At 45.7% G+C, this 243,793-nt stretch overlaps 3 protein-coding genes and 1 non-coding gene across 19 annotated transcripts; 3 read left to right on the top strand and 1 right to left on the bottom strand.

Moving 5' to 3' along the window:
* Nucleotides 1-257: 257 nt before the first annotated feature.
* On the top strand, nucleotides 258-42,533 carry SNRK (SNF related kinase). Of its 8 annotated transcripts, XM_036333148.1 has the most exons (9): nucleotides 258-386; nucleotides 3,461-3,510; nucleotides 6,029-6,067; nucleotides 14,419-14,480; nucleotides 16,017-16,711; nucleotides 31,604-31,745; nucleotides 33,532-33,744; nucleotides 35,762-35,896; nucleotides 38,719-42,533. In XM_036333148.1, the coding sequence occupies exons 5-9, from the start codon at nucleotides 16,123-16,125 to the stop codon at nucleotides 39,935-39,937; spliced, it is 2,298 nt and encodes a 765-aa protein (XP_036189041.1). In that variant the 5' UTR covers nucleotides 258-386; nucleotides 3,461-3,510; nucleotides 6,029-6,067; nucleotides 14,419-14,480; nucleotides 16,017-16,122; the 3' UTR covers nucleotides 39,938-42,533. The 8 variants fall into 8 exon arrangements, with proteins under 8 accessions (XP_036189041.1, XP_036189040.1, XP_036189044.1 ...); XM_036333147.1 differs by lacking the exon at nucleotides 6,029-6,067; XM_036333151.1 differs by lacking the exons at nucleotides 6,029-6,067; nucleotides 14,419-14,480.
* LOC118668720 lies at nucleotides 23,756-23,863 on the top strand. Its single transcript, XR_004971727.1, has one exon. It is a non-coding gene; the product is annotated as a U6 spliceosomal RNA (small nuclear RNA).
* Nucleotides 42,534-44,155: 1,622 nt separating the features above from the next.
* ANO10 (anoctamin 10) lies at nucleotides 44,156-153,662 on the bottom strand. 5 transcript variants are annotated; one of them, XM_036333140.1, is made up of 13 exons: nucleotides 153,515-153,662; nucleotides 130,772-130,924; nucleotides 129,691-129,888; nucleotides 129,215-129,349; nucleotides 120,631-120,750; nucleotides 115,665-116,234; nucleotides 113,463-113,518; nucleotides 110,823-110,897; nucleotides 108,622-108,804; nucleotides 105,382-105,573; nucleotides 104,258-104,386; nucleotides 73,914-74,030; nucleotides 44,156-44,751 (listed from the first exon to the last, which is right to left on the bottom strand). In XM_036333140.1, exons 2-13 carry the CDS (start codon nucleotides 130,908-130,910, stop codon nucleotides 44,683-44,685), a joined length of 1,983 nt encoding a protein of 660 aa, XP_036189033.1. In that variant the 5' UTR covers nucleotides 130,911-130,924; nucleotides 153,515-153,662; the 3' UTR covers nucleotides 44,156-44,682. The 5 variants fall into 5 exon arrangements, with proteins under 5 accessions (XP_036189033.1, XP_036189031.1, XP_036189029.1 ...); XM_036333138.1 differs by lacking the exon at nucleotides 153,515-153,662 and adding an exon at nucleotides 137,118-137,176; XM_036333136.1 differs by lacking the exon at nucleotides 153,515-153,662 and adding an exon at nucleotides 136,920-136,940.
* Nucleotides 153,663-158,775: 5,113 nt separating this feature from the next.
* ABHD5 (abhydrolase domain containing 5, lysophosphatidic acid acyltransferase) lies at nucleotides 158,776-186,934 on the top strand. Of its 5 annotated transcripts, none has more exons than XM_036333141.1 (8): nucleotides 158,776-158,921; nucleotides 170,347-170,432; nucleotides 173,485-173,857; nucleotides 180,152-180,306; nucleotides 181,306-181,417; nucleotides 184,138-184,324; nucleotides 184,740-184,777; nucleotides 185,519-186,934. In XM_036333141.1, exons 1-8 carry the CDS (start codon nucleotides 158,890-158,892, stop codon nucleotides 185,580-185,582), a joined length of 1,047 nt encoding a protein of 348 aa, XP_036189034.1. In that variant the 5' UTR covers nucleotides 158,776-158,889; the 3' UTR covers nucleotides 185,583-186,934. The 5 variants fall into 5 exon arrangements, with proteins under 5 accessions (XP_036189034.1, XP_036189038.1, XP_036189037.1 ...); XM_036333145.1 differs by having other exon boundaries at nucleotides 184,740-184,791; XM_036333143.1 differs by lacking the exon at nucleotides 158,776-158,921 and adding an exon at nucleotides 172,036-172,333 and having other exon boundaries at nucleotides 170,341-170,432.
* The last annotated feature ends 56,859 nt before the right edge of the window (nucleotides 186,935-243,793 follow it).

Here is a 243,793-nt window from a genome sequence, read left to right as displayed (position 1 = left end):
TTCTCGGCCATTATCCCGAGACCCTGGTGCTTCCTCCTTCGCCGTCCCCGATCCTCCGCGGGCTCCTCGCCGGCCTCCTCACCACCAGCCGCACCGCCAGCCGCACCCCCAGACTGACAGCGGCCGCGACGCTGCCAGGATGCCCTCCTGCCCCGAGCCCCAGGGCCCGCAGGTGCGCCCCGCCCCGCCCCTCCCGAGTCCCCGCCCCTGCGCTCCCGTCACAGTGACGCGGGGCCCGCGCAGGCGCAGCTCGGCCCCGCCCCTCCCCGCTGCCGGCCGCCCGCCTGCTCTGTATTATGATTAGCTCTGGGTGCGGGGAATCGGCGGCCGGGAGGGAGTCTTCGGAGCCGCGGCCGCTGCAGACGGACGCCCGCCTGCGGGCTGAGGTAGGGGGAGCGCAGATCGCGGCCGAGTGCGGCGGCCCTGGGCCGGGGTGCGGGGCGGGCCTCCGCCGCCTGCTCCCGCCGCCGTTGCGGGGCTGGCCGCCCGTGCAGGGGCGCCCGCCGCTGGCGGAAAGTAAGTTGCGCGCTCCGCGCTCCCCGCGCCGGCTGCAGCGCGGGCCCAGGCAGATGCGGGGCCCGGGCTGCGGCGGCCCCGACCCGGGGCGACGGCGACGCGGCCTGGCAGCGAGGCGGCGGCGGGGCCCTGGCGGGAGCCGTCACTGCGGCGACCGGCGGCGGGCGCCCGGAGGCCCTGCCCTTGCGGCCGCGGCGGGATTGCGGCACCTCGGGAGGCGCCCGCATCCCCTCCCCGCCCCGGAGCGGGCCGAGTGCGGCGCCCGCAGGGCCCCGCGCTGCAGCCGGGCTCCCCGCGCCCGGGTTTTCCCATGCAGGGTGTATCCTCCGAATGTGTTTTCCTTTTGCAAACGCATCTGGAAATGTGGCTGCAGCAAGGGGGTTCCTCGGTACAACCGCAGCCTTACAATAGAACGGGGATATTGTTGTCGGTGGAGAAAGGGCAGCGGGGTACGGAAGGAGGAGCGGTGCCGTTCCCGAGGGAGAGCTAGAATTTTTCACATTGGGAAACCTCCGTTCTTTTCCGTAGTCATCGCCTGTTGATTTCTTTCTGGACCATTTGACAGAAACCTACTGCCTTTTACTTGGACTTGGGATCCAGGAAAGTGACAGCTTTTTCTCCCCTGGGGGGGAGGGGGGTGTTTCTGAAGCTGTGCTAGTCCTGACAGTTGGACCAGATACAATCTAATAGCTTCCTAGGGGACTTGGTTTCAAGTCCAGTGTTTGGGGGACTTTACCAGTAGGGTTCTTAAATCTGTGGATGTCTGGATATGGGACCTGTCAAACTGTCAAGTCCCCCCTCCCCCCCTCCCCCCCATTTAATTGAGTGCATTCTCAGAGTCTTAAGAACCCATGTTAAAGCTGACTTAATGCCTTTCTCGTTTTATGGTGAAAGGTGAAGCATGGCTTGCAAGTGATGGCACCCCAAATGCTGGCCATCCTATTGGATTTCCACCAAATTCCAATCAAGCATCAGATTCCTCCGTTTGGGTTCATTATACAGAGTTGGGACACTATTCCCAAGTCAGTCTAATTTATCAGCATGTGTATCAGTGCACTTTAAAGGCAAGCCTGGGGTTGTCAAGGCTTATGTAACCACTCTGTTAATTTATAATCTTGTTACATTGCTTTCCAGATTTATAAAATCATTCCCTTCAGGAAATCTGTCTTCAACGTCTGCTTAAATATTTCTCTTGGAATTGGGTTCCTGAAGAGGAATGTACTGTACAACTGGTGTTTAAAGCATACTAATTAGACAAGTTCCTTTAAAAAAAAAAAAAGCATTGACTCTTTTATCCCACTGTTTAATTTCCCCTAGAAAAACAGACGACATTCCCATTTCACAGAACTAGGAATGAGAGAAGGTGCATGACATTCCCAAGGTCATGTGTGGAAGCGGTGTAGTAACTGAAAATCCAGTGCACGGGGTTAACTTTTCTTAATGCTCCATCTTCCAGGCTTTCCGGGCAGAAACTTGGAGTGCCACCTTTCCCTTTTGCAAACCTATAGTTGTTTCTTTTTTAAGTTTTATGCACACAAAAATTACTCCCACCCTATTAATTTTTTTTTTTTTACTGTTCTGAATACGATTTCTTGCAGTGAGATCCATTCATATATAACATATGAGGACTCAGAAGTTATACTGATTTTCATTTTTCCAGAACTGCAATATGGATGGGCCTTTTATGGTTCAAATATAATCCCATAATCCTAAAACGGAGGCTTTTAAATGTCCTTATTAAAATGGAAGGACGTTCACATTGTTACTCGGCGCAGGAAATACTATTTGTCTGAAGTTGACTGCGGGTGTTTCATACGAAAGTGAAACTGAATAGAAAATAGGTGTTTATTTCTGTCGATACCCAGCAGCCATGGGTCTACGCTTTGGTAGAAATAAGGCATGATTTCTTCGCTGTAGCAGCTTGTCTGAGCCTCGGAGCTCATTGCACTGCTTAGGAAGAAAAGGGTACAAGTGACCTTCCCACACGGTCAGAATTATAGGAATTAAAAACATAGGTAAGGAACTCCTAAAGACTTGATTTAACTGTACGCCAGCTCTGTTTGGCTTAACAACCGAAAGTCAGAGTTTTAGCCAACGTGCTTTTCTAGGGCAACTATTATTGAGAATTTAGGTACTTCCCAGCCTGCACATATGTGCAGGTCAAGTCTTAGAGCAATGTAGGTGGAAATGGTGACTGGATTCTAGCAGTTTTGAATGTAAACTTAGCCAATGATCATTTATTCATGGAGCCTTTGTGTGTGTCTATTTCTGGGGCACCGGGTTAGAGGGTAGCAATAGCTTACAGGCTGTCGGGGACACCAAGGTGAACAGTAGGGTCTGGTGAATGCCTGGGTGAGGCTTAGGCAAATCCCTCAGAAGCACAGAGATGGGGGACAAGGAATCTGACTTGGGGAGGCTTCACAGAGGGGGTGATGGCTGAAGTGCTCTTAGAGGACAGGTAGAGTTCTCAGGTGGAGAAAAGGGGAAAGGGCCCTCAGAGTTCAGGGAGGCTGAGAAGTCAAGGCCAAGTGGTAGAGGGAGGACTTGGATCCAAGTGGGTGAAAGGGAGTTGAGGTAGAAACAGTGCAGCTGTTCTCTTTTTTTAAGAATGTGAAAAGAAAGGGGGAGGAGTAGGGCAATAGCTTTGGGGATGGAGGGGGACTGCCCTGCTGTTTTGCTATAGTTTGGGAGGAGCTGTGTGAAATGCCTGGGACTCGGTGAACACCGAGTGAACGCTGGAGGTGTGCTGTGTGCACCAGTGACCTGAAGCCACATTATCCACCCTGTGGGCTCCCTCCTCATCAGTTTTCTGTACATGTGTTTGGGGTAGAGGCCTTCTATGCCATGGGAAACCATTTTCTGCTGGTGGTATGGGAGGAGTGCACCGAAAGAGGATGTCTGCCTTATTGTTCCTCAACATGTATTTCTCTGCTGTCACTTCCAGAGCCTCCTGAGATTCTGCTTTGGCACCTCCAGCATTTGGCCTCTGCTCAGGTAGGCTCTTCCACAAGTCAGGCCTCATTCCCTCTCCTTCCTGTGTCCTGGCCCCAGACTGCCGCTCTGAGGCTCCTCAGTAGCTATTTCAAAGTCAGAGGCCATTGTCTGCCCATGTGCTGTGATGGCTTAAGTTCCGGAGTGTCTCCAGCCTCAGGCAAGATTGGGTGTGTTTGTCTCTCTAAAGGCGGACTCCTACAGCCACCCCTTGGCCGGAAAGGTGATGCAGGTTATGAAATCCCTGCTCCAGAATGCAGGCTACAGGACGTGCGCTGGTCCAGGCCTAGCCTCAGTGCGCCTCCGTTCACAGCATTATCTTCCTCAAACCCAAAAGAGGGTCAGTTCCTTGAAGGCAGAGACCTTTGATTCCTACGTGCCCAGACCAGAGTCATGCCTTGGGCATAGCCAGTGTCCCCGGGAAGAATGCCCACGAAGAAGCTTGAAAAAAATCTAAACTTCTGTTTGTGGGTTTTTGTCAGCCTGGTAATAGAAACCATCCCGTTTTACTGCAGCTGGGTTGGATCTGAATTGTTTCACAGTCATAGAACTTGAGGTCTAGAAGCCCGTCTTCTACTCGGTACTAACATGTAGTAGACGCTCAGGAAATGGTATCTCCCTTCCCGTGTTCCCGGTCGAGTGAACGGTCCCCCTGCTACCACTCTCCACCCGACTCCTCCTCGATTCCCTCTGATCTGTCCCTGAGCGTTGAGTTCTTAGACTCTGCTTCCAAAATGTGTCTCCTCCGTCACCTCCTCCTCCTCGCTGCCCAGATGCTGGCAGCCCTCAGCGTTAAGTCTTCATTTACCTGGAGACATTTTCAGTGTCTCCTTCCCTGTCTCCCAGCTCTAGGCTGATCTCCACTTTGCTGCCAGAGTGGTTTGTTGAGCTGTCATCTCTGACTGCTGTGCCCAGCTCAGGACTCCTCTTTGGCTTCTCAGTGCCAGCTTTCATTTGTTCACTTCATAAAATGTGATCCGTGGATTTTGGGTCGATGATCTACTCAGCAGGCTCTGGGATACAGAACTGAATAAAACAGGCATGGTCCTTACCGGGACTGAGCCTACCATTTATTCTAGTGGGGAACACAGATTATTTATCGCATAATCACACAATTACATAACCACAGCTGTGATAAGGGCTGTGATGAAAAAGGACGTGGTGCTGCGAGAGCACCGGGGTGTGGGAGAGAGTGGTGGTCAGGAAGGTGACCTTTAAGCACAGGCAGAGCTAGCCAGCCCTGAGGAATATCAACTGACTTGCCAGGCCGGTGGGTATCTGCCCTGTGCCTCCCTGTCCGACCTCGTCTCCTGTGCCCTGCATGTGTGTTTGTCCCAGACACACCCAGCTCTCTCAGGTCTCTGCTGGAAGGCCTCTTTCCCACCAAAACCATGTTCAGCTCTTAGTTCAAACTCAGAAAAAGCAATTTCTCTGAGCTCCTTCCTGTGAACTCCAGATTGGAAACACCTTGGGACCCTCCTCGCTGTCCAGCAGAGGTGTGTGGGGGCAGTTGGTTGGGCCTGTTAAGAGTGAGGATACTGATATCAAAACAAGATGGGGAGCTGAGTGTGCAGCCCCTCCGTACTGGACCCTCCTGGGAGGAAGGCCGGTTCTGGAAAGGTGTGCAAAGATGTGTGATTTTGATCACACTCACACCTTGCTCATATGTATTATTGCACGTAGCTTTTAGTCACTGCCCAGAGTGGCCAGTATCTCTGTTTTATAAAGACACACCTGTTTGAGATGTTGGGTCATGTGTTGGGCTGCAGATCCTGTGGTATTGGTCCCACTGTGCTGTGATGTTGCCCCTTATATTTGCTGAATAAATGAATTTTGATCATTTTTAAAGTGTACCTTTATGGTGGATTTAAGAGAAAAGTTGACCATGTGGTATTTTGAAATGCTGAATCTTAGGTGCTGTCCCAGCTCCTCTCTGATGTCCCGCCCCCCTCTGTGTACACACACCTCTCAGGCCATCATATTGTCTTCATATTGCACAGCGAGGGGAACATGTTTGAATAATAGATCTAACTGAGCTTAATTAATATTCAGCCACGTTGGTCCTTCCATACTAGAGATTATATTTTACATAACGTAAGTTTTACTGTATAATTTATCTAGGTAAAGTTCATTTTATTTATTATTTTTTTCAATTACTGTGGACATACAATATTATATTAGTTTCAGCTCTACAACATAGTGATCAGACGTTATTACAAAGTGATCACCCCAGTAAGTCTGGTATCTACCCGACACCATACACAGTTATGACAATATCATTGGCTATATTCCCCGTGCTGGACTTCACATCCCTGTGAGGTAAAGTTCACTTTACAGTTAGAACAATGTATTAAATAATTTGTGGGCAAATTATGTAGCAGAGCGTAATGTTTTCGTGGCTCTCTTTTTGAAATAGTTTAAACATTGTGTAGCCGTTTTTATTCATTTGTTTTTTACTTGGACCAAAGCAGAGTGGTTGAACTTTAAAGTTTGACTTTCTGTTTTACCTCATTTTCTACAGGTCAGACAGTTCTCTCCTTATTGGCATAAAGCCTTATGAGTAAGTACGGCTGGAGAAGTGTGGAGTGAGAATATTCAGGCTGCTGTTTTAGGGCTTGATTTTATCCTTTGCCCTCCTATTTTGTGAGTATTTGCTAATCTTGCGAAGGAAAATCCTTTTTTAGAAACAAATGGAGGAAATGTAATTTGCAAAGTCCATTAAAGTGGCAGTTTTGGAAAGGATGAAGTTTTTAAGTAGAAAACAGAACCTCCCCAAGTTTCCCATTCATTTTGAGCAGGTGAGATTTCATGATCGTTGCCTAAATGGTGAACCATTAGGTATTTTTCAGGATCATCCTTCTTAGCCCTGATGAACTTACCTCCCTTGTACCTCAAGTCATAACCTCTCCCCAACTGGTGTCCTTTGCAGAGTTAGTGAGTGGTCTGCTATCCGCCTGTTTCCCCCACTTTTAGGAAAGGTGTCTATGACTTCCATGGGAGGGCAAGCTGTGGTCTGTGGGCTGCCCCTGTCCACGAGGTCCTGCCTTTTGTATCCTCTGCACTTCCTTTGACATAGCTCCCCGCGGCTAACTTGTATAAATATTTATTTATTTTTATACATAGATAACTTCTTTGTAAGAGTCTAAAGGACTGTGTTGTGTCCTACAGAATTAGGGCTCAAATATTTTTTTCTGATGAAAATAGACTCAGTGTACCTGTTGCTTCCTCAGCCTGCAGGAATTGCATACCTTATTCCTTCCTCGAGGGAAGCAAGCTATTTCATTGAATGTCTTGTTTATTAACATGACATAAATAGGGTTTAGACAATGTATTTTCAGGGAAATTGGTTTATCTCACAGATCTCAATGGAAAAGTAAATTGTGTACAGAAAGTAAAAAATTTAATAACCTCCACCTTTCCTAGGTTATAAAAGCAGTACACATTCACTGCCAAAAACTTAAAACGCATACTAGTAAAGAGAAAAAAATTATATAATCTTATCAATTTAGTAATTTGGTATTTTTAACATAAAAGCATGTACAAATTGTATGCTTTTTCAAAAAAATTGGGATCCGTTGCCATGAAATTTGGCATGTGAGTTTTTTTCCTTACTATTTTATTGTGAGGATTTCTCCACAAGATTAAATAGCCTCAAAAAAACGGCAGCATAGTGTTAATGTTAGGTGTACTGTAATTTGACATTTTCTTATTGTAGACCTTTAGGTTATTTGTGATTATTTTGTAAATATAACTGAACATTGTTGAATGTAAATATTTGTCCTTGTCTTCATTTCATTAAGACATAAATCTCAAAGTAAGATTTTAAAATTAAGTGTATGCATCATTTTAAGGTTCTCATACATGTATTGCCAAATTGCTTTTCAGAAAGGTAATTTGCAGTCCCACAGTGTGAGGGAGTCCCCAAAGGATTCTGTCTTTCAGTCAGTCAGTGAAATGTTCGGTGTTTATGGATTGGTTTATTTTTTTTCTGTTTCAACCATCTTTTTTGACCATATGTGTGTGTTTTTTTAAGATAGCTTATTGATTTTTAGAGATAGAGAAAGGGAAAGGGGGGGGGGGACATCAATGTGAGAATGCACCATCAATTGGCTGCTTCCTGTATGCCCCCTACTGGGGATAGAGCCCACAACCCAGGCATGTGCCCTTGACTGGGAATCAAACAGGCAACCTCTTTGTTCATGGGACAACTTCCAGCCAACTGAGCCACACCAGCCATGACTGACCATCTATAATAATAAAAGGGTAATATGCAAATCGACCAAACAGCAGAACGACAGTCCAGATGACCTTCTGACGACCTTCTGGATGAAGCCGGGTTGCGAGGGCCGAGCCCCTTGCACGAATTTTGTGCATCGGGCCTCTAGAATCTTAATAACCATCTTTGTCACAGTATCAGTGGGGTGGGGTTGGGGGGGTCTTGGATCGAGGGGAATGGGTAGGCAGTTAAAATGGGTTCTGACAGTGTTAATAAAAGCTTTGGAAGAGAGGTTTGATTAAGTTTTTAAAGTCTCCATAACTTCCAACCTATTTTCCTGGCAGAGAAGTAACTGTGGGTTGACTTTATTTATTTTGGAGTAATTTCTACACACCAGCTTTTGCTTAAGTCATTATTTATTATGTGAGCGCTTTCTACCTGGGCTGTCACCATAATTTTTAAAGTCTCACTTACCCTTTGGTGTAGACATAGTGACATGCTTAGCATTTTTCATCAATTAACGAGAGGCACTACCTTTTAGGAATTTGAACTTGTTACCTGTGCTACTGGCCCAGGTTTTATGGTGTGGTTGTTAATCCCTTTATCTCTACAAACACCCAGTACTACTCTCCATCAGTTAATAGATGTCTGGTTCCTGAATACATTGATTCCTTGACCTGAAGCTATCTTGGACTATAGCTTGTTTTACTTAGAGGAAACAAAGATGACTTAACTCAGTACTTCAAGGGATCGATCCACATTGGCAACCCCATCACTGACTTGCAGGACTGGGGGCAGGCTTTTCAGCCTGGCGTTCCTGGTCACCTCAGTGACCCCTGAGTCCATTAAAATTGACTACTTAGAAGAAAACTTTCAGAACATACCTTAGCAGGCAGTTACTTTCCATTGGGAAATACTTTCTTAGACATTTGGAGGTACTAGTTTTGCCTGGTAGGACATTTTTCATAGTAAATAATTGACTTTAACATTTAATTTGTAGTTCCCATCTTAATGCTATCCAGTGGCTGCAGACTGACACTATCTGATCACCATACAGTAATGATTGTCCAATCCAGTGGAAACCTCTGGATTCTTCCATAACCTTGGAGCTGCTGCTTCATCTTTGATTTCTAGCTTATACTGACAACTGCCAGGGGGAGGAGTGCTATTCCAGAAATGTGGGCTATTGTGTTTTTGGTTTAAAAAAAAAAACAAATATATATATATATTATTTTTTCACAGAGAGGAAGGGAGAGGGATAGAGAGTTAGAAACATCAGTGAAAGAGAAACATTGATCAGCTGCCTCCTGCACACCTCCTACTGGGGATGTGCCCGCAACCAAGGTACATGCCCTTGGCCGGAATCGAACCTGGGACCTTTCAGTCCGCAGGCCAACACTATCCACTGAGCAAAACCGGCTAGGGAATGTGGGCTCTTGTTTACTTGGGATGACGAGATCATCAGGGTTGTGTTTCTTTTGCTTGACCTGGAGGTTGTTGATGTTTCCTAGGATTTCGTCTTCTGTCTTCCTTTCGGCCTGTGCCATTTCTCTTCGAGCCATCTTTGAAAGTTCGGCGGCAAGGTCAGGGGGCTAATACTCACTGAGGGAATGCTAGTTCCTCCACTCAAGTTGGCTCTTCTATAAACATACAGTTTTGTCTGATATTTCCCCTGAGTAAGAATTACAGTTTTCAGTTTTTATATTTGAGGAAGATATCAGATAATTTCCATGTGTAAGAAGCTTAAGTCCAATTTTAGTGTGGCTTTTCAAAAACTCTTGTAGTTGTTTGTATTAGAGAGCACATTTTTTGTAGTTGTTAATCCTCAGTGGAGGATATTTTTTCATTGATGTTTAGAGAGAGTAGAAGGGAGGGTCAGAGACAGAGAAACATCGATGTGAGAGAGAGACATTGATTGGTTGCTTCCTGTATGCGCCCTGACCTGGGCTGGGTATCAAGCCTGCAACCAAGGTACATGCCCTTGACCAGAATCAAACTTGTGACCTTCAGTCTGCAGGCTCACACTCTAACCACTAAGCCAAATCGGCTAGGTTGAGGGCACATATTTTTTTTAAAAAGCATGTCATTTGTTTGGGAGGTTTTTGTACGTTTGAATATTGGCAGTCTGATTTTGTGGGGAAATTTATACTATCCCAAACAAAACAGAGAGAGGTTATAAAGTGGCCTAGTTTTTGCACATGGCCTTTTTGTTCAACTCCTCTCCTGTCTCGTGCCATGGCTTGGTTCCGAGTTACCCAGGCAGAGCCACCTCGGTTCACTGGGCCATTCTGCCCTCACCTCTCCCGGGGGAGGAGTGAGTAGCAGACATTGTTTGATATACAGACCACGCTGCAGTGGTGGTGATGTCAGTGACAAGCTGAAAGAGAATTTTGACAAGAATAACAGGGTGACTTCCAAAATGACAGGAGGTTTAACAGAGGCTGGTTCTACAACTGTTTTCAGCAGCTTGCAAAATGTGTATGGGGCCACCCACACTTCCTTCCTCTTCTCTAGCCACGCCCGCCCGCACACAGCTTGCTTCTCTCCTCGGTGGGCGAACATCAGCATATTCTTGCAACACACACTAGTACTTCCGCAGATACTGTGAACACTCTCGAGTAGTTGGCCTGTCTCATTTAGGTCCAGCCTGGTTTCATGCATGTGTGAGCATTTGCCAAATTAGAAGACGGCTTTAGAACAGCCCGACTTAGTGGTTTTCCTACTTTAAAAGATGCCATCTTAGCTATGTAGCATTATAAATATTGATTTAGAATAACTTGGTGCATGGGAAAATGTTCATCATATAGAAGGAAATCCAACTCTTTGTATATGGCATCTTAGTGTTGTAAAGAGGCATAGGTTTAAAGGATATGTACTCAAATCCAAAGGGAGGTCATTCTAAGTGAGGTTATGGGTGGAGTTTCTACCGCTATTGTGCTTTTCTGCATTTTCCAAATTGTCTAAAGTGAACTTGTATTATTTTGTGAGGAGAAATACTTAAAAATGGGTACAGCTCCCCCTCTGGGTCCCTGTGCTCACACTCGAGGGTATTCCATTTTATTTAAAAAACTAGAGGCCCGTTGCATGAAGATTCACGCAATAGGCCTTCCTTCCCCTGGCTGCCAGCACTGGGACCCAGGCCTTTGGTCCGGCCGCAGCAGCGAGGCTTGGCTTCTCCGCTCCGGCCGCAGCGAGGCTTGGCTTCTCAAGCAGAGAAGCCAAGCCTCTTCAGTCTTCAGTCGTCCTCAGTCTTCAGTAGTCTTCAGTCTTCATTCCATGCCTGCATATGCAAATTAAACGCCATCTTTGTTGGGTTAATTTGCATACTCATCCTGATTGGCTGGTGGACATAGTGGAGTGACACCAATTTGTATGTTTCTCTTTTATTAGTGTAGATTTTGTCTGAACGTATATTAGACATAGAAAATAATTTGGAAGTCTGTTTACCAAAACATTAACAGATTATATGCTGAGATATTTCTTCCATACATGAAACAAAATTACTAAAAGGAAAATGATAGGGCAGGAGAAAAAGCAGGAAACAGCTTATAAAGTTATGAACAGTATGGTCACACCTTTGTAAAACAAAAAAAGAAGTTGCATATGAATCTTTGCAGAAAGACCTCCAAGATATTAATAGTGCTGGTCTTCAGTGGTAGGACTGTGGGTACCTCTTTATTTCCTGATTTCTAGTCTATATTTTTTGAGACTTTTCTGTAAGAATGTTTTACTTTGATGGTAAAAAATGTAAAGAAATAGTCCTTTTTTGAAGGATAGATTTGATAGAAAGTCATCTTAGTATCAATTTAAAAGCAAGTACTTAGATTCTGTGTGATGTTTTATTGAAAAATCATCAGACTTTGATGCTTAACTAGAGACATTATTTCCCTTATCAATCTCACAGCACCCATTTTCAATTTCATACATGTTAGGAAAATGAACAGCAGGGTTTTTATGAAAGCCACAGAGATAATAGCTCAGTAAATTCATTCTCTTGAAGTAGAGGGGTGCGCCCGGCCAGCTCAGCCAAGGGTTCGGTGAGCCTGAAGGGGGGGCAGCGAAGGATGTAGAAAAGACAAACAAAGAGAATAAGCTGGGTTTAGTTGGATCTCCTGTGCCTGGCAAAGGCCACAGAGAAGACCCAGACAGCAAGCTGAGCCTTTATTTTATAGTCAGAGGTAAACAAGGTAGTGGTCGCCATAGTTACAGTGTTCTTGTGAGTTTCACTTGTTTTGGTAGCACTTGCTGCATCTCCCTCAGCCCATTAGCTACCCAGATAAGATCTAGGGAGGTCATAAGGTCAAGTCTAATTATTCCAAGAGGGCTGCCCTCTAAGCTGGGATGTCGGAAGCCGGTCCATCCTTGCTGCTTGACACAGTCGCTTCAGGGAAGAAACATCTGCACAGCATATGTTTCAAGGGACCTGGCGTATATGGCATACTGTTCTTGATATGTTTGCTCCCCTTCTTAGCGCTATGTGTTTTAACCAGGGTCACCTCTCTGAGAAAAGTTGTTTCCCCAGGTGGGAATTTTTCCCTGGAGTTAGGGATTAACAGGACTAAGGAAGGGAATAAATCAGTAAAACCCCTTAACTAAGTGCCAGGTGGGTAGTTAATCACGGTCACTACGAACAATCACGCTTAAGCTACATAATCTTTACTTAGGATAATCTCCTTCAGTTACTTCCTTGTAGTTTAACAGAACAGTAGAGTAGTGACCTTGGGATGGAGATAACAAACGCCCTAACCTTTAGAATAGAATGGATAGGATTAAAATCAAATGGTATAGATCAGGGGTGGGCAAACTTTTTGACTCGAGGGCCACAATGGGTTCTTAAACTGGACCGGAGGGCCGGAACAAAAGCATGGATGGAGTGTTTGTGTGAACTAATATAAATTCAAAGTAAACATCATCACATAAAAGGGTACGGTCAGTTTTATTCATTTCAAACGGGCTGGATCCGGCCCGCGGGCCGTAGTTTGCCCACGGCTGGTATAGATACAGATGTAACAGGAGAATAAAAACAGAACCTAGCTGGAGTACCTAGCTGGAGACCCTGACTAGAGAACCTGGCTAGGCTGCTGATCAGCTGAATGCTGTCTCCGTGTCATTTCTTCTTTGCCGACTCCGTCTACACCTTTGGGAACCCCTGGACCTGCTGGGGTTGGACCCCAACACTGGGACTTGTTTGTGGCTTTGCCAACAGGTCAGTCTGAGGCTTAACCCTATAGCCGCTCCCTACAGAGGGGAAGACTGAAAGAGTGTCTAATTGGGGGAGAGGGAATGAAATCATCAGAACAGCAGTGGTGGTGGAGGTAGCTAGTGCTTCATGCATGCTTGCTCTACGCTAGCCTTTATACTAAACACTTTCCCCACATTAATTCAGTTCATCCTCACCACAACCCATGAGGTCCTGTTTTCACACTGTAGTTTCTAATGAGGAAACTCATCACTCATAGAGATCAGGGTTTGCTGAGGTCCCGTGGCTAGTGATTGGTGAGCTGGGATTCCAGTCCAGCCGTTGGCCTTCAGAACCAGTGCCACCCACACTACCGTGCCATAGAGACTGTGGATGAAAGAGAGAAACAGGCACAGGTGATGGGAGAAGCTACTGTATCCCACTTGGAGCTGAAGGACCCGGTGCATCCCAGGGATCACCTGGCATTAGATGCAGGCCTGTGCCCTTGACTTTGCTGGCCCCGTTTTGTGCTATAGAACTGTCTCCTCTCTCCATGCCCTCATTCCCAGCAACACACTTGTTTTCACACCCACCTTTCCTTCTTCTTTCACCTTTCCTGCCTGCTTCCCCCCAAGCTCATGTGAGCTTGGATTCATGGTTATGGACACTCACCGTAGTGTATTGCATAAGTTGCCTTTGGCCTCGTATTATGACTGCCCAGGCCTCTCAGTTATTTGTGTGATATTTAGTGTCCTGGAAAGGCCTGTAAGGCTTCCTCTAGTCAGTCCCCTCGCTGTGCCATGGACGTCGATGTCAGTGAGCTGCTCACATTCTCTGTGTCCATAGTGATAGTTTCTTCTCTGCTATCAAGTAGAAAGCCTCTAGTGCAAAGGTGTTTGGTGTGTTCCCTGGTGGTGGCATTGCCATGGATTTCTGCTGGCCTGCTGGAGGACAGAGGGGGGGGGGGGGGTGGGGGGGAGGGCGGGGCGGGGGGGGGGGCGGGGAAGGTTGCCTCCTGAGCTACTGGAGTGTTTCCTGAGCCTGGAGCGGCTTCTGCAGGCAGGTTGGGCTTGGGAGCCAGGCTGAGTGGGTTGGAGCCCTGGACTGCTTGCTGCTTAGTGGGCACCTTGAGCCTCACTGTGCCTACCCTGCAGGCTCTTGGTGAGGAGTCCGTGACGTACGGATTTGGTGCCTGCGGTCAGGAGGCATTTAGAAAATGGCCAGTTTAGTGTTGTTCAGTATTATCATTTCTTCCTCCTTCCAGTAGAATCATTTCTCTGAGCTGTCTACCTGGAACGATCTCTAGGTATATGTTCACTGTGAGATTCCTGTCGACTACAAAGATTCCTGGAACCGGTTGCAGTTCACAGAGGGGAGAAAGATAATGGGGGACGGGTCACTAAAGACAAATATGCCATTTTATGTTTGGACCCAGCCGTAGGGTATATAATTTGACTTTACGCAAATTTAAAACAAATGGAACTAAACTAAAATATTTTTCTGTGTTTTCTTTTAGGAGAAAAAAGCAAGTAACAAAACACAGAAATAAGAAGGATTATTCAATATGCAGTTTGCAGGGTATGTCTCGGAGCCAGTACAAAGTCACCTTTGCTTTATGTAACCCACGTCTTCACAGTTGGCATTGGTGTTCACAGTGCGAGATCCTCAGAGATCAAAAAAGATTTAGTTGTTTCCTACACTAACTCACAATACACTTGATAGTGAGATTAGACAGTGGACTAATACTTTAAGAGATGCTCACTAACAAGGACATTTTTCCTCCCAACCTTCAGTGAATTATGATGTCCTGTTTTTAGGAATACAATTGTAGTTTTATAGACACTGAAAAGGGGGCATGTGTACAAAGGAAGTAAATTCTTTGATAGTGAGTGTGAGGAATCATTTCACTACAGGGTAGTCTTTCTTTACAAGAGATCCTATAAGATTCGTTCCCATGAACTTGCTAGTAGATTAAAAATTATTTCATAGTGCCCTTTTGCTGGCACAGTTCTGAGAAATGTCATAGAGTGTTAATTGTGATTACCTCTGGGTACCCCAGAAAAGACTTTTTTCCTTATCTCTCTATTTTACTACTTTTGTAATAAAAATTTTCAATTAATTAAATTAAAATTTAATTTAAACAGATTTACTTATAAAATGTGATTTATATAGCCACTTTCCAGGAAGCGCATCTAAACTAAAGTGATAGATGAAAAAAATATGTATTATATAACTTGGGGGCATCCTGAAGAAGTTTGTTTTGAAAACTGAAGTTGTATTTGCAATAGTCACATTGACTTGGGTAGAATTTTAAGAATAATTACAGCTCTTATAATTAATTGAAGTTAAAGATTTAAAGATACTTTTCTGTCCCCTGGAGTTAGCTTAGAGTTCTATTTTTGAAAATTAAATATGCTTAAACTTTTTTGGGGGGAACTACTGTCCAAATAAAGTAAGATCTTACCATTTAGATTTTCCTGTTAATCTTACTAAAATTATTAGCTCAGATACCAAAGATAACACACAGTATAGAAAAAATTTACTTCCCCCCAACACTTATACATACTACTGATTTCTTATTTAAACAGTCTTAGTAGGAACAATTAATAATTTAGTTTCTGAAATTAATTTGCAGAAACAGTGTAGCATAATGGTTCAGAGCACAGGTTTTAGTGTCAGACGCCTCACCTCTTGTGCCCGCTGGCCTATAGCTTAGGCCAAATTACTACTCTGTCCTCAAAACGGGGCCACGAGTCCTTATCTCTGAGAGCAATTGTAAGGATTAAATGAGGATGATGAAAAACATTTCGCATGTTTTGACTTATTTTGTTTATTTAAATATGTATAGAGAGAGGGGGGTAGTGATTCATATCACTTGCATTTGCATGGGAGATTTGACTTTATGCCTCCTATAGTTGACATTTTAACTCTTAAGATAGTGTCTTAAATGTAACATTGTTTAGAGTAGTCAAATGTTTATAAAGGGTGTGGGCTTTGAAATGAAAATTAAGTTTCCATTTACTTACTTCAGACTTCTCTTAAAAATTTTCTTTAATGAAATTATAAAAGGAAATGTTATAGAAACTTAATTTTGTTTCTTCTCTTATTTTGTAGATGCCCATGGCAACATTGAAAATGAATTCCTTATTTTCACCAGATATTCTTCTATGAGAAGACACGTTTCAAACAGTTTGAATAGTTTTTCTTCTGTTGGACCAGCATGGCAGGATTCAAGCGAGGATACGATGGGAAGATTGCTGGATTGTATGATCTGGATAAAACCTTGGGCCGAGGTCACTTTGCAGTGGTTAAGCTTGCCAGGCATGTCTTTACAGGTGAAAAGGTGGCAGTGAAAGTTATTGACAAGACAAAGTTGGACACACTAGCCACTGGTCACCTTTTCCAAGAAGTGAGGTGCATGAAACTGGTGCAGCATCCCAATATCGTGCGTCTCTATGAAGTGATTGACACCCAGACCAAACTGTACCTCATTCTGGAACTTGGGGATGGAGGAGATATGTTCGATTACATAATGAAACACGAGGAGGGACTTAATGAAGAGTTGGCCAAGAAGTACTTTGCTCAGATAGTTCATGCTATATCTTATTGCCATAAACTCCACGTGGTTCACAGGGACTTGAAACCTGAGAATGTGGTCTTCTTTGAAAAACAAGGTCTTGTGAAGCTGACAGACTTTGGTTTCAGCAACAAATTTCAGCCAGGAAAGAAGCTCACTACCAGCTGTGGGTCTCTCGCATATTCTGCGCCAGAAATTCTGCTTGGGGATGAGTATGATGCACCTGCAGTAGGTAGGTCACTGCCAATACCTGCTCACTTGAATTCTAGTGGCTAGAGTGCAGTGGGTCAGGTCAGTTGTTTTGTGTTTGTTTGTTGTTGTTTTTTAAATCTAAAAATAATTTCTAAGAGAATTTCTATTAAATGCATCTTTTTTTTTTTTAAATATATTTTATTGATTTTTTACAGAGAAGAAGGGAGAGAGATAGAGAGTTAGAAACATCGATGAGAGAGAAACATCGATCAGCTGCCTCCTGCACATCTCCCACTGGGGATGTGCCCGCAACCCAGGTACATGCCCCTGACCGGAATCAAACCTGGGACCCTTCAGTCCGCAGGCCGACGCTCTATCCACTGAGCCAAACCGGTTTCGGCCTATTAAATGCATCTTAATGAACAGATTGCGTTTTATGAATGCCATATAGCCCTAAAGTTGGCCATTAGTTTTCCTTTTAAGTGGCAAATGTTTATAAGGTATTTTTGTCAGAACAAAGGAAAATAAGTAAGTTATCATTTAAGGTAATCTCTTATCTGGTTATTACAATTTTTTTAAAGGTCTGGGTGCTTCTCCAATCTTCTTAGGTTCTTCTAGTCATTTCCTTTCTGGGAATCCCTTTAACAGTCACCGAGACCCTATTGTAAAGGTACTACGAATATTACAATGCAGTGCGAAGAATTTGGGCGTTGGAACCATTTATTAGTGTGACCCTGGACATTGTACTTGATCTCTTGGCTTCATTTCTTCATCTATAAAACAGAGATCAGCTACAGGCATTGTAGTATCATGTACAACAAGACACTGATTTTCAAGTTAGACTATGTGCTCTGGACAAGAAAGGGCTAAGGAATGGTTTCTGGAAGGCAAGTAGCCCACTGCAGATGTTCCTGAGGCGTGTAGGGGTTGTTTTTACTTCATTTTTAGTAATTATGGTCTTGGAATGAAAGTCGCTATGCTAGAAACAGACTGCACTTTTTCAGTGTCCACATGCATGCTAACAAATGGCAGTCTTAACACTGTAATTTTAAGAATGAAAGCAATTTTAAAATCAGGTGATTAGCCAAAAATGATCCTTATCTGCTGAGGTGAGAGCAGTTAGCCTTCACCATGTTCAAAGCAGGTACTTGTATTTGTTTTAGAGCTGCGGTTCTTCACTTTCTCTGGCTCAGTGATACCTTACGTTTTGGTGGACACATCTTAAAATTGCGTGCTGAAGCATCTTTAATTATTCCTTCTCTGGACCTAACTTACTATTCGTGAAGGACATCTCAGAATCCTGTGTGCATTTAAAAATGACTATCTGGTCCAACCGAAGAAGTAGAGTAGTAAGACGTAAGCTGAGGCATTCTGGACTATTGATTTCTAAGCAGCTTATGGTTTGTATAATAAGTGAGTTTTGGGAAACCTTGACATATTCAAGCCGAGAGTGGTGTTAGACTAGAAGCCACGTTTAATGCACTGAGGCAGTTATTCCTCACTCTGCTCTAGTCCTCGGATAAAATACCTCACACACCCACCCCTTAAGAGTCTTCTAGAGCAGCGGTCGACAACCAGCCGGTGGTCCATGAGGTCCGAAAGGTTGGCAACCGCTGTTCTAGAGGATCTAGAAAATGGGTGGCCCCAGACGACCTGATTGCAGCATTACATGTAGAATCTGTTCAGATATTTAAATGTTTTCCCTGAGAATTTTGTAAAGGATTACTCCTTCCCATACAGATAGAACAACCTGAGCCACGATACCTTTGGGATAGAACTTTGACGTAGGCCTGAAGGATTGGAAATTTCCTCTTTGGTTTATGTAAATCTGCTGAAATAACTGATGTCATGGATTGGTAACTCCTTGCTTCTATTTCAGATTTATTCCAGGAAAGCTGTGCATGCCCTTGCTTTCCCAGTGCTTCCCAAGCTGCACCAAGTCTGTGTGGAGTTTCATTTCCCACCTCAGTAGCCGCCCACTAGAGGCAGATGTCCTAGCAATGGCCCAGTGTTTCCTGACCTGGTTAAAGTTTATATTAGTTACTCTTCCACTGCTGCCCTGGACACATGGGCCTGATGGGTTCCGATTGGGAGACCTTAGGCGGTGGCACAGTTTCAGTTCCGAGCGTGAAGATTGGGATCATATGTTTTGAGGGAAGATTTGTGCCTCTCCTCCGCATAGGGAAGGAAGTTGGTCTGTTAAATTTAACATAGCCCCTTGTTTGTTTCATTTTAAAGTAAACGTAAAGCTTGCATTGTCCCTGCCCAGCGGAAGCTGCATGGCCACCTGGGTCCCGCACAGTCACACACGTGGCATTCAGTTGTCAAGAACTGGGAATGAAAGTCGCTATGCTAGCATCGGTTATGAAAAGCATGTCCATACAAATGTGCCACACACGCTCCAAACCCAGCCACCAAGTGCAGCGTCACTTACGCTGAAAGATGCCTTTTACAAAGTATAACATCGTCGTGAGTCATATAAAGCCACGAGCATAAACAAAAATCCTCTCCTAAGCTTTCTGAAGTTGCACATGCCTGTGAGAAGTGACATTCATTTCTGAAATCAGAGTTCATTGATCTGGCACGAACTCTCTGTAAATAAAAGCACTTTATTTATTCAGTGTTAGTTCTGCATTCACAATGTGCGGGCTTGTAATGTGAATGTTGTATGATTGTATTTGGGAAGCAGGTAGGCAAGCTTCTGTGCCCTGGGTTTTATAATTAAGCTGCTGTTGAATTTAGTGTGAGTAATAAAGATTCTTGAGTATGAAATGTTACGGGTGGAGTAATCTACAGGTACCATAAGGATGGTTATTTCAGGCTAACTCAGTCATTGATTCTTCAGTGATTGGCCTGGAAAAGGTGGTAGAAATGGTTTACGAGGTTTGTTTTTTGTTTTTTAAATATATTTTATTGATTTTTTACAGAGAGGAAGGGAGAGGGATAGAGAGTTAGAAACATCGATGAGAGAGAAACATCGATCAGCTGCCTCCTGCACAGCTCCCATTGGGGATGTGCCCGCAACCGAGGTACATGCCCTTGACCAGAATCGAACCTGGGACCTTTCAGTCTGCAGGCCAACGTTCTATCCACTGAGCCAAACCAGTCAGGGTGATTTATGAGTTTTGATGTTTTCCCTACTGCATGTTTAGTTCTGCTGCTTATTGCTCTCCCTGTTACAAGCCCAGGCCAAATGAAATAGAGGTGGATGCCCCTTTGAAAAGGATAATTTACTCCACTGTACTAGTGGTGTGGTAAGTTCTCAGCTCACCACCCATCGATTTCACTAGGGGAGATGAAAACAAAACACCCCGCCTTGCCTGGGCCCCACCCCTGAAGATTCTGATTCCGATCATCTGGTGTGGCCACACCCAGGGGCTTCCCTGGCTTCCAGCGTGCATCCAGCCTACCTACCGTTGACTTGAACCCTAGATTCCCGTAGTTTTAGTTACTAGTGGAAAAATAGTCCAATATTCTAATTCTACTGTTCTTTAAAGAATAAGTGTTAGGGACGGAAATTTAACATCTAGCTTCAAAAAGTGCACAAGCATGTGTAGTTGTTTTTCATGCCGAAAGAAAGCTGTGCTCATCAGTTCCTTTTCATCTGCCCTTTCATTCAGTCTGTTCACGTCACCCCTCTGTTCAGAACACTTTCAAGACCTCCCATTTCATTCGCAACCAAAACGAGAGGCGCCCCCCACCCCCACCCCCTGCTCGGTGCCCAGCATGGCCCTCAGAGTTGGCTTCCCGGCTCTTCCCTGACTAATCCCTCCCACTGTCTCCCAGCTGCCTGCTCAGCTCCAGCCACTCGGCCTCCTTGCTGTTAGCCACAATCCACACTCAAGCCTGCCTCAGGTCCCTCCACCTCCCCTCCCCTGGCCGAGGGCACTCTTGGCCCCCATACCACTTCCTGGCGGCCTCACCATCTGCTCTGTAGGTGGAGGGCCCCACCACTGCCTTTCTCCTGCCTCACCTGACTCATTCCTCTGGTCTTTTGCTTCCCCTGGTGAAATCGGGGTAACAGTAGTGCCCGTCTTAGGGTTGTTATGGGGTTAGATGAATGCTTAGTGCCTGTGAAGTACTAGCTAATGGCAGAGGCAAGCGCAGCCTCAGTGATCAGCGGTGCTGCTCAGCACCTCCCCTTGGAGGGATCGCAGAATGACACGTTTCCTTGGTCCTGTGGCTGCAGTCCCAGAGCCTGCAAGGATCGCGGCCTTCTTCCTTCCTTCCGAGGTGCTTTCTCCTCCTTGGGAATCTGTCCTCGGGAGAATTTCTGAAATGTTGGCTGCCGTGGGAAACTGGGAGGCAGGGCAGGCCCGAGACCTTTGCTCCTGTGTTTTTCTGCCCCACGGTTGTAGTTGTATTTAACTTTCCGAATGTCAGGTTGTTTATATTTAGGGAGTAGGTTAGCTTCTAACGTAGGCACTTTTCTGAGTGTGTGTTAAATGTTAGATAAAATAAAACAAAAGTCTTGGTATTTATTTGATAACTGATTAGTTTCTTGGAACTTCAGAAGAGCTTTTCAAATCGCCCAAATAGCCACTGTTTTAATACAGGAATCCACGTAGAAACTGAAGCCACATGCTTTCACCTCAGAATGTAGCACAGGAGAAGGAACCCTTAGCCAGGTGAAAACATCGAATCGGCTTGGGTATTTTTTAAAGTTTTTCTTTTTTGTTTCTGAGGGTGTGGGGGGTGGGGGAGTGCTGGGGTCCAACCCCAGCAGGTCCAGGGGTCCCCAAAGGTGTAGACGGAGTCGGTGAAGAAGGAATGACATGGAGACAGCGTTCAGTTGATCAGCAGCCTTGCCAGGATCTCTAGCCAGGATCTCCAGCGAAGTTCTGGTTAGGATCTCCAGCCAGGTTCTGTGTCCATGTTCTCTTGCTAGGTTCTCCAGGTTCTCCAGCCAGGTTCAGTCACCAGGTTCTAGTCAGGTTCTCTTGCCAATTTCTATAGTCAGGTTCAGTCCAGGATCTTTTGCCATGTTCTCTCGCTAGGTTCTGTCTCTAGGTTCTGTTGCCAGTTTCTGTCCAGGATCTTTTGCCATGTTCTCTCCAGCGAAGTTCTTCTGTCTCTAGGTTCTGTGTAGGTTCTGTCTTCTAAGTTCTGTCTTCTAAGTTCTGTGTCTTGCTGTCTTGTTACATCTGTATTTATACCAGTTGATTCAATCCTATCAATCTCTATTACAAAGGTTAGGGCGTTTCTTATCTCCATTCCAGGGGGTAAAGATTATGTAGCTTAAGCATGATTGTTCGTAGTTAAAGTGATTAATTACCCGCCTGGCACTTAGTTAAGAGGTTTTATTCCCTCCCTAACTTCAGGGGAAAATCCCTACCTGGGGAAACAACCTTTCTCAGAGACCTTGGTTAAAACACATAGTGCCGCCGAACCGGTTTGGCTCAGTGGATAGAGCGTCAGCCTGCGGACTCAAGGGTCCCAGGTTCGATTCCGGTCAAGGGCATGTACCTTGGTTGCAGGCACATCCCCAGTGGGGGGCGTGCAGGAGGCAGCTGATCAATGTTTCTCTCTCATCGATGTTTCTAACTCTCTATCCCTCTCCCTTCCTCTCTGTAAAAAATCAATAAAATATATTTAAAAAAAAAAAACACATAGTGCCAAGAAGGTGAGCAAACATATTAAGAACAGTATGCCATATATGCCAGGTCCCTTGAAACAGCAAGCATGGACCGGCTCCCGGCAGGGGAGAAGAAACATAAACCTGTTGAAGAAAGTCTAGTTTATAGAACGGAAAATCAGTAGTTAGAACAAACTTTAACGCAATACATTTGGAATCCTGTTAGACTACACATCGCACCCTAGCCGGTTTGGCTCAGTGGGTGGAGCGTTGGCCTGTGGACTGAAGGGTCGAGGGTTCGATTCCCATCATGTGCACAGACTTCGGTTGCAGGCTTGATCCCTGGTCCTGGTTGGGGATCGCGTGGGAGACAACCAGTTGATGTGTCTTTCCCACATTGATGATCTCTCTCTTCCCCTCCTCCCTCCCTCCCACTCTCTCTAAAAACCAATGGGAAAATATCCTTGGGTGAGGATTAACCACAACAGAAAGAATACACATCGCTGCGCAGACTCAACTCCAAGTGGCCAGGTGGAGTTACTGTCATGTTTTTAAAAATTGCTGCAGAACACGTGTGTGCTTACATGGGGGTCTGTGCTTCCTCACTCTGTGCTCGCTTCAGGAGCCCTGATGGGACCAGGTAGTGACCGTTCCTAGGGAAACCCTGTCTGCTCATGTCAGGAAGTGGCTTCTTGAGAAACAATAACATTATCATGAAGAGTCGCTTCTTGGGTTTAGTTCTTTCAAGGGCGGGGGCTCCTGTCAATCGGATCCTCACAGGTTAAGGATGACTTCGGTGGAGAAGGTGAGGTGGACGGCAGAAGTAGAACAGGTGCCACAGAGCTGAGCCCGCTCAGCAGCAGAGATGCACCAGTGCTCATTACAGCTGGGACTCCCAGGCGTGTCCGTCACTGTTTTTACTTCTCTGATTGCCACCGTTCTATGGAACCCATTTTCTATGTCACTCACTTTGTCTTACCTAATTTATCTTGATTTCTTAGCCTTATAGTGATGTGATGTACAGTCCAAAACAGTGCCGAATTTAATAGTTTACAGTTTTAATTTAAATTTAAGAGTGATTTAAACTTGGAGCCTCAGGAGGACATCAGGACGTATGGTGGTGTCTGCTAAGAAGGAAAACAAGAACGTGGAGCGAGACTCTATAGAAGCGCGGAACCCTGGTGCACGGGACGCCCCAGGCACAGGGTGGGCACACTGGTTGGATAAAAAGAATAGAGGGTTGCGGGTGGCTAAAAAAAGAGGGTGATGAAATGCAGAGGGCACAGGCCCCGATTGCCTCTTCCCTTTGGAATTGGATGGGGGGATGCCAAGTCTTGCACACTCCAGATGGCTCCCTGTCCCTCTTGCTCAATAGTAGGGTCCTTGAGAGGGAACTGTGTGTTTATATCTTATCTGTGCCCCGTCCTCATCACCTGGCAAACAGGACAAGCTCTCAGTGTTTGTGTAACTGAATCAATATTACAGGGATGAACTAAAGAAATGAAAATGGTGCTCGCTTCGGCAGCACATATGCTAAAAATTGGGACGATACAGAGAAGATTAGCATGGCCCCTGCACAAGGATATCACATAAATTGGTGAAGTGTTCCATATTTAGAAAACAAACCAACACAAAGAAGTGAAGATGTACGTCCTTCTAAACTTCTTTAGAGTCTAAGGATGGTCCCCTCCATGCTCCTCTTGGTCTCTGCTCACGTCCTAATGCCTTTCCTTGCCTTCTGTGTGTGCATTTAGGGAGTTCTAGACTCACTGAGTCTGACGAAAGCTGTGATTCCCTCTTTAGAGAGACTCAGGCGTGGTTTCACAGGTATGCTATGGACCACATGAAGCCCTTTCTCACCAGGTGGTTGTTTTTTTTCTTTAATATGTTTTTATTGATTTCAGAGATAGGGAGAGAGCTAGAAACATCAACAATCAGAGTAAACAATTGCCTGTCTCCTGCACGCCCCCTACTGGGGATCAAGCTTGCAACCCGGGCATGTGCCCTGACTGGGAATCGAACCGTGACCTCCTGGTTCATAGGTCGATGCTCAGCCCCTGAGCCACGCCGCTGGGCCTCACCAGGTGTTTTTAAAAGGCCAGATTTTGGAAGGTGCAACGTTGTCACTGCTTCACCCCAGTATTTAGAAATAGCTCGCGGGGTTGTTCTGGCTAGGTGGGAATTCCGAGACAGCCAGAGCGCCCAGACTGACTGTCTGGGAATGGACCCGAGTGGGTCCGGAGCTCTGGCTCAGTGTCCCCTTCCCGTCGAGAACCCTCAGGTTTGTGCTGAAGCGGGAACTAGAACTTGAGGGAGAAGGCCCGCGGCACTGGCTTTCCGAGATAAGACCCCTGCCTAGACACTGTGATGCTGATGCTCCCACGGAAAACTGAGCTGTGTCTGGGATTCTGTGGCTCCACCATCCCCCTTTTCCTTTCATCACATTTTATAAAACTATTCAGGGTTTCTTATGAAACATCAGTGAGTTTAATGTTTGAGTTTTTAAATCCTTGAAGGAAGTTATTTGTGCTAAAAATGACAAAAGAATTCCTGCTGTAGCCACTCATGCTGTGGAGAGAGTGGTCTGTGCATCCGTGCAGGGAGCCTTACGAGGCGGTGGCCCCAGAGCACAGGCTGCGCACACCATCTCGTGAGGAGAGCCGTGTCCGGGCCTTACTGCCTTTTATGTTCCTGTAAAGAGCTTTGTGCTTATTCAGTTAAAGTGTGTACACATCATAATATTCTCTCAAGCGCAGTCAATTTTTAAAATTTTTTACAAGTAGTAAATGAATGCTTTTATAAGATAATTCAAATAATACAGGGGTATTTTGAATGAAAAGTATAAACTCCTTTTTGCTTCTCCGGCCGTCTCCTGCACTGAGAGGTCACTGTTTTTATCAGTCCTCGCAGGCTGTGCAGCGATCCGTGTCCCACTGTTTGCCCAGACCCCCCTCTGACGTTACCAGAGGAGTGGTGGTGTGGCACTTTCCAGAGGAGAGAAGTAAGATGCATAAAAACCAGGCTGGGGATACATACCTAATGAAATGGCCCAAGTAGAATTCGAACCCACGTCTCTGCTGAAAGAAATCAGACCGCGATCTGTCTCAGCCTGGTTTATCTTTCCCTCTTCATCCATCAAGGTCACTTCCCAAGTGGGGCCAAGGTCAGAGCCATGAAGTTCCTTGTGAAAGAGCTGAGTGGCAGTTGTCTCTGCTTCTCTGGTTTGGGTTTGTGAACCTGTGCAGTCCCCCAGTGCGTGATTGATAACCTTTTGACTCCTTGAACTTTTTCCTGTTTTCTTTTACTTGTCAAACAAGTTTGCACAAGGCCTTGAACAGCTAAAACGAAATGCAGTGTCTTCACTGATCGCCCCCACCCCACGTGCACACACTCCACACTTATACTCTCCTTTCTCTCAGCTGCTATTTGAAGGACAGGAACCGTCCGCCTCCACTTCAGCCGCCTTTTGGGGGCTGTGCCCTATTGGGCAGGACTACCTCCTGCAGGGGACACACTGGGCATTTGAGGTGCTCTGAGTGATGGAGGGGAACAGAACACCTGTAACTACAGCTCCTGGTAGTGCTGCTGAGTCGCCAGGTGGCCCAGCTCGTCAGGTCACTCGGGGCCTCTGAGGGTTCTGAGCACAGGCCCTGGCGGGACCTCCCTGACGGGGAAGTCAGAGAACCCGCAGAATGAGAGTCCGGGATGTCTCCAGGAGTTTGATTGGGTGGAGTTGCACTGACCAGGCTAGAGCAACAGGAGACAAACAGGTTGGGTGAGATGATAAGCTAGTTTGGGCAGCATTGATGTTTGATGTGGGAAAGACATTTTTTGAAGTCAATATGGGACGATGGGACGCATCCTTATTTTTATTTTTTAAGGGAAGAAATAATCCCCTTGTTAAGTAATAAAACCTTGCTTCTCACTAGAATGTTGATAAAACCAGGAATAATGGAGGCATCCTAAAACATGGACTTTTCCAAATTCTTCGTTCCTCTTCTGCTTGTGTTCCTACTCTGTTCATTCAGATGATCTACTTTCAGAATGGTCTCTAGTCATGTCCCTTAGAACCAGCCACTGATCTTGTCCAGACAGGATGCTTAGGCACTAAAGCTCTAGGTGATGGTGAATGCAGATGAGTAGTTTTTATTGTGTAGTCAGGAATTCACATCAGCAGACCATAGGCCAGGGGTCCTCAAACTTTTTAAACAGGGGGCCAGTTCACTGTCCCTCAGACCGTTACAGGGCCGGACTATAGTTTAAAAAAAAACTGTGAACAAATTCCTATGCACACTGCACATATCTTATTTTGAAGTAAAAAAATCAAAACGGGAACAAATACAATATTTGTATTTGCATGTGGCCCGTGGGCTGTAGTTTGAGGACCCCTGCCATAGGCCTTAGGTTTGTGAATATTATTCCAGAACCGGGGTTCCTAGGTTTCATCCTCAAACGTCTGCAGCCGTCCTTGCTGTTCTAAGAAAGCATTGCCTTTTATGTTAGCGTCGGGTCATGTGTCCGTTGCTGGTGAGCACAGTTGGAACTGAGAAGTGGTTGCATAAATCCTGCCGGTTGTAAGTGGTGAAAGGTGCCGGTCCCTGCTTCCCTGTCGTGGTTTGAGAACATTCTATTCCCACTGCTTCTGCCATGACTCATGGCTACACTGATAAAAGAGACAGAAATAGAGGTTTCCACCTAGAACTTACTTCTGGCCTTCCGTTTTTATTACTCTCTAATCCCCATTTTTTATTTTTGCTGTCTAGAAAATTCACTTCAGAAATGATGTTTAGAAAATCTCCGTAGTCATGACATTCCCCCCCACCCAATCCCCCGTGGCAATTGCTTGTCCTCAAATTAATCATTAGCTTGTTCCTTTATTTTGTTTTCATTTTGATCTCCTCAGCCTGCTTGCAGCGAGCCCTGTGATAGAAACCCCACCTCTAACGCCAGAAACAGCAGAATTCAGGTGGCAACGGGACCTGCTGAGATTGGGCAGAGGCGACCTCCGTGCTCATGGTTGTGCTCTGAGTTCCAGCTTGAAAGCCAGTTGGGGGACCAGCAACTCCACCCTTTATACTAACACAGACTTTGCTATCTTGCACCCCTTTCTACAGTTCCATGAGTTGGAAGATGTTTTATTTTTGGAAGATTTAAAAAAAAACAAACACAACACCAAAGGGCCTGATCAGTGTGGCTTAGTGGTTGAGCGTCGACCTATGAACCAGGAGGTCACGGTTTGATTCCCTGTTGGGGCACATGACCAGGTTGCAGGCTCGATCCCCAGTGGGGAATGTGCAAGAGGCAGCCAATCAGTGATTCTCACCATTGATGTTTCTATCTCTCGCTCCCTCTCCCTTCCCCTCTGAAATTAAAAAAAAAAAAAAAATATATATATATATATATATATATATATATACACACACACACACACACACACACACACACACAAGGAACTGTATTTATTGATATTTTCTTTTTTCCATTTTTATTAACCAAGAGTCTATAGCTAGGTATGAAATCAAAACATGTGCTTCAAATAGTATCAACATAAAGTTTGATTTTTCAGGTGGTTGATTGGTGTTAGTTAACCTGTGCACCTTTACTCTGAGTAGAGAATTCTTTGAACGTTTTTAAAAATGAAAATAATGTGAAGTCCCTGTTCCATGCTTTCTCTCCCCTCCCCACCCCACCCCCCAATGACAGACTCTGTGGATCCCTGTGCTCCTAGGATCTCAGGCTGAGGCTATGATCTGTACCTTGGGAGTTTGTAGTTTCATTAGCAAACTTTTTTAAATGAAAAAAGATCATTTAAAATACCCACTAAAATGAATTTTTATTAAGAAAAGCACTGCCTCCCTCCCCGTTTGTGGGGGAGTGTGATAGAGAATCTGTCCCGATGCCCTTCTTGATGTCTGGTCCTGGGGACCCAAGCTCCTGGCCATCCCTTTTTTTTAACCTGTGTTCCTAGACCTCCCCTGTTCCTCTCGCCTATCTCCAGGAGTTTTTCTTCTCTCTGCTGGCTTTGTGCCTTCTTGAGCTTACCTGCTTTCTGTTCCTGTTCCCTACTGTCTGTTTCTCACAGTGAATTGGAGCCCTGCCAGGGGTAGGGTACCTCCATGTCCGCTGTGCTGGACCAGGGCCTGCCCCGTTCGAATGGGAGCGGGGCAGCAGCAACCCCCTCTGCCTCCGGGCCCTCCCTACCTCCTGTGCACTGGGCCCTGCCCTGAGGACTTCGCATGGAGTCCATTTCAGTCCTTTTCAGCCCCACAGCAGCTCTAAGAGGAAGTAGATCACTGTTACTGTTCCCATGTTAAAGACCGGGACCTGGTTAAAGTCATACCACTTTGCATTTGTTTAGTGACACTTTTTCCCGTACCTTTGGCCCTTAGGATGAAAAAATAAAATGATTCAAAGGCAAAACAGAGTACAAAGAGAAATAAAAAGCCTGGAGGATAAGTACATGGAATAAATGGCCCCTGAATACTCGTGTTGTCAGTGAGAGGGTCGTTTGCCTTCTTTTATTTTTTAAAAAATATTTTTTTATTGATTTCAGAGGCGAAGAGAGAGAGAGAGAGAGAGATCAGTGATGAGAGATCTCCTACTGGGGATCGGGCCCGAAACCCGGGCATGTGCCCTTGATCAGAATGGAACCCGGGACCCTTCAGGCCGCAGGCCGACGCTCTGTCCACTGAGCCAACCAGCTAGGGCTGGGCCGTTTGCCTTCCAAAACTGCCCTCTTGGTGACGCCGTGTTCCCCAGAGGCGCTGCCCCGGACCATGGGCTGCACTGTGCATGCACTGTATTCCTAAGTTTCCCAAACGTAAGCATTTCCATGTTCAGAAATTGTTTGGGCCCTCACTGGAGACAGTGTGTATATTTATGTTGGTTTTATTTTGTGACTCCTGGTCATGCGTCACTTCCTAATCAGCAGTGCTCGTTTGCTTGGGCAGATGGTCTTGAAGAGAACATTGCCAAACAATTGGACGTGCCTGTTGCTGCTGAGGTTAATATTTAGCAGAAAAGAAAGTTGTGTTTAACCAAATAAGGCTTTGGGCATCATTAGTCGATATTTGGTTTGAAAACATCGGTTTTGTGTCATTGCACTGTCAGATAGCATCTCCAGTTTAGCACAGAGACAAAGTAAAATCCAAACCACTTGATCCACAGTGAAAGTAGGAGGTGGTAGAAGAAACAATGAACCAAATTCATTTTATAGAAATTGTGTTTGTAGGATGTCTTTGGAATGATACGGATATATTGTAACTCAAATAGAATACATATTCACGGCTAGGTTTGGGTATAGTAGTAAGTAGCATTAGACATTATCAATATTAACAACAGAAGAAAATTTTTGTTTTAATCCTAATTTTTATGTTTATGCACATTTTTTTGTAAGCCATTTAAAAATCCTCCTTCTTTGGGGAAGAGATAGTCAAGTGTATATTATAAACAAAAACTTGCTGAAAAATCCCCCCATGCAATGAGCATTGGGGAAAAGGTGGGTTTAGGTGATAGTTGATATTTTATAAAATGAAAGGCATATGCATTAAAGGGACAATAATTGTAATTGCCTTACTCACAGTGGTGGCTTGAGAGTTGGGGCAAGGTGACCAAAAACAGCAGGTTCAATTCTACAAAGAAGGTTAAGTTAAACATCAACCTATATAAATTTCCATTAAAAATCTTCATAAGATACTAATGGGGTGATCAGTTCTTCTCACTGGATGGTTAAAGAGCAGGTGCCACTAGCCACATTACTCGGGATGTTTACTTTGAAGGGGGATGGCCCTCTGGAGTCCAAGGTTATAAAGAGCAGGTGCCACTAGCCACATTACTCGGGATGTTTACTTTGAAGGGGGATGGCCCTCTGGAGTCCAAGGTTAAGGTAAAGAAATGCGGGTTTAGTGAGTAGAATGGTTGCTGAGCCAGTGAACTGTCCTGGGGCAGGGGGACCCATAACTCATGGATCCAACAGGCAGTGCCAGGTGGGCCGCTCAGGGACACTGCAGAGCCACGGGTTTGGACTGAAAGATCCTTAGGTCCCTTTCATTCTCATTTGCATAAATGTTTTCATTTTCGTGGCGTTTTCTACCTACTTCGCCAATTTTCATTGGAGCATCCTTAGGAAAATTTAATGTACGTATTAAAAACCAGTGTGTGTGTGTGTGACTTTTGTGTTTGTGCCTTTATTACCCTCTTTGTTTAGTTTGGACCAAGGAAAATATATTTTATTAACAAGGTTTAATTCTCTTGGAAAATAACTTGGAACCTACATTATTTGGGGCATTTAAGCTGTAATGAGAGCAGTCGTGTGTTAACAGATGTGGTCACAAAGGCCCGGTGGCCTGCTCCTCCGTTCTCCTCCAAGCCTTTGTGGTCCGGAAAGCTTCTTGAATTTCTCTCTTATGTGAATGTTGATATAATCTGTCTATACATTAGTTTTTGGAATGAATTAATTTATATGATACCCTTCCTAAATGGATTTTTTTTTTTCATCTGAAGAAGACCTTTTTCCATCTGATTGACAGCTTTGTTTTTTATTTCATACAAGAAGGGATTATTTTTGATTATCAGCGTTAGTCTATTGCTAGAGTGAGAGGGCCCTCAGATGTGACTGTCCAGCCTTGCATCTGCAGGGTGCCACATGCAGATATTGGACAGGTGGTTGCCCAGCCTCTGTGGGAACATTTGCAGTGACAGGAAGCTGCTACGTTTCCCAGTGCTTTAACGGCTGTATTAAGTAGGTCCTTCCTGCCGTTTTTAAGCCAAAAAGTGTGCTTCTGGTGACTTATATACCTTTAGTCCTAGCTTCGTCCTCTCATTGACAGCCAGGAACATTTCTCTCCTCTCCAAGCTGTAATTTTCTCATCTATAAAATGATCATGAGTTGCAAGATCTGGTTATCTCACCAGGATCGAGGTGAAGAACAACTGAGATAATTGTGACCTTAGGCAAAATCCTGTTTGTGTCTCAGTATTACCCTCTGAGCTTTACCTCTGCTGTGTACTGTGATGGGGAAACAGCCGTGCCTGTCCACCAGTTGGTGGACCTTGATAGACACTTTCCAGTTGATGTTCTTGTCATTAACAAATGAATTAATTCATCTCTTCAGTCAACATTTATTGACCATTCACCGTGTGCCTGGCACTTGCTTGGGCCTTAAGTGAATTAAACAGTGAACAAAACAAATGCCATCTCTATCTTACTGGGGCTTAACCTTTCTTCCCTAGTCTTTATACTTTGAGATATAAGTGCTTTTGACTGTTCAAAATAAAATAATATTGTTAGTCTCCTTTAACGAAGTATCTTTAGTTTTCTGACTAGTACAATATTTAGCAGTATGTCTTTGATTCGTAGATATATGGAGTCTGGGAGTGATCCTTTTCATGTTGGTGTGCGGGCAGCCACCCTTTCAAGAGGCCAATGACAGTGAAACATTGACAATGATCATGGATTGTAAATACACGGTCCCATCCCATGTGTCTAAAGAGTGTAAAGAGTAAGTACAAAAAAGTGTGTGTTTATTTTATTTTTTTGAACTTAATATTTCTGCTCTTGATAAGTGTGTTTTGGGGAGTTAACCCCAGAATATGATTTGAAATTTAATATTAGATACAGAGTGTATTACTGTATTGCTTAAATATGCCAGTTTTCAAGAAGCTCATTACGTGCTGTTTCAGTCTCCAGGAGAGGGGGTTACTTTACTTGAAATGAGACATTCCCATGAGAATTACTCTTCTCTGTTTGCATCAGCAATGAGGACGACCACCTGGAATTATTTTAAGTTCCAGGGAAGAGTTAGGGCATTTCTGAAATAGACAATCAACACGCCATTTTAGGATTTACATAGTGTGTCTCATCATTTTATTCCCATCCCCCTCCCCCCAGTTAACTAAAGAGCTCTGTTTTGGTTCATGTGACTATGGGCAGCCAACCAAAAATACACTCAAGTTGATTGTTTTGGATTTAAAGTACCATACAGCACTCGGATATGTGTAGTAAGAAATATAGTGGAATAAAGGAACTGTTGGAAGTTCAGGATTTCATTGATGTTGTGGGTGATGCTTTGAAATGAGCTTGGCTGAGAGTATAGCTACCACTCAGAGGATTTTGCTATCGTAACATAGATTCAGCTGGTAACTATGTGTGTTGCCAGATGGGAAGTAGACTTCTGGGGGTTCTCTTTGTGATATAGAAATGTCTAATCACTATGCTGTACCCCTGAAACTAATGTCACTATGCTGTACCCCTGAAACTAATATTGAATGTCAACTATAACTCGGGGGGGGGGGGGCGGTGGAAATAGAAGGAAATCTGAGTTTGAAGAATCCTTCCTCCAGGCGGAGCCCCATCTTAGGCCATGTGGTGGATCATTAAGAACTTAGGTGTTCAAACTCTCTGGATTCAAATACTAACTTCTCACTTTACTAATGATGTGAGAATAATAGAACCCACCTTTTGGGTTATTGTGAAAATGAAATAAATTAATGTCTATAAAAGTTCTTGGCTCAGCCCTCAGCACATAGGAAGCACCTGATATGAATGTTGATGATGGCGATGTTTATGCCTTTACTATGATTCTTCTCTGCCCCAGGAAGCAGGATATATGTTGTGTGCATGTTAAATGTTTGTAATTCAAGAAGTATCTCCACAGCCTCTACTCAAAAACTTATTTTTATATTGAAATATGTTAACAAGAATGTTTAAAATGTGTCTGTAATAAAATGAACACCTCTGTACCTGTTATCCAGCTTAAGAAATGGAAAGGTTCTAATAACTTAGAAGCCTCTGTGTCTCCCTCCAAGAGGAATTATCTTTAATAATCATAGGACCACTCAGTTTTCTACTTTCTCCTGTGTCAGTTTTGCTAAGTTGTGTTTTTCAGGAAACTCATTCATTTTTTTTTTTAATGGAAAAGCAAGCAAGAATTTATTGACCATAGCAAAAATATTATGGGGCCCTTAGAGGTTAGGGAATACGAGCCTTGGGGGAAGGAGAGGGAGAAGGGAATGGCAAGGGCGTGCTCCCTGGAGGGATAGTGCCAGGAACTGGTTCATTTTATCTACATTTTCAGATTTGTTAGTCTCAAATATTCATAATATCCTCTGATTACATTTTTAAAGTCTATAGATTAGTGGGGGTGTTGCCCTTTTTCATTCTAATATTGCCACCTGTTGCCTTCTCTTATTTTTTGTCTTGTGCAATCTTGCCTGCGGTTTATTATCTTATTAGTCTTTTTCAAAGAACTACCTTTGTTTGAACAATGGACTTACTTCCCTTTCCAGCCTGATCACCCGGATGCTACAGAGAGATCCCAAGAGGAGGGCCTCTTTAGAAGAGATTGAAAACCATCCTTGGCTTCAGGGTGTGGACCCTTCGCCAGCCACCAAGTATAACATCCCCCTGGTGTCCTACAAGAACCTCTCGGAGGAGGAGCACAACAGCATCATTCAGCGCATGGTGCTCGGGGACATAGCGGATCGAGATGCCATTGTCGAGTATGTTACCACGCACCTGTAGGGGCCATGGGTTTGGATGCTTGGAACGGGCTCTCTCTGTATTGCCAGGGCCTGTGGCACTGTGTGATGGCTGGAGACCCAGCTGACAGGGTCATGCCATTTATCCCTGGAGTTCCCTGCCCTGGTCCTGGCTCTTAGGTTTTGTTGTATTTTGCTTATTTTTGTACTAGTGACCAAGGGGTGTCTCATTGAGCGCTGTGGCCTTTCTCCCTTCCTCCTGGGGTACAGCCTGCTTTGTGTCCCAGTATATGCCTTGCCCATAGCAGTATTCTCTTCATTCCCATGTCCCTCACTGGTTCCCACAGTGAGCAGGGAGAATGGGGCAGCATCTCAAGTCCCCTAAGTCAGGGGTTGGCATGTGGGGGGCCAGTCATGCATTTATGTAAGTAGAGTGTTAGTGAACCACGGCCGTGCCCATTCATTTATGTTTTGTCCACGGTGCATGTGCTACAGCAGCGTATCTGAGAGACTACATGACCCTCAACATCTGAAATACTTGCTCTCGGGTCCTGAAGAGCCCCTGCTGCCGCCACCTGGAACCCACAAGTTATTAACTAAGTCCTTGAACAGCACAGAGAGACTTCAGAACCTCAGGGGCTTAGAAATCACCTAACTTTTACAAATAACCTGAGCAGTTTAGAATCGAGGATAATATAAAGATGTGCTTTGCTTTAGCATTGGTTCATTTCTATAGGAGGTCCTAGCTTTAGAATATGAAACACTTCCACAAAGGAAAAGTCAAACGTTATTTAACCCATTGGAACAGCTGGTACAATGGAAAGAGCTGGCTTGCCAAGGACACACACTTTAGTAGTGCATAGAAAATGACTGTTCGTTTTTGAGTAGATAGAAGGCTGTTTTTATCTCCTGAATTGTCTTAATGTTCTTAGCTTAAATAAATAAATAGCTGCCGTGGTGTCACAGAGCTATTTAACTCACGTAAATTCAGTTACAAACCCAGAAGGAGCGCTCATCAAATGGTTCAGGAGGTTCCATGTGCCCGTCCACCAGTGAGCGTGCGCCGGAGGGAAGCGGGGATCTGGACGCCTGAGCCGCCCTTCCAGGCGGTCTCGGTCTTCCTGCGTCCACAGCGTGAGCAGCGTGAGCCCTCCTCTGTGGGTGACCCTGCATCAGCGACTCGAATGTGTTGGCTCTCGTGGGCTCTTACTTTGGAGTCTGTCCTCAGCCAGCCCGCCCGCCCCTGTTAAGCTGTGGCCCAGGTACACGTGGTGAAAAGTGATCCCCATGTTGCTTCTTTCCTAGTGTTCATTATGTATTTTCACTAACGACAGAAAGTTCCCAAAAAGCCTGGCTGCATAGTTCTGGGCCTGGTGGGCCCCTGTCACCTGCTCCTGCTGTTGCCTGGAAGGCCAGCTGCAGGGGAGCAGGCAGGGCCGCCTCGGAAGGCCAAACACCCCCAGCAGCTCCCAGCCCCGGTGGCTGCACTCGGTTCTCAGAGCATCAGTTTTGAAATGGATGAGTGAAATCATTGACAAAGAAGATGCTAATGACAGGCTCTCGGTTACATCAATGATAATGCATTAATATGTAAAATTCCAATAAATGCCAGGAGAGTGTAAGAGTAAAAACTGATTTTTGTGATTGGTAGTAGTGTTTCATACACATTCATAGAACCCACTTCACACTTCTGATGGCAGCAAGTAAGCCAGCGCAACGAAAACAAACACTTCGACAGAGTAAAGTTTGGATAATGTGTACATTCTTGAAGCCTCATTTCCTTTTATGCACCTAAACCTGACATCTAGCCCACATGCCATCAGCATTTTGGATTTTTCTTACTAACTGAATATTTTTATGCAGTTTTTTTAGAGTTTCAAAAGTAATCTAAATACTAGGTTTTTTTCTTATTTGTGATCTTTCTTAATTTTAAAGACTCTGAGCATTGGATCCATTTGCTTGGACTGCACTTTAAAAGCATCAGTTCTGCTTGTAAAAATCTGCTACTGAGGTCTCTGCACTCTCCCTGTTTCTCCAGAGCCCTGGAGACCAACAGGTACAACCACATCACGGCCACGTACTTCCTGCTCGCCGAACGGATCCTGCGGGAGAAGCAGGAGAAAGAAATCCAAACCAGGTCCGCCAGCCCCAGCAACATCAAGGCCCAGTTTAGGTGAGAAAAAATCTTCACTGATTTTAGTAAGTTAACGTTTTGAAATAGTGAACGTTGTTTGTTTGCTTGCTTAATGCTTCCTAACTCTGGGGCAAGATTGTGAACAGCAATGGGGGCTCTCCACACGAGTGGGGACTGGGACCCTGCGTCACCAAGGATGCCGTGGGCTCCTGGGCTCGGGGCTGGGGCTGCTGGCCTGGCCGGGAACAGGTTTGGAGACGGTCTCAAGCCAGCGTGTCTGTAGTTTATTTTCATTAAACTCTTCGAGGTCTGACATGTATTAATAAGTTCATTTCTTTATTCTTTTATTCCAGGAACAAGGCCAGTTTTCCCTCAGTTATTTGAAATAACTTTTAAAAATAACAGGGCATTTCTGGGCCGGGATGTTGTCTCAGGATTTCAGGGATTTGACAGTCAGATTAGCCAGTTGATTTATTGGCTGATGACCTGGGGAGGTCACTTAACCTATGACTCAGCTGCTGAGTCGGCCTGTGAAGGGGGAGGAAGCACACTGCCTGCCTCCTGGGGTGCGGTGAGGGCCAGATGAGTGAGGGCCTGTGGGGTACGTCCGGCCCGGCTCCCTGTTGCTGCCTCTGGTAGGACTATCACCACCCTGTCTCTCTTTTCCTCCCTCCTTCCTGAACTCTCCATCCTCCCCCCCAGTTTCCTGTTCTCCTGCCATGCTAGCTTTCCGCTTAAAACCAGAGCATAGGAAGGGTTACCTTTGACACCATCATTAGGAAATTTATTAGAATTCATATCCAGATAAAGTAATCCCTGGATCTGTAGTGATTCAAAAAACAAAGGACGCTCCCAATTCTGAATAATTCTCTACTCGTACACCCAACAATGAATGATTATATGTGTGTGAATATATACTTATTTAAAAAGAGGAGGAAAACCATTGGGGTTAAATTCCCTGCAGTCACTTGCCATGCTAGGTTGTTGCTTGGGCTGGAGTGACAGGAGAGAGAGAAGAAAGCAGTCCTGGTGGCCGAAGAAGAAAAGAGTGAGAAGTCTGAGCTGGAAGCTGAGTGTAGGAACTCCGCGTCCTGCACACATTCTTCTGTAATGGAAACTAGGCACGCTGTCAGGTGTCGGCCTGGAAGAGGCCTGGGCCAGGGAGCCAGGGGACTCGGGGCATGAGACAGAGCAGGAGAGTGACACGGAGAGGGTGGGCCAGCCTCGTCCTGCTGAGCCCTCTGGTGGGAAAGCACAGCCTCCGAGTAGCTGGGCCACCAAGTCGGGAGCCACCCAGTCCTTTTGGAGAAGGGATATTTGGATTCGAGCTGTTGTCTGTTCAGTGAGACAGAACAGAGCTCAATCTAAAAGTGATCAAACAGTAACTGAGTAAAATTGGTTTTACTTCTGGAAATGGCAAAGCCAATAGCAGCTATAAAGAAGTATCAGAGCCTCCCACAGTTTTCCTTTACCTCCTGGGGATTCTGGAGTGGAGACGCCCTGCAGGCCTGTCTTCCTCCTGTGTCTGCTTCCTTGCCTTCTCTTTACGTCACTGTGACTTCAATGTCCAAACCCTGGGCCTGACTTGGCTCTGTGGCTGAGGATGCCTTATGGTCAGCCTGACCACTACAGCTGTAGCCTTCACCCATCCTGTTTCCGGCGGTGGGGAGGGGAGGAGAGAAGAGCCTTTATCAGGCTGTGCCCCGCCCCATCCTTCTCGAATGGACTGGCTGCTGCTCTGGCGAGTCAGTACCCGCCATGGGCTCCCCCATGGTCGTGGGGTGATGTTCTGGTAGCTGCTCGGCCTGAAAGCACACTGTGTGCGGCTCTGCTCTGGGACCCCGAGGTTCGCCGGGAGTGGGCGCAGTGGTGTTGGTGGAGGACAGACGATTTTTCCAGAGACACTGCTTGACCTCAAACACATGGAACACTCAGCTTCCATAAACTACCACGCAGTGACGGTAGCAAATGGCCCTCCACCCTCGAGGGAACGTGATCGGCTCTGAGTTGGGGGCAGGGTGTCGGCTGTAAATGCCAGGAGTTTTACCAGCTATAGATTTAATTAGGTGTTATTTCTAGGATAACATAACTGGTGTGAAATGAAGATGCCGTCGTGTGGAAGTGGCTGTTGTAAACGTGTCTGGCATCTGCTGGTCCCTGGGCAGGGAGGACAGCTGAGAATTCCAAGATGTTTATTCAAAACAAGCCAGAGACCTCATTTTCCAAAGTCTTTCTCTTTAGCTACCAATCGGGTTCTCGTTGAGTGACCCCAGATGGGGGATAAAATCAGAGTTTACGTCATAGTGGACTTTGCTATCCAGTACTCTTCCTGATCATTGAAAATGCAAGTATTTCTATTTTGCTGGTTGCATTTTTTTAATTGGTGAGGAGATGATATATGCCAGCATTCACCAACTCTTCTCTCCAACATTCTCATGTTAAATCCATTCAGCTATTTCCATTTATTTTTGTAAATACCAGACTTTTACAAAAAGGAGGACTGGAAATTTCAGGTGAATCTTCTTAGCAACACACCATCACAGGCTGTGATCTCAGACCCAGAGGGACAGAGTATGTGGTGTTCAGATTCTGCTTTAGTGGTGACTCCCGTGTGCTTTTAAAAAATGCTTTTCTTGGGGCATACACTGTTGTAGAGGAGAGGCGCCCCTGGAAAGCCGGGGGGCTGGGACAACGTGCCCTTCAGGTGTCCTTTCTGACCGTCACGGGGTGGAATGAGCTTGCATGGCTGCCGTTTCTTTTCTTGTAAGTGTGCAGGTTTTGTCCCGGTAAGTTGTGTCTAATGTCCTTCAGCAGAGTCTGCATATGATGACATGGCGTGTCCTTTCCCATCTGTTCCGCAGGCAGTCGTGGCCCACCAAAATCGACGTGCCCCAGGACCTGGAGGACGACCTCACCGCCACTCCCCTGTCCCACGCGACCGTCCCTCCGGCTCCTGCGCGGGCTGCCGACAATGTCCTCAATGGCCACCGGAGCAAAGGCCTGTGTGACACGGCCAAGAAAGACGACCTCCCCGAGTTGGCTGGGCCGGCATTGTCCGCGGTGCCGCCGGCGAGCTTGAAGCCCGCGGCCAGTGGGCGGAAGTGTCTGTTCCGGGTGGAGGAAGACGAGGAGGAGGATGAGGAGGACAAGAAACCCATGTCCCTCTCCACGCAAGTGGTCCTGCGCCGGAAGCCCTCGGTGACCAACCGGCTGACCTCGAGGAAGAGCGCCCCGGTGCTGAACCAGATCTTCGAGGAGGGGGAGTCCGACGACGAGTTCGACATGGATGAGAACCTGCCTCCCAAGCTGAGCAGGTTAAAGATGAACATCGCCTCCCCGGGGACGGTGCACAAACGCTACCACCGGAGGAAAAGCCAGGGCCGCGGCTCCAGCTGCAGCAGCTCGGAGACCAGCGACGACGACTCGGAGAGCCGCCGGCGGCTCGATAAAGACAGCGGCTTCACCTACTCCTGGCACCGCCGGGACAGCAGCGAGGGGCCGCCGGGCAGCGAGGGCGACGGCGGGGGCCAGAGCAAGCCCAGCAACAGCAGCGGCGGGGCGGACAAGGCCAGCCCCAGCGAGAACAACGCGGGCGGGGGCAGCCCCTCGGGCGGCTCAGGGGGCACCCCAGGGGGCACCTCGGGCAGCACCCGCCGCTGCGCCGGCCCCGCCAACTCCACGCAGCTGGCCTCGCGCGGCGCCGGGGAGCTGGTGCAGAGCCTCAAACTCATGGGCCTCTGCCTGGGCTCGCAGCTCCGCGGGGGCACCAAGTACATTCTTGACCCGCAGCACGGCCTGTCCTTCTCCAGTGTCAAGGTGCAGGAGAAGTCCACGTGGAAGATGTGCATCAGCTCCGCGGGCAGCCTGGGCCAGGCCCCCGTGGTGGGCAGCCTCAAGTTCTTCTCCGACCACGTGGCGGACAGCACCACTGAGCTAGAACGGATACAGAGCAGGAACCTGAAAAACAACGTGCTCCAGCTACCTCTGTGCGAAAAGACCATCTCTGTGAACATCCAGCGGAACCCCAAGGAGGGGCTGCTGTGCGCCTCCAGCCAGGCCACCTGCTGCCACGTCATCTGACAGTGGCCGCCCGGCCACTCGCACGCTTCCTGCTCAGAGCAGTGAAGACCGGCTCCCTTCACTGTTTGCTCTCGGTTTTACCCTCTCCGCGGGCAGTTATTTATTACGCTTCCCTTCGTTCGCCTGGCGCTGTGACAATGCATGGTCCTTGTGCATGCTGCTGCTAGACACTGCTTTTCTGTTCCAGCCGAAAAGTCAATCTCGTGTGTCACTTTTACATTCAGAATTTTAGTGTGGATGATCAGGATTAAATTAAAATGTATATTTGGAACCTAATATAAATGGAGCACTTAGAAATGTGATGTTCCGCACTTAACCTAGACAGAGAAAACATGCTTGTATTTCCTTGTTGAAAATCTAAATTCCTGTCCTGACCTGTTACACGGAGACTCCGTGCTCTGGGGCACACTCTGGTGTCCGATACAGAACCAAAGCAATAACGGTGAGATGCCGACAGGCCTGGAGCCCGCGGACGTGCCCGCCAGCTTTCCGAGGCTGTGCGGGACAGAGTACAGCCAACGTCTGCACTAGAACCTTAAACCGAGATTTCAACATACCCACACCTGTTTGTCTTAAGCTGTAGTGTGAACAAAGTTTGGGCTCTTAAAAATTAACTGAAAAAGATTTTCTTGTTTTGTAATAGGTGAGATAAAGTACTTAGATTTATAAGGCAGCTTCCCCTGTTGTGGTAAATGACAAGCAGACAATCTTATTTTATAATGTGTGAACTGATGATGTCTTAACTCTACTTATAGGGTGTGTCTGTGTAACAGAACAAAATGACGCTCGTGTAAACTCCTTCCCGCAGGGCACAGCCCAGGGTTTCCTTCAGAACCATGTAGATAGAAGGAACTGCAGGGCTTAACGTGGAGGCAAAGTGCACTCAGAGGTGGGCAGAGTCAAAACCCGGTCATTGAAAAAAACATATATAAACACATATATGTATATACATGGATTGATTTTTACGAGTTTGGTAATTAGGTTGTCTCTTTTGTTACTTCCATTTTATATCCTTTAGCTCAATTAGCTATGACAATTGGCTAATCAAAAAATACACATAGAAGGGTAGAATCCACACAATCAACACATAGAAGGGTAGAATCCACACAATCAACAAACAAAACCTGCTTCAGTTTTGTTTTTTTGCTGGAAATATTTTTCACTTTGCCTTCCTGCCAAAACAATAATCAAGAACTCTTGCTTTAAACTATTCCTGTACAGAGACTCCTTTTGACCAGATAATCATCTTTCAAGACAAATTTTATCTGTAGGCACAGTGTATTGCACATTGCTGATTGCGGAAGGGGCCAGATGCTGTGCCCCGAGGGGTCTTAGATGCTTAGCCGCATTGGTGATAGGATGCGGCTGGGCCCGGGCCTTCCCACGCTCATCAGCCTCCAGTGAGGTGTCTGGTCCACACAGTGGCGGAGCCCCAGGGGACGGCATGCCATTGGGCAAGGCCTCCAAGTGTACACTGACCTTGCTACGTTAGTACCCATCTGTTTTACTCAGAGCTCTGAATTTTATTGTATACTTACTAGATTAAGTAAAGATGATACTTCAAATACTTTTACTTTCTAGACCTAGGCTAGATGTGTTTTAAGCTATAGCTCTATTTCAGTGTGATATTTATAATTGAAAGCTATGAGAATAGGTGTGTGGGTGAAGCCATAGAACACATTTGCTTGAAATTCTTGAGCAGGGATCTTATAAAGGGCCAGAAATAAGATGTGTGGTTCACATAGACAGTGAGCGTAACATCTGTATTAAACATAGGAGAGAAGTTTATAAAGGGCATTGGCAATAAACTCTTTGTTGCAGCTGTTTTCCAAGCAATGTAAATACTTTTTCCTGTGATTATGTATAGCCTTGGAATGGCACATTTGAACCCGTATGTGTTCGGTTTTTGTTGTGTTTTTTATATTCAGATGTATATATGGTGCTCACTCTAGGATCAGCAGTGTTGACCATTTATGCTGCATAGCTGTATTATAGCCTTATTAGTTGTGTGTGGTTGGTTGGCCCTCTGGGTAGACAGATGTTAGTCTGAGTGGTGTCTTACTCCTTTGTTCCTAAGTGAATGACTGTGCATGTGTTGTATGTCATAGTATGTTGTCCCATAAAAGAGAGGGAGCGAATAACCATTACATTAAGATAATATTGGACCAAACTACTTACTTGCTCTAAACAGTTTCCTGTACCCCTTAACTTGTCTTCAGAAGTTGCATAGAGTTACAGTAGTGTGTAAATTAAATATTGTGGACAATTAGTCTTGTATTTTTCTGTATGTGTGTGTATATATATACATATGTGTGTATATATATATATATATAAAATATGTACTTCTGACAATTCTATCTGTATTTAAAGATGTGACAATCTTGACACCGACTTTAAGAGTAGCCGTGAGACTGAATCAAATTAAAGGTATTTCTACCACGTAAGCGCTGATGTGTGTGAAGCGTATACAGAATGATCAACTGATTGGTCATTTGCGTCCACTGCGGGTTGATTTTCCTCGTCGTGTGAACATGGACAGGTCTGTGACAAGTGGGAGAAAACCCAAACAATAAAGTGGCATATTGGTGTTCAGCAATAGAACAGTGTTCCATTCCATTTCTTCTGTGTCCCGCCCCTCGAGGGGGTGGCATCTCGCTGTGGCAGGTGCTCAGGAGCGGGGGTGGGAGGAGCCAAGGCGCCCCTCACTGCTCCCGCCCCGTGGTCCTATTGACTGGACTGTGGAGACCTCCGGGACGATGCCGTCCCTCTCCACCCCCACCCTGGCCTCACGCTGGGAAAAAGGTGCTCCCTGCAGTTTGGCCATTGATGTGTGGCCTCGTGATCGACTACAAGATGTGGAGGAGGTTTGATGGCAGTTTCCCTTGAGCCTGTGGCACCCATGTCACCAACAAGGTCACAGAAATCACGGCCTCCCTCCCAGAGTGCTGTGAGCTTCCTCAGGGGAAGGGGATAAAGCTAAGTGTCAGGCCCCGCCCTACCCATTGCCGTCGCCGGTTACACCTGGGAGTGCTGGGGCCCAGGCAGGAGGGGCAGAGCTGGATGGGTCCAGGTCTGCTGACCCTGGAGGGGGGCAACCCCACCCCCAACCCCCAGTCTCCAATAGGCACAGGCCTGATTTTTAGAGAGAGTGGGAGGAAGGGCGACAGACAGAAACACCATGTGAATGGGCAGGAAGATCAGCCGATGGGATTCACATCTGGAACCCGCTGCCCCATACCCACTGTGCTCATGTGACTGGGGGAGACGGTGAGCTGGGTCTGAGGCGCCCAGGCTGGGATGCGAGGAAGCTCCTGGCTCAGGACCGTAGTGGCGGGAACCACGTGCTGGTTTAAATCACGATAATGTTCTAGAAAGCATTCCTTAAGCCTCAGCCAACCACTGACCGCGGACATGGGCCTTGATGCCTCCGACCAAGCAGAGGCAGACATGCTGGCAAGCGCAGCGGCCTGGCAGGACCAGCTGGGCAGCCAAGAGTGGCAGACGGGGGCTGGCTCCCAAAAACATGATGCTTGACGGGCTGATGCCACCCCCATCCTGATGTGGAGGGACTCGGGGGGCTGGCCCTGAGGGAGGGGACGGGTGAGCCCTCATTTCCCCCTGCTCATCCGCCTTCCCCAGTGGCCGAGGCACCTGCGTGGAAATGCCCATGGCCCAATGTCCCGGCTATGAGGGACATGCGCCCGGGGCGGGGAGGGGGGCGCGAGGGGGGGAGGTGGGTAAAGGGGGGGGCTGTTTCACAGGCAGAGCGTGCACAGCTGGCAGAGAAAGGAAGCCAGGCCCTCCCTTGCAGGTGGTCCTCGTGCCTGGACCACAGGCGGGGAGCAGCGGACTCCAGTCGCTGCCTTGTGTCTGGAGGGCCAGACCACGGTGACCCACACTGTGCCTGAGAGCGGTCCAGCCCCATGGCACAGCTGCGGGGGTGCAGCACCCCTGGGTAAGGCCCCTCCTCCGCAGGCGTCAGCCACACCAGGAGCCAGGTGTGGCGGCTGGCTCTCCGCCTGGTGCCCTGTGCATGGAAGCAGCCCCGCAGCCCTTGCCAGGCTCCGGGGGCAGCAGGGCCCCGAGAACCACCCGAGCTCTGGAAGTGGCACCAGGTGCCCAGCTCCACGCTCAGCTCCCCACTCAGGCTTCACCTTGACGAACCTGCCCCAAGCTCCTCCCAGAACCCCGGGGGCCATGCAGTCCACGCGTGGGAAGTAGGAGCCAGAGAGGTGCTTTTAATAGCTGATACTATTGCTTCTGCTGATCAAGTGTCTTAACATATTGCAAAATAGAACCAGGAAAGAGGTAGAGTTGTCGGGAATTGGAAACCCTGCCTCTTGTCCACCCCTCGCTCTGAACTGAGGCTGGGCAGAGCCCCCTTCAGCGTGGCTCGCACCCGGGCCGCCTCCCTGCCCCACGGATCCCTGGGCGGTGGGGGTGGGGGTGACCATCTCCGTGACGGGCACCATGGAGAGCTGGTGGTTGGTCCACACGAGAGGCTCAGGGCAGCGGGCGGAGTGCAGTGTGTGGAATGGAGTGTGGGGCTGGGGCAGAAACCTGAGGTGGGGGGGTGCGGGGGGGGGGTGGGGGGAGCTGCCAGGAGCTGGGTCCCAGCCGCCCTCTTCGCGGCCCTGAGCTGGGACATTGTGCTGGGAGGAGTGGGTGCTGCCACGGGAGCTGCTTCCTCTGGCCGAGCCTTGGATCTGGGTTTGGAGCCGCTCAGCCACTCGGGTGCCCCTCTGCTAGTTCAGGCCGCCTTCTTTCTCCTTCCCGCCTTCTTCCTTCAGGTTCTCGGCCACCAGCTTCATCTGCTGTTGAGAGAACACAGGGTGAGCCACGCTGGCCGGAGGGTGGCACCTCGGTGCTGGCAGGGCCCCCACCTTCTGCAGGAGGCCCTGGGCGGCGTGTTCCTCCGTGCGTCGAGGCACCCGAGACGCTGTGGCCCCCGAAGCGCCGAGGCCTCCTGGAAGTGCCTGGCCCGTTTCTGACCGGACGAGATGGCGCCCAGGCGGGCGGGTGGACACGGGGAGTCAGCCCGCGGGATTTTGAAGGTACTGAAAGGAGAAGCAGCCGGCCTGACCTGCTTCCGGGACCCGGGATCCGAGGAGGCAGTGCGGGGACCGAGCGCGGACAGGCCAAGTCCCCCCTCTGCCTCTTGAGCCGAGCGAACGCGGCCTTTGACCTCTGTGAGCGGGTGCCACGTCTGCCCTGGGGCAGAGTCTGCAGGTGGCTGTGGGGATTCCCGTACACAGGTCCCTGGTCCAGAGCAGATGGATTTGACCAGCCCTTCGTCCCTACAGCCACAGCGCCCAGCACCCCATCCAATGCCACGGGAACAACCCATGCAGTCCCCCCCAGGCCCAGCCAGGCTCAGAGGGAGGGGCCTGCACCCCGGGGTCGAGCTACCTGGGGAGGAAGTCCTGCGCTCCACCAGGGGCCCCGCAGGTCCCAGCCTCCTCTGTCCCAGGGGTGCTGCCAACAGGACTACCAACTACTCTGGGATTTGGCTTAAAACACGGGCAGAGATTTTTGATAACAACTGTTCATGGGAAAAGCAGAACTCGGAGACCAACTGCTGGTGCTCTGGGAACCCCGCTGCCCCTTTTGGAGCCCGTGTGCCACGTGGAGCTGGCCGTGGCACCCGCTCCCTCGCTCTCGGGGGAGGAAGCCCTTCCACAGACTGTGAACAAAGCCTCGGCCTCCTCTTCACCCCGGCCCCCCTCTCAGGAGGCCCCACTTCCCGGGCCAGCTCTGTCTCCACAGGGCGGTGCAGAGATGGGCTCCCGGAGGCTGACCCCCTCCATCAGGGTTGAGGGGACGGCCACATGGGAGCCGGGTCCAGTGGATGGCCTGTGCTGGGAAGGGGACCGGGCGGGGTCACGGGGACCAGTCTGCAGGTAGGGGGGCGTTTCCGCAGGCCGAGAGCAGAGGGTGGCATGAGAGCGACACTGTCCTCAGGACGTGCCTGCCCCCTCCCCAGGGACCGCAGCCGCACTGTGGACGCGGCTTCAGCCTGACAGGACGGTGCAGACCGTGGAAATGGCTCACAAGCCGGACGGAGAAACAGAGCTGCGTGCCCCATCTCCCAGGAGCGACGGCGCGTCTGCGCCTCCTGTCTGTCACTCACTCCCTGTCCGCACCCAGCCCATTCGGCCTGTCAATACTGAGGTGAGAGATCCCCAGAAAAGGAACATTCGGCCGATCTTCGAGACCTTAAAAAGTCATTTTTTTCATGAGAGAGAATATAAACCTATTTCCAGGTTTGACAGGTAACCATAAGACGTTGTTTAAATTGACTAAACTAGAACCATCGAAGACAACATTCCCTAGCTTGTCCCAGAATCTTCCAGCCGCCCTTCCCCAGCGTTCCACACGGGGAGGAAGATCAATATGGGTTGGATCACATGTGTTCCAATTTAAAGGCGCCTTGGAGGCTCTTTGTGAGGTGCAGCTGCTCCCTCCCTTCCCCCCCCCCCTTCGGGTGGCTGCGCTGGGAGCCCCTGGGCACCAGGCAGCACTCCCGGAGGGGCCTCGCCTCGCAGCTGCTGGGGGATGGGCCCGTTTGATGGGTTCTCTCCCCGGCACCACCGGCCCAAAGGGTCTTCAGGGGAACTTTGTGGAGTTGCCCCTTCTCTCAGACCCAAGGTTGGCTGGCAGGGGGCTGCCTAGGCCCGGAGGAGGCACTCAATCAACACCCTCTTCGCTGGGCTCCTCCTCACCTGCAGTGCCTGCCTGCGCAGGGCAGCTCCTAAGAGGACGGGCATGTCAGGAGCTCACAGGTCATCTACACTGAACTGCGCTGCTCTCAGCAAAGGCAGGACGCTGGCCGCAGCTCTCCCAGGCCTCAGGCCAGGTGCCAGGTGCCAGGCTCCGTCTGCACAGAGCACCTGCCTGCACTCCGGCCCCTCCTCCCGCCCTAGAGCAGGGCTGCTTGGAAGCCAACCAGTGATCAGTTGTGTGTTAGGCCAAAGCTCCCCAGCCCCTCTCTCCATGGCTGGGCCCCAAAGGGAATGTCGCCCGGGGGCCTTCGCCAGGCTGTGGGAGGGACTGGGGCTTGTACCGCTGCGTCTCTTTTAAAACAATTTTAATTCTTAAATTAAAACCTCCTTAAACATAAGCAGGATAACGGTGCTCACTTCTTTCCTACAAAAAGCATCAGATGGAGAATAAATCCTCCCCAACTCATGACTCATTAAACACTCATGTTCCAAATCACTCTTTAAACAGCACAGACTGATTTTTGCATCATTATTAGTAATGATTATAATAGGAACCTAGTCACTAAGTGTTGGCCAAAGCGCAGCTGAACCTGAGCGCATGCGTAACTATACACACCTGTTCCTGTGGAGGAGGAGGAGAGAGATGGTCTGAGACCTGGGATGCTTCCCCTGGCCTGGGCAGCCCTCCCCTCCCAGGCCTGAGGCAGACCCTCCCTGGCCGGACCACAGCCAGCACTGGAACCACCCATGCACAGCACTCAGGAGATCACGACCAATCGTTGACATCGTTACCCAATTTGAAATCTGTTAGCAACTACTCCGTTACCCCTCCCCCAGAGCAACAGCGACCTACAGAGGGTCTCCATCTGTGCCTTCCTCTCCCTGCTCACTGCGGGCCTCACTGCAGCTGGCTCTCTCTGTGGCTGGGGAGGAGCCTGGCTGTCCTGGGGCAGCAGCTCGAACAGGAACTGGCTTCTCTGGCCAGTTCAGTTTCAGCATCAATGCCTGGGGCCTCGGGCCTGCCCCACCCCTCCTGCTAGTCTCAGGTGCACAGGCCTGCCTGTGACAGTGACAGAGCGTGAATCCCCAGCCCCTACATCTCCAGCCCCCTCCACTGGGATTTAAGGGGGCTGGGGTGTGGCCTGGACACCAGCGTTTCTGCCAGCTCCTCCCGGCGACTCTATCCCGTAGGTGGATGAGCCCGGCCTGAAAGGTGGCCTCTTCTCCAGCTCTGCCCAGAGGAGGAGGCCGGGCAGATGGGAGCTGATGGGGGCCCCCCTCCCGCACGACCGTGCCCATGCACCGGACAGGCACGAGCAAGGCCTCCTGGCTGCGTCCCTGACCAGGCTCAGCATCGTGTCTGAGGTCATGCAGAAGAGTTGGGGCAGAATTAGGCGAGGGCCCGGCAGCGCAGGTGAAAAGAGGAAGTAAAGAACAGGCCCCCAGAAGTACCATGTTCTGACAAAGACCTTTTGTTGGTTAGATCTAGGGGCAGGTTTGCCTCAAACGGCAGTATTCTGACATATCCTAACAGAACGCTACAAACGCCAGCTCTGCCCGGGCTGGCGATGCCCGCGGAGCAGCAGTGGAGGGCAGGCGGGCAGAGCAGTCCCTCGGGCTGTCCTGGGAGGGACAGTCACCGCCTCTCCCGCTGCAGGGGTGGTCTGGTTCATTTTAATGTGTGACAAAATGTAAGGACTTGCTGACAACCAAACGTGCTGCTGCTCTGAAGCCCACCTCCCCACCCCTGCGTCCCCATCTCAGGGGCCACTCCCACCTGGCTACTCAGACCAATACCTCAGGTCACCGTGGGTGCTCTGTGCCCAGACTGCCCCTGGGTCCCGTGGACAACAGCTGCCAGGCACACCCCAGGCCCCCCCCCCCCCCCCCAGAGCTGTTGCCTCCGTTAACTGAACCGCCTCCCAGACTCCCCCACGCTTGTCCAACAGCAGCTTAAACCACGTGTTAATTCAGGCCCAGAGCGTGCCGCAGCACAGGCTTCCACAGGCTCTGGGCTGGAAGTTCCCTAATTTTCTCTGTAGTGGCGTCACCTGTCACCCCCTCTATTTTAATCCCTGCACGCCACCCATACTGTCTAGGATTTTTTGTTGTTAATCCTCACCTAAGGATATCCCGCCCTCCCCCCCCCTTTTTTTTTTAGAGAGAATGGAAGGGGAGAGAGAGAGAGAGAGAGAGAGAGAGAGAGAGAGAGAGATCGACTGATTGCCTCCCGCACATGCAGGGTACCAAGCCTGCCGCTGAGGTAAGTGCCCGTCAGTCCACGGGCCGCCGCTCTATCCACTGAGCTAAAGCAGCCAGGGCACTGTTTTACTTTTTCCTGCTTTAAATGCTCTGTCCCACCTAGTGTGACACCTCCCTCCGAGAGCAGGCGCCTAGGCAGCTCTGACAAGGGGGTGGGGTGGGGTGCCCTATAAATACTTGCGGAGGCGGGACCACCAAGCGTCGGGCCTATCGCAGCACCGGAGAGGTTATGGCTGGGCGGTGACCTGATCATGGTAGGATGGGCAGGTCCGGCTCCTTTCAGTGGGTAAGTAAGTGGGACACAGCCATGTTCTCCGAGTCCGTGTCGCTCTCTGGACCGCAGATTTGTCTGCCACACGTATGGGGTCATAGAGACGCCCGGAGCGTGCATTTTATGTCATTAGTTCCAGGGTTTCAGAGTTCCCGACAGTTACCTGCCCTGGCAACAACGCAGGCCTGGCCCCAGCCCCAAAGACTCACTCAGTGGGGCCTCAGGGCCTCAGGGGTGGCTCTGGCGAGGGTGAGGGTGCCTGCAGTTACAGCTGGAGGGAGGAGGAGAAAGGAGGAAACTCAGGGACCATCAGGAAGGTGGTCAAAGTATCAGCTCGGTCCCAGCTGGAAACGATGGCTCCCCCAAGAAGATCGAGACCCAGCTGCAAGACGGGGGCGGGCGGCTCGTGCAGCGGGTGCGATGCCCGTGCTCACGAGCCCAGCACCTGCACGAGGTCATGGCCTGCACCAACTGGCCCTGGGGAGGACAGCGTCAGCTCAGCTTCTAAGAAAACATTTCATGTCGACTTTTTAAGGAAGCGTTGGAGCCCTGCGTGCTCTGCATGTCTGGGTTTCAGAGCAAACTTTTCAAAAGCAGACGTGAACCTTCCCAGGTGCCTTTGGGAATGCAAACTGCTCTCTAAGGAGAGAGGGGCCCGTGGAAGCCCGAGGTTTGCTTTCCGACCACTTCTAGTGCCTCTGGGGCAGGGAGCCGGGGCGATTGATTGGCTACAGCGGCTGTTCAAGCTGAGCTGTTAATTATGACTACCTGCCAAAGCTACAGGCCACGAGGTTCCACGGGGGGCTGGACACGCTGAACCCCGAAGGCGAACGGAAAAAGACAACGCAAAGCTGACGAGAGAGGGAGCCGCCTCGCTGGGCCTGGGAAACGTGGCGAGGTGCCAACAGCCTCCACAAGAGCTGCTCCTCACCTGTCCTTTTAAACCCATCCGTGGGCGCTGGCATTTTCTCGAAGCCATGGCACCCTACATGCGGTCCTTTCCATCTACCCAAAATACATGTGAGATCACTAAGCAGCAGACGTGGCAGCCCTTCCCGGGCAGCCCCAGGTTTCAGCAGGGGAAGGACGCGGGCCATCGATGGTGCCCACAGGCTGTGAGACTCCGTAGGTGTGTCCAGAGCGCCAGCCCCGGGCTCCACACGGGTTCCTCTGTGCCCGCTTCGTGGGAATCTTGCTACGTTCCTCCCAGCTTGCCATGTCCTGCATTTCTAATTGTCCTCGTACATCACAACGTTTTCCTCCTGCTCTGTTGACGTAACTTTTAATGTCGATTATTCTCATTATCTTCCTGTTACTTACATTCACAGTGGCCAAAAGCTGGATCACATTACATGCCAGGCACTATTCTAAATGACACACACATCAGATCCTCTGCTCATATTCGTCCTGGGAGAGACGTGCCATTATCACTTTAAAGGCTAGAGATGTGAGGCACAGAGAGGCTGAGAACCTGCCCGAGGTCACACAGCTCACACAAGGTTTGAGTCCAGGCTGCCAGTCTCCAGCACCTGAGCGGCCAACCTCGCCTGAGGTGCATCCAGGTGCTGTTCTGGGTTTGTACTGTCATCACTGCACCCAGCTATCCCCGGGCCACCTGTGCTGCGAGACTCCAATTCACACTCAGCGGGGCCACACTGCCATCCTGTAAGGGTTTGCCGGGACTCTCTGGATTCTTGGTGAGGCTTCAATTTTTGTCTTGTCCCACCCAGCTCAGGTTTTTGTGTTTCTCCTATATCTCTAAGTCAAGCGAGTCTGGGGCTAGAACACACCACACTAACCCCTAACCTGACATGAAAGCACAAATTTCAGCAAGATTTTAAAACTCCAGAAAGTTTAGGAGTTAATTTTAGAAATCATTTTTGCCCTAGCTGGTTTGGCTCAGTGGATAGAGCATGGGCCTGCGGACTGAAAGATCCTGGGTTCGATTCCAGTCACGGGCACATGCCTGGGTTTCGGGTTCAATCCCCAGTAGGGGGCATACAGAAGGCAGCCAATCACTGATCCTCTCTCATCATTGACGTTTCTCTCTCCCTCTCCCTTCCTCTCAGAAATCAATAAAAATATACTTTTTTAAAAAAGAAATCATTTTCCCCCTTAAAAAAAGGCTTCTAAAGGGCACAAAAACAAGAAAATGTGGAAAATACAGTGGAAAGTTAGTTGGAAAAATCACAGATGGGAGAACTGCTGAAACCCGGAGAAGAGGTAGCGATGGGGGACTGGTGTGGGGACATCTCCAGCGAGAAAAACGTGAAGAGCAGGAACCCTGACCCTGACGACCGCGTGCAATGGACTAAACACGTAAAGGGGAGCAAATGCTAATATATTAACCAGGAACGAGAAACGTTCCAGAAGGATGTCTCCTTCATTAGACGTGAGAAAACTGGTAACAGATGTTACTTAACGCAGCTGAACTGAGTGGACGCATTTTGGAAGCACACAGGTGTGAATTCGGAGAACAGGAACGGTGGGCTCCGGGTGCCCGGGGACCCGAGGCCAGGCCTGGGAGAAAGGTGCTCGCACTCAGGGGCCCGGGTCCGTGTGGCCCCCACCGTGGAGGATCAGGTCAGAACGCAGACAGAGTCTGCAAAACGGAATTGCAATGGGAAAGAAAAAGAATCAGTGTCCCCAAGATCAAAAGCAAGCTATGACTAATTGCAAGGAAGTAAAATAATGTAAATACGGTGACAGACACTTTTGGTAGGGATATCAGCCATGCTCATCATGACCACATAACTAAGAGGGTGACAAAGGCCAGGGGGAGGAACACACAGAGGGGATGTCCCCCGAGGGCAGGACGAAAAGACTTACGAAGGTGACACCAATTCCGGGTGAGAAAAGGGGAAGCATTTCACATAAACATGCAAATAATCATGTGAAAATAGCACATGATCAGCTGGTCACAAATCGGAGAGAAAATGACCAGTTTCTTTCACTCTTCAAGGCGCCTCTCACTGGAGTGACCAGCTCTGCAGGGGAGGGGTCACCTCGCAGTGGATGCAGGAGAAACTCCTCTGTCCAGGCTCCCTAAGATGTGGTGCTGGGCTGTTTATCAGAAGAGAGGGAGGGGGGCAGTCTGATCGGTCACCACCAGCCCGTGAATGGACACATCCAGTGATGTTACCAGGACACTGACCCAGCCACCCAGATCACCCAGATGACCAGCCGCCTCTGGGCTGCAGGGGGCACCCCCTGGACAGGACTTTCTCAGCATCTCTCGCTCAGGAGTGGCCACTCTTGATCTGCATGTTGGCAAAGGCCCAGGAGGAAGGGTGTGCCGGGCCCTGAGGCCATCACGCCCTTCCTGTCTGAAAGCTCAGGAAGGGGAGGGGGCAGCACTCTGCTCTCACGGCCCATGGGCTGAGGTCAGGGCCAGCAGGGTCCCGTGGGAGATGAGCCCAGAAAGGGTGGTGACCAGCCAAGGCCGAGATGGCCATCTGGTCAGCCTTCATCTCTAATCTGCCTGTTTGGTGGCAGGCACCAGAGCTCCCTGAGTGAGCACAGCCTGCCCCCACAGGGGTCCCCTGAGTCCTGTGGTCCGCCAGAGCTGGGCTCGAAACCCCAAAGAGAGTTCACCCACACCCAGGGGACACGTCTGCCCCTTTTCCTTGCAATCCAAAACTGGATGTTAACTCTCCTCGGAGGAAAAGGGCACAGCCTCGCCCGGGAGGAAGACATGTCTCTCTTCAGCGCTCTATCCACTGAGCCAAACCAGTTAGGGCTAGATTTGGGTTCTTTAGGTGAGGACAGTATTATTAAATCCAGCTGTGTTATTTAAAAAATAGTGAATTCAGGAAGAGAATAGAAGCTAGGACTACAGTGCTGTCGTCCTAGCCACGTAACACATCGGCAGCGTGCGCCAAGCAGGAGGAGCCGACGGAATGCACTTGATAAGGCTCCGGACCTCACAGTGGAGAGGGAGCCTGCCCAGCGCCCTCCTCACTCCGGCTCCGCTGGTTCTAGTCCCTGCTCCCAAGTCTCTACACGTTGAGAGCAGCAAGGGCTTCCTCCTCTGCTCCCATCACACACTTTTCAGCACCTGGAAAGCTCTAGAAAGATGGTGCCTAGCCCCTGCGACCAGTGTTCTCTGCAGTGCAACCTGTGGGAAAGAGATGACAGTGGCCCTTTAGGGTAAGCTGTTGGCCAGCGCAGGCCCGCGGCGGCCGTGCGGTTTCCAACCCAAAGGCATGATTGCTGAGTGCCCGAACCCTACCTTCTTGCTTCACTACCAGAAACAGGAGCTGGACCTGGTCATCGGTGTTGAGTTAAACATGCCTTCAAATATTTAGTTCTTCCTCTACCGTGACTTCTGTTTTCTTGTGTGCAGCCAGGAGAACGGAGAGCAGGAGAGGCGAGCTGCGTGCTAACAGGTGAGAGCCATGAAATAGATGGGTGTTGCCTGCTGCCCTGAATGGCCTGCAAGCCGTTCTGTGATGAGGAGACAGAGCACGCTGTTTTAGGAGCACGTGGCCAGGGTTTGGTGACGTCATTCTGTGTCACCAAGCAAAGCCCGGAGTTGACGCAGTTAATTTAAGTGGCTCTGGACGGGGACGCAAACCAACATCTCCATGAGTTGTGTTGGCAAGTCCAACAAACAAGCTTGCACCAAGTAAACACTCGTGCAGTTGTGCCCGGATGGGGGTATGTGCCTACTGTGCCCTTGGAACCAAGCATTCCAGAGAATTCCCTGGCAAAGCCCGTGGAGAAACGCTCTTACTTATGTCGGCTTAGTTAACAGGGCACGGGAACCACTGGGGGGGAAGGTCCCATTCTTGTTTTCAGGAAGGAACTGGCATCAGCACAGACTTCCTCAGCGTGTTAGGGAAGCAGGTCACTCCCGCAGCCCAGGGTCCCGGCGGGAGGAGCGAGGCCGAGGCCGTCCACAGGCGGAAAACATACTGGACGGAAAGGGAGCCGAGCCAAGCGGCGAGTCAGAGCCGAGAGGCCGCCACACAGGCAGAGGACAGCCATTTCCAAGCAAAGCCCGCGTCGGGGGCAAATGCCACCACCAAGCACGACAGCAGGGAGAAGGGACCTCGGCCAATTCTCATTCCTGCCCTCCAGGGGTTGTTCTTCCCCTCAGGGAAGGAAGTCCCCACTGAGCCCGCCTGGGGCCTGGGTGATCGACAACTGGCCGACTATGCTGCCTGCTGTGCAGAGCTTGCAGCAGGCCCTGAGGGGTGCGGGAGACAAGGGCCTCTGGCCACCAGGCTGACACCCCTGGATGAGACCCTGAACTCACCTCTACTGACTCCCCTGTCTCAGGACCTGCGCAGGGAGCTCTGGGGAAATCCCAGCTTCTCCTGGGAGCCCCGCCCCAGACCTGCTCAAAGCCAATCTGCACTGAAAAGACCCAGGGACAGGCCACCTTGGAGGTGGAGACACCACTCGGTGTGCCCAGAAGCGGCTGGAGCCCTCACTTATCAATACGCTATACCAAGAGCAGCCATGAATATCCCCCACTCCTGCCAGGCACCAGCCGTCCTCAGAGCCCCTCGAAGTAGGGCTTGGGTCCAGCAGCCAGAGGCGCAGGGCTGAGGGGCTGGTAAGGGCTAGGCAGGAGCTCAGTGGGGAAAGAAGGCAGCAGTGAGTGATTCTACTTGGGACCAGGGGGCTGGGGGCCATTGGGCTGGGGTTAGGGAGCTGGGGGCCAGGGGGATGGGAGCCAGGGGGCTGGGGAGGGGAAAGGCTGAGGAAGGGGGGAAGCATTGACTGAAAGCCATCACCATCACCGAAAAGGGCTTTCTGAGCAGTGACAGTGTGACGCCAAAGAATGCAGGTGGCGGAAAAACCCAGGGAAAGGGATTGGGGTAGAGGTGGCCACGGCTGAGCCCCTGGAGGCCCAGGGTCGCGCCCCTATGTTCTGAACTGTGCTCCCTGCAGAGGCCTCTGGTTACATAAGCTTCTTGGCAGCCTCGCTTCCAGCTCGTCTGAACTTGCAGCCAAGGAGACAGACCTGCCTTTCTCACACGGACTTCATTTGGTCAGATTTCTTTTGCCTCTTCTTTTTTGTGATTGATTTTTAAAAACCAATGAAATGTGAAACCTTCAGTTTATTTTGATTCAATGTTAACTTCTCCCTTTTTACATTTTTTATTAAAAAATATATTTTTCATGTTTTTATAGATTTGAGAGAGAGAGGAAGGGAGAGGGGTACAGATAGAAACATGGTGGATGTGAGAGGCACATCCATCAGCTGCCTTCTGCACACCCCCTACTGGGGTCAAGCCCCAACCCAAGCATGTGCCCTGACCAGTTATCAAACCGTGACCTCCTGGGTCATAGGTTGATGCTCAACCACTGAGCCAAGCCTGCTGGGCTAACTTCTCCTTCTGACCTTCATCACTGAAGTCTTCATCCAGCGCAGTCCACCTCCTTTCCATCTTTTCTTTGCGTCTTCATGTCATGCCTCTCCCATTGGGGGTGCACTTTTCTGACCCTCGGAGCTCACTGCAAACACTAACCTATCAGAACAAGATGCATTCCCTTCTGTTGCCGCTCAGTGCCTTCCCACCACCCAGCTCAGTGCCTTCCTCTGCTTCCTCCTTCCTGGAGGGGTAGGACCCCCCTCCCCCGGTTCACTCGAGAAGTCACAAATGCCAGGTACTTTGTCAGGCCCCCCAATAGCTGGGCATGAGCTAATAACTAAATCCTGGCCAGTGGGGCTTGAGGGAAACCTGCTAGGGCTTTGGGCAAGGATTTTCTCCCTAATATAGAGACTTGTGACCACCGTGAAAAGCCAACATTCTGGAAATGCCTGGGTGGGGAACTAGAAAGGCCTACCCAGTCCCTTCATGATGTCACGGGCGGTTCCCCAAACCTGGGCAGGCCTGTTTAGGGACTGATTGTCACACTGCCCTTCAAGTCCACTTTAATAACTTTTCTTTATATGGGAGCAACCCAGAAATATCCCAGGCTCTGAAAGTTTCTGAATCTCGTCATTCTTAGGTTCTCCTGTAAGTGACTGGGCACCTTCTCAACTAAATGTGTCAGATCTGCTGTTTCCAGTGCTCGGTCTGAAGGTTCTGTCCAGGCCTGTGGTTTTCTCCCGTGAAGTATAACTTAAGGGTCTCTTGATCACTTCTGACAAGTTCGTTCTCCTCGTGTATCGTGGTACTTTGTACTGGTTGTTACACAACAACATCCGAAGCCTCCCTTGGACCCCACAGCGTGCTCCCTGACACTCCATGCAGCTACTGGCTCCCTTTCCTTTTGGTTATAGAGCCTCCACCCCCAACACAGACAACACCAGGTCTCCCTCCCGTGCTCTGACCTCAGCAGAGAAGCAACCTGAGTTCCCTCCTGTGAGCGGAGCCTCCGTGGCCGGCTCAGCCCTTGCTCCCTCCTCCCCTTCCAGCTCTCTCCCTCACCTGCCTTTTCCAGTGTGAGGCCATCTCCACCCCCACCAACCCCAAATTATTCTGTCCATACACAGGCCTGGGGACCGAGCTAGTTGAGCAAGAACACTCCGGGGGAGGCAAAGGTGTGGGCACTCACAGGGTTTTATAACTGTTGTTTCCATCACACTTCATTTTCCTGAGCCAGGGGAGGTTCAGGGGGATTGGGAGGGTTGGAAGTGTTGGCAGATTTGCTCTCACATCTTAGAAACAGGTGCCAAAGCGGCACCATCCTCCCTGCCTGGCGGCGAGGACGCCGTGGCCCCTGTGGGCAGGAGCAGGCTTCCTGTGACCTGGGAATGTTTCTGCTTGTCCAGCTCCCCCTGGCGAGTCCAGATTTACCCTCAACGGGAAGCCTTCTGGTCATACACACGGCACCAGTAGCTCCGAATTTTCTTTCTCCCTTGTGTCGCATTCTTCCCCTCTCGCCTCCTGACCGAGGCCTTCCCAGCACGTGTGTTCTCCTGGCTCCCTTCTTGGATTTTTTCCATCCTGCGCAGGAATGTTTAATCCCCTCCAAAACGTCAAGGCTGGGCCTTCCTGGCTAGCAAGAACACCAGCTAGAATTTATAGAAAACAACGACAAAACAAACACCCCTTGTGCTCGCGTGTGTTTTCACGTCTGATGGACTCGCTGCCCATGCTGGCGACACAAACCAGGAGGCGATGCCAGCGCACGGAACGATGCCGCCGGGGTGAGAGAAGGCGCCTGGGGCACTGGCCCTTCTCTCTCATTCTCGGTCTTGCCCCCCTTACAGGTGCAGCAACTGACTGCAGCTCGAGTTCTGTCAAACTTTTTCCTGTTCCCACTTTACAGAAATTTCTCCACCTTTTTTAAGTTAGCGGATGGTACACTTTCTTATTCTCCAACATTTTAAATGGATTTATGCTTTTCTTATATTTTCCATTGTTTAAAAATATGGGATTTGGAAGAGGCAGGAGTAAATGGAGTATGTGAGCTAGGAAGTCCTAGCCGATGTAATAAGTGTTAGGGATGTGTGGACTCGCGTTCCCACGGAGCCGTGCCCAGAGACAGCAGGCAGAACTGGACACATGGACACACCAGCTGGTGATGCTGCCCGAGGGAACGGGCTGGCTGGGGGCTGGGCAAGTCTGAGCCTCTGTGCTCTCTCCTGTCCTGTCTGTGAAACCTGATGTCTGTAGGAGACCAGCTCCAGCTCCAGGTTCTGTATAGGGAGCCAGCATGGCTGGGTGAGGAGCAGGGATGCTGTTACCTGCAAGGCAGGCCTGCAGATTTTGCAAAGAACTTTTCTTTCCCTTCATCATCTTTCAGGATGGTTTCCAGCCTGCCTCTGTCTGTTTTTTAGAACCGAAGTACATCCATATATATGTCAATGTCTAGTCCAGTACTTACAGTACGAGGTTTTTAAAAACAATATTGAGAGATTCTGTTTTGTCCTAAAAGCATCTACCATCTTGGTCCCGCACATTTTTATTCTATTTACTTATTTATTTATTTTTAGTTTCCATAGTATTTTCCCCCCAAGTAAATGCTGCAGCATTTACAGAGGAACTGCCAGGGCGAAATACCAGGAACCAGCAGTGGCAAACGCCCACTTCCCAGCATCTGTAGTCATTCATGGTCCAAAGGAGGACGGAGTTCCATTTCCAAAAACAAAGAAAAACTCTAAGATTTCAGGTTCCCGTCGAGGCTAAAGTCCTGCCATTAAATCACTCTGCATGAAGACACATTAAAGCTTTTGAAAGGAGGGAAAAGGCAAACACAAAAATACGGCGCAAATACAATTCACGACTCTCTTTTGTTAACGGGTTCTGCTTCTGCTCGACTCCTCGCTAATTCTGTCTGGCTGTTTACACACATTTTTAATTTGTTCAATCATTTCACAGACCAGCAGTTTCACGGTCCGATTTGTTTCAGGCAAAATGGACGGTTACAAAATATCCCAGACTGTTCTCAGGTTGGAAAAATGAGTGAACTGAACTTTCGATGATGCTACACGATGGCTCTTTTGTTCTAAGTACAGAACGGAGTCCTTCCCATGCATGGAAAAATGGTCAGGATTATGTAACAGATGTGATAAGTAAGGTGAGTACATCTCCCTCTGATTCTTAGCCTTCCCCTCACAGGCTCAGACGCGTCCAAGGGCCATCGTTGGCAGATGCAGGTTTGGGTGTGCTTACACTCCGCGAGTGCAGGGCTCGGGCACTGCTATGCCATCTTAATCTGCACAGTGGCTCTGAGAAAGTGGCACCCTAACCCCCGTTTTACTGAGGAGGAGGAGGGCTCTGAGAGGGAGGTCCCTGTGCCCATGGAAGCAGATGCACCAGCCGGTTTGGGGGCACCGTCTCGAACACCCCCTGCTGGCCTCGTTGATGGTGGTGAGATAACTGTCATTTCAAGTGGGAAGCCAATGCCCTCCCACAAACCATCACCAAGACTCAGCCGCCATCTCCTGAGGGCTTAGTTCTGCTCCAGGCAACTCCAAGGCAAACCGCCTCCTTCCACACCCACCCAGGATTCCACACGCCTCCCCTGTCCACCCCCAGGGGGTCTGCGGAGTGGTGCCGTCTGCTGTTGGCCAAGCTCTTCCTCCGCTCGCTGCCCACCCTGCACACTGGACCTTGCCAACAGTGAGTGCTCAGCGCAGGGGGGACCCTGAGCCATGGTTCTCAAAGTGTGCACAGAGGCACCCCGCAGCACTGCAGAGAAGTCGCGGGGGTCACAAGAGATTTTCAATGTTCCAGAGAAACACAGCACACTCAGCAGCTGTCAGATGTCAGGCAAGAGCCCGTGACAGTTAGCCTTCCTCCACACCTGTGCCTGACTCCTCCCTCTCCGTCAGTACCGAGGGAGAAGAGCCTCGACTGGTCCTGACCTGGGGAGAAGGAGGGCCACCTGGGCGCACGGGGCTGGGCTGGGCGCCACCGAGAGCTGCTTGAGCAGCAGGAGGGCGGGGCTGCTCCAGCTGTGGGGAGAGGGAGAAGCAGACGTGGCCATCACTGCACGGGGAGGGAGCGGGGTGGTTGGAGCTGCTGGACAGGGGTGCCCCGCGCCCTGAGATTGAAGGAGCATGTTCCTGTACTGCACACTCCTTTTCTGAACCCGAGGTGAACCCTCAGCGATGTTTTAGAGGAGCCGACTCCGTTCCATGTAGGACTTGCCAGCTCACCTATGAACGTAACTGCAGACCACCCTGTGCTGCACTCCAAACAACTGACTTATCACAGAACCTTTCAACTTAATCAACACTGACTGAAGGCCCCCAGCCCCCAAACGATCCCCGTGCCCTGGTACCCATGGCTCGGACAGTCCCTCTGCCTGAGCGAGAGTGGAAGCTGGGACTTGCTGCTCATCCACAGACTGTGGTCAAGTGATGGGATGTCACTCCCGTGCGGGTTACATTATATGACACAGGGCGAGGGATTCTGTTGTTGCTATATTTTCATCAGCTACTTTGCCAAAGGTGATTACTACTTCTTTGGGCCTGAGGGGAAGAACAATTTCCTTCTAATTTACTTCAAGTGGCACAGTAGTTACGGTGAAATAATTATGTTAATCATTCTTGAAAGTGTGCTGTGGAAAGGAGGGGAAAAGAAACCAGCACAGTGAAGTGGGGGCCCATCAGCGTGAAAGCAGGCCAAGCCCAGGCCGCCACTGCGACAAACACGAACCCCTTCCCCTCCCCGGTGCGGAAACGCAGCTCTCAGGGGAGCAGGAAGAATCCACCTGCCATGGCAACAGCTCAGGGCCACCTCCGCACCCCAACCCGGGCCTGCAGCCGGGCACAGGATGACGCAGAGCTGCTGCTCCTGGGAGCTGCATGGGCCGCATCCTGAGCAGGCTGCACGGTCCAGCCGAGTCCGGGCCTTTGCTCCCCAAAATACCCTGGAAACACCATGAGCACATAATGTGCAGATGTGTGCACACCCCAACTCATGTACACACCTGGGATGCTCAGTTAAACGGACCAGGACCGCATTTTCAGAGGCTGCCTCTGCAACGCTACGCTCTGAGCCCCGACTGAAAGCTTCGAGGCCAAACAGGAGCCGTCACCACCTGTCCATCCCTAATTTTCAACCACAGCCACACTGTTGTGCTGATAAGTTATTAGCACCGGGAGAACTGTCTCTAGCACACGTCCGACTGGCAGGAACACCAATTATCAGTGACAGGGAGGGGCTGACGTGACGGATCATGGGACAGCCAACTCCGGACGGCCCAGATCTGCAGAAGGCCCTCTAGAGACAGGGGTGCCAGAAGTCTCCCCCAAGGCAAACCACTTCCTTACACCCCTGGTTACCCACAGAGCTGGGTCGTTAGAAAGTTCAAATTAATTCACAACGCTACAGCAAAGAGATGATGTGACATGGACTTCCATTTACGACATCCCTCACTCCTGGCCACGGGAACACGCATTGTTGGGGGGGGGGTGCGAAGGGGGGGGGCAGCCAATCACGTGACTGCCCTGTGAGCCCCTCCGGGAGGAGCCAGAGGTCCGCCTACCCTGCAGGGTGCACCCAGTCTCCCTGAGAAGGGCTGCCCTGGAGAACCAGGCACCTGAGGGATCGCCTGGGCCGGGGCCTCAGTCCAGTGATGAGGACAAAGCAGAGGGTCTGAGACCTGCCTGAGCTGCCATGGCTGCTCTGAGCCAGAGTTCAGGCTGGAACTCGGGCTGTTGGTTAAGGGCCCTTGGGCAATCAGTGCTTTGATTCGCTATTACGCTTAAACATAGCGATGAGGAAAACTGGAGAGGGTAGATACAGTCTGACTACAATGTTAACTCCGAACTGACTACCCTAAGGATCAGAGGGAGGCACCACCATGGGCTGTATCTATGATACCACCTTTTTGTCCGGTGATTTTCCTGTGGGAGAGACTGGCCTCCGTTTTATTTACAACCCTTCAAAAGCAGGCGGTCCTGAGGCTGACAGCGGTCTTACAGCCCACGGAGCCACAGAGGCAGGTGGAGGGAGACTTCATCCCTTGCAAGCCCAGGAGGGGATGAGAGGGAGCGGCGCTCGGTTTTGAAAAGACACCCCATTTTTTCTTTGGCTCTTTGTTCTCTAATCGAATCCGTGGAAAGGAACCGAAGGGCCGCGCAGAGCAGGCTGGCGGAGCTCCCTCAGGCTCCCACTTGGGCCGCCTCCCTCCCTGGAGCAGTGCCATCGTCACGGCGCTCACAACAGTGGAAAATTTATACTCTGGCTGCAAACAAGCAGATGGTCTCAAGTCTAATGGAGGACCATTTAAAGACGCCTCAGTCTGTATTTTTAGGCTCAGACACAACTGCATTTTGGAGTTACTGTTTCTCAGAAAAATTCTTTTCAAGGGGATTAGCTATGTGCCAACCAGCCATTTCTTCCTGCCACTGTCATTGTGTTAAGATGTCATGAACTCACAAGAAATTAGGTTTTTTTCTCTCTGCAGGGAAACTGTTCGACCTGAGCATCCTGTGTCTGTCTGTAGAAAGAGAGAATATACGTATGCATTTTTAACTAATAAGCCCAACTAACAGGGGTGTCTGGACTGTCACAACGGACATCTGATGGCTTAACTCAGATTCCTAAAGCTATGGATGGAAACCAACCAGGTCCTACAACCAAACACAAATGAATTTCAGAGCCACTCCGCCTCCCATAGGATTCTAACCCTGACCACTTAACACTCTAACCAAGGGAATCTGGGGAGCCTGAGGGATGCTGGGTAACTCCGAGTTTGACAACAGTGGCCAACGTGGAAGCAGTTGGTTTTACGAGAACGTGGAAAGGAAGGCAGCTGGATACGGCCAAGACTCCTGGTGGTTTTCTGTCCCAGGCACGGCTCCCGGCAATGCCGAGAACAGCCACTGCGGCCAGCACTGGACCAGCTGCCGGGAACAGCGTCCCGCTGACTGTCCCAGCCCCACTGGAGAACGCACTCCAGCACTTCCGCGTCCACTGCTCATCTCTACAGCGAGCGCTGCCCAAGCCTTCTGGCCTCTCGTAGTTAGAGCATTATTCTTTTTATCAAATGAAGGAAACCATACAAACGGCAAACAATCGTCTTTATTCCCTGCCTTGTTGGAACAATGAAAATTATGTGCACTATGATCTCAAACTAAATCTTTGCTATGGCAGAACCATAAGAAAGCCTGTGCTTGGGATAAAACAATCCTGAGAGGATGCGGAGGCAGCTGCTGGTAGAGCGCTCAGATCTCAGCTTTCTGCTTCCTGTTCCTTTTCCCTCTCCTCTGCCGAAGTCCACAGAAGAAGACAGGTTTTCTCTCCCTAGAATGCATGTATGTTGGGTTCTGGTTCAATGTAGGGTGGGCTCCTTGCTTGCCACCTAGTGTGGCAACAGTTGCAAGTGAATTAGTGTGTGACCATCAGCGGAGGCAGACCCATCTCTTGAGACAAGAGATTTAAGCTGCCTGTAGGGCTGCATCCCTCGCAGCAGCACCTGAGTTACATCTAGTTTCACCTCCTGGCTGTTACCAGGAAGATGGCCGGCAGGTCTCCAGGCCCCTGCAGGGACCGGCCGGCCGTACTGGAAGGGCTTCTCCAAGCATGCTTGGCCAGAAAGGGCCACTGGCAGCTGGATGGGAGGGCTCTGAAGCCCCCAACAGCATGCCCTCACCCCCCCCCCCCCCCCGCCACCCCCTAGAGAGGGCAGCCTTGTGAGGGAAGTCATCTCAACACAGAGCGGCCCGAACAAGGGTGCTGGCCGAGGGCACTGACCGCCAGGCCTGCGGCCGTTCCAGGAAAGGGCTGGAGACCACGTGCTACAAAGACTGGAAGACAGATCCAGCAGAATTAAAAAATGAGATGCATGAGCATCTGCAAAGATAAACAGAGGGGAAAGCAAGATAATTTGCTTAAAGGAAATGAAGAAAGAAAAAGAGGATGCAAATGTAACACAGGCACAAAGAAGGGAGGGCAGTCAGATAACATCAAATTCAAAGAATAGCCACTCTGTGTGCTAACCTTTTCGTTTTTGAAAAACAGAAAAAAAGAAGAGGTGAAGGTGGGGAGTGGAGAGAGGAGGGACAAACGAAGGGAAAAGGGTGACTGCCATACACACAAAGCTTCTGCAGAATAGATGCTCAGTTCTACCATGTTGAACTCAGAGCATTAGTCTTTTTAAAAATATTTGTTTATTGATTTCAGAAAGGGAGAGGGAGAGAGACATAGAAACATCAATGATAAGAGAGAATAATTGATCGGCTGCCTCCTGCACACCCCACACTGGGGATTGAGCCTGCAACCTGGGCATGTGCCCTGACCAGCAATTGAACGGTGACCTCCTGGTTCATGGGTTGATGCTCAACCACTGAGCCACATTGGCCAGACACACAGCATTATTCTTATTAGAAAAAAGTCCTCTAATTAATTCAAATCCACTACTCAGTGAATCTGTCCCTGAAGGAGCAAAGACTTATCCTTTCAAGCATGAGCCCAAGGAGAACCATCCACAAGAGCCTCATTGTAGCTTCTGAAGGAAGGCTGCTCTTCATTTCCAGAAACTTATTTGAAATCCAGATTAGTTTTGGTTGATTAGCATTTCAAGGTGACTTGGTTTTGGTTAAAATACAGATGGACAGCAACTACTTTTAAGGACTCACAGGCCAGGAGGGATGTGAGAGTGCTCATTGCCAGAAAGCAGCAGGTCAAGTGTCAAAGCAGGCAGTTACTTCTCTTTTGCTAGATCTCTAAGGATAGAGCATGAAAACCAGCCACTTCCAAGGATGGAATATCATTTTATCTCCTATTGGTCAAGATGTTCTTTGTTGCACTCAACTGAGAATTCTGGTTTTTTATACCCATCTGCTCTTGTAGAAAATGGTGGGAAAGCTACTGACTCAGGGTGGCCAGCCAGGCCTGACTCCACTTGCTCACCCTGAGCGGTGTTCCTGTCACTGGGCCTACTTTACAGAGCAAGAAACTGAGGCCCAGAAGGGTTTGGTATCTTGCCCAGAGTTACTAAGTAAAGGTGAAGCTGGAATTCCTGACATATACCTGATTCCAAAAGCTATTCTCTTAACCCCCAAGGTTTGCAAACCCCCTTCCTGCTCTGGGCACATGACATATCCTCAGAGAACCAAAATGCTTCATCTCAGGCCAATGTTTTGGTACAGACTGTGAAGAAAAATGACAATTCCTTCGCGAGTTTCTCCCACTGTAATGGTTTAATCACACGACGTTTTCACAGAAATGATTTGTGCACAGCTATCCTGAGCAACATGTAAATAACCCAGATTGATGCGTTTGGAAATGGTTTTCTACAACATACATGAAAAATAAGTGAACCCATTAGTCCACAGAGTCAAAAAAGGCAATCTGGATTTGTTCTGTCTCCAATCAAAACAGTACCTAGCACATGTGCAAGGAGAGGGGGTGGAGCTGCGTCTCTCAGACATTTGGCAGATCATCTTCCCCAGGCCTGTGACTAAAACCAGACGTGCAAATTAAAAATACGCCCATCTTTTTTTTTTTCTCAAGACAACGCCAACAAAACAGCCTGCAGATCTGCCCACAAACACTGCTTGACGCTACTTGAACGGAGAAGCGAAGACAATCTGGAGATGCGTTTCTTTTCCAAATAACAAGTAAGGGATTTTTTCCAAATTGTTTGTTTTTTTTTTTTTAGGGGGTGGGGACCAAGAATTTAAAGTTAGAGTCCTGATAACATAGTTTCCTGGCAGATAGCAACCACCTTATAGACTTTAAATGGACAGCCACCAGGAAAAAATAAAAACTCAAAAATTCATGAGGGAAAAATTCGTTTCCTCCCAGCCACTTCAGGATAGAATGGGGCATGAAGCAGACTTTTGAAAGGAAAGAGAAGATGATGTGTTTTTTAACTGAATTTCGGGACCCAATGTCCTTACAGCAGGTCTGGGATTCTGCTCTTTGGCCCCCACCGCTTGCTTTCTTCACCTGGTCACATCACTTTATCCCACAGGCAAAAGGCATCAGCAAGGACATCACAGGAAGATGAGATGTCCAAATCCAAGACCTACTCATCTCATGGTTCTCCTGGGGAACTGCAGGTGCAGAATAATCCAGACCCGTTCTCTGAATCCAGCTCACCCACCCCGCCGGAGGCGAGTTCATGCAGTTGACACAAGGGGTCGCAAGACAAGTTGTTCAAATATCCACTTCAGGTGCCTAGCCATCAGCACACTAAGTGGTTCGTACTGTCCAAAAACCCTTTCAGGGTGATTCAATTTCAAAGGGATTTTAAAGAGAAGGTAACTCACTGTTTTAGAATCTACAGCAGTGATGGCGAACCTATGACACGCGTGTCACGAACTCATTTTTTGGTTGATTTTTCTTTGTTAAATGGCATTTAAATATATACAATAAATATCAAAAATATAAGTCTTTGGTTTACTATGGTTGCAAATATCAAAGAATTTCTATATGTGACACGGCACCAGAGTTAAGTTAGGGTTTTTCAAAATGCTGACACGCCGAGCTCAAAAGGTTCGCCATCACTGACCTACAGTGTGCCACTCCACAAGGAGGCAGGGACACCGGGGACATCTTTGCAGCAGGCAGCCACAGTGAAAGACCTTTTCCTCCATCTGTTAAGTCAGGGCTTGGCACAAGAAGTTTTTCAACTCTAACATTTGACAGATAATGCAGGGAATTTCTGATAATTTATATTTTTAGCTTTGATCATAGATTGTACTCAATTAATATTTGTTGCTGAATTTTAATACCTGTATTTTAATTTTGCCTTACATATGCATTCAGTATGATTCACTATCTGTGTTCTTAGAGCCATTATTAATGCAAAGTGATCATTTTCCTTTGATTAGGTAGTATTTAAAAAACTTCTCAAATCCAAACATTTCTTGTCTTCTGCATTCTAGTCTTATGAGACAGAGGCAAATCACTACATGTCCTGTTTTTAGGGCTTTACTTAAAAGTCTAAATTTCTTAGCCTATCGATCAGTATATTTTCATCCCAATCTCTTAGGTTTATATTCACTGCATGACATAATACTCAATCATGTCTGAGGTTCTGTAGCATTAGAAATCAATGGAAAATAATAATGTTTATTACATTAAATAAAAGATTTTCTGTTTTAGCAATATACTAGTAATTAAAAATAAAAGTTAAAAATAAAGCCTGTGGTTTCCTGACATGGTTCCTGAATCCCAAGTTAACACTCAGAAGATAATTTCAAAGTCAAAGGGCTAGAATTTAGTAATAGAAAAGGGCACAAAAGAATGAGGCTTTCACCTAGTAATGTTCACTTAATTACTGACTCATTCATTCAACAAATATAAATTCTGTGTCAAGAGTAAGCCTGTCCCTAGGAAGCTTCTAGTCTGGTAGTCACAGACAAATATCTTTGACCCTGATGAAATCAGCAATATAGTCTTAATATCCTAGAACAGCAGTTCTCAACCTGTGGGTCGCAGCCCTTTTGGGGGTCGAACGACCCTTTCACAGGTGTCGCCTAAGACCATCGGAAAACACATATATAATTACATATTGTTTTTGTGATTAATCACTATGCTTTAATTATGTTCAATTTGTAACAATGAAAATACATCCTGCATATCAGATATTTACATTACGATTCATAACAGTAACAAAATTACAGTTACGAAGTAGCAACGAAAATAATTTTATGGTTGGGGTCACCACAACATGAGCAACTGTATTAAAGGGTTGAGGCATTAGGAAGGTTGAGAACCACTGTCCTAGAACATCTGGTAAAAATAACAGGCATTTGCCTGGAAAAGGAAGACCTACTCTCACACCTGTTGCCCTCAGACAATGGAATTATTAATCTGGCACAGAATCTGAGATCTGGACTCTTAGAACTTTATTATTATTATTTTAAATATATATTTTATTTTATTTTTTTTACAGAGAGGAAGGGAGAGGGACAGAGAGTTAGAAACATCGATGAGAGAGAAACATCGATCAGCTGCCTCCTGCACACCCCCTACTGGGGATGTGTCCACAACCAAGGTGTGCCGTGCCAGCACAGCCAAGGGTGATCCTGAATGGGGGTGATGAAAGGATTAAGGAAAGACAGACAAGGAATGAAAGCTGGGTCTCGGTGGGATGCTGCTCCCTGATGAGGAGATGGTGTCAGCGCCCACAAGCTGTGTCTTTAATTTATAGCAGATGCTATGAGGCAAAGTAAGGGCGTGATCAAGACGTTTACAGCATTCTCAACCCTACTCAACTACATGCACCTGAACTCTATCACACAGGCACGTGGGGCCACGTTTTCGGACCACAGGTTCAAGCTTACAGCTATAGCTGTTGGCTGTATTTGTGCTGGGAAGGCTCTGCCCTCCAGCTGGGACTTGCACGTGGCCACGAGAGGACTGTGCCCTCTCATTAGTCCAAAGCTTGAACCTGTCCAAACACTGTAGCCACGCCCCATACCAAGGTGCATGCCCTTGACCGGAATCGAACCTGGGACCCTTCAGTCCGCAGGCTGATGCTCTATCCACTGAGCCAAACCGGTCAGGGCAGGACTCTTAGTACTTTTAACATCTTACCAGAATATATCTTTTCTTTTTCAAGCTCCAGTTTTAAGCATTCTGAAATCTCTAGGACTTATTCGAGTGAGTGTTTTCTTTACAGACACAGACACATTTCAATGACATCTGCGAACTGGCTGAAGCTCAGGTATCTCCTCTCCCGCACAGCCCGCCTGGGCCCGTCTGTGGGGAGTGGACCTGGGCCGCCAGCCCTCTGCCAACACCGCTCCTGGCCCACATTCATAGGAGACCGGGAAGACGCTAAATTTTATCCTGCTTCATGGCCCCTTCAGTACTTCTATAAGTAAAAACAAATCTGATTTGGCCGTGTTTCTTACATTGGGGAGAATGATTAAGATACACACAGTTTCCATTTTTCTTAGAGAACCAGGGGAATAAGATAAGTAGCGATTTATATAGAAATTCACTAGTGAAGAATTTCACAGAGGTGGAATTGTGACTCCTCATCTAATCTGGTCTTATGGTACCATTTTATCCCAGAATTCCTTCCTGGTTTACCCAGTGATGCAGGGCGCCCAAGTATGAGGTGGTCCTCCCCCACCATCACCATCACCATCACCATCACCATCACCATCCTCATCTCCTCTCCTGCCCCCCGCCACCCCCTGCTTCCCACTGCGTCCTAGTCACACTGTTTCCCTTCAGCCTTATCCACCTTAAATGTGGGCATCATTTTCCTTGGCTCATTCAGTGTTGGGGAAACGATGACACAGAAAGGTCAAGTCGCTCACCCTGAAGCTGCACAGGGTGGTGAGACAAACCACCTGACACAGGAAGAGGTGGCAGACCAGCTCAGAGGGCCACCTGACTCCCGAAACACCAAACTTGGTTTACCGTTCCCTCGAGGGCCTGGGAAACGGACCACCTCCTCCCCCAGGACTGAGGCTCCGCGCCGCCTGCCCCCGGGGTTCTCAGAAGCTGGTCTTTCCCTGGATGCAGTAGGTCATCCTAAGGACATGCTGACAGACCAACATGTGATACATGTTCAACCGTCAAATACTTCACACCCTCATTCTACGTGTGAAACTTTCAACTTTCCACTAAAAACGCTTATTTGTCTACATAACTCAGAGCACAAATGCAGGGAGAGAAAGGTTCAGAGGCTCTGGGAGCTGCTGGAGTTGGTTTACATACGCTGAACCTAGAGCACAAAAGCATTACCTCATGCAGGCTGGCCCGTGGCCTGCCCTGTCCAGGGTCCCACGTCTGACATGTGGTCACTGAGGCTATAATTAGCATGTGGTGTCCTCCGAAAGCCCTTATCTTGTTCTTTCTACTGATTTCCTAGGCTGTTATCCTCCTCAAAGGCTCCATTTGGACCCAGCTCTGCTTCTGTGGGTGTGGCTCCCTCCGGGAAGGCTGGCTGCCCAGAGGCCGGTTCTGTGGTGACTGAACCCAGGATGCTCCAGGCCATCCCATGCCCTGACTCCTTTCTATTTTTAATTGAATCTTAAAATTACTGAGCTTTAGATTCCACATATAAGGCCTGGGTGGGGAGGGAACCAGGTGGAGGGGGCAATGGAGGAAAAAAAGGGGGGATATTTGTAATCTCTCAACAATAAAGATTAAAAATTTTTTTTAAAAAATTACTGAGCAGCCCTAACCGGTTTGGCTCAGTGGATAGAGCGTCGGCCTGCGGACTGAAGGGTCCCAGGTTCGATTCCGGTCAAGGGCATGTACCTTGGTTGCGGGCACATCCCCAGTAGGGAGTGTGCAGGAGGCGGCTGATCGATGTTTCTCTCTCATCGATGTTTCTAACTCTCTATTCCTCTCCCTTCCTCTCTGTAAAAAATCAATAAAATACATTAAAAAAAATTACTGAGCATTGAATAAATCAATTTGAAAAGAAATAAAAGGGCATCCCCAGGATGCTATTTACTGTCTAGGATTCTTTGTAAAGGTCTCACCAGCTGAAACCCGATCACTTGAAAATGCCCTTTGCAAAGCAAACAGTTCTATTTCACCCAGTCTGCCTCCCGCCTTAAGTATACCTACTTTGCCTATACATTCAGAAATGCCGCGCTTTCCTATCTGAAAATGAAAGACAACTGCTTTCAGTACCTCTCCTCCTTCAGCCCTGCACTCACCACACCCCACCATCCCGAGCTGAGGAGTAACTGGGACCCACAGAGCGCTTCTACAGGGGGGCTCCCGTCCTGCCCTAGAACCACACGGGTGCTGGGTGTAGACAGGTAAGCCAGAGCCTTCCCACAGACCATGGAGTCCAGCCTTTAGTTAACAAAACAAAAACCAAGCTGCAAAGAGGCTCCCAGCCTGGTTCCCAGGGCTGAACTTGGCCCAGGACTCACTTGTTCTCGCACTCACCTGACCACGCCTGGGTCTATCTTTGCTGGGGGCTGGGGGCTGGGGGCTGGGGTCGGGACATGGAACAATGGGAAGAGTTTTATAAATGTAGGTGCCTGCCCGGCTCAGATCTAGGGAATCAGGAACTTCAGAGTGTGGGGCCTAGGCACACGTATTTTTCAAAAGTTCTACATTCAGGTTGCACAGCCCAATTTAAGAACTCTGATGACTTAAATTTCTCAATTGCATTTTGTCCATAAAATGGAAAGAGAGTTGAAAAGTAGCCATTCAAATATAAATTAAATACAGTATAATAACTAATCATACGTAATCATTTCTATTGACAAGCTTGCTGTCAATTTCTGGCCACTTACTAGAGAGTGTGGAGACAGGCCAGGCATTAATGAGACTTATTCTTAAGCATGCTTTCAACAACTCCGTTTTCGATCGGGGGCCCACCAACTGACCGGAAGACAGGGCGGACGCTCCCCCGGCCTCGGATACCTGGGGAAAGCCCGGTGGGTCGAAGCTCTGCCTGTTTACAAAGCAGTCTGCTAAATGTCAGATTAAAGAAAAATAAGAAAAATTCTATATCCTGGAAATGTCAATAGTTCAGCAAGTACACTGAAGCCACGCCAGTTAATCTGAGTTTCTGAAAAGCACAAAGCAGGTGACCTTCACACCTCGGACCGTCTGGCCTTTTGGGGACCTCTGGGCCGTGGCAAGATGATGACAGCAGCGTGAACGCGGGCCCCCGCGGCTGTGCGGAGCATGCACAGCGTGAACGCAGGCCAGCACGGAGAGAGGGGAGGGGGCAGCTGGGACAGATCTCAGCCCAGCTTCTACCCTGGACCTTGTCTTCTCAGGCTGTCACTTTAACAAGGAAGCAGTGGAGGGAGGACACCTCTCCCTGGTTTGCAGACAAGGTCCTGGAAACCCTGACTCCTGCCCACTTGACGGAGCGGAGACATGAGCTGCGCACGCTCTAATTTAAAGTCACCTCTCGTGCAAGGTGGGAACGTCTTGTCTGAAGGCGTTTGATAAATGCACCAAGTCAAAGCCTTTCACACAGCTCTGTCCCTCCAGGGCCCACACAGCAAAATCAGCACCAGAACCATGTGTTGTCAGAAGGTGATCTTAATCAGAGAATCACAGCTATGTCCATGGGAGAAAAAGGCCCAGAGAGACTTACAACCTTTTAGATATTTTTCTTCTTTCAAAATAATAGGAGATAGAATTTTGGTTAGATGAGTGTAAATACATTGTGCCTCTGAATTAGGGCTTTGCTGCATGGTCAGGCAGGGTGTGTCTGAAGAGGTGGGACTCTAGGAGCTGAGAGGACTAGAGAGATCATTTAGCCAGATTCTTAATAAACTCTAATATCCGTGAGTCCCCTGAGAGCAAACAAAACAGCTCTGTAGCAGGACTTTCAGGTAAATATAGTCAGTACCATGAGACATGTTATTAATTTCCAACATCAATAGAGACCCTCTGCTTTCAGACAAACACATGAGCACGTGAACTCCTGGTGAGAGGAGAGCTTTCCTAACACAGAGCCAGACTGGCCTTGACCTGGGCGAAGGTGTGTGTGTGCCGGCCGCAAGCTGCCTGCCCGTCTGTGACATCTCACTAGGAATGTAGTCAATGAACAATGACAATGCTTATAGTTTTAAATTGTTTTGCTTACGTACCCCCTAAATCTTTTGGATGCTACCTGCCTTCCCACACAATTTTAAGTTGACATCTAACATTTTCATCAATAATGAAATATTTGCAAAAATGTAACTTCTAGCATACTGCAAATAATGACACTTATAAATAAAATTGTAGATCACTCTATTAAAGATACCCAAGTCTAATAAGTACTGTACTAACGTGATATCCACCATCACACATTTAAAAATACACAAATGTTATTAATCAATAGTAAAAATTTTATGTCTTGCCTTTTTCCCTCTGAAGTCACATTCTTTCCACTTCTCCCAAAGAAATGTATCCTTCCAAAATATATTTGCTTGCTTGAAATTATAATATGCTCATAAATGAAAATGTCCTGTACCGTAAGTATTTAAAATTTTCTTCTGCACTGACTGGTCATTATAATTATACTGATGCATAAATGATTAAAATTATATAAATAATACATTTTAATAAACAATTATTGGACATATGTTTCTGGATGAAGTTTAAAAATGCATCTCGTAAGGAGATGATTCGGTTTGGTGGGCGGGAGGTTGGGGGGCTGCGCCACCTCGGTTTTGAAAGGCTCTCTGTCCTCTGGGAGATTCTCACCCTGGGGGCAAGGCACATGATAGGGTCAAGATGGTTCCTTCTGCGAAGTGGGCAGAAGACAACTGTGGAAGCAGAGATGGACGGACAGCGGGAGGAGCCAGGACTCCTGGGCATCCTGGGGCAATGCTGTCTCAGGAAGGAGGACGGCGTAAGCTGAGGGTCTGAGCATCGAGGCCCCTGCAGCTGTCTGTGCCCACAGGCTCCTCGCAAAGATGAAGGAGCGTCCCTGTGTGGCGGGGCGGCTCTGCCCACCCCTCCCGTCCATCTACTCCTCTGCCCCTCGCCCATGCGGTCTCAGCCTCGCCTTAAGTGAGAGCTGAACAAATGCTTTAAATTCTGATTGGGGCACCAGGTTAGCAGCCTGCGGGCCTGTCCTTGTCTCGGTCTCACTCACTCAGCCTTCCGGAGGTTTCCTAAGGAATTTACAAGCAAGTCCCACCTGCCTCCTGTGGCATCTTGGTTTCCCCACTTGATTCATGGCCTCAAGCTTTATGTCTAAAATACATATTATGGGAAAATAAATTTCACTCTAAAGATTTCATCTGATGTTTATTTTTTTCTTAAAAAAAAAAAACATATGCATGTTTGTAAAAAGAAGAAGGACAGAGGAGGAAGTATGTGAATGGGAGTGAGTCTGAAAATGGCATTAGGGGAGTGAAGGAATTATTCAAACCCTCACCATGAGGGAGAACTGGTAAGTTCCAGCATGATATATTCATTCTCTCTCTCTCTCTCTCTCTCTCTCTCTCATTTCTTTGGTCTCTAGTGGAATGTGGAAGTCATGGGAAGAGGTTTCTACTTTTTGACAGTTTTTGCTGTTTCTGCCCACACTTCCTTGTTCTCCCTCACTCCCCAAGATACTCAGGATTCTATTTACTCACTTCATCCTGCTTCATGTTCCCGTAGAAGCAGACTCAGAAACAAGCGCCCCAGGTGCTTCTGGGAAACCTCTGCTCTTTGTTGAATGCCAGCCCTATTCTTCATTTAACATTACTTATTTTTGTTTTGCTTAGTTTATTTCGTTCGTTAACCTGCTTGTGGCTCACGTTACCAGGAGGTGGGTTTTGCGATGCCCTCCTGAACGGGAGACTTCTGTGCTTATTAAACTGGTCAGGTCGAGGCCGGAGGACATGCTGAGAGCCAGCGCTCCGAACTGCGTCTCCTGGCCTTTGCCAGAGACACACGTTTATTTTCAGGACAGCTGCCCTTACCTGCTGCTTCAGTGCCTCCAAAGACTCAAATTCCAATCTGGCCAGTTTCAGCTGGATGTGCTGTGGTTTATCATGGATGGCAAAGGCAAGTATAAACTTCAAAGCCAGGAGAGCGTGCTGAAAACAAGAAAGAGTACACGTTGATGTGCCACAGTCGACCGCAGGGGCAAGGAAACAGATGAGGAGCTGAGCAGTCTGCAATCCTGCGCATTAATCTTGGGCCGTTTCTAATTACTGGCCTGCAATGCATCAAAGATCAACCAGGCCCCTGAGTTACAGTTAGTCCACCCACTGTGGCCCATTCCATCATCACCGACTGCTTTGCTCTGTTCTTTTAAAATCAGTTATTCCCTTACATGGATCCCATCGGCTGCCCTCACCGTTTTATAGGAAAAAACAAAGATTATTCTGGACAGTCTTCCACACCATGCTTTTCTCTCTCTGGGTCTTAATGGCCAATGCACCTCAGCATCCGACATTCGCATCACTTTGTTCTTTACCCAGCAACATCCTCCTTGTGCTGTGCCTCAGGCCGAGCGACATGACGTGCACGTGTCTGACACAGCAGGTGCCCCAAATCCTCTGCACCCTCCATAGAGCCTGTGTAGTTTCTTTCATGAAATAATAACCAATAAATATTGATGAAGTGCCTGATAGTGATGTACTACATTACACTGCTAGCTCCAAATACTGCCGGGCAGGTACACAGACATGCAGAGAGCGTCCTTTACACTGCGCAGAGCGTGTCCGGTATAACACGGGAACCTACAGCGTGGCTGTGTGACTTCCCTGCGACCTCAACATCGTAAAGAGGTTCTCTGTGACAACGATGGGAGGTTTATAACTCTGCCTCTCGCGCTCCGGGACAGAAATAAGCCACCAGGACTGTTTCCAATGGTAAGCCTGTTAGATGCACAACCTCAACTCCCAGATGGGTCTCCAATTCTAGCCTCATTTTGTGACCCAGGATCCACACCCACAGAAACCTGAACGATCAAGAAATAAAGTTGCCTCTTTGATGATAGCATGAGTCATTAAATATGAAAGGCTGTGAAATAATTTTAAAGGTAAGAAATAAAAGACATTCAGAAATATCAGTGAAGGAGATGAGACAGCCTCTAAGAAATGTTGCATTGAATTACTAACAACAACAACAAAGTGACAGCTGAAAAACGAAATGAATGTTTTACTGTCATATTTTCAAAAGGAGGATGAAGGATAAATAACATGTGGCTGTCTCCATTATTTCATTCCACTAGAATACTGGGATATCACTGCATTTAACCCCTGCAGTGGAGATAAACAAAAGACATCTTCCGTATTGTTGAGAAACTGCGTGTCCTAAGTTGTCAAAGCCCCATCATGACTCAGGCACTGGCCTCCTTCCTCTCTCCTAACAAATCTGACCCTGTTTTCTCTTCCTTGGACTGTCGGTGGGGATTAGTGAGAAGAAAGACCCGCTGTGGGCTTCCCTCGGCCGTAAGGTGCTTGTAACATGTGTCAGCTGGTCACAGTGGGTTTCTTTGGATGGTGGTGCTACGGGTGAGCTCTTTATCTTCAGCATGTAGTGGACACGTGTGGCTTTTCATGGGGAAAAACACGTTTGTGAAAAAGAACACAGGGAACCCCCACTTCACCAATGAGTGACACCAGCCCTGTCCGGCTCCTAACCCGCCCACCTGGTCACAACTGTCCCTGTGCCCAGTGCAGACCCAAACCAGACACCTGGGGACTCAGAGTCCGGCAATCATTTTTCATGCACTCATTCTGCAAATGCCTGGGGGGTGGGGGGGGTATACAGGGCACGTTGCTCAGATGTGGCCTTTGTCCACCACATCCTTACCTCCCAAATCTTCTGCCACCACGATGCCCTCCCCCGCGCCCTGACTCTGCTACACACCCAGAAATTCCACCAATTTTACAGGTTTGTTTGGTTTAAACACATCGTTTTTAAAAAAAGTGAGCACACCCCTGGGAGGACTGAGGAGCATCCCCGTTCACAGACACCTGTTCGTTAATGTATGAGCTGGTGCTAGAAAACTCTTTCTCTCTGCCCTGCCCCCACCCTGACAACCTCGGATGCTTGGGAATGAATGGGGTGGGGAGGACACCATTGCAGTTTGGGGTGAAAAGAGGCAGAAATGAGCCAACACTGTCTCCGTGGTCAGGAAAGGATAATTTAAGACACCCACCAAGTTTCAAAAGTTTAATTTTTAAAATCTTGTTTATATTTTCCATACAGCAAGTCTGTTTTAAGGCTAAAAAACTATGCTAACTGAAGTGAGAGAAAAATGATGAAAAGCATTTCAGCTTGTTTTCGTAAATAAAAGAAAACCTAAGATGAAATACGAATCTGCGCAGATTTGCAGAAAAACATACTCAAAATGAATAGTTGATGGGCTTTTCATAGTCTGTCTATGAAAAGAGAAGACAATTTCTGGGCCACGACTGTGATTCTTCACCAACAATCTTCTTTTAAAGTAAAACTCACATAATTATATCCTAAACAAAGTAAGGGAGAGAAAAAACATTTGCCGGGGGGAGGGGGGAGGATGGGCAGAATTTTATCTTTTTTTACTTTTTTGTTAATCCTCACCTGAGGATATTTTTCCACTGATTTTTAGAGAGAGTGGAAGGGAGTGGGAGAGACACACAGAGAGAGAAACATCGATATGAGAGAGACAAATCAATTGGTTGCCTCCCGCATGTGCCCCAACCAGGGCCAGGGATCGAGCCTGCAACTGAGGTACGTGTCCTTGACCTGTATCAAACCTGGGACCCTTCGGTTCTCAGGCCAACGCTCTATCCACTGAGCCAAACCGGCTAGGGCAAATGGGCAGAATTTAAAAACTAATACATACAAAGAGGTTGGCAGTCCAAACAATGTGCTTCAAGTAATGATTACAGGGTGCCTTCGTTAGGGGGGGAAAGAAGAGGAGATTAGCACTCAGCAGTGGAACCCTTCCAGCGCCAGCGGTAGGTCCCACCTACTCTGCCAGCAGCACGTACTGCACCTTCGGTCACTGCAGGGCGGTCAGCCCTCGGGAGCTTGTGCCAGGTGCACAGAGAGCAGGACCATTTTATTTTACAAAAACTAGAAAGCTCACGACGTGACCACAGTAGCAGCTGTGTTTATAGCAGTGTGTCCCCAACCCTCTCTTCTGAAATAGAAAATGCAAATTAGAGTTGAATTCTTGAAATTCTGGAAAGCTAATCTGATTTCTACAGTGGCACCTCTTTCCATTCAGAGCCAGCCACCACTGAATAAAAGAAATTCCATCCGAAAAACATCCTCTGATGATTACCAGACGAATTACACGCCAAATGCCCATCCATAAATGGTTAATGGCGTCAAGATTGAAAAAAATATGTGCAATTAGGCTCTCAAGGGGAAAAAAACCTCAGAAATTTTCATTTTAAGATGGTAGCATGCACAGCTACTTCTTCCACCTCCCCGGGTCCCCTGAAATGACAGAAGTATATGCTCTTAAAAAAAAAGAGAGAGAGAGAGAGACTGGAAAACAAGAGAATTTGCCACAACTTCTGATGGAACAGAAAGTACAGCTCATCTCCTGAGACAAAGGAAGGAACTCCCTAAGGAGCCTCAGAGAGGGGCCAATGTCATGTTCAACCCCACAAAGGAAAGTGGGCCAGGGAGTCCGCACCAAAGTGAGTGCATCAGAGGACTGTCTTCAGGAAAGCTGGGGCCACAGGGAGCCCCTTCTCATGGTGCCTTGTAAGACAAGTAACTGCAGGTTCTACCCTCGCTCACGCTAAAGCCAGGGGCGTGTCCCTTAAGGAAAGCAAGTGATCATTGGGGAGAGGGCCTGGTGTAGGGTTGAGGTCCCAAGAGAGAAGCTGAGCCCAAGGTCAGCACAGAGTGAACCCTAATGTAAACTGTGGCCTTAGTTACTAACAGATCAATATTGGTTTATTAACTATGACAAATGTACCATACTAATGAAAGACGTTAATAGTAGGGGAAACTGGGGGAACTGGGGGTATATGGTGACTCTGTACTTTCAATATAATTTTTCTGTAAAACGAAAAATGCTCTAAAGTATTAATTTAAAAATGTACATTGTACATCAAGATAACAAGGTCTGTAGCAGTACATATTTAAACAGACATATCCTGATTGCAAAATATTTTTTCAGGAAAGTATTTTTGGAAGGTGATATAATGACTTCCTCTCTTACATAACACGGCTGTGGTGGCCCAGAAAACACTCTCCCCCAGTTGGAAACCTATTTAAATAACATCAAACATTCAATCCCAGGTTTAACTCACAGTAAAGGTGCATCCAATTACAAAAGAAATACTAAGAAATTGAGTACAAATAAAACTCTTTTTTTAATTACTTACCATAAGATGTCTCATTTTGGGATACAAAGTCTCAAATTTTCAAAATTCTATGCATAGGAAACAGAATAGTCCTTAAAAGTCTACATTTTCTACTCTTGACCTGAAACCTCACTGTATCCCTCCACTGCAGACAGAGGATGGCTCTTAGGGTATACACCAGGGGTGTTAAAACTCTACCCTGTAACCAGTTGTACTAATAAAGTTTCTGTATTTGGTGCATTCCCATGGATACTCCCACATTTTCCCTAGGTATAAAAGTCTTTTTTAAATAAAGCTTTAAAGAACTACTGGGGGGAAAAAGATCCACTACTATTATCCTTCTGTTTACCTTATTAAGAAAGTAGCTGAGAACAACTGATGGTTATTTTTTTAAAATATATTTTTATTGATGAAGGGAGAGGGAGAGAGAGAAACATCAATGATGAGAGAGAAACATCAATGATGAGAGAGAAACATCAATGATGAGAGAGAAACATCAACGGTGAGAGAGAAACATCAACGGTGAGAGAGAAACATCAACGGTGAGAGAGAAACATCAATGATGAGAGAGAAACATCAACGATGAGAGAGAAACATCAATGATGAGAGAGAAACATCAATGGTGAGAGAGAATCATCAATCAGCCTCCAGTACGCCCCCTACAGGGGATTGAGCCTGCAACTGAGGCATGTGCTCTGACTGGGAATCAAACCATGACCTCCTGGTTCATAGATCGATGCTCCACCCCTGAGCCACGCCGGCGGAGCCCGATGGTTATTTTTTTAAGTGTCAAGTCAATACACGATCACATAAAAGCCACTTGTGAGTCAAATGGAACAATCACAGTGTAGATCCAAGGTTCAAATGCTCCCTGAGACCCTGGGCCACTGTCCTTGTGGTGAGCTCAGAATGGGAGGGAATGGCCTGATGGTAAATTGCTCCTCGTCTTAAATACCCTTACATCCCCCTTGCTGTCAGAGGGCTTGGCATGTGATCACGTGTAGTAGCACATGGGAAGGTGGGTGACATGTCTTCCTGTTTGGACCAAGTATAACCGTAACACAGAAGGTGCGAATTACTGGTTTTGAGCAGAAAAGGGAGAAGGATGACTGACACTGGGACGGAACCCTTTGACTCGGCAGGTGACAGCTAACCAGCCCAGCACGGGCACACATGGTGGGTGAGGGTGGGAAAGTCTTGAAGCGATTTCCCGGCCGCCAGTCCCCGGAGAAAGCAGTTCCTACTTTTTAAATTAACTCTTGGATACAGTGCTTACCGTGTGCCAGACCCTCCTCCACGTGCTTCCCGTATATGTACTCACTTACTGTTCACAGCAAGAAGCTACACTCCCACTTGGCAGGTGAGGAAACAGGTTCGGTGCCTGCCCCCCGGCGGCTCTATCTGCTCTGATGGCTTGTGCCTACGATAACGCAGGTGGCCTTCTAGGTGGAGAGGAGTTTTCAGGCACAAGTACGTAGTTAATTTCATAAATGCTTAACTTTCACCCCAGCGTAGTGTTCTCGCTTGATATGATTTTTTTTTCTCATTTTAAACAATATGGAATATTCACACCATGTGTAGGTTGTAGATAATTCAAAAGTAAACTGACCATGACCCAACATTTGGCAAAAGCTGGAGAAATCAAGTAGTTGAAAAAGTTTACTCGGTGATTAGACTTGCACATTCTATCCTTATTTTAAGGTTAAAGCCTCAGAAAGCAAAGCCAAGCCCCCGCAGAAGCGCCTCTACACGCTAGGGCCCTTTAGAAATGACACTGAACCATCTGAACGGCATATTCTGCACATTTCCGGAAACTGTTCTTGAGGAGACTGGTCGTTATGCAAACCAAGGTTCCCATTCAAGGAATTACATAATAAAGTCAACTCTGAGTTTAATTTAAAAAATGTGTTTCTGAAGAAGAATGTTTATGCTTTATTTTGTTTCATAACAAAAAGATGTATTACCTTTCCCCTTTCACTTCAGATGAAGGGAGAACGAAAGGCAAGACTGAAGGCTGAACGGTACTGAATTTCTCACCTTGTGCGGGTGGGTAAGAACATACTGTCCCTGCTGGTCCAGACAGGGTCTAAAGGTTTCTTAGCCTCATTTCTGTTCACAGTTTTACATTTGTAGTGACTTCCATCTTCAAGTAGGTGGAGGCAGAAACAAAACATAAACATTAGACTGCCGAAACCGGTTTGGCTCAGTGGATAGAACGTCGGCCTGCGGACTGAAAGGTCCCAGGTTCGATTCCGGTCAAGGGCATGTACCTGGGTTGCGGGCATATCCCCAGTAGGGAGTGTGCAGGAGGCAGCTGACCGATGTTTCTCTCTCATCGATGTTTCTAACTCTCTATCTCTCTCCCTTCCTCTCTGTAAAAAATCAATAAAATATATCTTTAAAAAAAAAAACAAACAAAAAAACAAACATTAGACTTGGATGTAACAATTCAGAATTTGGCCGATCTAAAATTAAACAATGTAGTAAAAATTACAACTGCACAGAACTCGGCGATAAAAACAGAACTGGACAAGTAACGACCCTCAGGGCAATGTGATTGGTACATCGCCCTGAAGAGAGCCTTAAAGAGAAGAGGAAGTTTTACAAAGCTGCAGGCATTTCTAAATAAGTATTAGGTAGACTGAGCAGGAGAAAAGTTAATTACCAAATGGTTAAAATCAAAATGTAGTACCGGGATGTGAGGCACTTCTGGAATAAACAGATGAGCTTATTTCTGCTCCCCTCTCCTCCCAAACCTCACTAAAATGAAAGCCCTCCGTGCCCGGACCCAGTGAACCCGACCTCGGACGGGCTCCTGTGGCCCCTCTCTCCTCACCAGCAGAGCCAGCCCCCACCCACCCTGCAAAGAAAATGCCATTACACTGAAAGGGGAATTCGGAGGAGACAGACAAGGCAAGGACCCAAAGAAAACTTGAGAGAAATGACAGTGCCTTCAGGAAGCAAAGCGCAGAAGACTATTTTTAAAGGGGGTGAGATCATTCGGAGGACAAAGAGCTCTTGGACACTAACCATATGACAACAGAAATAAATTCAACAGAAGAATTAGAAAATACAGTTTAGTCTCAAAACAGACTAAAACAATCAAAACAAAAAAGGAGACAGAAAATGGGGGGGGGCAATACACAACAAATGATAAATCCAGATAATGCAATGGAGGCCCAGGAATAGAGGAGATAAAAGATGGAGAAAGATACTTTTCAAAGAAATAATTCAAGAAATGCCACAGAACCGAAGAACAGGAGTTTGCATGTGTCAAGCTCAATTGATGGGAAAGAAAAAAGAAGCCCAACCACCGAGACATAGCACTAAGACATTTCAGAACAACGTGGGTAAACCTGAAAGCATCTAAGAGGCCAGCAGGTCGCGGGGGGAAGACAGGGTGAGCCCAGCGTCAGCTCCCACCATCACCGCAGGCAACAGCGCAGAGCCTTCCAAATCTGGAGGGAAGCTGGCCATGGGGAAGTTTTCAGACACACAGGATCCTAAAATTTCTCTGCCATGGACCAGCCAGCATGGAAGGGATTAGGAAAGGGTGTTGGAGCAAAGCGAAGTCCATTCTCAGGAAGTTAGAGTGAGGGGGAGAGTCTCACAGCATATTTAGAGAGGGAGCTGCCAAGATCGGGACCGGACACCATGATTCCCGGAGTAACCTCTCCCAGGAAGACAACAGAAGGGAACACAAATAAGTTACCTGATGTGTTTAAGGACACCGAGTTTAGGAAAGAATCCATCATAGGTACGTAGAAAACCAAGCAGATTAAATATAAGGCAATGATCAGCTCAACTATGTTTAAGGAAATATAATCAGGGCACACTATACGCTTACCTGAAAGTAACAGTTACGTAGTAATGTAATCATTCAATATTAATTTAGCCAAAAACTGCGATGTAAAGCTACATGGGGAGGATGGAGAAACAGAAGTTATGTGGCGAGTGTAAAGACATTCATATTATTTAGTAGGGGAGTCAGTAAAACTGAACATGTTTTTTAGAAATGTAGATGTAACTAGAAGGGCTAAACCACTGAATCACTGACACTAAGAAATGAGAAGAAAGCAGTGACCTGTAATGTTGTTATTACTGTGCTCTTAAAGAAATATTTGACCTTTCAGATTACAAATATGTATTACTTTCATAAACCTAAATGTGATTATCAAAGGAATCTCAATATGCTTGGTCAACCGTAAGCAGAGAATTTTGTAAAATCCAGTTTTTAAATTTGGCAAGGACTCGGACACATGTCATCTGTGCCTCTAGAGAACCATGGGCTCTCAGGGTTGGCAGCCCCTGAACGGTCATCTAGTCCATGCCACTGCTCCCCAGTGTGCAACCAGCTGCTTCATGGACCACTCTGCCCAGGAACAGCTCCCAGTACACTCAGGCCCTCATCTACAACGCAGGACGCCACACCAGATGGACGTGCTAACCCTCACCCGCCCCTGAGGCCTCTTTTCTGAGTTCCCATCGATCTCCAAAGGGGCTCTCAATGCTCCCCGGGCTGTGTGACCAAAGCAGAGACCAACAACAGCTCCCAAGTTCACAGCTCTCGGGTCCAGGAGCAGCCAGACCAGGACGAGCGCCCCCTGGGGACAGTTCCAATCCCTCCAAGGAAGAGTGGCCTGGTGACGCCTAGGCTGGGTGCCCACTGCTCATCATGGGGCGGGGGGGGGGGGGGGGGGGCGCACTTTCACCAGAAGCCACGGCTGTTTCCACCAGGAGCCACAGCTGCACCCACTGCCGTCAGGGACGGAGGCGAGTTTCCCGGAGAAATGAGTAATGGGCAGGCAATTCAATAAATAGGACATGGATGTTGAAGAAAGAGACTGCTATTGAATTTGTCTCTTCAGAGATTCAATTTTTGGTCATGTTTCAGAATTATTTAATTATATCTTCTCTCAGGAGCAAACGATTTTATGCTCTGAGCTTGCTGTGGTCTGGGCACTGCTGAGCGATCAGCACCCAATGGTCACACGGCAGAAATCCAACAAGGTCGTTCCTTCAAAAACACCTTCACCCTCTTCTATCTGTGTGTTCCTTTGTTGTGAAAAGAATGATCTCTTAAGTGACTCCATCCCAGTGAAAAAGATCTGCTTCCAGGCCCTGGGCCCTTTTCCCAATGAGTTTAGCGATCGGATATTTTTATAGCGTCGGGGATCTTGTGATATTTCCTTCAGATGCCCTGTTTCATTGCTCTCATTTGCATTGCAAAATGACATTGCATCCGAGGGGCCTCCCTTCTGCAGCGGGGTTCCCCGCAGTGTCGAGATTCCCACAGAGTCGTTCCTGCTGCTGCACCCTGGACAGCACTCAGCGCTCGCCCTGGCTCCTAACCATGAGACGAAGGAGTACGTCAGTCACTCAGCACCTCACACTGCTCAGATGATTCCTAAGCCAATATTATCCTTGATTGATTACGGAGGTGGAGGCTGTACTCTCCCGCAGTGGGCACGACCAGTCGACTAAGTATTTGGACTTCACATGTCCGCAGCTGATCGCACGGCGAGTAGGGGCCTGGTGTGAACTAAAGGAACTGATTATACACCTTTCACTGCAGACTCGAGGGGCGAAAGAGGACGCAGCAAGTTCTCACCATGTCACCGCGGAGCTCATACACCGTTTGCCAGGATGGACTCTTTACGAACATTCATTTCAGGTGCTTAGCACGTGCTGTGATTCAATTAGCCGGTGCTGTAAGTACACGCTGGAGAAAATATTTTGTGCTACAGGAGCATTTTGCTACAAAAAAGGGGGGGGGGGGGATCTCTATTTCCAGGTGATTAAATAAAGGACATGGGAAAAGTCTTTCTCTCTCTCTCTCTCTCTACGAGGACAAGGAAAAAAGCAAAGTGTAGTGATGCCCACAATATCAATGAGCTGGTGTTTTGTTCACTTAAGATTGCGAATGATCCCAGGAAGTTAAAATGTGCCCTGGCCGGCTCACTGGGGTACAGTGTAACATCTTTAAACCTGAGATGACTTAGCAAAATTTAAAACCTGTTCTAATTATCTCATGGTCATTACTTACTGATCCTGATAAAAAATAAAAAATAAAAGACTGTCTTATAATAAATCAACAGCTACCCAAATAAACATTTGCAAATACAAATCACCTTTCATTAAAGACATTTCCTATTATATGAATCATTTGATAAGAATAACCCTATAAAGTAACCTTTGTATCAACACAGTGCTTTAAGGATTTAGACGCTTTTGAGTACTATTTCTTCTGATCCTCGTAGCGGTTGTATTCGGCAGTTATCAACATGACTCATGGATGAGGAAAAACGGCTTGTAGCTCAGAGGTTTGCTTAATTAACGTCACCCAGCTTGCAGGGAGTTGGAGCTGGAGCCAGGCTTTTAACAACCAGCCTGTCCTCCTTTCCCTGCTAAATGTAGGTTCCTTCCCCTTCTCACGTCTCCAACTATGGATGCAGCAGCAAAAGCCTTGGACGCTATATGTACAGCACCCCCCTCATGGATCCTTCCTGTTGCAAAAGCTTTCAGCTTGTTACTAAAACTCTAAAACTTTTCATGTAAACACAAGCAAAAAAAAAAAAAGCAAAACAATAAAACAGCCCAAATCTTGGCAGTTTGAATGAGAGGGGAAAACAAGCATTTTAGAGGCCTCCCTTTAAAGTTTAAAGCAATAAGGTATTTTAAACTCACAATGATAAAGGTTAAAAGTTTGGTAGTAATCAAAACTCTTATTAACATTGGACAGCAGACATCATGAGAGAACAGATACTGTGTACTCAAACTGGTCTAGGCCATAGAAAAGAATGGAAAGCTACCCCAACTAATTCTAAGAAGCTAGAATATACTTAATACTGATTTTTTTTTTAAAAAAGACCAATTTCACTATAAATATAGATGCAAAAATTCTAAATACAGTACTGGCACATAGAACCCAGTAGTGAATTAACAGAATAATATTACATGACCAAGCATTGTTTATTTCACGAATGCAGGGATTGCCCACCATTAGGAAAGCTATCAACAGATTTATTACATTTATATTTTTTACAGTGAAAACATTAAAACAATATCAATAAAACATAGAGGCCAAAAAACATTTGGTAAAATTAAATGGTCATTCCTAATTAAAACAAGAAAACAAACAAACAACTCCCTAAAATAGAAGTAGAAAAAGATACTTAAATAAGATCAAGGCCATTTACTAGAATCTTACAACAAACAACTTAGGTAATGGTGAAATATTGAGGCCATTACCATTCAAGACGAACACAGGGATGTTTACTATTCAACATGACCCTAACTAATGCACTAAGAGAAGATATAAAACAAATGGTGTAAGTCCTGGCAGAGCAAACATCTGTATTTGCAGCAGCAAGTGAGAGCTTAGTAGTTGTTGGATATAAATACTTTTTAAAAGCTTTTCTTTATACTGGTAAGAAATGGAAATTGATTAGAAAAATACTATTCATAAGAGCAATACAATTTACCAAAGGAAAATAAGAAAGGTACAGAGCTTATATGATGAAAAACAAAATTTTACTGAAGAACATAGAATAAGGCACTGATAAATGGAGATCCTGAATGCAGTGTTTTTAGGCAAACTCATCACAAAGTATTAAATCTTCCCAAGATTCACATAGAAATTTAATTGTAATCAGAAACCAACGGATTTTGTTGAAATGAAACTAAGGAATTTTAAAGTTCATTTGGAAAAATAAATATATAAAAATTAATAACAAACCTGTAGGGGGGAAAGTAAGAGAAAAAATCAGGGAAAAAATACTAAAACTTACTATAATAACTACAATCAAAACAATATGAATTGGCTCAAAAAGAGACAAATAGGTCAGTGAAACAGAACAGATTCTCAAAACATATGTGATAGAGGTAGTATTTAGGTTACTAAAAAAGATGGTTTATTTAAAAATTAAATAAATATAAATGGCTATTCCTTTGGGATATACAAAGTTGGACTCCTACTTTAAAAACAAAAAATAGTTTCCAGATGAATTAAATATCTAAATATAAATAGGACACCAGACAAACACAACAAAATTCCTCCTGATGCTGTTTCCTGGTCACAGAAAACCCAGTCCCTGAAGAGGAGGGGCCTCTCTTTCAGGCTGTGCTCCCTCAGCAGGAAAGACCCACCTCTCTGGGCTCCCTGTGAAGTGGTCCCCACCTCCTCCCAGGTGCCCTCTGCTCTCCTGCAGACCCTTCAGATGCCCGTCGTTATTTATAGGGGAGAAGGCTGCTCCCTGCAGCAAGTTCATTGGCAGAACGGGAGAATTCACCCCAGATATAATATTTTCACATTGCTTCTTGTGATATATTCAAAGAAAGGGGGAAAACAATACAAATTAAGCTAACCTAAACATGAAATTAAAGAACCCAAAGTGAAAATAATGGTACAGATCTTAACGTTGATGCTTAATTTCTAATTTTGTTGCATAATCTCTGCACTTTTTATGTGGAATGACACATATCTTGTCCCTATCAGGATGAATTCTCAGCTGCGAATCAAGTCATTAACAATCTGGTAATTACTTGCAAAGGATTTAAGTAGCATGGAATTCTCCGCTTGTACAATTTTTAAATCAAGGAGCACCAAGTGCTCGCTCTGCATCATGAAGTGGCCTTGCAGCAGGGTGAGGCCCTGAGCAGGGACAGGCTGCGGGCTGGCTGAGGGCAGGGGAAGGGGCCACAGTGGGAGCGGTTCTTCCCTCCTGGGAAGCTATTGGGCATATCTACGTGTTCCTGCATCATCAAACAGTTCTGGACTCGAGGTTGTAGTCCTCGGGGTGGTTGAGTAAGTTCCCAGCCCTGAATGACTTCAGGTGGTGGTGCCTACTGAGGAAAAAGCTAAAATCACACCACAGATGTAATCACCCTTCTCCCCCAGCCTTCTAGAGCTGGAGAGGGGGCAGCTCAAGGGTTTGCCCTGTTTTTTCTCATAAGATGTCTTCATGTTCCTGACAATGGTGCTGGTAACTTCTAGTAAAAGTTAAAGCACAGCTAAAATCGGTATTTACCAAGGGAGGTCCTAAGCAATGCTAGGCCTTATGGGTAAAATAACTGGAACGCAGAAGACATAACCCTGTCACAAAGAGTTTACAATCTATTACAAGTGAGAATCCAGGCATGAAGCAAATACAAAACATCTCCATGGCAACGTATATTCAAGTGTGGTTCAAATTATCTACCTCCACACAAGGACCTTGATGATAAAGAAATGCGTTGACCAAGGAAGGCGTGGCAGAGGAAGTCGTTCTCCGATTGGGCCTCAAAGGAAGCCTCGGACTTCAGCAGGCAGACAGGAGCGCTAAACAGAGGAAGGGGCAGTCCCAAGCCATGGAAGCAAGAACCAGCAGAGATGCAAAAAGATTGTTGGAGAGGAAGACGATTCCTATCCTGCCATGAAAGACCGTTGCATTAATCACCTTCCAGTTTGCCCAGAGCCCAGCATAATGTCGACACAAGACTGATATTCTGCAGGATGGAACGCAATCTGCCCAGGGGGTGATGGGAGGAAGCGGGGGAGAGATGACCACGCGTGTTACAGGCAAGGGGAACAGGAGACCCAGAAACCCTGGAGAGATCCTAGCTCCAATGACTCATTCACATGGCCTCTGCGACACGGAGTGGGAGGCCACAGTGTAGACAGTGGTCTCCACCTGGTGGCCTCCCGCTGTCACCTTGAAAGCTAGCTGAAGGCGATGGTTACCATTACGCATGTGTACATCACTGTTTGGAGGTGCCCTCTTCTATGGCCAATAAAAGCAAGCTGTTAAACTTGATAGGATTCAGAAATCGGAACAATATGGGCTCCCTCTAGTGGTTTAAAACACCTCTCACCCTTAGATATTTAAAGGAAGTTTCTACTTTATTTTGGTCATTTCTTTTTAGTTTTTGTACCACCTAGTCCTTTTCCTCTTGGAAAAATACCAGTCTTATAAAGCGCTCACTACAGTGTTCATCCCAGTAGTGAGGAGAGGGGAACAGGCCCAGAGGCCCAAAGTCACAAAGCAACTTCATCTGCTTCCTTCCAAAACAATCAGAAGCTCAAGCAGCAAGAAGCGAAGAGAGAAGGGACAGATAGCGAAGCCACGTGATGCAGGGGGACTGGGATAGAGAATGGGATTCGGCAAAGGGAAGTGAGCTGTAACCACACATGAAAAAAAAATTAATGCTCTCAAAAGGCTCCAAAATCATCTTGGATGATCTTGGCATCCAGGAAGAAATTTTAAAAGGATTAGTTTCTAACAGGCTTTATGCCAATCCTGGCCCAAGTTTGTAGGATGTTGTGGCTGCTCGGCCAGCTAAGATCTGCTTGAATTTTTCAAGGCTGCCATGTAGAGAAAGGTTGCATCACTGCACAGCCATGCATCCTATTAAAAACCCCGCTCCAGTGAGGCAATAATTATGGCTGAGAGAGAAGGATTGTTACAGAGCAGCAAACCTGGCCGTGGCTGTTGCCGTCTGTGCTGAGGCTTGGGATCTTGTTATATAATGATGCACTAAAGTGCTGGCGATCTGCTGGTCCAAAAAAATCAATACCAACAAAAAGCCAAGTGCAAAGGATCCAAGAAAAAGCATGAAATACCTCCACTAAGAAATGTAAATAACAATTATGACAATTACAGCTGGGTAATGTAATTGGTACCTAATTAGAGCTGTGGCTGGGACGGAATATATTTTCTGCTATTGCTAAGCGAGGCGCTGCTTGTTTGTTTTTTTGAAAAACCAGATTGGTTCACCTCGTTTAGAGAAAAAAGTCCTTTTAGATAATTATTCTTGAATCAATTCTCAACAAACTACCAAACTGGTCCAAAGTCTCTTTCAAAGATGATGATAAAAATCATTCTGAATGAAGTTCTTCTGAACCCTCTCAGTGCCATGACAGTTTCTCTGCTTTGCTTTAGTAAAACTATTTAGTCTTATACTAAATAGCAACCATTTACAGCTGAAAACAAATATAGTCAAATGCAACGTGTCTGGTAAATACTATGCAATGGTGAACCTTGGATCCCTGGTCAGACTACAACACTCTCTCACAACACTTTTTCTATGGGAAAATCAGTTGCAGATTGAAGTTGCTTAAATTACCAGAGCACGTGTCCTGCTTAGCATGAGGATTGCCTACAAGCTGGTCCCTTGACGTTATTTCACTAGTGAGTCGACTGAGGAGTAAGTATGTCACGAGATGTCATCATCTCCAGGGGTTTACTCAGGTCCCCGCGAGACCCCAAATTACACCACATCAAAGCCTCAACTGGTTTTCTTCCTCGGGAATGAGGTGTCACACTTTCCTCATGTGCCCTTTACAGCAAGTCATCTCTCAGATCACAGAGCCAGCACTCTGTCGTTTTGTGCCAGATGTTCAAGAGAAGGAGGTGACATACACAAACGTTAGCCAGTGGGATTTGTTTCAATCTCCCTGACTCTGCAGTTTTCACACTTTTTATTTCTGCTTAACACAAGAGCACGGTCCCTCCGGCCAGCAGTTAGACCTTGTCCCCCACAGGGCCCGGAGATTAGGAGTCTGCGTAAGACGGGTGAAAGATACTTGCAGAACAAATCAATTTCATATTTCAATTTGTATCAGAGATAGATGTACCTTGTTTCTCAGAAGAGCTAAAAAAGTAAAGAATTTAAGATGTCAATAATTAAAGAAATCAAAGAAAAACATCTCCTGTATGAAATGGTCAGGGTAGCTTTATATATAGTTGCCCCTAAATCTGGAATGCGCCCAGATGCCCTTCAATGAGTAGGTGGTTAAAAACACCGTGGTGCACGCATACCATGGAGCAATGCCCGACAAGGAAAAGGAACAAGCTATCGACACACATATTAACTTGGAGGGATCTCCTGGCAACAGTGCTGAGTGAAAAAAGCTCATCTCAAAAGGGTATATACTGACCGACCGGGAAATGGAGAACAGGTCAGTGGTTGCCAGGGTAAGAGATGGAGAAGGAGGAGTGGAGGGGTGAGAGGTGGGTGTGGTTATGAAAGGATGAGAGGGAGCCTTGTGCTGTCGGACCTGTTCTGTATCTACCTGTGACGGTGAACATGCAAACTACACATGTGATAAAATGCGTAGAACTAAATCCACACAAACTGGGAAGATCTAAGCCAGATCGGCAGATTGTAGCGATGTCATCCTGATCTGCAACATGGCTCCAGAGTTCTAAAAAATGTTAGCCCTGGAAGAGACTGGGGGGAGGGTGCAGGGAACTCTGTGTATTACTTCTTACAAATGCATGTGAACCTGCAATTATCTTAATAACGATTTCAATGACAAAGAAATCATGAAGTCAATATCTTGCTGTTGTCTGATGGGCACCTTCTTCTGAGTCCCTGGGACCTAACTAAGTATGCCACTGTGTGCAAGGGAGCGAGCTTGTAGAGGTGGAAAATGTGATACCCCTGATGGTTAATTAAACCGACTAGCTTTACATAAAAACTCCCCAACTGTCCCACTAAGTCGGCCAGTGTTTACATTCTGCATGCTATGCTTATCTCCAGCTAGAATGGAAAGAAAGATTATCTTTTTTTTTTTTAATATATTTTATTGATTTTTTACAGAGAGGAAGGGAGAGAGATAGAGAGTTAGAAACATCAATGAGAGAGAAACATCGATCAGCTGCCTCCTGCACATCTCCTACTGGGGATGTGCCCACAACCCAGGTACATGCCCTTGACCGGAATCGAACCTGGGACCTTTCAGTCCGCAATCCGACGCTCTATCCACTGAGCCAAACCGGTTTCGGCAGATTATCTTTTTAAATAGTAGGACACAATCATATTTTGTTTCAGAATAAGCATACTGTCCTCAAGGTGACAAAAATTAACCACCTAATGCTATCCATCCCCCTTTGTGGTTTAATTAAAGTTGTTAATAAGCAAGAACAGTAGAGTCTAATTCATGTGACCCATTAGTAAATTTTTATAGGCAACATTCAAAATTTCATTATCACTTTAATGATTTCATTTTCAGACTATAGCTTTAAGTGAAACAGATATGATTGATGCAAAAAGAGCCAATGGCAATAAAATAATGGAATGTAACATGCACAAAATAAAAAATGGGCATTATTACATTTCCAACATAATTTATTTATGCATTATGGTTGTTTAGCTGTGTTACTGCTGCTCTACTAACATAAATTAGATTTTTTTTAAAAAAACACAAAATACAATCCATATATCAATTTATTTATTGACTTGACAGTATCTGCAAAATCTCAGAAAAATGTTTTAACAAGGTCCTAGCTCAGGCTGCCATCTCCAATTCTATTAGCCTGAGAGTGGAGCCTCCATAAGCTCTTCCATATTAAGTTAATGTCCATCTAACATCCAATCCCTACCTCGGCCTGAAAACAACCTTTTATCCAGTGACCTTACGCATCCTTCTTCACATGTCAATCATGACTGCGGACGCTCGGAGGCAGGCAGAGGACACTCGCTCGGTTTTGGCCTATGTCTGTTGGTGACATCACCCTTCATTTCCGGGCTGCCACCTTAGCACCGCACTCTTAGTTTTGGAATGTGCAGCCTGGACATACCCGAGCGGTCAGTGGTCCCTGTCTGCAGTGGGGCAAGAACGTGACCACGGGCTTCTCTGGAGGGGGACATTGCCCTCTTAACGCAGAAACCCCTCACAACCTGTGGGGCTCTTCCCTGGATCCTCAGGGCCCCAGGGCACACGACATGGGGTACACGGTACAGGGCTAAACTGTTGTAAGCCCAGTCTTGTCGGATAAACACAAGGGGTTGCGAGCTCTGACTGTGCCTTCCTTACAGGACGGCCCGGCTGTGAGCTGAGGGTGGAGTGGGACGCGGTCGGAGCTCCTGAATGAAGGACTCCTGCCCCCGTCCCACGACCTTGACCAGGACGAGCCGCCGGGCTGCAGCCCACGGTCTCCCACTTTGGTGGGTGGGTGATTCCATCAGATTCACACCTGCTTCCTGCATCAAGGCTGTCACCCCACTAACTGGCCAGGGTCTCCTGGGAAGGGGCCCACCCTCAGTATTTTCCTGCACTGACCTCGTCTCCAGGCAGGAAGCAGGGGTGCAATGGAAGATGGACATCTCAGGAGCCAGGCAGACACAAGAGAACCCCATATTGGCCCCTTTTCATTTAAGTAATACCCCTATAATGCTTAATATATACCAGGCACAAAGCACTTTAAAAACAACCATTTTCTCCCTCATAACAATGTTTCAAGGGTGGGTACTATTATCATTATTTTACAGATCGGAGATTTGTGCTAAGTCACACAGCGTGGCTGGACCACAATGCTAGCAGTGGAGGTGAGAGAAGCAGTCAGATTTTCATTCTTCTTACCCACTGAGCTTTATTAAAAACATGACATATTTACTTAGTAAAAATATCCTGATGGGCAACTTCCACCAGGATGGATTAACCCTCCCACCCAAAACAACATCCAAAATTTCACAAAACAACAGTTTCCAGGGCTCTGGGTGTCAGGGAGTGAAGGGCCAGGATACCCGAGCGACAGGAGTCAAGGGGGCAGGTCATCCCGCTCACTCCTGGAGGTGGTGTCTGGGCTGCGGGCTGGGCGAGGAGACTGGGCTGAGCCAAGTGACTACAGCGGCAGCGGGAACGTGGCACCACCTGTCTGCAGGTCAGAGAACCGAAGGAGGGAGCTGCACAGACAGATGCCTGGGGCATCTGCAGACGGTGCCCTCAGGTGCTGACCGCACACACACATGTGAGGTCCAGGGCAGCTACATGTGGATGGACTGCAGGGACCAGCACTTAGGGCGCATACAGGACTGAGAATGGTATATGTTCCCACCAGCCAGACTGGAAACCCTAACTCACAGGTACTCAGAGCAAGTCCTTAGAGGGTCTAGGCCAGTGATGGCGAACCTTTTGAGCTCGGCGTGGCAGCATTTTGAAAAACCCTAACTTAACTCTGGTGCCGTGTCACATACAGAAATTTTTTGATATTTGCAACCATAGTAAAACAAAGATACTTTTGATATTTATTTTATATATTTAAATGCCATTTAACAAAGAAAAATCAACCAAAAAAATGAGTTCGCATGTCACCTCTGACACGTGTGTCATAGGTTCGCCATCACTGGTCTAGACTCAACACTGGGAAATAATCAGGAAGGAGGAGAAAGACAGAAGCATATTATTGTTTAGTTCTTGCACTGTACATAAAGTGGTAAATGCCTCTTGAGGGTAGACTATGATAAAATAAAAATGTATTCTATAAACCTTAAAGTAACCAGTGAGATAACAAGATAAAGAGTTACAGCTAATAATTCTAACAAAGGAGAAAAAAATATGGAAACACACACACGCACCCAGACACGCACACAAGCCCTGATGAATTCAAAGGCAGAAAAGAGAACAAATAGCCAACGGGGCAAGTGGTGAATGCAGAGCAAGGTGGCAGAACGAAATCTAACCACATCAATAACCAGATTAAATATAAATGCTAGAACACCCCAGTTAAAACTCAGATATGATCCGACTGTATTTAAAAAGACATAATCGTAACACGACCTAGAAGAAACACACTTGACATATACAGACACACATAGATTAAAAGTAAAATGTTTTTGAAAAGGTTATACTAACAGAACCACGCTTTACAAATATGAGACTGGAGAGGAAGAGCCCGAGGCCCGAGAGCGATTAGATGCTCACGGAAACACCCCGCCCGACAAGGCGCGACCACAGCAGCCGGGTGCAGGGGCAGCAGCTTAGGAAGGAGTGGATGCGTGGAGGAGGCATCCAGAGGCAGGGTCAGCAGGTGGGAGACAAAAGAAATCTCCAAAGGAAAAGAGGGAAACCAAAAAGGTTCCACGGTTTCAAAATGAGTCACCTTGAAGCTAACCATCCTAATTGCGAAGCTATACACCACAGAGAAAGAAGGAAGCACAAGACTCGGTCCCAGGGAGGAGGCCGTCCTCCATTGAGAGGCTGAGAGGGTGATTCCCGAGGATGGCCTCGGGGAGACGTCCTCAGGCAGCGGGAGGCCCGAGCCAGCAGGCACAGGCACCCAGGCACCCGTCCGCAATTCACGAGCTGGCTGCACAGGCAGGAAGCTACGCTGCAAGAGCAGCCGCGACACTGCAGTGACATTAAGCTTAAAGCCAGGCCTCGGCGGGAATGAACTATCCAATACCTCTTCTCTGGTTTTTAATCGAATCTCTTCTACAGAGTCAACATTTCACACAAAACAATTTTATTGAACGTGAGGATACATCCATTTCATAAATATTTAAACTTTTTAACCTAATCCTAAGGTTTCCTGCTTCTATAGTAATATTTACTTGTGATTACATTAATGGGCTCCACTTATGTCAATGGCAGAGCTTCTCAAACTATCTGTGGTGAAGGACCAACCTGGTAAATTCCCAGTCCCTTATGGACCTACATGTGGCCCTACAGTGCTTGGACTGAACTGTGTCCCACCCAAATCCATATGTTGAAGCCCTCCCCCCCTCCCCCCATGGGACTCTGGAGATAGGGCTTACAAGGAGGACATTAGGGTTAAAAGAGGTCATAAAATGGGGCCCTGATAGAATAGAACTACTGTCTTCATAAGAAAAGACACCAAAGAGCTCTCTGTCTCTCTCTCTCTCTTTCTCTCTCTCTCTCTCTTTCTCCACATGCACACAAAGAAGAGGCCATATGAGCACACAGCAAGATGGTGGCCACCTGCAAGCAGAAGATGCCTCAAAATGAAATCTACCCTGCTGACACCTTAAGCTTGGACATCCAGCCTCCAGAACTGTCAGAAATAAACTTCTGTGGGTTAAGCCACCTAGTTGATGGTATTTTGTTATGCAGCCAGAGCAGACTAATACATACTGCATGTAACCACATGCAGCTCATCATGCAAAGTGAACACTAGTATAATTGGTCTAGACTTGTTCAACAAGATAAGCCCACTGATCGCATGCTTAAATGTCAAACTGTCTTAGAAGTTCCCAAATGCTTACCCTCCATTTCTGTGCTTATCTCACTGTAGACCTATAGCAAACACTCTGTGAACTAATAGCAGTCTACAGACCAAGTTTCAACCAGAATTGGTTTATAGTCTTTCTATGATTTAAAAGAGAAAAGCAATATTTAGCTAAAACTTAAAATAAGGGCATGAATTTTAAACACATTAGAAACCAGGTGTATGCTGTGGGGTAAGAGAAATTAGAGAGAAGTCCAGGATTCTATCCTATCATATATCATATCATATCATATCATATCATATCATATCATATCATATATATCATAAATCACATCATACCTAGGCAAGATCCCCCCAAGACATTGCAGAATGCATGTTCTTAAAAATGAACACCACTGTGCCTTGTTTATAATGCCCCTTGAATTCTGTTTCTCTTTAGAACTTCCATCAATCTCTGTAATCATATCCACAGAGCACATTACAATTAGATTACAAACTCAAAGACGGCGTATTACTTCTTCTTCAACTGGTGATATATACACTAAACTCACAAAACAGATGTCCTCAAGGGACTGACCCAGATGGATGAGCAAATTAACTCCTGTGATCCTGCCACTGAGGGAGGACCCAGTGCAGAGATGTCCAACTGTCCAGTGGCCATCATAGAGGGTCTTTGATGGATTCTAATCCATACATTTGGTCATCATTCTAAGCCACGATGGACCCACGTACATGTCTGATGAGACGGCTACTCTCAGCTCCATATGACCTTCCATGGCGGCCAGTCCAGGGTCCCAAAGAGTAGCAAGCCCCCAGCACATGTTTGCTAATGTCTAACTGGCCAAGCCTAGATAAAAGACTGGGGGAAATAGAGTTCACTTCCTGATTGGGGGGACAGGGGGTGGGACAAAGTCATAGTGCAAAGGGCTGGCTATAGAGAGAGGAAGAATTTGTGGCCATTTCTATAATCAGAAATGGAAAATTTGTATTACTGGCATAAATAGAAGGTAAATACTAAAAATGAATTGAAAACAGCTCCATCCTGAATATAAACTGATCTCTTTCGGAGGTGTGAGACTTGACTTTCCTAAATGTTCCAGGCCAAGAGACAGGGTTAGGTTAACCAATGTTAATACCTTCAAAGAATGCAGCCTAAGCTACTTTACAAAAACTGGATATCAACAGTCATATCTAAACAGATTATGTGCTAACCATCGATTTGGAGGGCACTGGGCCCAACAACACAAATACTTCGCACTTTTGACAAATGCAAAAGCTGAGCCCCTGATTCCACACTCCCCACAGACAGAAGCAGCTCATTTAGGTGGCACACCTGGGAGCAGTAATTCCTCAGTTAATCAAAAAAAGTTAGCTAAAATGAGGAATCATTGAAAAAGGCATATCTTTAACATTAATTTAGCAAACATTGAAAGTACATTTATTTGCAAGTCTTATAACATAAGGGCCATGGCCTCTCCTTTGAGCAAATCCAGTGACACTTTCTCACTGTCTTCGTTCATAAATAACACCCACAATTCAAGGCCAATGATTGCCAGGTTCGCTTTCTTTGAAAAAGAGTGAAAACAAAGACGCGTGTGAAGCCATGTGAAAACAGAATCTGGAAGCTGTCCATATTTTTATGATTTTTCCCTCATCTCTTATAATTTGCCTCATCTTTACCCACTCTGATAGTAATATGTCTTTATGGAGTCTTTCCAAAGGTTTTCACAGAAATGACGGCTCTTTCTGTTTTAGCACACACATTTCATCAGCTTTCATTCCATTTAATTAAATTATGCCAATTACAGTAACAAGAATGCCACACGTAAACAGATTTGGGACCAAAATGCCTTTTGGGGAGCACTTAACTTGGTGAGTGAACACAATCCCCGGGCCCCCACCGCTGGGTGGGCCGGGAGAGCCTAGGCCAGTCTGGACTCTGCCCGGGGAGGGTGGAGAGAGCTGGCCTTCGAGAGCCTTCCACTGCACGGCGGTTCACCTCTTGGAGGACCCAGTGGGTGAGCACTTCTAAAGCCAGGGCTCTATTTAGTAATGACCGTCTTTAATCATTCCCACACAATTAACACAACACAGAGCAGTGTTTCATTTGGATAAAACGCAAGAGGGGGACAGCCCAGAGAAAAACCAGAAAATTACCAAGATTATCACAGGAGTAGAGGAAACCAAAGAAGGAAGAAAAAAACCCAGTTCAGTAATTCTATTCAAAAGTGCCCCACTCTGTAAGTTAAACCCTTATTTGCCTTCCCAGGAACCCAGCACATGCTCCAACACCGGGAAGTGGTGCCCGATGAATACAGTTGGTAGTGACCAGATGAATGTATGTAAGTATAATTCAATTTAAAAACTTCCCAGGCAATTTAATCAGACCTTTCAATTAGGTAGAGACTTCTACAAGAGAGATGATTTTTTTCTGAAACAATAACAACAATGACTAACATACTGAACACTTAATCCTGCCAAGCAATGCAGTAAGCATACCACATGCATTCATTCACTTATCCCTGTGACCACTCTAGGTACTAAACTCATTTAAGGACACACGGCTTGACAAAGGTGGAGTTAGAATTTGAACCCAGAGCCCACATTCTCAACCACTGTATTATACTGCCTAATTCAGTTCACCAGTTCTTATAAATACTATAATTCCATGTTCTGCTTGAGAGTTTTGTTAGTTATATTTCCCAAGGGCACATCAAAGTCTTCAGTTATAAAGTTAAGTCAATTCTTAACCGCCACTAACTATATGTTCACTGAAAAACACCTATATGTGACTGACTCATTCATCCATTAATAAACGTTTAACAAACAATGGCTTAATCACCTGCAAAGGAAGTTAACGTAATTTAATGGAAATGTCTCAATTACTGAAGGTTACTGCATGCTGCCCTTACCCATGCGCTCAGGAAGCTGAGCCTGGTGGAAGGAACACACGTGGTCCTACAGCTTCAGTAAACGCTCGCAGCTACTTGTGGGAAGGGCTGTGGGATGTCGGAGGGGGGGTGGGGGGGGGAGTGGGGAATGGGCAGCAGGGAGAGAGGGTGGTATAGAGTTGATCTCCGACCGAGGCATTTTTTTCCTAAGTCATGGAGATTCCTCAGCGGACTGTAGCAGAGGAGAAACGGGACCAGCATTTTGTTTTGGAATGACCCCTCCAGCAGCAGAGAGCGTGGGGGCAGCGGAGAGAGCATGAAGACGGGAAGGCTAGTGGAGACCTGCTGTAAAAGTCTAGGTAAGAACCGTGGAATGTGCACTTGAACTGAGTAAACTATGTGGTATGTGAATAAACCTCAATAAAGCTATTTAAAAAGCTAAGTCCAGATGAGAAATGGTGAGCACTGAACTCAATCCATGCCAACAGGAACAGGGAAGAGAGAGGAAGGAGAGATCCAGAAGTCAGAATCAGCAGGACTGGATGAGTGAAGGAGAGGTGGGAGGGAGGGCTGGACTCAGCTGTAGAAACAAGATCACGAAGAGGAGAAAATGGAGTCATGACATGGGATGCAAACAAGATCACAGAGGAGGTGGTTAACATGTAAACAAGGAACCGTAACACAAACCAAACCAATTCAGTATTACGGAGAACCAAGCCCATGGAAATGAATCATCGAGCTGATGGAGGCACAGGAGCGCACTGCTAAAGGGCTAACTCACTAACAACCGTGGTCACCTGTTCACTTCCTCCTCCGTATCAGACCCGGTGCCCATCACTTACTAGTGTATGTACACTGCCAATATCTTCATTCTGCCTGCAGATTCTAATCCAGCTACCTCCTGACTCCGACACCCCAAGCTATTTCCATGCTATAATGCCTGCTTAACAAATAATGATGGCAATGATAACAAAGATAATAAAAGTTCATTCTGCCATTGCTGAGCCTGTTAGAACCGCAGCTCACATCCCTGTGCCTCGACCGAGTGCCCAGTTCTGTGTTCGGCATTTCACCAATATAATAGTGTCTATATCCTGCCTTGTAAGAGTGGTAGCAAGACCTGCAATTTATTACACATGTGCTCAATGCCAGACCCTTGTGATCAGGGTTATACATGTGCCATTTCTACTCCTCAGAGCATCCCTGCAGTGGAAGCTGCACTGGCCTCAATTCTGCAGTCAAGCAAATAGGCTTACAGGTCAAGGTAACTGGCCCAGGGCTGTGAGGCGCTAAGAGGCAGCACAGGGACAGAATCTCCACAGTTTGGACTATCCATGTGTAGATATAAACACAGGTGTAAATATAAATCAGTTGGGAGACAGAGAGAAAGAAAGAGTGCATATGTGGCAAAATGCTCAAAAAAGTTACTCCTAATGAAGGGTAGTAGGAATTATCTGTATTATGCTTGCATCTGTATTACACTTTTCTTGAAATCTGAAACTGTTTTTTAAAAATAGGAAAATAAACCCTATTTTTAGGGTGAGTCAAAGCATAAAAGAGCCCTGACCGGTTTGGCTCAGTGGATAGAGTGTCGGCCTGCGGACTGAAGGGTCCCGGGTTCGATTCCGGTCAAGGGCATGTACCTTGGTTGTGGGCACATCCCCAGTGGGAGGTGTGTAGGAGGCAGCTGATCGATGTTTCTCTCTCATCGATGTTTCCAACTCTCTATCCCTCTCTCTTCCTCTCTGTAAAAAGTCAATAAAATATATTTTTAAAAAAATAGGAAAATAAACCCTTTGAGTCAAGGCATAAAAGAGCAGAGAGCTCAGTCCACTCTCAGCAGACACCTTTAGTCACTACAAACAACTGAGAACCAACTCCGTTTCTAGGCAGCTCTAGAAAAAAAAATTACCTAACTAAAAAAAACCTGAAACTGCAATTAAGGATTGTTTTTAAAACTATCATTGAAACATGCATGGTGCAGACTGCCTTGCTGCTCACCAGGACCTAATGATTAGAAGTGCAGTGTAACTTCTGGGGTGAGTAGTTAATTCATTTGCATCTTAGAAAAGGAACAGCTCTTAGCAGGTGAACTGTTAGGCTTCAATATGTTTAACTGGAACATCTTGCCAACTTCAGAATTAAAAGAAAACCATGAATGCATTTAATACTAAAATAAAATATTAGCAAACATTTGATACTAACAAGATTGTAGGGTTTTTCTATTTTTTAGGAATTGGAGATCTGTGTAATTGCACTTAAAGGAGTGACCCTTTGCTTGAAATTACATCAAAGAAGTGAATTAAATTTGCCTCAAGAGTGAGAACGATGATGATTATTTAAAAGAAATTATTTGAATATTGATTTGCTCCTATGGGCTGGACTTTATGACATTGCCAGTATTTGACTATTTTTAATCTAGAAAACGGCATTTTCATGTGGTTCCAACATAGTGTTTTATATTGGTATGCTATTCTCTTAGTCAGTCTCTAGGTGGACATACATTAACACACAGAGATGTTATATGATAAAGTTGTACACCTGAAATGTATATGTTGTTAACCAATGTTATCCCAATAAATTTCAGTCATTTTTGAAGGCAACACTAGATGGCAGTAAATACACAAAAGTTGTAATATGACATTGAGTTACTAGTATACAGTAATGATGATTTTTGCCTTCTACTCAACTATATGCTGCATTAAATCAAGTTTTACCAAAAAAAACCTAACAAATAAAAATTAAAATTTTCTGGCTTCAGAAATGTGAACCAGAAAAACTACTGAACTGAGCAATCACCCACAATTTGAATATGAGAACACTAGCTCTCAGTCAACATCAACATCATAGTTATATTTTCTGTCCTCTTAGTTTAAAAATTTTGATAACATGAATTTATTTTAAATTTTATTTAATTTGGAGGAAAAATCTTTTAAAATAAAATATATTAAGTTACTTTTTACATCAAGATGTTAACAATTTATTTATTTATTTGTTTCTATTTATTTATGGCTTATTTATTATGGCTTTTTTGAATTAGTAAAATTTCTACTCTTTCAGGAGCCATGAATGAATATAGGAAAGTACAGCGTGCTATTTATTTAATACTAGAGGCCCAGTGCACACGAAATCGTGCGTGAGTAGCTCGCTTCCACTTGCCTCAGCTGGCTGCCCCGCCCATCACCACTAGTAGCTTGCTGCCCGGCCCTCCACTGCTCGTAGCTCTCCGCTGCTAGTAGCTCATGCCCCACCCCACCCGCTGCAAGAGCCACCGCTCCTTTGGTCGTGACGGCGTTCTTGCATGACAACCACAGGCCTTTTATGATACAGATGCTACTAGCAAAACATTTTTAACTCAATAAACTAACAATTTATCTAGAACACAGGAAAAAATAGGGAATAAAATATAATTTTAAGATTGTACTCCTCAATTTGAAGACACTGCAGATCAAAGAGAAAATCTTATAAACAGAAACATGTTAATTTGATCCACTGATGATTCCCATGACTTTTCTGTAACATACTAAATTAGAATTTCTGTATGATTTTACAAACATATAGTAATACACAACAAAACTTATATTTTCAAAGTTATTTGTAAACTTTCTACTTTTTAGATTCATTACAAGACCAGATGGCATTCGGCACAGGCCTCAGGATCACTAGAATAAAATTAGCTGACTTACTAATTTTTGGTTACTTCTAACACTTTCTCTGAGCTTGATTTTGTGCTGACACAGAAAATCCTCAATTTAGAAAACAAAGCGAGGGTTCTCTCAAATGTCAATAAAGTAAAAACAAATAAATCTTTAAATACATTAATGTGGTAGAAGGGGAGGACTTAGTTTAATACCAATCTGTGCCTATATAATTCAACTTTTGATCAATAGTTTTTCAAAAGTCAGAAAATACATAGCTATAGTTACTACAAACATACAACCAAACAGCCAAAACAATCTTGAAAAAGAATAACAAAGTTGGGGTCTTACACTTCATGATTTAAAAACGTACTACAAAGCTACGGCAATCAAAGCAGTGTAGTACTGGCAAAAAGATAAATATCACTTATCTTGTCAATGCGTATATACATTTAATATGTACAGTTTTATGTATGTCAATCATACCCCCAATAAATGCTTGAAAAGAAAATGCAGACATACAGACCAATAGAATAAAATAAAGAGCCCAGAAACAAACCCTCACATATATGGTTTTTTTTACTGGGGAAAGGACTGTCTTTTCAACAAATGATGCTGGAAAATTGGATAGCCACATGCAAAAGAATGATTTACCTTATATCATATATAAAAATTAACTCAAAATGAATCAAAGATCTAGACTTAAGACCTAAAACTATAAATCTAGAAGAACACATAGGACAAAATTTGCATGATGTTAAATTTGTCAATGATTTACTAGATATAACACTAAAAACAAAGACAAAAAAAGAGGAAAAAATAGAGAAGCTGGGCTTTTGTGCATCAAAGGATAGTATCAACAGAGTGAAAAGGCAACTTGCAGAATAGAAGCAAATATTGTGAATCATATATCTGATAAGGGGTTAATGTTTATAATATATAAAGAACTCTACAACGCAACAGCTAAAAAATAAACAACATAATTTAAAAATGGACAAAGGATTTGAATAGACATTTCTCCAAAGAAGATTTACAAATAAAAACATTTACAATCCATGCAAAGGGCTCAACAGGTATTTTCTTCTGTAAATGAACTGCTTGACATTCTCGTCAATCTCTTGTGAGTCTCATTAGTTTAAGCATAAGTCAGTCCCAAAAGTCTAGTTAGCTCTGGATGTACTACAGGCAAAGACAAATTCCTAGATCTGCAAAGTTAATGGCCATATTCTAAATCAAGAAGCTACATTATGAGCCTGGCCAGCTGGCCATCCCCTGGCTAAAGGCCCCCTCTGTTTTGATCTCTCACTTCCACACGTAATAAATCAACCTTGCAAATAACTCTCCAAAATCCTGTTCAACCCACAAGTCCAAAACAGACCTACTTTCATCTGCCAGAGCCATTCTCTTTCCCCTCCTACTCACTGCCATCTAAAATCATTCTCCAACAGGAATATTCCACATATAGCATCTATCACAAGCACAGATTCCGATCCAATATGCTAAAAGAGCAAAATAGAGCAAAGCAGACTGTATTTCTTCAGCCGCTACTGGAAATGCACAAATGTACATTTGAATGTACAAATGAATTCCAGGATTTCATTTTTTTCTGGTCAGCCCTAAGTCCTAAGACCTTAAGTATATGAATCACCCGCTTTATGTTCCTGCCACAGTTTGCTTTAACAAATTTTCACCCCTCTCCTATGTTTTAAATATCTAAAACTAAAAGGTCACAATATTCCTGACACCTAAAATCACTAGCAACAAAAAATTGCCTGCAAATTCTTGTGATTGCGAAGTGCTTGATTTTTAAGATGGTACAGCAATTCATAGTCAGAAGCATAATTAAATGGTTTCTAAGCAGTACAGAGACGGCCAGCTTGTGCTTTCTGTGTGAAACTAAGAGTCCTCCTACACAGGACAGCACGCTTTGGAGTTTTAGAATGTCTCACAATGGGCTCCATACCTGTTGGAAATGAGACTTAAACATGAATTTTTCTCAAAAAATATTTTCTTAGGATTTGTTTGAGAAAGTCCAAGTGACAAACCCCTAGATTAGACTAAAAAAACCCACATTAAACCTACAGAATTCTATCTATATAATAAAAGGGGAATATGCTAATTAACCAGAGGTCCTTCCGGAGAAAGCCGGGCCAGAAGCCCAGGTCCCAGGTGCCTGCCAGTGGCCAGAGGGAAGCCAGTGCCAGCAGCCGGGGGAAGGAAGGCCTACACTTGCACGAATTTTCGTGCATCGGGCCTCTAGTTTCAAACAAGATTTATCTACTCAGCTCTGACCAGGCTGGGAAAGTCACTTTCCTGTTTGCACCACGGTGACCGTTTTTCAGTCCCAGGTGATCACCAGGAATGCACAGCCTCAGATTCCTGTCTTCCCATTACCTGAATGGCTTTGTTTTCATACCACTAAATGCATGTTGCTAAATTGCCAGCCAGAGACATCACTGCTTTGGAATAGCAGAGGCATCTGATGTAGAAACTCTTGGAAAGAGAGTTAAAGTCTCACTTACCTCCACTGCTACTACAATCAAAACGAGGTCTGTTTTTGACTCCGGAAAGAGTGCATCCACTTGCGGCGACATTCCGATCAGAGCGCAGTTAGTGACCACGGATATGACACTCATTGTTTCAAAAGCCAACTGAAAGAAAAAAGAACGTGAAATTAAAACTGCTTTGTTTTTCTTGTCTTATTATGAGTTACCTAAACACTTTTTGATATTCCATTTTGATTTATCTGCGTTTTTTAATATATTTTTATATAGCTTTCTAGGGGTTGCTCTAAGTATATATTATAATTATATTTTATACACACATATATACATATATAGTTACATTGTATTTTATATGTGTATATACATTTTTTCCTTTTACTTGCGTTATTTATCAGCTCTAGTAAAATATAGAAATCTTACCTCCCTTTACCATTCCCTATTTATAATATAATTGCCTAAATATTTTCTCTACATATAGTATTTAGAATCATTAGATAGTTTTGTATTTTTTGTTTCAACTCTCAAACATAACTTTAAAGACTCAAGAAGAGAAGGAAAAGTAAAAGTATTTACTTGTATTTTTGTTTAGCGATTTTATTTCTTCCTAATGTCTCCAGATTCCTACTTTTATAATTCCCTTAGTTTTGAGAACTTTCAGTCATACTTTTAGGATAGGGCCCCTGACAATAAAAATCTCTTATTAGTTTGCCTTCATCTGAGAGTGTCTTGCTCTCTCCTGCGCTCCTAGAGAATATTTCCTGTGAATATAAGATTCTGTATCGGCAGTACTTTTCTTTACGCGTCTGAAAACTACTGTGCCTCTTCTGACACTGCAGTGGGGACGGCCTCGTTATGTGAGTGAAGGCCCAGCTGGCTGCTCTCCTAGAAAACTGTCCAAGTCTCACATCTGAAAGGAGTCATAAAGATTATACTTTACCTCCCTCACCCCTACCCCCAATTTTAAAAATAAGAAAAGTGAGGCCCAGAGGAAGTAAATGGCTATTGAAGTCACGCAGCTGTTTGGTGGCCGAGCAAGAACGAAATCCAGTTTTCCCAACCCTCTCCTTTGGGCTCATCGTTTTAAGTCACAATGCCTCATTCTGTTATTTCTTTTAAAGGAATATTTTTTCACAAATAATTACCTGCCATACACCAATACTGGCCGAAGGCTCGGCGAATGGACGTTTGAAGACTCTGCACATTTTTAAGGCGTCGGAATTAACTTCGGTGAAGTTATTTAACACAGCGAAGGCCGCAGCCAGCGGGTAAACACAGGAGAAAAGGCTCACGTAGCCAAACTGCAGCAACAGCTCCAGGTAGTCATCGAAGGTGCCCTGGAAATGTGCGCCACAAGGAGAAAACAGGCATTGTTTTGATATCGTCTAAAAAGAATAACTTACCAATGTCATCCCGCCAAATTTAACTTAAAAAAAGAAGAGCCCTGCCAGTTTGGGTCAGTGGATAGAGCATTGGCCTGCAGACTGAAGGGTCCCGGGTTCGATTCCGGTCAAGGGCATATGCCGGGTTGCGGGCTTGATACCCTGTAGGGGGCGTGCAGGAGGCAGCCGATCAATGATTCTCTCTCATTGTTGATGTTTCTATCTCTCTCTCCCTTTCCCTTCCTCTCTAAAATCAATAAAAATACATTTAAAAAAAGGATGGAATAAGGACCTCCAGAAGTTTGCCCCTCAAAAAAAAAGGGGGGGGCAAAATTTGTCAGAATGAACTTTTTCAGTACTGTGAAAATTAACCCACGGCTTGTAGTAACTCAGGCAGCACTTGGTAAAGAAAACCAACTCAATCTGTGCATTTAAATTCACTCCAGTTTCACCTCCTGCTCCCAGGTCCCAGGTCCACCGCAGCCTTAACAAGTAACAACAGGCACGCCCAGGCCCAGGGGGAGCAGAGGGGCTGGAGGTCTCAGAAAGCCTCGCTCCCAAAGAGAAGTCACTACCTGATGTGGACAGTGGTACCTGGGCTCTGCTCAGAAGGCTCATCGTTATTCAGCCCCGCTGAGTCCCTCCCAGTGCCAAGGGCTTCTCCCTTGGGGGGTGGCGGGCAAAGGGTCCTAATATCTGGTGGTGAAAGATGATTTGACTTTGGGTGGAGGGCACACAGTGAAATACATGGATCTTGTAACCTAGAAATCCACATCGTAAACCTATATGACCCTATTAACCAATGCCACTCCAATAAACTTAATTTAAAAAATAATAAAAATAAAAGATAATGGCTGCACTCCTTGTGAACTTAGTTAAAAAAAACCCCTAAGTTGTACATTTTAAAATAATGAATTTTGTGGCATAAGACATTTATCTCAATTTTATTAAAAGTAAAGGAAAACACAGCTGATCGTAACAAGGAAACTCCCCAGAGTCACCCTAACAAAAGAAGTATATAAATCAAAGAGGCCAAAGAAAGGAGTCTATAGCAGAAAGTAAGGAGACCATGGAAGCATGGAGAAATCCCTCTGAAACCATGTTTAAACACCTTTCCGATATGTTTTTAAAGGTTTAGTCCAAAGGAGGAGACGGGCAACAGGTGTTGTGTACCCTCGACAACTAGAGAGATACTAACAGTGCGGGGTGAGTCACTGAGGCCACACTCCAGACCTCCCCATGATCCCCCTATGCACATGCGATGACTACTTCAGTTTAAGAAAAATACTCATCACGATATTTTAAAGCAATATTAAGCATGGCTATTGCGAAATGAATCATTATTATTACTGCATCTCAGAGTCAGTCCTTCTCCAAGGCATGCATATTAGACTCGGGAGCTGAGAGCTTTAGTATAAATCAGATTCTACTTCCAGTCAGTTTCTTTTCATATTTTATATTTTGCTAAAGTAGAGAACTTCCTAACGTAACTACAGAGTACTGGCAATGGAGTGAGTCCTGCTCTCAGCTGCTCTGGCTGCTTGGATGAAGCATGGGCCCAGGGACTTCAAGTGAGTCTCTCTGGCAGGTTCCAAGGCTCGTCAAAGAGCAACACCGAGCACATGTGTGTTAGGAGCTGGCCGGTGGGTGCGCAGCTGGGGACTCCGTGGCGAGCAATTTCTAAACCGCTCTTTGGCTGCATTTGGCTCTAGAAAGCATTTCCTTACGTTGTGTTGCAGCATACAGATGTGGCTTTAAAATACGCCCAGTGATATAGCATTGATTTAATTCTCTGAAGAGTGAAGTAACCAAGAGTGGGGAAAGAGTAAAAATCTTAGCAATCAAGCTGGTTTTACCACAATTCGGTCTTAAGAAACCATCATAGCCTATGCTCAGCTTTCAAAATTGTGCTGTTTTGGCTCTGCAGAGATGTGCAGATAATGTCTCTCAGATGTGCTGCCGGGCAGCCCGGCAGTCATGTCAAGCTCTGCCTGACATTTTTAGCATACAACATGCAGAGAGCAGGGGGGAGGGGGGAAAGGGGGGAGGGAGGGAGGGAGAGAGAGAAAGAGAGCGAGAGAGAGAATAAATTCCTACTCCAGATGAACATACAAACTAAAATTCTTAAGCATATGAGAAAAAAAACTAAGTAAGAAAGTTAGTTCAATAATCAGGAGATGAATTCATTCTTGATGAAAAGCAAGACTATGGAAGTTTAATGACAATGGACCCTCACCAAAGGCTCTATCTCACTAAGAAGACTATACCATACCAAGAAGGTAGGTGCAGGATATAAGAAACAATGACCTAAAGCAAACGTGACCCCAACACCAGTCCCCACTACAGAAGCAGTGAATGTAGTCGGAGCTCAATAAAAGTTCATTAAACACATGGTTAGGTTTTATGATTCTCCAATGATCTCCTTATAGTTCCTAAAAAATTTCAGACTTCAGGAACTCTTTTATTTTTACAATAGCACTAAGTAACTTAAACTATAAATTAATCTTCAGATTGGCATTCATTTTTAATGATGGGCTTCAATCTTTTCTTTGGTTTTTAAAAAAAATTTTAAGTTTTTTTCAATTACAGTTTACATATTATTTGCATTAGTTTCTAGTGTGCAGCATAGTGGTCAGACAACCACATACTTTACAAAGTTCCCTCCGATATTTCCAGAACCCACGTTCAATCTTTTCTTTGTGTCTGAAGCGAGCCATGCTGCTGCCCCCATGGCCGTCTCACCCCCTCCCCTGCCCCCCCCCCCCCCCCCCCCCTCCGCCCCACCGGCTCTAGCTGCTGTTCCCACCACCTCGGCGGAGCACTCACAGGGTTCACCAAGCACAGCTCTGTGTTTTAGGCATAACTTCAGATTCAGGGCAGTAGCCCTTCGCTGGCTGGAGAGCACTGAGCTGAGACTGTGAGTGTTTACATGTGTGTAGGTACCTGGTACGTGACGGCTACGCACATTAAGTCAATGTTAAACTCAGCCAGGTTCAAGCTTACCAAATACGTCCCCATTTCTTTTTCCAGGATGACTTGTTCATATAACGTGGCATCGATGTCTGCCTTCAGAGCCTGCACCCTCTTCTTCACCTGCACGTGGTGCTTCCTTTGGAGCCAATAAGGCAGCAGAGACTCCACAACCTGGTTCAGGACCTGGGACATAATCAGGAGCGTGGCCAGGCTCTAAGGAGAAGCACATACACATTGGCCAGTGTAGCTTCATGAAACCACACCGTGTGTGCAATTATGCAAATAAAATGGCCATTTTCAACCAATAGTATACTATTGTTATAAAAGCTAGTATCAGAAAAGTTAGGTGTTGGAATGATGTTTCTAATTTGTGTTTATTTTTCCACAGGGAAGACTTAGATTAAAATACAAAAAGATTATAATACAAATATTATTTAAAAATCAATAAAGAAAAAAATAATATTATTATAATAAGAAATAAACCAGTTACGAATCAGTAGAACAAATTTCCTTAAAATTGTGGTGGTTTTTTGGTTTTTTTTGGGGGGGGGGGAGTTTGGTTATATCATCCTGGCTACAAAATATGAGTATCTAAATGATGTTGCCAATTTTGGAAAAATAATAGTTTGGCCACAACATTAAAAACATTATAAAACTAATACATTCCCCCACCCACTGTAAAAAACTTAGAAAATGAAAACTAAAAAGTCACCCATGATTCCACAATCAGGACAGAACCACTGCTAACATCTTGGATATTTCCAATCATATGTAGAAATTAAAGTAGCATGATCCACTACATATTATATGCAGCTTTGTATTGTTTCTTTCCTCTCGTTATATATTGTGAGCACTTTCCTGTGCCAATAAAAACTCTTTCTTTATTAGCCCAGGCACTGTTGTTGGATGCAGGGGTTAGTGCCAACCTGAACTATTACAAATGCTGCTCTTTGGATACCTACGTATAGGAATCTTCACCCCATCTCCGATTATTTATTAGGGATGAATTAAGGCTGCCGGAGTGGTTTCCAGAAGTGGTGTGTCAATTTCTACTTTCCCCAGACGGATATCAGTGTTTCCATCACACAACATCTTTGCTGATACTAGAATTCTATTTTTTCAAGAATCCTCTCCCATCCCTCTGTCCCCTGTTATGTGAAGGAGACTCTCTAAAGTGTAAGAAATGAGAAGTCACACCCCACTAACACTGTCGGTGGGACTGGGGAAGGTGTGTGCATCCAACTACGTCTTCAATTTTCAAAAATAATTTTTATTTATTTTTAAATATATATTTTTATTGATTTCAGAGAGAGGAAGGGAGGGAGAGATAGAAACATCAATGATGAGAGAGAATCATTGATCGGCTGCCTCCTGCATGCCTCCCCCCGTCACTCGGGATCAAGCCCGCAACCTAGGCATGTGCCCTTGACCGGAATCAAACCCAGGACCCGCCCCAGTCCGCAGGCTGACACTCTCTCCACTGAGCCAAACCAGCTAGGGCTCAAAAATAATTTTTAAAAAGTAGCAATATGTAGAGTGTAATTCTTAAGAGCACAACATTTAATTTACTTTTATGCAAGCTGTTAGGACCATAACTACAAAATACTAACTTTCTCTGCTATACAATTTTCTTTTAATCTCCTGAAAGATGATCCCACGCTCTCATATAAATACTAAGCAGCCTCGGCTCTGCGGCTGCTCACTAGCAAGCACAGGACATTCACACCAGGAGGGAGCAGCCCTCCCCGGCAGCTGCCTCAAGCAGAAAAGGTATTAAATATATGTCAGGCTTTCTTAACGCTTCCGAAAAGGATCTGCTGGTCTCTAAAGTACAACTTATAACTTAAAAATGAAATGTATCAGACCTATGTAAGGCTACACCAATCACCCCCACCCTGAGACACACACAAAAGTTAAAAAAATGTTTTGTTGTTAGAATTGTTCTTACAATTCTATACAAATACAAATATATAGGAACTGCATGTTTTATTTTACTGCCCTATATCATTAATTTTACAAGCTGGTTAGCTTCCATTCATTTCTTTTCAGTTGAGTACACTACACAGTGCTGATGGATTTTCTGTTTTTAATTAGAATTGGGCTTAGAAATAGACAGAATTGAAAAGGCTTTATTTGTGAAAATAGTAATGGGAAGCTGATTGCATTACCTGACTACAAGAAACCGCCTCTAAAGCCTGAGGAACGGATACCTTTCTGTTACTCACACTCACCTGACGTAAGAGCTTCATGTCCTTCAGGACGAAGGCGATGTAGAAGAGTGAGGCAAAGCAATTCAGAAAGTTGAACTGGCAAAAAAAATGGTAACAATATTTAGTGTTGCTTCATAGTACTTTACATTTACAACTGTAAGCACTGCATTTAAAAACGCAACAAGAGGCTTCCAGCCCTGTTCTCCCTCCTCCTCCTCAGTGGGCACATCTATAAACCCTGCACACGATGCAGGAGGCACCCCGAGGAGACTCAAGGCCATGAACCGGCTGGGGACCCAGGACTGGGTGAGTAACAGCACCAGGGCAGCTGACGCTCCTGTTTCTACCCTGTTCTTACAAGAGGGAGACCAAGGCTCACCATGCCCCACCTCCAACCTGGGAACCCAGGTGGCTCAGGTGGGTTCATTCCCCACTCACCCACTTAGAAGCTTGAAAATAGCCGATGAACCCAGAGGAACTGGTCGGGACCCCGCTCACAATGAGCTGCCAGGGGCCATCCTCTCCTCCCCTCCTTCCTGCAGGGCCCGCCATTGCCTTCCCCAAGGGGATTTGCCAGGATGGCCGGGCAGCACCAGCAAGAAGGACCCCCAACACCCACCACCACAAGTAGCCCAGCCTCGGAAGCCTCCTGTGCCCACGGACCTGAGACTCCTCACCGTCACCGGGCGACACCCAGGTAGATGAGTGGGGCCAGCAACAACCAGCCGAGTGTGGGAGGCATCTTTGTCTCCACAGGCCTGAGACGCCCTGCCCTGCTCAGACACAGTTCTGGGCTGGGGGTCCCACCATAACAAATGCCATTTCTTCAAGCAGTTCCCCTGCTCAAGAATCTGCAACCACACCCTGCACTGACGGGTTTCCTCTCTGCCTCCAGCCTCATGCTGGCTACTGCCCGCTTAGCAGCATCCCTCTCTGAGAGTACCACTGTGGGCACCTCATTAGTGAGCAAATAGGGAGTCACTGCAGAGAGTGAGCAGTAAGATCAATGCAGCCAGGAAGGGGTGGGGGCTAAGTCAGAGCAGAGGTGGAAAGCGAAAGCCTGGGAAAGTGGGAAATGCTCTCCCCGTAAGATTAAAAAGGAAGGGAGAGGCCTAGCGAACACAAGCAGAACCTAAAATGTGAGTCTTTCACAAGGCAGTCACCTGACAACGTTATCTGAAATGTCAGAGAACAATAAAGTCCCACAAATAACTGAATTCTTCAAGCCAAATGGAGCGTTTTACCTCTAAGGGCAAAGGCTCCATATTAAAATCAATTTGAATGATTTTTTTTAATGCATTACATGTTCCCCTGACTCTTACACAGAGAATAGAGAAGGTAACTTCCTTGCTGATTCAGCATCAATATTTTGAATATCAATTACTTCATGGGGCTAGGATGAGGCCTTCAGAGCCTTTTTGATATGCACAAATGTCCAAATTGCTAAACTGTTGAATTATTAGCACCTATTATGACAGGTTTTCTATTTCCAAGCCTGCTCTTGCCTCTATAAATTTACCTACTTCCAGAAACCTAAACATCTTCCCAATGGTAGTTTCTGCTCTTTTAAGGACTGAAAAACCAGATAAATAGGCTTCTCAAAATGATTTCTACAGCTAAACAAAGACTTTTTCTCAGTGGGGGCCTCGATCTCTCCCTCGTGGAGTCAAGTACATGAACTGTGCTAAATAGGTTACAGTTGCAAGTTCAGAGGACTCTGTGCACCTGTCTTGATTCTCAGTTATGGCACAGATGGCTGACACCGCCTCCTGGTAAGTGAGGGGCTTTCAAGCCGGCACATCTTTGTTATTTATAATGATGGTGGAAAGAGGCAGAATGTGTGAGCTTTTACACAACCTGCAAGCAAGTTACACAGTGCCTCTCTCCATCTCTCTCCTTCTGCCCGTCAGAACATGCTGGGAACCTCCTCAACTCTAAGCATTCTTCGCCAAAATTCATAAAAAAATAATTTAAGGTTCTATCACTAAATGAACTGTGTGTAACTGCAGGGATTGTTGAATAGTGAAGCATTCAAAGAAGTCACTGAAGAGAAGAGAAACAGAACTATAAAGTAAATAATTAGCTTTTTACATAAATAGAAATTAGCTATAAACAAATTTCTACATTTGAAGTCTTAAACCACATGCACATATATAAGACTACTAGCGGCATGATGCATGACATTTGTGCACTGGGGGGTGGTCCCTCAGCCCAGCCTGCTCCCTCTCACAGTCTGGGACCCCTTGGGGGATGTCCACCTGCTGGCTTAGGCCGGCTCCCCAGGAGGAGTCCTTAGCGCTGCTGCAGAGCCAGGAGAGGCTCCCACCACTGCCACTGTGCTCACCAGCCGTGAGTCCGGCTTCTGTCTGACCACCAGGGGGCAGCTCCTGCATTGAGCATCTGCCCCCTGGTGGTCAGTGTGCATCATAGCGACCAGTCATTCTGCCGTTTGGTCAATTTGCATATTAGGGTTTTATTCGATAGGATTGAACGTAGATATAAACACACCTATTAATCAATCCTTGTCTACTTGCTCAAAATACATTAACTATCTGATAGCTTGAAATTAGAAGCAAGTCTTCATATTTATATTCCTAAATATTAAATGGTATTCACTAATTTCATAATTAAAATGAATTTGTACATAAAAACTCTACTTACCACTAAAACTTTCAAAATTAGATGATTCTGGTAGGCAGACTCCAATCTGTGATTCTCTAAAACATCAAAAGGAGAGGTCATTTCTCTCAGATAAGATAGCAGCAGGGAGCACTGCAGTGAGGTGAGTGAGACTTGCACTGTGGGCAGGATGTCAACTACAGAACCTTAGTCAATAAATGCTCTAGGCCAGTGATGGCGAACCTTTTGAGCTCAACATGTCAGCATTTTGAAAAACCCTAACTTAACTCTGGTGCCGTGTCACATATAGAAATTTTTTGATATTTGCAACCATAGTAAAACAAAGATTTATATTTTTGATATTTATTGTATATATTTAAATGCCATTTAACAAAGAAAAATCAACCAAAAAAATGAGTTCGCGTGTCACCTCTGACATAGGTGTCATAGGTTCATGTGTCATAGGTTCGCCATCACTGCGCTAGGCTGTCAATCATGCCTACTGCTCACCACCAGGAGCATCCGACAAGGAAGAAACCAAGATTAAGACACATTTTGGGGGGTACCGCAGTATCACTGCAGTCTGAAATTATTTTTTAAGTCTTACTGCTACAAAGAAATGTGGGATGTGTTGGCAAATGATCCCATAGACAGCCACCCCGAGAAAGACACTGAATACTAGTAAGTGGTGATGGTGAAACTGATAGCAACCTCTAAACAGGGGTGGGGAACATCCGGCCCACGGGCCGTAGACAGCCCTCGAAATCATTTGGTCTGGCCCTGACAAGAAATTAGAGGTGAGCTAATTAAATGTTTGAGCAAATACAGCAGGCTAATTATTTTTAATATATTATTTTTTTATTTCAGAGAGGAAGGGAGAGGGAGAGAGAGATGGAAATATCGATGATGAGAGAGAATCATTGATCAGCTGCCTCCTGCATGCCCCCTACTGGGGATCGAGCTCACAACCCTGGCATGTGCCCTTGACCAGAATCGAACCTGGGACCCTTCAGTCCGCAGGCTGACGCTCTACCCATTGAGCCAAACCAGCTAGGGCCAGGCTAATTTTTAAGTTGATAATTTTGTATGGCCCTCAAATGATGTTATAAATATCCAAATGGCCCTTGGCAGAAAAAAAGTTCCTCGCTCCTGCCTAAAAAGAAGGGCAATAAAGAAAGTGTTTTCCAGTGTGTGGTCTGAAAGGCTTAGCTTAAAGGGAAACTCAGATTTCCATCCTCAGCAGAAGAGGAGACACAGTGCAGGTCCCGGAACCGCAGGACAGAAGAACAAAAGGAGGACTGCTGAGAAGTGCCACCGTGCACAGAGAGGCAGTGTTAGGCTGACTGGACTGGAAACCCAGCCCAGCCACTCAGCCACTGTCTGACGTGGGCGAGTCACACAACCTGCGGCACTCTGCCTCCTCGTCTACAAAACAGAGCTGACACCACCCTCCTCCCAGGGTCACCGTCAGGATTAGGCAGAAGACACAACCTTAGCCCAGGATCGGCGAAGAGCACTCACCAAATGGTAGCAGTTGCTGTGAAATGACTATCAAAAATAATTTAAAATATCTTTGTGATTAAGGCCTCGATTCTTCCTAGGGAATAATAACATGTTTGTGTGTTTGAGTGAGTAAGTAAATGAAAGACTGAATGGCCTATCAAAGCTGTTTTTAAACCGTAAGCAGGTTCCTCTTTCACCGCAGACACACATGAGCACCTCACTGAGTTCAATGGCAGCCCTCAGTGCCGGCACAACTAGACAACTGGTTTTCAGATACTTAGACAAAGTTCATTCGTCCAGAGTTTCAGGAAGATAATCCAATCTACTTTCCCCTTAGCATAAAACCCAGCAGCACAGTACTAGGAGCACAGGTTTAGAACAGAGAGGTGGGGATCGGCCTGGCTCTTCCATCTGCTGCCTGAACCCTGTGAAGTCTCAGTATCTTTACCCATAAAACGGTGAAACGTGTCTTTCACATGTCCTGAGGAGGTGAGAATGAGGCATGTGTCAAGTGCTTGGCAGGTACCTGGAATGGAGGAACTAGCACTCAATGAACGAGAGCTGTGATGACCGTGATCTGGAGGCCACCGGAGCTCCAGAGCCCAGGACTTCTCCTCACGACTCCCCAAGGAGCCCGGAGCAGCAGCCACCTGCGTTGCGAGGTCGCAGTTACCTGAACCCTATGGTGGAAGCGACACTGCTTACTGACGCATGAGATAGAAACGAAGCATCAAGCCTTACCCCACGAAGTTAAAAACTCGGCAGCGTATCGATAGAGGCGGTTCAGGATCTCAATCACGACGGCATAGATGATGCTGGGCACGTACAGCAGGACACTGGTCCACTCGGACCCGCTGTTCTCGTGGACACCCAAGGCCCAGGCCTCCAGGTCGAAGTAAATCATCATGATGTACAGAGAGAAGTAGAGGCAGAGGCACACGAACGGCAGCGAGACCAGGTAAACGCGCAGCTGCCGCTTGTAGCTGGGGTAGAGCGGCTCCTCCCTGCCCGTGACGGAGTTGACGCCCAGGACCCCGTGAAATCCGGGCCGGGGCTCCTCGAACTGCCTCTTCATGACCAGGGTCCCCCACCTGTAGGCCATGCCCGCGCAGCTTCGCTTCCACGCTTCCAGGATCACCGTGGACCAGACCAGGTTGAAGGAGGCGAAGAGCACGTATTTGTCATAGTCTTCCCACACGAACAAGTAGTAGGGCAGCCCAATGACCGCCATGGGGATTAAGGCAAAAGTAAAATACTCCAGAAACCCAAAGTAAAGGGCGATCGTTTCCCCAAAGTAGCCACGGATACCGTCTGTAATAAAAGGAAGGAAAAAAAAAAAGACCTTAATTATGGACTACCAAAGACTCTCTTTTCTTACCATTTCAACTAAGCTGATTCATTTCTTTAGCTACGTGGGGATCACTTAATACCATAATTTCCCAATCAGTGTGTGATGCTAAGCCCATCCTCCCCGCAGTACAAAGACCCCATTTATCTGTGTTGGATGCCTGACACTTCCCCCAGCTTAGGGCCCAGGCTCTGCCAGGCACCCTGCGTCTATTTCCTCTGTATTTCCTCATCTGATGGATGCCTTCTTCCCAAAGGAAAAAAATCACGGAGAGGTCTGTCCCAAATCTCCAAGGTCCTCCTTTAAATTCAGTCATGGCCAATAACACATTTTAACTCGCACTCCACTTTTAATTCATGCGCTCCACTTCTCTCCTACTTTAAAATTGTAGTTACAGATGTTCTTTCCAAAGATGACTCCCCATCCATTGTATCCTGTTCCCCCTGCCTGAAGATATAAATTTTCATCAATGTGTCATGGCAAGTCTTTCAATACATTAAAGAAAAATTAATCAAAAATGCAAAACGACACTCTACACACTGACTTCCAGAACGTTATCTACACCTTCATATAAGCACCAGGAAGAAGAAGGTCCAAGCAATATCACTGTTAATATTCCGTGAACTTGACACAAGCTATCTAATCCAAGAGAGGCCACAAACACTGCGTCCTTTGTCGGCCGCATCCACATGGGTGAGTGTGTGGACTGTACAAGCACCCTGCCCCGGGACCAGGGTGGGATGCCAGGCGTGGGGGAGGTCCAGCAGTTGAAGTTATTTCTTGCTTAATTACACATAAAATGTAATTTTCTTTCTTTTTTTTTTAATATTTTATTGATTTTTTTATAGAGAAGAAGGGAGAGGGATAGAGAGTTAGAAACATCGATGAGAGAGTTCAATCAGCTGCCTCCTGCACTTCCCCCACTGGAGATGTGCCTGCAACCAAGGTACATGCCCTTGACCGGAATCGAACCTGGGACCTTTCAGTCTGCAGGCCGACGCTCTATCCACTGAGCCAAACCGGTTCGGCATAAATGTAATTTTCTTAAGGTAATGTGCCAGATCAGTATATGGTTGCGGGTTAGAATAAACTGTGATTAGCTATTTTCTCCTATCCTTATTTTTTTCTCACTAACCCAGGTGGCATTGATCGCCACCTAAATGCCAAAATTTATAAACAGTGGGTATGTGAGGTTGCCTCAAATCTGAATCAGGTTGAAGAATATCTAAGCAATGTAAAAAAAAAAAAAAAGGTGTTCATGGTCCTGGGCTCCAAATCAGATGATCATCCTCTTTTGATCTCAAGGGGAAGTTCAATATCTGCCTGTGCCCCAGCTACAGTCACCAGTCCCAGCACCCCCAGAGGCCTCAGACCCACCACCACAGCCATGCTCAGCCTTCACCGTCAACTCCTTTTCTCCCTGTAATTTCTAAAAAGTAGCTAATAAATACTTCACTACCAAGTCCTACAAGCAATATTTAAATTTATCGCCACCTAAATGCCAAAATTTTAAAAATGTTATAGTGTAACATAAAATGACTACTGTGTCACTTGGAACTATCAAAATTAAAACTATTCCTTTCAAAGGCTACAAAAAAATTTATTCAGAATACAATTTCAAAATGTAATCTTAAAAACAATTTTTGTTCAGTTATAATATTGTAATAGTTGTTTTCAGAATGGAAATCAAAAAGGAAATCATTTTAGAGTGATTCCCTTAAATAAAATCAAAAGAGAAATATCCTTTAAGGAAAAACTGATAGTAATACTTATGGTAAAACCTACCAGCTTAAATATAATTCTTATACTTAAAAAAATATCTAAGCCCCAAAATTCAGACATCCATATTGATATGTTTATTTATACAAAGTATGTTTAACACACACCAAATAAATTCACGGTTATTTTTATCACTGTACTCAGAGAAAATGGATAGACAACCGTATATATACCATGATACTTATAAACCTACCTCAAAAGATAGTAGGCCCACAAGTCGGCACCTAAGAATGAGCACAACTTGACTAACTCCAAATGATTAGCTCTAAAGCAGGGGTTCTCAACCTTCCTAATGCCACGACCCTTTAATACAGTTCCTCATGCTGTGGTGACCCCCAACCATAAAATTATTTTCGTTGCTACTTCATAACTGTAATTTTGCTACTGTTACGAATCGTAATGTAAATATCTGATATGCAGGATGTATTTTCATTGTTACAAATTGAACATAATTAAAGCACAGTGATTAATCACAAAAACAATATGTAATTATATATTCAATATGTGTTTTTTGATGATCTTAGGCAACCCCTGTGAAAGGGTCGTTCAACCCCCAACGGGGTCGCGGCCCGCAGGTTGAGAACCGCTGCTCTAAAGAAACAGAAATTTTCAAATACAAATATTCACAAACTAAATTCTCATAGAACCTGTTCCACTCCAACTCTGACATGCACTCATGAAGGACAGTGAACTGCCTGTGTTATTGGTGAAATTGAGAGAAAGCCTGTAATTCAGTCCATCTAATATCATCCTATCTAATAAAAGAGAAACATGGTAATTGGCGTACGACCGCTACCCTTCCCATTGGCTAATCAGTGAGATATGAAAATTAACTGCCAGCCAAGAAGGCGGCCGGCAGCCAGGCAGCTTGAAACTAACATGAGGCTTGCTTGCTTCAGTGACAGAGGACTCCAATGTTCCCTGCCTGCCTTGCCGGCCTCTGAGCCTGCAGTTTAAGAAACATTGTAATGAATATAGAAGCTAAACAAAACCCCAGAAACCTGCTTTCAGCCAGCTGGGATCTCAGAGCTGGAGTTGATACAGAGTTTCGATTATAGAACCGAAACAAACCAGATACCTGCTTTCAGGAGCGGAGGCCTAAGAGCTGGAGCCTCAGAGCTAAAGGTGGCCCAGAATAAAAAGAAAAAAAAGAAAAAAGGAGCAGTTGGAAGCTTCAGTCCCAGCCTGAAAACAGCCCTCAGCCCCTCACCCAGACTGGCCAGGCACCCCAGTGGGGACCCCCACCCTGAAGGGTGTGTGACCAGCTGCAAACAGCCATCATCCCCTCATCCAGGCTGGCCAGGCACCCCAGTGGGGACCCCCACCCTGATCCAGGACACCCTTCAGGGCAAACCAGCCAGCCCCCACCCACGCACCAGGCCTCTATTCTATATAGTAAAAGGGTAATATGCCTCCCAGCACTGGGATCAGCGTGACAGGGGGCAGCGCCCAAACCCCCTGATCACCCTGAGGCTCTGTGTGTGACAGGGGGCGGGGCCACAACCTCCCTATCTGCCCTGCTCTGTTCCTGACAGGGGAAGGCGCCCCAACCCCCTGATCAGCCCTGCTCTGTGCCTGATACGGGGGAGCTCCCCAACCCCCTGATCACCCTGCGGCTCTGTGTGTGACAGAGTGCGGCGCCCCAACACCCCACCCCACGGGCCCTGCTCTGTGTATGACGGGGTAGAGCCATATCCTCCCCATCAACCCTACCCTGAGTGTGACAGTGGCGGCGCCCCAACCCCCTGATCGGCCCTGCTCTGTGGGTGATTGAGGGTGGCGCCCCAACCCCCCCCCAACGGGCCCTGCTCTGTGTGTGATGGGGTAGAACCATAACCTCCCCATCGGCCCTGCCCTGAGTGTGACAGTGGTGGCGCCCCAACCCCCTGATCGGCCCTGCTCTGTGGGTGATAGAGGGCGGCGCCCCAACCCCCTGATCTACCCTACTCTGTGTGTGACAGGGGACGGTGCCCCAACTCCCCTATCGGCCCTACTCTGTGACTGACAGGAGGGAGCTCCTCAACCCCCTGATGGGCCCTGCTCTGTGCGTGACAGGGGGTGGCGCCGCAACCTCCCCATCGACCCTGCCTTGAGTGTGACAGGGGGCAGTGCCCCAACCCCCCAATTGGCCCTACCCTGAGCGTGACTGAGGGTGGCATCGCAACCTCCCGATCTGCCCTGCTCTGTGCATGACAGGGGGCGGCGCCCCAACTCCCCAATCAGCCCTGCTCTGAGCCCGACCAGGGGCTGCACCTAGGGATTGGGCCTGCCCTCTGCCACCCGGGAGCAGGCCTAAGCCAGCAGGTCGTTATCTCCCGAGGGGTCCCAGACTGCGAGAGGGCACAGGCCGGGCTGAGGGACTCCCCTCCCCCCCGAGTGCACAAATTTTTGTGCACTGGGCCTCTAGTATCAGAAATAAATAAACAGGTCATTAACCCCTCCTACTGCCCTGCCCCCTGTTGTCCAGCATGCAGCTGGTGAGCCCTGCCTGGTGAGCCCCGGGGGGACGACACCACTGCTGAAGCCCGACTTTTCACTGGTAGGTCTTCCTCTCTCTACGGGGACGGCGTTGACACATACCTATGGGCTGATACTTTAAACTGAACCCAGTATACCAGGAGTCCTCCAGCTTCTTCAGGGCTTCATTGTCATGCAGTGGAAACACCTGAATCACGATGCCAGACGTGAGCAGTCTTCTCACTGCAGAGGGAAATGTGCCAAACAACATAAAATGAATTTGCGATCACTCATGATACTCTCCATGTGGTGCTACGAAGCCACTAGAGCAGGGGTGGGCAAACTTTTTGACTCGAGGGCTACAATGGGTTTTTAAACTGGACCGGAGGGCCGGAACAAAAGCATGGATGGAGTGTTTGTGTGAACTAATATAAATTCAAAGTAAACATCATTACATAAAAGGGTACGGTCTTTTATTTCAATAGTTTTATTCATTTCAAATGGGCCGGATCTGGCCCATGGGCCGTAGTTTGCCCACGGCTGCACTAGAGTCAGTGAGGAGTGCTCCACAGCGAGCAAGTGCACCCACCTCCTCCAAAGGTGCATTCTCCTTTCGTTCTTCGGAATGGCACTATCTTTACTATTTCCTTTGACTATGAAAGCAATACAAGTCGATGTAAAATTTTAAACCATACAAAATGTACAAATCAGAATTTGAGAGGCCCAGTTATTCTCTCCCTCCCCCCCCCAAAATAACCACTGTAAATAGCAATTTAGTGTATAACCAAATTTCAAAGTATATATATATATATATATACACATATATACATATGTACATATATGTATATGTACATTTACATATAGATATATATAAATGAGATTATTCTATACACATTGTTCTGTAATCTTTTCTCATGTAGTAATCCTATATAATAAAACCCTAATATGCAAATTGACTGAACAGCAGAATGACCGGCCGCTATGACACACACTGACCACCAGGGGGCAGATGCTCAACGCAGGAGCCGGGCTCACAGCTGAAGAGCCTCTTCCGCCTCCACTGAAGGTGGGCGGTAAGGAGCAAAGGGTCCCGGACTGCAAGAGGGTACAGGCCAGGCTGAGGAACCGCCCCAAGTGCATGAATTTCATGTATCGGGCCTCTAGTATGTATATGAATCTGCCAGAGCCAACATAAGTAGAACATGAAGTGTCCTTTTTAACAGTTGCATAATATTCCCTTGTATGAAATGCTATAATTTAATTCTCTACTGAAAAATATGTTTCCTTTTTTTGCTATCCTATATAATAAAAGGCTAATATGCAAATCGACTGAATGGAGGAACTACCTGTCTCTATGACGCGAACTACCACCAGGGGGCAGACGCTCAATGCAGGAGCTGCCGCCTGGTGGTCAGTGCACTCCCCCAAGGGGAGCACCACTCAGCCAGAAGCTGGGCCCACGACTGGCGAGCACAGGGGAGGTAGCGGGAGCCTCTCCCGCCTCCATGGCTATCAGACATCACCCAAGGGCTCCCGGACTGCGAGAGGGCGCAGGCTGGGCTGAGGGACTCCCCTGCCAAGTGCATGAATTTCATACACCCGGCCTCTAGTTATAAATAATGTTAAAACTCTTGTACATATACCTTTCTCCACCTGTCTACTATTTCCTTATTGGATATACTTAAAAGTAGAATTGTTAGGTCCAGAGGTATATGTATTTAGATTTGGACACATATAAAACTGCCCCTAGAAAATGTTACCAATCTATCCTCCCATTATGGTGATAGTAAGAGAATGGTTTAGTTCCTTTCATTCTTGATACTGAGTATTTTCAATCCTTTCCATCTTTTCTAATCTGATAACAAAGGCTTACATTCACAAACAGTGAATATCAAAATCAAGTCAAATACTTTCTACTGTCAGCAGTCATTTTGGCGAGTATGATTTTAATACTCATGCACATACCTAAAAGAGACAAACTAATTTAGCCAAAGACCATATCTCCTAGTAACAATAAATGAAAACGGGGCACTCTCCTGTCCATAGTAACTTAGAGTGACTGGCTGGTTGGTCTTTAAGAGGAAGTGTATGCAGGACACATGGAGAACTCGAATGCAATGCCTTGTGTCACACTTGGGGAGATGAGCACTTTCCACACAAGCTCCTAGTACTGCCTCCTGCTAAAGATTATGGCCGCTCAGTGGATGGAATCAGCATCAAGCGAAATAAGTCAGAGAAAGACGAGTACCACATGATCTCACTCATACGTGGAATCCATTTAATGATCAAAATAAAATGTTGAACAAAATAGATCCAGAGACATAGAAGCATGGAACAGACTGTAGAATCTCAGAGGGAAAGCAGGGATGGGTGGGAGGAGATCAACCAAAGAACTTGTATGCATATATGCATAACCCATGGACACAGAAAATAATAGGGTGGTGGAGGCCTGGGGCAGGGGGTGGGAACAGACTATATTAGGGGTCAATGGGAGGAAAAAGAGGACATATGTAATACTTTCAACAATAAAGATTAAAAAAAAAAAAAGAATGCTTTGCTGTTTTCATCCATTGATAAGCTTAGAGCTCTTTAAGGTTTATGAGCTGAACACTTATCTCCTACCTACCTAGTCCCCAAAGATAGGTGAGGAGAACATCAGTCAACAAGTCTCTCAGTAAGGAACAGCAAATAAATGTCTGCAGCATGAAAAACAAAGCACGATTTCTTAGAAATAAAAGGAAGGATAGCCGAAACCGGTTTGGCTCAGTGGATAGAGCGTCGGCCTGCGGACTGAAAGGTCCTAGGTTCGATTCCGGTCAAGGGCATGTACCTGGGTTGCGGGCACATCCCCAGTAGGAGATGTGCAGGAGGCGGCTGATCGATGTCTCTCTCTCATCGATGTTTCTAACTCTCTATCTCTCTCCCTTCCTCTCTGTAAAAAATCAATAAAATATATTTTTTTTAAAAAAAAAAAGGAAGGATAAAAATTAAAATGAGATATCTGATACTAAAAAGTCTGGGTCTAAAAAAGTCTTAATACAGTATATGGTTCTTCATACAATTATTTCTCATGTAAGCTATAGAGAAGAACAGTTTTTAAAAGGTAGAGTTGTAATGAAGTCCTCCTCAGTGATTGGAAAGGTATAAGCTTTAAGTTCAATGAGCCTTTGGTGCTCTCCAACCCACCTTTAAGTATTTTTATTCTAAAGTGTTTCTGTGGACTTTTTTCTTAGCTAATATTAGTGCAAGTCGATCACCCACAACTGTTCTGATTCTTCTCTTGTTCTTGGGGACGCACAACTATAGCATATTCATTCTTCCTGTTATTATCTTTTTCAGTTATTACATCAAATTTTTTTTAACTTTGAACTGATCTACAGCATCTAAATTATTATTTTATTATTTCTAAGTTGTGAGTTTTTTTTAAATGACTCCGTTCTACTGTAGAAGACTTTCCAGCCAGGCATAAAAACCAGCTTGATGCTTCTAAAAATAGGACTGTGAAGAGAATATAAAGCCACAGCTCCTAAATTATTGGGCTTCTCTTCACCATCAACGCCAAAAACATGGTTCAGGTTTCAGCTTCTAAAAATAGAGGGTTTTTAAAAAAAATCCTTCAACCTTCTGATGTCAGCTAAGAACGTAATTAACATGAGCCTTACCTTCAAAGGAAAATATGATGCTCTTCGGGCCTATTTATAGAAAGGAACAACTTAAACCAGGATTCCTTCCTTCAAGAGGGCTGAAGGATCCGTTGTCAAGCACTAGGGTTAGTCCTGTTTCAGCCATTTAACAATTAGCTAAACAACCCAAAATCTAATGGAAGAGGGAGTATAAGTAACCTGGCTGACAACTGAACCCTCTAAATCAGCAGTTCTCAACCTGTGGGTCGCGACCCCTTTGGCGGTCGAGCGACCCTTTCACAGGGGTCACCTAAGACCATCCTGCATATCAGATATTTACATGACGATTCATAACAGTAGCAACATTACAGTTATGAAGTAGCAACAAAAATAATTTTATGGTTGGGTCACAACATGAGGAACTGTATTTAAAGGGCCAGAAGGTTGAGAACCACTGCTCTAAATTAAAGAATGCAATAACAATACTAACAGTACTGCTTTTGCCTTTGGCTAATGTGATGTGCTTAGTTAAAAAATAAAAACAAAAATCTCTCACTTCTTACTGTGTCTCTGGGCAACAGGGAGGGGCAGGTCGTGCTGCCTCGAATCAGCCTCAGCAAAGGGGTGATGAGCACACAGAGTCCCGACAGGGAGAGAAGGCCCGCAGCAGCCTTTGCATGTGAAGATGGGGCCCTCTGCACCCCTGCAGTTTTTGCAGCTGCTGCTGTGCCCCTGCACCCCCTCCCAGGCCCCACCTGACTCTAGCATTCTGGTGTGAGAGCCCACTTTTGTTTTAGTAAGGAAAAACTGCTTCTTGAGGATACTTGTGTTTTCAAAATACATTCTTATATTCCTGTATTATTTTCACTGCAAATATGTATATAGCGAAACACAGTGCATGTATACACATGTATGTGTGTGCTTATATATACAGGTGTCCCCAAAAATGAACACATACTTTGAATAATTATTAATTCCAATGGGTTAAATCTGAAAAGGAAAAAAACATAAATTGAGCTATCAGCTGTTAATTGTGAATACATCTTTGGGGGACAACCTGTAAATACTGATATACATGCTATACCCAGCAAAATCATAAAATATATAAAAAGCCCTTTCCGTGACGACTAGGACAACCAAACGACGGCACCTCTTGGTCCCTCCCCCACGGCCCACAGGCTCTGATGGCAGCAAGGAGGGGAGCAGGCGGGGCAGTGAGTAGCGGCAGGCTACCGCACGCAATTTCGTGCGCTGGGCCTCTAGTACATATATAAATATATCAATAGCTTAATCTTCTTACGTACATGCCTGCTACGTGATACTTGAAATCTACTCTAATATTCTTATAAGGACAATTAATAATTTTAAAGACAGATTATACCTGACACTCTAATCTACCCATTTGCATATAGAAGATATTCAGAGGAAATTACCATAATGCTCTAAAAGAATAACAACATAATAAAAGGCCTAATATGAGACATGCCATGTGCCATCAATCATCAGACAGACATTTTAAGACAGAGCTTTAACCTAAGTAACATCCCTGAAGATACCGTTAACACATAAGACATTTTTGGCTCCTTTAACTCCACTTTCTAAAGAAAATCTGTCACTCGGTTATTTGCATGACTGTTAACTATGAGGGATCAACGGGAGGAGGCAGAGTCTGAGAGTACGAAGAGATCTTAGCTCACACAGCAAATGAGATGAGATGCCCACCAAGACAAACACTGACAACTAAGACACACAGCGCACTCCCAGGTCCCGCAGTGCTGGCTGTGTGATGGGTGAGGGAGAGCCCTGAGCGTGCAGCTCACAGCACTACCTCCTGCCTCCAAATCATGTCTACAGTGACACATGGTGCCATCTACTTAATGAAAGCTTTCTATCACAACACAACATTACGGCAAGCAAAATTATCATCACTGCATTTAAAAATCAAAATCAAATTAAGCCTAAGGCAAATGAGAATGTTTCTCATGGAAGCCTTGGCCAGCTCTCAAAGCATCATGGGGGTCACACCGAACAGGGTACAAGTCCTCCCCTCAGCTTCAGAGAGGAGGCTACCCCAAGGGGACCAGCTCCCTCAAAACTCAAAGGTGAAAATAAGCTTTTCCACTTATCTCTCTGGATTAAACTTATTGAAAATCTAGGGCTTTAAATTACTCTAAATTTTATTACTTGGACTCTGAAAATAGTTCACAGTTTGTAATTATGCATTTCTTCTTCAACAGAAATTATGATTATAAAGTTAAAATGGTGCAAAATTCATGATGGCATATTAGAGATTATATTGTCAAAGACATAAAGATCTACACTAATAAAAGAGAAACATGGTAATTGGCGTACGACCGCTACCCTTTTCATTGGCTAATCAGCAAGATATGCAAATTAACTGTCAGCCAAGATGGCGGCCGGCAGCCAGGCAGCTTGAAACTAACATGAGGCTTGCTTGCCTCAGTGACGGAGGATCGTTGGACGTTCCCCGCCTGCGGCTGCAGGCCTCTGAGCGGGCAGTTTAAGAAACATTGTAACAAATACCGCTGGACTTCAGCCAGCAGATTCGCAACATTGTAAGCAAAGGCCAGAAACCTACTTCCAGCCGGAGGCCTAAGAGCTGGAGCCAAGCCTCAAGGTAAAGCTGGCCCAGAATAAAAAAGAAAAAAAAAGAAAAAAAGGAGCGGTTGGGAACTTCAGTCACTCCCAGCCTGAAAACAGCCCTCAGCCCCTCACCCAGGCTGGCCAGGCACCCCAGTGGGGATCCCCACCCTGATCCAGGACACCCTTCAGGGCAAACCAGCCGGCCCCACCCATGCACCAGGCCTCTACCCTATATAGTAAAAGGGTAATATGCCTCCCAGCACCGGGATCAGCGTGACAGGGGGCAGCGCCCAAACCCCCTGATCACCCTGCGGCTCCGTGTGTGACAGGGGGCAGCGCCCCAACTCCCCAATCGGCCCTGCTCTGAGCCCGACCAGGGGCTGCACCTAGGGATTGGGCCTGCCCTCTGCCACCCGGGAGCAGGCCTAAGCCAGCAGGTTGTTATCTCCCGAGGGGTCCCAGACTGCGAGAGGGCACAGGCCAGGCTGAGGGACCCCCCTCCCCCCCCCCGCCGAGTGCACAAATTTTTGTGCACCGGGCCTCTAGTAGAGAATAATACAGAACTTTAAAATACAGACTTGGCAACTTAATATTATTCTTATCTCAGGTGGTATAAAAGTTTTTCAAATGACCATGATTTAAATGATTTTATTGTTTTTATATTTACTATAAAAAAAGAGCCCTGACCCATTTGGCTCAGTGGATGGAGCGTCGGCCTGAGGACTGAAGGGTCCCAGGTTCGATTCCGGTCAAGGGCATGTACCTTGGTTGCGGGCACATCCCTGGTGGGGGGTGTGCAGGAGGCAGCTGATTGATGTTTCTCTCTCATCGATGTGTCTAACTCTCTATCCCTCTCCCTTCCTCTCTGTAAAAAAATCAATAAAAAAATATATATATATAAAAAAAAAAGAAATAGAGGAAGTGAGGGAGGGGGGCAGGGAGGAAGGGGAAGGGAAGGCCCTTGTTTACAAAAGCCTCATCTTTCCTGCAAGAAAGTTTTTACCTAAAGATGAGAACAGAGCAAATACAACCAAAGAACTCTTCACGGATGAAGAAAATTTTTCTGAAATCATGCTAATCTCTCATCTCTCTATTAAAAGAACACAGGTCTAACAAAAACGACCACAAAATAATCAATATCAAGACATATGCAGACACCTGGAAATGTAGACAATCAAGAATGATGAGGACCAACATTCAAATTTCCTGAGAGCTCCTAAAAGCCACTCAGGTCAACAAGGAGAGTGAGGAAAAGCAGCACGACGCATGTTAACAGCATTACTCAGACAGGAAGACGACAAAATCCAGTTCACATGCAAGTCAGGCAATAAAGAACCAAGACACATTCTTCTCAAGTTCACATAATGAGAAAGAGAGAGAGAGACTTAAGAGATATGCCAACCAAACACAACAAGTGATCTATGATTGGATCATGCTTTGACAAACCAGCTCTAAAATATAGGGTGTCCCCCCAAAATATAGGGTGTCCCCCCAAAATATAGGGTGTCCCCCCAAAAATGCATACACACACATTGAATAAAGGCAGTGCCTTTATACTTATTCAATGTGTATGTATACATCTTGGGAGGACACCCTGCATATTTGGTGACAACTGAGAAAATTTAAATACGGACTGCTTCTTGGGCATCTATCCTCCTGGGTGAAGACTGAAAGGTAGTGTTAAATGTATTGATGCTTTAATAATACTTTAGTAATAATAAAACAGCATTAAAGTCTAGAAAGTATATTAAACTTTCTAGCCAGACTAGGGGACACAGAAGCTCACATGTTTAAAGTGTATTTGAGGCAGCAAAAATGCTCTGGGGCTTTGCCACTATCTGGGTTTGAGGCAAACGGAATTACGCGTTGTAGTCAACACTTGCATTCTGCGAACCAGCATCTCATTCAAATGGAATTACCTAATGTCAGCTTTCATTCAGGTCTTGTCACCTTGTGATTCTTCCTAACCTTTCTGTGTTTGCTTGTGCTCATACCAGGGAGATGAGAGGAGGTGGAGAGAGAGCTCCAGGAAAAGACCAGGTGTCCGTTTTCATTCCTCCACAGCATTTCATTATAGGACAGTGCTTGGGCATAAAGGAAACTTTGCTCATTTTAACAGTAATATGTCCAGGTATTCACACTCAGCTTTACGCTAACTGAATGCTGTGAGACCTTGATAATAAGAAATACAAACCATGTAGAACAAATATATTGATCGAAAACGTGCAATATAATATATTAACCAATGTCACCCCAATAAATTCAATTAAAAATATAATAAAAATAATAATACATGCAACATAATGAATCTGTAAAGGCAAAAGATACGTTCATGAAAAAATAAGTGATTGTAAAGTTGTGTACGTTTCTCAGTAAGAGGGAAAGAAATAAAGCTCCTGTAATGTGTTATTTATGTCTGTGAAGAAAAAGCAATTGCATTAGAACATGTATTCATGAAGCTGGTTGAGACAATCACTTACATAAAGATTTTCCTGGATATAGCTTTGCCTGGGGATAACCAGGGATCATTTTTTCATCTCTGGCTCTAAGATTTTCAAGTTCATGTTTGATAATGAATTGGCGTTCTGCCATTGTGAGAAAATCATCATTGTTATCTAAAATAAAACAAAAATTTCCAGTTATTTTCTCAGTAATAGCCAAAATAAAGTTAATAGTATTCAAATAACCTGGGGTTGTGGAAATAATGATACAAACAATAAATAACTAGCATAAGGAGTAAGCAAAATAGGAAAGTGGTAAATTTAACAAAATATAAAGCTCCTCATATTGCTTTTGCTTTACAATGGCAGTGTTGAACAATTGTGATTTGTATGACCCGCACAGTCTCAAATATTTCTATATGCCCTTCGCTAAAAAAGTTTGCTGACCCCTGATCTATTCATCAAAAACTTCTCTTTGATAAATTAATTCTGATAGAAACCGTCCCGGGACTCACCATCAAATCCTTTAAAGTTGTGTCGGGTTCCATAGGTGAAGGCTCTCATGGTGTTATCATTGCACTCCTTTACCAATCCCACTGCTTCTGCCCCCAGTAACAATCTGATATTGGAGGCACCAACAAGATATAAGTTCTGGTTTTCCACTGTTTCTTTCTCATATTTATTTAACAACGGTCTGAACAACAGCTGGGCACCTTTGAAAACAAAAGGTGGGCACAATCTTAGAAAGAGACAAACATAACAGTTTCAAAGATGAAAATTTTCTAAATAAATATTATGTCTCTAGTTTAGTAGAAAGAAAATAAATTATATTAACAATTTAAATCCATTTTCCAAATAAATAGGAAATATAAGTAAGTTGGAGATGGCAGGTTCTTTATAGCTTTTTGAAATAACAGTCAAAGCTGGAAAATGCAATATGTGGCTTGCAGTTATTCAAACTAGAAATAAATATGAGACAAGAATTCAATATTTATTAGTTCTATGCATAAATTTGCACTAACTATAAAGGATAAGGATATAGTTTCTAATATAAAAATAACAGGTCAAAATTTAAGAAAATTAATTTGAAATAAAATATCCCAGTAAAAATGCCTCAAATGTTACACAATTACATTGAACTATAACAGATTGTGTGACTGATTCCCAATAGGTACATCAATAATTTCCAATGATTTTTCCCATAAATGTCTACATTTGATTAAGTTTAATGATAGTTGTCTTCAGTAGGTTTCCAAATGTTAAGAGTAGATATTAAGCCCAGTCAACGTGGCTCAGTGGTTGAGCATCAACCCATTAACCAGGAGGTCATAGTTCAATTCCTGGTCAGGGCGCATGCCCGGGTTGCAGGTTTGGGTCCCCAGTGTGGGGCGTGAAGGAGGCAGCTGATCAATGATTCTCTCTCATCATTGAGTTTCTCTCTCCCTCTCTCCCTCTCCCTTCCTCTCTGAGATAATAAAGACCAAAGAAACAGACATTAATTTTAGAAATATATCTATAAAAAACTATAAAACACACTTGAAAAAAATTTTTAGTCACTGAGCATGAGTAAGTCTGAGTAATATTTCTTTTACTCACCTCCATCTTTCTTCCTCATGGTAATTCTGTTTTTCAGCCATTCCTTGGTTTCATCTTTGACATCCTGAGCAAGCTCTATGACTACCAAAGGCGTGAAGGAACTCTCGAAAGTATCCAGAGCTGATAAGGTCACTTTCATCTTTGACAAACTTGCTGAAAATTAAAATAAAATAAAAGGCACACGTGAGATATAATGGGAAAGAGAAACATATAAATTGTATCTGCATTTTCTCTTAGTTACACCTAATTCTGACTTATAAGATAAAGCAAAATGTCTCATGATCCAGACAGGTTATATGACCGGCTTAACCAATGGTTCAAGCACACATGTGAGCCGGCCCCTCTACAAAGATGAGGTAACACCATCCATTTCCGTAAGCAACTCAGAATACAATAGGGAAGACATTCCGGTAACAGAAAAGTAACAGTATAAAATGTGCTCTCACACAAGAGGAGTTAGAAACTATTTACAAAGGACGCGACAGCAGAGCAGGACTTAGAAGAATGAATAGGAGTTTGCCATACAGACAATGGAAGGCATTCTAAGTAGAGAAAGCTGTATTACCCTACAAAATAATAATGGAAAATAGTCCACCAGTGTGGCTCAGTGGTTGAGCACTAACCTATGCACCAAGAGATCACCGGTTCAATTCCCAGTCAGGACACATGCCCAGGTTGTGGGCTGGGTGCTGCAAGAGGCAGCTGATCGATGTTTCTCTCTATCCCTCTCCCTTCCTCTCTAAAAAAATCAATAAAAATAATTTTTTAAAAGTTCATTCATTCAATAAATATTTTTAACAGAAAATAAAATAATAAAAACTAGCCACAAGCTCAGAGAAGGTGCATTATCTATGTGAAGGGTGGAGGGAGGATGGGAATGAGCTGGTAACTAACAAGGGCCCATGATTACAAAGGAACTGGGCTTTGTCCAATATATGCTGGGTGTCACTCATTTGTTATGAGAAGGGAACTGACACAGTCCAATTTCATGTTGTGGTATAGAGTTGATCTCCCAGCATCAGCTTTCTCTGTTACCTTTACCTCTGTTACCAAGCTTGAAAAATAAGAGTCAACTGGAGACCCACAAATGCTATTAGTCACTAAGGCCTATCGGCCTCTCTGTAGAATATTTCTCATATGAATCTCTCTGACCCAGTGATTCTCAGGGGGCGATCTTCAGACTTTAGACTTACTTATTCTAACTCTGAACGTGGTGTAAGTTTTAATGACTCCAAAGGACAAGTATAAATCAGTTTTCTAGAACAATCACAAAAGGAGTGATCCACACCATAGAACGAACATCTTCCCTCTCTTTGGAGGAAATCTTGCAGCAAGCTGATCAAAGAGATCCAGGTTGTCTAGCTTGGACTTATAAGCTTTGTTTTTTTTCTCTAACAGAGCATCAGTTTTGTTTGGGGCAACACAGGTATTATAAATCAATGTTATTTTCAAATTATACTACAAATATATCAGGAATACTATTAAAGATACCAACCAAATCAAAAGTCAGCACACTAGGCTCTATGAAGGAAACCAGATCAAAATAGGACCTAATACTCACCTCCAAGCAGCTAATGATATAGCCAGGATTTATACAGCTGGCAGTTAGAGCTATGGAACTCAGAACACTTCGTGTGTCAAAGTTTTGGATCAAGCAAAGGGAGAAGCTGTGCTACACAGGGAATAACGCGTATAAATCAATAAAGTGAGACTCAGGACAGTGTAGAACAAAATGACTGCAGCCACTTAAGAATTCTTAATGCTATCATTTACATCTGACCCAATGGCCAGTAGGAGTCACTGTCGGTTTCTGAGCAGAGAACTAGCTAGGTGTCAGAGTGATATGATTCCCAATAGGTAAACTTAGGGAAGAAGAATATGGGTGATCTTCCTGGTATTCTTTCAACTCCCCTGAACTTTTGGAATCTTTCATTTAAAAAATATTGGGGGAACATGTTAATCTACCAGTAGACTATGAGATAAGCATCATCATCTTTTAAATGAAAATATCAAACACAATCAACATTAATCACGTGCATACTGTGAATCAAGCTGTGATAGTCTGGAAAGTACAAAATAAATAAGGTCTCCATCTTGCTTTTGAGGAGATCCCAGTCTAATAGCAGAAGCATGTGTGCATCCAATCATCCTGACACCTGGGCTAAGTACCTCAGCAATAACCCAGGGTGGAGGGGCCTCCTGAGGAGGGGAACAAACTTTCTGGGAAGGAAGGAAGAGAACTAGACAACCTACAACTTGGAAAGATAAATGGATGGCTCCAGGGTTCCTAACTGGAGGCATGGAAAGAATAACTGTGCATGAACAAAGAGCAACGATGAGAAGACTGGTTAGGCGAAGGGAACAATAAATTGCTCAGCAGGGCATATGTAGATGGCATCAAAGGTCAAAGTTTTCTACCAAGTATGCACTGGCAGGTAATAAAAGGCCTACCTCATAATTGCCGGGTCATAAAACAATCTTTCTGAGACATGAAAAGCAGGTTTCAGTTTTAGACGTATATATGAGCGCTATTTACAAACTCATAATAAATATTTGCTCATTGATTTATTCTCATTTGAGATATAATCTCCCTTTTATTCCTCAAGGAACATTCTTTTTCCATTAGAGCATTTTAATTGTGTCTAATGTTCAAACTCCAGCCCAGAAGGAGAGAGAGAAAGAGAAATGGTCCATAAGTGCTAGATATACTTATGAGGATATATATTAAACTGGAAATGCAACATTTGGCAAATAAATTGAGAAGTTAGGCATGACATAGTTTTTCTCCTACAATGTGTATATACATATACATATCCTATATAATAAAAGACTATTATGAAAATTGTCCCCTTGACCAGGAGTTCGACCAGGGGGCAGGGCCAGGCCAACTGCCTGCGGCCCCTCCCTTCAGCCAGCCCCACCCCCAATCAGCCTCCCCCTTGGGGGTGGGCCGGCCGGACCCCACCCATGCACAAATTCGTGTACTGGGCCTCTAGTACATAATATAAAAACAACATATCCTAGATGTACTAATTCAAAAGAATATAATTTGAAAGACTATATGCACCCTATGTTTACTACAGAGGCACAACCTTAGTAAGATTTTCAGTACATTACAGACAAAAGTATCACAATACGTGATATACGAAGAGTTCTAACAAATTCACCAAAAATTTCAAAAACACTGAAATCACAAGTCACAAAAGAAGAAATATAAGTGGCCGACACACATTTAAAAGGATATTCAAATTTACTAATAAAAGAAATGCAAAAGTAACAACGAAATACTTTTCCCTTCTCAGATTTGCAGAGATTGAAAGATAAAGAGAACTCAGTTACAAACAATCAGGCCTTTTCACACATTGATGACAGAGATAATATGTGCCATTCATTGGGCCACAGTGTACTGACTGTCTGGGTTACCTAAGAGGGCAGGAATCCTCTTACACCACCTGTGCTCTCTTTTTCCTGTCCCTGCAACCCTGAGCACTACTTCCTGTGCCTTCTGCTCAGGAAAATTGTCACTGTACAGTAACACCCCTGGGGATGCCCTCTCCTTGGGCATGTGTTGGGCATGCACGGGATACAGGCAAGGCAGACTTGTACTCTGCAGTTCGCTGGCCAGTGGCATCCAGGCCAGCTCTAATCCCACTTCTCCCCAGTGATGTGAGTATCAAGTGCTAGATGATGGAAATAAGAAGCCTCGTGGCAGCATTGGTCTAAGCTGAGTTCTGCAATCTACTTTTACCAGAGGGTCTTAATGGGAGCTTGTTCACCAGCATTATGCATACCAGAGGAGTACATGGGACCAACATACCAGATGGGGGCACATCAGGGCTCTAAGGGTGGGTACAGGAAAAGGCCTCATGGTTTCAGTTAGGGCTGATCTAAACAAGCATATTCAACATATGCAGACGTCTTGGGCACTGGAGGGAGAATGCTTTCCACTACCATAGCCAACGCCCCCCTTTTATCCAGACTGTCAGCCAGGACGGCAGCCAGGAATGACTACAGCATGGAGTGACAGGTTCCACACAGGCCTCGGGGCACAGGCTCAGCAGATAGCCACCCCAAATTCTGTTCTTCTTTATCATGTGTACAACGACACACAGGGCCGGAGAGAGCTCTACAAAGGAACTGGATTACTGATTTATGTGTCTTTTACATTAGCCACTGGAATCACTTGACTACAGAGGTGAATCCTGACCATGGGGATTGAAACACATGAAAAGAAACCCACTGCGAGTTCAACCATGTGTGTGTATGGGGGGTGGGGGGGATAGAGCGTGTAGCTGCATATTTTATCAATGAACAAAAAAATAACAGTGGGCCCTTTACTCTCTTCCTGAGTCTGGGTAAAAGGGGGGGGGGGGGAGAATAAGTGGAATTATCATAAATTCAAAGGCCAATAAGAGAATGCACAAGGCTGTCTTTAGGAATCAACTTGTTCCAGACCCAAGGAGAAGCGTGAAATAAAATGACAAAACCACTCGATCATGAAGCAGAAGGGAACAGGTCCGTGAGAGAAAAATGAAGGGCCACGCTGATGGAGCGGGAGGACGAGAGGGCTTCCTGGGGAGGAACGCTGTCGTCTTAGTGGCCAGGGCTACAAGGGGGACGGGACTCCCCCAGAGACAACCCAGCGGCATCCTCTGAAACGGTGGGACACTCCCTCCTTGGGATGTAGGGCAGCCGCCTCTCAGTTATGCAGGAAATGGGCAGGTAGGGGAGTGGCCATTCAGCACTGCACACACCCACCCTCACTAGGTTTCTCAGTGACACCCACGGTGTAGGGCGGCTGGTGAGGCCCATTCCCCGAGGAACGTATGTGGGAACCTCGACCAGCAGGAAGTTGGACATGAGACAGGGCACTCTGAAGACAGCCTGGCCACAGGGGCCCAGGCCTCACTGCACGCTGCACAGTCAGAAGGCTTAGTCACCCAACTGAGTCTTGCCGGGAGTGTGACCAGTGAGGCAAGACAAGACTATGTCCTCCTCTCACTCACACTTTCTGTCTACTGTCATTACTACCGAGATTTTGGTCATTTGGGCTGGATAATGTCTGAAAATCTGGGGCAACCCTGAATCTCACCTCCAAGCACATGAGCTGGCCCACAGTTGAAACTCTGGTATGTGATAAAAGAATGAATTCATACGGCCAACTAAGTGTTACACAACCATTTAAAAGAATTCGTAAAGAGCATTTTGAATGATCCGGGAAAATGGTGAGGAAAAAACAAAATAATTATCAAGTAACAGATAATATAATCCCAATTCAGTAATAGATACATTTAAATACACAAAAAAATACCGAAAAAAAAAAGAATTGAGAAGAATTGCACCAATATTTTAATGGGCTTTTCATTTTCGTCCTTATACTTTTCCTCTATCTTCCAAGTTTTTTATAATGAAAAACAAATTTCACTGTTTTTTTAAGGGCACACACTCTCCAATTTACCAGGCCTTTTCTATACCTTTACATTTTAGATCTTTTAAATGTCATTCTTCATGGCAATTCTAAGATTCTTTCAGCGGTAGGATCAGATTTTTTTATAATTACAACTCCGCAGGACTTAAGCCAATGTGATACAACTGCTGATGAGACTGAATAAACCTCAACTACACTTTTAAAATCCCGGACCTCCATCCATTGTCTCATCTGCTCAAACAGGGTTTTACAGAAGGCAGCGCCCACGAGTGCTGCTCTGCGCAGGCACCGGGAGAATGAGAGCCGCCGGAGGAGGACCCCGTTCCGTCCATATTTCTCGTGTGTCCGCGGCACTGCCCCTCACTTGCACCTACTATTCAAACCGTACGATGTGCCCCAGTCAGACGCCTGGAAACCCGATCAGCCCGCCAGCCCGCCCCCGCCACACCCTTCCTGAGACTCCCTGCACCCCAGATTGCCAGGGGAAACGTACATCGCGGGCCTCTGCGAGCTGGTCCTTCCCATGATTCGCTGACTCCTCCACCCGACTCACGACCACCTTCCCCAACGTTCTGAGCCTCCCTCCCCGAGGAACCCCCATCCTTAGCTCGCCACCCCAGATTTCGGCCTCACCGCCTCTCTTCCACTCCATTCCTCAACCCTCCACGCCCAGACTCCTATCCCCTCCCCCTATCTGCGACAGCCACTCCCCCCCAATACCTTCACGCCTCCCTCTCCCCACCTGGACACCCCCAGCCCACTGCCCCATTCCCGGGACCGCCAGCTCGGGGAGGTCCCTGGGAGGAAGGGCGGCGGTCGGGAGGAGTCCCAGGAGGCGTCCCAGGAGGCGTCCCGGGTTTGGATTGGGGCGCTGGCCCGCCGAGGGCGAGGGGGTCCGAGGTTCCCTCCCCCACTCACCGGCCGCAGCGGCGCTCCACGTCTTTGGGGGCGGGCCGAGTGCCGGGGAGACCGGGAGGCGGGGCGGGGCGGGGCCTGCGGGGCGGGGCCTAGACGCGATTACGCGCCGGCGGGGGGCGGGACCATGGTGGGAGGCGGGGCCTAGTGCGTGTCGCTCCAGGAGAGGACCGGGTTGGCCTACTTGGCCTGTCACGTGGAGTGGTAGCGGAGCCGGGAAGGGGAGAGGCGTGTCTTCTGGCCTGTCACTCTGAGTGGGGGCGGGACTACGGCAAGACAGGCGAGGCCTCGCTGGGCTGTCACTCCGAGGGGGCGGGACCACAACGAAAGGGGCGAGGCCTCCTGGGCTATTGTACTTAGAGCCGGTAGTACTTCACATTTTCCTCTTTTTCCATCGCTTAAGGTCCAGAATCCAATTTTCTTGTCGCTTTCAAGTATCATTTTAGTTGTAACTCACTTTCAGGTGGTGAAACCCCAAATTCATATTATTATTATTAAACCTCACATCCAATAACGCCAAATTCCTTACAGTGGTAGGGTCTCCCAGCCCCATCATCATCCCTTACGTCTCAGAAAAACCCTTTACACGCCCTTTTTCTCCACCCCAGGCACATTGGTCTCCCTGCTCCTCCTAGAACTCACCTGTCACCCTCCCACCTGCCACCTCGGGCCTTTGCCCTGGCTAAACCCTCGGCCTACAAAGCTTTGTTGATTATGGAGATGGTTTTTCCTCCTCCCCTTCCTCAAAGGAATCGACTCCCACCTTCTCATTGAGGTCCTTTCTGACCATCCTGTTTAATAGCTGCTCTCCTCCCACCCTGCCATCTACCTTACCGGCATTCCTGTGTCTTTCATATATTAAAAGACCTATCTCATCCTTCTAGAAAGAAATATGTAAATTATTTCCATCCTCCCCGTATTGAATACAAACACTATTGGCTAAAGTAGCCGATAGGTCATGTAAGTATTTTGAATATTCTGGGGAAAGTGTGCTTTTATTTCTGCTGTGTTTGACTGGAAACCTGTAACCTAGAGCAATGACCATGTGACATCTGCCAAGCAACCAAGGACACAATTTAGCTCCCAGTGTTATTTCAATTTCTTATCTTAGCAGGGAACAGGCTAAATGGCTAATGGGTCTTTCCTGTGTCTTCTGTGTATCTAATACATTCCTGGAATAAAGCCACTGAAATAATAGAATTTCTCTATGAAACTGCTCACCTGAGGAGAACTGCTCATCCTAAATATTAGATTTTGATTAAGATGGGTATCTCCAACTATCTCAATCTATATCATTAGTGTCAAGAAATACAGAGGGTATAACATTTTACCATATTTGTGAGCTAACAAATTAATCTCACAATTTCATGGATGCTGAAAGAAAACAGGAAACTCCTGGGTCAAGACAGAAGACTTTATTACTCACTTCATAGCTGTTGGTGTGAGTTCCATGTTGCCTCAGCTCCCCTTGCCCCCAAGTTCCAAGGGGGGTAATGTGGAACAGCCCAGGTGGATTCTGCATACTCACTGGGTTTGCATCGTAGCTAAGAATCTCTGAGTTTAGGTAACCCTGGTCTCTTAAAGGAGCTGTTAGCAAGCCTGTTCAACCTTACTTTTGAGGGAGATATCATCATACACAGGAAACAAATCTGACCTCTGTTCCATAGGGAGAAACTAGCTCTATCATCAAGGCTATTTGCTATGCAAATATCCTTCAATAGATAGTTTAGAACAGTGATGGCGAACCTTTTGAGCTCGGCATGTCAGCATTTTGAAAAACCCTAACTTAACTCTGGTGCCGTGTCACATATAGAAAGTTTTTGATATTTGCAACCATAGTAAAACAAAGATTTATATTTTTGATATTTATTTTATATATTCAAATGCCATTTAACAAAGAAAAATCAACCAAAAAAATGAGTTCGCGTGTCACCTCTGACACACGTGTCATAGGTTCGCCATCACTGGTTTAGAACAATGATGTCAGTGCCTTTACTCAGTAGATGTGCTTACACACAAAAGGCCCACATAGAATTATCTCCCAACAATTAGGAGTAGCCTTGCTGTCAGCACAACTGAGCCTTCCCAACAGAAGCATATTCTACAGTCCACATAGGTCGCAGACCTTCAGAGTTACACAGACTTTATAAGAGGACAAATGATAACTAGATTTCCTTGTCACGTGTCTTCCAATTTTAAAAAGTTAAATAAGTAACACAGCCACTTAAAAGCTACAAGAGACTAGGTCTCTCTTCCTATCCCCAAACCACTCCGTTTTTCTCCCCAAAGGAAACCAGCTTATTTTGAATTTCCTGGAGATTTTTGTATCTATCTATCTATCTATTTATCATCTATCTATACACACACACACACACACACACACACACACACACACACACACGAACAGGCTGGGGGGATGTATATACTCATCTTTCCTTGATCTGAAATTCTTATCTACTCTACACATCCTCACCCAGTAGACACAGTCGAAATGAAGACAGATGAAAAATCTAAAACCAAAACCATGTTTGTTTCATCCAGTGACTTTCAAAATTCCTGCATTCCTTTATTTGCTGGAATAAAGGACCAACTCACTGGTGACCACTCGCTGAGCTCACACATGTTTAGGAGAGCAAGGCATCTACATACACAATTATAACATAAATAATTAGAGCAGGAAACAAATCAATGTACTACAGGAGACCAGAGGAGGGATAAATTACTTGGAGCTAGAAGGGACTGCTGGGGGGATGGATGGCAAATGTGACATCCAAGTGCTGCCCTTGAGGAAAGGAGAGGATGTGGTCCTGTGGACAGGTGTAAGATGGGGGGGGGGGGGGGGGATGGGGAGCAGACAGGCATTCAGAAGGAAGAAAGACATGCACAAATGTTCAGAGGCAGAAACACAAAGCATGTGCTGGAGAAACAAAGAGCAGAAGGGCATGAGGAAGGGAGTGAAGGAGGAATCATTCATGGCCAGGGCTTCAAATGTGGTGCTGCTGCCAATAATGGTTTTCCTGGGGATCTTCTTTGGTCCCACGTGAGACCAGCGTACAGAACTGCCATGTGACAACTCATGCATCATTTAGGACACCTTATTGCTGGCATCTACTTCCTTCCTTCACGGCAAGCAAAACATTCTGAATCTAACTTGAGCCCCTGAGCCCTGGTGTCTACCATTCATGTCAAATGTTAGTGCTGAATCCTGCAAGGCCCTGAAAATTTGAATTTCCTATTAAAGCATTTGTGACCTGAATGGGATTTTTAACTCTCAAAACCAAAACAATAAATGCACATAATATTGGCTACTCAGTCAGTTCAATGGGATATGGATGGGATGTGGTGACAGATCTTTTTTCTGACCTTAGTATTTCTGAAAAATAAAACATCTATTAAAATTGAAGTGTGACGTTAAAGGGTAAAAGTACTTAACTCACAAGTATCCAGAGAGCAGCTGCCTGGCACTCAGTGTGAAACCATGGTGAAACCAAGGGCCCAATGCCCAGAGTGCACTGGGGGGAGTTATACGGCCTCTGCGGGTGAGACAGTTCTCTTGACGGTGTATGTAGCTGAGCAACAGTACCACCCGGTAGGTGCTATTTAACAAGTTACCCCCAGACACAGCAACTTAAAACAACAAAGATTTTCTATCTCACCCAGCTTCTAAGAGTCAGGAATGCGGAAGTGGCTTAGCAGGGTGGCTCTGATTCAGGATCTCTCCTGCGAGTGCTGTCAAGATGTCAGCAGGGCCGTGCACCCTCATCCAAGGCGGCTCGCTCACCTGGCTGTTGGCAGGAGGCCTCAGTTCCTTACACGCAGACTTCTTCATAGGACTGCTTACACGTCCTCCTGACATGGCAGCCGGCGTCCAGCAGAGGGAAGGATAGGAAAGAGAGCAGGCAGGAAGCTGTAATACCTTCTGATGGTCTAATCCCTAACGTCACATACCATCATTTCTGCTTTGTTTTACTTGTTAGAAGCAAATCACTAAGTCCAGCCCCCAATCAAGGGGAGGGGAATTCAGCTCCACCTTTTGAAGAGAAGGTCAAAGAACCTAACATTTTAAGCCACCTCAGTACAACAAGCTCAGGAATCAGATGACTCAGCAAGCTTTCCCACATGCACCAAGCACTCCCATCCATACCTTTCTGGGAATTTATACTGCATTCCTAGAACTGATGCTTAAGACATAGATCCTAATGCCACACATCTAAAATAAGGTAAGGAATCCGTTTGTGATGGGAATACAGACAATTCTGCTTTTCCAGAAACTAGATTCTAACACGTTAGTACATTGAGCTTGTTTGGATGACAGAGAATTTCTCCAGCAGTATTTACTCAACACAGTCAGTTAAACCCATAGGAGTGCCCTTAGCCTGAGTAACCGGAGTCCTGAGAGTTGGGGCTATAGACATGTATGTTGGGGTAGCCAGGATGGGGGTACTGAAAACAGTGTTTCTGGACAGTCACTTCAAAATGAACCACATTACAACACTTTGCTTAATATGAAGAACATATTAAGGTTACATATATATATATGTAACCTTAATATGCAAATAGACCGAACGGCAGGACAATGGAACAACTGAACCAGTCGCTATGACGTGTGCTGACCACCGTGGCAGGATGGAGCAGTTGAGTGGGGGACAGCTAGCTGCTGTCATCGGGGCAAGTCACTGGTGGTTACTGAAAATTCTTTGCTCCTGTGCGCCTTGGTCCCACTGGGCACTCACACCTGCTGCCAGTGCCTGGTGCAGGCCCCATCACTCCTGAGGGCTTCTCCACCTCCCCCTGCTCCTGAGGGGCGATCAGGGCAGCAGCCGCCACTCGCACCCACTGCTGGCACCGGCCCCAATTGCTCCTCATTGTCAGAGGGTGTGACTGGGGCCAGCATCAGCATGTGGGAGTGGCGGTGGCGGGAGCGGGGCTGAGCAGACAAGGGACCAGGGGCCGTGGCGGAAGGGGCAGGCAGGATGGGCCGAGACCCGCCCCTGTGCCCACCACAGCCTTGTGGCCCACAGGTCCTTTCAAGGTGCATGAATTCGTGCACTGGGCCCCTAGTTTAAACATAACACTCATTAGATACATTTATATTCAATGGGTTTATATTTCATAGTACCTCTCACTCCTGGTCGTATGTTTTGAGGGGGTGAGGAAGAAATGGTTGAAAAGTGTGCCTCCAACTTATACTGTGAAAAGTTTTCTTGAAGCGCTCCACTCAACCAATTCCAAACAAACACAACACTTCTCCCTCACCAACACCCCAATCAGCGCAGCCCTCTCCTTCCAGGCCTCTTTGCACAGGAGTTTATGGAGAGCAGGCACCCACAACCCAGGCACCAAAGACGACTCTGGAAGGTTTGCTTCCAACATTCTTGTTTTGACACCACATAGCAGAAGGGTGGATTCACACACACCCAAATAAAATGGTGGCTTCTTGTGCGTGCAGACTTCTACTAAACAGAACTCTCTTAGAATACACTTTCCATTGCCACATTACAATAAGTAATGTTCACAATAATGACCTTGAAGGTCTGTCAGACTCTGAGCAACCGTAATGAATAATCAGGAGAATGAAGTGGCTTTCAATAGGATTTCATGCTTGGTGCATTTGTATTCTAACACTTTTCGATAGATGGTCACGGTTGATTGTCTATCCCCAGTCAAGCGAGCAAACAGAAGATTTACTCTTTTTCAATTGTCCTGCCATGGTAGGTTATTTAATATGCATGGGAGCATATTCAACCAACATCTGAGGTGTGTTACACATCCTCGGCCAACTCCGGCATAGCTGTACAGGCTACCACATGAGCTGCAGCCACAGGGAGTGCCCACCGGTGCTGTATGCCAGTGTATTTTGATAGATTTGTCTGATTTACTTCTTTAATAAATGGGTTGCTTTGCTTCCTTCATCAATTAACTACAATGCTGCTGTTTGAATTCTTTCCCATGAGCATGACAAGAATTGAGGAGGGAACAGCCCTCTCCCTTGGACTCAGGGGGCTGGTCTGATCGTATCTTTTCTGGTGTTTCTGGTGTTTCTGGTGCCCTATAACCCTTAAGGGCTACTTTCTGGCCCCCTTGTTCATTCTCTTCTAAGGGTGTCTAACCTGCATGGCTAGCAGCATACCAGGGGAGGAAAGGTCAGGGGAGGATTCAAACTGCATGACCAGCAATATGAAAGGTCAGGGGGTCTAAGCTACAGGACCAGCAATAGGCTCGGGGAGGAAAGTTTGCCCCGGGTGGGGGGTGAGGAAAGATCCTTGTTTTCCCAGTTTTGCCCCTTGCTAGACACCTGGGGCTTTCTGCCCTGGTGACCTTCTCTGTGCCTGTCCCATGTTCTTGCTCTGCTCTTATCGGTCTAACTGCCTGCCATAGAACCACTCAGAACCCATCCTTTTTCTTCTAGATTGAAAAGAAAATAATTGTTGGAATTAAGGATAATTAAAAATAAAATCATATACCAAATATTGTTCTTATACTTGAAGAACCATTTGTCACCCTTATCCATTCTAGCATGCTTAAAGAATGTGACACAAGATTGATGTCAAAAAATTATCTGGAAAAAAATTATCCTACGCCAGGTGTCACTTCATATCCCAATAAAGCCTCACTCCTCTCTCTCTTTCTCTCTCTCTCCACTCCTGTTATTCTTAGATGCAAAACTCTATTTGGAGAAAACTCAAAATCACAGAAACTTACAGTGTAAAATAATCATGTCCAATCCCTATATTTGGCAGTTGAAAACTTAAGATCCCTAAAGGGGATGTGACATGTCCAAAGCGACATTCCAAGTTAGTTATAGAGCCTCAGTGAGAATCCGTATTTCCCGATTCCAAGCTGCGTCAAAGCCAGTAACTTCTAATGAAAGCTCTCACCTATCACAGCCAAAAAAAACCCCCAAAAAAACAAAAAACCCACAAAACAAAACACACAAACGAAAGCACCAGGAAGTGGTATTTCAATCAATGCATTTGACTAGTAAGGCTGAAGTCCCAGGTGCTCTATTTTAAATATCTGAATTGAAAGGATGTAAGGAGCTTTAAGCAGAAAATTGGAGCACACGTGGCATTATCTATTTTTAGGATCTCTAAGCATCGGGGACATGCAATTTAGTAATTTTGATCTTTTTATGAGTGTTCCTCCGGGCTTTGGTTCATCTTCAGAATGGAGGCCATGTGCGCTACCAAGTGTGGGCAGGTGGAGCTAGTTCTTCGGAGATTATGTCAGGTGCAGGAAAGGGGATTACTTGGTGCAAGAGTTAGATCCTTATCACTCATCCACCCACCCACCAACCCACAAGCACACACAACTGAAGCATTTGAAAATAAATGGTACACTCACACCATTTCATCACTAAATATTTCAACACCCATCTCCTAAGAATAAGGACATTCTCTTTATTGGTGAGAAATGATATTTAGAATCCAAGATCTGGGGGCAAGGAGTGCTCACTCCCACTAGAGTAGCATTGGTTCTAGGTTCTTTCAGTGGACAGATCTAGAAAAGACACATTTATTTTATTTTTTTAATTTATTGATTTTGAGAGAGAGAGAGAGAGAGAGAGATTTGCTGTTCCATTTATTTATGTGTTCACTGATTGATTCTTGTATATGGCCTGACCAGGGATCGAACCCACAACTTTAGCGTAGTACCCATGCATAGTTATTTGGTTTTATGTTTTACACTTGGATCTCTGATCTGTTAGGAGTTTATTTCAATGTGAGGTTTCCAAGTGACTTTTCTATTTGTCCAACCACCATTTATGCAAAAGCCCATTTGATTCATTTTTAGACATTAACTTGATATAATGCAGGACACCGAGACTAAGGAACAAACACCTGGGTGGAAATGAGATCCACAACTAGACATTTTTACTCTACTGTGGGGCAGAAATTGCTCCCTGGTGCTTCGGAATAGAGAGAAACAATGTTCACAACAGTGTATGGGCACTGTCCGCCAGGGACCCCTCCAGATCCAGTATCCTCCTGATCAGCTGCTTCCTCAGCCCCACCAACGCCACTGCTGTTAAAACGGCCTCCTAAATCCTTTCTCTCAGGCGACTTTGGCCTTAGAGCATGACTGATACCAACAGATCACAAAAACATAGCAATCTATCTGCAGAAAGGTAGGTGATGGGGGTCTACTCCACCATCTCCAGATGAAGTCCAGAGGGGTATTATTTCTCTTTATTATCTTCCTTATTCCATACGCAAGGCTCTGGTTTAATTCATGATTGGTTTCACAAATCAAGCCCATCCTCAAAGGTTTAAGGTTGAACTGGACATCAAAGATTGTGTTCTTGGGGGTAAGAGGGAGAGATCAACCAAAGGACTTGTATGCGTGCATATAAGCCTAACCAATGGACACAGACAACAAGGGGGGTGAGGGCATGAGTGTGGGGGGAGTTGGGGGAGTAATGGGGGGATGAGGACACATATGTAATACCTTAATCAATAAAGAAATTAAAAAAAAAAAGATTGTGTTCTCTGCCTCTGAAGACGATTCCACTAAAGCATTCCTTAAATGTCGTGAGCTGGTATTTTCTCTGGGTGATTGCATTGAAGTCAGACACGAGCATGTGCAGGCTCCAGTCTGGTCAGTTAAAACACAAAATTCCCTATCCTCACAGAGCCAGGCCCCGGGTGCTACTTCCTGAGTATATGTCTTTACTCTGATATTTCTGTACTCAGCTTTTAAAGGTCTGTAGCATCATTATTTAAGTGCCCCTGTTTGTTATTAGTTGCCTCATTGATCAGTGGGAAACTTCCAAGGAACGTTTATTGTTCAACTGCTGAGTCATGTTCAAAGTTATAACAGCTTTGTTTCAGTAAATACAAACCTTGGGAATAAGTTTTTAACTGTCTCACTATACCGTGATGTAAAAACAAAAGTTCTATGTCCCGTGTTTGTAAGAGGGACACTTCCGTCTTCATTTGGAGCAGGGGCAATGGGGACGGGGAGAGAGCAGACAGCATGCACTCCTGCCTGTTACCTGCCCTGCTCCTTTTATTGCTCCAACCCTATAGTAGATGTCACTCCGATGCCGAATCTGCCTTTGAGATAAAGGATTAATACAACAGTGTTAAGGAGGAAGGGGCCTTAGAAGTCATCTAACCCAGCCTCCATGTTTCACAGGGAGGGAACTGCAGGCCTAAGAGAATGTTGAAGAGTCATGGACATGCGGAGTTAAGAGGTTTCCAGTATGGACCAGGATGAGTGTTTACTTCCAGGGGTTACTTCAACCCTGAAAGGGGAAGCTGGTAGTGGTCACACAAAACCCTTCCTTCCAAGTACTGCAGAGTCACCCTGGGGGTACAACATCTGGAAGACGCAGGCTGGTTTGCTGTAAAAGTGGGGAAAAGGGGAAGCTCTCTCCCTTCCCAAAGGAGAAAATCCTCTTTCACCTCCCAGCAGTCGATGTCTAGAATTCTGCCATTAGAGCATCATTCCTTCAACTGTTGAGTCCAGTCCAGGAGACAAGACTACTCTGTAGTTAAAGTATCCAAACCCCGCTACTAATTCCACATTATTTTCAGCCATGTTTCCTGGGGCTCTAGAAGGAGACAGAATTTCAAGCTCTGATGCAGTCACCAGCAGTGTGAGGCTCATATGCACAGACTTAACTTTCCTGGGTCTCAGGTTCTTCACTTGCAATTGGGAATAATAATAGCTTAAAACGCACCGATTTATATCGGGATTAAACAGGCTTCGTACATGAACAGTGATTAGCATGGATGTGGCCTCAACAACCACTTCCACTACCATGAAAGGCCTTCAGCTGCACCTCTACTCCTGCTATTGTGCCCCCCTCACTGTAGGGCCCCTGCATCTCCTCTTTCTGGGGACTCAGCCTCTATTTACTCTTCAGAGCTAGGCTGAAGCCTGTCACCCCCAGGAGGCCTTCCCTTATCCATGCCAGCCCCTAGGATCTCGCCATCCTTTAGGATCCTACTAAATACAGTTCTATATTTTATTTACATAAATACAAAATTTGACCTTATACCTGTCAAACTATATATGCTTATTGTACCTGCTCCTGTCTTTCCCCATGAATTCCCATATAAGTCAAGGGACAGAAGCCATAGCTCCTTAGGGAAACACTGTGCTGAATCTTAGAACACCTGACATGCTCGCTGAATACATGTATAGGGGGCAAATTACTTGACCCTCCCTCAGGCACCGAACACAAAACTATCATAGGTGGCCGTAAGCAGGGTGGTGAAAGAGTGGGAGACCACAGCACACCCAAGATTTGAGCAAAATAAAAGTAAGTAGGCAACAGTAATAGTAATTAATCCCCCAAAGTCACATAGCTAGTAGGTGACTGAGGTGGGATTTTAACTCAGGCTGTCTGAGCTCCAGCTCCCATGACCTTGATCAATCACTGTGCTAATTAGGAGTCATGCGCTCTTGCTATTTCTTCATTTAACAACATTTATTTAGTGACTACTATGTGTCTAGTGGATTGGGAAAGAATATTTATTGCTTTTTAGTTTACACTGTGTCTTCCCTCGATTGCATGAGGTAATGTATTTAATCCTTACAGTGAATAATCTGTGAGGTCAACATTATCCCCATGTTACAAAAGAGGAAAGTCATATGCAAAGCAGTTATTTATACAATATCACCTGCTGCTAAAGCCAAGCCAAGCCAGCCTACGTGGCTCCTGCCTCAGTGAAGCTGCCTCCTTCCTGCTCCCTGGTAGAAGCTAAAGTTTCTCATCTCCCACTTGCCTTTCTTGAATTTAGGCTACTATAACCTGCCTCAAGGTTAGAGAATCAGGCTGAAAAGTGAAGTATCAAGAATGCATAATTCAGGCCTGGCCAGTGGCTCAGTTGGTTGGAGCATTGTCCCATATATCAAAAAGGTTGCTGGTTCAATTCTGCTTCAGGGCACATACCTAGGTTGATGGGTTTGATCCCTGGGGCGCATGTGGGAAACAACCAATAGATGTTTCTCTCTCTCTTTTTCTTTCTTTCTTTCTTTCTTTCTTTCTTTCTTTCTTTCTTTCTTTCTTTCTTTCTTTCTCTCTCTCTCTCTTCTCTTTCTTCCTCTTCTTCTCTCTAAAATAAATAAAAAACAGGTGAGGATTTTTTTAAAAGAATATATAATCCAGTGTGCAAATGATGTTTTACTGAGTTGTACACTTGAAACCTGTACAGTTTTATGAACCAATGTCACCCCAAATAATTCAATTTAAAAAATGAATAATAACGTGTTCTGACTCTAGGCATGCTGGAGTAAAAACCTCTGAAAATCTATTCTCCCATGAAAGCAACAGAACACTGGCAAAAACTATCAAAATCTCTTTTTCAAATTCTGGAAATTAACTAAAGGGTTGCCACAGTCTAATGAGTGTTTATTCAAGAAAAACAGCTGAGTCACAGTAAGAAAATGTGAGATCTGTGCCTTAATCCCATTTCCCATTCCCCAGCTCCACAGGGGCCTTGAAAACCAACAGCCTTCCAACTACATTAGCCATGAAAACTAGCAGCTCAGCAGCCACTAAAGGGGGAAGAACAAGATTGCGTTTCCCAAAAGCCCTGTCCCGTGGGAACTGTCATTATTTGACCTGCCTGGCATCTCAATGAAAAGTCCATCCTCTGGGCTTGTTATTTTATTTAACTCAAGTTCACCCTGAAAATAGTCAAATTCAAGGGATTTGTCAAGTACAATCAATCACTAGTAATTATTTAACATTAAAGCTACCTGATGTTATTTACAACTAACATTAGAGCTTACCAAAAATCTTAAAAGAAAACACTGGAAATGAGATACAAATTGGGGGTTTTATAAAGCTCTGGGATTCCTGGAAATCTAGAATATGACATGCATGCACAGGGCATCTCTCACCTCTGATTCAGATTGAGGTGCTGTGTAATGAGGAAGACTAAGACCAACGTGCCTGCCCCAACACATAGACAAAGACCCTCAGGGAAGGTGGGGAAACTTATTGGATCCTGGAATATAAGGAAATCAATGCCCAATTATTAGCTTACCACTAAGGTAACCAAGCAGGCACTTCAATGGCCACATATGACAAAGAATAACAATGTTACAGAATTACATCAGAAAATTCATGAAACAAACAGCATCAGCAACAACAGTTAATAGCAAAAACTATAGCAAACCCTGTGGAAGGAGGGAAGAATCAGATTTCCAGAGTTGCCATGTTATATTATATAAAATGTTCAAGTTTCAACCAAAAATTTGTCATTCCCCAAAAACCACACAGGAAAATATAATCTATACACAGAACAAAAGGGGGAGGAGGGAAAAGCAATCAATAGAAATTGTGCCTGAGGAAGCTCTGATGTTGGGTTCACTAAAACAAAACAAAACAAAAAAAACCCCACACATTTAAACCAAGTATTACAAATGTGTTCAAAGTTTTTTTTTAAAGGCCATGTCTAAAGAATTAAAGTATGAGAAAGTATCATCCAATAGGAAATATCAAAAAAGAAATAGAAATTATCAGATTTAATCAAATAGAATTTCTGGAATCAAAAAGTACAATAACTAAAAATGTTTAAAAATCACTAGATAGGCTCGATAATATTGGCACTGGTCAAGAAGATTCAGCTAATTGAGATTATCCAGTTTGAGGACCAGAATGAGTAAAAACAAACAGAATATGAGACCTGTGGAAAAAATATCGATCATATCAAAATACACATAATCATAGTCCCAGAAGGAGAGGCTAGAAAGGAGCAGAAAGAATATTTTTAAAGATATGGCCAAAATGTCACACTTAAAAAAAAAAGTGGTTGTTTTTTTGTTTGTTTGGGTTTTTTTTTATTGATTTCAGAGAGGAAGGGAGAGGGAGAGAGAGACTGAAACATCAATGATGATAGAAAATCATTGACTGGCTGCCTCCTGCATGCCCTGCACTGAGGATTGAGCCCACAACCCAGGCATATGCCCTGACTGGGAATCAAACCGTGACCTCTTGGTTCATAGGTTGATGCTCAACCACTGAGCCACACCAACTGGGTGTCACAAATTTGATGAAAACATTAATTTGCACATCAAAGTAACTCAATGAGCTACAATTACAACAAACTCAAAGAGATCAACATCTTGACACATCAGAATCAAATTATCAAAAGCCAAAGAGAGAATCTTGAAAAAGCAAGAGAGAAGTAACTCATGTATAAAAGATCCTCAATAAGATTAGCAGTTGACTTCTCATCAGAAACCATGAAAGCCAAATTACTAAAAGAAAGACTGTTAAACCAAGAATTTTATATCCAGCAAAACTACCTTTAATAAAGAAGAAGAAATTAAGACTTTCCCAGATAAACAAAAACAGAAATTATTAACCATTAGCCAACCTACCTTACAAAAAATACTAAAGAGAATATTCAAGCTGAAATGAAAAAATAAAACAAAGCACTAGACTTGCAAGAACCTTGGGTTCACATGAAGAAATAAAGATCACGGGTAAAGGTAAATACATATGTAAAAATAATAGACAGTACTTTTATTTTTAACTCTTTTCTTCTATCTGATTTTAAAGTTAACTGCTTACACAACAATTATGAAACTGTTAATAGTCTAATTTGCCCACTTGCAGCTGAAAAAATTACATTAAATCAGAGACAGCACTAAGAAGGGAGGGTACTTCACTAGTAACACCTTCACATGGCAAAGCAGAAAAGTTATAAATTTAGCTAGTAACTGTATATTCATCAGCACAGCTAAAAAAGTCTTAATAAACTGATTTGCAGCACCTATCAAAATAAAAGAAAAATCCAGAGGAGGTTACACTGTCCAACTGAAAAAAATTTTTTAATGTATTGACGAGAGAGAGATTTGTTATCAATTTGTTGTCCTACTTATTTAAGCATTCATTGGTCAATTCTTGTATGTGCCCTGATGAGGGATCGAACCTGCAACCTTGGCATATCGGGAAGATGGTCTAACCCAGTGGTTCTCAACCTGTGGGTCGCGACCCCTTTGGCGGTCAAACGACCCTTTCACAGGGGTCGCCTAAGACCATCCTGCATATTAAATATTTACATTACGATTCATAACAGTAGCAACATTACAGTTATGAAGTAGCAACAAAAATAATTTTATGGTTGGGGGTCACAACATGAGGAACTGTATTTAAAGGGCCAGAAGGTTGAGAACCACTGCTAACCAAATGAGCCACCCCGCTAGGGCCAACTGAAATTCTTGAAGCTCAGTACTGCTATGGAGCTCCAAGTCGTCTCTTTTGTTGCATGCCTGCCTGGATTGCCCCATCCATTATTTTCTCCTAGAGTGTGCCTTTTTCTCCCAGAAAGTTTGCTTCATAAAGTTCTTCCAGCTGCAGGCATCTGGATTGTGCTTATGGGGGTGTTAACTTTGTGATAACCATGATGCTTTGTGCTGTATACTTCAACTTAAAAGAAAACAAGCCTTGTTTGAAACTCACTTTCATGAGTCATTACCATACTTGCTCCATCTAATAACCAGTCTCTAGCTCTCAAAGGCTTAAATGTGCTTACCTATACCTGGGTAGTTTTAGAGAAAGTTATATCTTTGTCTTCCGATTCTTTGTGTTTTCAGTTTACTAGTGTTTATTCACTTTTCCCTGAAAAACCTTAATTTATTTGCCTGCCATCTCCTTTGTAGCTCTCCTACATTGAGGTAGAGGAGGAAATGGTGTGTTGGTAAACCAGCTCTCAAAAAATAAACAAACAAACAAAAAAGTACCCTGATTTGAAAATTTGACAATTTCTGTGGTGTAAATACCCTCAATTTCAAACATCTAGCTCACAAAGTTCTTTAATATTTAACACTAGGCTGTCATGAACTGACAAGGGCTGGCTCCAGTCACGTAGGTAAGCAAAATGAGCATGGCTAGTTTTGCACTGTGAACTGCGTTTTCACTAACTCCTCATTCACTCCAACCACCACCAAGTTCTTCCGGCTGCCGGTATCAACAATCACAACATATTTCAGTGGGGAATCAATGATGGGTGAAAATTGTTCCCTGCAGAGCGAAAGCTAAATAAGCCAATTTGCTGAATTACTTAAAACCAAGTACGTATTGCATCACAAATAGATATTTTCCACTTGTCAGAAAATGTAACAGAGCTGAGACACCAATTGCTGTTTGTTTTCCACAAGTGCAGGCTAAACAGAATGGATATTCAATAAGCTGAATTAAACTGAAGGATGCATCTTCAAAATGGTGAGGCAACATTAACGTCAGAGGGAATTATGGGTATGGACACACTTTCTGCTACTGTATAAACCTGCCCCTGCATAAATAATGGATATGCAGATAGATTTTGCTCTTGGAAGTTCAAACGCAGAAAGGCACCTTACATTTTCAATGTCAACATTTTGGAGGGTAACACTTTTCCGGATCTATGAGAAAGCCTATTATTTCGGCATGAACTGATCAGAAAAGAACAAAACTATCAGAAGAAAAAGAGAAGTTAAAATAACTGAAATATGGTAGGAAAAATCCTTTTTACAAACACTGATCCTACTGACAATAAAAATCCAGGACTCTTCCATTCTAGTCAAATGAAAGGTAGAGAAAAGGGACGCCGTTAAAATTCACTTCTCAAATTATGACTTCCTGGGGCCCGGGGACAATGTCTAGAAACTGAACACTGGCCTCTCTGGCCCCTTCCCTTCCTCTCCCTCTTCTGCCTCCAACTCCACCGGCATTTGAGCTTGAAATGGGACAATCCCTCCTATGTTTTTCTTCTCTAAGTGTGGTTTTCCTAGGGAGTCATGAAAGGTGTTGGGAGGACATCAGCATGGGAGCTGGGACAAGCGTGGGGATGGCTGCAGGGTCATGACTACCCGGTTTCTTATCCCATGTTGAAGGGGGAGATTTGGTCCTGCTGTACGTATGGACAGTCACGCACACATCTACCTTCCTGGTTAGTGTTGGAACCGCTACAAACTATGGTGACAGCATCACGCAGCTCTCACTCGGTTTCACTGTGATCTCTCTCTCTTATGCGCACGCCTGTGCTCATCCGACCACGCGCCTCTCTCCTTTCCCTCCATTCCGGCTTACTCTCCTTTTGCAGCGGTGTGCTGTCGGAGCACACTTTCTCATGAGAGTTATCCCGGTGTGACTGACTCCTACAACAGTCGTAGAAAAACCATCAAGTCATAACCTTTCCACCCATCTCAAAACCTGAGCCAAACGTCACGCGGATCATCCAGTAAAAGTGAAAACGAGTGTCAGTCTGAAATCCGCAGGAAGCGGTCTCTAAAGCAGAGTTTCATGTTCTCTTGAGATCCACACCTGTGGGAAGGAGGGAGAAGCTGAGCCGTGATGCAGGCTCACCCGCCTCGGGCAGAGAGAGCTCTGGAGGAGAAACGGACTCATCAGAATCATTCCAGTTTGGGTGGAAATAGTTGATCCTTAATATCCCTACCTGCATCTGTGACCAGACGTGAGCCTTCCTCTGAAGGGCATGACCTTCGTGAGGGACTGAAGGCTGGAAGCTGTTCCGCCGAAACTCTCACAGCAGCTGGGGTGATAAGGCCTTCCTTGAAGAGGGAGTTGAGCAGCACATCCGCATCCGCAACCGCAACCACAAGTCTCCTTACCCTGAAAAATGCCTGTCATTGTTCACACAGCATACGTTCTTTGTAAGAGCACAAGAGGCTACCTCATAACACGTTAAAGACTATTTGTTATTTCAACAGATATCCGTGGGCAGTAAACAAACACCCTTGACCCAAACCTTTCGCTTCATTCAAACATTAACTCCAAATGGATCAAGGAGTTAAATGTAACATGTAAAACCATAAAATTTAGAAAAAGACAGAGGAGAAAATCTTTGGGGTCTCAGGTTAGGCAAAAAGTTCTTAGATGACATCCAAAGTTTAAGTCATTAAAAATCAAAACATGAGATTTCATTACATTAACATCTTTATTCTTCAAAAGCCATGTGAAGATGAGGAGACAAGCTGTAATATCGGAGGAGATATTTGCAAACCACACATCTGACAAAGCACTGGTGCCTGGAAACAATAAAAAGGTCTCACAACTCAACAGTTAGAAAATGGGCAAAAGACGTGAGCCGACATGGGATCTCTGCAAACGGCATCTGAATCTGCAGGGACCTCAAAATTAGAAGCTACACAAGCTATTTTGAAATAAATCTTGGAACTCAATAAATCAGCTACATACTTTACTATATGAAATAGCAGCATTATACATTGGTGGGGCAAAGGGTTAGCACTATATGATGCAAGGTTGGTGTAATTATCTATTGCTACAGAACACATGACCTCAAAATACAGCGGCTTAAAACGATGACCATTTTACTTTTTCACAATTCTGTGGGTCAGGAATTTAAGCTCACTTGCGCAGATAGTTTATCCACCTGGAGGGAAAGGGAGCTGGAAATTTTTAAAGGGCTTCACTCACAACTCTGGTGCTTCGGGGCTCTCCACATGGCTCCTCTCTCCATGTGGCTAGTAGGACTTCCTCACAGATGGTGGTCTCACAGTAGTTAGATTTTTGCCAGGGCAGCTGACTTGCAAGAGAAACATAAGACTTGGTAAACGCTGAAGCTACAGATCTCTTAAGTTCCAGCATGGGAATTGACCCAGCATCACTTCTGTCCCATTCTACTGGTCAAAACAAATCACAGCTCAGATTGCAGTGGAGGGAAAATACACTCCAACTCTCAGTGTGAGAAGTGGCAGAGAAGTTGTGACCATCTGACAACATCATAGGGGGCGACTAATTAACTATTTGAAAAAATACTTTGCTTTGTGGGAATTTTTTAAAATTACACATCCAATTTAAAAAATAGATTTTGAGCTACTCATGTTTTCTTTTTTATCTTGTCAGTTTGGGCAAGTTATTTCCTTTAAATATTTTGACTATTTTATCACAACTGTCAAATTTATTGGCATAAAGCTGTTTGTAATATTGCCTAATTATTATTTTAATGTGGGTAGGATCTGTAATGATATCCTCTTTTCCAAACCTGATATTGTTCATTTGTGTTTTTCTTTTCTTTCTTTTTTTCCTTGATCAGTTAGCTAGGAGTTTGTCAATTTTATTAATTTCAAAGAATCAACTTTTGGCTCATATTTCATGGATTTTGATTTTTCTACATATAATGTGCTCTAGAGAGCTTTCCATATTAGTACACACTGATTTACCTCATTTTTCTTCATTGTTGCCACAGTATTTCATATTATGGGCAGGCCAGACTTTATTTCATCATAGGCATTCTTCTTAATTTCTTTTTTTTCTTGCTATTAGAATACTGAAGGTAACAAACATCCTTTTATACATCTCTTTGTGCACACGAGAAAGGCCAGACTCCACAAGTTAAATTGCTGGGCTAGTAGAGGGCACATTAATTTTACATATAACTCCCAAACTGTTTTCCAAATGACTATATCAATTGGCAGTCCCATCAACTGTGTGGAAACGGTCCCCATGGATCCACGTTCTTGCCAATATTTATTACCATGAACCTTTCTCATTTTTGTCATCATGGTTTGAATGTGCATTCCCTTGATCACAGATCAGTGTCAGCATCTTATGGCTATTTATGGCTTTAGAGTTTTCTCCTCTGAGAAGAATTTTCAAAATCTATATTTCAATCCAATTTTCTTTATATATTAAAGATAGTAAAGCTTGGTCTGTTTCATATTTTTGCATTGTGTTACACTGTGTCTTTTTTCACAGAGGTGTTTCAAATTATATTTGTATTATATATATATATTTTATTGATTTCAGAGAGAGGAAGGGAGAGATAGAAACATCAATGATGAGAGAGAACCATTGTTCAGCTGCCTCCTGCACGCCTCCTACTGAGCCTGAAACGGGCATGTGCCCTGACCAGGAATCAAATCCTGACCTCCTGGTTCATGGGTCGACATTCAACCACTGAGCCACACCAACTAGCTGTTTTAAATTTTGACATGGTTAAATTAATCTCTCTTCCTTTCTGGCCTGGCATTTGTATCTTGCTGAAGAAGGCCTTTTATGTGGTTCTGAGAGTTCCACAGACACTCATTGGCTAGTCAGTCTCTTGTCTTCGGAGAGCAGCTCCACCATTGAGTTCTAGAATCCAGCCCCTAGGGGACATGCTGCATGCTCCACCATGGAGCAGCTCTCAACCCCTCAGGCTTTCCTCCAGACTTTAACAAGTGTCTCCCCCCCCCCCTCAATCTCCCACCCCTACCCCTATACATACAATTTGGAACCATAGAATGCCAGAAAGAATGTTGGGAGTCATCTAGTCTTAAACTCTCGTTTTCATAGACGAGGAGGATAAGATCTACACCTTGCTGTCCAACATGGTAGGCATTAGCTCTGTGTGTTCTAACATTTAATTTAATTAAAATTAAAAATTCAGTTGCACTAGCCATATTTCAAATGCTCCATAGCTACATAACTCACACCTACTACATTTAGAACAGTTCCAGCACTGCAGAAAGTTCTAGTGGGCAAGGCTGCTCTAGAATCTCGCTACTTAAAGGGTGGTCTGCTGACCACCCAATCCCTGGGAAGTGGTTAGAAATGGAGCATCTCAGTGGACAGAGAATCAGGCCCCACCTCAGACCTACAGGGTCTGAATCTGCAATTTCACAAGATACGGATTAGAGTCTGAGAAGCCCTAGTCATGAGACTTCCTCTCCCCCAGCCCAGCCACCCGCCCCCCCAACACCCCTCACAAGGTCATACAGCTCACTGATGTCCTTCGAGGCCTTTCCCTTGAGTCCGCTGCTGTTTTCCCTTACCTTCCCAGGTTCTTCTCATCTCCCTGCCACTTGCTCCCTCACTTTGTTTAATTATAGCATTTTATAAGCTTTTATAGGGCAGGCAGGCCATTGAAGCCCTCAGAAAATCCTCCCTGCCCTTACCCTCATTCTGCCTTGCAAGTGTTTGCTTGGCACATTTATGATAAAGGCCCAGACCCTGTGGTGGCTGTGGTGTTGTTCAACATTTCCCCTGGAGAATCTCTGTTGGGAGTGGGGAACAGGGGCTAGAAATTAAAGCCCACCTTGAAACCAGTGGGGCACCAGTCACCAAGCGATGGCATACTTAGTCTCGGTGATATAATGGCAGCATTCAGGTCTCCAGACTCCAGAGCCCTGCGGTCGAGTAGGCAAAGCAGACAATGTACTTGCCTTGCAAAGTTTCACCTCTGACTGATTGGAGAATTCTGAGTAGGCACTGGTGATCTTCCAACAGAAGTACTGGTCACTCAAGGTAATTGGTTAGTAGGTCACTAAAAGGGTTAGGATACTGATAGCTCTTTCTTTCTTTCCATCCACCCCCTCTCTTTCTCACCGTGCAGTAGCCATAGGCATCTCTGAGAGCAGGCTCCAGGTCCACAAAGACCTTTGAGAGTGCGTGTATGTCAATCCAACTTTCTGAAAGTGCTGCAAGAATTGCCACCACATCTTTGGATTTTGTTAAGTGAACTCAATACCACTGGGCTGAGACTGTACTCCAGGCAGTAGAGTCCCCAATAACCAGCCTGGCCAATATAGAAGGCGGTGCCCCTAATACAGATATGGTCTGAGAGGTGGAGATTGTAGAGGGTCATTTTCTGCAGACACTACAAATCTCTAGCAATACCATGACTAGAGATTTGTATGAAAAAGTGTTTTTGTATGTCTCAGTCTTCCCTAAAATACTTATAAATTGGTTCAAACACCACAAAATGTTTATTGCTATGACTACGCTCAAGGGTTTATGAGTGGGGGGGTTTTCTCTCTAAATCACAGAAAACGCCAAACCTACCCTCAAGGAACTTCCAGTGTAGTTGGGAGGATATTCACTAATGTTCATTAAAAAGCCGTAACCACCATACAAGGCTGAGAATCTGAGGGGGATAGAGATGGCTGAGTTACAGGGACCCAGGAGAGAAAGAGTGTAGTGAGGGAGGCGGCTTAGGGAAGAAGAGCAATGAACCGCATTAAAAAGAAAAGGTATTACATTAGCGTAGGCTCTGCAAAGGCACGATCTCTATTTCAGTGCTTTCTCAGCGCCTAGAACAGTGAGCAAGCACAAGGTAGGTACACAGTAAATACGATGGACGAATGGTAAGGAGTGGTAAAGTACAAAAGCAGGCAGTGTCTGATGGCTCAAAGACTTGAAAAAAGGTCAAGGAATGTTGACATTTACTTTAGTGATTCCCACTCAAGAACTCTAAGTGTCTAAATACTCCGCACACCCCTCCATGTACACAGAGTGCGGGTGGAAGTTGCTGGTTTTGACCACTATTGTAATGGCAGCCTCTAACGCCGTGGATATAGCTGGGTCCTGAGAGTCTCCCTGTTCCCTTGGCTATCCACCTGTGGGGAAGGGCTGGTGGAAGGCCACACATCACCTCCATTAGGATATTTCCATTCGTCATTAAACATCAATCGGTTACTATCTTGGCTCTTCCAAGTACTAGCAGGTGCCTGCCGGGTGCCCAGTACCTGACAGTCAGTGCAGCGCATGATGCACTGATACAGTCGTTCCCGAGATGAGTTGCTACATAATTGCCGGGCGAGTCTCACCAGATCCTCCAGGTTGACTGTCGGGCCAGGACCCACGCAAGAGCAGGTAGAACGCGATGACGCATGCGTTGCAGGTGTTTGGCCCGGGGCTGGGGGCGGGGACTGGCATGCGCCTGCGCGCGGCCGTGCCGCCGGGTCGTGCGAGTGGGCGGGCTACGCATGCGTGCGCCGCGCGGCCTTAAGGGCGGCGGCGGCCCGAGCGGCCCAGTCGGCCCGTCAGCCGGCTTAGGAGGCAGAGCTCGGCGCTTGCGCAGCGGCGGCAATGGCGGCGGAGGACGAGGACATTGGCGAAAGGTGAGTGCGGCCGGGACTGGTGGGGCTCGGGCGCGCGCCTTCCACGCGGGCCAGGGCCGAGTCCGGCCGGGCGGCGCCGAGGACTCGCCCGGCCGCTCCCTCGCGCCGCCGGGCTGGCCCGCTCGGCCTCGGGCGGATGCCGGGCGGCGCCGGGGAGCGGGAGGTGACTGAGTCCGACCCCGGCAGCGCCGCTTGACCCCGCGGAGGGGCCGCCGCGTTGTTGTGTCAGCGTCTCCGCGGGGCGGCGGCGACGGTGGCCAGACACCCAGACCCGGGCTCGTCGGCGGCGGAGGCTCTCCTTCGGCGCCGCGGCGGCCTCGGACCCTGGCCCTGCCCGGCCGAGGCACCTTCCGTGACCAGGTGCGCGCCGGGCTCCGTCCAGCCTGGGGCCGGAACCGAAGTGCCGTCCGGGCCGAGCGCCTCCAGAGCCTGGAGGAAGGGGCGGTGCTGCCTTGAGGCGCTCGGGGATGGAGAGCCCCGGTTCACCCCGAAGCCGGGCACGTGAGGGGGTTGGCCAGGCAGGGAGCAGCCCGTCGTGAGGGAACGGGGGTTAGAGGAGTGGGTCTCTGGCTTTGGGTTTCAGAAAATGTTAAACTTACAATTACTTTTTAGAAAGTTAACCCGATATGGTTGGCAAGTTAAGAATTAATCTTTCAAATGGAGATGTCCCTTTGCTTCCAAGCGCCCCGATTTACTGGAAAACGGTGTATGTCGGTCTCAAGTGACACGTATTTAGAAAACTGTATGAAAGTTGGAAAACAGATGTGTACTGTGAAGCTTTTTGAATATATATATATATATATATATAAAATTAGGTTTAAGTTATTCTTTTCCACCTGTAACTAACTCTATGCACCTGTCAGCAGACTGATACCTAGTAGTTAATAAGTGGGAAAATTCAGTCGCTTTGACATTATGTCCTTATTTCTCAAGGCTGGTAATTTATATGGGAGAGCAATAAACGTCTGTGCCCCCCTCCGTATGTTTACCATTTTGATATCAATTCTCCTTCAGGTGTCTGGATCAATTTGCATATGAGACCATAAGATAATGTGGAGTCCCATGAAGACAGGAGTATTTGGGACTAGGCGGTGTGGGTGGGTCAGGTTTGGAGGTAATTCTGAAATATTAAAAACTAGGTTATTCCCTTGAATTGTGATTATATGATAAATGAGTTTGTTGGGGTGTTTTTTTTGGTTTGTTTTGAGCTTCCTTGTTCAGGTGAGATGCTGAATGTCACGTGAACAGGAGCTGCTCGTCTCCTTATAGTTTGTCACAATGTTTTTGGCTCTTTTGAGGCCGCTTTAAAGTGGCCTCTTCTGTCTCCCTGTTGTTGTGGGGCTTGGGATACGACTGTGAAAGGAATGTGTGGCTTTGGGTGATGGCTGGAAGTCACAGGAAACAGATTATAAAAAATCCTTAGCAGCTGACTAGCCAGGGTGCCACAACAGAGGTCGGTCTCCTTGGTACTCTTGGCAAATACACTTGATCCATGGCCAGTGTCCAAGCTAGAATGGCCTTCTAAACTGTACCAAGCAGGAGAGCAGGTACCCGCTCCTGCTGGGTGTTTCCTAAATGTGCTCATATTAAACCTACGGTTGACCCTGTGTGTTAGGTATTGCTGTTCCGGTTTTTCAATTAGACCTGCAACTGGGAGGCTCCTAGCTCCCTGGGACTAGTAAGTAGTAGGGCTGAATTTGGAGCCCCTAAGTGTCTGGATTTAGTCTAAGGAGCTTTCCCCCTATCTCTGCTGCCTTTCCCTGGGATGGCAACTCATTTGAGATGTTTTGTTCTTATTTGTCTGACTTACTCAACTGCCACTTTCCTATTTATTCCTTGCATTGACACAGCTCTGTGAAAAAAATTTTTTTTTTGCGGGGGGCGGGGCTGGGGGTGTTAATCTACAGTAGAACTAATCCAACAGCCAGTAGATTGTGGAAAAACAGAAGTCTTGAATCAAGTTTCCTATCCTTAAGACATTTCAGGTTTAGGTGGAAAGAAGACACTAACAAAGAAAACAATTATAAAAAGTCTTAGGAAGGTTTTTTTTAAGCATATGATTCTTGTTTTTTCCTTTGTGACTCTCTTAGTAAAGACAGGCATGCCTGGGAGCCATTGGCTTTCAACATCTGACCCTTTTCAGTTGCAATACAGTTGAGAAAGCTAAATGTAACAAGAGTAGGGTAGACTTCTGTGAATTGCAGCGAGGTTGTCCCCGAGAATGAGTAAGTATCAGTGGAGTTCAGAGGGAAGCTGTCACAGAATTGCTAGTTGTAGAGTAGACTATAAAATAGGTGTTATGCTGTAGTTGGCTCATACTGGCAGCCATTGCTAAGTTCTCAGGAATTTTGACTCCCATTGGCAGCTCCACATCAGCTATAATGGTAGTATTTACACCATGGGAGTCATCAGATGCTAGAAATAAGGGGTTCTTACCTCTCCTTCCCCTCCAGTGGATTTACCAGTCTCATACAGGATTTGCTTTAGACTTTGAGTATAGTTCTTGGAGATAGGAGAATGGATTCTATCTTTTAAAAGACTGTTAAAATCAGTGACTCCTCTTTGTTGCCATCTTCCAAACCTTTGCCATCTGATTTTTTAAAAAATCATAGAACTCTTCAATGTCACATCCCAGTGTGACATTTTTCTCTGTCCTTATATTTCTTGGGTCCTTTTCAGTGTTTGACATTTAAAGATGGCTACCCCTTTTTGAAATTCTTGTCAGACATTCTAGCTCTTATGATATTTTGCTTCTTGTCTTCAGACCAATGTCACTTTTATTAGGTTCTCTTCTTTTTCCCCATTCTTTAAACCTAGTCATTCTCCAAGATTCTATCTTCATCTTCATTTTCTGTCTTGTTTACTCACACTCCTTGATATATCTCCTCGTCTGTGGAGAAAATTGAAATCTCATCCTTATTATGGAGCCCTCTTCAATAGTCTAGTGACATGTCTAATTGTGTGCCAAATTTTGCACCTGGTTCCTTAAATATGTCCAGACCAGGATCTTACTTGCACCTTTCTTTCCCTGAACTAAACAATACAAAATGCTCAGCTTTCCCCTTTGACTTTACTACTTTTATTAGGACACTTTTATTAGGGTTCTTCTGGTCATCCAGATTCAGAAGTATGACCTGATCTTTTAAGTCTGAATTTATGGCCCTGAATACCAAGTCTGTTACCAAATCCAGTAGGTTCTAAGCACAACATCACCTTTTCATTCCCACTGTCACCTGGGAGTCACCTGGTCACACCTTCCTCATTCCCTTTTCTGGATTATTGCAGGATTATTCTGTTCCTACACTCTCAACATCGCTTATTTCATTACTTTTATATCCCCAAGAAGCACAGTCTCATTTGTAGCGCAGGTTCACACAGTGGCTTTATTACATATCCTCATCCTGACTTCAGAGCCCTTTGCTGGCAGTGTGGCTCCTGTCTGTCTTTGGAGTCATATTTCCTCTCCATGGGCTGGGCTCTAGCCAAGCTGTGTCTTTCATTGTTTCCTAAACATGTTCCTTGCTCCATTTCCCCATGGCTTAGTTCACACTACTGTTTCTGACCCAAACAGATTGTGATCTCCCTTCTTTGAAAGTCCTTGGTATTTTCCTAAACTTTTCTTTATGGCACTTACACCATCTTTTGTAGTATAGTTATGTGTATGTTTATTTGTATGTAACTATACTATATACTTACCTGGCAGGAGAGATACAGTGATCATGTAGTATAGTTATTTGTTTATATTTTTTTGTCATCTCATTGAGAACAAAGATTTTGCTTTACTTGGATGTCTGGTAGGAGCCTTAAGGGGCTTTATAAATAGTAAAGTTCAATAATTTTTTATTGAGTTAAATAAATTTATGCTGGCACAAACATTAAGATAAAAAACCTAATAGTTGATTACATATTTTGCAGCTGTGGGACTTAAATTTTTTCATCCTAAGGTATTCAAAGGACATCAAAAGATATATTCTTAAGAATTTAGAGTTTGAATTTGAGTAGGACAACAATTAGGATCATGAACTTAGATTATATTGGGGAGATTGGGAATGATTCTATTTCTTCACCTTGGATGAGCCAACCCAGGCTTCACTGTTTTTTCTGTTCTCCAAAATGCCAATCACAGACCAGCAAATACAGATTTCAGTTCTGTGACAAAGTTAATAAAAAATTCCAGGAATGGTCTATTTAAGGAAAGCAACACTGGATAATACATTTCAGAATTATACACATATCTAAACGAGTCCTTAAAGATTTGACATATTATTTACTAGAGGCCCGATGCACAAAATTTGTGCAAAGGCCTCTGCTATGGCCCCCACCCCCTGCGGCTTTGTCTGGAAGTAATGAGGTCCGGAAGGACGTCTGGTCTAATTAGCATATTACCCTTTTATTATTATAGATAGAAGATAATAGTTCAGAAACATCATATTCTTGGGTTTTTAGTCTAGCCTCCTGGTTCTATAATTGCCCATTCCTGATTGAGAATCATAAAAAATTGTGTGGAAAGATGATTTTATTAAAAAATATTAAGTTGAGGCCTGGGATTTTTAATTTTCTTTATCTAGTTCTAGGGTGGGGAACCTTTTTTTGCCAAAGGCCAGTTGGATATTTATAACATTCAGAGGCCATACAAAATTATCAACTTAGAAATTAGCCTGCTATATTTGGTCAAACACTTCATTAACTCACCCCTCATGCCTTGGCAGGGCCAGACCAAATGATTTTGTGGGCCTTATACGGCCAGATGTTCCCCATCCCTGATCTAGCGAATCAACTTATTTTATTTTAAGATATATTTTTTATTGATTTTAGAGAGGAAAGGAAAGGGAGAGAGATACAGAAACATCAGTGATCAGAGAATCATTGATCAGCTGCCTCCTGCACGGCCCCCACTGGAAATATAGCCCACAACTCAGGCATGTGCCCTAATGGGAATCGAACCGTGACCTCCTGGTTCATAGGTCCACGCTCAACCACTGAGCCATGCAGGTTGGGCTAGTGGATAAACTTATTTCAGAACTAATGTGCAATGTCACTTGAATTTGTTAAGCAATTTAAATTACAGTGTAAATCTAAATTGCACATGTAGCTTTCTTTAAGTATGTTTGATGCTATGTCTGACTCCAGGATGCTTTGCTTACTGTGTGAGGGAAGGTAGGAAACAATTGGGGGAAAATACCAGCACAGGGCTGTCTCTAAAACACGGATTCTCCAACTCTGGGTCTTTAAATAAAAATTACAGGTTAGAAATGAAAAAGGAAGTTAAAAGAATGTTAATGTGTTACACTATATTAGAGGGCCTGGGTTGTCATTGATCTAAAGGTTAGTGATAAGTCATTTAAGTATTATTTACTTTTTAAAACTGGCATGTTAATCCCTTAAATTATGGACATATGAGACTGTCTTTTCCAAGAATGGAATTTAGAAAGTCAGTTCTCAGGAAAGAAGGCTTTTATTTGTCCAAGTGTTATGATGTCCAGTTTGGAAGTTTTCAATCATTTATTGGTTGAGGAATTATTTCAGAGGAATATGTACATATGAACCTCTAATTGGAATATTTATAACAAAAATCAAAGCTTCATAGTTGCTCTAAATGAGATAGAATACTGTGCTTAGAATAGCTTATAGAGAGCAATAATAAACCTAATTTTTTCTCTTAACAGTACCAGCATAGGGATAGAGGCCATTTATAAAATTGTAATAAAATGAAATCCTTTTTACTTATAACCTAATTAGAAATGTTATTTAAGTGGCCAAGAGTGTGTGGAAATTGGCCAGATTTTTGTACATTTTCTTCAGAATACTTTGAAACCTCTTTCACTGTTTCACAATATTTATGGATTGTGCAATTCAGGTTTAGTAATACTATAGATAGTCCAATGTCTTAGAGAACACAACAGGGATTACCAGGAAACTTAAATGTTGATTGGATAGGACTTAAGTACAACATTAATGCTATATTTTTTTATTTTAAATATATATATTTTTATTAATTTCAGAGAGGAAGGGAAAGGGAGGGAGAGAGGGAGGGAGGGAGGAAGAAAGAGAGAGAGAGAGAGAGAGAGAGAGAGAGAGAGAAGGAGGAGAGAAAGAGAAAGAGAAATATCAATGATGAGAGCAAATCATTGATCAGCTGCCTCCTACACACCCCACACTGGAGATCAAGCCCATAACCTGGGCATGTGCCCTGACCAGGAATGGAACCATGATTTCCTGGTTCATAGGTCAACGCTCAACCACTGAACAACGCTGGCTGTAAGCCATCTTTGTCTTCTTTGGAAAAAAGTCTATTCAAATCTTTTGCCCATTTTGTAATCTGAGTTTTTTGTTGTTGTTATTGAGTTGTATCAGTTTTTTATATATTTACCCCTTATCAGATATATGGTCTACAAATGTCCTCCCTGTGAACAGCTTTTCTTTATATTGTGATTGACACTTGGGTCACTTCTGAAGTTAGAGCCTCAGCAATAGATGATGGGTTTCTTGATTATCTGCTTAAATAAAATTGGGAAGTTGAATTTTGCTTTTCTATTTATTTTCCAAAGCTATGAAGAGACTAACATGCAATGTCACTTGAATTTGTTAAGCAATTTAAATTACAATGTAAATCTAAATTGCACATATGAAGACATCTTGGTATGTTGTTCACTCTTGTATAGGTGAGCCACATGAATTTAATTTTTACTTTTGATTTTTCGACCTCAGAAGAATATTTGGATATCTGACAAGCTTTAGTCTTGTATCCGTAGTTCTAGTCCTCCTAGACTAGAAATGCAGAACAACACTGAATGACATAGAAGATCGTGTGGCAGGGGCAGAGAGTCCCTTTGAAGATGAGATTAATTTACCCCTCAGACAGGAGATGAGGTTGGATGGGTGTTTTAGAGCAATAGAGGTAGCAAGCTAAAGTGTGGGAACTTGTGAACTAAGATTGATCAGCTGAAGGATGGAAAATACAGACCCCTGCTTTTCACCCTGTGGAGATATGTAAAACCCCACCTAAAAAAATTATCTGCTTTGATGAAAAGGTTGTTGTGAAAACAAGAGGAGTGTTAGTGGCTCACTCTGTGGTTGAAAAACCCTAAATTTTAATGTAATGCGCTAGGCTTGCAAATATAAAAATACTACTTTGCCTTTTGGACAAGACATCCCGCCCTGATTCAGGTTTTATGATGAGAGGTAGACATAATGCCTGTATTACTATTTTAAATTCTAGTGCCTTGTACATTGTAGGTATTCAAAGAATGTAATTCTTTTAAGATTGAAAAAAAGATTGAATTTGTGTTACTCCCCCCCCGCCAGCATGTCTATGATATCAGTTGGAATAATAGTAATTATAGTTCATTTCACTTTGATTTTCTTTGTTCTTGTTTTGTATTGACCTCTGATTCTCTCTGACAAAGAATTATGTATGATTTGAGGGATATTTTAAAAAATTGATGAGACTAAGTTGTAACTAATTTCTTCTTGGTACTAGCTCATATTTTTGTGACCACACATGGAACGTTGTGACTATTCTTGGACAAGAACAAAAGAGCTTCAGCTTAGTAATGGCTTACTTTAAAATTTTTAAGCTCTAAAGATCATGAGACCACCAGTTGAAAAATTGTTGAATAAATTGACAAGTTCATTGCTGATTTGTAAATAGGTTTATATGTTTACAAATAGGCTAATATTAATGTTTTAGATTAGTTCATACATTGATAATAAGTTATATGGAACATTTGTGGGAGATGCCTAGAGGTCTTATGCCGTTAATACAGAAGGTTTAGGTTTAACGCTAGCAGCAGAGAACATTGGAGTAGAGCCTCATTATAACACAGGCTATAATGTATCTTCTCTGCAGGCCTAAGGAATATGACTTTATCCTACAGGTAATGAGAACTCATATAGTTTAAAAAAGGTAGTCACCTTAATAAAAAAGGGACTTTGAACTCAAATCTCTACTTGTGTCATTTAACTTACTAGCTGTATACTCTTGGACCTGTCTGGTGTTTAACATTTCTGAACCTCAGTTTTTACATCAGTGAAATAGGGATAACTTGGAATGAGAATAACCTGGATTGTGAGTGACTTAATCATTCCGCAAACAGTTACTGAGTGCCTGTTACACATAATGCCCGGAGGAATTCTACCGAGAAAGGAAATGTAGAAGGATGGGCCTACAAAGCTTAGAAAAAGCTGGATGCTGGGTCAACCCATCCAGAACTTAGCACATTTCTCTGCTCACACCTATTCTTATTCATGTGTGCTCTGACATCATTAGTGGCACCTAAGACAAATCTCGGAAGCCTCTATTATACCTTTATATCCAACCAGTTACCAAATCCAGCCATTTTACTCCTTTTGGTGTAAAGTTTTATTATAATGAATTGCTTAAATATTAAGTGTTCATGGGTTGAATTTTGACATACACATACATCTGTCAAGATTGAGAACTTCTTATCATCTCAGAAAATTCTCTTATTACTCAAGTGATCCTCTTGTAATTCATTGCAACCAGTTCATTTCAGATGAAGCAATACCTTTTTTCATTCCTGTCATCAATGTATATTTATAAGTCAGGTATAGGAATATAAATTGAGAATACAGTTGTGAGCACAAAGTCCTTACCTTCAAGGAAATTACATTTGGCTAAGTATACTAATCTATATTTATAAAAGCCTGAGCGACTGTCCTACTGTCTGACCGGTTAGCTATGATGCGCAATGACCACCAGGGGGCAGACGCTCAACGTAGGAGCTGCTGAGCTTTAGTGACTTGGTAGCTGCAGTCTACCCGGAACCAAAGAAGAGGAAGCCCGATTCTGGGGTGCGTCGCCTGAAAACTGCTCTCTCGCAATCCGGGACCCCTTGGCGATATCAGAGAGCCGGTTTCAGCCCAATCCCCACAGGCCAGGCTGAGGAAACCCACTGGGGCATGAATCTGTGTACCGGGCCTCTAGTGAATAAATAAGAACTTTATAACACAACTTGGGAAGTAAGAAAATAAAGTTTGAGTACAGGGTGCCATCCTGCCACCTTGATCTAATCCTTTTGGGGAAATGAAATCTAATCTGAGGTTGGTGATAAGTGTAATGAATCATGAAAGGAAGGGGAGATGCATATTCCAAGGATATTCAGAACCAAGAAGCAAGAGAACAGGGAATACAGTATTGTATGACTAGAGAATAGAGAATAAGAATGACAAAAATGATACTAGGGTGTCAGGTAAAAGGCTGGAGAAAGACTTGAGTTTCCCATTGTAGGTCACTTAGGAGTAGCTTTAGCTTTCAGGCAAGGAATGATGAAAAATGATAATTCTTTGAACTCCTTCTAACCCTTAGCTAACATTCTTATTTTAGGAATTACTACCTAATTAATGGAACATAATTTTAGTGAATTATTGTTATTGTTGTCATCAGCATAATGCTAACTACCGCTTATTGAATGTTTCTACATATTTTATCTTGAGACACACTTCATGTTTTTATTTGTGGTAGTGGTCCCCAAAGATAAAGGCTTCCAAAGCTATGGCCATGTTCTAATCCTTGGAACCTGTGAATGGTACTTTATGTGACAAAGACTTTGCAGACTTTTAACTTAACTGATTTAGCTAAAAATCATGAGATGATTCTGGATTATCTGAGCGGGCCCTAAATGGATTCACTAGTATTCTTTCAAGTAATAGGCAGAGAAGATTATAAGCAGGCAGAAGAGGAGACACACAAAAGAGAAGGCAATGTGGTGATGAACTGGAGTGACCCTGCCACAGGGTAAGGGATGCCAGCAGCCACCAGAACTCAGAAGAGGCAAGAAATGAATTTTCCCCTAGAGCAGTGGTTCTCAACCTTCCTAATGCCATGACCCTTTAATACAGTTCCTCATGTTGTGGTGACCCCCAACCATAAAATTATTTTTGTTGCTACATAACTGTAATTTGCTACTGTTACGAATCGTAATGTAAATATCTGATATGCAGAATGTATTTAGGTGACCCCTGTGAAACACCCACATGTTGAGAACCGCTGCCCTAGGCGTCTATTGGGAACATGGCCCTGCTGACCCCTTAATTTTAGCCTAATGATCCTGGTCTCCCGAACTATAGAAAACATTTCTGTTTTAGCCACCAAGTTTGTGGTGATTTATTACAGCAGCCTTTAGAAACAGCCAATGCATTTGTTAGAGCACATTTTGCACTTCCTATGTGCATGGACTCAGATGTCTTTTCCTTCACTGGAAGTGCTTGGACTACCACTCCACCTTTGAAATAAGCTCATTCATCTGTGGTGACCAAGTCAAAAGCAACTTCTGCTGATGCCAGGGCAGGAGTTGAAGGCTCATCCTCTCCTTGGCTGGCTACTACAAGGCAGCCTCTCCACACCTTCCCTCAGCTGTTGCCTCAGGCCTGCTTCCTTTTTTTCTTTGGTCAGCTATCTTCTGCCAGATGCCTAGGTCATTCTTTTCATCTACTGTTTGCTGAAACCCAAAGCTTTTTCACTAAAATTAACCAGTTCACCCTAGTCAGATGGTACATGGGCCAATCCCTGGGAAAAGTACAGAGAAATGGAACCAGAGCCATCAGATTTAGTCAGTCCCTCTTCTTCTGGACTTAAAGCTATGAATTTATAATTTTCATTATCATTTGAGCTGGATTGAGAGGAGTTTTCTGGAATTTGCCACCATAGGCCACCTATAGGTTTGCTCTACTCCCCCTGCTCCTGCAAAAAAAGGAGGAAATACAAACAGGAAATGGCTTTAATGTTATACTTTTAACTATGAGATTTGAAGCCTTATTCTAAAAGCAATCTCATATTTTAATAAGATTTCTCTTCTCTCAATCCTCATAGCAGTTATATTTTATACCCTCTCATGGTCTCTGACTTGCTTGTACTTCCACCCTGATAAGAGGCTGTCTTGCAGTGGGGAGGGGAATGCCTTTTTTTGTCTCCACCCTCCCCCCCATTTTTATTTATTGATTTTTGAGAGAGAGAGAGCTGGGGGGAAGGGAGAGAGAGAAACACAATTTGTTGTTTCACTTATGTATGCATTTGTTGGTTGATTCTTGTATGTGCCCTGACCTGGATTGAACTCGCAACCTTGGTGTATCCGGACAATGCTCTAATCAACTGAGCTACTGGGCCAGGGCTTGTCTTTTCTTGTTCTGCCCATTTTTAACCTCTGCTTGATTATTTAGGATCTGACTATCCACAGAGATAAGATAGGTAGACTTTGATATTTACTTGGAGGTTCACAGGCTGAAGTTGAATGTCTGTAATCCAGTATTTTACCACAATGCTTTGTACCTATCAGGTGAATTTTGTCATATGTAGATAGCTTCACCCTCAGTAAGTTTTCTATTCTGCTTTTCTTCTCTGTGTATAATAGTTGGGAGTTGAGAAGAGCATTACCTCACCTCTTTGTGTTTTGTTTTGATGCTCTAGGTCAGGATGGCTAACTGGTTGGCTTCCCACATGGTGCCCTACGTCTACATCACACCTTAAAGAAGCTGAAGAGAAAATTTTAAAATGTAAGGCTTTCTCCTTATATGTTAACAGTTGTTTGCTAAAATAGGTCCAATATTCACATTGTCCTGAAACTTAAGATTTTGTGGTGTGTTATTTGTTTTTCTTTTTCATGTCATGAGCAAGTACCTAAATGTGGGGGGACAGGGGCTCCCAAACTTGTTGGCCTTGAGTCTCTATTATATTCTTATATTAGTAAGGACCCTAAGGAGCTTTGTTTATAGGTAATAGGTATCATTTATGATATTAGAAATTAAGACTGAATAATTTAAAAGTTGTTAATTTATTAATTTATTTTAAAATAATAGTAATAAACCTATACAGGTTAAAAGAAGTAACATATTTCTAAAAATAACTACTTTTCAAATAGAAATGTATTAAGAATTGTAGCATTGTTTACATGCTTGCAAATCTCTTTACTGTCTGACTTAATATAAGGCATCTGGATTCTCATATTTGCTTCTGCATTTAGACTGTTGGTAATCATATCTTTTGTGATCTCTGGAAAACTCCAGTATGTACCCTCAAAGAATAAGAGTGAAAAGGCAAATATAAAATATTAATATTATTATGAAAATAGAGTTGACCTCGTAGATCTCCTAAAAGAGACTTAGGGGTTCCCCAGAGATCCCTAGACTATGCATTGAGAATGGGCTGTAGCCAGTCCAGAGCAGATGTCTTGTAGAATGGAGCAAGTTCTGGACCAGAACAAGGTAACCTGGTCTAGGCCTAGATCTGCAATCAGGTGGTTACAAGATCTTGGGCAAGTCACTTTTCTCAGCTTCCTAATGTTTACCTATAAAACAAGGGGGTAGGAGGATCCTTAAAATTCCTTTCAGTTCTAGTATTCTGGGACTCTTTAATTCTACATTTATAATGGTGTGGAAACCTTTTTGTTTGTTTCTTTCTTATGGACACTGTAATTCACCCAAACTTGTACTGTCTAGGTCAGCGGTTTTCAACCTGTGGGTCGCGATTCCTTTGGCGGTCGAACGACCCTTTCACAGGGGCCGCCTAAGACCATCCTGCATATCAGATATTTACATTACGATTCATAACAGTAGCAACATTACAGTTATGAAGTAGCAACAAAAATAATTTTATGGTTGGGTCACAACATGAGGAACTGTATTTAAAGGGCCAGAAGGTTGAGAGCCACTGGTCTAGGTGTTCCCAGGTATCTGTGGCTATACTTTTAAGCAATAGTGTTTATGGTATACCAGTAGTTCTGTTCTGCTGCTACAATTTAGAGGCGTGGATTAAGCGATGCAGTTCACATATATGATTGTTGTGTATGTATGTGCAGATATTTGTTGTGTATGTCATGTATGTTTTTCATCCACTCTTCCACAAATAAATTTTCTTGTTTGTGCATTTGAATGATTCAGGAGTAAGTGACCATAACTGAATATAGCCATAGGAAGGGACAGTTAGTCATCTTACATGGATTTTCAGCATGAAAATAAATTTCTACTCTATATGCTTGGGTAATCTTCTTCTCTATAAAGCTGGGAAAGATATCATTGTGGTTTACTAAAGAAATTCTTACAAACTGCTGAGCTCACATGTGGTGGGGCGGGGCTTCCCCTGTGCCTCCAGGTTACCTAGGTCCTCATCAACTCTATGGAGTTCAACCTTGACTGTGTTCATGGCACGTATTATATCCAAGGTGGAGTGGTTGGCACTTCAAGGTGGCTGATACCTTACATCTGGTTGCGGTGCCTAAAAGGCCGACTCATGGGTCTGAGCGTGATGAGAAATTTCTGAGGAAGATGTACCAGGTGCTGTTGAAGGTGGATGTGTTGGAGGGTAACCGGCAATGCCCAGAGTCTGCACATATGTTCCCATCGGCTTGGGAGGAAAGCGAGACTTAACCATGCCAGGCGTCAGTTTTCATTCTGTAACTGTGTGTATCTTTGTTCATGTTTGTCCTGTTTGCTAATTATATACCGAACCCTTGACCCAGTGACACACTAAGCACAGTGAGTGTCCTTGAGCTTGGTATTGATTTTTCCTCATTAAAGGTTCAAAACACACAGAAATTCTTGTCAGGACATAAGAAAGGGTACTAGATGCCCTGCTCATGCATTTAACAAACATACTGATTTCCTACTGCTAAGTTCTAGGGATGCAAATAGGAGTGAGAATTGGCCCCTGGTCCAATATCAGACATTAAAGCAAGTGACTAATGCAGGCAGTGAACTTGGCTCTCCACTGGTTGTCCACTGCAAGTGAATATCACAAACAAATAAGGGGACATCTAAAGTGGGTAGCCATTCAGTTGATAATTTAATGTAAATGAATTTCAGATTAGTTTCGTCTTTAGTCTTTTTGGGGGATATTTAAAGTACTGTATTTAGTCTCACAGCATTGAAGGAAAGTAAGAATTTTTATCTACAAAATGATGATTTGCACTTTCTAGAGAGAATGTTGGACTTGAACTCACATTATTGTCACTTTATGCTGAGGAGTTCCTACCATAACGTGTCACCTTTTTCCCTCTAAACTCTGAAATGACTTAAGATTTCATTTATGTGTTTAAATACAGATACTGTTAATCCTTCCCTAAATTTATTATTTACTTTTTAGGGAAAAAGGTTTCTTTTGAGTCTGAACTTTAGTCTTCAATGTTTAATATTCAAGTGTTAGAAAAATTCAAGGTGGCATTCTTTTGTTTGCAAGGATAGAGACCTCCAAATAATGGATTCAGTGAATATTGAGTTCCTCTCCATTTCTAAGGGTGTAGTACACTCATTTGATGGATGTGGAAAGAAGTCTAAAGAACTACATGACTTGCCAAAAGACCTTGACCACAGGAACTTGAGACTTGTCTGAGATGGATTGTCCCACTTAGATGTAAAATATGATCGTTAAGAATTACTTGCTTCAGTGAAAGGAATACTTTTTTTTTTTTTTAGGGATGATATAATAAAGGCTAAGATCATATGAAGGGCAACCAGATGATTTGTATATTATTAATTTCTGATTGCTCTGAGAATACTTCCCTTCTCAGAGGTAGTGAAGTTAAGCAGAATTTTTCTTTTATGTTTTTTTTAGGTGTCCCCTGTATATATAAGAAAGAAGCTGTTCGTGTATCTAATGGAAATAAAATATGGACACTGAAGTTCTCTTACGATGTTCCAAATAAGACTCCACTTGTCCTTCTCCATGGTTTTGGAGGAGGTCTTGGACTCTGGGCACTGAACTATGAAGATCTTTGCACCGATAGACCCGTCTATGCTTTTGACCTGTTGGGCTTTGGACGAAGTAGTAGACCCATGTTTGATAATGATGCAGAAGAAGTGGAGAATCAGTTTGTGGAATCCATTGAAGAATGGAGGTGTGCCCTAGGACTGGACAAAATGATCTTGCTTGGACACAACCTGGGTGGGTTCTTGGCTGCTGCTTACTCACTGAAGTACCCAAAAAGGTAAGTGATGGTGACAGAAGAGAAGCACCTGTGCTAGTCTCTAGTTTCCATCTTTGGTGGTTGGTACCTGAGCCTTACAAGACAGATTCTCTTAAAGGACCCTAAACACATCACAACTAATGGCCAATTTAGTAGCTGAAGTAATGATGTCACATTTTCCTATTACACATGCTACATACACATTTATAGAAGCTTAAGAAGGGACTTTCTATTTGTTAAACTTAGAATATATACAGTTGAAGCCACAAATAAAAGTTGTTGTGGTATTGCTTTCTATTGTTATCATTAGACTTATGGATCCAGCAGGTTTTTCCAGGTTGTAATAAGCTGTAATAGGAAACCAGAAGGTTAGAAATCAGAAAACCTAGTGCTGTGTTTTGACTTAGAGCAAAATCACTTAACCTCTAAGCCTTAGTTTCCTCTAAACTACAGAAAAGATGCCTACATAGTCTGTTTTACAGGGTTTTAAATTATACTGTGCCCTAACATTTGTTGTTATAGAATTATTTTTCTAGTCACTGAATTAATAAGTGTTTGCCTCAGAATCTTTGTAGCATCTCCTCCTTTCTCTACCTGATTTTCTTGTGTCATTTCCTATTATTTATGTTACTTCTCTGAGGGGAGGTCACATTAGAGTGCGAAAAAAAATTGAAGAAAAGCTTATTTTTGTTTTGTTCATCTTTCGAAAAGAAACAAATAATCAGCATTTTTGGTTGCCAGTGTATTTTTCTATTGGAATAATTTTTAAATCCAAAATTGCAACCAACTGTGACATTGAGGTCTGTGAATGAGACATTGGGTGATGGTCATTTTCAGAGTGCATTTATGCACTGTGAGGCTGCCCATTGCATAACTCCACATACACGTGGAGCAGCAGCCTGGTGTACCTGAGGTTTTCTTCCTCTGGAACAGCCAACTTTTCTCTACAGATTCTTTTTATTTTTATTTTATTGGTTTTTTTACAGAGAGGAAGGGAGATGGATAGAGAGTTAGAAACATCGATGAGAGAGAAACATCGATCAGCTGCCTCCTGCACACTCCCTACTGGGTATGTGCCCGCAACCAAGGTACATGCCCTTGACTGGAATCGAACCTGGGGCCCTTCAGTCCGCAGGCCAACGCTCTATCCACTGAGCCAAACCGGTTAGGGCTACAGATTCTTTATTTAAACTTCATTTACACTTGACTTTTGTGGAGAGTTTATAGTCCTGTGTGCTAGACAGTAATAAATTTTTTCAACTGGCAGATCAGTTCTTTTAAAAAAAAAATGAAATTTTCTTCGCTTCATTGGCTGTTTGGGATTACTGCCTTTAATTGTGTCCTACTCTTGGTGACAAATGTTTGTCACTGAGAGAAGGAAGTGGAGACTTTTCTGGTATAAGACAACAGGGTATTTGTGGAGATTGGACTTCCTTTGTTTCGTAACATGTTTATGAGGTCACTCTTGTGGTATTTATCCCTTGGAGATGTGACATGGGTCTCTTGGGCCAGACTGGTTATGAGTCTTAGAATCCTGGCCCTTCATGGCTATCTGCTATTTAAGTTAGGGAGATTTTCATTTGTAGTTGTGAAATGTTTAAAGAAATAAGGTGTTTCACATTGATTCAGAAGGGAGTGATCACTTTAAAATTACCTATAAAAGAGGATAGCAACATATTTTGAATGACATGGTTGACAGAACAGGTATCTAAAACAAAGCTAGTGATTCCAGTCTTGTACTGACTACATTTATAGAAATTGATTTTTGAATGTTTGTGCCTAATACTAGAAATAAAACTAAAGTATTAAAACTAAAGTGTCAGGACCAAGAACCACCAAATATTAGCAATAGATGAATATGAGAATGCTTGAAATAATTAGCATGTTTAAATTGGCTGACTGCTAACAAATATTGAGTGGAACTCTATAGAATGTGTTGAATAGTCAATCTTGAATTCTTAACTGCATAACTTAAATTATTCAATACAAGTTAATTTCAAAATAATGAGATTCTCTGGGTTTTCAAATATCCCAAATCATTAATGAAATTCAGTTGAAACCCTTTGCTGGGCACATAGTGGGTGCCCAGTTTTAAATGAATGAAACAAGGAGGCCACTAGACTGATGTGGCTCTAATGCCATGGCGTGTGTAAGCAAACCAGAATCTAAGCCTGTAAATGTCTCAAGGTTATGAAATCAAAAACTATAAGGACATCGAATCACAAACAGCCAGTCTTTCCTCTTGCTCAGTGGAGCAGTCCTAACTACTAGTTTGGCACTGCCTGATTCAAATCGGTTTTTGCTCAAACTCTTAAAATTTTTAATATGCTTCATTTTATCTTTTACCAGTATCAACTAAGCAAGTATGGAACTAGCTACTCTAGATGTCTCTTACTCAACTTCCAGGTATTTCTTATAAACTAAAGAAAAGGACACTAAGAAACTAACTTAGTGTTTAGCAAAGAAATTCATTCCAAGTTACAACAGAGCAGGTTACAACTGGTCTTTACTTCTTCACTAAGGTTTTCAGATCATCTGACCTTTTGACCTTGCCTGGCTCTGTCTTCGGACTCTGCAGAGGTGGACTGAACATTTCTTCTCAGCCTTTCTTGAGAAGAAAGGTTGTTCTGCTTGATCTGAAGTTGGAGGTATTTAGTTTGTTGTGCTCTGGACCTGTCCCATTCTCCCTCAGTGGCTTGGAAGCATTGGGAAATACCTGCCCCTAACTCGATCTGAGAATTGCTCATTTGTGCACTGACTAGAGTTCTTTCTGGTCCTTTTTTCCCTTTCCTTGTTGCGTAAATAGGTCCTGCAGACTCCCTTGTGCATTTTGGCTCTTGGTCTGAATATTCTCCTTGTTATATTATATCTGGTTGGTGGCAGAACTTAAAATTCATGAAAGTCAGGTTATATACCTTTGTTAGCACTGAGACTCATCTGTCCCAAGGGGTTAGACTCATCTGTCCCAAGGGGTTAGACTCAGCTGTCCCAAGGGGTTAGAGCTTGTGTGTTGTCCACCACTTTGCCCTTTATACTGCAATCTTCCAACTCAGGACCTACTCTAATGCTAACCTGGAGAAGAGTGCCTCTTTATGTTTTGAAACTGATGGGCTATTGTCCTCTTGTTCCTGCTCTGCTGGTTCTTTGTTTTTCGTGTAGTTCAAATCAGTCTCTGATTCTTGACAAAGATGTCTGATGGATGACTCACATGTGGTGTCTGGGTGGACCCATCCCTTAATCCTAGATGTGAACTAACAATCCCATCATGCTATCAGCTACAGAATATGAGAGATTAGGATCTGGTTTACTATACTAATTTAGATATACCACATTAAACCCAAATAACTACTATCAAATGAGATGATCTCTTCATTAGAAAAGGAGGCAAGAAGATAGCCTAGGAACTTGGTCTACTGCAGGGCTATAATAACCTGTGAGACAAAACCTGTGGTCAGGCTTTCCTGAAGGATGAAAGTTAATTACTCACTGTTCAGGTGGTTCTTGCCACTGTCTTCCCAGCTCCCTAGATTGAATTCTTCTCCAGTAGTCTTCCTATTTTTGCTACTGTAACTATCTAACATTTACTTTATATTTATTATTTGATAACTTTGCACAATCTATCTCATTTAAAAGCCTTACAATAAAAAATAAGGAACAATTATTTTCTGAGGTAGTGGAAGTAGATGATATATATAACTCCAGTTTAGACATTGTTGCAGAACTTAAAAAAAATGGTTTTCAAACTTTTTTGACTATAACCCTCAGTATGAATTATATGTGTATGTGTGTGTGTCTGAAACAGTTTTGTGGAATGATACGCTTACATATTTTTCTACTCCACATAATATAATTTTATTAAAAAACAATCAGACCAGACTGGCTCTGACTCTCTAAATGGATTTTACTACCCACTAGTGAGTAATGACCTGCAAGATTAATATAAGAACTTATTTTGATGTTCTCATGTCATCTGGGGAACCAGGAAAATCCAGACTGGATAGCTCCTCTGCTTGTTACTTGATTATACTTTACAAAATTTGTATATCCTTATAGACAAGGACTGAAAGGAAATGTGGACAACACTACTCCAAATGTTTACTGATATCTATTATGTGCTAAACACTATAAAAGCAAGGCTGATGACACAGGATCAGTTATTGGAGCAATTTATTCTCATTTAAAAAGGGGGGGGGGCATGTACTCTAGTATGTACACTTTGCATAATTTGTTAAGCTGGCATTCTTACCTGGGGATGCTGTTTTGCAGATCCGTAGTAAACAGGCAAGCCAAAATTAAGGCAGAACCAAAAGAATCCCTTAACTCGACTTTCCCTACCTCGAATTTTCCTTTGTCCTCCTCCTTCTTGGGTTAGCAGGTCTGTGAGTGTCTAGAGCAGACTGTGCAAGATCCTACAACAAATTTTAACAAAAGTTTAGTCATCTTTTAGGGTGATTTTTTTCTCTAAGAGGTAAGTCAATAGTGAATAATACCATTTTTTTCTCTTTTTTTGTTAATCCTTACCTGAGGCTATTTTCTCCATTGATTTTTAGAGAGTAGAAGGGAAGAGAAGAGAGAGAGCGAGAGAAACATCGATTGGTTGCCTCTTGGGGATCAAGCCTGCAACTGAGGTATGTGCCCTTGACCGGAATCGAACCTGTGACCTTTCAATCTGAGGGCCAACACTCTAACCACTGAGCAAAACTGGCTAGGGCAATAATACTATGTTTTAACATGAATCTTTGCCACTTTCAACTAGGTGGCTATTTCATAAGTTCTACTCATACCTCTGACCTATCCCCCTTCCTCAAATCTCAATGTGGGCTGTGTGAGAGGAATTTAGGAGGAAGTCAAAATGTCAGAGATAGTCTCTGCCATTAAAACAAAACAAACTCATTCCCATCCCTCTTCCTTACACTATTATAAAATAATAATCTCATAGAACTTTTATGAGTGAAGGCACTCAAAGTCTATAGAAATCTCTTGCATCACACATTTCCACACAGATTCATAGTTACGTTCTACAAATCTTGGCATTATGAAATCTAGAGTATAGGATTAGGACCAGCCTGGAGTTGATAAAAGTGAAGGGCTTTGCCTTTACTAATATCTTTCTTTTTTCTGGCTTAGCTTGTCCTAAGGAGAGAGCCTTCTGCCCAGTGGCTTGTTGGCATCTGTTAGTGTTCTGGAGTCAGGAAATGTGCGTTTTAATCCTTGTTCTACAATCACTAGCTTTATGTCCTGGAGCAGGTTACACAGTGCATCTCAGCTTCCTTCTCAAACCTGTGAGACAGAAGATTGGGCTGACTTCTCCAAGGGCCCTTGGAGCTCTGGGTCTGTGTGCTGAAACTTTCTGTTGGAGAAAATGCAGTCAGAACAAAGGACTCGTGTGCTGGCAAAAGAGAAGAACATTTAATATCAGGAATAATAGCCATCTTTACCCCGTGTGCTGGTTTCTTTACTTTTCTGTTTCATTTATGACTTAGGAAAGGGACTTTAGAATCATTGTCAGTTCATCCTTGGGAGATTTTTGCTGGCATTTGTTGGCTGTTTTGTTTACAGTTGAATATCTTCTGTGTTGGGAGGACCGTTATGCTCTGCTTAGATCTGCATGATTTACTATATAATATGATGCAGCCACTGGAAGAAAGTACTGCTGAGAGTTCTGGCTTTCTCTCATCAGGAAGCAGTTTCAAAAGATGGAAAAATAAAACTATTAGTGATATGAAACAATTTTATATGAGTTTGGACTGAAAAATTTATCTTTTGTCAGTAAGGAAGAAAATTAGGAAAGGATAGAATCTGAGGCCAGTTTAGCATAATGTCATGGGTAGGATAGGTGTGCTCCTGTTCACCAAAATAGCATCCAAAACTAGGAGGTACCTTTTCAGCCCATTTTGTTACATTATCCTTATGTTTGTGAAAAGTCAATTTAAAGTTATTTTGAACCGACTTAAACTCCTAAGCTATTTTATGAGTGTAATATTAATCTTCAATCATTTCTGCAATGTCAACCTTGAGATGGATTGAACCACTGGATTTTTCTGAGTGGTCATCTGTCAGAGTGTAGCTTAAGCAACAACAAATACCATTTCTCAAGAATAGTCACACAATATCATATACCCTTAGATAATACCTCTCATCCTATCAAATCTCAAAAGTTTATATGTTACATTACATCCCATTCAGCCATTGGTCTTGTCTGTAATGTGAAGGTTGTTGAAGGTGGTTCTTTGTCTTTACTTCATAAATTGTGTTAATTCTTGACATTCTAGGGTGAATTTGCCAAATGAACTTATATCTGTTCTTTTCCAACAGGGTAAATCATCTCATTTTAGTGGAGCCTTGGGGTTTCCCTGAGCGACCGGACCTTGCTGATCAAGACAGACCAATTCCAGTCTGGATCAGAGCCCTGGGAGCAGTATTGACTCCCTTTAACCCTTTAGCTGGCCTCAGGATTGCAGGACCCTTTGGTGAGTGCTTAGATCTGTACCCTAGGAAAGCACTCTTGTTTTGCGTTTCCAGTCATATTTTGAGGTACCAGTGCTTAGTCTTTGATTTAAATTTATTTGACTCTCAGCTCTTCTGTTTTAGTCTCAAAGCCAAGGGAGTTTCCTTCCTTTTTGTCACAGATGGTGATGATCTGGACCTCCTCTGAACTACCTAAGAGTTTGTGTAGTAAATGGTTTTGACTTGATCAGAGTCACACAAGTAGCAGTTATGGGAAAAATAAAGTATGAAAAGAAATTAGGAGACAACGGTGGAGGACGGATGCCTCCTATTTATGCTTGCACGTGAAGGTGGTGATGATGGGGAGTAATGTAGACTATTAACTACACCATACAAATTCTTGATGGAGCTGCATAGTTCCTTCAGAAATAGGAAGGAATGTCACTAAAGAACTAAGACCTTGTTAGAATAATAGGCAGTGATAGCAGAAAGGGAAACTGGTTAGTCCCTGGGGCCCAGAAATATGATGGCTCCTGCTCTTTATCTTCTTTCCTTTGGGGGCCTTGTCCCTGCTCCCCCCTCAGGGCCATAGGACCACTGTGGATGCCTTAGCAGGTAGTATTGCTAGTGTCCCAACAGAAACCCTGAATTTATTTTTTCACAGAAATATATATATCTTGGAAAAATGTAAATTAATTAATTTTATGTATGAGTTGCTCTATTCATCTGCCATGTTTAGTAGAATTCGTTTTCCTACAAAAACAAGTATTAGAAAATGATCATATGTTTTTGAAGAACATCTGTAAGTCACTATGGGACACTTTAATTCTTACTTTAAGCTCTCCTTAGGGAACTTGAGGAAAGCAGCTTCTAGGATATGTGTTTCTTTCCACCTAAAATATACACTTGAATGCATATGTTGTAAGCATATAAGCAAACACTGCAACTTTCTGTATTAATCTATAAGTCAATTATAATTTAAAACACTGATAATTTTAAAACATTCATTTTCTATTAAATAGGTTTAAGTCTAGTACAGCGTTTAAGGCCTGATTTCAAACGGAAGTACTCTTCAATGTTTGAAGATGAGACTGTGACAGAATACATCTATCACTGTAATGTCCAGACTCCAAGGTAAGGCTTATCATTCTAAATGTACTGTGTTCATAGTTTAGACTTTTCTCTTTTGAAAATATGTGAATAGCCTAGGACCGTGGTTGGCAAACCGCGCCTCGCGAGCCACATGCGGCTCTTTGGCCCCTTGCGTGTGGCTCTTCCACAAAATACCATGTGGGGGCGCGCACGTACAGGTGCGATTGAAACTTCGCTGCCCATGCGCAGAAGTTGGTATTTTGTGGAAGAGCCACACTCAAGGGGCCAAAGAGCCGCCTGTGGCTCACGACCCGCGGTTTGCCAAGCCGCAGTTTGCCGACCACTGGTCTAGGAGATGTTATCAGTAGTTAAATGACTAATTCTTAAATTACTCATCTATTCTTGGAGCACTTTTTGTGTAAAACACTGTACTGGATTCTGATAGGAATCTAAAAAGCAATACCTATTTACTTCCCCTAAAATGCTATGGATCACTTGAGGAAGTCTTGGTCTCAGGCATCTTTAAGAGATCGTCAGAGTTGAGAGATACGAAAACTTCATATAAAACAGCATTCCCAAACTGAATAGGAATGTTCTCCCAAAAAATGGAGTGCTGGATTAAACAAATCTAAATGGTTTTGTCTATCATGGATCTTCTTAGGACCTTTTACTCTGCTAAGAGTAATAAATCTCCCAAGTGCAGGGGAGATGCTATGCAGCATTTTTCAAGTTCATTTGATGATTGCACCTCTCGTTACTAAGCAGGTCTTAATGTTTGCAATGGGCATGGAGTAAGTAAAGGGTGGGGGTAGGAGAAGAGAGATCCTGCATCTATTTTGACAGTAATTATAAGAAGAGAAATGGGGAGAGAGAGAGAGAGAGAGAGAGAGAGAGAGAGAGAGAGAGAGAGAGAGAGAGAGAGAGAGAAAGAGAGAGAAAGAGAGAGAAAGAAAGAAAGAAAGTATCCAGAGGGAGTAAGAAGGCCAAACACAGGGGTTTCTTATTTAAAAAAAAATAAAAAAAGACTTAAAAAAAATATGGATAGTGTGTGCAAGGAACCAGTGGAGAAAACAGAGCTCGAAGATGGTGGGGAGCTAGGAGGAGCCCGAAAGACAAGACCCTAGAGTTGGTAGGTTGAGGATCAAGAAGGGAGTAGGAAGGTGAGCGTTCCGGTTCTCATGCTTCTGTGTGTACCAGATTATTGGAGCTTGTCAAAATGTGATTCCCAGAGTCAGGCTTAGCAGTTCTGGGCTGCGTCTTTAACAGATGCTTCTAATGCAGTTAGGCCATGGCCCACACTTTAAAACATAGAAGTGGTATCGCATCTTATCTAAGATGGAGACTTGAGTGAAAGGCTGACAGGCTAGATGCAGAGATAGTCTCCCTCACTTTTCTCCTCCCCAGCTTTTGTTTTGACAGCGAATATGTATACCTACTTCATTGAAGATTGAGGCCATGGAAGGTATTGAGGTGTGGCTGTGGCCTCCGTCTTTAACAAAGCAGGTTAGAAGGAGGCTGCAGAGGTTTGGGGTCCTCAAGAGATTGTTTTGTGACTCAGGCAGTCGGATCTGGTGGATTAGGTCTCCACACTTTATTGACTTGGTCCTACAGTTTTGAGTGGTCTACCCCAGATACATCATGTGTTTTCCTACACGGTCTTAGTGTTTTATTCTTCACTTACATTTCATGATTACTTGTGCCTGTGTAGCCTTTCTTACGGGGGAACTTAAAGTCTTCATAAAAGGCAATTCAGAATTATGCCCAGTACTGTAAGGGAAGCAGAAATGACAGCAAAATGGGTCTATCCTGGGAGTTCGCAAAGTGTTGTATTGGTCATTCAGATAGCCATGGCTACAAGAGAAGAAGCAGGAAAGACTCAAGAGAACAGTTCATTATATTTACAGGTCCCAAGGGATCACAGAAAGGCCAGGTTTTGGACAGGAGACAGAAGACAGGAGCAAAGGGAAAGTCTAGGTCAGAGCCTTTATGGGGTCTTCCGAAAAGGCACACAGCAGGCAGGATAGCATTTGGGACTGGCCAGTGGAGTAATTTTGGTAGGCTCGAAGAATGGGCATAGTCTCTGGTTGCCTGGCACCTGGTCCTGGGATGATTAAGGCAGAGAAACATTGCCTCATAGAATGTCTGGGCCAACAGAAGAGGCAGGATTCTGCACTAGTCCATTTGCATATCAAAGGCATGTTCCCTGTGGAGTCCTTTGTCACCTCTAAGAAATGGCTAGTTCCTGGAGGCACATTCTCTCAGCCAAAAAGGTTTTAAGATGTCACATGTCATAATATGCAGAAAGTTAAAAATATAAACAATACACAGAAAATGCTTAATTTTAATTTCTTCTTATCTTAGTATAGGCTTTGCCATTGCCTGAAAAGCTAGTGCTGTGAACCTGTGGAAAAGCTGTCTTCTACATTTGAAATAAGTTAGAGTGAAAAAAATACATTTTAATTATCCCCATAGGAAATGTAATCACTTAATGACATGGAGTTAGGGCTGCAAGTTTTGATTTGGCTTTATTTAATTAACTAGAGTTTGGACATCCATGTTTATCTAACAAAGCACATATCTTCTGCAGGTGTGTACAGAGGTATAAATCTTCTGTGGGGTTGTTCCTTACAGTTTCTACTAAATTGATTTCTGTTTAAGCTGAGGTTTTTCTTAAGTGGGAAGAAATTTAATGTGAGTCTGTTTTGATACATGCTCCTCCTCCTCAGAAAGTCATCCATGCGATTTTCTTCTTTTTCTTAAAGTGGTGAGACAGCATTCAGAAATATGACTATTCCTTATGGATGGGCAAAAAGGCCAATGCTCCAGCGAATCGGCAAAATGGACCCTGACATTCCAGTCTCGGTGATCTACGGTGCGCGGTCCTGCATCGACGGCAATTCTGGCACCAGCATCCAGTCCTTACGACCACATTCATACGTGAAGACAATAGTAAGTGGGTGGGTTTTGGGGTTTTCAGTTGTAGGTGAGATCTGTCCTAATCTTTGCCTGCAGTGAGATTTCAGGCCACCTGAGCTGTGCACTGCAGCCTCGGTCTGAGATCTGGGGTCACTTGTGATGGGGTAGGATTGGACCCACACTAGTCTTCATGTCTGGGCGGTGATTTGCCTTTCTTAAGGGCCTTGCCCGTCCTTAGAGCTGCAGTGTTTGTGAGGTGGGAGAGACTGGAAGCAGGGTAGGTCAGTAGCACCTTGGCCAATTCCCACTCACAAAGCAGCACATTCTCACTTTGTTCAGTTTATCTGCTGGCCCTGTCTTAGTGGTCAATTTGGAATGGTTTGTTTATTTTTTTGCATGTTAAAATTTTAATGAAGCTCAATAGATTTTTTTCTCTTTATTCTATCAGATTCTTTATTTGACAGAAATATCCACAGTGAGGCAAAAGTAGGTTTACAGTTGTGAGTACATGAAACAGAGTTGATTCTTGTATTGTTATTTACTATTAATTGTATTATTTTCCATATGAATAATTAACTGTAAACGTACTTTTTCCCCATCCTATATAGTAGCTAGTTGCCACAGAACAGTGTTGTCTATTTTTCTTTTTCATAAAAAGCAAGTTGTTCACTTTATTACAGTTTAGTGCTTTCATAAAATAAATATCATAGACTCTCAAACAGACAGTGAGGGACAACATGCTGTGCAGAGCGTGTACCAGAGTTCATGGGTCCTCCCACTGCGCTCGGGCGGAGCTGCCGGGTGGCCTCACACACACGATGTGACCAGCAGCCCCTGGGAGCTGGGGAGACCAGGGCAGGGGGAGGGTGGGACAGGGGGTCCCTACATCCCTTCGGGGTTCGTACCATTTCCCCTACCCCCTCTCCACCTACAACTATGGGACAGTCACACTCATCTGACGTCGTCGTCATGTGATGTGAAGAGAAACCAGAGTATTACTCTTTTTTTTTTAATTGATTTCAGAGAGGGAGAGGGAGAGAGAGATAGAAACATCAATGATGAGAGAGAATCACTGATCAGCTGCCTCCTGCACGCCCCACATGGGGGATCAAGCCCTATGTCTTATTTACATATAGCTGTTCTCACTTTCATTGATAAGTGTCTTTGCTTATGTCATTGCTTTAGTAAATCCGTTTCCTCACTGACCACCTGCTTTTCCTTTCCCAGGCCATCCTTGGGGCAGGGCATTATGTGTATGCAGATCAACCTGACGATTTCAACCACAAGGTGAAGGAGATCTGTGACACTGTGGACTGAGCACCTGGGTGGTGGGGGAAGCCTGCTGACTGATACAGCTCCTCAGCCACAGTCAGTCCACGGTGAAGAGTAAGGAACACAACAGAACTAGGCAGTCTTCTTGACTGCACTTTGCACCTGTTTTCTCTGTGAATGAAGCTGCTTGCACACTTAAACCAGTTAGTGCCTTCTAGAAGAATGCCTTTCTTTCTCCCTCACAAAGCTAAAATATACAAGAGCCTCCGAATCTAATAGCTTTAATAAAAGGTTGGTTGTCACTCTGCTGTACTGAGAAATGGTAATTTTTTCAACTGAAATTTTTTTCATTTCTGTCTAACTTTGCTATGTCAGGCACTTTTTATATTTCAATCTACATTGCCTATTTTAAAAAGTGATTTCTGTATCTATGTTTTATATACTGTAAAGGTGCACTTTATTTTCTTTGCTTGTATTTGCCAAGTCTAATAACTGATATATAATGCATCAAAATTCAATGTGTTTTTATGTAAAAATGTGTCACCTTCTTAGAATACTTCACTTTTGAAATGGAGTGATGAGAAAGCATTTTGGGTAAAAAGATAGGAATTGATCACTAGCATTAATTTTTCTGATTTTCCTTTGTACTCTAAGGCTGCAAAGCCATGGTCAGCATTTTAAATGTGAGCCATCCTGACATATCTACAACAGTGTAACTCCTGGGGATCTCCTATATGTGATGCAATTCTCCACTTCCAGCAAAACTCAACAGTAATACTTAGGTGATCCAAGTACTGAAAAGCCTTAACAAAGTCTATCCTTCTTCCTCACATTAATATTGGTCTTTTCTGTGAGCCAGGATGCAGCAAAGGGAACAGATTTCCTCACTGAGGGATAGTAGGACTGTTACCTTCCAGTAAGCCAAATTGTATATTTTCATTAACATCTAATCTTGTAGATTGGTGCTAAAACTGGATTACATTTTTACCACTAAGTATAAAAATAGATAGTACTGTTACATCTCATGGCACCAGGGATGAGCTAGCACTTGGGTTTGTTTGGTGTGTTTTTGTTTTTGTTTTAAAGTTTTGTGTTAATTTACATGCTTGAATTTATACTAAAATTCTGTAAGGTTGATTGAACTATTTAACAACTGCCATCGAATGTAGTACTTTTTTGCTGTTTTAAAATGAGGAGAACCTCTGAGACTGTGAAAAAGCTCCATGTGGTAACTGGCTGCTGAGAAGACCCTTTGAAGAAGAAAACAGCAGGATTGGCACGGACACGGCATTTCTGACTCAGGTTTTGCTAATGTTCTTGTCTAGCAGAAAGGTGGTTATGGAAATAAAAACAGTAACCTAGAGCAAATAATGGTTTCATGTCTTTGACTGTTGCATTTTTTAAATGGTTAATTAGGAAATTTCTGGTTGTTAGAAGTAAGGTTGTATCACTTGTTGATTAACTGCCAAAAAGACTGAATATTCTGTTTTCAACATTATTTTCCCTACAAAAGAATAGGCAACATATACAGATTACATTGAAGCAAAACAGATAGGTTCCCAATGAATTTGTCTCATTTGTCAGATTAAGTAGGTTAGTGCCAAAGGTAAGAGCCAAGACATGTCCGATTTCTCTACCATTAGAACCAACATGGCCTTTACTTTTTAGTTAGTAGTTTAGATGGCCAGATTCAAGCATATGTGGTACAAATAATTTGAGTGATATTTTTGTATTTCTGTTTGACAGACTCTCCATCTCCCTTATTCATTCTTTGCTGGACAGATGACAGGTTTCTGTGCAGGAAGCCTGGTTGCAGCCCTCCGGGGGCGGGGAGGGGGGGAGGTGAGAGGGACAGTTTCTAGGTTCACTTAGTAAATGGGGTTTCAGCCACGAATGGGCCAAGTGGTTCAGGAAAAGATGTACCCAGTTGTCAAGTGGAAGTTATTTTCCTACTGACTGATTTTGCTTTATTTGAAAAATGTTGTCATAATTCTTATTGAAAGTTAAATTTTACCTTGGGCTATAGGATATGTAATTCTGTGAAGATTGAGCTAGCAGAGAAAATCAACAGTCCTCAAATTTCTAAACATACAGTGATTGCTTAATATTTTTTTAAAATCAGTCACAGGATGTGATCTTTGCTAATTTCTGCATAATGTACTCCAGTGTTATTTTACAGAATAAATTTTACTGTGATAGTCACAACAAGGCAACTGCTGTACATGTTCTTGAGTTTTCAGTATGGCCTGGTGTGTTTACCACCCATTACTATAGGACCTGGATCCAGGGAGTGTTCAGAACGCTAGGCATTCTGAGGGAAGGCTGCTCTGCAGTGCTGTGCCCTCCACACATGGCCCCCGTGTTCACACATCCCTTCGTATAATTTCTGTTTTCTTCCAAAACTAATTTTTTAAAAAAGTTTGTCTAGAATTGGTTTCAGAATATTACCTAGAAAACACTTTTGAAATGTCTTCACATATGTATTTTATATATTTATGTTTATATTTGAAGGGCACATTAGCTCCAATAAAACAAGAATTTTTCCCCCTGTATAAAGGTATTAGAAAAAACAAACAATTGCCAGGAGAGGCAATTGTTTTTAGCAATGATATTGGTGGTGTCATTTGAAACTGTGTTTATATATGATAAAGCAAATATATCCATGGAATTCAGAGCCAAGGTTTTTAGCACAAGAGAAAATACTACATTAAAGTCAAATAAAAATCCTATTGTTGTATATTTCAATTGGAAATACCAGTAAAATACTGTGATCTATTTTCTCTTTCTGAAAGACACATATGGCATAGCTTTGTCCATTGAAAAGGCCTAGAAGCAAGCACAACCCGGCAGTAAGGCCCCCCTAGCACCCAGCCTCTCCCACTAGACGGGGCAGGGAAATGACAACATGAGGCTGGACCAGCTGTGGGCAAACTAGGATCCAGCCTGTTTGAAATGAATAAAACTAAAAAAAAAAAAGACCGTACCCTTTTATGTAATGATGTTTACTTTGAATTTATATTAGTTCACACAAACACTCCATCCATGCTTTTGTTCCGGCCCTCCGGTCCAGTTTAAGAACCCATTGTGGCCCTTGAGTCAAAAAGTTTGCCCACCCCTGGGCTGGACCATCTTGTGGCAGAAAGCAGGGAAACAATCAGAGTAAGGTCATGTCAAGAGGACCCAGGAGCCAACTGGAAGGGACTCCCATCTACCGAAGATGGAATAGTTTGAACAAAAAGAACAGTGGGCTGAAGCATGAAATACATATCAATCTGAGGTCATAATGGTAGTTTTTTTAAAAAAAAAAATCACCTTTGGAGGTTACTAGGGCACCCACCAATCCATTATTTTGAAAAATTCTAACTGGAAGATTGAGACATTTACTCTGACTTCTTTGTGTGTCAGGTCAACCTGATTAGGGAAAGTTCTTCACTCAGGAATCAGCTAAGTTTCAGAGAAATGATAGGGTTAAGAAAACACCGTTGTGTCACTTCTAGTGAAACAATGGATCTAGGCTGCTGAAGGTATTAGGTGGAAAGCTGATGGAAAATGTTTTATTGCATGGCTCAAGTTGACAACATCTGTGATCAATATCAGCATTACTGAAAAGGGAACAATCAGAATACCCAAGCCTACTGATCCCTTATTAAACATCACATTCATTTTGACAGAGGGGTCCCTTGGCTGCCAGATGTGAAAGCTGAGACTTCTAATTCAGACTCGCCTCATTGTAATGACTGCACACTTCCGTGGAGACAGGTAAAAAAAGCGAAATGACGGGGCCCATTTCCTTCTTGCTAACGGGAGACTTAGTCACAATGACCCGGGTGGGGCAGGAGTGCATTACAAACACTACTGCTTTGTCCTGCTCTTTAAGAGCTGTTTCCTACTTCTTACCTATGACTGCTTTTATAATTGGAAGTGACAGCAAGAGAAACAGTTCACTGTTGAGACCAAGATACCAGACTCATGTGACTGGTATTTCACCTTCCTGTGCCAACCAGCTTGCTATGTCTGCTGATTCATGAAACCCTAGCAGGCCTTTTAACATCTACCAATTCAAGACTTGAAAATGGTGCTTTCCAAGGGCTGGGCGGGGCACCGTGGCCAGAGGAAGATGGCAGAGGGAGGCCCTGTGCCAACCTGCAGGAAATGGCTGGCGGGTGGCTGGTCTCCCTACGGCCTCCTCCAGTAGCAGACAGTTTTCAGTGATGATCTTGAGTGAATCTTCTCTGTGCCTCTGGATGACCTTGCAGCCTCACATGGCCAGCACCACAGACGCAGGCAGCCAGTCAGACGCTGTGCACTGAAGTGCAGCCTGTTTCAGCAAAATGGGAGTGTGAGATGGGGACTGTGCCAACTCTCAGAGCAGCAGGCCTCGGACCCTAGTTGCCTGAGTCATTGAGGCTGCCTGTCACAACCGCAGAGTCGAGGCACTACACCAATACACCTGATGCTGCCCATCTGTGGGCCGGCACGGCCTAGCATTCTACATTCCCTGCCCAATGTGTCTGACATAGAACGTCAATTATTTGCTTGGTTTATCAGACAGTTACTTTGGTTGGACTCAAGCTGTTTCTTGGTGGCAGCAGAAATCTCGTTTTGGTTATTTAATCCTCAGTTAGCGTCTGCCCCATACGAACAGTCAGAAATGTGGGCAGAAATTCTTTCCAGACTTGGAGGCTCCCCTCCCTGGCTCTCTTCTTTCCAGACTCGCCCTCATTTTTGCAATAGCTGCGCTTGCCCAGAAAGACTGTTGGTCTTCCCCTTCCTACCTGGTGGCCTTCTCTCAAGCTAAGAGCTCTGAAGATGCTGTTCTTCTGTCCCTTGTCAAGTGCCTTCCGGAGTCAGCTGCTTTTGTTCGTTCTCTAGCGTGCCTTCAGGTTGTTCTTTCTTGATAGTGTCCCTTTTATGATTGTTACCAGTGGGTGGGCTGGCCCTCAGCTTTTCTGGAAATGGAACCCCTGGGCCAGACTTCAAGATCAGTGTTTCCCAGTGTTCTTTGTGTACAAGCTTGAGACTTGGCTAGGTAGAGGCTTGTCTTGCTCAAAGACACGCTTGCGTCTTATTGCTGTACTTTCACTTGACTTACCACCAGCCAGCTGTGGCCACGTGTAGCAATCTCTGGATATTTCACTTCCCTGCAGAAATTTAGACGGGAATTAGCCAATGCAGGACATGCGGTGTGGTATTTGCATTGCTTTTAGAGAATGAGGCCCCCAACGTAGCTGAGATGAAAACCATACATAGTATGCAGTTAATATCGTATTTGGAAAGCCTTTCTGTTTGTCTGCAAAGCTGGTTCTCTTTAAGCCCTTCCATCTTTAGCTTTTGCTGGCCTCACAGGCCTTTGCCCTGCCCACCAGTGGCCCCAGAAGCTTGCAACATTCATTCTGCTGGTCCCTGATTCCTGAGGCCTCTGCCCTCCTTGGAATTGTATTTCTCATACAATTGGAGCCATGCTGGTTCATTGTAATCTAATAGCCCTCTTGCTGTCAATTTTGACTAAGCTGAATGCTTAAATTCTTGAGAAATGCCTAAGTCTCAATAAATCAGGAAGGTTCCAACAACTTCAGATAGTAAAGCACCGCAATATTCTACATTACTCAGAATCCATGGCACCAGCGATAGGATATGATTAGTGGTGTTTTATTAGTCTGGAAATCAGCAAAAATCTTGAGGGAGGAAGGCTTTTAAATTTGTGTTGCTGGTGGAAATTATTTATGAGTCCCTAAAACTGACCCATAAAAATCCCTGAAACGTGATGTTCCTGATACAGTTCCCCCTATCTCCACTCTACAATGCTAATAAGGAAGGAATTTAGAAACAGTCAGCTGATACTATTAAGGGGGTTATTTACTACACTGAGACTGAGGAAGTGGGATCTAGAATTCTGAGAAGCACAGTCCTGTGACCTGTGAATTGGCTCTCTGACATTTTCCTCATCATCCATTAATCTTTGTCCTGTAGGGACAGCAGCCAGCCATTAAGTACTAGTAAGCAGGTGTCACACACACACACACACACACACACACGCACGCCTATTGAGCAACCTCCACTATCAAAGACATAGCTGAGCACCAAGGAAGAGGAATGAGGCCTGAGCACCCCAAATGGACACCACCAAGCCTTGCACATAAAGCCCTGGATGGAGGAAGTCGCAGCAACTCTCCCTGGGCATTCAAGCAGCTGCCATTCTCAGGGCACTTCCAAATAGCAGTTTTTAACCTGCAGGGTGGCTTCGAATTCCTAACCTGCTGGCTGGAGGAGAGACCAAGCAGCCAGAAGCAGCAAAGATTAAGCTGGTTCGTTTAAAAATCGCTTTTTCAAGTTTTCATGGCAACTCACCATAACGGCCTTGGACAGAGCTCTTAAGAGACCCACTTGGGAAAAACAGTAGGTGCCCTCCCTGATAGTGACGAGTTTGAAGGATGCACAACTGCAGTGAGCGGTGCACAACCTCAAGGTGATGTTGGCAGAGAATATACAATTGGGAACCCGGTGAGTTTGAAGAATGGAAAAGTTATCTCAGATACCTGGAGGAAGATGGTGTTCTGCGGATGAAGACAGAAAGCACAGCCCTTTTACCAAAGGGGCCACGAGCACCTTAGGTCAGTCACCGTTACTACCTGCTGTGGCCCTCATAAGATTTCGGAGTTCATCCTAAGGGCAACATACAAATGTGGACGTGTAAATAGGGAAGGTGGGGGATGAGACCACGTACATTTGAAAGGTATCCAAAAACCATCTCTGTTCTACAAAGAAAGAAAATGAAGATGAGAGAGGTTAGGTGACTTGCCCAAGATCACACAGCTAATGAGGCGTCAGCCAGGACGTTGGAACCCAAATCGCCTCATTCCCTTTAGAGTTATTTCCATTGAGTCTTCCTTCTGCATAGTTTTGCCAGATATTATAAATAATAGTGTAGGGTTGGCCTGCCGTGTGGTAGAAAGCGGAGAAGTGGGGTCCCTGGCTACATCCTCACACAAGTTGTGATGGTAGGTTGGGGGAAGCGGGGAGAGGGAGAAGACAAGGAAAGGAAACTAAGCAAATTAGCAGTGAGACAGCTGCATGCCACGTGCGTTTCCATGACCCATCTCACCGGCCCCTCTCAGCCTAGGTGAGAAATCACCTCTCAAAACCTCAGTTTCCTGGCCTGTAAAATATGCTTACTAACCAGGCGAAGGTCTCATAGGTCATCTCTTTGATCCTCTTAACACCCATGTGGGAGGTACTATCACCATCTCCATGAGGAGACAGCAGCCTGAGAGGTTAAATGACCTGCAAGATGAGATGAGATCAGAGTCTATGGACAAAGCTCAGTGTGTGGCTTCCTCAGGAGGCCCAGTGCGGGGACGCCCTCAGCTAGGGGAGGCCCTGGTGACAACTGAGTGAAAGAATGAAGATACTGAGCACCTGCCATTTCCAGCAAGGCTGGCACATGCTTTCTGCAAAGGGCCAGAAAGTGATTTTTTAAAAAATGTTGAGGGCCATACAGTCTCTGCTGGAATTACTCAACTCTGCCCTTTTAGCGCAAAAGTGGCCACAGACAATATGTGAATGAATGGGTGTGGCCGAGTGCCAATACAACTTGACAAAACCAGGCGGCAGGTCTGTGGGCCATAGTTGGCCAAACCCTGATTTTGAGTCACATGACATGGATGGATCAGGAGGGCTCAGGATGAGACAAGAAGCGTGAAGGGTTAGCTGAGCAGGGCCTTGCCCCATTCACCCCCGTCTGTGTAAATGGCATCCTGGGGAGTTGTGCAGTGTGCAGACCGCGCGGCCATAGTGATAGTTCTGGGGATAAGATAAAAAGAAACTAAGCCTTACAATCTGACGGTCCTACCCTGAGAATGGCTGAGTGCTGGAGCCTGGACAGCACCCTACTCCTCAGTGGGGCGGGTGACAGATGGTGAAGGGCCTTGAAGAGGGAAGTGGAAGGGCCACTTACCTGCCCAAAGGCAGTGCAATCCCAAGAACATCAGGTTCTCAGCGGTTGTCAGGAGGGTGCAGGATCATGTGATATCCTGTTTCTTAGATGGGGAGGAAGGCAGGCAGACTGACCCAGCTGGTGACCTGGTCTCATGGAATTTGGCCACCCTGCTTCGAGGGGCTTGTCCGGCTCTGCTCCACCGGGAAGCAGGGTGTGGCTGGGTCAGGTTACAGAAGGAAAACCCTTGTGAGGCAGAACCCCACATTCAGAATAGACCAGGAAAGTTGTAAGACTCACTTTCTTGGAACTCCCTTCCCGGTTGCCAGGGCAGCTGGCACACAGTTGTGTGGTGCACCAAGTTCACCTTTGGCTGCTCTCGGCACTGTCTGCTCCGGCGGCGAAGGAGGAGTGGGACAAAGTGCAGGAGAGAAGCTGAAGCTGTCCTGAGCAGATCTGACCAGGACTGAGTCAGGAAGATGGCGAGCTCATGTATCAGACAAGCTCCTGGCTGTTGGCAAAGGCCAACATGAGGAGCTCTGCTCTAGATGGGAGTTTGCCCAGCAAATGCCAGGGCAGAGTGCCGTACTCAGGAATTGGGAGCTAACCAGACCAGGCTGGAGAAATGGCCGAGGAGCCAGACAGGGAGATGTCAGCGAGAGCAAGGCAGGTCCTGGTGGGAGACATGAAGGCCACTGCTTGGCGCGGGTCTGGCCTGCTCAGCAGGGCCCCGAGCATCACCTACACAACAGACACCCAGGCCCGGTTCTGGCACCAACGGCAGCATCTCCACCTGTTGCTTCTAAAATCCCGATTGTGCTGTGGAGCTGGAGACCCACTATGCAGTAGTAACACACCGCTTGCGCAGAAGCGAAACTCAAGCCAATGTCCCATCTCTTGCGTTGCCCCAAGGCCCCGTGGGTGTCTCGGGAGCAGAGCTGAAAGCCGCCCCCTGCTCCTGGCCCTTTTGCCTGACTGTGCTACAGTCCAGAAGAGGGAGACAAGGTACCCGGAATGAGGACATCCTGACTCCAGGAGCCCCCAGCGCCATGTTTAAATCCTGGCACCAGTTACCTGCCCCTCCACAGCCACAGATAGGACATTAGGGAAACCGACACTTGAATATGGCCAGGCAGACAGCGATGAAGAGTTGTCCCGCTGACCTCCTTTTTTTAATCAACGCTGGTGAAAATCCCAAGGGGCCATGTCGTGGCACTCACCTTTCTATCTGCACACGTTTACGTTTCTAAAAGCAAAGTCATAAAGTATATAGAGAAAGAGAACGCGACTTAAGGCTCAAATGGAGGAATAAGAAAATGTGCTAAACTATGAGGGGAATGTGGTGATAGACTAGGATGTTTATTCGGCTAGAATAACCACAACCCCCATTCCAGTGTCAACACTGAGGTCATGAAGAAATACATCACTAGATAGACAAATGAGCAATTTATTTTAGCTAAAAAGGAAAATCTGTGGTAATGGAAAGGGAGGATTAGATCTGAAAAACCATTCAGGCAAAGCATTAAAAAAAAAAACAATGCAAAACTATTCGATGTTCGGTAGACTTCTCCAGTGCAACCATGTGGGCCTGGAGATTTCTTTCTGGAAACTTTTTAATTACAACTCCAACTTCTTTAATGGTTGACTAGTCCTGTAACCATTAGATAAATTGAATTCAGAATGTAAAAGCCCCTGAAAAAATAAATCTCTTCTGGTTGCAGCTCCGACATGTAAAGAGCTTGCAAGTTATTACTTCCATCCTTAACCAGGAAAAAGTGGGAGAAAAACGGAAAATTAATGACTTTCCTCGGACCCATCACAGAACTGAGCTCATAGGGCAAACTGCCGCCCCCAAATCTGGAGAGATGGGCAAATCCAAGGAATCACAGTCGAGATCTACTTAACCTGGTGCAGAAGCAAAAGGTAAATGGGCAAAATGATTTTTCAAAGATAAAAACAGACAAAGGGATGCAGTCCTGAGTAGATAAAGGGCTTACACCTGTGGCTCAGGACAAAGCTCCGACTCTAGAGACCACATGGGCCAAGACCACGAACAAGCAAAAGTAGACATAAAAGTGCTCAAGACAGTTGGGGGAAAAAAAAATAAATGTTCAAGTTCACCAAGTTCACTGATGACGGAAGAAAGGCAAATTCACCAATGAGGTAGGTTTCCGAAACTCTTGCCACTCTGACTGGAGGCCGATCCTCTCTGGTGGCCGCATTACACTGTTAGATTCTTTCTAGAAGGCAATCTGGCAGCCGTGTAGAGAACCTGAGCCCTTGCACACCCTTTCGCCTGGTAACTCCAATTCTGAGACCGTAAACACAGTTGGGGGTCAAAGATTCATTCACACACGGAGCTGTTTGCCTCAGCTCCACAGGAATGGCGAAATACCAGCTATGCAAAATGCTGGCCAGGGGTGGGCATGTGAACAATTTAGCATGCATTCATTCAAATGAATATTGAGGAGCCATTAAAATTATACGTAGAAAGAATTCTTAGTGATATGATAAAATGCTTATGGTGCAATGCGAAGGGGGCGAAGAAAGAATACAATTTTGTATACGTCGCATATTTTCACCTGTACTTAAAAGTAATCAAAAGGAAAGACACAGAATATTTAAAAATGGATGTCTGGGTAGTGGTTGGTAGGGTGATTGGAAAATACAGATAAATATTTTTTGAAACTGGAATTTCAATAAGAAGCATGCATTTTTATGTTGCTGACTTCTAAAAATCCTTTTTTTTTTTAGCTTAAGAACCTTTTTTTCACAGTAAAAGTAAATCAACTTAAGGAAAGTTAATTAACTCGAACAATGTCTCGAAATAATTAAATTGATAAGAAAACTCATTGAATTTTTAAAAAGCACTAAGACTATGTACAGTAATTGTGTAAATTCTATACACAGAGAAAAGTATTTAGCGACGGGAGGGAAAGGAGGAAGGGACGGACTGCTGGCCTCTGTGGAAACCAGTGTGTGCAAGATCGAGAATCAGTGTGATTCCTGTTTGAATACATATTAGAGTGCAGTACTGTCTCCATTTTTTTCTATTCTTTTACAAATGTTTTAAGCACAGAAAACGTGAAAGAATAACCTAACCCACTCCTGGATCAATACACGCTAGCAGTTTGCCACATTCAGATTCTTTGATTTTTCAGGAAATAAACATTGTGGACACATTTGCATTTCCTCCTTAACCCCTCCCCTCCAGTTCGTCCTGTCCGTCCGCTGCCTCCTGCCACACTCCTGTGTTGGTTCTCTGCTCTCCTAACGTGAGAGAAGGAACTCCATTCATCTGTGCTTCCAGTACACCCCTGCACCCCCACTTCCAGCTTGTCCATGCAGTCTCAGCCTGGCCAGGTGCCTCCCTGTGATCACGTGCCTCCAAGGGCACCGCCCTCAGGGAGCTCTCCCTGCCTCCCTCTCCCCCTCAACTGTGTGACCTGGAAGAGCCTTCCCCCAAGGACAGCCTCTTCCTTGGAACCAGAGGCACCTTCAGCCCCGAGAGCAGTAGTCTATAGTAACAAGGATACTGTCTTGTCTCCCTATTCTAGGACAATTTGCCCAAAATGGTAAGGCAGGGCAAAAGCTCTCCTCCCCAGCCCCAACTCGAGGTATTTTGCTTCAGTGCCACTTTGGTGAATGCATGAACTGCAAATGCCATGGCGGGTATCTTTCCCTCCTCTCGGTGAGTGGGAGAAGCAGGGAGATGTTAAGTCACACATCAGAGATGCACACTTTCATTTGGCTGCGGAGAAGGGAACAACAGGATACACAGAGTTTTACACTCATCAGTTAACTCGCAGCCTTTGCAAGGAGGTTCGAGAGGAAAAAAAATTTCTAGGCTAAGGGAAGTCTTTCTAGTTTCCAACACTCTAATGATGTTCCCCACCGTCATTGCGTCGGGCCTGACGTCAGAGGAGGACACGCCAGAGTCTGCAGGAGTCCTGGGCGAGGTGCTGCAGCTCCAGGGGGCCTGCTGTGGGTGGCTTACACCTAGCATTGGCGAGAGTTCCAGCGCAGGTCTTCTGTCTTGCTATTCGCGGGTTTGCTGTTAAGTTGTCATTTTTTCTGGTGGGTGGCTCTCTTTGAGGCAGTTTACACGGTGAATAGTTGGATCTGAATTTGAGTTCAGGCTCTGGCACTTACAGCCAAGTGATGTCCTGGTCTGGTTCTTCAGAAGCAAACCCCCAGATGAACCTTTGCCTGCAAGTGTTTCAATGGGAAATGCTCCCAGGAAAAGCCAGTAGAGACCGCAGGAAAGGAGCCAGGTAGGGGAGCAATGTGGTGCATGGAACAATGACCCAGAGAGGGAGGGTTCCCACTTGGCTCAGTTCCACAGGGAGCCCTGGGGTCAGTGTCGATCACACCTCAGAGTGTCCCTATCCAGAACAGGGAGTTAGGCCACGGACACCTCTGTACCCCACATTCCCAGGTTAAGGGTTTCCCCAGGAGACCTGAACTCTTAAGCACTCTGGGTGCCTCTGGGGTAGGCAAAGTGGACTCTGGCAGCCTGAGGGCAGTGGTCCCTCAGAGTGACCCAGGGGCTGGCTGTTGGAGTGAAGGCACGTGGGAACTGGTGTCCACAGTTGATGGGCACTGACCATGCCTGCCACAAGTGACCTAGAGTCATCCACTCAGGTCCGTGAGACCCACTTGAGAAATAGATAATAATGTGCCTGCTTTATAGGACTGGCATACAATTAAATGGGATGATACATAAATGTGAGTCACCTAGACTATGGCTTGACAGAGTAAACACTCACTCAATAATATGATTATGCCGCACAATGGCACAGATTCTGGGTCTGTGGCCTGTTAGGCTGACCCTGGCATGGGGATGGCAGATGCCAGCTCCTTCCCTTCTCCTGCCCCCCTGGTAATCAGTCACGTGGCCCCTGCATCCTCACCAGGGCTGAAATCCTGGCAGCCTTTATCAACCTACCTGATCTGGGCAGGAGATGAAACCATTTTCTGGCCCTGAAGTAGGGCATCTGACCCGAAGGAGATGGGTACAAAGCCTCATTGCTTCTGCCTCACTTGGCCCCTGGGAGTGCAGACAAGCTCGAGGTGGGCACCAGCTCTCCAACCCACACCAGCCTCCTTCCCTGGCCATTCATTGGCTCAGGCATCTATCCACTGCCCAACAGAAACCAACTCACACCTCAGCACTGAGATTCTGCACTTTCTCACCTTTTGTTTAAGATATTTTCACACTGTACCAAAACCCATGTGGACAGGAAGTGTATCTTAGTGGGCACTGTAAGGAATATAAAGATGCCTGGGTATGGACGGTCCCTGCCTGCCCCCTAGCCAGGTTTGCTGACCAAGGAACTCCCTGTGTCATGGAGGCCAGTCAACAAGTGATGCTCCTGGTATTTCCCGGTCCAATCACACTCCTGGTTGTGGCAGGGAGACGAGGAGGCCCGTGCTGCTGTATGACATTGTTTGAGAGTGTGAAATCGGCTGTGAACTAAAGGCCACTGTCAGGTGTGGTTCTGGAAGTTTATCTGTCTCATCTCTTTTCAAAAGGAAAGTGTTTTTGAACTTGCCCTGTTTGTATTTCATTATTGTATTTAGGGTGTACAGCTGACCCTTGAACAAACCGCCGGGGCTGAGGGGTGCAAACCCCTCCCACCCCACAGCCAAAAATCCGCCTAAAACTTAAAATATATATATATTGGCTCTCCCTGAGCGTGCCTCTCCTCCCGTGAGCTTCCCACACCCCTGCCACCACCAGCAAAGTCTGTCTCCCGGTTCTGTGCCATTGTGCGGCATAATCATATTATTGAGTGAGTGTTTACTCTGTCAAGCCATAGTCTAGGTGACTCACATTTATGTATCATCCCATTTAATTGTATGCCAGTCCTATAAAGCAGGCACATTATTATCTATTTCTCAAGTGGGTCTCACGGACCTGAGTGGATGACTCGAGGTCACTTGTGGCAGTGACCCAGAGTGACCCGGGAGGGGAAGATGGCTCTCTGTGTGGCCAGGCCGGTGCGTGGCCCAGTAATATATATATTTTATTGATTTCCGAGAGGAAGGGAGAGAGAGAGAGATAGAAACATCAATGATGAGAGAGAATCATTGATCGATTGCCTCCTGCATGCCCCCCAAAGGGGATGGAGCCCACAACCCAGGCATGTGCCCTGACTGGAATCAAACCTGTTACCTCCTAGTTCAGTGTTGGCGAACCTATGACACGCGTGTCACCTCTGAACTCATTTTTTTGGTTGATTTTTCTTTGTTAAATGGCATTTAAATATATAAAATAAATATCAAAAATATAAGTCTTTGTTTTACTAAGGTCGCAAATATCAAAAAATTTCTATATATGTGACATGGCACCAGAGTTAAGTTAGGGTTTTTCAAAATGCTGACAGGCCGAGCTCAAAAGGTTCGCCATCACTGTCCTAGTTCATAGGTCCAAGCTCAACCACTGAACCACCCAGTTGGGCACGCCTATAACTTTTAAAAAATATTTTTTTTTTAAATTTACGTCAGAGAGGAAGGGGGAGAGAGAGAGGGAGAAACATCAGTGATGAGAGAGAATCATTGATTGGCTGCCTCCTGCACGCCCCACACTGGGGACCAAGCCCGCAACCCAGGCATGTGCCCTGACTGGGAGTCGAACCATGACCTTCTGGCTCATAGGTCAACGCTCAAGCACTGAGCCACGCCGGCTGTGCACGCCTATAACTTTTGACTGTAAGGTTGGCCCTTCCCATATGTGGAATCTGCGATGGGGAATTCGAAAATACTGTTATCAACCCGCGGTGGGTTGAATCTGCCGATGCGAAACCTGCGGGCGTGAAACCGGCGGATGTGCGGCGGCGAGGTGCGTCTACGTGGACCGCACTGCTCAAAGGCCTGTTGTCCAAGGTCAGGCGCGTTAGTGAAGGTTACATTTCCTGCCTTGGGCCTTCAGTTGCGGAATGGTGAGGAGGTCACAGCAGGTCGGACTGTTTGGGAGCCAAGAGAGCAGCATATTCCCGGAGATGGAGTCGAACGGGTGCCCCAGGCCGGAGTCTGTGGCTGGCAGGTGAGTGTGTGCGCATGCGTGCTTGGCCCTGCTTCGGAGCCTGGTCCGGGGAGGGGGGCGCCTGGCAGGCGGAGGGGAAGGTGGGGACAGGTGTCGGGGTGAACAGACGGGCCAGTCAGCTTTTACTTCTGAACCGGGAGACAGACTTTGCTGGTGGTGGCAGGGGTGTGGCCAGGCCGGTGCGTGGCCCCGTCTCGGGGACCTGGGCAGGTGAGCCAGCCTCGCAGGGGGCGGCAGGAGGAGGAAATACGGGCGCCAGCTGGTTACACTTCGCCTTCTCCCCTGGCCCAGGGCCGCCTGTGCGTTTCTGTGATGGCTCTCCCTGAGCGTGCTTCTCCTCCCGTGAGCTTCCCCTCCCGCCAGGTGAGGTGGGGAGAGGGTTTACAATCCTGGTGACCCCGACCCTGTCCCCATCAAACCCCTAAAACGCCAGGACAGCCCGCCTTCCGGGCTCTCTCCATCTCCACGAAGGCATGTCCACTAACACTTCAAGCTCCTGGCCTGGGGCACATTCCTCCTGGCCTTTACTGCCAGGAGCCAGGGTGACTCATAGGCCGAGCACGGGGCTGATGGACACGTTATGTGACTCCCTCAGGCCACATTATTTTTCCTGTAAATCAGCTGCCACCTGACCAGGGCCCAGGATAGTCACCCTCCCCCATGTCACGCCGAGCAATCCTGTATTAAAACAGTACAGTCTCCGCAGGAATTTAATCTGCTGTTTGGTGTGCTGAACTCTGGCCTCTGTTGAGTGTGAGGCCAGAGCCGTGTTTTAAAGCTTGTAGAACCTCCCTTTTGTCCCCAAGTACAAGCACAAACATTCTGATCACCATGGTAACAGGAGGAGCCCATTGGATGTGTAATGAGTGGGTTAGTGACCATTAGGGCCACTTCCACAGCCAGGTGTGGGGACCAGTAGCCGCCGGTCACCTGGGAGCTTGGTAGAAGTGGACTTTCTCGCCCCATCTGCTGGGTTAGAATATGCGTTTTAACAGGACCTCCCCTCCCCTCACTCCCCTTATTCACTTGCACATCAAAGTCTGAGAAGCACTAATTCAGAAACACATTCGACTTCAGTAGACAGCATTTCTAGAGTTCCAGGTACTTTTTATGTTAAGTAGAAAGGGAGGGTGAGGAGGTGGATTTAGGAAGCCTGCCAGTTTACAACAGAAGAAGGCGCCATGGGGTGGTTCAGGATGTGAGCCTGGCGTCAGATCCCACTACATGACCTGGATGGGCTCCTAACCACCCCAACATTCAAATTCCTTATCTGTGAAATGGGAATAATACCAGCACCTACCCAAGAAAACGGCGGTGGGGAATTAAATAAGAATATACTAGTATATGGAGAGAGAGAGCGAGAGCTCAGGACCGTGTCCTTACTACAGGTGAGCTACTATTATTTTGCATCATCAGAACAGCTACCATTTATTGCATATTGATTGTGTGTTGAATACTGTGCTGAGCACTTTAAACCACACCTCGAAGTTTTATCATCCGACCAAAGAGGAGACAGAGGGTCAGAGTGGATCCGATCTTGGGTGGAGATATTGGTTCCCTAAGGTAAACATTGCTCTTTCGCATTAAGTCCCATGATCTCCCAAGGCCTAGGGAAGAACTGGGTTATGTCAAGCAAGGAGGAAACAAAAGTTGTGTGTTGCGATATTAGGACACAGCGTGACAGAGTAACTCACGAGTTGTCTGTGCATATCCTTTGCCAATCTTTATTTTCCTTATTGCTTTGTAATGAATCCAATCCAAGTGAAGTGCCTAGACCAGTGCCTGGTCCTTTGTGACTATTTAATAAAAGTTAACTATTATGTGGGGTTCTTCAAATAATACCAATACATGATACCAAGAGATAAATAATACCAACCCATTTTCAACTACATGCATTTCAAATCTCTTCTCCTAGGCCGTGGCTTATCTTTTCATTTTTTACATGGTGGTTGTTGAATTAAAGGTTTTAAATGATAATGTTGGCCGATCTATCAGTCTTTTCCTTGAAGGTTTATAATTTGCATGTCTTAGTTAAGAAACCTTTCCCTATTCCGTGGTCATAAAGGTACTCCCCCATGTTAGTATGTTATGTTTTAAAATTTGCTCTTCTCATTTGAGTCATTTTTAAAAACTTTTGGATGCTTACTCTCCATCCCACCCCACCCTCAGCCACTCTTTCAGAAGTATTTGATATATGTCCTTACGTATGTATATAGCCTTGTAAAATATGCGGGGCTGTCTTGGGTTCGTTTTTAATTTGCATGATGGAATTTTGCCCTAAATCTCATCCTGGTTCCCACTTTTCTCACTCTGCGTGTCGATCTGTAGATGTCTGCTCTGCTTCTGAGCGCCGTGCAGAATTCTGAAGCATGCTCTGTCACAGTTTACGTACCCATTTCCCCAGTGAACACCACCAGCCTGCTTCCAACTCCCGTCATAAAAACTCCACGATGAGCCACCTGCTACTTCGTGAGAATTTCCATGAGATTTATGTGCCCAGGGTTGGGTTTGCTGGGTGATGGAGCCAATGAATTGTAAATTTTGCTAAATGCTGCCTGAAACTAGTTCAGAAAAGTGGATCCAGCTCACATACCCCAGCAGTGTAGGGCTCCCCCCTGCCCACGTGTCTAACGTTTGCCCTCCTGGTGGGGATAAGAGGACTCCTCATTTAAAGGTGCATTCCTCTGATCACTGCTGATCTGGAACTTCTCTTCACGCATGTCTTGGCCATCTGGTATTCCCCCCCCCCCCCGGTGTTTGCCTGATTACCCAGTTCTGGTATTTCCTCTTGAAATCGTTATTGTTGGTGCTGGTTTGTAGTCGATTTTGTGTATTTGAGAGTCTGGGTAGGAATCCTTGAGTTTTTCACACTAGAGATGCTGCCTCACAGTTTGCCATTAGTCTAGTCGTTTGTTCTTGTGTCCTTCACTAACCAGACACGCGACTGAAAAAATACAGTGAGAAGCATTATCTGAGCAGATGCTGTGTGCCAGCACTGTGTGGGGTACTTGTCTTAGTTGATTGCCCCAGCAGGCCCTGAGACAGGATGTAGGTGTAAGTCGTGTGTTTGGGCAGTGAAGGCAACAACTCTGGGGGAATGGGGCCTGACCCGGAGAAGGGGAGCCAGCCAATAAATGGTGTTCTCCCCAGCAAGGCACCGCCTTGGTGAGTGGAGCTTAGTTCTCCTGGAGATTCTGGGAGTAGCACTTGCCGCTCTGAGTCACCCCACCCGAGAGGCAAGGGAGCCGTCGTTGGTTGTGGGGGGCGGGCAGCAAAATGAGCTCTAGCTGTAAGGAAAAGGTCTCGACAAACTGGAGCAGGTGCCCTCAGTCCCCCACCACCCACCAGGCATGCATTGAAACGGTGAAGGGACCTGGGCAGGGCACCCAGAGGGCCTGCAGCTGTGCTGTATGTATACCATTCCTAACCCAAAGATCAACAGGAAAAAAATAAACAAAAACAAAAATTCTCAGAAGCAGAAGCAGGCATGATTATGCCCATTTTTTAGGCGTGGCACCAAGGGTAAGAGCAGTGATTCAAATATACAATGCCTGTCAGAATCACCTGGGGCATTTATAAAGGGCAGATTCTAGGTCTGGGATGAGGCTCAGAGAGCTACATTTTTAACAAGCGTCTGATACAAGATATCTGTAATAATTACCTATTTCTGTATAACAAATCACCTCAATACTTAGCAGCTTAAACCAAGAAAACATCAGACACCGTTTCTGAGGGTCGGAAATCCAGGATGGCTTAGCTGAGTGGTTCTGGTTCAGGTTTCTCACAAAACTGCCTTCGACATTGAATTCACCTTCAAGTTGCCCGTGTGTGCCTCAATGGCTGGTGATGATGGAGCTGTACAGTGTCTTAACTGTGGTGGTAGCAGGTACATGAACTTACACATGTGATACAAATTTATAGAACACAACACACACATTCCCATGCATACATACAAGTAAAGCAGGGGAAATCTGAGCATGGCCCATGGTGGACCGTGTCAGTGTCAGTATCGTGGTGGTGTTAGTGTACTATGGTTTTGCGAGATGTTATCATTGAGGGAACCTGGGTAAAAAGGCACACCAGGTGTCTCTGTATCATTTCTTACAACTGCATGTGGATTTACAATGATCTCAGAATAAAAATAGTTTAAGTTTAAAAAAGACTTAGTCAAGAATTTCTAGCAACTTTATTCATAATCACCTTGAACTTGAAACCTCCTCAAAGCCCATAAAACCGAAGAATGGATAAGTACATTAAGTTGTATCTACACAATGGAACAGTATAAAACAATGAACATGAACCAAGTACAACTGTGTGCACTGTGAATGAAGCCAGGCACAAAAGCATATGCCAAGTATGAGTCTATTTATATAAATACAAAACCAGGTAGACGTCTATGCTATTAGAAGTCAGACTTGCCATTGTGGGGAGACTTCTGCAGAAGGGGCAGGAAAAGGGGCTCTTGGGACCTGGAAATGTTCTCCTCTATGATCTGGGTACTGGTTACAGGAGTGTGTTCTGTTTAAGGCAATTCATCACGATGTATAATTATAACAAGTGTACTTTTCTGTCTTGATGCATCGATAATAGTTTTAAAAATATTTAACATTTCCCCTGGCCGGTGTGGCTCAGTTGGTTGAGCATTGTTCCATGCACCAAAAGGTCACCAGTTCAATGACATGTTAATATACTAATACCTAGTTTTGAGCGCTACATGCCAGGCCCTTTCCAAGACACTTTACATCATCGTGTCATTTAAGTTTTTGAAGAAGCTTCTATTATTATCCCCACTGTACAGATGGGAGAATTGAGGTTAAGGGAAGTAGTTTTCTAAGGTCACCCAGCTGACCTGTGAGGGACCTGGGAATCACCAATGCTCTTCATCACCTTGGGGTTCATAGACAAGGCCAAGGCATTAGCAACATCGTTGAAAATGGACCTGTTCACTCAGCCACGAATGATTGTCCTAGTAACATCCAACATGGCCCTTTGCCCAAGTAAGGGGGAACCCCTACAAAGAACACTTGTGAAGTTCAAGCACTTTATCTTTCACTGAAAGCCAGGGCAGGCCCAGGGTAGGGGATGGACTGTTAAATTGAGAAAACACTCTAATTAGGGAGGCCTCAGTTTAAACCACCAGGATTGTAGTTGATCATGGGAGTGTGAAAATGACCATGATTAATGAACTTGCTAACAGTGTTTTCCTGTTAATGACATTCTTTTATGTCTTAGTAGGAGCACACGTGGTGATTGCAAATCTGAGACCAGGCAGGCCAACGGAACTTTTTCCTTAACTGTTTCCCATTTCTGACCTGGAGTTCCACTCTGCCTGGTGGTGAAGAGCTTAATTTTAGTCAATTCAGGGCTTTTCCTCTCCCCCATTGTGCCTGGGGTAACGCTATGTGGAGTTCAGGCCATGGTGGTGGTGAGGGGCCATCTGGTTCCTATCATTGTCCATACTGGTATCCCTGGGTTGACGACACCCTCCTGATGTGACAATGCACATTGACATTCTGCCACACTGGCATCTGCCATCATGTCCTTGTCCCTCTATGGCCTACAGTCTTCCCCCCCAACTACTGCTGTGTTCTTGTTTTGGCCACTAGAATGACTCCTTACCATACTGGTTTATTTTAAAGGACACAATTCAGGAATAGCCGAAGGGAAGACATACACAGGGCAAGGGAGGGGGGGAAAGGGGCTCCATGTCCTCTCTGGGTCACCACCCTCCCAGGACCTCGAGATGTTCGCCAGCCGGAAAGCTCCCCACCTCATCGTTTAGGGGGGTTATGGAGGTTTCATCACACAGGCACGACGGCTTACATCACTGGCCATTGGTGACTGAACTTATCTCCAGCTTTTCTCCCCTCCCCAGAGGTCCGGGGGTAGGGCTGAAAGTTTCAACCCTCTAATCCCGGTTTGGTCTTTCTGGCCACCAGCACACCTCCAAAGCTCTCTAGGGGCCCCCAGTTCCCAGTCAGCACCTTAATATCCCAGAGACACTCATCACTCCGCAGATTCCAAGGGTGTTAGGAACTCTGTGCCAGGAATCAGGAACAGAGACTGAATATTTATTCTTATGACACTACAGGTAGAACCAACTCTGGGGCACATGCCATGCTCCAGAGCTCCCTGTGGGGTCAGGATGGAACTAGACGCCAGCTAGGACCGCATCCTGGCTTGGCTCCTACCTCTAGCCTGTCTTGCTTTCTTTGCTTTCTTTTGGGGGTCTCCTAGGACACACCCTGGATCAGTGACTTCCACAAGAATCTCCTCTTAATCTCTGCTTCTAGGGAACTGACTGAGACCTGCTCTGTCCCATGAGGGCAGGGGATGCAGGGAACTCTCAGGTATAGGTGCAGTCTCAGCCATTTCTCCTCTAGATCTCCCTTATCAGGTGTGTGTGTGTGTGTGTGTGTGTGTGTGTGTGTGTGTGTGTGTGTGTGTGTTGGGACGGTGATTTTCTAAGGCTTGCTACCTTCCAGTCTCCACTTGGAAGTAGGCTGTAGATTCCCTCACCTCTCAAATCCCTTCAGCTCTCAAACTGTTTCTACTGGTCAGGAGACCTTGAACTGCAAGTAAGAAAATCAAACACAAACCGGCTTCAGTAATTTCTGGATCGCTCAACCAAAAGCCCAGAGGATGGGTGGACTTTCATGTTAACATGGTCTAAGTCCCAACTCTAATTCCTGGGGTTCTTTTTGCTTTACCCTCTTCAGGGTCTGGGCATCATCTCTAGCAGAGGAAGGTCCAGATGCTACAGCCATTCCAGCTGCAGCTGCAGCTCACATCCAAGGACGGGGAGAAATAGAACCAATTCCTGAAGCTCTTCCAGTAGAGTAAGGAGAAACTTCCCCCAGATCTGTTGAGAAGCCTTGCTTTGAATCTCAGTGGCCACATGGCCATTTCTGAGCCAATCTGTTCTAGCCCTGGAGCTCGGATGGGGCCTGCTTCCCTCCCTAACTGTTTGCATAGGTGACCAATGCATCAGGATTTCCTAGCAATGAGGGAGGGGACAGCTTCATGCAGGGTGGACATCCTCAGTGTTCACACACAGCATTGCTCTGTCTGCTTGGCTGCGGTAGAGACAGGGCACAGGTGGTTTTCCCAGGAACTCTTTCTCAGGTTTCATATCTGCAATTTCAAGTTGCCTAATCAAATACGAGTACAGCCAGGATGCTCTGCAGAATGGTTCTTCAACTTTACATTCTCACTTGATGGCTTGGGGATTCTCATTTTTTTCTCATCTTCACCCGCATGGGGCATTTCCTACCTTTCTGATCTTAATCTTGTTTTAATTTGTGCTAGAATGCTTGTGAGGATTCTCGTTTTATCGGGTGGAGTTAGCCAGTCCATTTCCTCTCCAGTGAATTATCTATTCACAGACTTTGCATTTTTCTGGTGTATTTCCTGCGCATTCCCTATTCCAAATATTCTAGATCAGAGCTCCCCAAACTTTTCCTGTCAACGGCGAGATACCATGTGTCACAACTACTCAACTCAGATGAGGTAGCGCAAAGGCAGCCGTAGACGCTACATGAACGAATGGGCATGGCTGTGTCCGCAAAAACTTTGTTTACAAAAACAGGCAACCAGCTGGATTTGGGCTATAGTTGGCCAACTCTTATTCTACATAGTAATCCCTTCGTTTCAGACAATGCAAATCTTCTCCAAGTCTTCACCTGTTAGTTGTTGTTTATTTTTTTTTTAAAAAAACAAAACCCTTAATTTTGATGTAGTCAAGTTCATCTAATTATCATCAGAAGGTTGTGTTTTGGGGATTGAGACACCCTTTCTCATCTCAAAGACACTAAGATATCTCACTTGTTTTCTTCCTACTAACTGCTGGCTTTTGCGGTGATGAGGCCTTGGACAATTGTGTGTGTGGTGGGGGATTCAGCTTTCTTTTTCTCTCCATACAGCTCCTTCCCTCACATTAGCAACTGAACCAGCCATCCTTTCCCTGCGGTTCCATAGCAGATGGGACCTTTAATTGGAAAAACGGAAGGCTTACTTCCTCAACCAAAGGCTGGTTTTCAGCGCTCACTGCGTCCGGCTCCCCTGGCCTCCTGTGTCCCCCACACCCAGGACCGGTAGCCTCAGAAACATGGGACAGGCTGTCCCCTCTTGGCAAGGCTGGCTTCTGCTGGTGCTTCAGGTCACACCTCACATAACTGCTCACAGATGCTTTGCCTGCATGCCCTCTCCTGTACCTGTGCCTTAACCCGACTGGAAATTATTGCTTTCATTTGTTAACCTGCTTATTGGCCATCTCTCTCTATTAGAATGTGAGTGTCAGGGGGGGTCAGAGGCCCGAACTGCATTGTATTCATCAGTCCCCCGAATTAGAGTTTCCAGAGAAACGGAACAAATGAACACGTTCCATTGATTTTTCAACGGCAGTGGGTCATCAGATTGCCCGCACGTTGTCCAATACATCCTCTTACCCTCCTTGACAATGCACAGAATGAGAATGAAGGTTTGTCCTTCAACCTCACCCCCCCCCCCCCCGGCCCCCGCCGCTACATCTTTATCACTTGATGAAACACCTCAGTCACTTGAGTGTCTTGGCCACACCTGCACTTTTTTCACAGTTCGATCCGAGAGCCCTTGTTAACGCCCTTAAAATATCCGATTGAATTTCATGTGGAAACGAATGCCACAGATTAAATATATGTTGTGTTAAGAAGCTTCCCGTTTTATCACAGCCTGCGCACTGCCAGAAAAGCGTTCTGCATGCTAATTAAGATAGCTGGGGGATTCTTAAGACTTCTTTTTCTCCCTTTAACTTTATAATACATTCAGAGGAAGGGAACTGAGGCAACGCTTTGCAAAGCTGTGATAATCAGGGTCAAGCCAGATGGCCTGTGAGGTCCCAGGGAGCTCAGTGACCGGCCAGGACACTGTCTCCGCATGTCAGCCGCAGGCGGGTCCTGGGAGCCGACTGCCGGGGAGCTGGTAAGACTGCGGGCAGGGAGGAGGCTCTGACTTCTGCCTTCAGTGGGAATGGTGCCCTTCCGGCTATGACTGGGATTTCGCCCAGGGCACAGTTAAGCAAGAGGCAGGGGCGGGAAGTGATCAAGTCCGAGAATCAAAGTGGACAAGATGAATTGGGATACTGAGAATGTGGAAAAATCTGACCTTCCTCCCAATTAGAACGTCGCGTCGCCAGGACAGTGTGGCAAGACCAAGAGGGCGCTGCAGACGCCGGCTTTGGCTGCCGTCAGAACACAGTACACTCTTGGTCTCCCTAATGGGCCCCAACCCAGGGGTCACATGGCAATGTAATCCAGCCTGGGCTTTGAGCTTCTTCAGACCTGGGTTAAAATCAGGTTCAGCCGGGTGCGTGGACAGGTCACCTCCTGGGCCTCAGTTTCCTCATCTGTGAAATGAGCACGATCCCTGCTGGACTCTGAGAGGCAGGCCTGCAGCACACGGCACGTGCTGCTGTTATATAAGAACCTGTGCCCACTGCCTGCTGGCAGGGACTCAGCACACCGCAAGCTGTGTGGTGCCCCTTTCACCTCCCTGCGCCTCGCTCCAGCCTCCTCTCACCTTTGAAACACAGGAGCCCTTTAGAGGACAGAAAACATGTCAGGGTGACTTGGGGAGTAGTCCCATCCTTTTGCACAACCCCAGTAAGCTCTGGTTAGGAAAACACCCTCACACAGAGAGTCCAGAAGACTGCTGTTTGTTCGGGAATCCCTGACCCACGGCCTAGGAGTCAGTCATTATCACACTAAACGTCTCAGCAGCTTGAGTGTATTCTATCAATTCCCAGCCCCGTCCTGCTTAACTGTTCCCCACTGTGGCCAGCAGGGGGAGGCACCTCTCTCTCCTGTCCATTTCCACAATCCTCCTGGGTTCACTCCCTGTCAGCCCATCAGGCCTCCTCCCAGTCTCCTCCTCCCAGGCCCCCTGAGATGCAGCCCTGGCTCCTGCCTCCTCCAGTTGGTGGAAGCTCACAGACCTGCAGGGAGAGGCCGTGGCTGAGAGCAGGGCAGGGATTTCCTCCCAGGCTGGGGCACAGACACCTGGGCATCCTTGGCACTGGGTTGTCTGGTCTCTCCCCTTCCTGGAGCCACTCCAAGCCGGCGTGGCCCCAGGAGAGACCCAGGCTTCCCATTTCCAGCTGTGACAGAAGGGCATCAAGGGACTCAGTCATGGGACATGACCATGAGAGATGAGCCATTCCTCAGAAGGTGTGTCCCATGCCAGGGATGACACAGACTCTGAAGATGTAATGTGCTCTGAAGAGATGACATGCCTCTCACCCCATGGGGGTGACACACCCCTTTATGGGCAATGTGGCCCACAGAGGTGACATGACCCACAGAAGTGACAGGACCCACAGAGGTGGCACAACCTCTGTGGCTCAGCCCTACCCACCACTTCAGACAGCAGAACCATGCCCATGGCGCAGTGGGCCCTGCAGTGCCCACCCTGGAAATCCTGCTACTTGGTTTCAAGATCTTGCAGCCCAGAGAACAGCCCTCAGCCAATAGAGGCCTGAGCCAGCCCAGCTCCTGTGCCCAGCTTGGAGCTGGTTACCACCCTGGGGTCCCCATTCAGGGGAAAAGGGGTTCCTCCGATGCCCCTGCCCTCCTGCCCATCGGAGGCTGTTGCTGCTTCAAGTCTAGCAAACAGAGATAGAGACAAGAATCCGGGAGAGGAAGTGTCATCTGTGATTTATGGATAAAGAAGTAATTTAATCCTGGGTTTCTCTTGTGCCTCCCATTTAGTAATTTGTTCTATTTCTTAATGGCTCAAGTTCTTTATCAGACTGTGACAAAGGGGAGCGGTGAGTCATCACACCAGGTTGGAAGGGTGACCTATATACCGGGACTGGGAGAACAGGGCCTGGGAGATGGGCATCAGCTCCACCCCCTGCGCCCTCCCTGTTGGCGGCAGCTCCGAGTTGGCACAGCTCCCATCAGAGAGTGGGGAGGAAGCCGGCGTGGGTGGCCGCTCACTGTGGGTGGTGCAGGGCCTGTGTAAGCTGCGTGTCCTCTGAAGATGGGGATGATGGCCCTCCTAACGCCCCACAGCTCACTTTCAGCCGCCCTGAGGGTAAGACAAGACCTTGGGGTCTGGCTACCTTGGCTCCAATCCTGGATGCCACTTTCCTGTGACTCTGGGTGCATCACGTCACTGCTGGAGCCAGGAAAGATGTTCCAAAGGGTGATGGCACCCGCTTCTGTCCTTGCCCTGCTTCCTGAATCTCTTATTCAAATCCGAATCTTATCTTCAATACGATTGCATGTATTTCCCTTTTACACACAAGGATGTGGAGGCTTATGGAAGAGGGAAAGAGGGTGATCTGTGAACAGAGATGGGGAAACCAGAACCTGAGAGGGCCTGGAATCCGGACGCCAAGTGGACCTTAGGGCAGGCTCTCCTATGCCACACCCAGGTCACCTCCTCCGGTGGTGTTTGGCCCAAAGGTGCCCTCACACGGGAGGTGGCTGGCTGACTGCAGCAGCTGCTGCGAGCACAGGAAGGAACAAAGGCAGAGGCCTTTGTTGGACCGGAGGAGTGAGGGGAGAAGAGAGTGTGGGCAGTCATATGTGCATAGTTAGCACACGCTGTTGACACTCACCGTGTGAAGTGATGATTGTTGTGCTCACCTCACAGGCAGGTGGACTTGGACTGCACCTAAGCTGGTGCAGGAGGGACCCGTCTTCCTTCAACCTTTTCTCTGCCCACTGTCCACTGCCTCTTGCCCACCAAGACCCGACAGGTGTGGGCATACAGGGCCACCTGCTCTGTGATCATGCTTGTCCTCCTCTAACAGTTGGCGGTCTAGAGGTCACAGGTCATTGCCATGTCCATCACCCCTTTCTATTCTCCCACCACTCCTGGGAGGTACATGTGAATCAGAATTACTATATGTGTCATCAATGCTTTATTAAAGTGGGACCTACACACAGATACATGTGCATTATTGCATGGCTCTCTGAACAGTCATCCGGACTGTGATCTTAACCCCGTTTTGCCTCAAGGACACTGGCGTTTGGGGAGGTGTGGTGACACTCCCAGGTCTGTTTGTGTATCGAGCGATGGAGGTTGTATTCGGCCTGCATCTCTTCGTGTCCACGTTGCAAAATGGATTTTCATATTTAACGTTTGGTTTTGATTTCTTTTGAGAGCAATCCGGTTGAATGGAAAACAGCAGTGCTTTTCTCTTATTAACTTTATTAACTCAAGTGGGTGTATGAGGAGGACATGGGGCGCTGTAAGGCATCTTTGTTTGGGGGATGAGCGTTCTGCTGAGGTGTCTTAAGTAAAACTGGTTAACAACTTGCAGGACAAACTTTGCAATGAGTCTAAAGTTTGCAGACTCAGAAAGGCTGGAGAAAGGAACAGTGTACTTGAATCATTTATTTTTGCAACATTTAATTTAGCAGTCATTCTTTATACCAACACTTTGGGATATTTTGGAGAATCAACAAAGCCTCCTTAGGAGCGGCCTGATCCTCTCTCTGCTCGCAAGTCTGTTTCTAAGCTGTGTGTGAAATGGCTTTTTTAATCTCACGTTTCAAAGAGGAAAGCATTTCTGTTCAGTGAAGGGGGAGGGGAGTGTTGTGTGCGGTTGTCTTGGTGCTCAAGACAAGAGACCCCTCCCCTCCCCCAGAGGGCGGGGACACCTGGGTGGATCCCCACTTGTCTGTATGTTTTCGTGGGACTCCAGGGCGAAAGCAGGGGTGGGGTGTGCTAGAAGGCCCCTTCCCATTCCACGAGAGCATGACTTAGGGCCATTAGAAACCATTCCACCTTAGTCATCTTCCCCTTCAAAGAGATGTCTGGGGACCTTCCTGACTGTCTTTGGAGCAGAAGCGACAAAAACCCAATCAATTAGCCAATATCCACCCACAGAGACAGAAATGGCAGGCAAGGCAGAGCCTGACAGGAGATCCATTCTCAGGGGAGGGAAGATGAATCGGAGGGTTGGGAGAGCAGGACTGGCCAGGCTGTCCTCGGCACCTGCAGAGGTGGACGGGGTGCCCGAGGGGGCGATGGGGGCAGGGGGATGCCACCCCTGTCCCACCGTCCTGCTCACAGGTCCCGCTGCCACGGCAAGGGAAGCAGCAGCTGGTGGAGCTGCCCCTGCCGGAGGGAAGATGCTTTGCCAGCAAAACCTGCAAGTCATCCTGCCGCAGCTGCCGCAGCTGCCGGCCTCAGAGACAGACAGGCCCCGGTGGGCGGGTGCTGGGAGGAGGGGGCCTCTGCAGCCAGGCTTCAGGCAGTCTGACCCACCCGCTGGCTCTCCCTGCACCACTCACTGGCTTCCTGGCTCCGCATCCTCTCTCCAGGGCATGGGCTGGTCCCTGCCTCCGTGGACCACTTTCCCGCAGCCCTGGGCACCCTGAGACGCTGCGTTTGGTTTGGCCCATGATGAGTCAGGCGATTTTGCTGTTTTAATGGAATTAGTGGCCGACTTCTAAAAATTAGGAAATGTCTCTTGAAAGCTGGACGCTCTGGTGACACTGGGCCTGAGTGGCCGCTGTCCCTGCCTCTCCCATTTTTGACACCTCATTCATGCGCCTGGCCCTCAGGGGCCCCTGAGTTAGTGAGCGCTCATCTGGCACCGGCAGAGGCGGAAGGCAGGGCGGGTGGCACTCTGCCCCCTGGCCTACTTCCCCGGGGAGTGGGACCTCCTCTGCCTGCAGATCCCCACCTGCTGTCATCAAGGCCCTCCCTAGCCTCTCCTGCAGTGACCTGTTTACTCCACTAGGGTGGCAGCCATTTGTGGGTATTGGTTTCAATTTCCTTCCTCTTGCCCCCCGGGGACAGGAGTTAATCCCCTTTGGAAACAGATTTTAGGATGTGATTCTCCATCTCCATAACCAAGGAAGGCTGAGGGGACTCAGGGATTCACCCTGCCCTGAAGATGAAGAAACGGAGTCTCAGAGTGGTTTCCCAGCGTGACGCAGCGAACACGTGCCAGGGAACATCCTGGGGTGCAGAGCCTCGCCCTGGAGCCCCGTTTACTGCTGGGGCAGTCAGAGGCCTGGTGTGGAGCTGCAAGGGAGTGACCATGCCACTGACCACCCCCCCCCCCCACACACACACACACAGGCACACCGGCCCCCTGGGCTCTCGCCTAAGAGGTTCATGTGCAGGCTGCTACCCCGCAACCCCAGGGCCAGCATTCCAGTCGGCCGTGTGCTGCTTTGTGTCCATGTTCAGACTCACTCACTACTGACACCGAACTCTGCTGGACAGCTGACTGTTCACACTCACCCTCATTTCCAGTTCAAGGCCATGGAGCTGTTCTCTGCAGGATGCGGAGTGGGCCGTGGGCCAGGAAGAGAGAGTACAGACAGTCCATCTTCTTATGATGGCTTGACTTGGGATTTTTCTGCTTTAAGATGGAGCTAAAGCGATACACATTCAGTAGCAACCATACTTGGAATTTCCGGGCTAACAGTATGCGGTAGGAGACCCTCCCGTGATGCTGGGCAGTGGCTGAGGGCCGCAGCTCCCAGCCAGGCACACGATCATGAGGGTAAACTGGTGTGTTCATGCATCCGAGACGCTGCCCAGCTGTAGGCCAATGCGAGTGCTCTGAGCATGTTTAAGGTAGGCCAGGCTAAGTTAAGATGTTTGGTAGATTGGGTGCATTACATGCGTTTTCGACTTAAGGTATTTCCAACCTATCATGGGATTTTTGGGATGTAACCCCATCATGAGTGGAGGAGCATCTGTAAATGAAGGAGGGAGGACTGATAGAAAAGCCTGATTATTCCCAACTTTCCTTCCGCTGTATTCAGAAAGCTGCCCTCAGTGCCCTGTGGCCAGAAGCCAGGCCTTCCAGCTCTGGGTATGTGCAGAGGTCTCTCAGTTGGCATGGATGACCCCGCGGCATGGTGTCGGAGGGGCTCCTGAAGACTTTGATCTTAAAGTACAAGTTTGCAAGCCCAAAGGGTGAGGAGTGTGTGTGTGTTGGATGCGAGGGGAGGGGGCGGGGCCACCATCAGAAGGGCTGAGGGGTTGATTTGTCTCCAAGGGGCCTCTCCACATGTCCTCTGAGAAAGGTAGAATTCCTGCCCCAGGTTAGGCTGGCCAACCAGCCGTCCTAAAGCAGGATGCTCCACGGACTAGGCAAATTAGAAAGGGGTTTCAGCTCTGCTTGCATTATTTTCTAGTTATGGAGCTTCAGGTGGCCCAGAATCTCTCTGTAAATGAAGATAATAACTCCTCCCCTTTTATCTTATTGTGACCCCAAATGCCATGGCATTCAGGTTGTAAAGGTGTTTTGCCAACTGTCAAGGGCTTTGCCAGGTAATGAGGTACAAGCTAGAAGCCCACACCCTTCATAGTCACCCGGTGCTGCGCTGGCCGGAGGGGGAGGCCGCCGTCTCTTGGAACTGTCTGTCCGGTTGTACTTCAGGTACTCAACTGTTGGCCTTCCAGCCTTCAACTTCTTGTGCAGGGCAGCAGGAAGCTGTATATATTCCCAGAGTATCAAGTGGGCTGGGAGACTGGGATGGGGAAATCATGTTTATATGAAAACAAACAAACACATATGATTGTGTGCAATGTAAAGTTCATTAATTTTAATATTAAAACGGGAGCAAAGAAATGTGCTTGTGCAGGGATGGGGAGGCTGCTTGGGGCTGTTTTCCTAGAGGACTCGGGACTTCCACGTTGTCCTCTGAACCAGCGGTCGCCAACCTTTCGGACCTCACGGACCACCAGTGGTCCACGGACCATGGGTTGGTGACTGCTGCTCTGAACTGTCCTCAGGATGGGGGAGGCACTGTGTGGGGAGCAGCAATGTTGGGGAGAGAGGCCTGGCCCTGGGACAGCCTCACAGTGGGGCAGCTTTCTTCCTCGGGTAAAGGGGAGCACACGCAAACGTGTGAGAGGAAACAGCTCGTGTCTGGCCGGAGTGATGGAGATGTTCAGGGGAGGCTGAACACCTGGAGGAGGAGGAGAGGGAAGGGGTGAGACTCCAGGGGCCCAGGCACATAAACTCAGAGAATCAGATTGGGCCAAGGGTTTGGAGAGAGAGGATGTGGCACCTGGGACCGGGTCCCGTGGTGAAGAATCTGGGATGAATATAACAGGTCTTAGAAACCCCAGAAATCAATGGAGCAGAAAAGTGACCTGGTTAAAGGGTTGCTTTAAAGATGCTTGATTTCATGTTAGAGACAGGTTTCTAGTTTTTTCTTTTGCCTGGAGAGCTGTTCAGACAAGGGGGTCCTTTAAGGTGTTTCTCCTCCCAGAAGACAAGAGAAATGCAGGGGTGGGCACAAGTAGATTTATAATCGTGAGTACGTGAAACACGTAGTTCATTCTTGTATTATTATTTATTAACTATTGTGTTATTTACATGTATTACAACTGGAAACTAAATCTCCTTTGGCCCACCCCTGTATTCTCTAAACTCAAACACAGCCAACCTTTTGCAGCCATCTTTTCTTGCTTCTCAGAATGGTCAAGGGCCTTTCTTCATGTTGCCCGGCAAAATGAGAGCTGATGTGGGACAGAAAGGTCACAGGTCATTGGGGCAGATTGGCCCCAGCAGGTCCTCCAGAAAGTTGGGTGCCAAGGGCGTCACTTCTCTTTATGCACGAAGTCTCCACGGGAGCTCAGATCCGCGGGCTGAACAGATCGGAATAGCAAGAACCCCCTTCCTCACTGCCTGTCGGGGTGATGTTGCCTCTTAGCCCCCCCTAGACCAGGAAGGCTTCACACTGGATTTGGGTCTTGCTGAGGAATAAGATCCATCACATGCCTATGCACACGTCTGGCTTTCCACCCAGCATGGAACTCGAGATAGAACCTGAGGCTGCAGGGTTCCCGGAAGAAAAGAGAAAGGGCTTCCTATCTAGGGGCCCAGCGACGGTCTGCCGAGACCTCCTCCCATCACTCCCCAGCCCCAGGTTAGACTGGAGTGGCGTGCTTAATGTTTAGATCCATCTTCTCAAACTTCACTGCACACACACATCAGGCGGCGGCATCTTGTGAAAATGCGGGTGCAGATTCAGTGGGCGAGGTGGGGCCGGGAGTTCTGTGTCACACAAGCAAGTGCCCAGGAGATGCCAGTGTGGGTTTAGACAACACCATCCATCTCTACTTTCCTAAAGGGAAGATGCCATCCTCTGGAATGGACTCAGCTGCCTACCCACTGTCCCCAGCAGCTCTCGTTTAGTCCTCTGAGGGATTCAGGGAACTTCAGCACCATCTCCACTCATAAATAAATAAAAAATGTCCAGTCGTGCTATACACATTTATTGAGCACCTACTGTATTCCAGGCCCTGAGGTGGTAGGGATCCAGAAATGACCATGATCTGGAGTTACCCACGGGCTGGGCAGGTCAGACAAGCTCGGACTACGTCAATGAGGAAGATAAAAAGGGCAGGAGAGAGGAGTGAACGCAACGGGCAGAGCCAAGGAACAGCTCTCTTCTTTTCCCCAGATCCTCCTTCGCGACGGGAAGAAGACTATTTGGCCAAGATTCCTCATCAGTTAGATCAGAGGAAAGGTCTGAGCTGCAGAGTGGGGAGGGGACGTGGTGGGGCACAGGGGCACCACGTGCTGAGCTTCCTGGCCATCACGGCTCCTTCCGCCCCTGGGGCATGAGTCTGGGCTGCTCTGTCTGGGCTCCCAGCGCTCCCTCTCTCGTCCCCTCTTCGGGTTGCAGCTTCCACCCTGGCTCTTTCCTCCGCCTGAGAACGAGGTGGGGGGACTGGCCTGCCTTTCCCACTCATTGCTGGCGTAAACCCCCATGTGGGCGGAGGTGCCCAGCTCTGCCTCCACCTTTGAGGCCCGGTTCCACACTTCTGGGCTTCCTTGTTCTCTGCCCTGTCTTTGTGACTCCTCTGTTACCTTCAGCCCTATTTTTATCCATCACAGAGCACATTTCCTTCTCGATTCTACTTCCAAAACAGTCCCAAGCTTGAGGCAGTTGCTTCTCCCAGGCCCTTCATGAACGATTGGGGGATTGGGAAGAGTCCTGTTCAACCCTGTGTCCTCACCCGCTCCGCACTATCTTCCTCCTGTCCCCCTCCGAGAGCACTGCCGTTCCCTCTCCCACTGTCACTCCATTCCTGACTCCCCCAGGCAGCTCCCAGCCCGCCCGGGGTCTCTGGTTAAGCCAGAGAATTTCCTCCTTGGGAGACAGTTGTGGCTCTAAGTACAACATCTCTCCTCCCCCCACCACACACTTGTGTGCTCAGAGCTCAGAGCAGGGCCTTCAGCGGGCATCTCCCCAGATCTGTCACTTTCTGACTGAGGCCCAGGGCCCAGACAGGTGGGGTGACTTGCCCGCATCTCCCAGCTCTGGATCCAGTTAGGACTGGAAGGCACAGGCCTCTCCGCTGCATGTGCACGTGTCAGGGTGTGTGGCACCAAGACCAGGAACCTGGGCCTCTGTCCCCCAGCGTGGCGTGGACCCCAAGGCAAGGCAAGGTGAGGCGAGCAGACGTGCTGACCTGCACGGTCTCCTCCCGGCCCTCGGTCCCCGCGGTAATGCACATGTGCCCAGCCCATAAATATCTTATTGTGTGTTCCTGCCAGCCCCCGCTAATAAGGCTAATGCTTCCTGAGGAGCAGCCCAAAGCTGCATTAGTCGCAGATGTTTGATTGATTTAAAAGAAAGAGCCTGACCACCAACCTCTCTCTATGGTTTCTCTTCCTGCCACTTTGCTTGCAGGGTTATCTCTGAAATGCAATTAAGGGGCTTAAAAAGTACATTTTCAGGAAGATGCAGAATTGATGAGGGGAGCTGGCCCCTGTGGGTGCCTCTAGATTGTTCCAGTTCCAGGGAAGGGAGCTGGACTCTGCCCGGAGTTGCATCCACACCCACCAGGCGTGGGTTTCCAGAGCAGAGCCTGCCCCCAGGAGCCCAGGCGGGTTGGTGGGAGGGGCTGCCTTCCAGAGGGGCTGCAGCTGCTTCTGCTGCTTCCACTGCTTCCCTGGTCCCGTGCTTCCGTGGTCCCGTGCTTCCCTGGCCCCGTGCTTCCCTGGCCCCGTGGTTCCATGGCCCCGTGCTTCCGTGGTCCTATGCTTCCCTGGTCCCGTGCTTCCGTGGTCCCGTGCTTCCCTGGCCCCGTGCTTCCCTGGCCCTGTGGTTCCATGGCCCCGTGCTTCCGTGGTCCTATGCTTCCCTGGTCCTTTGCTTCCGTGGTCCTGTGCTTCCCTGGTCCCGTGCTTCCGTGGTCCTGTGCTCCTGTGCTCCCATGGTCCTGTGCTTCCGTGGTCCTGTGCTTCCCTGGTCCTGTGCTCCCGTGGCCCTGTGCTTCCGTGCTCCTGTGCTCCCGTGGTCCTGTGCTTCCCTGGTCCCGTGCACCCATGGTCCCATGCTTCCGTGGTCCAGTGCTCCCATGGTCCCGTGCTTCCGTGGTCCAGTGCTCCCATGGTCCCATGCTTCCGTGGTCCAGTGCTCCCATGGTCCCATGCTTCTGTGGTCCTGTGCTCCCCTGGTCCTGTGCTTTTAAAGGTGCGTCCCTGAGGCCTCTGGGAGGAGCTGGGGCTGCCAGCCAGGAAGTTCCTCCCGTGCCTCCCTGAGGGGTCGGCTCGTCCAGGACCCACCCTGGTGGGCTTGGGGCTCTTCCTCGATGGCGTTATCCTAAAGAGCTTTCCTGAATGTGCCCCAGGGCTGATGCCATGTTTCTCAGGCATGGAGGGTCCACTCTGAGGGTCCTGCAAACCAGCGAGTGAGCCCCGCTGTGGGAGCCCTTCTGCAGGTGGCTCCTCGTTAGCAACCCCTGATGGCTGCTCGGTGCTGTGCAGGCTGTGCAGGTGCAGAGGCGGACTACCCGATCTCAGGCTAGTGGGAGAGGCCGGCAGCCCACAGCACAGCCTGGAGCAGGGAGCGGGCTGGCAGGACAGGCCAGGCAGCTGTCAGGTGCCCAGACTGCAGACATATTAGAGCTGCCTCGACTCACGGGGAACATGTGGGAAGGAGAAAATGGTATTTACCTGAATGTCTTTGAAGGAAACATTTGCACAATCGGAGGCAGAGTCTGAGGTGATGAGCATGTGGGTTGGAGAATGTCACAGGCCAGCGCAGGTCACAGGAGCGTTGCTGAAGGGCGTCTGCTTTGCCAAGCGGGATGCCGAATTGGGGACCAGTGCAGACTTGCCTGGCCCCCTCATCCTGCTTCTCTGCCCCCCACCGTGGCACCCTCCAGTGTTAAACGAACAGTCTGAAATGTCAGGGGAAAAGAACACCACGTTCTTAGCCTGCACAGCTGTAAACTCCCCCTAATCCGTCCTGGCGGCACAGAGAGAAGGGAGAGAGGCCTCCTGCCAAGGTTGCTGGGGAAGGTTTACCCCGGATGGACTGGTGCAGCCAGGCCGGGAAGAACGGGCCAGGTGTCGGCAGGTGGAGGTGAAGAGAAGGGGTCTTTCTGCCAAAGGCACACGGGGAGCAGTGAGGGTCTTCGAGGGGGGATGGGAAAACTGCAAAAACCTACTGAAGCCAATAGAGAGTGAGCTGGACCAGTGGGTGCAGACCTACGGGGGTGGATTTCAATATGTTGCTGAGAAGTTTGGGATCTAGGTGATGGTGAGCCATAGCTAGCTGCGGCGCAAGGGGAGAGGCAGAGACAGAAATGAATTTCTCGAAGATTAACCCAACCGGGAATGAGGAGAGAGTGTGGTGTTTTCATGATAATGAGATGTTTCTTAGATGGGGCTGGAGGGGAAATTTATCTCAAACTAAAGAACGTGCAGCTTTGACATTCAACTGGACATGCCCCTTGGCCACCTCACCTGCCTCAAACACATTCCCCACAGTGTCTATTTCTCTGCTCTTCCAGAAACTTCCAGGCAATTACTGCCTTCCCTGGTCACCAACCCTGCTTCTTTGAGGCGCTCCTGGTACTCGGTCACCCCTCTCAGCTGCCATCTGCGGGACTTTTAGCGCCTCCCCGCAATCACCCAAGACTTTGGCAACCTTGTTAACTCACTTCCTTCTACTGGTAACTCAGTCATCTCTTCCCAAGGGTCTCATTCCCTGAGATGAGCTGTGTGACATCATGGAGAAGATTTCATATCTGATTCATGCTTACCCCTGCAGGAGACTTGGAGCGGGGACCATGTGTGGTCCAGTTCCCCATTGGACCCCAAGTGTCCAGCCCAGTATTGTGGGCCCTGAGTCAATATCCACTGAGCGAGGGCTGCAGGGGAGAGTAATGTAACCTGGTAACATTGGGATGGGTCAGTTTATCGAGCATAAAATGAGTGGTTCTTAATGAGAGGACGGGGCAGACGTCAGAATCTCCTTGAGAGGATTTCCAAAGTTGGCATTGCCAACGGCCTTATTTCCATCCCCCAAATCCCTTCTTTGTATGAATTTTTGTATTCCTTTCTTTCATGGGAAGAACTATATGAATTTTAAGTCCACTTGATTGGCAATAAAGAGTCCTTGGAAGACCAAGGTCAAAGCCAGGACACCATCCTGGGTTTGATTCCTAGCTTTGCCACTTGCCAGGCCTCTTTGCACCTCAGGTTTCTACTTCGTTCATTAGGGATCAGAACACCTGTTACTTAGGGTTGATCGGAGGGAACTGCTGGGCACCTGACGGTGCTCGGGGTCAGTGTGTAGCACTGCCCTGACCTTCCTCACCTAAAGTCAGCAGGAGGAAAGTTGCTTGTCTCCACGCCCTTTTCTCAGACTTTCATCCTCCTCATTATCCATTGAACAAGGCTGTTACAGACGCACCTGGGAAGCAGTATTTCAACGTCCCTGTCTTGCCTTCCCGGGTCTTGCTTTGGTCTGTCTGCCATTCTGCAGGGATTCCAGAGAGAAAGTTGCAAAGATGAAGTTGATTGATAGTCAGAGATTTTTGCTAACCATAAAATTGGGTTTCAGTGGAATGATTTATGAACATGCATTTACAGCTGAAGTTGTAGATCTGTTTTTAGAAATTATTAGCAGGCATTAAACAAAAATGGGCTTTATTAATAATTCACCAGAAAAAAAAAAGATATGGCGCAATATCCCGCAATAGTAATGTGTAATGCCGGAATAAGTATCCCATTTATTTGTGTGTGTTTTTTCTCCTTTCTTTGACATAACAAAGACTTAAATCCTCTGTAAACTGAAAGGAAGGTAATCTCAGAGGGCATATTTATCAGCTGAGCAGAGCCTGAGTCTGCCTCTGGAGTCAGAAACAGGACAAATTCCGGGTGCCAGCACTTAGAAATAAAGTGGGCTCGTCTGAGTTAAAAATAGGGCATGGGGTTGTGTTGCAGATGCAGTGTGAGCCTCTGCTCTTTGGGCCCCTGCTTTGCATTAGCTTCAAGGCCTCATGCGTTCAGGGAAGTAGCAGATCCCGATGGCCCCACCCACACCCCTCCCCCTCGGGCCCACCCTGAAGATCACTGCAGACATTCCTGTACACACTGATGGCTTTCTGGGTCGCCCTGCCTGAGGCCTTCTCCAGCAATGGTGCAGAGTGCCAGGACCTGAATGCTCCCTCTGAGTGGCAGTGCGCAACCAGCAAGGAAAAGATTGGGTGGACTAGTCCCTAGCTTCCCTGGCCCTCTGTGGATTCGACTGGGTGGTGCCTCGTATACACACTCTCAGACACCTCCCTAGAAGCCACGTGTGCAGGAACACATCCTTCTTGGGTTTTCTTTTCTTGCCTTTGCTCTCTCACTTCCTCACCCTGTTTCCTGGAATCACACCCCAGATCAACTGGCTGCACCCAGGTCCCAACCTCAGGGTTTGCTGGGACAATGGGAAGGTGAGACAGGGAGAGAGGAATTCTAATGACGATGTGCTAAGGATGTGCTAAGGAGCAGGTTCTCCCAAGGAGCACCGAGGGCTCCATCCCACTGGGGATCCTCTGAGGAGGAGGGGGAGACTGGAGCCTTTATCTCCCAACTCCCACCCCTAACTGGTGGAGGGCTGACTCTAAGTAAACCTCCCTCCATCCCCACCCCATTGCTCTGCCAAGTTCTCCATGCCAGAAACAGCCCCTAGGCAGAGAAGAAAGACAGTTCCAGGGGTGGGAAGTGTCAGCTTGCTGGGTGCCGGGAGCCGGTCCATCCTTGCTGTTTCAAGGGACCTGGCATATATGGCATACTGTTCTTAATATGTTTGCTCACCTTCTTGGCACTATGTGTTTTAACCAAGGTCACCTCTCTGAGAAAGGTTGTTTCCCCAGGTAGGGATTTTCCCCTGAAGTTAGGGAGGGAATAAAACCCCTTAACTAAGTGCCAGGCTGGTAATTAATCAGTTTAACTACGAACAATCATGCTTAAGCTACATAATCTTTACTCCCTGGAATGGAGATAAGAAACGCCCTAACCTTTGGAATAGAGATTGATAGGATTGGAATCAACTGGTATAAATACAGATGTAACAAGACAACAGGACACAGAACCTAGACACAGAACCTACACAGAACCTAGAGACAGAAGAACTTCACTGGAGAGAACATGGCAAAAGATCCTGGACAGGACCTGGCTACAGAACTTGGTTGGAGAACCTAGCCAGAACCTGGCTGAAGAACCTGGCTACAGAATCTGGTGACCGAACCTGGCTGGGGAACCTGGGGAACCTGGCTGGAGAACCTAGCAAGAGAACATGGACACAGAACCTGGTTGGAGATCCTAACCAGAACTTCGCTGGAGATCTTGGCCAGAACTTGGCTGGAGATCCTGGCTAGGCTGCTGATCAACTGAACGCTGTCTCCGTGTCATTCCTTCTTCGCCGACTCCGTCCACACCTTTGGGGACCCCTGGACCTGCTGGGGTTGGACCCCAGCAGCTGGGCACTGTCACTGCTGAGAATTCAGGGGCAGAGTAGAGGGACCAAGACATTGACAACATCCTCAAAGGGTGCCTTCCCTGGTCCCATCCATGTGGTCAAAGGTGGGGGGAGGAAAGCAGGACAGGAATGGGTTAGGGCTGTATCCTTGCAGGTGCAGGGCAGGGGCAGGGGCAGGGGCAGGTGTGGGTGTAGCTGGAACCTTGGTCACTAGCCCTAATAGAGGCAGAAATCTCCAGGACAGGAAGGTAACTCTTTCTCATCCTCAGGGGCTCTGGTGCAATGGAGGTCTTCCCAAATGAGGGCAGAGGAGCTGCAATGTCTTTACTCTGTATTCATGCCATTGGCCAAGGGTCCCCCCTGAGTGAATGCAAGTCTCCAGGCACTTTCTGTTCCCTGTGCACACAGGCAACCAGGGCTCCAGAAACCCAGGGACAGCCTTCCTTAGCAGGTGCTGGCTGTTGGGAGTGAAAGCACATGGCGGTGGGGGTGGGGAGAACAGCATGAGGACAATGGCAAGTCACCCCACATGTATAGGAGGAGCCCCCAACAGCATCAGCTACCTCATGAAAATCTCATTTGGAAGAATCCAATCTTGAAAAGAGCGAGCTCGAGGGACCAAATTTCCCTAAATCAGCTGTAGGAAGATGTCACGGTGCAGGATACACTAGTAACTAGTGACTGGTTCCCTTGGGGCCAATCTTAGCCATTAGAGACAGCATCCACCTTGAGAAGTACTAATGACTTCCTTCCAGTTGATCCAACAACAAGTAGACCCCTGAAGCCCAGAACAGATGCAGGTACCTGGAAATTTGAACCCAAGACCTAAAGGCCATTGCCGACTGAAGGGGATTAAAAATAAGACACAGACAGTGAAGAATGTTCTAAGCCTGTCCTTGTTACAAGGATGAGGCTAAAACCTCAGGCAATGTTTTTAGAAAAGAGAGAGAGTGGTGTAAGAATCTCCCTCCAATTCCCAGCTGCTACCCCAGGCTCCTTGAGGGTTAGGGTACGAATGGCCCAGTGTCCTCAAGGGTGACCATAGCCACCGTATTTCTGCACAGAGCCTGGGAAGGTCTTCTGCCATCTTGAGACCAGAGAATTTCTGATTTCCCATCAGGGAAGGTAATGGCTTTCTTGGCAGGCAAACAGACAGGCCTGGGCCTGTCTTAATTTTATGTTTCTACAGGTTAATCACTCTAGTCTGACTCATATGTTCTAAAAGCCTGCTGCCTGGTTCAAATCATCAATAAATGTCCTCAGTCTGTCCTTGGGAGAGACCTAGTAATGAACTCAGCACTCTTCAGTTTAATGCCACAAGCATTTATTGAGCACCTACTATGCGCCTGGCATTGTGATAGATCTTGGGAGCAAGATTTAGATGCTATCTTTAAGAAATTCTTTTTTTTTTTTTTAAGTCTAGTGGAAAACAACAACAAAACTCAGTGGTCAGTTAATGCCACGCCTCACACTGTATAGGAATTACTTGGCCAAGGCTGAGTTTAGAGTGAGTCAGAGGTTTTGTATCTGTCTGTCTATCTATTATAGGCTGATGAGCCACAGTCTCAGTGAGATCCTGGACCTTTGCAAGGCTGTAAACTGAGAATCCAAGTGGAGCCCTTAGGTCAGAGAGAAGGCAAGGGGAATTATATTGAGCTGAAAGAACAAGAATTCATCTTGAGAAACTTGTGTGCATGAGATCAGATGCGATTTGAGGAATTAACTGACAGATACACACCACAGTGTTATTAGTGGTTTTCTCCAGGGGATGGGATTCCAGATGAGTTTAATTTGTTTCTTCTTTTTCTTTCTTCCTGTTCTTTAGTCCCTCTTTCCCTCCTCCCCTCCCTCCTTCACTCATTCTTTTTTCTTATGCTTTGTTAGTATTTGATACATTTTCTACAAATGCCTTATTTTAAAAATAAAGTCCACTAAGAATCTAAGGCACCTTGCATCTGAGACTGAAGGTCAGGTCATATCAGTGCCAAAGATCAGCTAACTCTACAGCGGGTCTCCCATTTCTCCCCATCTCTCCCCCGCTCTCCCAGTGCTTGGCTATCTTCAGATTGCTGGCATCAGTGTCTGCTTAAACAAATCTAATTTTAAAATGTCTAACTATAGTTTATAGACCGAGATGCATATTCTTACCATATTTCCCTCCTTGGAGAGTCACAAAGCACTTTTCTTGAGAATGATAATTGGGAAACCAAGAGGTCACCTGCCCAGTTATTGACCTGATTTTGGGGGCATGTTTTTAGAGAAATTTCCCCTCAGTGAAGTGTCGGTGGGCCACATAAGGCAGCTGCAGCCTTAGTGGATATTACTTTCCATCTCACAGAGTAGCATCCAAGACAGGGGATAAAGGCATCAGCCACTATTATTCTGTGTAGCAGAAACAACCCCCAAAGAAAGAAGTGAAAACGAAATGACTTACGGTCATTTAAAAACAAAATATAAGTAACAATCTGACTACCCCCAGGAATTCATTCGCGTAGAGCAACAGGGAAGCGTAGATTTGTGTTTGCTGTTGTCTGCTTGTCACCTGAGAGTTTGGCATCTGTGCCCCGGGCTAGTGCTTTTCAGATTTTAGGTCACAGCCCATTAGCTATGAAATCCATTTAGTGGATCGAGACGACCAGTTTTTACAATTTTTACAGAATATCAGAGTGCGTTCCACGTAGTAAGGGAGAGTATTGCTTCAGGGGAGTCATGTATGTGTGTGCATGATGGCATGTAACTGTATTTCTCATGTGTGTTGTGGTTAAAATATTTGGAAATCACTGCACTAGACAGTCGTATGGTACATGAGTTTTTTAAATTGGTTATATAAATAAATAATCAAAATCATGGTCCCCCTTGGAATAGGAGTCCTGAGGTCACCCCAGGGATTACTGATACCTTTTCCCAAAACTCAGTCCCATTCAGCTTCTTCATCCTTGTCACTGGATGTGGGCTTCTTCTCTGGCAGGGTTTGCAGCCCTGGCATCGGCAGGGCAATCCCCTTCAATGCTACTCAGCCCACACACTCCGCAGGTTGGGGTGGGAGCCCAGGAGCCCGTGGCCGGGCCAATCCCAGAGTCTGCAGCAATGGGCAGTCCTTTGGAGGAGAGCATCCGCTGCCTTGAAGGGAACATGTCGCCTTCCAGGTCAGGAAGGAAGCCTTTCTCCTCCTCAAGCCTCGGTCTTCCCACTTTCAGGAAATGCCATCTCCACTCCTTTGCCCTTTGCTTCCCACAGCCAACCTGTTGCCGAGTCCTGGCCACTCTTCCAAACTTGAGCACTAGTCTGTCCACTTCTTTCCTTCTCACCTTGGGTAAAGCCACCATCCTTTCTTGCGTGGATGACCAAAGTCCCCTGTAACTGCACCTCCACTTCTTTAGCTCCTCTCCAACCCAATTGCACTCCATGAACTAAGAGGAGTTCCTTTGAAGGCAATTCAGATCATGCTGCTTTCTTGTGTAAAACCCTCCAGCGATGTCCTGTCACACTCAGGATAACTCCTGCTGTTGCTCCTCCGGCCCTGCAGTCTCCCCACCTGAGTTTGCCTTCTCCTTCTCGTCCCCCCCCCCCCCCAGGCTCCCATGCACTGACCTGCGTGGTCCCTCAAACCAGCCAGCTCCTCCCTCAAACCAACCAGCTCCCGGGCTTCACAAACGTGCGGAAACCCCTTTCCAGCAGCTCTCCCTGCTGAGCTCTCCTCATTCCTCAGACCTGGAGGGGTTTCTCTGACCCTGGGCCCGCCCCATCTAATTGGGCCCCTTGCTTCTCTCTCTGTTTCTTTCTTCCTTAACAAAGTGTAGGCCACACTGTACTCACATGTGTGTTTCAACTGATTCATTTAGTATTTGCTCCCCTTCTAGTCTGTATCCTCCAGAAAAACCAGCAGTGTCTGCTCATAACAGATCAATAAATATCTGTTGAGTGACTAAATTAATGGGATAGTGGTCTCATCTCCTTTCACCGAAGGTAGATTTTACCATTGAGACACCCCAACAATTTCTTCTTCTGGTCTTATGATCCCAACCCCTTTAGCCTGCCATTCCTCATTCGGAACCCTTTAGAACTCTCCCAGCCTGTTGGGGCTCCCCTCCAGTCACCAGCCTCTTTCTAGCTGAGAAGCCCAGCCTTGTATCTTCTGGTCTAAAAAAACTTCTGGCCAATATTAAGGGTGATGGGAAGACAGCCGGATGATTCTGACAGGGAGCCTCCTTCTCAGATTCTACCACAGGGAATTCTAATCTCACAGTAATGCTGGAACTGGCAGATAATTCGGTTCTACTTAAAATCGCGGCTCACCTTACCTTGACAGTGCTTGTTCTGAGTATAGGAGGCTTCCTTCCTTCCTTCCTTCCTTCCTTCCTTCCTTCCTTCCTTCCTTCCTTCCTCCCTCCTCCTCCCTCCCTCCCTCCCTCCCTCCCTCCCTCCCTCCCTCCCTCCCTTCCTTTCTTTCTTCCTTTTGTTCCCTCCCCTCCTCCTCCTCCTCCTCCTCCTCCTCCTCCTCCTCCTCCTCCTCCTCTTCCTCCCCTCCTCCCCCCTCCTCCCCCTCCTCCTTCTTGTTCTTGTTCTTTTTTTTTTTATCTTTAAATTCTTTATTAGTTAAGGAATTACAAATGTGTCCTCATCCCCCCCCATTAACCCCCATCCTCCCCCCCACTCTTCTTCTTCCTCCCTCCCTTCCCCTCTCTTCCTGTCTTGTTTCTCTTGTCTGTTCTTCCCTCCTTTCCTATCTTCTCTTTCTTTCTCTCATTCATTCATTCATTCATTCACTCTTTCTTTCATTTATTCACTGATTCACTCTTTCTGTTTTGTTTTCAAAGCCGAATGTAGTACTTGGTTTCCTGTCCTGAGATTGGGACTAGAGGGAGATGGTCAATGTATTTAGAATGAGAATCCAGATCTATTCCTCACAGAGGCTCTGACTTTCCCAACAACGAGAGTGATTACGTTCCCTGTGACCCTGTTTGGACCCCTGCCTCCTTGGAGAGTCTGCGCTGTATTCACAGCCAGTGCCCTCTGGAGAAGTGGGGGCCTGTGAACCAGGCAACAAAGACCCGAGCCTCTGGTGGGGGCTCCGGGCAGTTACATCAAAGTGGAGGATCAGACGATGAAATCGATGAAGTGCCAAGTGCTGTTACTCACTCTCAGGCTCCATTTAGCACCTCAGCCCTGGGTTTCAGCAAAGAAAATCTTCTGGAATCGATACCGCTATCATTTCACGAAATTGCAGCATTGTGTACTGAAAATGAGCCATAAATCAGCGCCAGGCCTCACTTGCTGGAGGACACAGCTTCACCGAGAGTGCGCCGGCAACCTGGAGCTGGTGTCGGGAGCTCAGCGGGCCCAGCCATGTGGCTTTTACACTAGCAGGATTGACAAGTCTTGGGCAACTTTAAAAACCAAAATAGGAAATAATATTTCAAAGACAGGCAGTTACGAGCTCATTCCTCCTCACTGTTGCCCTTGCTGCAGATCCCCCTGTCTTTGAGCTGGACAGAGAGAAGAAGCACTCATATTGGCCTCCAAGAATCTTCCATGAATCATCCTCAGAGATCAGGGGCCCAGAAGGTGGAGAGGAGTGTCCACTTCACTGACGGCTTCCTCCTGAGCCACCCCACAAAGCTGCCTTGCCTCCTCCCCAAATACTGGGCTGCCCCCCACACGCCAATGTGTTTGAGCATCCTCCTTGCCTCCGAAGTCTGGGCCCACACTGAGGATCAGTAGGTGAGTTGAGATGGAGATGGAGCATTTTCCATCTTGATGCCCTACCGAGATCCATGGGAGTAACGACAAGAATTCCCTTCTAGACCCTCTCAGTTCCTGCCTCTCTGAAGCCAGGGACAAGGCATTTAATCTCCCAGAGTCTCTGTTTCCTCCTCCTTACAAAAGGGGTATCCCAGGAGCGCCCACCTCCAAGGGCTTCTGTGAGAACCAAAAAAAGATATTTATAGGAACATACTTTATAAACTATAATCAGTGGATCTCAACGTATTGTTCTGTGGACCCGGTGGGTCTCCGAAACTCTTTCAAGGGGTCTTAGCAATCGAAGCAATTTTTGTAAGCGCACTAAGACTCCATAGCCTTTTCACTGGGTTGACATTTACACTGACAGTGCAGAAGCAATGGCACCTTAGCATGAACCCAGGTGGCAGGGGTCACTGTACTCCTCACCTCCTTGAACTTGAAGAGAAAAAACAACCGCCATTTGCAATTAAGAATGTCTTTGATGAACCAGTAAAAAATAGTAAGTTCATTGAATTGCAGTCCTCATGTACACACCTTTTTAGTATTCTATGTGAGGAGATGGGAATGACAGAAAGCAGTCACACGGCACGTCCAAGTGCAGTGTTCATCTCGACAGAAAGTGAGTGTGCCATTGTCTGAGTCATGAGATGAACTAGCTACTTTTTTCGTGGAAGACCATTGTTGCTTGAATGAGCAACTCACAGACGTAGGTATTGGCAGACATTTTCTCAAAAATAATGAAGTGAGCTTGTCACTTCTAGGAAATAAATGGTAAAATTGGTCACAGCCAGTGACAACATTTGAACTTTTGTGCAGAAATTAGAATTTTGGAAAATTTGTATTTGCCTTTCTGAGCTTGACTGTGTCCCGATTCCTAAACACTTTCTCATGAGATGGGTGATAGTATCAACTGATGTGGCTTTTTGATATTCTGCAATGAAATATTTCAGTGTTTGAGCTGCAGTGAGTGCCTTGAACCGAAAATTTTCAGGCAACCAACTCATGACCGATGCATGAGGCTACAAAACCACGCCCGGTAGAAGATCCATTCAAAACGGAAGGTTTTAATACAACGGTGTAAGATTTCACAGCCATTTGTCCAGTGTTAGCATAGTATTGAGGAATAGCCAAATTTTCTGAAAAGGCTACCTTAATACTCGTCCTTTTTCCAACTTCATATCTACCTCAAGCAACACAGAATTTTGCAACAGAGCAGATGCAGAAGCAGACGTGAGCATCCAGCTGCCTTCTATTAAGCCAGACTTTAAAGAGCTTTGCCCAAACATTAAAAAATGCCACTCTTCTCACTACATTTCTTTGTTTTCAAAGATATAGTCTTTTTATAAAAATATTATATTACCGTGGAATGATTTTATTATTGCTATTATAAAATAAGCTACAAAAATAACTTTTTTTTTTTTTTTTTTTTTTTTTTTATTGCTTAAAGTATTACAAAGGGTATTACATATGTGTCCATTTTATCCCCCCGCCCTAGACAGTCCCCTAGCCTCCCCTATCCCCCAATGTCTTATGTCCACTGGTTATGCTTCTATGCATGCATACAAGTCCTTTAGTTGATCTCTTACCCCCCTACCTCCTGCCCCGCAACCCTCCCCGGCCTTCCTGCTGGAGTTTGACAATCTGTTTGAGGCAGCTCTGCCTCTGTATCTATTATTGTTCAAAAGTTTATAATGGTCTCTATTATCCATGAATGAGTGAGATCATGTGGTATTTTTCCTTCATTGACTGGCTTATTTCACTTAGCATAATGCTCTCCAGTTCCATCCATGACGTTGCAAATGGTAAGAGTTCCTTCCTTTTTAGAGCAGCATAGTATTCCATCGTGTAGATGTACCACAGTTTTCTAATCCATTCATCTACTGATGGGCACTTAGGCTGTTTCCAGATCTTAGCTATGGTGAATTGTGCTGCTATGAACATAGGGGTGCATATATCCTTTCTGATTGGTGTTTCTGGTTTCTTGGGATATATTCCTAGAAGTGGGATCACAGGGTCAAATGGGAGTTCCATTTGTAGTTTTTTGAGGAAACTCCATACTGTCTTCCATAGTGGCTGCACCAGTCTGCATTCCCACCAGCAGTGCACAAGTGTTCCTTTTTCTCCACATCCTCTCCAGCACTTGTCGTTTGTTGATTTGTTGATGATAGCCAGTCTGACAGGTGTGAGATGGTACCTCATTGTTGTTTTGATTTGCATCTCTCGGATGATTAGTGACTTTGAGCATGTTTTCATATGTCTCTTGGCTTTCTGAATGTCCTCTTTTGAAAGGTGTCTATTTAGGTCCTTTGCCCATTTTTTGATTGGATTGTTTATCTTCCTTTTGTTAAGTTGTATGAGTTCCCTATAAATTTTGGAGATTAGGCCCTTATCGGATATGACATTGGCAAATATGTTTTCCCACACAGTGGGTTTTCTCGTTGGTAGAATCAACATCATTAAAATGTCCATACTACCCAAAGCACTCTATAAATTCAACGCACTTCCCATTAAAATACCAATGGCATACTTCAGAGATCTAGAACGAACTCTCCAAAAATTCATCTGGAATAAAAAAAGACCTCGAATAGCTGCAGCAATCCTGAAAAAGACCAAAGTAGGTGGGATCTCAATACCAGATATCAAGATGTATTACAAAGCCACTGTTCTCAAAACTGCCTGGTACTGGCACAAGAATAGGCATATAGATCAATGGAATAGAATAGAGAGCCCAGAAATCGGCCCAAACCAATATGCTCAATTAATATTTGACAAAGGAGGCAAGAACATACAATGGAGCCAAGATAGTCTCTTCAATAAATGGTGCTGGGAAAATTGGACAGATATATGCAAGAAAATGAAACTAGACCACCAACTTACACCATACACAAAAATAAACTCAAAATGGATAAAGGACTTAAATGTACGACAGGAAACTATAAAAATTCTAGAAGAATCCAAAGGCAACAAAATCTCAGACATATGCCGAAGCAATTTCTTCACTGATACAGCTCCTAGGGCACTTGAAACGAAAGAGAAAATGAACAAATGGGACTACATCAAAATAAAAAGCTTCTGCACAGCAAAAGAAACCATCAACAAAACAACAAAAATAACTTTTAAAAAATTTCTCAGTTTGAAATCCCAATAGGGTCAATATTAATAAAATAACCCATATCGAAAATGCCCTCGAGGGCCTGAAGAAAATTTGAGAGTCATGTTTCTGACACTGAAAGTTTGACAACCACTGCCATGGCGCACAGTGTAAATTTTAGGTATTTTTTAAAAATCACAATTTCTCCACCAATTCACAGACAGGGTTTCTAATGGAGTGCTCAGCCTGGAGCTCCCACTCGCAGGGAAAGCGCGCCCTCGGCCAGCTTCCATTTTCCAGAGCAAGGCTCATGAACTTGCCCTGAGATTTGAGGGTTCCAGGAAAGTCCCCAAGTCTTTCCCACAAGCCTTTGTGATCGTGTATTTGTAAAGATACATTCCTCAGATTTATTTAAAAACTGTTCTCCGTGTCATGAGTCTGCTCGGGGCCGCCCACAAGTAGCAGAACCATTCAGTTGTGTAGCGGGTTCATTTCCACAGCCACCACCATGGGCACAGACTAGAGTCCGTCTTCAAAACACACGTCATTGTGAGTGTGGCTGTTCCGTCCTCATCTTTATTATATTGATGCTGGACACACTGTGTGCCCTGGCCCTCCCCACCCCACGTTTCTGGGAACTCCCCCCACTTCCACCCTTTGCCCCATGTGCATGGTCACTCTGGGAACAGCCACTTTTTACAACCCTCCCCTCCCCTATGTGGAACTCAGCGAGTCAACTCAGCCTCATTCAAGTTCCCTAAAGATGCCGCACATACTATTGGTCATGTCTTCTGCCACATGGACGGAGGAGGAGCAAAGAGAGTCAGTTCAAACCCAAAGACGGGAATGAAGAAGATGCGCAGAGAGAAGCAGAGTCATGAGATACAAGGAGTAGTGTCTGGCATCTGAACCCAGGCTGCAGTTTGTCCTGGGGCCCAGCCACATCCCTGTGAGTCACCCACCTCCCACCCCACCACTCCCAAGCCCTGGCTTGTGTTGCTCATGTGCTTAAATAAGGCTGAGCTGCTAATCAGGACCAGAGAGGACTCTCAGTAGCCTCAGCGTAGTGCATGCTCAGGAAATAATTTGCCGTGCCGAATGGGTGGCAGACAACTTGGCATCTTGGTGGCGGCAGTGAATCAGTTGTTCTTGACTTCAAGCAGAACATGGTGTGTGTGAGCGCGTGTGGAATCTGGCTAGTGCAACCTGACTCCACCCGACAAAGCCCTGGGTGGTTAGAAAATGCAATTGTTCTAGAACTTTCCAAGGAGTCACATGATTCCATGCTGCTTATGAAATTCAGGCTAACGAGCAGATAGATAAAGGCTCGTTGTCCTGACTGCTTCTCTCATTTCTTTATGCTCACGTCTTTACTGAGGAATGCAATGTTATTCTACCACCATACAACTGGGTAGTCCAGAGTTATTAATCTTGGGTGTGAGAATAACATTTAGGAATCTGTGGACATGTGTGGAGAAAAAAATTATTTCTTAATTTTCACTAATCCCTAACTGAAAATTAGCATTTCCTTCCATTATTCATGAAGGTAACAAAACCATGGTCTATAAGCAAGATCCGCCAATAAAAATTACAGATATGTTTATATCACATTATAGTATTGTAGATATCTGGACCAATTATTTGAGCTTGTTATACTTCAAATTTATGGTACTTATTAGACCCTCCACTAGATTCTATCATCTCACACATACATTCCTTTATCAAAAATGTAAACATTTTGGTAACTACATTTCTACTTAATTGGTATGTTTTGTTTTAATGCATTTAAAAACATTATCCTAAGAATGGATCAATAGCATTCATCCAGAGGTTTCATGTCCCCCCCCACCCTAAAAAAAACAACTCTAAAAACTTGTTTAAGATGCCGAATAACACACAAGAAGCAGAAATTTGGTAAAAATGCTACAAATATGACCTTGTTGCTACATTGAGTGGATTTTATTCATAAGGTTGTTATAGTTATACTAGGGTGCATGAATTCGTGCACAGGTGGGGTCTGGCCGAGGCCAATCGGGGGTGGGGCCAGCCAGAGGGAGGGGCTGCAGGCAGTTGGCTGGCTGGCCCAGCCACTCCCGGTCGAACTCCTGGTCGAGGGGACAATTTGCATATTAGCCTTTTCTTAAATAGGACATTACTGGATAATAAAACCCTCTGAAGTTCAGTGTCTTAAAATAGGGACAATCATTTATTTTGCAGGGGAATCTTCATTCTAGGCAGGCCTCGGAGGCAATGTCCTGTCTGCCCATGTGGCAGCCGCTGGGAAAGCTTGACTGTGGTGAAAAGACCCACTTCCGAGATGACCCAGGTGCCAGGCCTGCTGTCACCCAGGGGCCTCCACTTCTCTCCACGTGGGCCTCTCTCCTGGTCACTCGGGCTCCAAACTGCCTGGTGTCTGGGTCCCAAGAGATTATTTGAGATACTGAATGCTGCTGTTCTTTAAGACATGAGCCTGAAAATCCGGGCAGTTTCAGTTCCACTGTATTTTATTGTCTAAAACTCTACGCGGTCAAAGGGCCCCGTCAGGTTCAAGGGGAAGGGACGTAAACCTCATCTCCTGCTGGGGGACGTGTCAAATAATTTACAGCCAGCTTTTATCCCCCACACGTGTGAACTATGGTTGCCCTTGGAACCTCTTCTTTTATAACATCAGACTGTAACACTCCTTGAAATGAAATCTGTGAAATGGTGAGTTTAATGGTATTGGCAAATGAAACTTTACTGGCGGATGGAGAGCCTTGGCGTCATACTTGCAGCTGTCCCTTTCTCCTTCCCTTCCTTTCACTCTCCCGCTCCTTTTACAGCCTCAGTATCCCTCCCCTCTTTCCCCATTGTGTTCCCCCCTTATTTTGAAACTTCAACAACAGACGATAAGAACAAGAAAAGGAGGAAGAGGAGAAAGAGAAGGAAAAGAACAGGAGTTAAAAGAGGGAGTCAGAACTAGAAGAGGTGGGAGAGGAGGAAAGGGAGATGGAGGGGGGCAAGGCCTGGGCGATACTGACCAAAGGTGGAAATTCCCTCCACACGGATGCAGCAGCCCCTCTCCTGGGAACATGTACCAGGGAGACCCTCACAGTGTAGGTGCATGAGGAATTTATAAGGAAATTGTGATTTTCGGGAAGAAAAGCTGGGGACAATCTCAATGTTTGTCAGTAGGGAACTGGTTCAGTAACACACCCATGATCCTCATTATTTGAAGACCCTGTATTTTAGAATTTGCCTACTTGCTAAAGTTATTTGTAAACCCCAAATCAATGCTCAGAGCACTCTGTGGTCATTTGTGGGCTTGTCCAAAGTGTGAAAAATCTGTGTTTCCTGTTGTGCCCTTTGTACCTATAGCAAATCCTTCTGGAAAGTCCTAATCCAGGGAGGGTGGGGACCAAGGACCAAGGGGAAGCTCCTTGCTCATGGTGGTAGAGTCAGGAGGGTCCTGGCTGGTGGATGAGCTGGCAGTCGGGGCTGCTGCTGCCTCTGCATCCATGGAAGTCTGTGCCCCTCAACCGAGCCGCGTGGCAGGTGTGGATAGAGGGTTACGCCAGATGCACTGAGGTAGAGGAGGGGCAGGTGGGCCCATGAGGTGATAGGTGGGTGGCCTCCTTCTGTCACACCCACAGTGCCATGGGAAGCAGGTCACATGTCCGTGATCACATGTCTGCCCCTTATGAGTGATGTGACAAAGGCTAACAGTTTCCTTCCCCTGGGTCTAGTTCCCTCATCTGTTAGCTGGGGAGGTTGGACCCCACTTTTTCACTCAACAGATATTAATTGATTATCTATGCTGAGCCTGGTACTGTTCTAAGGCCATGGAAATATACCTATGAAAAGGATACAATTTATCATTGAAGATTAAATCTGGCCCAACCTAACAGAAACCCCCCCCCCCAAAAAAAAAGCGGCTTCATTAAGATAAGAGATCCATTTTTTTAATAATTTTTTTTTATTGATGTCAGAGAGGAAGAGAGAGGGAGAGAGAAACATCAATGATGAGAGAGTCATGGATCAGCTGCCTCCTGCACACCCCACACTGGGGATCAAGCCCACAACCCTGGCATGTGCCCTGACCGGGAATCGAACCCTCACCTCCTGGTTTATAGGTTGACGCTCAACCACTGAGCCACACCGGCCGGGCAGGGATCCATTTATTTATGTTACATAAAGCAAGTCCAGAGACCTGCCGGTCAGGGCTGGTATGCTATTCCTATGCTACTTCATCATCAGCATCACCTCATGGCCGTAAGGTGGTTAATGCCACTCCAACCATTGCATCACATATCAGGACGGAGGAAGGGGCAAGAGTAGAAGAGAGCCCCTTCCAGTTAAGAGCTTTCTAAGAATTCCACAGGATTGTTTCTCACATCTCATTGGCCACTTGTATCATCAAGACAGACTGAGAAATGTGGCTCTGTAAACTAGATCGTTGCCACGGCCCACCCTATCGGGGTTCTGTTCATAAGGATGACGGGGGGGGAGGGGGGAAATAGGACTCAGACATTTCCACGACAACAGATCAGTTCTCCTGTTTTTCCAGCAGAAAAAATTAGATAACCAACGAGAAAACAAATTAAAAGGTAATTTCAGATGGTGATAAGCTCTGTCAAGAAAACAGAATACGCCGAAACCGGTTTGGCTCAGTGGATAGAGCGTCGGCCTGCGGACTGAAGGGTCCCAGGTTCGATTCCGGTCAAGGGCATGTACCTGGGTTGCGGGCACATCCCCGGTGGGGGATGTGCAGGAGGCGGCTGGTCGATGTTTCTCTCTCATCGATGTTTCTGACTCTCTATCTCTCTCCCTTCCTCTCTGTAAAAAATCAATAAAATATATTAAAAAAAAAAAAAAAAGAAAACAGAATACAGTGTTGAAATAGAGGAGGTGGTAGGAGAGTGGTGGGAACCCAAGGTGGACTGGGAGGACAGAAAATATTCTTGAGCAGAACAAGTTCTAAAAACCCTTCTAATTTTGACACTCTGGGATTTGAGGTGTCTGTGCAATGCCACCCACCCTCATCCAAGAGGAGGAGAGTGATAGTAAGGTTTTCTGTAAGCAAAATATGTCCTCTTTTTCCCAACTCTTAATTCCTCTTATTAGTTTCAACCTCAGCAGATGGGCATGAAGGATGCATCAGATTCTTTCAGTTGCAGGAGATAGAAAACCTATTCAAGTGGCTTAGGCACCAAGGAAGTGTAGCATCTTACAGAGCTGCAAGTCCCGAGGTAAAGGTGGGCTCAAGGGCTGGTTGACTCATCCCCTCTGTGACGTCATCAAGGCCGTGGGCTCTTCTTGTTTCTTGGCCCTGACATTCTTAAGAGTTGTCTCCATCATCCGGCCGACAGAAAGATGGCTTCACCATCTGACCATCATTCTGTTAAGGCGGCATCTAGATGGAGACGAGACATTCTCTTCCTGTGTGACTGCTGATCTCACTTGAAATTCACTGATTTTGTCTTCTGCCATCTCTGTTATTGGGCTCTTCTAGTGAATTTTTCATTTAGAATTTCCCTCGTGATTTCTTCTTTAGCCAGTGGTCAGTTTAGAAGTGTGTTAATGTCCATGGATTTGGAGATTTCCCAGCTACCTCTCCACTGTTCATGTCTAGTTTGTTTTGTTTTTTTCAGACTGGTCAGAAAACGTCAGTTTTCTCAGACTGGACTGTGTTAGTTAAATTCTTTTATGTTTATTGGGACTTGTTGTATGTCCCCGCGTGGGTTCTGTCTTGGAGAATGTTCTATGTACACTTAAATAATTGCTGTTGTTGGATGAAGTGTTCTACAAATGTCAATTACGTCAAATTGGTTGGTAGTTTGCTTCCAATAGTTCCTGGATTCTCTGACAACACGAGTGTTGAAGTCGCCCATCAAAACTGTGGGATTTGTCTATTTCGCCTTTAAATTCTTGCTTTATATATTTTAAAGCTCTATTATTGGGTGAAAATAAAATTCTAGATTGATGGATTTTTTCTTTTATCACTTTAATGATGTCACTATATTGTTTATGATTTGCATAGCTTATGAACAGAAGTCTGTGAAATTCATAGCTTTGTTCCTCTTTATGTAATAAATATGTAGTTTTTCTCTTGTTGCTTTTAAGATTTTCTTTTAATTATGGATTTTCAGAAACTTGAATATAATGAATCTTAGTGTGGTTTTCTTTGTGATTATCTTGTTTGGCATTTATTGAACTTCTTGGATCTATGGGTTTACAATAATCATTACATTTGAAAATTTTGGGCTATTCAAAAAAAATTTTTATTGTCTTTTCCATCTCCTTCTAGGACTCTCACACACATGGTTAGATTGCTTGGTATTGTCCCACAAGCCACTTTTCTGCTGTTCTTTAAAAATCTTTTCCTCCCACTGTGCTTTGTCTTAGTTTCTATCACAGTGTCTTCAAGATCAGTGAACATTCTTCTTCAGCGGTTTCTTCTTTAACCTAATCTACTACTAATCCTTTCTGGTGAATGTTTCATTTCAGATATTTTATTTTTCATCTGGACAAGTTTTCTATGGTTATTTTTTATATCTTCCACTTCTATGTGTATAGTGCCTCTGCCTTCCTTTGAGTCCTTGAAAACATTACTAATAGTTGTTTTAAAGATCTTGTCTGTTAGTCCCACCACCTCTATTTCCCCCTGACCATTTCCACATCTGAATTGTTTCCAGGCTTTGGGTCACCGTCCTATCTTCATATATTTAGTGAGTTACTTGCAGAGCAGCTTCCTCCTGCTGAGGTTTGTATTTTTTAAGCTTTTAAATTTCCCGAGGGTGGGTCATGAGTAGGTTCAATCCTAAGATTCGTTTAGCTCCGCTACCAAGCTGTGACTCACCTGGGGTCTCCACTGAAGACCCGAGAGCGAGAGGTCTCTCTTCCGGCCGATCAGAATGTCACCATCTCCCAGCCCGGTGTGAACTGTTTCGCTCACGGCTCCCTGGGTTTTCTTCTCTCAGCTTTGTGGATCTTCACTCTGTGCTCGTGTGACTTAGTAATCAGCAACAGATCCTCTCTCTCTCCAACACGATGTCTCAAAAGGTCCAGCCCCTTCATCTTTTCTGAGCGACAGCCTCTGTCTCTTCAACTCAGAAAGAGCTGTGCTCTGCTTGGATCCTTTCCCTGCGAAAGCAGCTCCAGAGAGAAAGCCAGGGTGGTGACAGGCTCATCCTGTTGGATCTTTTTCTCAGAGATCAGTGTTGCCCGATGTCTGAAAACGGTGGCCTTGTCTATTTTGTTCTGTTTTCTAGTTTGTTTATTTTAAATATATTTTTATATTGATTTCAGAGAGGAAGGGAGAGGAAGAGAGAGCTAGAAACATCAATGGTGAGAGAGAATCATTGATTGGCTGCCTCCTGCACGCTCCACACTGGGGATTGAGCCTGCAACCCAGGCATGTGCCCTGATGGGGAATCGAACCCTGATCTCCTGGTTCATAGGTCACTGCTCAACCACTGAGCCTCGCCAACAGGGCCAGTTTTCTAGTTCTTAACAGCGAGGAGGTAAGTCTGGCTCCAGTTACGCCATCATGACTAGAACGAGAACTTCCTGTGATCTTTTTAACATCCATATCAATTAACATAATTCTGGCTCCCCAGTTAAAAATTTTTTGAATAAAAAATTAACCAAACACTGATTTGCTGAGTTGTTACTCATAAAAATCGCATGCATTTGTGCTTTTATGACATTGTACAAGGCCCCATGGAAGTTTACAGTTTATGGAACCATCTATTCCTAAGAATTCCATCTTATTAAAATTTAAGATTGATTAAAATGTATTCATAAGAAGTACAAAATAAGATTAACAGTGCATAAAAGTGTGGACCTAAATGCATTAGAAACAAGTCACACTTCCACAGGCATTTAAATGCGTCTGGTAGGGCCCCATGGAAGGTGAGAGAAGGGGATGTGAGCAAGTCATGTTGGTGGCAGAGGTAAAAACAGAATCAAGAGTTGTTACTCATTTCCATGGAGAGTCGCCTAGAGGATTCAGGAAAAAACTGATCCGGAAAACGCAATCTACAGCATTAAACATTTCTTCACAGGCTTTATCTGTTCTAAGGAACTACCAGGAGCACAGCATTAGCCCATTCACAGAGGAAATGTATTTACATATTCCTGGAACATTGGAAAGGTTTTTAGCTTTTGCTCTGTCTAAAAGTAAATAGAAACTATCTGGGTTTTTTAGAAAACTTTTCAAAATCCTTTTTCTATTGAAGGCAATCAGCTGTTAATTTTTCCTTCTCTGAAACGCTCTTAATATCGCCTGGCCCAGCCGCATCGCCACCCTCAACTCTCTACACTCTTCCCTTTACTCCAAATGCAGATGGCCTCAGGGCCTTGGCACACGCCTGGGAAGCTCTTCCTCTTGTACATATACCCCCTTGATTGGCTACCTCCTTGTCATCTTTTGTTTCAACCTGACTGCCTCAAAGAGGCCTCCCCCGATCATTTAATTTAATAGCTCTCCCCCTTGAATTCTTCCCCATAAGATTGTTCTTTTCCTTCAGAGAACAAGTGCTGGTTCTTCGTGGCTTGTTTGCCCTCTGATCGATTCTTCTATCCTTTCCCCAGCCCACTCTGTGCCCCTGGGGGACTGACTCCTGTGGACTGCGTTCCCCAGACCAGCTTGCTTTCTGACTTCCTCAGAGGCTCAGCCTTTGGGAGGTAGCGTTAGATGTCAGAAAGGCAGCAGGAGGGGGCCAGGCAGGGATGAGAATGGTTTTCATGCCATGGTCCCAGGCCTCCGTGGGCAGCTCCTGTCTTGGTTCCAGTTCTCCTTTCCCAGGCCTCTCTCGGTCCTGCACTCTGATGACATCACTGCCTTCCTTCGTCACTTGTCTTGAGTGGCTTCCTGTTGCTGATAACCCCTAGGTTCCTTCATTTTCCCAGGCATCTCAGCATTTCCATCACTCATGTCAGTAACAAGTCCCCTGCATTCAATTCCTTCTGCTCTATGCACTCAGAGGGGTCTCTTTCTTCTTGGTTGGACCCTGCCTGAGACGGCATGTACCTCAGCATGTAGGTATAAGTCTATCAACTGCTGTTCCTTGTGACTTCATATCTGAATACCTCCTATATGCTCCAGGAAGAAAGAGCATTGTCTGTTGTCTTCATTGCAGAACTCCTGCACCCAGCACAGTGCTTGGCTTTTGATGGTTGCCCAGTGAATATCTGTAGAATAAGTGCTTGAAAGGGCAGATGACAATGATGAGATCAAATGTACCATCCATTCCAGGTATTCTAGGTAACCCAAGTATTTCCCTGTCTCAGTTCAAGTGCTATAGATTGTCAAGAGCAAAGCCCAGTGAGCTGTCCTTCCTGATTATGCAAAAAAAAAAAAAAAAAAAAGGAGAGAATGTTACTGTGAGGCGAGCAGAATGCTCAGCTTTGCTGCTGATATTGTTTTCTTTCTTTTCTTCAAATTCCACTTTGGTGAAGAGAAAACTTTCCCATTTCCCATTTCAGCTCACCGAATTATTCATCAAAAATGTTCCACGGGTATCTCCTCCTCTGTCCGAGTTCTGCAGCTCCAGAAACACTGCCCTGGAGAGCAATTAGCAGCCCCTCCTGGCCCTAGCCATTCGGCGCCCTCAGGTTCTGCAGAGCCAACCCGGCATTTTCTGCGGGTGGGGCCGACGGAACCCCTGCAGACTCCCTCTCCTCTGCTGGGACCAGATCAAGTAACCAAACCGTCCCACTAAGAGCTCCAGAGTTCGTCTAACAGCACCCCTTGTCTGACTATGACGCCTTTGTGCCTCAGTTTCCTTGGCTCTCACCTGGGAAGGACAGCCACTGCCTGCCCGCCTCACGGTGTCATGACTGTCGCAGGCCCACCCTGGTCCTGAGCAGTGTCTATCCTTGGGATTCCGGTTGGTAACAACTTCCTCCAGATTTCAATTTACCTCAAAGGGTGATTTCTCTCCAGAAGGCATTTCTGTTTTGATATAAGTTTGTCCCTGTCCGTGACCTCTGTCCCTGGAGGCGGGGATGTATTCTGTGTTTCCCATGGTCTCTTATCTGCATCTGTCCTTAAACCCACCCTCGTGGACCCGTATCTGTGTCCTGGTCAGAGCAGTGAAAGATGGAAGCCACACAGCAGCTCTTTGCACAAATAGGACACAGCATGCTTCCCACTGTCCTAGCTCCCCCTGGGCTTTGTTGCCCTGGGGATCCTGTGTGGTGCTGTCAGCAAGAGGACACCTCAGATGCCAGCATGGAGCGAGCTATGGCTCTGATGCTGGGCGGGACTCTGCAAACCACAGTTCTCCTTTGCCAGCTACCCTGAATAGGCTCCGCCACGAGGGGGCGCTCGAGAGACTGGCAGGCTGGAGGGCAGCCATTCATCCAGGTCTGCTCTCTGCAACTGTGAGCAGCACCGCTCAAGGCTGCTTCTCCTTAGGGCCGCTGCTCCTTCCCGAAGCAGCCGCCGAGTCCACGTTGCCGCTTTTCCATTTTCCGGTTTGGAGAACTAGCTGCATTGCCCACTCTCCGGCCAGGGATATTGCACAAGTGTCTGGCATCCCCTCTTCAAAGCCTGGGTCTCAGCCCCCAGGGGCGTCCTCTGAACCCACAGACACCAGCACCAGCACCAGCTGGCTGCCGCCCCCTCCTCCCCCTAGATATCTGGCCCCAGCTCTGCCAGGTCCCCCCTCCAAGCTTCTAAATGTTTTCATAATTC

This window comes from Myotis myotis, unplaced genomic scaffold, assembly GCF_014108235.1.
Source record: "Myotis myotis isolate mMyoMyo1 unplaced genomic scaffold, mMyoMyo1.p scaffold_m19_p_13, whole genome shotgun sequence".
Lineage (NCBI taxonomy): Eukaryota > Metazoa > Chordata > Mammalia > Chiroptera > Vespertilionidae > Myotis > Myotis myotis.
Note: the sequence above shows the minus strand (reverse complement) of the source record. Positions and strands in the feature narration are given on the sequence as shown.

What these genes read in the sequence shown, in the direction of transcription:
- SNRK (XM_036333150.1), top strand. Translation starts at nt 16,123, where the DNA reads ATGGCAGGATTCAAGCGAGGATACGATGGGAAGATTGCTGGATTGTAT. An exon ending in GTATGATGCACCTGCAGTAG is followed by an intron (nt 16,712 to 31,603) that starts GTAGGTCACTGC and finishes TTTGATTCGTAG; the next exon opens with ATATATGGAGTCTGGGAGTG. An exon ending in GTGTCTAAAGAGTGTAAAGA is followed by an intron (nt 31,746 to 33,531) that starts GTAAGTACAAAA and finishes TTCCCTTTCCAG; the next exon opens with CCTGATCACCCGGATGCTAC.
- ANO10 (XM_036333137.1), bottom strand. An exon ending in CAACTTTAAAGGATTTGATG is followed by an intron (nt 129,350 to 129,690) that starts GTGAGTCCCGGG and finishes GTTTTATTTTAG; the next exon opens with ATAACAATGATGATTTTCTC. An exon ending in TAATTTTGAAAGTTTTAGTG is followed by an intron (nt 110,898 to 113,462) that starts GTAAGTAGAGTT and finishes TTTTTTTGCCAG; the next exon opens with TTCAACTTTCTGAATTGCTT.
- ABHD5 (XM_036333141.1), top strand. Translation starts at nt 158,890, where the DNA reads ATGGCGGCGGAGGACGAGGACATTGGCGAAAG. An exon ending in CAGGATTGCAGGACCCTTTG is followed by an intron (nt 180,307 to 181,305) that starts GTGAGTGCTTAG and finishes TCTATTAAATAG; the next exon opens with GTTTAAGTCTAGTACAGCGT. An exon ending in ATTCATACGTGAAGACAATA is followed by an intron (nt 184,325 to 184,739) that starts GTAAGTGGGTGG and finishes TTATTCTATCAG; the next exon opens with ATTCTTTATTTGACAGAAAT.